The sequence below is a fragment of the Trachurus trachurus genome, assembly GCF_905171665.1.
Source record: "Trachurus trachurus genome assembly, chromosome: 4".
NCBI lineage: Eukaryota > Metazoa > Chordata > Actinopteri > Carangiformes > Carangidae > Trachurus > Trachurus trachurus.
In genome coordinates this window covers 25,224,105-25,512,462 of record NC_139898.1, presented here as the reverse complement: position 1 = coordinate 25,512,462, position 288,358 = coordinate 25,224,105, and the positions used below count along the sequence as shown (strand labels likewise).

Here is a 288,358-nt window from a genome sequence, read left to right as displayed (position 1 = left end):
TTTACAAGTTTGATGTGGGATCAAAAAGGGAGGGAAGGCGATCAATGAGACTTAGATCTATGGAAGTGCCCCTGTCTGACAGTTTCAGAGTAAATATACGTAACCTTTGTGCTCTTACAGGTACTTTAATACCACTGACAACGACTTGAACTACTGGGGCCTTGACTACCCTCCTCTTACTGCCTACCACAGTTGGATCTGTGCTTACGTGTGAGTGATTTCAGTTGGATCACACTAGACAGGTGTTCCTTGAAAATTAGTATGCAGCAGGTTAATTTCCCAAGAGAATATGACTTTAAGATCAATATAAGCATTGCATACTTTGTTGACATAATGTCCCTGCAGAGCCAAGATGATCAACCCTGAATGGGTGGAGCTCCACAAATCCAGAGGTTATGAAAGCCCAGAACACAAGGTTTTCATGCGAACTACAGGTACAGTAATCGTAGTAAAAACAAAGTGAAAAACAACCACAACTATCTGACGATGCCTAGTCTACCTCAACCTTAAAATAACAGCAAGTTATTCGCTTACAGTGCTTCACTTACTGTGCAGTAACGGTACAAAATGAATTACATCTGCTCAGATGACACATGGATACTTCAAATCATATGTGTGAAAATCTGTTATTTCCGTGAAAAAATACATACGATAACGTGTGGTTCTTCTTCTTTTCCAGTTCTGGTAACAGATTTGTTGATATACATCCCTGCTGTGGTTTTATACTGTTTCTACCTGACTGATGGATCCGCTAGGAAAAAGGTAACACACTGGGTCTTTAGTTGAAAAATACTATTAGATGTAATGAAAGTTCAACCACCCTTATTCAAACAAATTACAGCACTGGTCCACTAAAATTGAGGAATTATAAAGTCATTATTGCAACATGATATAATATGATAAAATAATGTTATTATATTTCCCACAAGTTACTGCATTTCACTTGGTCTGTTTACATTTACAGTTCAATTGGTCTAGAGGGAAAATGTCTAATGTGTTGAGATACAATGTCAAACAGTCATTGATTGAAAAAAAGACAGAACTTGAACAGCTTATCCCAGCATGCCCTTTGGTCAACACATTGGAAAACTGGTATTGAACTAGAAATAATAAAGAAGATGAACCCCGATGCATCATTCGCAATCACTACACCTGTTGCTGAGGCTAATAATGAGCAGATGGGCAATTAAATTTAGTTATGTTTGTTTGCCAACTGGTAACAGCTCTTTCTGTTTCTCCAGGTTTGCACTCTGTTGTGCTTCCTGCTCTACCCAGGACTAATTCTCGTTGACTACGGCCATTTCCAGTATCCTTCATGTATAAGTGCATTTCTACTCTTACTATAGTGGTCATTGGTATCGTATCTATTTGCTTTAAAAGGTCCTAATTGACAATATACATAAAATATGAAAATTTTGATTATAAAGCTAATCTGATGATGTCAAATTAGCTACTGTTTTCTGAATCACTTTCAGTCCAGTATTGACCTTAATGGTATCAGGTACAATGGAGTGAGCCTGGGCTTTGCCCTGTGGGGGATTCTGGCTCTGGGTCTGGGCTGGGATGTGTCGGGCTCCATGGCCTTCTCCCTGGCTCTCAACTACAAACAGATGGAGCTGTATCACGCGCTGCCTTTCTTCTGCTACCTGCTGGGAAAATGTTTCAAATTGGGTCTAATGGGGAGAGGGTAAGTCCATTTATTTATGTATGTATCTAGTTGCTTTTTTTTACTGTGTGCAACAAGCAACCAGCAAGACATAGTTCCTGGATGACTAAATCAGTGAGAAATTAAAGTATATTGGGCAAAGGTCAAGCCACAGCGCACTGGTAAAACAGTTGCCAAAGAAATAGAGCAAGAGATGAGAGAATTGAGAGTTTTTCCTTTTTTCTTTTTAAGAAATTATGAACTGAGATACTGGCATTTGATTCTTGTGAATCAGTGATTATCATATTTCATGTCTCAATAAAGCAAAGACTGTTAAATGCATTGTTCTGGTAAATCCTGCTGATCCATATTGATCTAAAAAATGTCTCAGCCTAGAATCCCACTGGACAACGTAAAAAAAAAAAAAAAATCAAGAGCGTAAAAATAAGATTATTCAACTGTGTATTTATTGCTTATATTGTTTTGTCACGCTACATGGAAGTGTCAGCTGAGCGCTCAAATCAGATACAGTATGTAATGTCAGTCTATAAGTGAGCAGTGTCCTCAGGAGAGCCGCAGAATGACTGACGTAATCAGATTGGATGTTGTTACTAGTGTGTCCAGTGTCTTGTTTATCTAGTAACAATGTACCAAGGGCATTTAGTAGCAAATGGAGAGCTGGATTAGAAGAGCCGGGGGGAAGATATGTCCAGATGACACTCTCGCCATGCCCAAACTCCTCAGCTATGCCTGTGTGTGCAACTTAACCAGCAGCTTCACAGTTACAGCTGACAAGATACCCTGACCTACACTGAAGACTTTCAGCTGATGCATGGCTTTCACTACATTCCTCAGCACCAGGGTCAAACCCCAAATTTAGGACTTGCAGACAGTGTGTACTAATTCCTCGAGGAATCGCAGCAGACATAGACACACTCAAACACAACACGCTAATGTCAACATGTATATATCTTTGGATATTGTGGTAACAAAAACTGTCACAATATTGTTTTTCAAGAGTAAAAATAGATAATAACACGTTTTTTCATTATTTCTCTCTATATCTGAGCGCGTGTCTCTGTGTGACCCCTTTCATGTAGGCTGTTCTTGTTGGTGAGAATTGCTGTAACAGTGTTGGTGACCTTTGCCCTCTGCTGGCTGCCCTTCCTGTCTGACCCCAGCCAGGCCGTGCAGGTGGCCAGCAGGATCTTTCCCGTGGCTCGCGGTCTATTTGAGGTATGGTGCAGCTTCTTAAATCAAAGCCTAACCTGTAAACACACAGCTGACGATGACGCCGACGATGAACGATTTTTCAAAAATAAGCACAAAAAATTGTTCTCTGGCCATGCAGGCATGTAAGAACAGCAGCTTTCTGTACTTACAATCTTATGTGTCATTTTAAGAAATACATGGGAGAAGATAAAATCTCTTGACAGATCATTAATATAAAGACTAAACAATGAAGGGCCATGCAGGTCACATGTTTCTGCTGAAGCTCACTTGCCCTCGAGGAGATTGGTTGGGGGAAATTTCTAAAGAATTAATGAATAAATGTGACCTTAATTAAACAATCAGAATATAATGAAAATCCTAATAACTATCATTCACTTATAAATCTTTGGCATTTTGATTTGATTAATCTAAGAATGATTTGTATGGCTTCCAAAATAAATGATAATGTTCTGCATATAAGACAGTTTCTAAATAAAACTACAGTTTGCATTAAAATTAACCAAAAGTAAAAACACTCACATCTCAAGATAATGTTAATAACATTATTGGATTATAATTAATGATGTATTGAGTCTACATTATTTCACTATTGTAGCTGGTAAACACAGGGCTAACTTGAAAGGTTTTATAGACTGCTGGCTCATGAATTCCCCCCAGGGATCAATAAAAGTCTCATCTTTACCTATGATAATACATTATCATTGATCTTTTCATCTACATTTTGTAATAATAATCCGAATATGCAAAGTAAAGTACAGTCAATTAACTATAATCAAGTAAAAAGTATAATATTTTTTCTGAATTAAAGTGGAGTTGTGGAGTACTGTTCCTTAAATTAAAGCAAAAGGTCCTCAAAATTAAACTGAAGCACTGCAGCACAGAAAGGCCGTGTCTTCACTCTCCTCTCACATCTTCCCTATGCATGTTATTTTCAGAGTGTGTGGGGGTGATGAGGGGGATGACATCAGTTTTTGGTTAATTAGTTCCTTTTAATGTCAGTGTGTTTGGTAAATATCAGTGTAAAGGCCAATGAATGGTATCTTTATTTTCCCTAATTTGATGTAATTTCTGTTGAAACAGGATGTTGTTCAGAGACACAACACAGTGAGGACTCATTCATTTTAATCCAATTAAAAAAGAGAGAAAGGCTGTTTGTTATTATAGTTTTCATGGTGATGGATTTATTGGTAATGCTGTAACTCTTGTTTAACCCTTTTTGTGCGGGATCAGTCGAGAGTCAGTGCTTCTTTTTTATTTTTTAGGAAATGACAGATTTCCAAGAAGTTCAATCCCCCCCCATTTCACGGGGATTTGAACAGTTTACAGCACAAGGCTGTGACCACTTCTTCGGTCGGGCCGCAACCTGCGTAGCACGCCTCGTGCCTTACACGTTGTCCCATACTCCCAGCATGATGAGCACCCTTTTTCACCCCTCCAGTGCTTAGCCAGTCGGAAATGGATACCCTGCAGGATCAAAGAAAACAGTGGAATAAAATGGTGAAAGGTCAGGAGATCGGTTTCACTCTATCTCTGGGAGGTGTTGGGGTTCAGGATGTACAGTAGGAGGATATAGATAAATCTGTCTAATTTATGGCTGGGTATTTTCAGCACTTCATAGCCCTGCCATGTTGCAGCCGTATGGACTGATGAGTGGGGCCAACTCTACACTTCCAGGCGTATCAGAGCAGATCTGACAACTGTTGCCTGCCAGGGACCACTGCTTTGGACAGCGTTTAGGAAAATGTGTTGGACCGCTTTATAGCGCACAAACAGATTTCAAATGCTGCCTCTGTGAGAATAGGAGCAACAGGAATATGATATTAATTAAAAAGGAAAAGTGATAGCAAACAGTGAGAGAGAGAGATCTGAAACATTTCCGGAGCGAGAGGCCGGTGTTTAAAGCTGTCACGGAAGAAGCGGAGGTAAAGTAACTGTGTGTGTGTGTGTGTTGGGATGTGTGACTGACAGCTCAGAGGCCAAGGTTTGCAGTTCTCATTTTCTAAAACCCTCTAACCCCCCGTTCTTGTCCCGGTCCCCCGGGGGTGGCACCCACCACAAGGTGTCATGGATGTGAGAAGTAATTGAAAATTCTACCAGGGGAGCGGATGGCGGGCCGTATTTGTTCAACGAAATGATGCAAACATAATACACAGGGTGTGAGAGACACTATACTCCCCTGTGACGACAGCACGAAGAGGCTCCTGGGGCGAGTTGTCCTGAACTAATTGTGAAATTGTGCACGTAAGCAGAAGCTTTGGGACAAGGGTACAAGGGGTGAGAAGAGAAGAGAAGGGGGAAGGGGTGGTGGGGAAGCAGAGGGCTGGTGACTGGTGGTCCCGCCGGCTTCTGGGAGGGAGCAGTTGTAAGTTTACCCACTGAGCTGCATTCTGACGTCTCACGTTGCTTGTCTGCTCACAAAAATGGCACCAAATGCTTCTCCCTGTGAAATTCCATGGTAGCTTATAGGTGTAGGAGCCCCCTCTACTCCCTCCTCCCCTCCCTCCCTTACATTTGCCGATGGGGACCCCCTCCTTGTTCATATGTTGCCTTCAGGCGGTGTCCAGGAAAATTCCCGCAGTGGTTATTTGGAGCCACGAGGAAGAGAGAGAGAGAGAGGGAGAGGGAAGGGGCTGAGACAACACAACACTGGACGACCCAGTGCTGCTGACTAGGCTGCCATTAAGATCCACACAGCTGTGCAGCGAGCAGCTGTAGCAGGAGAGGAGAGAGAGAGAGAGGGGAGGAGGCCAGAAATAGGCTTTCTAGACCGAGAAACCATCATCACACTAGTGGACTGGTGAAGCTGGAAGCTGATCTAGGCGAGCCGCGTCTATGTTGTGTGATATCATGGCGCACGGTGGCGGCTCAGGCCTCAATATCATCTGATCCCTGCACAACTGCTTAAGCACTTAAATCAACTGAATCGCACAGCGCGCCCCTCCTCATCTGATCTCACAGCTTAAAGACCACAAGTACTTTGAGACTGACGTTAAAGTTGTAACATACCATCTATATCATTTACAACCATAAAGATCAGATTTGTCTGATTATTCATAAAAACAATATCGACAAGCAGAGTTCAGCGTGAAAGAAACAGTTGTGATGTTTTCATTATTTAAAAATGATCTGAAGCAGTTTCATCATCAAGCTGAGTGATGATTTTAATCAATCAAAAATGTCATGTATCTCTTATCTCTCAGACTTTATCTCGAAATCTTATCTGAGAAATTGCTGATTTTCCTTTTCCCATATCATTGTATTTGATCGGATCAAATCTGATCAAGTTCTGAAGACGTAAGAAAATTGATTTTCACTACTTCCTGTCATTTCTCAAACAAAGAAAAGTGATTGATAAATGAAATAATCGGCATATCGTTATTGTTATAATTTTGTTGCTATTGTTATTATTGTCCCGGTCCTAGTTTTCACTATTTATAATTTAAATATTTTTTTGTTGCTCTGCATGAATTCATAGACAATTATTCAACATATTGGCCTCATGTATTTTTTTTTTTAGCAGTGCTCTGTGGTTGGTCTGCATCTGCTGCTTATGCAGAAACTACTCTGGTTTGACACTTGACCTTGTGTCCCCAAGTTTACAAATAAGTCCCATGCTTTTTCTGACAAGGGAGGAAAATTTACGATGGAGGGTACCACACAGAGCCCCCCCTCTGGAATTCACTGAGGAATTTTTATTGCACTTTCAGTGGGGAAATAATTACCTAAAGCAATGCCACGTATTTGCTTTCTCTTCAAAATTAATGATTGAGTTGAATATTTGTGCCATGTAAATTCACCCGAACGCATTTCATGGTTGACAAAGTGTTTCTTTTTGTTTTTGTGTGTGTGTGTGTGTGTGTGTGTGTGTGTGTGTGTAGGATAAGGTGGCAAACACATGGTGCAGCTTGAACATCCTGATAAAGATCAGATCCCTTCTGCCCAGTCAGTCTCAGCTCTACCTCAGGTAATCCCTCTATCTGTCCCAGTAAGCCTTCACTTCACTTTCCCCTATCTTTCATTGTTTTTTTGTTTCTTCCTTCTACTTTTGTTTTCTATCGTTCTTCTCTTTGTTTTCACTCCCTTCCATTTCCTGGGAAAAGCAGTGCTAGCCCGAGGGAGTGAAGACTGTGATCCAGTGGAGTGGAAATAAGATCATCCCTTAAGGAAACATCTTGTGAGGAACTTCTGAACATAAAGTCACAGCTGTTTTTGGAAATGTGATGACAAGAGGTTGAGTTGCCCAAGGAACTACTAAAGCATGCGTCATGTTCAGAGATAGAAGCAGAGTAAATCAAAGCTATTACAAAACTATCATGATGGATTACATGATTTATTGTCCTGTCTTATAAATTGGGTGATAGAAAGCGAAGGGGGAGACAAATAAATGGCGAGCGCACGTAGACAACATTAAGCACCGGCACCTCCGTTTAACCTTCGGTGTCTCTGCCTGCAAGCAGCCCGCAACATATCCTAGAGGAAGTCTGTGGATACGATTCGTTATTTCGACCAAAAACTGCTGAAGACCTGTGCAATCACAGCGAGGGAAATAGTCGATGCAGCAGTTGTGTCATGGAGGAGCCTGCTTAAATAACCCGGCCCGCTAAATTTAGGAGTCCTATGTTCGCAGCATGGACACGTTTCTGCCAGACTGCTAAGTCCGGGGATCAAGTTGGACTTCTTTGACTGTTGTGCATTTCAAACAAATGAAAAACACTCTTGTCTTTTTGGCACAGGCGTTGGATTGCTAAATGCTCTGGTGTGGGTGTACTGTGTACATAGAATGAATCAGCTGTGAAAAGTGATCCATGTCCTTCCGGACCACAAAACCCTGCCCTACACATAACACGCACATAACACACACACACACACACACTTTCATACACACTACACTGACTAGTCTTTTATTACTGCAATCTCTCTGTCTCTTTATCTTGCTATTTCTATCCATCACCAACGTTCACATGATGCTTTCTATCACAAATGGTCCTACAGACACATTGTTGCCCTCGCACCTTGAGCTAACTCGCTGCACGACCTCCCTGCACATTTATGCACATTCACACTCGCACATAGTCACTCTCTTCCGGTGCCTCTGCCCCCCAGCAGGTGACAATTGAAGGGTTAAACTAATGCCTGGTAACCTCAAGACAGGGCCAGTATTTGGTCAATTTTGAGTGTGCTGTCATCATCAGACTTCACATGACGTCTTCTGCGTTATATTGTTCTATTGTACTACCACTTCCTCTCTCACTGGGGATTTTCAGAATATGTGTTCACTTAACTGATGTGAGATGATCTGAACGTTCGTATTGTTTTTTCCAGTTTTGCCTGCACCATCCTGGCAGCTCTACCCTCCTCCATCAGACTTCTGACTAAACCCACTTTCTGGCAGTTTAAACTGGCCTTGGTGAGTGTTTTTGGCATGGTTACCCCCCAACCTGTCCACTGTTACTGATTACAGAACAAAACCACTGACCCTCTTTCTTATAGAGGGACGAGATCTATTTTTCAGCTAATAATTTATCAGCTCAAACTTTATATATTTAATTTGATCATTTTCATTTGAGACCTTTATTTTAGCCTCTCTAAAAATATATATCATAATGTGTGCATTATTGATGTTCATGGACTAGTTTTTCTCGAATTACATTTATTTGAAAATATTCTGTTAAATATTAACAGTATTAATTGTTATATTGATTGTCTCATTGCCATTTTTAGGTCAATTCATCTCTGGCATTTTTCCTCTTCTCCTATCAAGTCCACGAGAAGTCCATCCTCTTGGCTGCCTTGTAAGTACAGAGAAGATAGCCGTTATAACTTCTTGAGGTTTTTGTCACATGTAACAGTGGGGACGGTAACAAATGTAAATGGTACTTTGCTCTCTCGCAGTGATCTCTCAAATATTCATGAGTATAGATTTAATTTCTACTCACAAAGGAGCCATTTGCCTCGCAACCCCCCCCACCACCACAAATCTTAAGTTATGTCCTGCACATTGATAATAAGTTGAGTACATGTGCACTTTGTTAAAGTGACGTCATTCTGCCGCCGCACTGCCAGAGTTGCAGGGGAACAATCTATTTAAGTACAGACTTGCTAACTGAGAGGTTATTCACCTCTGTCATCACACTCTGCGCAGCACAGACACAAAAGCAGCCGTCGCAGCTTCCGTTGTCATCGTATGTGCCGTCGTGTGTGTCACAGTTGGGTCATATTTAACAGACTAAATGCATTGCTTGCACATGTGAGTGGAAGATGTGCATGTGTGCCGTTCATCCCCATTTACCTCCATATGAATAAAGCTGTGGCGGCTGTAGGTAGGTAGAGAATGGAGCCTGGGATGGATTCAACAGCGAGGGATTTGGTTCCTAGATCTGGGCTCATCTATTAATCTAGATTAGGGTAGATTGTTGCTTTATTAACTATTGAGTTATATCTCCCACCTGTCCCCCGGAATCAATCAGTAATGCATGTCCAGGGATTAGGAAAGAATGGCAGGCGGCAGCTCGGGGCGTTGTTTGCGCAGGATCAATTATTGGGCTGTAACAGGATCGCCAAAGAGCACTGGCTGTAATTATGGGCTCGGGGACCGGTGGAAAGTGCCCCCCTCGGAGCAGAGTGTACAACTAGCGCCGACACAGGCAACCAGGTTTAGTTAATGGCAGGACTGTCTACCGCACAGACCCACGCCGTTCAAAAACACATTTATAAACATTAAGAGATCTCGATTTTTGAAGTTGAACCTTTAACTAAAATAAAAGTTGCATTTTGAGGTTTTACAGCCTCAAACACGTCAGTGCGGTCACATATTCTGACCTTCTTGTGAATAACTGATTCACGTGGCCTTCCCATTCGGTTAGTAGCTTAAATATACACACATGATATTGGCTCAAATCTGGCTTTGGCCTAACATGGACTTATTTCATTGTATTTACTGCAGCGTGTGTTGAATATTGACTCAATCAACTTTGATCTTTTCTAGGCCTGGCTGCCTACTGCTGAATGACCTGCCCCTGATGGCTATTTGGTTCCTTCAGGCCTCAACATTCAGGTGAGACTCTATTGTAACTTAACACAGATGGTAGATAAATAAATAAAGGGTGTAGACATGTCTTAATTGATGTTTATATTAGAGATACATTTACTTTTTGGTGCGCAATCTAAATGAGAATTAATCTTTTTGTTTGGGATTCATGCTCGTTACAACATTTTCTGCTCTCGTCACCTCAGCCTTTTAGTTTAAGCCTTTATTAGAGGTGTTTTGTCCATATGGGAGTGTACTCCAAGGAAGATGAGCCTTGTAGTGTCATTCAGACAATGTCTCTCGCTCCATTCTGTCCCTCACCGCTGCTCATAACTATCCAATGAAAAAACACAGTAGAAATAATCCTAAAAATCTGAGTGGATCTGCGATGTGGGTTGAACTAAGGACCATGAATGGAAAAGACAAGTAGTGCTGCAAATGCTCCATCTAACTTTCACCAGCTGTTGTTAAATTCTTCCGGCAGCACTAATTGTTGTGTGTGTGGTTTAGTATAAGGATATCTGGGGATTACATGGCATAGTCTGCATGCCTGCCGTCTAAGTGTGCGTTGTGTAGGGACAGGAGGTCATTCTGTAGCTGTTTCCCAGTACAGTCTGACTTGGACACATTATCTGCATCCTCCACAGAGTCTGCCATTTAAAAAAAAAAAAATACATCTTTTGTTTGCATAATTGGCTGAATGGAGGCACCGGCATAGCAATTTTAAGAGGACATAATGCAACCAGTCTTGTTTAAATTGAAGAAGTATGTATTTCGCAAAATGTTTGACATTTATCTTCTGAATGGAGCGTTATTGTTGGAGTAAAAATCAGAATGGGTGGTTTGTTGTGAGTGGATAGGTTTTCATAAGGTTGGTGGAAGTGCGATTTACTATGAGTCAACTGTTGTTCTTGTCCATGCCGCTCTGCTAAACTAAGATAAGCTTGGCATGAATGTCAGAGCCGTCTCTCTCTCCCTCTCTCTCTCTCCCCGAGGGACATAAAGCTTGTCTGGACCTGTTGAGTAAAAGCTTCACGGTTTACTGTTGCTCCTCTCTCACCAAACATGACACTGAACTTAATGATGCACCGTTGAACGTTTATGAAAATCTATTTCATGTGTGCTGCCAGTCAACAGTAGGATATAAATGATTTTTGTCACCGCTATTAAAAAGTGTGGATCAAAGCTGCGGCTACACTTTGCATTTAAAAGTGGAAGAGACAGTCTGCAGTAGCTCTATCTGTACGTATAGTGCCTGGTCAAATGCGCCAACTCTAAACTGTAAATGGACCATTGTCCCCGTCCTTGTCCCTCTGTGCAGCATGCTGCCTCTGTTCCTGAAGGACGGCCTGCTGGTGCCTTACGCCGTGACCTCGCTGGGCTTCCTCTACTTCAGCATCTACCTTCTGTCTGCGCTGGAGCACTGCTCAGAGGAAGAGCTGAGACTGGGCGCCTACCACAAGCTGTTCTTCTGGCTTCCCAAAATGGACCTGGCCTGCATAGTGAGATGGAAGGTCAGTATCTTTAAACCATAGGTTTGGACGACCACCGGCCCACACATATACAAGTGTTTTCTCGCTTCAGATAAAGACACACGCTGAGTGACTAACTGGTGCATTTGTTAGACGAATGGTGGTGACTCCAGGGTCCCAGGTGGCCTGTAGTTTGAAAGTAGCACTAGACCCTAAATTGCAACTGTGTGAGAAGATATACCCAACTGTATAAATAAAGATCATGTGCCACTGTAAGCTGTGTAAGCTGTCCAGGGATGAAAGCCGCTGCCAGCCAAAGAATTATTTATCACTTATTTAAGTTTCCACAGCGTCTGAAGTGGCTGCAACGCCAGCCCCTTAGCGACAGGGGCACCGATAGGGTGTCAGAGATTAAGAGAAGGTGTCTTTTTATAGCGCGTGTCATTAACACAGGTTTGCCTAGATATATTTATTTACACAAGCAGCATAAATAGCGAGCCCCGATGACGGCGATAAGGTTTCATGGGTTCGGTGTGGCGAAGGCGGGTGTGGGCACGAGGTGGTTCCTCCATCTTACTCGCCAGCTTACCCCCGGGTCATAAAGCCCAAACACACGGACGAATGATCTCACTCTCAACATCACTGCTGTTTGCAACTCTGTGACGGGACAAGAACGTGGTTTTACAAAACAAAACAAAATCTAATTGTAGTATCACTAGAAGCTGCTGATACAAATATAATTTACTTTTAATGATGAGAGTTTTCTACATTAACAACAGTGAAAGGTCTCAGTTTATCAGTCACGCTTTGTAAAGGCACTCAGGTTGTTAAAAGTAGAACAAAAACTGATGGCATCCAACAGAAACTATGGATTATGTATCATTACAGATTAAAGTCATAGTTTTGATCAAATGCCAATATGTGACCGACCATTAATAAGATCACTGTTGACCTAAGCAGTAGTAGTTTGCCAAAATAATCATAGCTCAAGGTCCATTTACTAGATTGTCATGCTCACATTATTTAAAATGTACAACGCTGCACTATGGTTTGCAAAAGTTTAGGCACCATTGGACAAATTACGTATTTTGTCGAAATTTGATAAAAACCCTTTCAGCCAGCTGATATTAAAGGGATAGTTCACCCAAAATTCAAATTTCACTCATTATCTACTCACCCTCATGTCAACTAAGAGCTGTGAGAATTTTCAGAGTCCTCCGTTCCTTCTCTGAGTTACGGGGGGGTCCGCGCAGCAGTATTTGTCCATATAATGGTTGTGAATGGACACCACGTTTCTTCGTCCAAAAAGACACACCAAAAAACATCCAAATACCTCCATACTGCTCGTCTGTAATGTCCCTCTTGTATTGAAGCCCCGAAATGAGAAATTGTTCCGAAAAAAATTAAATAAGTCTATATTTTAAGCTTGTTTGTAGTGGAAGCTCCCAGTGTCTCAGTTCACTGCTCTGCCTGTGTAAGTGCAAATCTCACGTGATTTGCACTGACCGGCGGAACAATTTCTCATGTCGGGGCTTCAATACAAGAGGGACATTACATACGAGCAGCATGGAGGTATTTGGATGTTTTTTGGTGTGTCTTTTTGGACAAAGAAACGTGGTGTCCATTCACAACCATTATATGGACAAATACTGCTGCGCAGACCCCCCGTAACTCAGAGAAGGAACGGAAGACTCTGAAAATTCTCACAGCTATTAGTTGACATGAGGGTGAGTAGATAATGAGTGAAATTTGAATTTTGGGTGAACTATCCCTTTAAACATGAGCCTGTTGGTTAAAAAGACAACACATGCTCTGCAACACTCACAAGTGTGTTTCCAGGGACACAAAAACCTACGCACTCAATATTTTACAATTACAGTGCAGTCCATAATTGCAATAATATCCGAATCATGCATTATTGATTTTATAAAAAGACAAAAAAAAAACTCACCTTATTTTCAGATGCAACTAACAGTTAGCTGTTGTTAGAATGGGCCAGATCCGTCACATTTTGTGTCGTCAGAAACACTTCTGTACCACAGGTGTTGCCAGCTGTTTTCTGAATTTGTAGCACATTCGTGTCCTTGCATAGTAGTTGCAGTGAGTTGAGCTCTCAGGGCCACCGTAGTGCAGTGTTTCATGTGCTGCCACACAACCCCAAAGCAGAATATTTACACCCTCATGCATAACTATTGGCAAGGTGCTCTTTTCATCAAAGGCTTCTCCGTCGGCATCGGTTGGCATCAATTTCATATCCGGAGTCAGACGCAGTGGAGAGGAGCCCATGGTTGTTGAGTGTTAGAGGGTTTGAAGAGTCAGAGAATTTATCACCTGTGGAAATGTCATCAGCTGACAGTCCCTAATGACGATTCCTGACCTGCTATATACTGCAAGTCCACGCAAGTCAGTGAAGAACTCAGGACTTAATGAAGTTCTGAGGGTTTCACAGGTAGACAACCTTTGCACAACGCATGTTTTTGAACTTCCTGAAATCAAAAAATTAACAATGCATTGCCATTTAAAGCTTGTTTAATGTCTATTATATGAAGACACGATGTAGTTGATATATCTAGAAAAAGCTAATAAAAAGACCTTGAACTATGGGATGTTTTCTTGTATTGCAGCTCTAAAGTAGAAGCTGAGCAGTTATTCATTTTATTGTGACCTTGATTTACATGATCCTCTCTCTGTCTGTTACAGTTCTACATCAGCGTAGCGGTCATGGCCGGTTTGAGCATCGCGAGCGTAGCTCTGGCCCCACCGCCACATCTACCAGACTTGTTTCCTGTGTTGGTGTCTACCACTGCTTTCGCGCACTTTATGGGCACATTTATATATTTCAACATAGTTCAGTTCAGCGGGCCACCCAGCAGAAAGAGCCAGAAGAAGAGCAACTGATAATAATGCCAAAGCAAACAAGGTTTTGAACTCATTTTGCTTCAGGAAAGCCAGAGTCAAATCTCCTCTTAACATGCATGACGCCTTTCAGCACAAGTGTTCGTTAAGGCATTTTGGTGGGAAGGAAACTTACTGTACCACTAAGTGCTGGTTCAAAGAAGCTGTGACACCAATAACCTTTTGTATTGGTTTTGGTATTTTTCCAGTTTGGACCAAATGATTTTTTGGAAATTATAAAAATGTCACTCAATTTAGCCATGACTCAAAATATTCCTCCACTAACCACATGAACTGTTTCATGTGAAAAGAGGCCATATAAACTGAATTATATTAGGAGCATTAATACTAGGCTGCTTCTGCCATACAGGACATCACAAGTCAACATGCAGTAGACTGGCAATGTACAACTCACACATTTGAGTTCAGATAGCCCAGTGCCTGTAGACTCAAACTATAGGAGGTGGCCATAATAATAGGAACAACTGTTGTAATGTTATTATTAAGACCATGTTGGGAAGGTGCTGATTTTATGTTGTTTGTGATGTTGAAAGCGTTGGTGTTGGTGTTATATTGTGAGGTGTTCATGTTATTTTGTCCACCACCAGTACCTCCTGTGGGGATCCTGATTAAGCTCACTAGTGATGGGACTGTGCTCAGGTCTATTAGTAACGGTTGTTCATGATCTAATCATGTGGGGATTCTTTTTTTTTTTTTTACGGTTTTCTACTGTATATTTTTATCCATCGTTGAAGTTATTTTGTACAAAGTTAGTTTTTCTGAAAATAAATAAAAATTCTCAATGATCTAAAGTGAAAATCTGTTTCATTGCCTCATTGTTAAATGGTTTGATTTGGAGCAGCTTCATATAAACTGTCTACATTAACCAAGTAGTCTTCTAAATCACCCCCTAACAGTCTAGCAGAGACAGAGCCAATAATTGGATAGAAATTATATCTTTCAAAGCTTTTACTCAACATCATTAAATATTAATTACAAGTCCTGGATACTTCAGGGGTCCTGTACAAAAGACCTGCACATTTAAAACAAAACCAGTGACAGGAGAGGCCTTAAAAAGAGACGATGGAAGGTGACATATCTGAACATAATGCTATAAAGTTGAAATACCACAGAAAAAGGTACAAGCAATTTCTTTCTCCAATCTCTGAGCGAGTTAATGACAGGCATAAAAAAATCCATTACAACTATAAATGTTATCAGGTCAGTGAGGGTTGCCTGTGCATCTGAGGCTCTGGGCCAGTAGCCACTAATGGGCCGTGGGGACAAATAGGAGCCTAAGACCTGAGTTAACTGGTGCTACAATGGGACACAAGCACAAGGGGCCAATTAGAGGTGAGAGGCGCTGGTGTTCTCTTTTACGTCACGTGGTGTATATGACGTGAGGCCAGAGGAAAATCTGAATTTACTTTATCTCACTTGCCGGAATGGGAGTAAATGACAAAATGCAGGGAAACAACAAATACAACAGAATTGAAATATGAAATATTAAAGAATTAACAGTCAATAATAGAATTTATGGTCCAATTTATTAAAAATTCACAAAGAAGGTGCTTAAAAGATGAGCTGAATATTATATTAAAAAGAAAATTACAGATTATAATATGATATATTGGCATCTCCATCTGCTGTGATATGATGGGAAAACTGCAGACCAGCAACTGAGTGGACACCGATACATTTCAACAATAATTCTGAGCTGCTGTGAGTTTCTGCTGCTTCTGTGTCTCTCAATTTTACATAATTTCCATAGAATATCTCAGGATTTTTCATCTTTGGTTGGACAGAATAAATAATTTCAACACAACTAAAACACATTATTTTTACCCAAACAAGACTAAAAAAAGTTACTGATTATTTGATTATTTAAAAAGAATATTGCTAATCAATACGTGCATCATTTGCAGATTAGAAATCAAATACACTCTACATCAATTCATAAATTCTATAAATAAACCCTATAAACAAGGGCAGCACGCTCTCGCCACATTCATATTCACTGTGACAAACAGTAATGATAAAGCCACAAAGTATAATACTCATTGAAGCATCAAACTGCTTTGTCTAGCTGTGTTAACACTGATTTGAGACAGATTAGGTTTATAAAAGAAAACTCATGAGCATGCATTTTTAAAGCACTTTAAATAATGTTTAATAATTATACACTGGAGAAAAAAGTCTTTACTAACTTCAAGCCAGAGTGAAAATAAGACCCATGTCACCACAACAATGCCTCTGACTGGTTATCCACGGTGCACATCCCCATGTTGTGTGGCTCTGAACCTACAGACAGACTCAGTGAGTAGATGCTGTAGCCTGAGCTGAGACTCATTGCTAATGGACGACAATGAAAATCTCTTCAAGGAACCACAGATGACTAACACACATTCTTGTGTTTCCGATCCTATTCTGTAGTTTTTGAAACCATTGGTGTTGGTAAGACGTGGATGTGTTATTATAATGGCGGCGGGGAGTAGGTATTAAAACACACTGGATCTTTCCTTCAACCTCCTGAGGGGATTGTATCAAAACATTAGTTTTGTTTATGGGCGTACTGGCTTTGTCCTTCACGTGGCCTCTAAGGGTGATAAAGTGAGAGTTACACGATCCACCTTAGGCAGAAATAGGAAATGTTGCTGTGAACACCAGCTGTTGCTTAGGTCGACTCGGGCAGCGAGAGGCCTCGGCCTTCCCAGGCGCTGCCAAATAAAGAGACTACTGTGTTGTGTAAGACAGTTTGCACCCCCACCTTTACTTTTCAAAAGGTGTTAAACTGCACAGGTGGGGAGGATTGCATAGTTTCAAGCCATACAGGGGATGAGGGTTGCCATCTGAAAGAACATTATTTGCACAGCGTTGCAGCATTGTGGTTAATGTAGAATCAACATTTGTCAGCTGCCAGAGGCGGAGGCTCTGGAGGGGAGACGGGGGTCTAACATGTCAGAGGATTCGCTCCTACCGTTTCACACACTTCTCTCGCAAATGAATGACGGCCTCCAAGACATCTCGGCCTCACAACTGACAGCGCGGATTCCACATTCATCTCCTGCCTTATCTCCATGGGATCATACGCACAAGAAGTGAAGAGCAATTCCATTAGCTGTCAACAGCCGAGATGCCTCGCTAACAAAAACCTGGGGAATATGGGAGAGGAAAACATGATTGTAACCCCACTGGCTCCCGGTGATATTACACACACCACCGTCACTGTCAAGATTGAATATTCACAAAGAAGACAGTTAACAGGAGGCAGATTTTTCTATAAACCGTGGGTATCTGTTTATAAACCAAGATGCAAGGCAATGGATTTCTGTCTGTAATTCATTCAAATTCTGAAATTATAATAGAGTTGAAGATGACCGTACCTCAGCCCATAATGGATTTCAGAAACTCATAAGAGTTGCCCATCTTCCCAGGACCTAAAAAAGATAGATGATAAAACCCAAAGTCAAGTATTTATGTAAAAGTGTTTATTTAAATGAGTGGCCACCATCTAAGTGGAAAGATTTAGAGAAATAGATTTAAGAACTGGAGGAGAAGTCACTATCTGTAAACTACAATCCCTATGATGATCCTCTACTTAATAATGCTAATAAGTGTTTTCTCTCAACCCTACACTACTGCATAGTTCGTCATGAAGAAGTATGTATTTGTTGCTATGTTAATATTTCACAGAAACCTGGAAGTATATGTATTTTTTTGCACGCTGAGATGAAATGCAATGACACTCGGTAAATCAGAAATCACGTCTGAAAAGACTGCATACTCTGCAACCCCCGGTGTCGATCGAAGGCTTCACCTGCTTCAGTTGGACCAATACGGGCTAATATACAACTCCCCCCTTTAATTGCGACTGTGTGGTCAATCAGAAAGCATAAAACTCCCGGTGGGTAGGTGGCATCTGTCTGTGTGGTCTCCCTACGATTGATGTGGCAGACTCTGGGAGCTGCCTGGGCCGGCAGCCCACAACCTGCGACACAGCCCCATCACTTTTATGACATCTTAAGGAATCTTCTTTTTAATACAGCCCATTACTGCTGACATACAAATCTTCCCCAACATGGTCCTATCTATGGCCTGATCAATTTTTACACTGCTGAGCCGTCCCCTTTCCCCTCATTTCGTCATTTCAAAATTCATATTATATAGGATTTTCTTATGGGAAAAACCGCAATAAAAATACGTCACCACCCCGAAGATGTGCACAAGTCAGTACTTGGCTGTTACTAAAAAGCTTCAGAGAAAATAAAATTTGTTTCTGTAGTAAGCAGAACTGTTTAAATGTTATTTATTTTTATGTTCCTAAGAAAATATATTGTGAAGTGCAGCATTGATTTAGAACATAACCATGTCTCGATACGGGTTGGAGGGGCTGAATTTATGAATCCTTTGCACAACTCCTTTAATTGAATTTTCCAAATCTCTCACCACACACAAATAATCAATACCTACAGCTGAGGGAAACTTGCCTCAGAATTATTAGGGCCTTTCTTTTTCAATTTTGTAGTCATCAGCACATACAGGCACCGTGGGTATTTGTAATGCCGCGACTATGCCCAGAGGATTTATGCTCGCCCCAAGCCTGATTGCTCACCAAAAGTGACTTCTTTAGACTGCTTACTGAAACTTTTGTTAACCTTAAAGGACAGTCGTAAGCGCTTCCTAATACTGCACTCATAGTCTGAGAAGGAAGCGCTTCTAACTATCGCAGCATAAATGGGTAAGGAGATGACAAGGCAGGAAAAAAGAGAGAGAGATAAAGAGAAAAAGCAGAAAGGAAGGAAGGAAGACGTAGGGATTGGATTAGATTTCAGCTGCCAGCACAGGAGTTGGAGGTAGCTAAGGTGTCCCATAGTAAAGAACACAAATAGCGACATGTTATCATAGGAAACAGAGGTTTGTATTGTGTTTCTTTAGGTCCACAAACAGGTGCCGTACACCACTGCTTGAGAAATGATCAAAAATCATCACCTGCACCACTCACATAGACAAATTGATTTTAATATGACTGACCGCCACGTCTCTTTAAATACTGTGGCTTACGCTTGTGTCGTATCAGCATGACTCTCTGAATTATGCTGCGGCCTCAAAACCTCGTTTAAAGGTTCAGCCCTGTCCATACTTAAGGTAACTGGATGGATGTTTGCCCCCACACACACAAACACACCATGACCACTCAATTTGAAGTTTGAACTCTACATCACACATTTAGCTGTAAAGACAGCAAGAGCAGAACAATCCAATTCAGAAATCTGACTTTGGATCCATAGAGTATTGAGTCTATGTGTGGAAAACAGTTCATTAAAGTTAATTAGAACATCTATACATCAATTACATCTATGTACCTCTATACTCAGTGTGCATACTGTAGTGCTCTGTACAGCAGTAATAGATTTATAATAAATTATATAGGCTATATATATAAAAATAAACACTGAAACAGTTTGTTTACAAGTATGACAGATGTTTCTTCATTATATGACACTTCTCCTTATTATTTCCATGATGTAAACTTTGATTTATAATATCGTATCTCCTCTCACTGACAATGTCAAGCTGAGAAAATAGCCAGCACATACTATCTTACATCTCAGCCTTTTCAAATGATTTTCTTACACCTCCCTCCCCTTGTGTTCGGCACATGGACTGAAAGCCTAAGGGCCATAGCAGCGAACCTAAACAAACATTTTACACTAGAGCAGAATCATGCTTCAAGATAGCATCAACATCATCTGTCTGGATTTCACGCTCCCAGCAGATATAGGCCAGAACTCTTCAGCAACTTTGAATAACAGTTTGTTTTTTTAAAATGTGTGTCTCAGGGCGCACAGAGGGCCAATTCTCTCCCACAGCTATCTGCCTTGACGTTGTGAAGTCTGTTGTTGTAAGGAGGTTTATGCAAAACTGATACATTTCACGGATCCACCATGTGACAAAAATGTGACATTCCTGGGGTGTGGATCCACAATGCATCATGTATGTTCAGCTCCCTTACTGGAACTAATTAAAATAATTTCTAACAACCTTATCGGAAAACAAGCTTGCTTCCTGACAGTACCCCCTATTCATTTTCCACAAGTCACCATTGTGTGATTGGATCACAAGAATTGCTCTGCTGCAGGCATAACATGTCCCTAAAATAATCAAATTAATTCTTTCCCTAGGAAATCCACTCATTGACTTGTTTGTGTAACCAAAACAAAATGTTGTTTTTCTCCAAAGGTCGCGGAGCACACGATTGTGTGAGCAACACAAACAAGCATCCATTGATGCTGTTAAGGTTAAATAGCAAAGAAGATGCAGGAAGAAGCAAAGCAAATAGTGAAGTAGTAGTGGATGAGGATGTCCTTGGGTATCAAACACCCTCGTGACTACATTTCTTTTCCTTCTCATCTTTAAATAAACCAAACAAATGAGACATAAATATTCTCTTTTGGCCCTTTGCAGACCAGATAGTCACCACAAACTGGTGAACGCTGACACTGAAAAACAGTGCGCGCAAAAACAGTTGTGATATTAGCAAAAAGTGGGGAGATACTGGCCTAAACTTGGTCAGTTGACTCAAAGAGGGAAAATTCCCACAGCACATAATGCATTCAAGTTGTCAAAGCAGCCTATGATAAAGTAGGGGCTCGACTCAACTACACTTGTCTGTAAACATGTGTGGCAGCTCTAATCTTCAATAACGCTTGTGATATTGTTCAGCCCTCAGCTCCTTGAGGCCATAAAGCCTCCTAGTGATCAATGTGATAAAATTCCAGTAATGTGACTAGGTGAGCATCAAAGCACAACATCACATGAATGTTAAACAATACGGATTGTTTACTCTTGCGCTGTGTTTGTGTTGCTATATTTATGTATTACCTTGACTGCGATTGTTGGGGTCTTCATTTCCTTTTAAAGACGCCGTTACCTTGGATGCTGAAAAGATATAAACATCATAATGAGTTTTTTTATAATAGGGGACCAATATAGAGCCTAACCTGAAATGAGTGGCTCCTTTTGATGCCATAAACAACTGAAAACAGAAAATAAATTGTAACTCATTTAATCTATTTTTATATTCAGTTTGGTCAGAGAAAACTGGATTAAATCCCATGCAACCTCAGTTATGACCTGATGTTTTGACACAGTAACAATGGAAGTCACGTTGCATACTTACTCAGCTCTTTGTGTCTCTTTAGCTCAGTCTTCAGGTCAGCAGGAGATCCAGTGAGGACACGTCCTTGTTCACTGCTGCCCTCTGCTGACTAATTAAAATACAGCATGAAGGGGATAATGAGGGGAAACCACAAAAAAAGGCAAAATACAGGAAATAGTTTAAAGAAGAAAGGAAAAAAAAGGCACACAGCCGTACAAGCAGCTATTCTGCACGGAGAAGTCATGTCAGAAATGAATATTCAGAATGTGATGAGAAAAAAAAAAAAAACATCATCTCGCAATTTGGGGATATGATGGAGACAAAGAGATTTCCGCCTATTCTAAAGATTTAAGACCAAAGAAAATGTGTCTCACCAGTATTTCCTCCAGCTCTTTCCTGGCTCTGATGAATCCATCTGCTGATTGTTCCAGTTTGGAGCGCAAGGAGTCCAGTCTGGTTAAACCAAAAGATAGTTACAATGATAAAGTCACATGTTCAGAAGTATGCAGATTATATTCTGACAGTCAGTGACTGAATAAATGGCTATCTTAGAATCTAAAAAGATGCATCTCAAACTCTATTCATATTGACTAATAGTGACTATTTTTTATAGTGTCTTGTTTTTATATTGATCAGCCGCCTCAGGTAGGGTAAATACATGAGTATGAACAGAGTCTAAAGAAACTTAAAACCCCATAAAAAGACAGATAGGGTATTTTTTTTAAAAGGTACATACAAGGTAAATATCAAATTAAAAAAACATTTGATTGTGAGTGAAATATGCGTATATATATCTTTATTTCAAAATATACATTTTCTGTGGACTGAAAAAGTGTATATAAATAAAATAATTATCTGAATTCCTTCTTCCTGTAAACCAGTTATTTATGAGTTTTTTTTTCACTTATGCAATTATGTGTTTATTTGTGTGTGTTTGTTCTGCTTTACTGCACTGCTGGTGCTTTATTGGTTTGAAAGTGTATCTCGTTTTAGTCTAGCCATTTGGGGTTTCACTCTTTCCCCACAAACACAATTAAACTTATGTTGAAATCTACAATCACTCAAAACACTGCAGTGCCCCAAGTGACCCTAATATGACATAACCAAGTGAGTGTTATGAATGTACTGTAAACCGCGCTAATGTAACGTATTAGTGACAGCACTATAAAATTAAAAACTAATGCTTGTCTTGATGGATGGACCAGACACCAAATGTCTGCCTGGGCTAAGGAAATGGTTCTTGTGTTAAGTGACTCTTATACAACTATTTTTAGTGCTATGTAAATCACTGATAATTTGGCCAGTGATGGATCCCCGTCATTCCATGTCTCCTGTCATTAAATTCTGCTATGTCATTATGACCATCAGGAAAGTGTGGCAATTGAAATATAGGAACTCATAAAAGGGAGTTCACTGTAACCCTTTGACTGTGTGCTACACTGTTGGCTCTGTCTGTGTTTTTTGAGAGTAAATAGTGAAAAAAAGCCAAACAACAAATATAAGGCTCATTAAAAAAAATAATTCATGCAAAATCGATACTCACTTTTTCAACTCTGTCTGCAGGACCTCCTCTTCATCTCCAGTGACCTTTGTTTTAGCTGTTGATAAAGCACCATAACTTCAATACCAAAGTACCACAGTCCTTTTCATGAAAGACAACATGCTCGGCTCTATACAATGAAATGCAGTTGCCGAATATACAGAGGTGTGTCACTTCCAAGGATAGAGAGTGAGGTTGGCAGCTGGATATACAGTAGATCATTATTTTCAAGGAGGACATCTATATGAAATAACTGAATATAAAGTCTAGTTTTTCAAAATCATAATTTAATTTACACAGAAAAAGGTCATTGAGCACAAACATACTTTTTAGTTATGCCCTGCCTCACAGTCAGGCATACACAGTGGGTGTTTAAGAGTTCACTCAATCCCTGCCTAGATAATAAACCCATAGTTCAAGGCAATGAACTGATGCTTTCTAATGAAATGCCCATTTCGCTAACCCCTGGGCCTCATAGTTGTTGAGATGAACTGTTTTGGAGAAGGCAAACCACAGAGGATCACATTGACAGCCTGAGATATACAACATGCTTTATGGTGTTAGATTGCCCTATGTCTAACCTATGCTTCTATGGCTTTGGGGCAATTTTGTGACATGGTACATGAAGTTGATCATCTCCTGAGAAACCTGTAGGGACTTTTGTCAACATACCTGCTTGAGAACTTGCAGCTCCAGTCAGAGTTGTATGGTGTTTTGCAGGTAGGGGTATTTTGGAAGCTGGACGCTACAGGGGACAGTTTGGAGACAAAACTGAATTAAACATGGCATGATAAAAAAAAAAAAAATTAAAACATTTTAAACATAGATAGACATAGAGTATTCTTTTATACAGAAATTAGAAACCCCAAAAGCCGCCTATGGGTAATGACTAAATTGATTACACCGTTAGCACACATGACATAAGAAATACTAATCTACTTACACTGTGAGCATTGTCCATGTGAAGAGTTCTTCTCACACTGTTGAAAAAAGTTATGTGTCAATGAACTGCTTTCTTTTATTACAAACTATATAAGACAAATAAGCCATTCTTCTTTACCAGGATACTCGGTGGATTTTAGTTGCAGTCAAGTGCCAACACATAATGTCAGTAAATACTGAAAGATAGGAGATGCATGTCCCAAACTGCAGTAGTATTTAACATCATGCAGCCAAAAGCCAAAAGTTTGTGTTTGTAATTTAGGGACTTGCTTAAAACAATGGGAATTTCCTTAGGAAATTATTTACTAACAACACAGTCAAGAAATACACAATTTGTTCCCGATGAGAGTGTATCAACATTAATCATGTTGGACACAAACTTAATAATAATATTGTAGAGCAGGGCGTAGGCCAATCTGTCAGCTTCTCTTGCAGAAAGCAGTATTAAGGATTTTTCAGGTAAATTAGGCTTCAGGTCTCAGTAGAAGTACCATAAGTTTCGATTAAGAAATCAGTACGAACGAACTGATAAGATACAATAATCAATACTCACGGCATTTTCGAGTTTCAGGTTTGACCATAGGTTTGACAAACAATCTCAAAAGTTTGTTCCAGATTCATGAAACTGGCGCCTTTGCTACATTTAAACAGTTCGTAGGGGAACATGGTCCATCTTATATATGGTTCCGCCATTCGTTTATTTCGAAAGTGTCCCACCACATGTATTAAATGTAAAAATAAAATGCAATTTAAATTTCGTGCATTGTATTATTTTATTTTATTTTCACTATGAAAAATATGGTGACAGGAATGACATTACATTTTTTTCAACAGCAACAGGAACTGCGAGTGTTTGTTCCTTCCGTGCCATGTTTTGTTGAACACCGACGGTTTTTTGTTTACGTAGCAACAGGCAGCGCATAGCAACGGCGTTCGACAAATGGCTCTGCTAACGCGGATTTGATGCATTAAAAACGTATATTTTGTGCTTCCATGTGGTAATAAACAGTGTGGTAAAGGAGTAAACGTAATAGCATTTAGCCTTAAATTAGCTGCCACGGTTGTCGTGTCGCCTGGTTTCTACACTGGAGAGAGCTAACTTAGCTGACTGGGTAACACGGTGAAGATTGTATTTATCCTCCAAAGATGTCTTTTCAAGAGTCACCTCGTCCCTCAGATGAAGAGGAGGCTTTCTACACGCAGTGCAGAGCAGCGTACCTCGCTGTGTTCAGGTCTAGTTTGACAAATATCGCTTCCAAACAGCAGTTATCTCGTGGTAAGCTAACTTAAAACTACTTACAGTAGCCTATAGCTTTCCCATAAGGCTTGTCAGCGTGTTGCATTAAGGAGGAAAACAAGGATGGGTGGATTGAATTGTTGTGCCATTTCTCCATTTCTGCAGCATGTAACATCAGCTCAGTAACATTCAGTACAGACAAAGACCTGGAGGCTAGCTGTCATGATGTTATCTATTGGATACGGGGTTTTCCCTTCTAACTACCAGGAAAATCAACTGGGTCTGATATGGAAAACAAGTCCATGAGCCCCCCACGCTTATCAAGCATTAATTCAGTGTTTTTGAACCGCCCAGCAAAAGTTATCAGCTGATAACATCTAGTAGTGATGCTATTGGCTTCCATGCAGGAGGACAAGAGCATTTTGATTTGGGTTAGATTTCCTCTTTAAACACATCACTGACGTGCTGGTGGATCACCATTACAAATCCATGCAGTTATGTACTACAGAGCATTTTGTGATGATCCCATTTATCAAAATACCACAAATGGATGAAAGAATTTTGGTATATAAGCCATATTTCTGTTTGACAGACTGAAAACCAAAATGTGTGATACTATCTGAGACAGTGTGATAGGATGAGTTTTTCCAAACCAGTTGCTTAGATTTTACATTGTACAGAAAAGCATGTCATTTTGGGGGATTTCGTTTATTTATTACAGAATGCATAACATTTAAAAGGTCTGTCAGTAGAAAACATTAAGAATAAAAAAATCCACTAGAGTTGTTTGTCACCTGCCCCTTATTATCAATGTTGTTCATCATTTATCCCCTTCAGTTCTCCAGCAAGCGGGAAGAAATCCATCCCATGCTACTCTAAATAAATACTGGACGTCAAGAACGACTAAACTAAACTTTGATGACTTCTGTGAGATTCTCAAGTGTGAGAAGAAAACTGAGGAAAATGAACTAATGAGAGCCTTCAAAAAGATGGATATGAACAGTGATGGCTACATTACACACAGTGAACTGGAGAAGGCCCTTACCACTGTGAGTAGTTTAACTTTTTTTTTATTATTATGCGTCAATTATATTTTAAACCTGATGATTTTATTACTGAAGACAATATGTTGAATCTTCTAGAGGGGAGATAAACTGACCACTGAGGAGGTGAACGCTATTTTCTCATTAGCCGACATCAACAAAGATGGCAAGCTGGACTATGCAGAAGTAAGTCTTAAGTATGAAGTGACTCCTATTCCAGTGTTGCTTGCGTGTCAGGTTATCCTGTGTGAAAATCTTGTTAAGTTTATTTAAGGGTCAGTGATAAATAAAAAAAAATGTTTTAAATAAATGAAAAAAAAACTTGCATGCATAAAATTTGTTAAAATGTACATTTTGTACTCATGTTGTTTTTTATGTTATTTTCCTGTGCATATAGTCAGATTTTTATGAAAGATGGCAGTTACACAACTTGCATCACATCATTGACCCTTAAACTGATGCACAAAGACGGTTGTGAATGCACTAATGTAGCCTCAGAGCAAAGGTAACTATAAGCAGTGAGTAGAAACGTATACCAACAATAGCCAATTGGATTGAATTTGTAGTCTCTCAACATTATAGTTTCAGTTCAAATACAGCAGTAAAGAATAATAATAATTAAAAAAACACCAGTTCTCCTTTATATAAAGGTTATTTCCTTAAAGTTGAACTGAATTTAAATAAAATACAAAAGACTAGATGGCACAGAAAATACAATGTGCAAAAAAAAAAAAAAACAGTTTCGCCCTCCCTTGATTTGCTCCAACCTTGTCGTTATTTAGTGTCACATCCTACCTCCACCCAAGCATTTCTGACCCTCTCCATTACCTCAAAACGGCGCTCGTGTATCATCTTCTGACTCGTGGTTTCCTGTTGCTGTCAGTTCTGCAGATTGCTTGTGTCTACTGTAGAACAGTGTCAGATGGCTGCTTTGGAGAGGCTCGAGGCTGATGCCAAGCTGAAGAGGCAGAACTTTGGCAGCCAGTCATACAGCCCTCCAAAGAGCTCCGTGTCATCAGCATCATCCACGTCAGCAGCACAAGTGGCAGCAGCTCACCCCCAGCCTCCTGAAACATCAGACCCGTCGCTCAAGAAAGGTACGACATGTGCCTCACCAGGATTTTGTGTTTGCTGACACTGACGTAATGTTTACGCTGTATAATTCTAAAGCTGCATTTCCAGTAGCAGCCTATCATAGATATACAGTAGGGATACTTCACTCTTTTCAAAGATGCACACCAACTGCCCCAAAACGCCTCACCGATTAGTTTTGATGAATAAATAATAGCTCTGGTATTGATCGATTTTTCACTCCCTGTATGACAAATCACCTCATTAAGACAGTCCATACATCACAATAGCTACACAATTAGAGCAGCTTGTTTGGAGGGAGGAGACTGTAAAGTGTTGTGATTTGGGTAATCATGTCTGCCATTAAGAGATTGACAAAAGCTCTGTCAGCTTTGGAGTAAGATATGTTTTTCTAGTCAAAATAACCCATGTCTGGGTTCAAGTCCAGCTGCAGCCATCTGCTGCTACCACTGATAATGAACCAACTGTTTCTGTAAAAGACACCACCTTCAGTCAGTCGAAGATGGGCGTAAAAAATCTACTTTTTTTTCACTTTTAACCAGCAATTTGTGGAAAGAGAAGAACAGAGATCCTGGATGAGCGAGCCAGGGACAGGCCCACAGTGGGAAGATAGATGGGGTTGATTTAAATGGTCAGTCCATGTTCATGCTATTGATTTGGAGGATTCCACCACTTCTCACTGGGGAGATGATGAGGGATTAGATGGTGGTAGAGAGGAGGGCCCAGTCGACCACCGCTGCAAAAACAAATGAGCTCCCACACAGTAGTCGGGATTATCACATTATTGTGCCTCTCCCAGGTATTGATTTATACCCGTTACATTTTAACAAGGCTCTGACATGAGAAGCTACGTGATCGCACATGTTGAATGGGTTATTCTTGGAGCTCAAAAACTGTTTTGACTGCTCATTTGGTCGTACATTTGTCAGTATAAACCAGTACTTTGCTGAGAAATACTCTTAAACTGTATGTGACATGGATCATTTTGGTTGACATTTCACAAATAATTGATGCGATTAAATTATGTATCAGGTGTTGTGTGTCTAAGGCCAATTGATGGGCCGTCATGGTGTTTCTCTGATAATTGGTTTATTAAGCTCAATTCCAGCTGTTTTCGAACACCAGGGAACCAGCAGTGCTGAAACAACACTGCAACATTCAATATAAACTCACACAGAAGCTTTTGTTGGGAGATGTTTCAGTGCAGCTTTGTCCACTTTCCCAAAGGCTGCAATTTGGCCCTCCAGATTAAAATACTCTCATCAATACAAAATGGATCCATGACAAATACCATGACAGTGGGTCTATTTATTCTCTGCTACGGTAATTTGCTTGTAAGCCTATCACATTACTTGATTTCCTGGGCTTGGAAACAATCAGACCCCTCATTAGTGAATTGATATTTTCTGGCTTCAATTAGAGCTCAAGAAAAAAAGTTGTGTGAGATAATGGATTTGAGAGGGTTCTGTTATGCCATTTTTGATTTAAACTGCCTCCATAATTAATTAAAATGGGGTAGAACTCGACATGGCACTGTTTTTTAGAACCCAAATGCAAAGCACCCATCTTCACTTGAACTTGGGACTGGACCTCTGAGAAGACAGATTACAGTGTCAATTATGTTGTGCACCTCATCTCTCTTTTGTGTTTACTGTTCGGACAGGGGAGGGATGTACTTAATCTGTCAGTCAGTCTGTGAAGCTCTCCATTCTGTTTTAGCAACGTTATTTATTGATGATAATTTTTTTTTTGTACATGTATTTTTAGAATGTACATCTGTCCTTGTGATTTCTCATCTTTGTGTTTGATATGTGTTTGTTTCAGACAGCCGGTCGTCCTCTCGTCCTTCCTCGGCCCGCAGCAGACGGTCATCGCTGTCAAACTCAATCACTATGACATCCGGCAGCACTAAGACCAGCAAGACACCAGAGCCTTCGAGCTTACAGGTAAACTATAGGGGTTATCTTTAGTACAGTCATAATGTTTTAGTATTTACAGATTTGTATGCTTCCATACTGGTGACAGCCAGGGTCAGGGGCGTTATGTCCTCTGGGTTGTCCATCCATGCATCCATCCCATTCTTCTGAATGTGATATATCAGCAACACCTTGGGAGAATTTCTTCAGAAATGCACAAACGTTCATTTGGACTCAAGGATGAACAAATTTGATTTTCGTGAGCAGATAAAAGAAATGTTAGGCAGTAATTCTAGTTTCAGTCACAACACCCATACATCAGATATTAGTAACTAATGGGATTTGAATTATACTTTCATTTTGTCTTCTCTTAGCAAAATATTATAGTATGAATCTTAAACATTAACAGTTTGTACTATCGGTGACAAAACTTGGAAATCTTTGTACACGAGTCCATGTGAGGGAGCCGGTGATAACAAGGAGCTGCAGCTCCCCCAGTATCACTGTCGCCCAGTGTTTTTGATGGGCGAATTTAGCCCTGGGTGGATAGATATACACCGTATTGATCCCTCTCTCTTTGTTTTCACTCTTTTTGGCTTAACCTCGCCTGGTTTGCTTTACAGCAAGGGGGGGAGAGAAAAAAAGGTAAATAAATAAATAAATAAAAATAACAGCCCCCCGCTCCATCTCTCAGGTCCAAGCATGGTGTTGAGATTGGAAAGGGCCAGACATCATCGAGGTGAAAGAATGTGTGTCCAGAGATTACCTCCGAGGGAAGTTCTGCTCGCTATATTGGCTGCTATATTGCCACAGGCTGATAATTGGGAGGCGGTGGGCTGAGGGAGGGCTGTGTTTTTGTAGTGGTGCGACTGTGTACGTGTATCAGTGTGTGTGTCCTGCAGGATGCAAATATGTCTTAATGAATAGAAAGCTGGACATTAGGGATTATTCAGATTTAGTCTTTATGTATAGGTTAAGATGAGGCAAAGATCACATATGTGAGCTTTTCATATGTGTGTGTGTGGCTGTTTTGTTGTATGTGACCCTCTGTGTAGCAGTAAATCAGACCTGTGGCCAGAGCAGGTGACAGCGCCTGTATTAGTCTGCAGGCTGACCCTCTCTCTATGGGGGCATTAATTCTGATGTCTTTAAGCAGTGGAGAGGTGCCCATGGCAATTTCCTTCATTTAATATTGTCTGGACAAACCACTGAAGTGTTATGATTTGATCTTTTATGCCTCTCACAGCCCAAGATAAATACTTTGAGAAAATGGCTTTTCTCTAAAGGAGTGACATGCTCCGTCTTTATGGTACTTTCTTTGTTTAACTTGGTGATTTATTTGTCCACTAAAAGGATATATAGCCTATTCCAGACTTGCGTGGCCCTCAATGTCCTCTTACTGTGTGTCCACACCAACTGTGTTTTCATTTAATGTGTCTCCAATGAGCGGAAGGAAAACTTCCTTGTTTTGATGTTCCTGTTCTATTTCAAATTATTGTCTCATTTCAGTTGTGCTGCCAGACAAAGAAACAACAGGATTTCAAAATGAGAGAAATATTAGGATTCATAAATATTGCCAAAGTAGCCTCTTGATAGTTTTGAATGACCGCTGGCCCAAGATTGAAAAGGCTGTATTTATCAAAGGTAAATGGACTCCAATTTGCCACATCAGGTACTAGACGGAGATTTACTTCAGCCTGCAGCAGGAGCACAGTGTAACACTTCTGCCCTCCTCTGGATCAGCACGGGAATAACAAGTGTTTACACGCTGCTGAGCTGAGATAAACTGTGAAATAATGAATATGCCCCCTGAAGGTTGGAGTGATAATTATCACAATGGCAGTTTCTGTTAATCAAGTGAGCAACCGCCGCTGTTATGATTGACTGCTTAATTCACTTTTTCATGCCAAAGTATACGTCCCCTGTCGCAAGATCAATCCCTCTTTTAATAGGAGCTGCAAATTAGTTTTGGTTTCTGTTGAATGAATAAATGCATTTTGTTGTCAAGCAGCAAAAGCTGTTTGTTGGGATTGTGTCAGGAACTAAACAGAGTCCACACATCATCAAATATATTAGGCTGCTTATGATGTGAATACTGCATGTGATATTTCAAATGGTTTGAAGTAGCAAAGAACTATGTCTATGTCTGATAAAGTTTAGGAATCAAAATTCTTCTGCTTTTTAAAGCCACACACTGTATGTATTAACGTTTGTGGTTTGTATGCGTGTGATTGGTCTGTTGGTTAAGCAGAATCATCTGTTGTCCATTGTTTCAGGAGTGGCATCACAGTCATGTCAAAGGATGTTTCTTCTTGGAGGATGATGGGAGTATCAGCTCACTGCAGTACCAGCTCCATGTCCCCCAGACAACCAGCGTCTATCTAACCATCCAACCACTCAACCTCAGCCACAGACCTGGTACGTACACCTTGGTTGATCAGGAATCGTCTTTTAGAAGGTCTGTATTTTAATAAGCTGCTGGTTTTCTTGCTGCTCTGTTTCCACACCGCTGTTGTCGTAGCATACGTACAGTGTAGCTGCACAGTTTTAAGGAGGCTTTTTTTTTGACATCGTAACATAAATAAAGTATTGGCCCCAGTAATTTTCAGATCATGAATCATAAACAAAAAGACTGCAAAGTAGACTGACGTTGTTTATTGGTCTCTGCACTGTATTTTACACTGTGTGGCAGAGGGTCAGATTTTGTGGGAAATGTGCTCGGTTGTGTTCCAGCTCAGTGGACAATAATTTATGACAAACAATAAGAGGAGGATCTGCTCCGGTTTATAAAATTGGAGCGTGCAGTGGCAGACAGTGGAGTGATGACGAAGGTGGAACGTTTGTCCTCCTGTTTATGTTTTGGTTTAGAAATGCTCTGTATGTTCTCGGTGCCAGATGCTTGTAATTAAATCCAGGCATCAAGATCAGTGCAGCAAGGTTACATTTCTGTTAATGTTTTAAATCATATGCTTGTGTTTATGTATGATGTTTTCATAGTTTTGTTCTTGATTTATCAATAGTTGAAGTAATTGGTACATTTATGAAATAAATGTTTATAATATGAGCATGAGTCGCGTAAAAGAGAAAATACTCAAGACTTCAAATTTATTCAAATATTTCACCCGCTCCATCCATTTGTGTTATATATTCGCAATTAAATCTGTGAAAACCTAGTGAAAACCTTTTCGGATGGGGATTTTTGTCATCTGATTGTTATAAGTTGTACAGTATATCTCCACTCAAGAGGCATGGGAGGGTGACCTTAAATTATCTCTTTCAGTTAAACAGTGGACTCTTATTTGGAATTCTGGCATACATTTGTCTAAATGTGTAAAATACAAGATGATTCAGTATAAAATTTTATGCAGAGCCTATATTACTCCCGTCAGACTTGCAAAGATGTCTGAAAATGTTGATGATTTGTGCCGGCATAATTGTGCCCTCCATGGCTCATTATTTCATCTCTTGTGGGAATGCCCAGCTGTCCAAACTTTATGGTCAGAGATGCAATTATGACAGTCAGAGATCCTTGATGTCACCTTCAGCCTGTCCCACGATATGCATTTTGGGCTATAAGCCTGACAAAATAACCAGCCCCATTATCAATCGCCTTTGGGCGTTAGGCTGCTTTTCAGTTAAAGTAAAAAAAAAGGTAAAGAACGAAAGCCCACCTGTTTATTCTGTGTGTGATTTTGTCTTGTCTGCTTGCTTGTCCTGTGTCTGTTTTTGTTATGTTTTGTCTCCATAAACAAAAAAAAATAGATAAATAAAAAAAGGGAAAACTTTTTCAGACATATTGTAATGTCAGAATCTACTTTACTTGTTTACATTATCCTATGTTACCTTTCAGACAGGAGTTCATCCTGGATGACAGTGGATACAGCTCTTTTTATCATGTCAGCTGGTGAAAACAAAGAAGACTCAACTTTGGTGCATTTTACTGAGACAAAAGACAAAGAGGTATGTTCATGTAAAGTGTTACATTTTTCCCCAGTGATGCTTCGTGTGTTGATAGAAAAAAAAGTAATCAGCTGCCAGATGACAATGCCAGGGTATCCCTCTGTTTCTACAGGCCTACGTGTGGAGAGGAGAGCTGAATGCTGGGACCTACTACCTGCTTCCCTTCACCAGTGGCTGCAGACTAAAGAAAAGGAACAAGAAGAGCCTTCCTAATAAACCTGTGGAGCTTGTCTCCAGGACTGATGCTGGAGAACTCGATCTCACCAGGGACCTCAGGTTTGTTTGTGTGTATGTATGTACATGTATGTGTGTGTCTGTTTGATTCATGACCATTCAATCTTAGCATGAAAAAAGAAACACTGACGAATACTACAGTATGATCTGTGCTTTCATACATCCCTGTGGATGTGTTGCTCCCTTTGTGCCACAGGGAGGCGCTATCTGACATCTTTGAGATTATAGACCTGGATGGAAACGGCTTGCTCAGTCTGGAAGAGTACAATTTATTTGAGCTGAGGACCAGTGGAGAGAAATGTGACAAGGATGCCTGGGCAGTCTGCAAAGGTAACGATTTGCAGTATGGCTCTGATACATAGGAATACTACTGACATGTTTTTATCCGCCAATCATTTGTATTAACCCTATGTTTTTTTTTTGTGGGGGGAGCAGAAAACTTTGACATGAGAAAGAACCAGCTGACACGACAAGGCTTCATGGAGCTGAACCTGATGGAGGCCACAGAGAAGGATGGAGACCCTGCAGACCTGTGGGTCACCCTTGAGGCCATGGGATACAACCGATTGCTGGAGCTAGTCGAGGTAAGTTTATATGTCTGATTTTACTCATAACAACATTATCGTGAGCATAATTATGACAATTGTATTCCTTCTTTATCTTTATATCAGATCTTTATGCGACTAACTCATTAAACAAATACCCCTTCCTCCCGCTCCATCAGGCTTGTCCATTCCAGATAGATCTATACTGTGAGGCCACCCAGCTGTCAATCCAGCCACTCAGTATGGACTCAGGGCCCAAGCTTCTGAACCAGGCGCTTCAGAAGTCCATCACAGCCAGGACCGGGGCCAAAGCACTGAGGGGATATGACAATGTCTTCGTCTACACCTACAGAGGAGAGCACAGGATCTCCTCACTCATAGCCAACAAGGTTAGCAACAAACTGTGTGTAGGAGTGATTACTTGATTCTGCGGCTAGTTGAAATATAAAATAAAATGTCTTAAAGTCAGATATCTAAAGTTTAGCAAAGCAAACAGATACACCTGTGTTCCTCATTCACTTTGAGAATTCAGTTGTTATGTCTCCTCAGTGACTAACAGGGGGACGAGTCAAACTTTGAATAAGAGGATTGATGTTGTTCATTGGATGTCGTACTGCTCAGAGCACAGATCGTTAGTTTGTTTACTGTATAATAAGTATGACTCTATATTTCAAAAAATGTTCAATTAGACATTCTCTCCTTGTACAGTACTGCTACTGTCTGTGGTTGCTGGAGACCATTCACCACATTAGTAATTGATATGCAGCAGAGGTATCCATTCTCATGGCAACAGGAACTACTCTAAAAGAATGACCTGGTGATACAAAAGTACAACTGAACAGGAAAAACACTTTACCTGGTTATCACGAGAGTTGATTTAGATTTATTATTGATTTTATTTTGTATTTATTTACCTATTATCTCACAATTAAGCAGCAACAACTCCAGCAGCTTTGGAGAGAACTTGTGTTGGATGTAGTTCTGCCTTATAAATTAAATGTAACTGCATTACTTTGCTCAAGCAGCTGTTAGCACATAAAAATGGCTTCCCTGATATTAGCATTTGAAAGATTATCACGTTTTCACTACAAAGTCTTATTTATTTACTCCTCTCTTTGTTGAAAATTATTCTGCCTTGTCATGGAGTTCCTCAGTTCACCGTCATTCATTGTGTTGCAGACCAACCAGAGAGTGACCATTCATGTAAACAATGAGCAGAGCAGGAACTGCAGCAGCAGCAGAGGCATGACTGTTTTTGCTGTAGAGGTGCCACCCCGGACCAAGATGGTATGAAGTTTTCCCTTGTGCTCTTTGACCATCTCAGAAATTATTTGGTTATCATTATGCTAATTAAAGATGACCATCTTGGAAATGTAATTCTCACTGCTCCACATTGATATACTATACACTGTTACATTTTTTATCCTAGATTTTTTTTTTTAAATACCTCTGGACTTAAATATAGGATAACACAATGGAATGAAATATAGTATAATATGGTATTTTTGATATTACTACAAACATGTTTGTCTTGGTTTCCAGGTTTGCCAACATGCCCTGCCCATCAGTGAGAAACAGGACTGGACCTATAACTGTGTGGAGACCATACTAACCTGCACATAAAGGTGTACAGAGCAACCACTACTTTGACCAAATTGTTATAGCTGTGTGTTTTTACTGTAATGAGGGCCAAAAGGGAACACAACCTGATTGCTGCAACTTTTACAAACAAGTCCTCAAGACTTGAAGATGATCAGCATCTGAGACCCTCTGCCTGCTTGTGGAGAGCGGCTTGTGTTAAACACTGATGTCCGAGGTGGTCATAGTACTTATAGGATACAGTTGGTAATGGTTGTCACTGCTTTTATCGTGCCTTTGTATGTGACATGTTTAGTGAATTTATGTCTTTAAGATTTTAGATACACAGGACCAGGTTAAACAGCACTTTTATGTATAAGTTATCATTTAAAATCAACACAGTTACCATAATGAACTTAAAGAAGACCTCTCTGAAGTCTTCTCATGCATCTGGTTCTGTAATGTAGTACCTTTGTTATAAACTGTGCTGTATATTTATTATTGATTATATTTGAAATTCAGACTGGCCCTTCAGAGATTTTATAGACAGTTTTAGATTAGTTCATATTTCACAACGCAGGTTCACAAATAACTTCCTAACATCAAAACAAATGAAACACTATGATTTGTCATGTAATCAAAAAAGCTAGAACAAAAGGTGCTTTTTATTTCCTTGTGCCTTTACATATTTCATTTTAAAATATATTTTATTATTCTAATGTTTTTCTCATCTTGATGTGAATAAAAAAATCTGTAAGCAGTATTTCTTTGACTGACATGTCTTTGTTTAACATTTCTGAAGGATTCACTTCATCACCACTCAGTGCTGTCCTGTGGGATGTGGAAGAGTCTGGAGCTGGTCCTAACTTGTAAATAGCACTTGCTTTGAAATTATAGCTATACATAAAGAACATTGATTGCAATGTTGCAATTGATTGCAAACATTGATTACCAACAACAACAAATGTAATCTGTTTTTTTAGACCTGTTAATCACCAAATCAATGCTTACTTGATATTATTTTTCCATTCAAATGGATGATTGTACTTAAGTTAAGTAATACTTTAAGTCAGTCTCTGCCCTGCATGAGGCCTGTGTTTCTCTGTGGTTATTGGTCTATACTCTTGATACAGTACAGTATGGTGCTGTGAGGATTTGGGCTTGGCAATGAACTGCATTCCTTTGCATTGCACTCGAGTCTAAACTTTATTTGCCCTTGGCCTTTTCAGCTGAGAACAGTCTTGACCTCCTATTTATATCCCTCTGGTCATTATTTGCCCTTTGACTTTCTCTACTGAAACAGTAGAGCCAGTTACCTAAATGTCACATGGCATTTGAGAAGTATTTAATGTCCTGAGCCCCTGTCTGCTCTTCCTCTCCCAACACAGAGTTTTAGTAACACTCGACTGCTCAGGGTGGCTGAGTTTCGGGAGTTCTGAGCAAATTTGAACATCTGCTTTGTGAGACTCTTGTTCTGCACTGTCATTTTTAAAATCATTGTGTTTTTCTTAAGTTTTTTTTACTTTTTGATTTTCATTTGTCTTGAACTTTAGTATTTTTTAAATCAACTTTTCCAAAAACAAATAATCTGCTATAGGTGTATGCTCTGGGATTTCATTCTGTTAAGGCTATTCAAAGAAACAATTATATAAATATAGCCTACACTTACATGCATATCCTGCATAAACAACAGACTCCTCACCCATTCACATGCATGCCCCACTGACATGATGGCAGGTCTGATGTTAAACTTTGTTCTGCTTATGATCAAACACACTGTGGTGCAACAGGCAAACAGCAGTGGCCTGAAGTCGACTGTTTCACAACACTCTCCCTGCGAAATTCACCCAATCACTCAAATAGAGTTTACTGCAACATCTTCCTGTCTCAGTGTTTGTAAAGCTATAGCTGATATTTATTTGACTTATTAGGAAATTCATTATTTAATGCATTTACCGTCTGATTTTTCTACAGGCCCCAGTCCATGAGCCTTGCAGTCATTGACCCTCCTGTGCATGTGTCTTGACCTTTAAGGTGCAAAGGTCTGTTGAAGCCTGAATTAAATTGAGGCCTGACATGGGAAATACTTTGTCTTTCCACCTGCATGTCTACATCCTGGTTAACGCTTCAGTGGTGTGTGTACCACAGTAGATTGTAAAGCATTGCGCAAGGCGGGTACTTAAGCTTTCCTGTCCTATTGGCATTTTTCTTTCCTTTCTTTCATCCACGTTTATTGAGAGCTCAATAGTAGGCTGTCTATTGATAATATTACATTATATCTCTTACATTTGAGTTTAATAACAGTCAAGACACACTTTGGCTGTCATGAGTCATCCCTATAGCCTATTCGCTTGTTTTTCAGACACTCCCACACTATGAAACATAGTCTCGGCTGTTAGTCAGAAAAGTTAAGAGTTTCCCTTTTGCAATTATTTCTTGACCACTGACATGAGCACACTTTACAAGTTGGAAATTTGTGATCACACAATAATTCCAACATGGTATTTCCATGTTCTCTATCCCTTATTTCCTATCACTTCTCCACTAAACCTGTCAAATAAGGATAAAAAACTGACATAAAGAAGCCTATTATTTAAAATTATGTAAGGGCTGAGGTGGGTTGCAGGCATAGGTTGCAGGGGGAGGACTCTGCTCACTGTGGTAGCTGCATTTGGTTACTACTACAGTACAATATTGTTATTTGCTTAATTTTTCCACTTTTATTTAAATTATATTAATGTTACTTTCTCAAAATTGAAAAAATGGGTCCATGAGTTGTGGTAAATGATAATGCCATGTTGTCAGTAAGTGTGTAGAAATCCTACTGGGGCTCCACTTGCCCTTTAAACCGAGAAGGCGGGTCCATGGAGGGGGGAGTTGTCCGCTGTGTACGTGTGGGGCTCCTCCGCCACTGCAGTCGCCTTTCTCCTCCTCCTCGTCAGGGTCAGGGACTGCGGATCACACAGGGCTGCTGCTGATAATAAGGTGCAAAAATGGTGAAAGTAACCACAGTGAAGACCAAGCCGTACACGGACCAGAAGCCCGGCACCAGCGGTCTGAGGAAGCGTGTGACGGTGTTTCAGCAGAACCAGCACTATGCGGAAAACTTCATCCAGAGCATTATCTCTGTCATCGAGCCTGCCGAGCGCCAGGCTGCCACTGTGGTGGTGGGAGGAGACGGCAGGTTCTTCATGAAAGACGCGATTCAGCTGATCGTTCAGATTGCTGCTGCCAACGGGGTCAGTATAGAAGAGAAAAAGAAACACACTGTTCACCTTTGCTGTCCCCTCCTCCTCCTCTTTTGCTATAAGTTATGTGGCTAGCTAAGTGAGCTAACTTGACAGCTAGCAAGTTAGCTGTCAAGCTGTACTCAGTTGTCCCCTATGTTTATATTTTATAATTTAATTTAGCTGCTCAGTTGACTTTTAGTAACTTAACTAGTACATAGTTACTTAATTGACCCACTAAACATGTCAAACAAGTAGTTAACATTATTAAAACGTTATAGATACTGTTGGGCTCACGTTAGCAACCGGTTATTAAAGTTTTGTGTTCAGTCCAACATTGCACAATGTAAGTGAAGCATGCAGTGCTAACAAATGAATGAGTTTCACTTAGTTAGCTAACTAACATGAAAGCTGCATGTCCAAACATGAATTAATTACACTCCTCCTGCCTCTACAGATCAGACTTTGCTAATAGATATTGCTAAATAGACAGATATGAATGATCCCCGCTGCAGCTGATGGTGCGTTCACATGCTGGTAAAATAGCAGGTGTTATCAACACCAGTCTGGATTTCCCTGCACTGTCTCCGGTGCCAGCTTGACCGCGATGATCTTTTAGCTGAAGTGCATTGAGGGAGGTCGCTTCCAACTATCACCTCTGACATTTGCACACTGACAGGACAGCGTCTTTTGCGTTAAATAAATCATAGATACCTTCCCATGCAAGGGTGTGCACAGTTTAACAAATATGCAGAAGTGGGGTTTTAGTGTTTGTTAAACGATGCATGATAAACTGACGTTGTGTTGTTTCATAATAACCGTGGTGGTGAGATGATGCCACTGGCTGTTTTCATTCTGATGCTGCAGCCAGCGACGAGTACAGGCGAGAGGAGAGGGGGGCGTGACGGGCAACGTGCAGCCAGTCACGTTGCCCTGCATATGTCTGTAGAACTGGAGCAGAGATGAATGAATGAATGAATAGTACACACAGTACGTTTGCATTTCATTGGACATTTTTAGATTTGTATAATCCAGTGCTCTGATCCACAAATGCATCACTCACAAATGCAAACAAAATAGGAGCTTCATAACATTTGGACTACTTGTTATATGGTTGCTTGACCTAGACTGAGGCTGTGTGATCTTTCTCATGAGATGTAGTTACTGCAAAGCAGCTAATGGTAAATGCAGGGTTCCTCCTCACTGATATCAGTAGGTTCAAATTGCACATAGCAGTAGGATTTGTTTTTTTGCTATTTTCTTTTCTCCACAAGTGGCTGGTGTTAGGAAATGATGCAGTGAGGAAACTGTATCTTTGCCAACGTTGCACAGACAGAGGCATTGCTGTGCCTATGTTTACACAAAGCAAACCGCTGCATGTTTAAATAGACTGAGTTATTGAAATGACTGAGTCATTGCCACAAAGATACATAAATGTTATTTTTATGTAACCTCTCCTCCAGCAAAAGTAAGAGGAGTTAAATTCTTAACTCACATGGCTGTTAAGACAAAGTGCAGTAAGCTGGGAACAAATCAAAATCAAATTTTGGCCATACAACTGCAACAATTTTCTGTGTGCACAGTTTTTTTGAAGGTGGGAGGTCGTTTCAAGCATCTGCCATCTTTTAAGTTTCCCAGACTGACACCATGATGTTGTCAGTCTGTGACAACATCATGGTATCTGTGGTAGGAGTCACTGATCTCCTTGTTTTAGAAAATACTTCTATTAGCAGGCTACAGAATTAATTTGGTCATGCTGATAAATATGTATCTATACATCTCTAACGTTTGCTATATGTGTTGAGATTGAGAATGACATGGTGACAGTGCCTGTATATGGATTGATTATTATTCAACATCAACTTTTATCTAGTATTTCCTATGGATGTGTGCATTAATCTGTGCATGTGTTCCTGTCTGCAGATTAATCACCTGGTGATTGGTCAGAATGGCATCATGTCCACCCCAGCAGTCTCCTGTGTGATCCGCAAGTTGAAGGCAGTTGGTGGCATCATCCTCACAGCCAGCCACAACCCTGGTGGCCCCAATGGAGACTTCGGCATCAAGTACAACATCGCCAGTGGAGGTGAGTGGAGACAACAGGTGTCACAGGAGCTCACAGATCTAAGGGGCCTCTGCCAACCATGAGGCACTACAAGCAACAAAGAGAAATGTGTGGAGAGCCATTTTATGAACTCTGTTTGACTTTGTTGCAGTGTGTTAGTAAGGATATAATCTCTTATCTATTCGCTCTGCCTTTTTCTGTCCCCAGGACCTGCTCCAGAGGGCATCACTAACAAAATCTACGAGGTCAGCAAAAGCCTGCAGGAGTATCACATCTGCCCAGAGCTGAAAGTGGATCTGTCCAAGATTGGCAAGCAGTCCTTCGATGTAGAAACTTTTAAGCCTTTCACAGGTACATTTACAGGAAGAGCGGAGTCTAAACCTCAAATGAAAGATATTCAGTTTATAGCTGTTCATTAATTATTTTGTTATTATTTTGCTTGAAAATTGATATTACCTGAATATGGTGGAAGGAAAATTAACTTTAAAAATGATCCATTCAAGTAACTTGTAAAACTAATGTGACCGGCGTGTGATTAAATTTAGTACACTTCCCAAAAGCTCATGTCATGTGCTGCAGTCTCAATTGGGTTATTTTTCCATTTTCTCTCAGTGGAGATTGTGGACTCTGTGGAGGCCTACGCTGAGATGCTGAGGGGCATCTTTGACTTCCCTGCACTGAAAGCCCTTCTGTCAGGAGACAAACACATCAATGTCCGACTGGATGCCATGCACGGAGGTATGACACAGCACAACAGAGCATCAGAGTGTTAGGGAGTTTATGAATGAATGAATGAATGAATGAATGACTTTTATTATTGTGTCAAGCATACTTCTGTGTACCCAGCCCGCATGGGCTTGTAAGACACCAAGAAAACAAACCGGGACCACAGCACATCATCAACACATCAAAGAAATAAGAAAACAAACAGGGGTTCAAAACCATTATACAAAAAAAGAAAAGGAAAACAATGCCAGGGTTCAAGGGAAATCATCAGAAATAAATTAAACAAAATTTCCTTTCTTCTTTTCCAGGCTTTAGAAATAAAACTAGCAGTCTTAAACACACTGGAATTAAACAACCACTCCAGCTCCTGCTCTTCAGAGCACCAAAATATTTCAGGGTTTTGTCTACAGATTTCATGAAATACCTCTCAGTATAAAAGGAAAGAGACTCACTTTCTACTTCATCTAAGTCACACATTTCACATATTCTATTTTTCTCTGTAATATTTTTAAAATGACCAACCTCAATGGCCAATAAGTGTATATCTTAGACTTATATCCTAGTCTATATCTTAGACTTATTTGCTAGGCAAGATGGTGAAAGGGGGAGCAGTTATTTTCTGGGCCTGGCCAGGTGGATGGCTTCTTGTAATGGCTCACTCTCTCCCTCTAGTGGTTGGACCATATGTGAAGAAGATTGTCTGTGAAGAGCTCGGCTCTCCTGCCAACTCAGCAGTCAACTGTGTTCCCCAGGAGGACTTCGGTGGCCACCACCCTGACCCCAACCTGACCTATGCTGCTGACCTGGTCAAGACCATGAAGGGAGGAGAATATGACTTTGGAGCCGCCTTTGATGGTGATGGTGTAAGTCAACTTTCCCTCCACGGGGGGCGATTTTATAGCTGTTAAATCAGACAATATGCATATGGGAGAGGTGTGAGCATAGTTGTGAAATGTTTAAACTGAATTTCAATTTCAATCTATGATGTCAGCTCATATAAAATGGATTTAATAAACTCACTTCTATTAATTTTTTAATTTTAATTTAGTTTTTTTTCTTTTCTTTTTAATAACCCACTTTGGTCCTGGGGTGAGGTTGATGAGCTCATTTTGACTTTGGCACAATTATAAATGAGGACAGCAAATGTTTTAGTCAGCTGTTTTTCTCTAGTTGTCCCTCCAACACTTTTCTCATATTTTGTGAAGATCACAACTTTTAATATGGAACATTATTACATTACCGGGACATATACACTAAATGTCATCCTTCTACTACCTTCAGAGTTCACAATGTGAGATAAGAAGTGTTTTGTAAATAATGGTTATGTTTTTGATTTACCTCAGTTACCTCATTCTTGTAAATGAAACTAAACTGCATCCTGTTTCCTTTTTGTGATTGTTGACCCCTGCCTTTCTGTTCTGTTTGCCTCGCCACCTGTTTTGCCCCCTCTCCAGGACCGTAACATGGTGCTGGGTAAACACGGCTTCTTCGTGAACCCCTCTGACTCAGTGGCTGTCATTGCTGCTAACATTACCAGCATCCCTTACTTCCAGAAGACTGGTGTCAAAGGACTGGCCCGCAGTATGCCCACCAGTGGAGCCCTGGACAAGTAAATACCATTTGACAAAACTGATTCTCTCAGGTTTTTCTTCGTGGGTAAACTGGAAAAGTCCTGAACTCATTCTTGAGCCCTGATATATTTTTTTCTTATGTGGTTAATTGCGTTTGCCAATCCGTTCCAGTGTGGCTAAAAACCTTAAGATGGAGCTGTATGAGACTCCAACTGGCTGGAAGTTCTTTGGGAACCTGATGGATGCTGGCAAACTCTCACTGTGCGGAGAGGAGAGCTTTGGCACCGGTGAGTTAAATACATCAGATTTGTGAAGCAGTAACTCCAGTGAGAGAAACTGGTGCCCCTCACTTCCTCACCCCCCCCTCTCCTCTCCTCTCCCTCTGCTCACCAACCAGGCTCAGATCACATCCGTGAGAAAGACGGCCTGTGGGCGGTGCTTGCATGGTTGTCAATCTTAGCCACCAGGAAACAGAGTGTGGAGGAGATCATGAAGGATCACTGGCAGAAGTTTGGCAGGAACTTCTTCACCAGGTCAGAACTGAACCATGTAGAATGGGGCATGACATGATGTGGGCTCGAGTCCCAAAAGACAAGTATTTCAGGTTGGCCGTGTTGAGAATGTTTTAAATGCTTCCTGCTTCCCGGACTTGGTTTGTTGAGCACCTACAGGTCTAATGGCAGGGATGTAGGTCATATTGTACTGTGCTGCACTGCTGTCTAGTGGTAAATAAGAGAACTGCAGCACACAAAAGCTAAAGTATGAGCATATCCAGATCTGGTTCTGAAACTACAGGTCTCGGTTTTCTGGTGTTTCTGAGGTGGGCGTGTATATGGGTCTCAAACAAGTTGTATTGGTCAAATATAACCTCTAAATCACACAAGCTGAATTGGGAAGTGAAGGAAAGAACCCCTATACTTTGCTTGATCATGGGAACAATCTTTTGTTGAACAACAATTAAAACTCTATTATATTTTACATAGAAATGCAAAATTCTCACTCCTATCCATTAAAAATTAAACTTGAAACTTCGATTATGTTGTGACCAAAACAACAAATTTCAACTTTCCATTACAGGTACGACTATGAGGAGGTCGACTCGGACGCTGCCAACAAGATGATCAAGGAACTAGAGACGACGATGTTCGACCCATCCTTCAAGGGAAAGAAGCTCTCGTCTGGTGACAAGACCTACGAGGTGGCTGTTTCTGACAACTTCGCCTACACAGACCCTGTCGATGGAAGTGTTTCCAAAAACCAGGTAAGCATCCAACAATACAGAGCTGATTACATTTTGAGCCTATGCTTGCTCAGTTTTCCACTCATCCTCATATATAATTAGTTTCACAGATGAAACAGTTTTTTTTACCAATCAGCTAATAAATACACTCCTGCATATTCCCACTGCAGTCAATCATTAATATTTTTGACCTGATCTCATTTTAAACAGTGTAAATGGCTGACTTAATGTTATAGTTGACTGAATACATAATGCATTTATATCCCTAATACAGATATTGCTCAATGAATAACTATCAGCATGCAGCACTGTCACATATTGCACCTCATACATCCTACCTCCACATGTTTTTCTGTTGCTGTACATTTCCATTAATCATCATCTCTCCTCCGTCCTTCCCTCCCTCTCTCAGGGCCTCAGGATCATCTTCTCTGATGGTTCTAGGATTATTTTCCGTCTCAGCGGTACAGGCAGCGCGGGGGCAACTGTCAGGCTCTACATAGACAGCTACGAGAAGGACCCCCAGAAGATTTACCAGGACCCACAGGTCAGGACAATAAGGAGTAATTCCAGCCAGCTACATCCAGTGAGAGAAAGACGTAGACAATGAAGTCATCAAATAGGAAAATAATACCCATATATCCAGGGGACCAGCAAGAGTTTTTCTCTTTTCTTGAATATTTTTATGTCAGAAATCACATGGAAAAACACAGGATACCCACCTAGGTAACAGTTCCTACAGAACCGGTCAAAGGTCAACTCACTCTATTATTGCCATTGTCAAAAGCTTTGAGGGCTTTAAGGCATGGGCCCCAAAAACCCTTTATGCAGGGTGGAATGATCTGTAACGTGCAAGACAGCCAGCTTGCATGAGCTGGAGCTCTCCAAAAGAACGAGTTCCAGAGGCTGTATTCAACGTGGGAGATGATGGAGATGTTTGGCCAAGTCTTGAGTTATGGCAGCTTATCAGGGCCACTATGAAAAGTGCACAAGGGAAAAATAAAGAGTGCGAGTTCCAACTAGACACTTCATAAAGTCCTTTTGACTGGTGTGGACAGCGGGGTGATGTAGAACAAGAAAGTGAGACAAGCCCCGCAAAAAAAAAAGTGAATAAAAGTTCTACTCAAGCCTTTTATCCTCTTCGGTGAATACACATCATGGATGGACGGATAAGCAGAAACATATTGCTTCAGAATCTTAACCTGACAGATAAATGTTCAATGGGTTAATGGTTCAGCTGGCTGACTTTGGGTTAGTTTGATTTACACACCCAGAGGGGTTGCATTTTTGATAAGACCAGGTTTAGAGGAAGAGGAAGCACTTCACATTTCAGCCAAAAGAAATTATTCTCTGATTTCGCTATGTTTCGCTCATCTCTGGCTCGCGCCGTAGCTGAGGATCACGACCAGAAAATGATTTCATCCTGGCAGGTCTCTGGTTTCTCGACCAGGTTGGGATAGTTCATGTTTCTGCTCATGGTTTTGAAAGTCAAATTAGGTGCCATCTCAGGGGAAGTGCACAAGCAGTTCCTTCAAATGATCATTTACATAAAGTCACTTATCTGTGGTAATATTATTATAGAATTTCAAAGAAAATATTTTTATTCTTCTTTATTTCTCTTAAATTAAATTATTTGATTCTCGAATCACTTACTGGCAATACATGGCCATGTTTCAGATGCATGTTTTGGGAATCGCAAGGATGGCATAAGCTCAACAGGAAGGAAGCCATAATATGTTGTGTCTTTGTCTTATCTCATCGTCCAGGTCATGCTGGCTCCTCTGGTAGACATCGCCCTGAAGGTCTCTCAGCTCCATGAGAAGACTGGACGCAAAGGCCCCACTGTGATCACATGATTCCTCTGCCACACTGCCTCCACTCACCCTCAGCAACAGGATACCTCCACTCTCTCGGGGGTGAAGCTGCCCTTGAATGCTGTCTTGGCTTCGGCTCTGCTCTCTCCAAAACAGAGCTGGATGAAAAAGCGAAACTCAACATCCCTGGTTGAATACCAGAAAATTCATGAGGAGCTCTCGATTTACCTCACAGCTGAAAGTTACCCACTGCCATCCTCTGTTAAAAGACTGGAGAAAATCTGCCTTAGATTATTCAGGCATTGGTAACAAGTGAACTACTGTCAAATCTTAATGAGATTTAAGGAAAACAAAATTTAAAGACTGAAAGACTTAAATTGAGTGAGCCTCATGTAAATTTCTATTCAACGTTGCTTTTTGTTTTTCCCAGATCTGCCCCTGAGCTATATCATTAAATGGAGAAATCGCTAAAACTGACCATGAATCAGCACTTTGGGGCAACCTCACCCCTCTTCTGTCCTGCCACTTTTTCCCTCTCTGACCTTGTGCCTTCCTTTTCCTTTCCCTTTCCCTCTATTCTCCAAAACCACCAAAACGGCCTCTTAACGTGAACCATGAACCACAACTAAAGCCATGAGAACTAACACATCCACCAATAATAAAATAATGTTACATAAAAGAAGACCTGTGGTCATGTTTTCTATCTGGTATGTCTCTGTGAAAACTCCTGGTTTCACAGTGTTTAATGCATTCAACTAACATCCAGACATCTGTCACAGGCTTACAAATGCACAATACTCCTAAGTATTAATGAATACTGTAGCCTACCTTTCCTTCAAGAAACCAGCTGGCGTTTGACTAAGTGTCAGGGCCAGCTGCAATTGCTTTAGCAGACCTGGGTTTAGAAAACTGAGCATTCACAAGAGAGATTGAAACAAGAGTGTGTGTGTGGGGTGGTATTAATAATAGCTTCTTTTCAGCTGGGAAATTATTCTAGGTAAATGCAAAGATCCTGTCCTGCAGTGAATTAGCCAAGTCGTGGGACAAGCCTCCAGGAGAATAAAGAGCTTTGGAAAAAAAAGTCAAAGACATTCTGGACGCAAACATAAAGACAAACGCTGATGAATTCTCTTACTCCCTCACAGGTTGTCTTGTGTAATGAGATAGTCAGTGTAATCTTGATAAACGATTTATGCATAAAGTGTCAACAGGTCAGGGGATCCCACAGGCTATGTCTAAAGACAAACAGACAAGAGCTGAAACAGATTTGGATAATTCTTTGGAAATGCTTTGAGATGTAGTTTTTCACAAGGGGGGAATGACTGAACGATGCTTGAAGCTGCTCAGATTATTTGAGACTCTACAGGTACTGGACCAGTGTCAACTTTTCCCTCACAATCCTCATATCTTTTGCTTAAATTGACCACAATTTAGTTAATAGGAGTCAGGGTGGAAAAATCAGGTGCTTACTCCATGTTTCTCTCTGAACTCGAAAGGGAAAATTGGCCTTAATCACAGATGGCACATTTTCCACCAATTTCTGTCAGGTATGTCAGTGTCATTCACTCTGACCAGTCCAATCGGCTCTACCTGTTTGTAGTAATCCCACCCCCCTAAAAAAACACATGGTAAATAGTTAAAAGTCCCTGAGCTGGAACTAATTGGCCAATCAAGTCGTATTTTCTCACCAATATCTAAAGAGTTTGATGTATGATGACATGTTACAGCTGACTATTAGTGCTGTTCTACATTTCCTGCGATTTACTGACACAAGCTCTTGAGACGCACATTTCAAACGGCATCGTCGCCTTTTAACAGCTCGATGTGAATAAACGTTTCCAATCCTTTTTTATCTGTGTTTACATTACGATTACAGACAGGGCTTTTAGGGCCTGTTGCCAGCCTTCAAAGGTAAAGTCATTGGTATGTGGTATATTAAACTGCCCAAAACAGTTCCTCTCTATTCCCTTAGGGGTCACAATAACAGGGTGGAAACATTTTCATGCTGCATTGTTCAGACCCTGTCAGGCTAACGCAGCGCAATGCATAATGTGTTCCTCTTGTACGGCTCGTAATGGCTTACAGGCTGTATTTGGATTGGCTGTCATTACATCAGGTAATCACAATAAGGCTTACATTAAGCTGGCCTGGTCCACAGCTATTAGATGTCCAAATGGCTTTCTCTGGAGCTGGCATGGAGCCGTGTGTTTTTAAAGCGGCCTGTTCAGTGCTCACTTGCAAGATGAGGGCAACGTGGTGGACAAAGACATCATTCTTCAAGTCCTCAAAAAAGGACTTAAGAAAGCACAGGCTGCGGCCCTGCACCGTCCAAGTGTGTTTCACTCCTCTGGTTCTTATTCTTAGGCACAGTTTTCTGTCTCAAATGATACAGTGTGAGAGTTAGAAGAAGTGAAGCTTCCATAAGACATGACTGCATTAAATAATTTTATCCCACTGTCTCTTCCAAAATTAATAATTCAACTCCCATTTAACGTCATCACTCCAAAACGTTAATGACCACCATATTTTATATTGTGGCAGCTTCAGACTAGTGGACTATGTGCTACAGTAGTTGTCATACAAGGGCTCTAAGTAGGCTGCAGGGTTCATGGACAGACTGAGCATTGGGTGTTGCACCAAAGACACTTTGTAATGTGATGTAGTCTGTGTCTTGTTTAAATGTTACGTTTTATGTTATTTTGTATGTGAAACTTTGGACGTCATGGGACACAAGACAAATTTCAGAGTGATCTGACAATAAAGTGCAACCTTATCTTATCTTATTTTATCTTATCTTACAACACCATACCTGTGTGGACCATTAGGTTTTTAGGTACCACTTTAGGTTCTTGGCTTCTGAAAATAAAGGGACAATGATATATTTAGTGGGGTTGACAGTCAAAACAATAAATCAAAAACAAAACAGAAAAATAAACACATTGAAGATTGAATGCACAAAAACTACACAAAACAATAATAAACACATAATAGCTGCAAATTAGAAACAAAATTAATTGAATAAATAATAATTAAAAACAAACAAACACATCACTTGAACACATAAGACATTATTTAAAGCTGACTGGATGAAAAGCACCACGGTTGGTTAGCTGTTAACACCAACCCAGCAGGTTTTCTACCTTTTTTAAATTGTTCACATGCTTTTAATTGTCCCCTGGGGATAAATAAAGTCTTTTGAATTGAATTGACGCATGACATTTTTCTAAACATAAACATGTAGCCTATATAACTGTGAGTGTTATTATCAAAGGTAGTTCTTCAGACTGTGGTGGCAGGCCAGAGCCCCAGTTGCAAATAACAGGCACTGTCATCAGCCACGACCACCATGTAGCAAGAGGTGGGCTACTGTGTCGATCTTTTAACAAGGAAAAAGGCGGCTTACATCGTTGCTATTGGTGGGTAGCTAATAACTATACCAGAGCGATAGATATAGTTAATACGGCATGCAATGTTTCTTTCTTTCTTTCTTTCTTTTTATTTTATTTTATTTTATGCCATTGTCGATACAGTTACCATGTTAGCCAAATTAGCTCTTGTAGCAGTATGGTGTTGAAGGAGTGCAGCTGGCGGCCAGTTAGCGTTAGGCTATGCTACCTATTAGCATATCTGACAGGGTTAAATAGGCCCTTACCACTGAAACCAAAAGTATTGTAAGGTAAAGGAACATAGCCTGTTTTATGTTAAGAAAACTTGTTGTGAATGTAAATGAGTGAAGAGAAGTTGAAAGAAAATCAGTTTGGAAATTTCTCTTTCCATGTTGGCAGTATTTACATTGCACCTGAGCCAGTTCATAAAGGTAAGTGAAATTAATTTTAGATAAACATTTCTCTCTCTTTTTTTTTTTTTTTTTTTTATTGTGAAGAGCTTCCTAGAATATCCTTGACTGCCCTGCAACAGAAAGTTAGGCTACTTATTTTCTTTATTACAATGCATTTATGATTAGGTCTGTCTATGTTTCATAGGGATACCAGCATCCAATAACTACCACACTGTTACAACCAGCAAGAAATGGTAAGTCATCTCATCTGTGCAACTACATCTGATACCTATACTGTCACACCAAGGCTAGAAAGCAGGGAATTGAACCTATTCTGTCTTGTTAAAACAATGCATCACCTTTAGCTCATCCGATAGATGTAAACAAGCTTTGACACAGTGTTTTAGGTTAACAAAGTCTCAGACAATCTAAAAGAAAAACTGGAACTAATAGATGCAGAGGCTCCATGTGAGTCATCCCCACTGTCATGCTCTCAGCTTTCTGGGTGTACAGGATGATGTGTGACTGAGGCCATAAAAACTGTTCAGCAATGGCTCAAGATGAGTTTGAACAATTGTGACCACACAGTTGAACTGAGCAGAGTGGCTGGACCGTGTCCACACCGGCCACTCTCAGTGAATGAGAAAACAAATATTCCAAGAGACTCCCCACTCTTATTGCCCATCGTCCTCTGAAATATATGATTGCGAGAGAGACATGGATTGCAGATGAAAGAATGTTTCTATTTCATACTGCAAGCAAGCAACGGTGTAATGTGAATTTGTCTTCTTTTAGTCTAATTTAAATAAACCATAAATAGCAACAAAGCCATTCTTTCAATGAACCATTAATCCTCCACATGTGCTGCCCTAAAAATCCAAACAAAAGAGGCCGAACATAGAACACAATCAAGCTCAGTAATGTGCTGTGTGCTGCATGTGTTCAACTGCAAGCAATTACTGTTCTGTTGCCTAAAACTTCACATATTTGGAGGCCATGTAGAAAGAAATGGAGAATATGAAGTTTGAATTTACATAAATAATCTTAAAAGGTTTCTGTTTGTGCTGCAATAATGTATCGCATGGATGTCGCCTGCTCACAGTGAAGATTTACTTTTCTGTTAGTGCGAGGAAACAACAATATTGGCATGGAAAAGTTCCCTTCATCCTGAATTTGTTGTATATTAGCTCTGACTGCCATATGTCCCACTGAGTTAAACTCTGATTTTCACAGAAATGGACAGGAGTTGGTGGTGGCGAGGGGTATTCAGAGGATGCAGTGAAGCCAATAATATCTGTCAGCCATTTAATGATGTCTAAACTGGGACGGAAACTGTCTTGAGTTATCCACTGATTGAAGAATGCGTAAAGTGCTAGCACATTTTCAGAGGGATATGAGCAAAATCCAAAGTTGGAGGCATTTGAGGATGTGACGGACAAGGGGCAGAAAAAAAAGTTTTGGAAGAACACAAAACATAATGAGAAGATGTGGCAGATAGTTTGGAAAGGCCACCATTACCCTCATCCTTTCATTCTCTTTTATTAACTCAGACACCATTGCCAACTTCGTAACAAAGAGCCCTCCTGTCCATGAGCGGTGGCCGCTACAGAAAGCCTGAGGGATCTTCAAAGAGACTTTCAGGACCCACTCCACCATTAAAGGTTACATGACTTTCACCATGCATGGTTGCAATTTTAATAATCATATCCTACTTTACTTAAGGCAAAATGAAGTTGATAGACATCAGCGAGGAAAAATAGACCAAAGTCAGAAATAATCTTGCTACTTGATGGGCCCAGTAGTGAGGCCTTCCCCTCCCGAAGCCTCTTCCACCCCTCTTAGGTTCCTTATTGCAGGGAAAACCATGTAAACACAGCTTAAGTGGGATTAATTTGGCTGCTTAAACAGAAAATCTAAAAAGGGCCACCTCAGAAGGAGCTGACATATGATGTACATCACCTCACACGTTTCTCCAGACTGTAATCAGTCATGCCCAATTTCCTCTGGTTTGACAGTTATTTAGAGTTATTTAGTTTGAGTTTGTGCTCCATGTGATATCACTGGAGCACAAAAGCCCTTTGTTGTGCTAATTGAAATGTTGTGCGAAATCATATACATGGACAGGTTTGCACACGTAAACACACACTTTTCATGTGCCACTTTCTCTGTGCAGTCCAAAAGATCTCCAGATCCTCCAGGAGGCAGCACCTGAGGTCCATCAAGTAGACTGCAGTTTTACAAAAGCTAAGAGCTAAGAAAGACCATATTTCAAAGTTATCTCAAAGAGTTATATTCTTAAAAAATTCCACTTTTTCAAACTCACAACTTCTGGCGTGAAAAAAATTATGTTCAGGCTATTAGAACAAGACTTAAAGCTCAATCATCATTAACAAATAAACTGCAGTTTCTATTTACATCTCAAATGGCTTGAATTGACCGCAACCCATGGTTTTGATCAGCTTTTGGCAGCTCCTGCAGACGGCTGCTTTGTATCCCTCAACCCTCATAATCACCATATTCTTAATTTCCTCAACCACTCAAGTAACGGTGGAGCAGGGACAGGGCAAAGATGTGTTGACGTACAGTATACAGTAGGCCTGGTACAGCATCTCAGACGGAAAACTGAATAACAACTTGGTAAATTTAAGCTTTTATTCCACCAATACACGCTTATTATTTCTCTAGGTTCACAGGAAGCTTACAAAGTGTTGTTCCTAGAGTCTGGTTCACTCCAGGGATGACTCCTTTCCAGGGAAGGGAGGTTTTGATTAGGAAAATACCCATGTACCAGGTCCTGGACCCATGGGACCAGGCCGCCAGGGATATCAGAGGTGTAATCCTGACACTCGTGAGCAACCCACTCCACCCTCTCTCAGATCCTCAATCAAATATAATGTGGTCTAAAAGCATTATTCATACAAGCTACTCCTTTGCTCCGTAACAGTTAAATCAAAACATACTTCCGAGAGATGATATTTCTCTTTAATGAGCTAGGGGTAGGTCACAATATGGGAGGATCGGAGATGCAAAATTGCTACCATTCTTTTCCTGCCCCCAAAATGCCGGTATTAGTCTTTCAAAGTAGTCCGTGTGCGCAGACACACAAGCAGAGACAAAGTATGTGTCAAAAGCCAGAAGTGTGTAGAGTAAAATGAAACAAGGTGTGGAGTTATAGAGGAGGAGGTGAGGTGGGTTAATAATACTGTAAGGCTCTGGAATTAATAATTGTGTAAAGGTGTGTGTGTGTGAGTGTGTAGTTGTGTTTGATATGTCGGCAGATGTGATTGTTCAAGGCACAAGAAACTTTATTCTCCTGACTCTTTCCTCCATTCATCTATCTTTGTCTTTGTTCTTGTGATGCACGGATGGAAATCAAACAAAGTTCCCCATTTGGACATCGTTCATCTTATCAGCTCCAGATGGATCACTGTCAGGTAATCAGGACAGATCACTGCTGATCCATTAATAGCTGTTTATTAACTCACATTACTTAGGGCAGTATTTTAGTCAATGGAGAATGCGTAGTAAAGAACAGGACCTTTTTTATGGTATTGAGTCATACTGCAGGTAGTAAACTTGTGGTACAACCCACTGACATGACACTGTACAACAAAACAGATTGAGCCAAGTAGTAAAATCGTCTATAATCATTAAAAAGTAGAGTTTAAAGCAGAATGTTTGTGTTAATATAAGTCTTAAATAGTTATATCTTCCGACAGCAATCACTTACATAGAGTGTTTGGTCCGAAACACGGGTCTGTCAGTCACTCTGCTCTGCTGTAAGCCAAGGAGAAAACTTCTTGTATACTTCCTTGTATCCTACCAACCTTTATCCAATGAGGAGCGAGAACGGCATGATGGGCTGTGTGTGCAGCCAAGGGATGCACGTGAATGTGGTGACGTACGGACGAGGACCAATAGATCCATGACGAGGGCGGGGGCTGCTAACTCCATCGGCTGACAAGAAGTTAGCCAAAACGACCGGATCGCTTACTTGGTGGATTACACTTTCTTTGGGTTACTTATGTCATATTTTGGGTGAAAACTATTTAAATATACACCCCCCTGGCTTTGGTATAGTGTCAAGAGACAAGTCAGAGACAGAAGTCTGATTGAATAAGAGAATTTGCTTATTTATTTATTTACTTTGTTAACTTTAATGTTTTTTGTACTTTCGAACTAATACAATTCACCTAAATCGTTCAGACATTCTTTATCAGGTTTAGTTATTAAATAAGCTTAAATCAACTTTCAGTTCAAGCCCAACAGTCTCACCAGTCTCACCATAATGATCTTTCAGTAGTTGTTCTGGAGCTTTTGACTGTTTCACTATCTTATAAATAAATGGAGTTTTCCTAACTAGTAGGCTACTGTTGATTGTCAGGTTTTCATTTTTGCCATTTATCAGGACTTGTCCTCCATGTTGGATCCAAAGTTGAGATGGTCCAGCAGTTAAAAGAACAATATCAACTCACCTTTCTCTTTCTTTCTTTTTCTTTTAGCTTTTTGGAGCTCTCTTGTCACTTGTGCGGGTTTTGAACACTCAGGATTCATCTGAATGATGTGAACGCCCTCTGCTAGTTCCTGTCGTGACCACGTGGTGGCGACACTTGGCTAATCAGAGCCATGTGGCTCCTGTGGGCACAGCTCTGCTCGGTAACTGTGGACAGTGAAGGATTGCGCTCAGTTGGAGAGAGAGAGACAGAGGGGAAAGTGAGCTGGGACCCGGAGAGGAGGGAAGAGACAAACCAGGACACACGGAGACAACTTTCTTCCAGAGACTCTCACACTTTTTCCCCCCTCCCACGGCGAAAGCTGTAGGTGCGCCTTCAAAGAGTGGTATTTTGATTGAGTCGTAGGATTTTTTTTTTTATTTTTTTATTTGGAGAGGCTCGAAATTAAAGTGCGAGCGCAGTGGATGTGAGAAAACGGGCGAAGGTTTTTTAACACAGAGCCGGAGGAATGTATCCAACCCGGGCAGCGGCGTGTCAGCGTCTCTGGAGATGTCCAGCCTGCGCTCTCTGGATCACCCTGCTCCTCCACGGTGTCCTGGACCTGAGCGCGTCTGGTGAGTCCCAACACTTTCTATTCCCCCCCTCCTCGCTTTTTTTTTTGCCTAGGGAACCATTGCCCCCGTCTTCTTCCTCTGCTCCTGTGCTGGCTTTTCCCACTTTGCGGTTCATCTCAACACGCGTTGTAATCTGTCAACCCTGGAGAAAATGCACGGTGCTGAGCTGCAGCATACACGTACCTGAGGTCACTGAGTGGTGGCTTTACACAAACTGTATCCCACTTTAGAGATAGTTTGAGTCATCCATCAGCATGTTCATGCCGGGTTGTATATTTTGAAGACCACTCTTATTTGTTATTCGGTCCTGAAAGCATCTCACAAATGCCCCCACGCTGTTGTCCTATCGATATAAAGGAGCGCTGTTTGCCATCATTCAGACTCCTCTCTCATGTTAATGCCCATTGGTTTTTTAGATTATCGTCCTATTGTCACCCGGAGACCTCTGCACGAGGAAGGACTTGACTCCATTGGCAGACAATAGGGGGGCTCTTAACCAGTCAGCTGGATAGCTATTGTGTCCCTATTCACAACCTCCAATCATGTAGGCCAATTTAAGGATAAGGGACACATTATGTCCCATTGGAAAAGCAAACAGATGCAGCATTTAGTGTGTGGATTTGGTTGATGTCACTGAGGCAGCCTCAGCCTTTTTCAAGCAATAGTATGAGGATTGAAATGTATTCCAGCCTTTTATAAAAACAAACACTAAAATTAATCATCATCACTGGATTTGTCTCTGCTGCGGTGGTTAAACGAGTTTGAGCCTTTCTTTCTTTTTGCTTATTCAACAATCTCTCAAACTATATTTCCACTGCCTCTTACATGTCTGAGTGTGTGTGGTATTCTCATCTTCAGAAAAGACGGGCCTGGTGGTGTATGTAACTGGCTTTTGGTTGACTAATATAAGTATGATTGAATTCAGTTTGAATTCAATTGGAATTGTTTATGAAGCCGCTCGTGGAAAGCGTTTGAGCTTTTTGTCCTCTGGCTTTTAAGTGTATAGTAAGTATAAAACAATCCTCCCATCTCAGATGGGTCGTGATGAATTACCTCCGGAAGGTTTCTTTTTTTTTTTTTGGAGGTTTGTTTGGATTATCCCTGTCCGCCTTAAAATGCTTTTGGCCGTTATTTACAATGAAGGTGTACAGTACATGCAGCGTTCAATGTAAAGCACTTTTCCATGGCCCTTCCTTTGCCGTCTCTTTCTTTTCTCTATCTCTCTGCATCTCTCTCTCTTGCTCTGAGGCAGGGAGGAATGTTAATCCACATTACTTAACTGGATGAGTTGGCTATAGCATCTTCAAATGGAGCTTCATGATCGAAGCTCAGGTTCTACTTCTGCGGCTACTTCATATCTGGAAATAGATAAGTAGAGATGACTGTATCTTTTTTGCCACATTCAGTGGATCTCTTCCAGTCACTGGACTGTCACATGTCTGTTGCAAAATCTGTCCTGAAAATTACATTTCATATGCTAATAATGTTAACGAGGAAGTGAGACGGATTTGCTTTGAACTCCCTCCCGCTGCTGAAATTACAGATCTGCTTAAAAGCCTCAATGTGTGTCTCCCAGGGATAATTTGCAGGTGTTCTTTATGGTGATTTTGATCCCGACATCTAACCATTCGTAGATTCACTGAAGTCTTAACAGCTAAGGACAAGCTAATGACCCCCATTAAGATGTTTGCTCTTCAATTGCATCCACAAACTTGGCCTCCTGCTCGCTTGCGAATGACGTAGCTGCGGGATATGTTTGTAGATGATAACACTGGGAGTCTTGTCTCTCTTCTGGCTCGCTTTAATGGGAATGGTCGGAGAGAAACAACAGTGTGGTTCAACTGTAATCGCATGTGAGGCGCAGGGGAGGAACACCCTGTGATCAGTGGATGTAATATGGTTCTGTATTGTTGAAGCAGCAGATTGAACATGACAAAAAGAAGAAAGTGAAAGGCGTGGCTGTCCGTCATTCCTTCCTGCTGTCTCATTTACTGGTCAGACTGCACTGCAAGCGTCCAGTCAGAGGTCAGAGGTCACCGGACTGTCACTGTGGTTCAAATGCCAGCACTGAAAGAAATAGTCTGGGTTTCCCCCCTTGCTGTGGCAAAGGGGAATTTTGTTTACGTGACAGTTGACATACTCTTTACTCTTATAGCAACAGCAAACACTGATTGATTGGCTTGAATACAAGCAATCCAAATCACATACACTGCTACATCTCTACATTCAAACAAACAAAACTCTCATCAAAGTAAGTAAATAGGACATGGCAGGAAATTAAATAATGGGTTTGTATTTGTGTTCCCTTTGCCAAAAGCAGCTCAGGTGTCACTATCAGCCCTCTCAGGTGATAATCTAAACAAGGATGGAATTGTCTAGAACAGATCGTGAGATTTTGTTCTCATAAGCATAAGCCTCACTGGCAAATCACAACTGTCCTCTTCTGGAAGTCTTTTCCATGCATTTACGCACAATTGCAAAAATCCCACAGGCAGGTTGAGATGGCCTAGTATTTTTTTTCTTTCCTGTCCCAGCAGGAATCTAACTATGTCAATTGGGTTTATTCTTAAATCGGTTAACCTGCAGTTGAACCCGTGTTTTTCCACCATGGAAATCAGATTAGCACCACAGTGCAAGCAAAAGTAAGACTTTTACAGGTGCCCCGTATTTTCGAAAATACAGGTAGTCAGTGATAGAGTCCACCTATCAGCCTCAGCTCTTGAGCTCTGAAGTAACAGCCTGTGACAAGTTCATAAAAATGATTTGACAACAATGTTTCCCAACTGTATAAACTGTAAATGTTTCTGAATGTGGGATGTTCACCTCTGCACATAAAAGGTCCTCTCCGGGGCGGCGAGTACGGGGGGAAATCTGTTTAGAGTTGAATTTAGCCTTTTAGGAACACTCAGGACGGCAATAAATCATGTTGGGTGGAACTGCCACAGTACAGTTTTCAGCAGGACACACTGTTGACACTAAAGGCACTTCATCTCTGGAAAAAAAAAAAAAATCCTCCATCGTAAAGGCTGTGTGAGTGTGTAGGAGCTTGTCCTGCTACTGAGATGTGTATCTGTACAGTTATATGTCTCCTCGCGTTTTCTAAGTCTCATATTAAGGAAGCAATTTACAAGGAGGTGAAAGAGATGTCAAAGTTTATGGCAGCACTTTCTCTGTGTATCCCTTTTTAAATGTATGCTAATCAGCCACTCCCCCAGAGATTTCCGGTTTGCTCAGTATAGGCCTCTGTTTTATCATCGCAATCTCGCTGTTATAATTTCTCCTTTTATGTGTGACTATAATCAGTTTATCGATGTGTTATCCAGATGTTCCCGGGTAACGTCGGTTTCCGTCATCGCCTGAGTGGTACATCTCTTTCAGATGAATGGGTCCGCCGTGTTTAAAGCTCGACTCCCACTCACTGCACAGTTCACAGCTACACTAACTCAGGCATCAAGGGCTTGTGCATCCCTAAAAGCTTTTGGCAGACACAGATGAATGTGGCAGGAACTGTATGTGTGAAACAGATGTATGGCCTTTTTTTTCTGGTAGGAGCGGGGGTTGATGATATGTATTTTTTTTTTCTGCGACAGTTTGACTCCATCTTTAGCATGTAAAATAGGAAGAAAAGCTGTAGACATTAATTCAATCAGCACATAGCCATAAATCATATGTCTTGACTCTGTTTTATATCACTGATTTAAAACATTGATGTGTAAACCGTGTTATGCTCTGGCAATTACCTCCTTCCCATTCATTATTAAGCACATGTGTTTGCCAAGGCTGAGTGTGCTTCGGTGTTGCCATGGGGGCAAACTGTTTGCCGATTATTGTGTGCTAATTGTTTAACTGATGTAGAGCCAGCAAGCGATTCAATTTAAAATGATTAAAAAATAGATAAAATAAAGTATCAAATAACTGATTATCTGTGCTTTGTTATCTTGTTGTGGTTGTTTGACGGCCAGAGCGATCTCATCGATGACTAAAGGATTTGCTAAATATGATAATGACGTGAGATGCCAGTAAATGGTACAGTTGTTTTCCATTGAGTTACTGGGAGGAATGTCCTGATAATACGTCGTCAATGCATGGTTGACAGAGGAATCCTGGAGGGAGCTCGATTTAGGTTTTCCTTCTTTTGTGCTCTCGGGCTAAACCAGGGCAAAAAAAAATCCTTTTCTATGAATGGTAAGAAGTGTAAATTTCCTGCATTTGCGTAACATTGGCAGAAAAATGCTCTTATTTCCACAAATCAGACTCAGAGGAACAGGCTTGTTTTCTAGTGGTCAGAGTTCCTTGGAGAGGCAGCGTTTAATCAAAAGCTAAACACAGTTCACTCAGATCCTCGTTGGAGACGTTTGATAAAGTTTCTGCCACTACAAGCTGTAGCCAAGCGTGAAAACCTTTTTCCTGCAATTTACTGTCTGCACAGGAGGCCAGTCTGTTAGAGGGAGAAAAACCTCTACAGGGTTCAGTGAAATGCAGCAGTGGATTAAGAGAGGGGAACAAAAAACATTGGTTCAGGTTTTTTGGTGATGCAGCTGAGAGGACCGTGTAGATCACAGTGTGGCACTTCAATGGTTTTAACAGAGGAAGAGTCGTCTGGACTGAGTGTGGAAATAAACGGCAGCAAGGTAGCACTCATTTTTCTTACAAGTGTGTAGTACATTAATAGACCCAAATTATATTTGCCCCCTTTCCATCCATTTACCGGTGTTCTATACTTTTTATTCAACACTTTCTGTGTCGATGTCTTCTGACTTCTGTCTGGAAGACAAATTACGCCTGCCACATAAAAAATGTGCTCTCCTGTACTTTATAAACACAACACAATGAGTCCTTTGCTGCCGTCGTAAGGCAAGCTGTGAGCGCAAGAGTGCGCTGATGACAAAGTGACACTTTAATGAGTCTAATGGAATAAGCCACACATACTGCATATCAATTTCCCATATGGACTTGGCACAGTTCAATGTTGAGGACTGCGGGGAATAGTACGGGGCTTAAAGAGCTCTAAATTTCATTGAGACCGCTCTTCATTGCAGTTTTATCAAATTACTGCTTTGCTATAGCGTGCTTCATGGCTAGCTTTGCTCCGGCTTAATACGTAGAGATCATGCTACATTTCATTTAATAGGGGGTAGGATGAAACATGGCTTTTTCAATTCCCGTATATGTGTCAAAGTAAATCTTTTTAAACCCTGTTTGCGTAGCATTAAGGACTTCAGAAACCCCCACTGCAAGCGGACGGGCAGATCTCCGTCCAGCCACAATTAGCTCTTTGTGCAACACCACACTCCCTCCAAGGTATTAAATACCTCAGACTTTATGGGCTTCTCTGCCAAAAATATTAGTATTTATTTTCCACAAAATATGTGTAGCCGCTTATCAGTCAACGTAGGATTTTTAGCTTTGTTGCTCAAATATGTTCCACTATCAATATACTATGAGTGCCTGTATGAGTTGGTGATTTTATTTCATTCATGTTTTTTATGTTTGTGGCACGATCTCCCTCGTCACAGCATGTTTTAAAGTGGAAGCTGTCTCTTACACATTGACCAGTTGATCTGTATTGGAGGTGACCGGTAGCATCCAGCTTCAAACCTCAAAGCAGCACAAGTCCAGTTCATGCAGTTTGTGGATATTTTTTGTGCTTTTAACTCATTGGCTGCCAGCCATTTTCAGAGCAGAGAGCCCCATACTGCCAGCCATTTTAGAGCATTTTGAACGATCTTATAAGACCCACAGAATATTGTGTTCTATGACTATATAAACACCGAAACTACCAAGAGAAAAGTAGACTCTCTTTGTTCAATAGGAAAAAAAAGTTTGTTTCTACCTTTTTCCGTTCTTTTGTAAACAGCAGTAGAACATAGGCTGGTTTCGCCAAAAACAGCAGTTTTTGACCAAAACACTGAGAAAACGAGCTTTTTGTGGAAAGAAACATGTCAAGCAGAACAGTGACTTTGACGTTGATATTTTTTGCTTTAGTGACACCTCACACATCTGAACAGTGTTTTCCTTCTATAAAACAACAAAAACAACACTGAGAAAGGACTTTTGATGGCAAAATAATAATTTATTTACAAATATCAGTAAAAATGCATTAACTTTTTTGTACGTTTGTAGCTGTCACATGACCTCTGCCCCATGGTCGACCACTGCTCGATCCACCACCTGTAAATTATAGAAATATATAGAATTACCATAAAAATACATCTCTTAGATGTAGTCAAGTGTGATGTGGAGTTTTTTTTTTTTTTTAACCTTTCCGATCAAAGCGATCCGCCCTTCTCTAAGCAGTAAAAGTTAGCTCGCTAGCAAGTTAGTTTATTTTATTATTTTTACCATTGATGTATTATATTATTACCTTCATGTCTTTCTGGAGCGTGGGGACGAGTCTCTGCTGCTCCTGGTTGATCCGGACGGAATCGCTCGGGTCACGTCCACCGAGCCGTCAGTTGAGCTGGGCTCTGGTCTGTGGTGACGCACCGTCAGCTGCTGACTCTCTCACCGGCCGCTCGGCCCGGCTTGATCGCCGGTGTCCAGCGTCGGTGTCGGTCGTCGGTGTCTTTTTCAATGATCTCCGTCATTTTCTCACGATCGCGACCCTCTTCCTCTCCGAACTACCGCGACACACACGGTACATAATGTGCCGACGTGCGGAACACATAGGCTCCGTGCATAAGTTTCTTTAGCATATCTCTTGTCATCTCGCTTCTTCTTCTCATACCGTAATACATGCTGATCTCTCATCCAAAGAGGGCACTGCTGCCCCCTACAGGCCGCTACACATCTTTACACTAGTTTACAAGCCTGATATTGATGGACAAGCTCCGCCAGACCTTCCTCCAGCCCTTCCCGTTGAAAAACGCAATTGACGTCTATCGACGTCAATGGCAGTGAACGGTTGTAATTAGATTGACGTCTATAGACGTCAATGGCAGCCAATGAGTTAACTTTGTGCATATTGAAGTATGTTTTCAGTCGTACACACACACACACACACACAGACCCACTCTCCTCCTGCGAGACATCAAAAAAAAAAAAAAAAGTCAGCCCCTCCGTCACCCCCTCTACCCCTATCAGCATGACATCAAAACTCCTTGAGACTCCTCTTATCTGGCTGGCACAAGACAAATGCTGGCACTCTCCCTGTTTTCTTTCTTTTTTTGCTCTCCCTCTCTCTCTCTCTTACACACACACACACACACATTGTCCCACTCCCTCTGTGTCTCTGCAGTGCGTTTTGGCCCTTGAGTGGCTCCTCCACTTTGCCCTTCTTGCCTGGCTGACTGACATGCTGCTCTTGGCGGGACTGTGTGTGTTTACTTAACAATAAGTTGAGAGTGGGGTGGCTCCACACACCCTCTTCATTCAGAGACACAATCATAGAGACTCAACAACTGGCAACTTTTGGTAATGATTTGTCAGTATTTAGCATCTTTTGTGATGTAAGCTGACGCGGGACCGTTTACTTCATGCTTTTCGTTCATTCATTCCACTCATGTGATGATTATGAGTGGGAAGAATATGAAGGGGGGAAGTTTAATCAAAGTCTGGCTTCCTCAGTATCAGGTCTGATACGTCTCTGTGGCTCCGTGGCTCCCCTCTTTGCCCACACGATAATGTGGTTATGCTGTGAAACCATTGGACCATCAGCTCCACTGAGATATTTATATAAACTTATCACTCTTGATATTAATAGAACATCATCACATGTTTTTTTTTTTTTTCTTCACAGTTGTGGGCTTCCAAAATTATTCTTGGCAGCGTCATCATTCACATCGTTCTTGCCCTTTGTTCCTGTCTGTCTTTCTGTTTTTAAGGCCTCCAACACACACAAATGATGTAAATAGCACTTTTCCCCTGATGCACTGTGTAATGTGGAAAGTGTGTAGCGAGCCGGCTTCACTGTTACTGTGGAATTATTAAACTACAGAGTGTGGACTGCAGGAAATTAAATTTTACGGGGCATCTAATGATTTGTGTGCAGAGCAAATTTACTCAGTGCTTCCTCTTTTTTTTTTTTTAAATATGATTTTATATACATAGGTTTGCAGGTCATCAGGATGGATAGTGGTTCACCTTTCTGTCTAACATGCAAGAGACAGAAGTGTGGGTTCCTTTGTTTGGTCTTTTATTGCTTTGTAATTACAATCAGTAGCTATAGAAACTATAATCCTGTTATAGCCTGAAGTTGAGGAATTCTGCTCTTTTGAAGATTAGTTCCTCTAAATGGGTTTTATTTTTAAGCTGCCAGTTTAACAAGTCCGCTTTGGCGACCTAATAGATTTGTAGATGAAGTTATAACAACAAGATTGTGAATGACTAAGCCTTTTAAACTTTAGTTGTTTTCAGTGATGCTTTCATTAGCCTATTGTGTTTTATCTGAAGTATTCGGATGGATGTTGTCTTCATCAAAATTGAATCTTAAGTGACCTCTGTGTTTTAACAGATCCCAAATTTATTGTTGCCTTCACATGATTGAATTGGATTGCTGTAGGTCCCGTCTGTGTATGTGTATGTTGTGCAATGTGTTTTTCTACTCCACTGAAGAAAATTGGCAGGCATGTGATATATGTGTTAAGTGTTGTTTTACTATTTAATAGGATTTATGGTAGAGGTCCTTTTGCCCTTTCTCTCTCTGTCTCTCTCCCCTGTCTGTTTTTCTTTCTTTCCATTTAATTTATATACATGCTTTAAAAAAAAAATTGCGTCCCAATACTCTCAGTACTTTCATCTGAAATATACAGTATCCCATACGCATGCTTTGCATTAGGTGGAACTTGAAATAAAAACCATGATCTAATTAAATCAGAGTGTGACTGAATAAACATTTAACATGAAATTGAACTGTGTTTCCTGTGCTGCTTCACAGCAACCACTCACTGTGGTGCATCCAGCGTTGTCTAAACTGTCACAGCATCAACATGAATCAATTTACTGTGTGATTGTTGTCTTAATTTGAAATTGTGTGTGGACAGGAAGTCAGAAATGGATGGAAAATTCAGCCTATTTAGTTGTTTAAGTGAAGACGTGGCCCTCAACAGTGTTTTTGAATTTAGCGGCACGAGAGTGGACACGGCCTTAGCGGTGTTTGTTTAAAGGCTTTGTCACATTGTTCTCTAAGCAAGACGCCTATTACCCAGGAGCCGGTGTTTAACCAGCCACTTGATTCACGCACAAAAGACTTAAGAGGGGGCTGCATTGATCTGGTGGCAAAGTCCTGTTGTTCAGGGGGTCTCAGACTTTCACATTAAGCGGCGCTGTCTTTTCATCCTATAGCCAGGAGCAGCGTTGCTTTTATTCGATGTTGAATGTCCTCAAATTGAACGTCGTCCATACCAGCAAAATTGTGATGATGCTGTTCTGCATGGGAGAAAAGTTGTGACAGGAACCAGGAACCATAAATAAAACAGTGACTTAGCATGAATAGAAAAAGGCACCAAAGGCCATAAAAAAATTTGACTTAAATGGAAATTCCCTTTCTATCCATTCTAATCCTGTGTGACCACACTGACCAAGGAATCTGGAGTTAAAGGTCTCACTGGCTGTAATTCTGAAGTACCGTTAGTTAAATGCTCATCTTGCAAACCACTGCTGGCGAGCCCTCAGTCTCGTTCAGCACCAATGGGGAACTCATTTTGAATGTGACATTGGACTCGGCCGAGTATTGTCTCATGAATCGTGCCTTGGTGATTGGGAATATTGGAGAATCTTTAATGATCAAGTCAGTTTTATTTGGTCGAAGTTGATATTAACTCACTTAACATTTGCATTTTTATTCTAGATGAAGTTTGAAAAGATCATAGTCTTTTTTTTTCTCTCTCCTCATAAACTATAGCAGGAAGTACGCTGTGTGCAGATTATGGTATGCTCAACACTTGGACGTTTTGGCAGGCCCTCAAAGCTTTCTTCACAGTCTTGGCGTAAAGCTGTTACCATACCCACACGGTGGTGGTAGCCTCTTGCGTCCATTCTGGCTTGATTGCGTTGCCATACGGCAGCTTCTTTTCAAGGCAAAGTCATTGACCTTTATGTAGGTCAATTTACCCAGATTGTGAGTCTGTTCTAAACGGAAACAAAAGAGTGAAAAGAACAGCAGTGTGGAAGGACGCAGTCGGTCCACAGATGGTTTAACCAGAGGCTTACAGAGTCACTGAGGGAGTCGTGTGCTGGATTTCTCGGTGGACGTGGGCTTTTTTTGGGGTGAAATCTGCAGGAATGGTAATGGAAATATACGGAATAGTCTGTCTTTGTGTTACTGCGGCAGATGTTGCGCTGTCTTTTTCAATCCCGTCGCAGAGTTTAGCTCATGTGTGGGGAACTCTTGTGTTTAACCAGGGGAGGGCTGAGAGGAATCTGGTCAGCTGGGACGGTCTCGAACAGGAATTCTTACATTTATCCTGTGGGATAGCGAATGCCACTCTTACCCTCTGCAGCAGACTCTCTTTCTCTTTCTCCCTCTCTCTCTGAGGCGCATTTAAAAAAAGATTGCGGAGTGTTGAGGGGAAAATTGAGTTTACCCGTAAAAGCAGCCCTCCGCCCTTATTTTATATTTCCTCCTTTAAACAGTTAGTTAATTTCCAGGTAGATGTTTATCAGAGCTGACAGTGACTTGGAACGACCCGAGTGTTAGTTTACTCACCGGTGTGGCTGTGTCCTGCTCGCTCACAGTCCTCTCACACCTCACTCTTGTTCCCCCTGTCTCTCTGTATATCTGTCCGTGTCTTTCCCCACCGCTCCCCTCCTTCTCTCAGAGAGCATTGATTTCAGCGGGGCAGGAAATGAAACTGCATTGCCCTGCGACTCCCAGCAGGAGATGGGAGGGGAGAGGGTGGGGAGGGTGGGACCTGGGGAGGGAAAAGGGAAGAGGTTCACTGAGTAAAGAAGTCTGGGTGTGTGTGTGTTTTTTTGTTTTTTTTCTCCCCTTTTCTGAGAGGGATGAAAAGATTGATAGTGCGAGGATGTGAGAGAGGATTGGGATGGGCCTGGCTCAGCACGGAGAAAGCTGAGAAGGTCCGAGAAAGATATTGAGATGAGAAAATATTTTCATAATGGCGTTTGACTGACAGCAGGCTTAAATGAACTCTCGGCTGGCCACGGCGAGCGAGACGCTGAAACATTTGACTCATTAAAAACACACACACACAGACACAGGAGAGAGAAAAGAGAGACAGAAATAAACAGCCACCTCGGAGGACGGAGGCTCTGGCTGGCTGAGGACCGGTGGCCCCTCTATCTCTGACAACTCCTGACCTTCATCCCTCTATCAGAAGTCAATGATCTTCTCCTCAGAGGGGCCTGTATAAGAGGCTTAGACCCGCGTGATCCCACTGCCTGTTTGTTTAACCTCTGCGTGGCTGCTTTAGCAGTGCTAAGCTTTGCCCACAAGAGCTCATTACCCCCCCACCCCCTCTCTGCCCCTCCACCCTTAGCCCTCCTCTGTCTCTCTTACTATTTCATCCAGCCGTCATACAAGGGTTTAAGAGCCTCAGAGTAAATACGTTGTTAAAATACAAGTTAAACCCACATCACATCAACACTTCTGCTTGAAAAACGGCAACATTTTCAGGATTAAATTTGGAAATGTTGAGCGGTGCATTGCAGGCAACAGGAAAATGGATTCCCAGGATATCGCCGTGTCCCACAGTAATCTTTAAGTGGAACATAAAACCTGTCATGTCATTACAATCATAATTGGAGCAAAGGAGGGATGGCACGGCTTCAGCATCTTTTCCAGACGCCGGGCCGCAGTCCCGCTGCACTTTAATAGAATATTTATTGAGCTTTTCATTGAGATGAACAACTGTTTATACTGTTGCATGCATTGTGTAATGATGTTTTGCAACAAAGCAGGGGCCCTTTTCCTGTAGATGGATGCAGCCTGAAGGGTGAAATTGAAAAAAAAAAAAAAAAAAATGGAAAAATGAGCATTGTGGCTTATTATTCCTGACATGCTCTGTTGAAGCCCTGATTCGAAGTGGGCCGGTGCTGATAATTCGGAGCGAGACAGATCGTCGTGGCTGTGATTCATGACTGTTTGAGTGGAAGTTCAAACAATAGCGGAGTCGGTCCGAAGTTTTCCCCCTGCTGGTACCATTCAGCAGTTTGGACTACTGTCAGCTCACGGCGGGGTCTTGTGGTGGAGTTTGGCAGGGCCAGAGTTTATCTGAGATTTCCCTCTCTCTTCTTTCCTTTTTTTCTCCTACACTGCTCCTATCCTCTCCCTACGCATCCGTTTGTCCAAAGCAGAGGGTTTGTTATGGAAAGTGTTTATATTCCAGTTATTTCAGTTATATCCCGGGGCAAGTTTTGTTCTGACTCACTGTTATTGTTGCTTTTATTCGTCCTTCTGTGTCCACAACCAGACAGCAGTGACCCATTGCCCCCCCCAAAACTGCCCTCACTTTGCACTCCAGACTTTGTTAGTCCATTTACTCTTTAATTTAAACTTGATTTAACTCCGGCCAGCTGGCTAGCTTAACCTCTACCCATGATGGCCCTAAGCAGACATAGACATTATCTTTGGTCTTGATATTTGCTTCTCTGTTTGTGTGTGTGTGTCTGAGTACACAGACATGGCCCCGGCAAACATTTGTTTCTCACCAACTTTAACAAATTCTGCAAGTAAAGGTCTAGTGGGGACAAACAAGTCACAGAGTTCCTTTGATGGTGAAGTGATTGCCCTGTGATATGAAAGTGGAAAATGTGGCTGTGATTGCAGCCTTTTTCCTTGGTGATAAGTCGATTTTGTGGCTAAATCTCTGTTCAGGCATTGCTGTGAAATTTAGCTCATTCGATGTGGGAAAACCCAAACACACAACACAGTTCAAGTCGATTACCACCTGCAGAAATTGCCATCCTTTTAAAGATTTTTGTTAATGTTTAAAGCCCCGATAAAACGAACATGTCTGTGCGCTATTTTCTGATAATGAGGGGAAAATGCTATCACTAGCGCTCTGTACCTTCATGTTAGCTGTAGACCAGTTAGATTATTTAAGGAAGGCACAATTTTCTAGCTCACTGCCCCTCCATGTTTGATTTACACAAATAACCCATTGCTAATGAGTGTACTGTAAGGTTGTAAATGTAGGAAGCAATCTGTTGGTGGCTGAATGAGTTAGATCACATAGTGCCTCCTGAAAAAAATGTCAACCAATTTACTTTTAATGTGGCAACTTGTGCAACTTTTTTGTTCTTGTGCAGGTCACGTGGGCTTTCCCGGCTCTGCAGCAATAAAAACCTAAAGAAAGTAAGAAAGACAGTAATGAGGATGGGCCCAGACAACAGCAGAGAAGTGTTTTACTGTGGTTGCATAGCAGATAGCAGCCGACATGTTTGCCCTTGGCCTGTGCTTATACAAGAAATGCAGCCAGAGTGTGATTGGTGGTATGCATTTGCAAATGTGCACACCCCATGTCCCAGTGTTGGTGGTCTTGGAAAGCCACCAAGATCACTCGGCTGCTCTGTAATGTGAAAGCAATTAGCAGCCAGCGGTTTTACGCAGTGCCAATATGTGTGGGATAACAAAGGGGAATGTAGGTCAGCCATGAGCCATAGGTACACGGTGTGGCCGTCACATTCTTTCAGGACGATGTGTTTTGATTTCAAACTTTTAGGACACTAATGAAGTTATTCTACATGTTTTATAGTCGCTGTTGGTGCGCTTTTGAAACTAATCTGCTTTTTCCGAAGTCTTTTGTATGTTGCAACATAGGAATTGATGGCCCATATCAATTGGCAATAAAAATCCTTTTAGAGATAAAGTTGCTCATGTAACAAATACTAAATAGGAACAGAAACTTTTCATCGTCCAAGGAAATTGAAGTTTGGATTCTTGGGTTCATAGTCAAATCCTGATTTAAAGGAGTTTTTTAGCAAGTTGAGACCCAGATTTATTCAGTTCCCTGATAGACTTCTTTGATGTTTTCACCCTCCATTTACTTCATCTGACATTCATTTTAATGAGACGGACTTTCTCTCCCCCGATAAAGATCTGACTTATGTACAAATACAGTAAATCAGCACCACACGCATATTCACATTAGGGTTAGAATGAGTTCCCTCTGTGTGTTATTTTTGTTTTGTGTGTGTGTGTGTGTGTGTGTGTGTGTGTGTATGTGTGTTTACAGTGTGTCAGAAGGGTGCGTGCCCTCTGTCACATCTGGCAGCTTGTGGTTTTTTTCATGACCTGCTAAATGAGGGGAAAAATACTCCCAGCTGCCCCCAGGAAAACTCACCTGGTGCAGAGACGTCGGAGTTCCTTGTTCTCTCCCTCACACTCTGTGCTGCCCAGAACTCTCCCTCCTTCCTATTGTACTCCACCAAACACGCAGATGCTCACGCACACACTTGCACAAACACTTTAGGCAGCCTGCTGTGTTTGCATATTTCTCCTTTTACGACCCCTATCAGAATATGCCTGTCTTTTTTTGTAAACCAGCTAGGGGTGCACTGCACAAGCAATGAAAACACGCACATGTGACCCGGTCTTCCTTTCTTAAATAAGATATTCTGTCCTCACGTCCTAGCATAACCTCAGAAATCAGATTAAGACAAGACAAGAAGGACAGTTTGGCCCGTGCTACATGCATAGCAGGAGCAACCACAGCCTCTTCCTCACATGGTAAAGTCATTTTCACCTCGGCTGCTGTGGGAAGAGGAGGCCAGAGGCAACATCCACCCCTCCCGCCCCGCGCCTCAAAACCTCCAGCCGGCATATTTCGGCTATCTGAAGGGAGCCGAGCTGGGAGATATCAGCCCCGAGAGCTGAAAAGCAGCTTTTGTCTCATGCGACCCTCCAGGACCTCTGCCTGACTGCTCTATCAGCAAATCATAAACTATACGGCGCAACTGGAAACACAGAAGTGTGCACGCTGAGAGGAAAAAAAGAAAAGACGATGGCAAGAAAAAGGGAGGGAAAAAAAATCAACAACACGGTGGAAGAGTTGAAGTGCAAAGTAAACAGAGCGGAATTGTTGCCAGCTATAGATCAAACACTAACCGTCTAATAAATCTGTGTACTTTTTGCATTGTTGATAATTGATGACCTTGAGCGAGCAGCTGGGACGTCAGGGGCTTTGGCTGCACATGTACAGAGAGAAAAAGGGGCAGGATGAAGAGGGTTGAAGTTGTTTTACCTCCATCTCATGCTGATTTAAACACCACACTCTTTGTTAATTCCACTCTTTGTATCACACACACTTTTATAATAATAATAATAATGGATTATATTTATATAGCGCTTTTCTATCTACCCACAGTCGCCAACCCTCTGGTTATTGGACGACCCACTCTACCGCCTTATACGCTAAAAGGAGCGCCTGGGCCCGTATCCTAACAAAGCAGAGCCACGATATCACTATCAGTTTTCTGTCTTCGGCCTGGACCCCGTACCATTTAGCGCTGACGTTTAGAGATGGGAGGCTCCATCAGCAGCTATCTGCACCTCTCAGTCCGTCTGCCTCCTTCCACCACTTCTCCCTGGCTGCTGTCGTCTTTCCTCTGCTCGCATTGTTCAGTCTGCATCGTCTGTCATACTTTTCATGACACACACTTGCATTCCTGCTGTCTTTGATGTCTTGACGGTCATTTCCTCCACTCACTGAATTACCTGTTGGGTGTACGTTTTATTTTATTACTATTATCATTATCATTTCCTCCTCCACCTCATCCTCTCCTACTCCTTTTTCTTGCCCAAACAGGAAGACCGTTTGACTGTTTGGGCACCGTGTCTATCAAAGCACGGCTCCCAACTGAGATTTAGCAGGATTACCGCCTTTCACTCTCAACCTGTCATTTTGGGATTTCCAGGTTTCACACCAGTTGATTACTGGATAAACAAGGAAACAGTGCTGCTGCCTACACACTACAGTTGCTGTTACCAGGAGAGTTAGACAAGATTTAGACAACAATGTAATCCCAATCAGTGGATTTATATGTACACCAATAATTTATTTACATTATGTTTGGAAAATTCACGTAGTCAAGGAATTAACACAGTCAGCACAGACGTCAAACAATAACTGTAATCACATTATCTGTAGACTTAAACAAGACATTATGGTTTTTATTAACTATTTACCTTCTGGTTGAACTTTTATATAATAATGCAGTTGAGGTTCTGCAGGTTGTACAGTTTGTTTAGCTTTTTTACCTAATTGTATCTTTGTCCAGATGTTATTGCACCCTTAACACAAACGCCACAAAAGAAACTGCTGTAGTTAACTGCCTCAAATGACATGCTTGGCCTTTGCACGGCCTGTTATAGGAGTTTGAATGGAGTCGTCTACAAGTAGCATAGATCATAAGTCATCTGGGTGGTGCAGTGTGTGTGTAGTAAGTAGGAAAGCCCCTGTTTGACCACATGGCCGCGGTTCAAGAGCTTGTGTTGGTGAACACCCACGCCCTTCAAGTGTCTCTAAACAAGACAGTGAACGCCTACCGTTCCTGGGAGAGCTCTTCATTAACTGACCCTACGCTCTGGACGTCCCTGCGGAGTGGGGGAAAATGAAAAGGAAATGTCTCTACTGGGATCTATAAAGTAGCCCATGCAAATCGGTGGACTTCCTCAAGATCTGACTCGGCCTATAGTCCCGTCATTGCCCACTGGACCACCGGGCTTTCTGTCAGAGCTGCCTCCACAAACAGAGGCAGTGGCTCTGGGGGGGGGGGGAAATCCTGAGACCAGCCATTACTCAAACTGTTGTCTCCTCAGCTAATTGTCCTGTAAATGCACTCGGCAAACTACTTCAAACCATATTTTAGAGCATACAGTTGAAGGCCTTCTCTTAACACATTTGTTTTTAAGCTTTTTCTTTTAAACCTTGCCCTTAGTTTCACCTGATTCGGTTAACACTGTGAATTTAATTAACTTGTTACCTCAATTTGACTTACAATAATAAAGCTTTACAGGAAGGCTACAGCTATTTTTAAGAGAAGTCAAAAGGCCAAGAAACACAAGCAACTATTGTGACACTAACACTAATTGTCTATATGTCTTCATGATCTGCCACTATAGCACATGTACACTACACTGCCTCATTCACTGTTTTTTTGCAACAGAAAACACTAATTCTTTCCTCCATGACTACCATCATGTCTGTGTTATTGTGATTTTGGTGTCTTAAAGGGAAGAAGTGAGAGGTTCATAGAACAGTAAAAGCTTCTGGACGGTCAGTCAGGCATTGATGCATTTAAAGCAGAGACTCTCTTTTTCGACTGACTTCCCCCTTTGGGATGAGCTACTGTATAACACACTGTTGAGGGCCAGTGAACCCTCCAGCTCATGTCGTGTTTATGTCTATGTATGTTTGTCTTGCAGAGGCTCATCTACAGCATATCCACCACCAGAGTTAATACAAACAGAAACAGTGGGATATAGGCCTCGCAGACCCAGCTCTACAGTTACGGGGGCTAATGGTGGTGTGTCCGGCTCTATCTTTAGTTACCATCCTTGAATGGAAAGAAAAGAGGAGAGGCCAGCAAAGGGTGAAAAAAGGGGGCAGGTGGAAAAAGGAGGGGGGCCGGGCAGCAGCCAGACTAGAATGGGGAAAGAGAGGAGAGAGATGGTTATTGGTAATTGTCAGTTAAATGGCGCATTATGTGTCTGATTGTGTTGATGTGCTGCTGGTGACTGTAAGTTGCTCCGAACCCCTGCACACGGAGGAAGGAGGAGCAGTGAGAGTTGAAGAGGTGAAGAGAGAGAGAGTGAGAAAGGAAAAGACTGAATAAATGAATGAATGAAGGAGGGAGAATGAACAAACAAGTGAGTGAAAGAGAGAAGGGAGAGCAAATGGGGAGGTTGAGGGGCGAATCTTTTATGAGGCATGGAAAACGTACTGAAAAGAGGAGAGAGGGGGAGTTGAAGTATGTGGTGGGTCTGAATAGGGGGACCCCATGTCCTCTTTAATGTCAAGTGAATGACTCCTGACCTAACACAGGCCTTTAATTGGTATAACCAGCAGTTGGATGGAGTGCAATGTTGGGCTGTATTGTGTGCAATTGAGAAAATACACACTCTCTGTCATCGCTGTGAAATTAAGAGTTTACAATTCGGTGTCAGTGAGTGTGAAAATCATCCACTGTATGAAAATACACTCTAGAAAATGTGTCAGATGTGAATGGTTTTTATTTTATGGCAGACCGAATGCCTTTGGGTTTTGGACTGTTAAGCAGTTTGTTCGTTTTGTCGTCCAAAAAGAAAATAATCATAAGTTGCAGGGCTACAGTAATGTTGTGTTTATGTTGTTCATATTCTGTGTCATATGAAGTGAAAGAGCATGAAATCAATAAGCACGCCTGGCCCTTTGCACAAGTTGTTAGCTGATCTGACTCGGGATGGAGCTTAAATGCAGAAAAATAAATGACTTGAGCATTGATCTTCAGCTGGATTGGTAATAATAACTGCAATTCTTTCTAATTAAAGAGGTCGTTGGCGTTGATTATAAATATCACTGCTTACTGGAGCTGTAAGAAGAAGAAAAAAGCTTTGCTCATTGGCTCTTGGGTGGCTGTGCACTGCCAGAGAGAGACTCTATAGCTCAGGCTACATACGGGGGCCCTCCCATGTTTGAGAAAAGAAGGAGCCTTATGGGCCTGTGAACCCGTAGGATACCTCCGTGCATGAATGCTGGGGCAGAAGGGGGTCGGGGGTAGTGGTGTAGGGGTAGGGGGTGGTGGGGCAGGAGGAGAGGAGATGGCTGAAAGAGGCAGCTCAAGCAGAAAGAGAGGGAGAAGGGTTAAGTGGAGGCAGGTGTTCCATGACAAACCTACAACCCCCCACCTCTCCTTTGCTCTAGTTCCCTCAACCAGCACTGGTCCACTGAGAGTACGGCAAACCAGCCCAAGAACAGACACTTGTTAGTCATTTCCCTCTTTCTCTGTTACCTTCTTTTGTCAGCCCCTTTATCCAACCACCTTATCCTTCTGATCTAATCTATCCTACCAAATTGCACCCTTTTCCTTTCATCCCCGGTTGCTTTCCACGCCGGTCTCTCCTCTCTCTGTGTGTTGCTCTCCCCCTGTTGCTGCAGGACCACCTGGCTTTGTGGTTTCAATTGTATAAAACTCCTGTTGCTTTAAACAGATAGACAGCTTTTCCCACTGCTCCACTCTCCCTGACCCAGCTGGCAAATTAATTTAGTTTAGATTGACGTAGAAATTGCGTTCTCTCATCGCGTTCCAGAGGTTATTAAGCTCCAGCTAAAGACCAGAGCAGGATAGTACACAAATCCAGTTTTGATTGCTGGAAAAACAGGGAGCGCCTGATTGATGTCATTTTGTAATTGTGTTAAATGAAATTGAATCAGTCTGTGATTAAACATCTTTTGCCTTTTTAAATGTAACATAGGAAGCATCTCTTCCAATGGCATTCATTTTTGGCATCAACATTACATTTTCATAACTTAATATGTGGAGTATATGCAATGATTAAGATACACTTTTCTGGTTTTCTAAGGCAGCCTGGCTCAGCCTGTCACATACACACAGACTGACATAAACGTTGAAAAAAAGTTTTCTGAAAGGAGCTATGTGTAAGTTTGGCTAACATAAGCATTAACCACTGTTCACTTACCAAGAGCTCCAACCATCATTGTGTTGGTCACCATACGCCCTCAGATCAGCACCGAATGAAGGTTACGTTTACTCAATATTTAAGTGATAGTGCATGCTCGCTTCAGAGGAATGAAAAAAAAGAAAAAGAAAAACAAAGGAAACTAATTTCCACTGCTGGATGAAGCTCATAGTCAACAGCTGTTAATGCTGACCACAAACTTTTTAATCTTACCCCTGTGGAAGTTTGTGACATGCAAAATGTTTGGGTATACTCAGTATATTCATGCCTTGACCACTTAAGAACTGTAGTTTTGTTAAATACTGTAAAAACAGATTAGAAGAAGATGAATTCTTAATAGCAGGCATCATAGTTTTCATTTGACCCCTCTGTTCTCAGTATGATTCACAGAGCCTCTATTGTGTGAATGATGTGTGTGCCCATTTAGGATGAGCGGAAAAAGTTTGGAGGACGGTCTGACAGGCAAGTGTGCATCTTCTGGTCTGCCAAAACATGGTGTGTGTGTGTGTGTCTGTCTGTGTGCACAGAGAGGATTATGTTTCAGTCTTTGAAATACTGTTGGTTGTAGTCCTGCAGCGACTGGTTCCTCTTCTTCTTGTGTCCTTGAGCAACTTCAGACAGCAGACATCTTCAGTAAAACATCTGGAAGAAAGACATGGGGCTGTTGTCTGAATCACCACTTATCATCTCACACACACACAAAAGTGCACACACGCCACGCGCACTCACACTTAGATCATCAAGTGCCAACAGCAACGCATACCCACAACCACTCTTGGTATGCTTTCCCTCGCCTGCTCTCTGCAAAGATGAATGAATGAAGTCAAGAGTTGCTCCGTCTGCTTCTCTGTGTCATCTCTTTGTCTGTTTTTCTGTCTCTCTGTCTCATAAGACTGGCAGGAGCCTGTGGGCTGATTTAACCCTGATTCATCCCTCCTGACCGGCAGAGGAGAAATCTGGTCCTGGACTTTGGTCGGTACTGATGTGAGGAGTTCACAGATCAAGTCTTAAAGGGGATAGTTCAACATTTTGGCAAATTGGCCCATTGCCATAATCCCTATAGTCATAGCAGTAGGTTCGTTACCTTTAATTGTCAGTGCAAGCTATTTTTAGAACGGCGGAGCAGAGCTGCGAGCTGCTCAGAGCTACGCAATGGTGGCTCATGGGATTTCTTGGTTTCTCATCAAACTCATCAAATACACAATCCAACAACTCCAAAACGCTCTGGTGGACAAGGTGTGACCTGCACATTCACCACGCTATGAAATAATAATGGAACGTTACGAGACAGAGTTGTTGTCGAGGCAAATGCAGAGACTGCTTGACAGAGAACTGCCCTTGACGGGAACGTGCATCAGCGGTTTTGCATGAATTTACCTCGAAAACAACTCATTTTGTTATTATCTCATAGCGTGGTGAATGTGCAGGTCACAACTTGTCCACAAGAGTGTTTTGGAGTTGTTGGATTGTGTATTTGATGAATTTGATGAGTTTGATGAGGGAAACCAAGAAATCCCATTAGCCTCTGTAGCGTAGCTCTGAGCAGCTCGCGGCTCTGCTTCGCCGTTATAAAAACATCTTACACCGACAAATAAAGGTGACGAACCTACTCCTAAAACTATAGGGATTATGGTAGGGTTGTTCGGTATACCGGTACTAGAGTGGTACCGGGGTACTGACGCATTTAAAAAGGTACCATACTGCGCTTAGATGGGACCGGTACTTTCATTTTGCGCCGCCGGCAGCGGTGAGGTCGCCGCATTGTAATTTGAGCCGCGGCGAGCGAGTGAGCGAGTCACAAATGAAGCAAGGCGCTTTTTTAAATTACCGTTACAGCGCCACCTGTCCATGTGCCTGTGTTTATGTGTGTGTCTGTGTGTGTGTGTGTGTGTGTGTGTGTGTGTGTGTGTGTGTGTGTGTGTGTGTGTGTGTGTGCGCGCCGCACGCGAGAGAGACGGCCGCCACAGACTCATTGATTAATGCAAACGCTGCTGGTTAATAAGTTTCGTTTTTACCGCGGATCACCACTGGCATGCATGGTCTTTCCCTGTCTGTCTGTCTGTCTGTCTCTCTCTCTCTCTGTGTGTGTGTGAGTGAGTGAGCACAGCGAAGGAGCGCGACGTGGAGATGAATTGGGGGGGGGGGGGGGGGGGGACAGAATCAATTTGGTATACGTATGGGAAACAATAGGTGTGTGTGTTTGAGTAAAATGAACGTTTGTGTTTCATTCTATAAACTACTGATAACAATTTCTCCCAAAAATTACAACTGGTCAAAATAACAAATAAAGATGCAGTGTTTTCAGACCTCAAATAATGCAAAGAAAACAAGTTGATATTCATTCATATTCAACAGACCACTAATGTTTTAATTTAGGAAGAGTTCAGATTAATATACTGTAGATGGACATTTAATCCTGCAGCATCAGTAACTGTTTACTGATTTACTGATTATTTACTGATGCATATGTTATAGTTCTAAGATTTTCTATTAAAATAAAGCCAATAATGACATTTTTTGTATTCTCTTTTTATTTGGGAAAGTACCGAAAAGTATCGAAAAGTATCGAAAGACATGTTGGTACCGATACCGGTACCAAAATGTTGGTATCGTGACAACACTAGATTATGGCAATGGGCCAATTTACCAAAATGTTGAACTATCCCTTTAAACCTCACAAACTGCTCACAGGCCCATCTGGGCGCACCTCCATAATGTCAAACATGTTTGATATTTGGAAGTTCAAATCGGGGGGATTATTTTTGTGATTACATCAGTCCTCAAGCAGCTGATGGTGTTGCCAGGCAACAGTAAACATTGCAGCCCCTGAGGACAACGTTAGCTCGCATACTACTGTTGACATATATTAAAACTGACAGTTAAATCTCACCTTCAGCGCTCGCTATAGAAGAGACTTCCTGTGTTGACTGCGTCTCCATAGACATGTTCTCATCCAGCCTCATTTCCATCTGTTGGTGTTTTTTTTCCCGTCACTGCAAACTTTTTTACCAACGTTACAAAGAATTGTTGCACCACGGTCTCCTTTGTGTGTTTACAGTTGCTTCCCTGCAAGATCGCATGAGATGAGATCACACGAGGTGGTGAATCGCTCCCTGATTTGTTCCTCTGGCATGATATTTGTAATAATATCCTGTAGTGTGTGTGTGTGTGTGTGATGCACCATTGTTTTCAAATCTTGTCGTGTGTGTTTGAGGTAATAGGAAGAAGAACATCTGTGAAGTTTCTCCTCGTGTGCGTGATGCAGCCCAATTTCTAAGGTCTTAAAGCTCCTGTAGCCCGAGCCCACCTGCCTTTCCTTCCCCGCATACTTTACTGACAGTCGGAATTTGCATTTTTTCACTGTTACAGCAACAAATACACACAGTTGTAGACACACACACACTGGAGGGGAAACAATTGGCCCAGTCAATGAGCGGCTACTCAACAATCTGGAGTCATCACAGGCCCCTGTCCCTTCCAGAGGGGAGCAGCATTCATAAACACAACTGGATAAGAGACGGACCCAAAATAGAAACAACCACAACAATCCACTATGCTGTTAGTCCTGATTAAAGACTTGAAAAAAAAAAGATTACAATGTTTCCCTCTGGTCAGCAAGCTCCATCTACTGTCGACACATATATTTGTCATTGTATTGAATGATGTTGTTGTGTAGATATTTTCAATTCCAGTGGTTAAATGTCATTAACTAATCTCATATTGATTACTGTTTACATCCAGTCCCAAATCTTAGCCAAAAAGGAGGAATGTCACAGTTTTGTCTTCTCTATAATGAATTCCAATGGGTTTTAACACACACACACGCACAGACACACTCAGACGTTCTTGCACTCAAGGCAAAGTGTCTATCTAAGCTCAAATAAGACGGTGATAACAAGGTCGCCACTTCATGGCTGCCCCACTACCTTAACTGGTGTCCGTTTGTGATAATCAGCCAGACCTTATCTGTGTTATCACCCACAGGAAGAGAGGCAACATGCCAGACAGCAGTAGTTACAAAAGGGGGAGGGAGAGGGAGAGGCAGACTACTTAAAAACCCCTGAATGCGTTGGAAATGGCCGACAATAATTAGACCAATGTCAGGTTGTTTCTCACACACACAACTTCCTCAAGTTTAGATAGAGCTAAAGATCTAAATGCACCTAGTTCCCACAGTTAAAGCAATATATCTAAGTGGTATAAATCAAAATAAGATGGTGTGTGTGTGTGTGTGTGTGTGTGTGTGTGTGTGTGTGTGTGTGTGTGTGTGTGTGTGTGTGTGTGTGTGTGTGTGTGTGTGTGTGTGTGTGTGTGTGTGTGTGTGTGTGTGTGTGTGTGTGTGTGTGTGTGTGTGTGTGTGTGTGTGTGTGTGTGTGGAGTGTAGTTAAAGGAGTGTGTGTGATCATGCATGTAATTCATACATGTAGATACATGTGTAAATGTTCATACAACAGAGTGTGACTTATTTCTATACATATGTCTAGAGCTGAGTCTGTGCTCTTGTGGGTCAGCCAGTAAGCCATTACAATAATAATGTAACATGGAGCAGGGGGAATAGGGAGAGTGAGGCAGAAAGAAAGAGAGAAAGAAAGAGAGAGAGGGGGGGAGAGAAAGAGAAAGTTAAGATGGAGGAAAAGAGCGAGACCTGAGAGCGAGAGCAAGCACCTGAGGTGGTTGTGATACAGATTTGGAGGGAGAGAAGGGGAGCAGGAGGGCAGGAGGTTATTGGATTGCTCCGGTCAGTTCCAGAAATGACTTTTCCATGACTCCAGGTATGTGATCCCGGCTGAGCCCGGGGATATCCTCTGTTTATGCTCAGGCAAAGACCCGCAGATTAGGCGGCCTGGTATTCACCTGATTAAAATGACCTTCTTGTGTAAACTAAGCTTGTGAGCAGTACACACACACACACACACACACACACACACACACACACACACACACACACACACACACACACACACACACACACACACACACACACACACACACACACACACACACACACACACACACACACACACATATATACATACACACTCACACACACACACGGGGGACCTTTTGGGACCTGGACGGCATATGAACAGTTCTGTCTGTGTAATTAACACATGCACACACACACACACACACACATACTGACATACTGAGAGCAGTGTGTGTGTTCATATTGCGGTCAGGCCAAATCACCATGGAGATTAAGAAGTAAAGCCCTATGGAAGAATCAGTGGTCCTAATAAAACTATTAACCTCTCTAGTATTCAACACAGAGGTGGCTGAGGGGGCGGCGTATACCTTCATCTGGAGCGACAGCAGTGCGGCCGTACTTGTCTTCGTCTGCAGTATAGATCCTGTGAGTTTTCTATAGTATGTGTATGCACAGTTGCTGAGGCCAGGTGGAGGGATTAAACAGTGACAGGTCAAGGCCCATGGCCAGAACACTTATTTTTTCTTCGGAAAGAGGGGGGGGTATTCCATCAATCATCTGTCTCTTCCTCATCTCTGCTTCTTCTCAGGTTGCCTTTTGTCTTTACGATACTCTGGCGTTCCCATTTTCCCCTCACTGTGTGTCTGTCTTTTACTTTTTATCATATCGCTCCCGTTGCTGTTTTTTTCCCCTTCTTCTCTCTTTCCCTGTTGTCCTCTTTATGCCTGTTTTATGTTCAGAGGTCAAGTAGCGTGAATACACAGATTTCAACCTCGATTACAATATCAAACCAAAACCCCACCGTCTCTCCCTGCTTTCCAATGCAACATGTGCTTTTCAGGTTTGTGTGCGAGCGTGTGTAATTCGTGTGCAGGACATGACTGTATCCTATTGGTTGGTATATCATTGTTGACAGCTGTAATGTTTTTTTTTTATAATGCAACTTCTTTCTCAAGAGCAGCTGGTTGTTGTACCTGCATATCCCCTTTACTGTTGTAAATCCTGAACCTCACGAAGTGTTACTATCAACTTGTAGCATGATATTTCTTGTATGCAATCACTGCATAGTGCATGAATATATGAATCCAAAAATAGTCCCTGGTTATGTGGGCTGCAATGACCTAATGTGCTTTGATTTCATTAATTGGTAGGAAAAAAAACACTACAAAGGGATTGGAAGTATTAAGGCATTCCTACAGTCTTTGCTCGCCAGATCAAAACAGTTCATAACAGCCTACATTTATAATATAAATCAAGGATAGGTAGCTAATGTACAGTAGCTTGATCATGTAAAAAGTCCTCTGGAAAATATCACATACTATACATGACAAAAAGCAGATGCCCCCGATAAACAGTTTTCAAGGTCTTAAATCTGTCTCTAGCTTAAAAAAAAAAACTTAAAACATTACACAGTTTGGCTAAATCAGACGGGCCTCGTGCCAAGGGAAGAAAGAAAACATCTGATAATTAGACTTGCGGCCAAAATACGGAGAGGTCTAGATGTCAGATGGAAATATGCTGCTGTGAAATCTATTACCTCATATTCATATTTTCTGGCACTTATTGGAAGAAATATTACTTCTTTTTTTTAGGGGTTATCAGTGATTTGTTCTGGGGTCAGAGTAGGAGGTCAGTCAGGGGAAATACCAAACCACTATTTTACTCCCTATTAAAATGCTGCAATAGCCTTTGTGCAAACATTTGTGGAAGATCTTGTTCAAGCTGTAAATTATATATTCTTGTACCAATCTGATTAAGTTGTACTATAAAATGTTAACTTTGGTTCATTGTTTTTTTTAGTGAGCTTAAAAATGACATACTGTGTAGAATATTTACTCAAATCAAACACAAACACCAAAATTAGAGTAATAGGATTAGGGCATGGCTGCGATGATATACAGGGTTTTCCTAGTGGGGGACGTCAGGGTGGGATACAGCTCCCTTCCCTTTTATGCCTGTGTGTATCAGTTATCTCACCCTCATACAAAACCTCACAACAGGTAGTCTGGAGTGCAAAACTGACTCCAGATCAAAGTCAGTGTGAGGACACCCCCGACCTTGAGACTGAATTGAACAGGGCTGCAGCTCTGTAGGCGTGACCCCGCCTAAATGTTGCTACTATAGACCCACCAGCCACTTTGACCCCGTTTCTCCACGAGTGCTTTTCTATGTTTATACTGAATCAAATTAATGCTGCGATTATATCATCATAGATGGAAGTAGTTGGTTACATCTGAGGTGAGAAGAAGAAGTAGAAAAAGAAAGTGCCAGTTTATGGAACGGTTGGGTTTTTCTTGGTTGGACGGTGCGGTGCTGCAGAGGACACTGGGAGGAGTGGGAATGTCAAGACAAAGACTACCAGTAGAGAAGGAATGCCAGTGTCCTGCTGAGCTAATCCTAGCTGGAAGAAAGGAGAAATGTGGAAAGCGAGGGAGAGAGGGAGGAGACGAAAAGATGGCAAAGGAAGGTCTCAGGGTTTGGGGCAGAAATGGAAAGGGTTGCTTGAGGAAAAAAAAAAAAAAATCCTCTTCCCATTCACGAAAGTCTCTGTCTAACTTTCACCTGCTTTCTCTCTATGGCTGTAGGGTGTTCTCCGTCTCGCTGGTGGTCCAACTGGTCTCTGTTCAGTTATCGAGGCATTTGGAGTTAATGAGACAGCTGTACTGTTTGAGAGGTGAAGTCCTTTAGATCAGCTTTTCTCATTCTGCATGGCCCGGCGCTCACTCGTCTTTTCAGTCCTGAGGGGAATGAGTAATGCCATTTTCACCCTCAAGGGCCATTTAGATTGAAACAAACACCCACCTCAGTGTGTTTTGTTTCTGACTGGATGGACCATTTCAGATTAGATCAGACATTTTCAGTAAATTCAATCAATGAGAATTCCCTGTTCAGACTCGGTGGATTGTAAATTTGGAGGGTTTGTCCTTTCTGTAGAAATCTTGACATTTGCATTTTCTCTATGTGGACAAGTTAAGACTTTTTTTTTTGTCAGACGGTTATAACTGCCGGGGTAGTGAGCGTGCATGAGCAGTTATGTTTTCAATCCAAGCATGAGAATAGACAGGGAGAGTCTGAGCCTTTTGATTTAAAGCAGATCTTCAAAGCCTCTGTATGAATGCTGCAAGCATCAGATTGACCCCCCAGATAGCAACCAGACCACTGGGAGCTGAGGGAACACGGACTTGGACTTAACGTGGCCCAGAAAACAAATGGCAAACACCAACTGGACATGTTTTAAAGGGTGATACGGTGAATAGATGGATCTCATAAGACCTAGACAAAGAGAAATATTAGTGTCTGTCCACCGCCCGCCCGTGTTTACTCTGAAATAAATATATCAAAACCCACTGAGCGCCATCTTACAGATACCATGAATGAAAGATGGCGATGTCATCACACATCTACCCACTCCACTCGGCTCCTATAGGAGAAGCCAGCGTGTTGCCTCACCGTCTGAATCCAAACCATTTCCTGTCCAACTTCCTGCACCAGGCCTCCTGGTTTTGTCCTGTCTGGTCCAAGCTTGAAGCAATTACAAGCGGCTCGGGGGAAATCACCTCCCTCCGCTATACGCTCTGGCTCATTTTTCACAACACCGCCAACTCTTTTAAAGTGTTGACAGAGACATTAAACACGAAGGCCTCCATCACTGATGCAAGGTTTTTTTTTTTTTTAGACAAAGGCGAGTTCACATTAGCTCCAAAAAAACTGGAGGGATTCTTTTTTAAAGAGGACAAGATGGAGATGCTCAATTTAGGGGAAAGTGACACTGAACATGAGGCTGTTTGCCATCAACAAGAATTTAGGCATCGTCTATGAAGGAAAACAATAAAATAAGTGTCACTGTTTAGACTTAGTGTAGTGTTTATCATCAGTATACTCCAACAATAATGACAGGAATGATTTAGTAAAAGCTGTCAGCATCTTTTCTCTGTGTCTTTTGTTGTGAAATATAACCAGGATTTTCTGTGGGCGAATTGAAAAAATAAAAATCAGTAACTATGCTGATTTATCCCTTCACTTTGTAAGCTTCAAAAGGATGAAGTGAAGGGAGAAAGTAGAAAAATGTGATCCATAGACAGTCGAATGTTTGTTGTGGTGACTGGTCCAGACGGATTTCCACAGCGGATGGAAACCGAAGACAGGATTTTTATGATCCCGCCACTTTTCACTCCTCGCAGCCCATCTCACACAAAACAGAGGTCAGCATTTCCTTATCCCCGCTGTCTCTGCTTTTCTTCCTTCTCTTTTCCTGCCTGTCCTTTTTGATTTCTGCCTTTCTTAGCGTTTCTCTCTCTGCGTTTTGGCTCAGGAAATTTGTCTTACTCAAATCCAGAAGGCCAGATGATTTAAGGCTCTCTCACCGCTTTAGGCCAAAAGCTTGTTTAACGTCTTGTTCTGGATTTTCTGTAGGGCTGCGAAGAAGCATATTGAGAGTGTATTGTTCTTTATTTCCAGGAATTGATAAGAAAGTGTCATCAGCCAACATCTTGGTCTAGTTTTGACTTTCATTGGCTGTGAAGTTGGTACCGCGCTGGAGGTGTTTTCAGAAATGAATGAATTCCTTGACGAAGCACGAAGCGCTACAGGAGGAAATGTAATATCAGGAGAGGGAGGTGAAGAAAAGGAGGAGGAAGGGGGGCGTTGGCGGTTGGGGAAAAGCTGGTGAGACACGGATTTCATTAGTTCCCTGTGTGAACGGTCCTCCTCCAGGAGAGAGGGCATTGTTCTGCTCTCTGCCCCCGGCTCAGAGCTGCTGCCATAGGCAAGACTTGTTAGGGAGACAGCCTCCTGTAGAGGAGGCTGGACAAGGGTTATCAAAGGACAAAGGGGCCTTTTGCTGTGCTGACAGGCGGACAGGTCAGAAGCTGCAGTGTGTGTGTGTGAGAGAGAGAGAGGTGGGGGAGTGGGGGAGAGGTGCAGGGGGATGTCAGCAACAGTGTGTGTGTGTGCGTGTTTGTTCTCGGGCACAGGAATCCTTCTTTTTGCATATTTTTACGTGCTTGTTCACAGCAGTTAGTGTGAATAGAAGTCTGTTGATGGACATCAGGGCAGGCCGATCTGTTCCCAGGAGACAGGCATCCTCTGTGTGTGTGTGTGTGTGTGTGTGTGTGTGTGTGTGTGTGTGTGTGTGTGTGTGTGTGTGTGGGGGGTGATACAGCACTGATCAGAATCAGAGCTGTGGTTTTATAAGAACAACCCTGTCTTGTAGAACTTAAATTGCAACACCAAACCTGCTACAGCAAATACATTTTGTAGGAAACGTTGCTGTGACTGGATTTAGCATGTCAGGAAAAGAAATAGATTATTCATTACCAAGTTCATGCCAAAATTTTGACAGTGAACGCTGACTGTGTTTTTTCCACTGTAGCTTTCAGCCGTGTCATTGATACTTGAGTGATTAAAATAAAATAACCCTTCAGGTGTTAGTCTGCCATCAAACCTGCAGACAGGAGCAGGTAGGCGTATGAAACAAAAACAACACTGGGATAGCAACAGGTACGTACTGTAGGGCTGCAGCAACAGGTTAAAAAAAAAACATGGCCAAGATTGAAAACATGATTGTCTTCTGCAGAACATTGTCCACACATGTAGTGACTACAGCATTATTGAAGATTTTACAGTCATGTTTAGGTGCTAAACATTATGTGGTCTGGTTTAATAAAGAATAAGAATTAGAGTCACTTTAATACAGCCCACAGCAACTACAAACACAATGTGTTCATTTTTATTTAACCAAAAACCACCATCTTTCCCCCGAGCTTGAACAAAAAGTCAGTTTTATTGTTTAAACCCAACAACAGACAGGACTGTGGGTATGAGCTCCAGTCAGGTGTTTTCTACACAGGCCATCCAGCACCTTCTGAATCTGCTGCCGTTAATTACAAGTGGCTTCATTCATTAAAAGCTTTTGCCTGTGGGTTAATGTCTCGAAACAAAATATATTTGCTGCTGGAGTCTAGTTGTGTACAAACATCATTTCTTGGAGACAGTGTTGGAAAGTGATGACAGAGGGAAATGTTAAAGCAGACCTTTGTTTATTCCACCAGCGGCCCGAATAAACCGACTGATCTACCAAACGGCAACAATAAGTTAAAATCCCACATCTGCTGACATGTTTATTGTAGGATTTTACTTTGTACACAGTTGCCTATTTTTTTTTTTCCTTTTGCAGAGAAAACACTGAAGCAGCTGTACGCTGTCAATGTCAATACAACATGCAGTAACAAAAGATGGTCATAATGAACGAACTTTCTTTCTCTTGGACCAGTGGACTAGTACGAGAATCCTTGGAGCGGTTGGCTCGGCTCTCCGTTCGGCTCATGGGACGATAAAACAGGAAAGAGAAAGACGGAAGATTTTAACTCACCAGACAGATGGATTTGGTGTTAAAAGTGCAGTAAGCGCCAAAATAAGCCTCATTGTTTAAGCCACTTTGACATAATGATATTTGATTTTACGGAGGATTCAAGAATCTTTTGGTTCTTTATGAGTAAATAGCAGAGCTATGAAACATCGGGATTTTATCGCTTCCAACCAAAATACACACGGTACAAAATGTGCTTTTAAGTCTCATTTGATGTCTCACATTTAGTCTAACTAAAGCCTGCAGATGGTTGTGTTTAGATAATATGTAACATCTGGCCACTTTTAGTTAATTGAAGGTCAATAAAAATAATAATAGGTTAGTGAAAAGGTTACTTAATGACAGAAAGCATGTATATTGTTTCACGTAATCCTTCGAAGAGCAGTACTAGCACTTCAGGATCTATCATACTTTGAAGATGTAAAGCTGTCAGGTTCAACATGTCCTTTTTTCTTCTTCTTTTTTAAAGATACAGTATTTCTACCATTAATCATCATGTTGTAAAGGTCAAACAAAGGCCAAGCCCACAGATTTCACACTTTCTCAAAGTGCAGAGTGAAGTTTAGGTCCCAGTAGAAACTGAATCCTTATCGTCACATCTCATCTCTCTGCCACTGGATGTTTTTAGGAGCTCGGCTTCTTCATATAAAGGCTTCAGTCTAATGAGATACGGTTATTAAAACCAACAGGGAGCATTCCTAATTCACACACTTCTCTTTCTCCTCCCATCTCCTCGTCTGCCAGTACACACACGCACACACACCTACCACTAAAACCTTTCTCAGCATTACCTTTCCTGTGTTTTGTCTAAGTTTAATTCCTGCTTCACTTCTGTTCAGTCAGTCATTTTATGTATGCATTTTTGAAAAGCAAACGCTAACGTTTTCATTTCATTGGCCAAAACTGAGACCTACAAATGGCATTGTCAAAGTCCTTGCTTGTGTGTGTGCCTCTCTTTCTCTTCCTATCCCAGCACACTGTGTCCAGCAGCCTGACCCATAGCCCAACTCGTTCCAGGAAGTGCACTGACTTTTTAGTAATCTCATTTGTTTTTGATTACATAAGAGCAATATTCTTTTAATTGATTTGTGGGTTGTGTAAACACTGAGAACATTTTTTCCTGCTTGTGCAGCTTATTTTAGAGTGCAGGCTGCTGCTGCTGTGTGCTGTGCTATGTGCTTTCAAACACAAAATACACAACTGTTTGTGTGAGCACTCCATGGTGTGTTTGGTCAGCAAAGAATTACGCAACTAAGCAATCTTTGACTTGTATTTCACCATTTTTCTATTTATGTTTTCCATATTCATATGTTTTACTTGTTTTGAATGTTACTCAGTGGAGCAGTGAGGGATTTGGGGGCAGTTATAAAACTGTTCTCAAACTGTTTTTACAATAAGATAAGATCTTAAAACTTTCCATGTTTCTACAACATGTTTGCATTAAAGAGTATGTGACAGTAATGGGATTATATATTATAATCACTGGCCAGAGCCACAATATGACTGGCACACAATATGTGCCTTAATCCACAAAGCCTTAATTTGCTCTGGTGCTGTTTATTAAAGCCTCCGTGCCTCCAGCGGTGGCGGCCCTCGGGGCTGGATGGTGGGGCACCTTGATGGATTTGGTATGTTATTGGGGGAGACACAGGGTGTTACACCCCTGTCCCTCCCACAGTTGCGTGTGTGTGTGTGCTTATGTGTATATGCATTAAAGGTTTGAGTGAGTTCTCCCTGCCATATTTCATGCTCACGGTGGTGAAACGGAGCTATTTTTTGGGGACTGTCTAGAAAGATCCAACCGCTTTGGGAAAGTTTGATGCATTTGATCTCATAATAAATTTTGCAAGTTTCCATACTTCTTGTGGCGAACACTTACATTTTACTATCGCCATCAGGTCCTATAGACTTTTCTCTAATCCTTTTATAGCTCGCTTTAATGTGTGACACAACTGAATATTACTAGTTTCCAGCATGAGCGCAGTGTTTTTATTAGTGCTGGTGGATACATTTATTTCCTCTCTCACAGTTACCAACAGGCTCCTCTTGGTCCTGACTTGTGTGGTTTTTTTTTCTTCTTTTTTCTTTTCTTGTACCTCATCCTTCCTTCACCAGGTTTTTCTAGTCATCTCAGTATAAATGGGTAAATTAATCACTATAATATTCTTACTTAAATCTATGAGTTGCTCAGACAGACCCCTGAGGCCACCTGGAGCTGGACTCATTGTTGTCCCAAGGGTCAAACATGATCGACTATGTGGAGTGGGCTGGAAACATGGTTGGCTCCTTTTTAGATGTTTTTTTTTTTTTTAAAGTATATACCCAGTAGTAGATATGAAAAAAAAAAAAAAAAATCAAAGCCAGCCACTGGAGTATTTGGAGGTTGCGGGTTTGGTTAAGTGTGCTGTATGTTTGCAGATGTTTCGTTCAAGGGTGAACGCCTGTTGTGATGTTTGCTGAACTTGAATCAGAGGTTAAAATCTTTCCTGTTGTGCATTTACTGCTCTGGGAACTAAAGCGATGTGCTGATCCACTGGGGCACATGCTCGTATTTGAATATACCCAACTAACATGTCTGTATTTTCAAGACACAGCAGTGGCATCACTAAATATTAATAAGATCTCTAATCCTCAGCCGAAAACATGATCGCTGTAATATCATACTGTTTTCCTTAAGGGACACAAAGTTCAGCAATTTTTTCTGAGAGTGAGTGCAACAGAAAGGACCACCCATAGTCGTCAGATAAACACACACTCTGTACGTATGAGCTTCTCATATGGGACCACGCAAAGGATTTTCTCTTTTGGCACGAATATACACACGCTGGCATTGATTTAGACGAGCTCACACACACCGATAAGGGAGGTGAGGTCCGGCGTGTACACACAGGCACATGCAGTACGTCCGTTCACACATACACCATCGGTGACACCTAAACACAGCACCATATACTCAAACAGTCCCGTGTATAAATATGTTGTTCCCTGTATGCCAATCAGCTGATTCATAGCAACCGGCTCCGCTCACCTACCGCTGGCAGGCGGTAGGTCGGTGCCAAGCGTGCGCTGTTGCGGCAGGACCCTACATGTAGACGCTTGACGTGTGGTCCACAATGCGTATCAGCTGCAAAGCATTCAACCATCACTAAAATTTGACTTGAATCTCAAAAACAAAAAAAACAAAACAAGCTATTTTGCTTCAGGGTGGGCCGTGATTGGCTGGTTGGTCGCATCACTGCAAAGCCACACCAAAAATGTCTGAGCTCCACCAAACCATGCTGCTTATTTTGACTCGTCGTCTAGCAATGGTCAGCAACTAACAATTATTTTAAATACCAGTCAATCTACCGATTATTCTTCTAGATCAAAAATGTTGAAATATGCCGATCGTCATTTATCAGAGCCCCAAAGTGACACTGCCAGAGTTATTTATTATCTAAAAACGAATCTCCAAACATAATTGGTATTTGAAATGACATATATGAATAAAATAAAAATAAAAGAGTTGTCACAGTTATTTAAAACCTTTAAAATGACTTGAGAAAAAGCTGCTCCCAGTACAGACGATTGAGAGTAAGAGTTCATTGTATTTTTATCTTCCTCACATATACAGACATTTACTCGACCCCACAGTCAATATTAAAAAATGTGCCAAACCGCAGCTGCAGTTAAAAACGCAGGCACAGCGAAGGAGGATTTCTTCTCCTGTCTGTCCAGATTTTTTTTCTCCAAACTGAAATGATTCATATTTCCTGCTCCTCATCTGACACTGATATCCCTCTTTTCTCCCCCGTTTTTTCTTTTTTTTCGTTCTCTTGTCTCCTCCTGTTTCTGCAGCCCTGGCCATTAGAGATTTGTGCTTTAGCAGTTCAAGTGGAGCTGTCATATCATGCTGAGGGGCAAGCAAACGCAATACAGCAACATGTGGACTGCACATGAGTGTCAAGTCATAATACCTTATTATGCTTCTTCGTGCTCTCAAATCTCCCTCTCGCTGTCTCTCCCTCTTCGCCCACTTGCCCTCTTCTTCCTCCTTTGTTCCGCGGCCCTCTGAGGGTGTTTTTCAAAACAGGCATTATTGACATTGAAGCCCTAATCAAATGCAGGCATTTTTGCCTAACTGAAAACATGAAGGCAGAGGAGGAGGTGGAGGGAGAGGACAGGGTGGGGTGGTGGGGGGGGCTTGGCTTCAATGGTAAAAGCATAAAGCATAACAAGATTCTTAACACAAGCTGGTCAAGTGTATTTCAAATCTGTCACTGTTTTCAATTGTTGAGGCGTCATGTTGTTGTTGCTTTAGAGGGAAGTTACTGTCTCCATCGCGTCGAAACTACGACCGTTTATATCATGATCGATCTTGAAGATGTCTGTCGCTGAGACAGTTGAGATTGTTATTGATGGATTATATCGTGTGTGTCTTTCTCATAGGGAGATGAGGAGGCAGTAGCTTCAGCGGTGCTCAATCAGATATTTCTAAATGCAAATCTTTGTCTCAGACGTTTGTCGGCCTACATGGCGACACTTGCGGAGCTAATGGGACACATCTATTCAACTATACCTTAAAAGGAAGCATCTGGAGGAACACGCCAAGAGTGTTTCACTCACGTCAGTGCAACCTCACTCATCTATATCTCTCGAGGTCTGAAACATAAACAGTTCATCCGACGCTTAAGAGCAGTTGGAAAAATAACATATAAGTCCAAAGATGACCGGAGACCATTTAAAAAAAGTTTTCAAAAAGTTCTTTAATGCAATATTGTGTTTTCAAATGGTGCAAATAGTTATATAGCTGAGAGAAAGACTTGAAGTTTGAGTCTGGATATTCCCAAAATCAGAAAGCCAAGCTCACAATCAGATAGTGGATTGTGATTGTGTGCTAAACAGACTGTGATATGATTGCCTTCTGTTGTGCTGAACATTTGTTGAGACCTGCGTTGAGAGAAATGACAGTGACTCACAGTGAGAAAGGGCAGCAAGAGATTTTTTTCTTGTAACATTACAGAATCTTTAGTTCATTTGCAGGTGTTTCGTGTGATGTTGTTTCCTTTTAATCAAGAAGAAATCATCATCATTGACCTCGCGTTGTGACTCCCACCCCCCCGGCCCCGGCATTGTTCCGCTCTTGTCTAAATACCTTTAACCCCTTTTGGGAACCTCTTCAAAGCATTAAACTTGATAAATGTAAAGCAGAATTCAAAATGTTTCGCTGGGCTCATTTATCCTCATCTCAACCTCTTTTTTTTTAGGTTAGCTCCGCCCCTCGGCACATACACAAATGTCTTGGCTCTGATCTTTGCATTCAATGGACAATATATTTCAGAATGGCAATAAATCTGAATGTTTTTTCTAGCTTTTCAAATATTTGTAACATAAGGAAAATATAGTTTTACTCTCCGATTCACTCTCTTTCTCAGAAACAGCCAGTTTTCGGTGAAAAAAGTGATTGGGCACAGTGATTTATGTGTCGGGCAACACCGAGAGAGACACGCCTGATGCCAAACATACATCAAGCATGTATTTTCCTAAACAAACTGCATCATTTAATGCACGTCTTCCACTTCCACAGCTCTTCCTACTGTTCTGGCATCAAAGCGTGAATTATGTTACATTACAGCCGGCGCAGTAGCCATGAAACGTAATGGTGGGAATCGGACTAAGGGGCTTGACACATTGAAGAAGCCCAGTCCTGAGACGTTTCTCTGAGGGTGGTAGACTGGCCAAACTGCAGATTCAATCTAAGCTCTCTCTGTTTGGTTTCGCATCATCTCACAGTTTATTGACATTGCTGTGCATGCCTTACACAGTATAGCGTACGGCTGCACAGACACACAGACAAACACACACACACACTCACACTGCTGTTTTTGTTGGACTCTGGAGCCTGAGACCTGCAGTGTGTCACTGCAGCCATGGGGAGAGCGAGAGAGACCAGGTGCATTGTGTCCCTGTGTGTTTGTGTGGGAGAGAGAGAGCGAGAGAGAGAGAAGGGGAGAGAGATGGGTCTGACCTTGTGTATGCGAGTGTGATTTCCCATATTCCCAGTCCTGTCTCGGTCAGAGAGCACGCCGAGGTCTCCTACACAGACCCATCATTCTTTAACTCGCTCATTGGCCAGAGCTGCAGAAAATAAAAGCAGCATTAATTTGCCATCACAATATTCTGCTTCATGTCTCTCTCGGCTTAGTCATAGAGACACACACACATTTTCTTAAGTACAAAAATCTTGGCTCTGTGTGGGGCTGGTGGTCAGTGAAGAGTGAGAGTCAGTCTGTGTGTTTTTATGCGTTTCATCAGATTGAGTTCGATGGAGAATAAGCGGCAGAGCGGGGCGGGGGCTCGGGGTGATGTACTGTAGTTCATCCAGCGGATTTGAAACCGGCATAGCATGAACACATGGGGAGCACCGCACCTTCGTCTGCTCAACTTAAACCAAGCCTCAACCTTTGCAGAGGAAAGCTCCCTCGCTCACATAAACCACACATGACCACATTTACAAGCCACTTCAAAATGGTTCACATTCTCTGTGAATTAGACGTGCTTTTTTTCTCTTTTCTTTTCTTTTTTTACTGGTCTTACAAAGGAGCTGTTTTTGAACAGTCTGTTTTTTTCTCTCTTTGGTTAAAATCTGCCCCCAGCGTTGAGATTATCATAGGAAAAGTATGTAATGGAAGTGAAAGTATGTTTAAGAAAACCACACGTACACAAATTCCACATGAATACATTCATAGGTTGTGATTAAAAAACACAACCCCTGTCCAAAAATGCAACTGTAACTTTTCAGGCTTGGGTAAGAGGAGGTAATGAGAGCGGGGGTGTTGTAGCTCCCGCTAAATGACAGGGTGGCAGTGCAGGGCTGACAGCGACGCGTCTGATAGATGGGATGTTAATGAGAGGAGAACAGGACTGACGCTGGTGCACAAACCTCTTAATACCATATTCACATGAGAGCAGAGCTTCAAGAGACCTCCCCGTCCCTGTGGGAGCTATAACACAACACAGCAGTAACACTATAGCGCAAAAAAAACCCAGCAATATAACCGCAAAACGTCACTAATATTTTATACATTCAGCCTGTATCCACTGATTTAAATCACAGGATGTAACTTAACTCACCTCTGGGCTATTTGGAGAAGCACTTAGATCAGATTGTGTCAGAAGCAGATGCAGAGTTCATGGGCGTAAGAGAAATAAAGTCATAAATCACACACACACAAAAAAAAAAAAAAATAGCATAAAGCTAAAACTTAAATAAAAAAGCCTCAGAAAAGTGATGTGTTTGAGTTTGTAGCTGTGTGTAGTTACATGGCCTTTTATAATAAACAGAGTAAACACTTCCAGAAGCATCCAGATGGTGTTTAAGAGTTTCACCATGTAACTGGGAAATCCCTTTTGTAGTAAGACTGTTATTGCATGTTATCCACACACACACACACACACACACACACACACACACACACACACACACACACACACACACACACACACACACACACACACACACACACACACACACACACACACACACACACTCTATCCAGTAAAGGCCCAAAAAAATACCTCGTATTGGAAGGAAAAAAAAAAAGAAGAAGTAAAATACAGTATTTATCTGTCTCAGTATGTTTGGCCACATTTGGGAACATTAAACAGTAAGTGCCTCAGTAGACCGCTCCTGAATTTATAAGCTCTCTTTTAAAAAGCCTATAGATGAGTGATTGTATTAAATGTTGTTTCTGAAACGATGGGGTTTGGGAGCCACACTTGGCCATGGGCCTACCTGTTTTTTGGGTCCCCCCCCCCCCCCCCCCCTTCTCTCATGACAAGTTAAGAAATATGCTCTCAGGGTTCTGGATCGAAAGGCAAGAGACTAAGTGTCTCCTCTTGGTCTCAGGCTGAAAAAATTTAACAGCCCCTCATATTAAAGGATAAAAACAGTGTTTTAGTATGGTGAGAACCTGGCGGGGACTCAACGGCACTGACCACATTATTCTCTCTCTCTGATACACTGTTAAAGACTCATTCTGTGAGAACTGTTTCAAGAGATAGAAAACGTCCACTTATATCTTTTCGAACAGATTACATTTGCTGTCATTACACTCTCTGCAATAGAAGCACATTTACATCTTTAGTTTGTTCCAAAGAGGAGCTACCATTTAAAGTGGGCTTGTATTATCGGAGTCCCCAATCTCTGTTACCTGTATCATCTAACTAACTATCCTCCCGTGTCTCTTATTTAACCACAAAGTCGACTGTAGGTCGCCCTCACAATCCACCACCTCGCCCCTCCTCTCATTTTTCCAGCTCCCCAATAAATAGCTAAAAAAAAAAGACGTTTGGCCAAAGTTTCTGGAACCAGTTCCTCTCGTTATAATATATGAAATCGTAAAAAGTAGGGCCGTGATCAGTTTTTGTGTATTCATCTGTGCAATGGAAAATAACACAGTCCCAAAATACAGTCTCAATGGCCTTAATAGGTTCCATATCTCTGTTTTTTTTATGGGAGTAGCTCCGCGTGGCACTGAACAACACAGATGTTCGACGGGGGAACAGGGGAAGCCTATATCCTGTAGGAGCGCTGGATGGTCTGCGTGTCGTCACGGCGTTTGCGGCGGCGGCGTTGACAGCGGTGTCATCTGTCCTCTTGCCCTCCGTAGGGCTTCCTGACTGGTTGGTCCCAAACATGTTCAGTGTCCAACAGAAGCCCCATAAAGAGCGCACAACCGCTATCTGTCAGCAAAAACATCTATTAAAAGTCTGTCTAAATTGTTAGTGCGCCACAGAAACCTTGTAAGTCGGAAAAATCCCAACATTAAACGGCAGAGACGGCGGCGTGCTCGATCGATCATTCCCTGGGAGGAACTCACGGAAATATAAAGAGGAGGAGTTCAAAAAGTCAAAACTAAAGCATGGGTGAGCTGATAACAACATTTAATGCCAATATTGAAGAAGTAAAGATCAAAGACCCAGTAAGAACATCAACACATGAAGATTTGACCCTTTAACTCAGATTCAAAGCGGTGTTTCACCTGCCTGACATCTCCTGTGATAGATTTAGGGAACAGGACAAACTTGCACTGACAGACAGCTAAAGTAGGGGCAAGGCAAACGGAGGATATTTGTCTTCTCATTTTGTGGCCTGGACCTTGTATTTGCATGTCATTACTGACCCCTGTGCTCCACAAAGTGTTCATTCATGCTCGCTGTCCCTCTCTGCGCTGCACTGTTACTCGCCTGCACCGCTGCCTTCCTTTTAAAACCCCCGACTCCAAAAAATAAATAAAAAAATAAAAACCCGCCAGGCCCAAAGGCAATTAGCTTTTTAACTTATCCACTTGTTTTCCATGGGAATGGATTATAACTCTTTCCTGGCATAAATCACTGGAGACAAGTTATTATATTGGGATTTTTAAGAAAATGTAGAAGGCTATTGTATCTAGGTCAAGGGCAGGAGAAGCAGCCACTGGACAGGGTTTGATATTCAAAACACTTGTGGATCTGTACAATGTTGGCAGATGACAGATTGAGTTGGATGGGCTCTGGTTTTTCAAGTCTAAATAGTTTTGCCAGCCCCAGAGACAGTCAGTCAGTCCCTGTGACCCAAAAGCCCCTCTAACCGTGGCCTTGCACACATGCATCCATTTATTCACCCTCTTATCAACCCTCTGCCTCTTTCTTCCACCGAGTTTGTGTGTCCTTCATTGACTCCCCGTCTCCCGCGCTCTCCTCCCTCCCTCTCTCTGTTGATGGTGTGTGTGACAGCTGTCATTAATGGGTCTAAATCTGGCAGCGGCCTGGCCCTTCTCAACAACTGCCTGTTGGCGAGGAGAGTATAAGTCAGAGTATCTAGTTAGCATGTCAGATTCTAAGTGCTGAAAACAGGCTGGCTCAGAAATAGTGCCCCATATGAAACTCAGACCACTTCATACAAATACAAATACGCTGAACACGCACATACACACACACACACACGCCCATAAAGTGGTCGACAGCGCTCGGTGGATTAAGTTTGTTTGTGGGTTGGTGTAAAGAGAGTGTTAAGTGTGTGTATATGTGTGTGTGTGTGTGTGTGTGTGTGTGTGTGTGTGTGTGCGTGCACGCTCAGGCTCGCATGCTGACTTGCATCATGTGTGACCCACATTCCTCCACGGTTGACTCATTCACACGCATCGCCGTTTAGCAGAGTTAATGTTAGCGCAGATGCAGTATACTTGAGCATTTTATGATGCACATGAGTCAAACTCACATCTCAAGAATTAAACGAGCGCGTTAAGATACCAGGATCTCGATAGGACCAGGGGATATTGATATGTTTGGCACCGCGTTCGTGATTCCGTGTTCTGTTTCGAGGGCCCGCCCGTTGGAAAGCCGAGCGCACTCAAGGATGTCATAAAGCCTCGGCGCGCGAGCCAAAAGAATCTGCATCGACGGAGACTTAAGTCAGAGATTGTGAGAAACACATTTAATCATTATCTGTTACATTAACTCCTCGTGGTCTTTGATGGTAAACAGAAGATCTGTGTCTGTATTTTATCAGCGGTAATGAGGCAGGTGGGCCCCGCGGAAAGAAATATTGGAAGAAGTAGCCTGGTTGTTCAGCATGACGTCAGTGGGTTAGCGTGGCCTCCGTGGCCTCTGGGTGCTGAATGATGAAGGAGAGAAGAAGTGAGAGGGAAAAAGAGCTTGGAGGTTTTTTTTAATAAGTTAATTTGTATTCATATATTTATTTCCTAATGGAGGAAGTCGAACAGATCACAGGGAAAGTTTTAATCAGTAATATCAATATAAACATGAGGATGTTTTGGGGAGTTGGTCACAGATTTAATGGCATTTTATTGATTATAAGTGCACAGATGAATCTGCTTTTCCAATACAGGACATCTTCAACTTCAACTAATACAACAATAGCTTTATATCTACTGTAAAGGCTAAAAGAAAATAACCAGCCATCAAAGACCTACATGTTACTAAAAACATTCTGAGTTCAAGAGATTTCTGTATTTTACCAACGTTTAAATAAAATTCAGAACCCAACACCAGTGGCAACAGTCAACTTCAAGTCATTTCAAAGGAATATTTTCAATCTAAATGCTTTTTGTTTTGCCAAATTCATTGCACAGACATTCGACACCTGAATCCAAAGTTACACAAAAACACTGTGGTGCTTATATAAGAGCAAACAGACTGAACTGTGGTCATGTTCAACACTTTTAGAGGAATAAATAAAGCGCTCACATCCAGTCTTTATGTTTTCTATCATCAGTAGCTCCCAAAAAAAAAAAAAAAGTCACGCAGGCAGCCGGCCGCTGGTCGACCCTCGCGGGTCACGCACCAGTAGAGCTCAGGGACTAATGAGCTTTCAGTTACCAGCCCCAGGGTCAGTACAGCAATCAATTGGAGTTCTCAACAAGCCAATCCGAGGTGGCGCTGGCCAATTAGAGAGCCTCATACATACACAGCTGCACACAGGGAACATTCCTCAGGCAGGTGGCAGGACGACTCTGAGCCGAGCACGCCGTCTCTCGGTCAAGGCCAGCTGGGGCGGGTGGTGGGAGTTATGCTGCATGGGGCAGGAAGAGTGGGTAAATGGCCTCAGTGTCTCACCCCCTTTTACCCCCCTCAACCCCACCCTCAGACCCATTCCCCCTTGGCTACAGTAAGTGAACTTCAAGCTTTGTGACCGTGTCAGCTCTTTTTAAAACTGCGGCTGTAGGTGTTCTTGGTAAGCTGTTATAGATCCCAGTGTATGAAATATACCAGGCTAAAATAGGCCGGCGGTAGTTGTGTGCTATGTCAGCTCGCCTGCATGGGTGAAGCTACAGAGCCGCCTCGCTGTCTGTCTGTCCTGTCGCTGGCCGTCAGTATTTTTACAGTAACTCTGTACTTGAAGAGGAAGTGAAGAGAATAATATGAAACATTTATTTTTAGAGCCACAGGTGAGAGCGCAGGTCTGGACGAAAGGTGATGTCAGCCAGTTTGTCACTTACTATAGATCAGATTTACCACATAATAATATTTTGAAATCTAAAAAATATGTTTTATTCACAGTGTGAAGATCACAATCATCTCTTGGGGGAGCGAGTCACGATTTACACGTTCACTTAGATTTGGAAATTATTCATTTTACAACGTGTCGCCCATAAGCACTTAGACACTCACTATGACTGTCAAGACTGCAACAGCAGACATTGTAATTAAATGAATCGTGTTATCATGCGGTGACCTACCTCAGCTACCAAGCTGGTATTTATATAAAAGAACTTATTCATTGCTCTGCTGGAAAGTCAATTGTGACTTGTGTTAAAAAACGTCTTTATTGAAGGTGCAGCTGCTGTACGCCTTCTCTAAGTCCGTATCTTTGAAACATGAGTTCCTATAGGCGGGCTGTAAATGTTTATTAAAGATGTGGGGATCATGTAATGTTGGCAGCGTGATGTAATACAAAAAAGTAAAACTGATGACGTCGGTGTAAAGTCGAGCCAACAGAGAGAGAGAGAAAAAAAAAACCCTACAACTGTAAGAAGCCCAGGTTGATTATTTCGCCAAAAAGGGAGATGTCTGGAAAAATAGAGAGTGATCATGGAGCGAATGCACTCAACAGGAGAGGAGACAAATGAAGCGTAATCTACAGAGTCGTACACGTACACACCCAACCCACGCACACGCATGCACATAACAGTCCATGGAGGCCGGCACTGTCATCCCAGAGGAGCGCTCCATGACAGGCAGGCAGCTCGGAGTCAGGCACTCTACACCTCCCTTGGCATCTATTTACCTGCTTATCTGGATGTGATGTCAAATCACCATTCTTCAATATGAACTTAAGACAGCGCCGGGCCGAACGCAGCCCACACATCATCTGGAGGGGCGGAGGGGACATGCTGGATTATGGGTAATCAGAGTGGGCCTCAAGATAGAGACTGAGGATGAGCGGGAAAGGAATGCAAGTGGGAGGGAGAGAGAGAGAGAGAGATGAAAGGGGGGAAAAAAGAGGGAGAAAGGGCTGTCAGGGATAATGGACTAGCAGCATTTATCAGTCTCTGGATCTACATGTGGGAAGAAGGGACAGAGAGAAAGAGAGAGAGAGAGAGAGGGAAGGGAGGGAGGCAGGCAGGCAAGGACGGAGAGATGGATTTAGAGAGTGAGGGAGGCGGCTAATATGATGGGTGAGTGAACAAGGCAACACTGAGGTCAGGGTTCGGATCAGTGAGGTTTTTCTCACCTTTAACAAGCCAAAGAAAACTGTGCACTCACGCTTGAGACATGTTGCATCTCCTCTCGGTGGATCCGTTGAGGCGTCGTCGATGCCAGAGCTCACACTGAAGGTTATTATTGTCGTTGCCATTTTTCTTTTGTATTTGATGAACAGTTTGGACGATTGTGTTTTATTAGGTGTATTTCACAATCATTCCCCAAAGTCCAGTGTAATACTCTGAGCTCAGATCGCTTGTTTTTTTTTCCAATCAGCAAAACCAGAAGATTCTCAGTCTCTTGGAGACAGATCAAGGATAAAGAAAAACTGCAGCGAGTTGGAATAGAAAAGTTTTCTGCCCCAATTTAGAGCTGGAACAGTTTTTTTTTCCATGATCAAAAAGAGAATGAATTTATTGACAAATAATTCCCAATTGGCTATCCCGATGAATACTAAAAGATTTATTATTTTGGCCTTTATTTTCATATGATTTATTATCTATCATTATTATTACAATTATTAATAATTTGGTGGAAAATAATCATCATAGTTGCCTCCATGGAGATGTGATGTCATGACGTTGCTAGTTTTGTTCGAAATTATTGAGACATTTTTGGCATTTTTGCACATTAGACCATCAGTTCACAAGGTTTTTGCAGTTTAAAAACAGTCGCCCTTTAAGTAAACGGAAGATGATGAATATTCATTGACGTTAAGGTCTCGGATCCACCTGGAAGCGTTCAGTCTAAATGACGATAAAGGAAGCAGTAACGCGGCCTCTGGGAGTGAAAAACAAAAGGAGTGAGTGCAGATGAGTACAGTGAACGTTTGGGAGCGGAGACGATGATGATGGGTCCGCCGGTCGGAGCAAAGAGAGCCAGACACACCGAGAGACGGTGCAGGAATGTGGATGAGTGAATGAGTGAGCCGAGAATGGGAGTGAGGGATGCCGAGTGTGTCGGGGTGTGTTTTCCCAGACCTCTCGGTGTCCCCTCTGTTTGACCCCGTTTTATGACTCTTTTACAGCCCTCGCGTACTGTAGCCATCCAGATTCCCTTCTCCTGGGCTCTGCTTCCCTCGTCAACCCCCAGCTCCCAGCCTCGAGCAGGGTCATCTGGCCTTTAACACCGTGGCTCTCAACATTTCTCCCACTCCCGATTCCTCTCTCTAATTCACACCAGATCAGATCTGAGCTCCCTCCCTCTTCTTCCTCCTCCATCGCTTTAAGCAAGCGTCCGAATGACACACACTTTCTCACCGACTCATTTATCAAGGCTCGGGCCAGTAAATGTCGACGAGCGGAGAACAGGTGTTTCTCATATTTTGTCCATTAGTATAAATGAATTGTTCAGTTTAGACTTTTGTAATTAAATACATTTTATAGTTGTGCGGCTCTTTTGTGCGGTTGAATTTTCATCCTCATCATTTATATGAAAGCTTTTTGGCTCTCGGAGTCGCAGCATTGGAAAACATTTATGCACCAATCCATTCAAGTACTGTACAAAAATACAAATGTGACTTGTTCTTAAGTCTTACACTGAAATACATATATTTTAAAGAGGAAGGCTCATTCAAAACACACACAAATCTTTTTCTACGTGGTGAATTGGGACAGATCATAAGTTTTATCTGTACTGTATAATTTGGTAAAAATTAGTTGAGCATAACAGTGCAAAATGTGTCATTTTGAATTGTGAGTATCATTTTGGATTAATCATTTTTAGTAAGGAGTAATTCATGGGACTTCCCGACCCTTGCAGAGTTGTTTGCACATATTTCACTTGCTTCTTTTCTGCATTCAAAATTAAAACCTTCACACAGTGGCTGAGGTGTATTTTGACTCATTATATCTGCACATACGTATATGAAATTCTCTTTTCTACTCATAGAGTCACGTTGCATGCTGACGTTCCCCCGCCTTTTACTCTTTGGTCATTCACTAACTGAGGATAATTTACTGTACAGGCTTTTTCCTATTATGAGAACTCCTCAGTTCACAGTGAGACTGAGTGGTCCTGGATCTGGAACAGTCGATGAACATACCTCTCAGTTTTCTTTTAAACGTCATAAGGCTCATGCACTGATAAATTTAGGTGCTCGAAGTCTAATTTGATCCAGTACAGACCAATGGGCAGTTCAGCCCTCTGTGTGTGTGTGTGTGTATGTGTCAGACCTAGAAAAGGCTCCACTCATATTTATCCCTGCCATTTTTCAGACTGTACAGAGAATTCCCAGCGCTCTAGTCTAAGTTATAGCCTGCTCACTTTAGCCTCACGGAGTCTGCTATAGTCACTGATCCAGGAACAGTCGCAATCCCAGAGGAGGATTACCAAAGCGCAATGACCTGACTGCGGCTGAAACCCACTCAGTTTAGCCAATACAAAGTTTGAAACAAGAAGCAGATATAGTAGAGGGGGAAGGGAGGGGAGTGGTGGGGGGTTGTTCTGTCTCAGAGATCTCACAGTGGATGTGCACTGTACAGTAAAAAGCTAAAAGACCTTCACTGCTGATACTGTAAATAAGTTTCCCCCCTCACAAGTCTGTAACTTCTCCCCAGTGAGCTCCATTGTGCAGAAACACCCTGAAAAGCCATGCCGCTGCAGCTCTCAGGTTTAACAAGGTGAAAAGTGGTTCGGGAGGAAAAAAGTTCTTTCCCCTCTAAAATTAGTTTTCTTGAAAATACAGAGGGCGCATGCAGTAAATTACACTAACAAGGGGACGCCATCCTCTTATCCTGCCTTAAATCACCGCAGGCTTGTGCGCGTACATCCTTACTCCTGCGTGCAAACAGGAACTCTGGGAACGAACCAACAAATAAATACATCTCAGCAGGGAGATAACTCATAGCAAACCAAACCAGACGCACAAGGACCCTCACAGCCACACAGAGTATATATATATTTATATATATATGTGTGTGTGCATGCATAGGAGTACACACAGTGGTTTATAGCTGTTCTGACATATAGGACATACTGTGGTATTGAATGACTAAACCTGCTTTTGAAATGCAGCTCATTTTTACTCACGGACACACACACACACACACATACATTCATGCAGCTTCTGCTACAAGACACGGTGGTTTGCGTAATGTGACCACACATTTTCATCAATGGAGATCACTTTCAGATTTTCCTTGCGCAGGGTTGCCGCACTTTAATGCATAAATTTCAAGCTATTGGATTAATGCAGATATAGGAAGTAAATTAACAAACATACGGCAGATGCAAGACTTCAAAAGGGACTGTGATGCAGGAGAGTTAGATCTTCTTATTTAATTAGTTTTGCGTAATTGGAACTCTTAGAAGTCTAAAATCAGCTCATGCTCCTTGTCCTGACATGTTAACTCTGTTATTTCTGTATTAACTTTCTCGTTGCCGCGCTCTGTGACGCACTCGCCCTCTAATCCACTCCGCCTCACGCTCCCTCTCTATCTCTCTCCTTATCTCGGAAGACCTTCCCTCTTCCCTCGATCTCCTCTGCCCGGTGAACTGCTGCTGACCTCCCTGCTCATGTCATTGTGATGGATGTCCCCCTCCTGTACAGCTCCTCATCCCATTCAGAAAAAAAAGCACAGCCTTAATGGAGACAGGGATCATAGTCTGAAAGTTTGCAACATAACCTGCTGAGAGATGCGAGAGGGATATGAGAGATGAGATTTTACAGAAGTTATTTTAAGCTGAAACATTACAGGTGAATAGGGAACAAACTTCAACTATTAGATATCACCATTCCACTACCCCATGTTGTTTACTAAGATTAAAACGATTATCTGAATTTAAAATGTCCAAATGTATCATCATCTAATATAATAAACATGCATTTGCCAACATTTACAGAACAGAAATCTAAACACTGGTTTAAGCCAGGTTCAAAATTATTGCTCTATTTTGTTGACATTTTGGATATCTCTTTTTATCACTATATAAAATACAACTGTCATAAAAAACAAAAATCCATTTTGCAGTGTCTTCTGGAATAAAACTTCATATAAATCAGGCTGTGACTGATATATGAACGAGCGTCTGTAAAATGAAGATGGGAATAAAGCCGGAGTTCAGTGTATGTGAGTGCTGCTGAAGAGGAGATTTCTGTATGAGTAGGAGAAAGGATAGGCAGAAAGATATGCATTGTAGAGTTTCTTGCATTTGATTAGAAAATATATGTGTCTGTGAAGTGTAAATTGGATTTGGATCAGACTGGATCAGATAACATTGTGCAGGAGAGAAGGAGCTTTACAGCAATATCTGGAATGATGGATTGATCTAAAGCCCCAGAAAATTTGATGCGAAATAGCATAAAAGTATTTCTATATTAAACCAGCATGTCAAAATAAGCAGGAATTAAGACTAATCCAAAAGTTCATGACTTGTGTGGATGTGGTTTGATCAGATTTGACTGACAAAAGAAAAACACAGCCGTTCATAGACTTAAAATTCAAATGTTACTCAGCTGTGACTGGTGCGTAACATTTGAGACATCACCCTTTTTTCAAACTGAGCTTTTCTCACTTCAAATCCAACAGCTCAGCGAAAAACACAAACACAGAAATAGCCGGTGTGGAATAACAAAAACTGTTGTACCTGGCAGACACGAGTGTTTTCATGCGCGACCTCATGGTAAGAAGCTGACCGACACAACGGATTTCTTAAAGAAAAGCACAACAATAACAATGTTAAAGAGGTTGCACTTTCACATCACTTCAATATCAAGTTGCCCTTCTCCTCCCAGAACTGTTCAAAAAACATTGATTTAAGAAATGATTGAAATTCTTTAACTTGGGCTCCTGCTGAGGTGAGCAACGCTGTTTTGACGTGTGCATGAATAGCAGGTTTGTGAGGCTCCTCAGGTCTCACACAAACATACACACACACGTGCACTGCACACACATAGCTGCAAATACTCCCCAGTCCAAGTGCCAGTCCTCTCTTGGCGACAGAGAGGGGCTGTCTGTTCCTCCTGCTGCGGCTGCAGGTAAAGAAACACCAGACCACCTGTTGGCAACACTTCAGACATGAGAGACAGATAAACCGGCCTATAGGTAGACATGTACACACACATGAACGAAGACAAGCAGATGGGATATCCGTGTGTTCGCCGTGATCCTGTTACCGCAAAACCCAAGAATGTTAAATAGAGATTTCACATCAGCGTCGGTGTCACTTCTGTTCAATTACAGCAAGTGAGCTCCCTGCATCTAAAGCTACAGGTTACTACTTATACTATTTACATGATGTTTACATTAATGATACATAAGGTGTCTACAGGGACAGGCTTTTATTTAATTTTGAACAAATCTTATGCTCAGCAAAGTTGGGAAAATACTATAAACTCGTTCTGTTCTTACCCTTTTTAAAAGAGTAAGAATAGAAGGAAAGAGCCGGATCTGGAGCACACATTCATTTGGAAGCACCCGGTTCAGGTCGGGTTTTAATTTCCAGGCCCGTTGAAAACTCTAGCAGGAATTAAGCAGCTTAGAAACTGCTCAAACAGGCGATCGTGGGCTTCTGAGAAGTTTTGTTCACTCACAAAAACTTGCAGTAAATAGAAATTGATCCGGCTTCTGATTGAGACTGGCTTTTATTGGCTCAAACCTGTAGCCAAACCTGGCCAGTAGTATACAGTAGGAGGCCGGCTATTCTATTTGAGAATTTACGGTAAATGATTTTGTAAAGCAGTATCTGGTTAGAGCTGACTTGACATTTGTGTTTTTCATATCTGATAAGTGATTTATATAAGTATACTAAAGGAGCCCTATTAGATATAAAATGTGAGACTGGGTGGACAGTGTCTCCATAGAAGTCATGGTGCTGGTGCCTCTAATAGTAAAGTAATGCTACTGTAACAGTCCTCATGTTTACGTGCTGCGTGACAATATTGGCCTCTGTGCGTTTAACAAGACGTTGGGCTTCTCATTTTGCGAGTTACTTTCTCTAATCAATACAAATAAGTCACCACTTCTTCCTGCAGAGCTGACCCAGATGACTTGAAACCTCGACAGCATCCAGGACTCTTCATGTGTCCTTATTTTTTCCATCTCCTTCGTTTAGCTGCTCACATCCACATACAAAGCACATAGGCTATTACATAGAAAGCGACAGAAAACACGTAAAGTATCCTCGTCTCACAATGACCTATTCTGGCAACTGTCACCTGTGCTAGATTTCTTAGCCAAGCTCTAGGAGAGCGTTGTGCTCTCCTGTAATTCTTTTTTGGCCGTGCATAGATCCCGGGCTGTCACTGGTGGGACACAATGCTTCAGGCCTCTACAGCAGACAATGAGAAGGAGGAAGTCTTTGACAATTTGTCTCCCTGACCCACGCTAACCTGCAGCGGCAGGTTTCACGGGGCTGGAGGGCTCTGATCTTTCCCTTTGACCAGGCTGCTGCATCTCCCCTCCCCCCTTTAGACTCCAGGTCACAGCAAGTAAAGAGCAGGTTGCCAAGTTTGTGACTGGCTGAGTTGGTGAATGAGGCTTCCAGGCCTGAGGGGAATGGACCGGCCGCTGGGACTGACTTCTATTGAGGGAGAAGACGGAGATAAAGACACAATAGATTGGGGGAGATTTAGAGGAGACTTGGGAGGAAGAGAGGTCACCTTAAAGGTGAGAGATAAATGAAGCTCTTTGTTGTTGTGCAAGAACCCTGTCCATATTTTAGAGACTGTCCTCCTAAAACAAACCTTTCAATTATCTGTGCGAGCTGCTTATTATGAGAAATAGTTACAGTTTATTCCTAGATTACCTTGAGTGGCCATAGTAGTTAAAACAGACATAAAAGAGGAAGTCAGATTATGTACTGTATATAGAGGAACATAGTCTGCCATTCTTTCGCCATTTGAAACTAGTCTTTCGACCGTGACTGTCCCATAACTTTAACAGAGCAGTGAAGTCAAAGGCCCTATAACCTTAAAGCACTATGTAATGAACCACAATCTTTTCCTACTGTAAACCTAACCAATTTCTTACTATGTCTAAATGTCCATATGTGATTATTATTCTAACTGTGGCCTGATGCTATAGGGCATTTCATCAGACAAACATGCCCTGTATGTTTGTCTGATGAAATGCCCCCTTTAGCGCTGAGATACGACAGGAAATCAGTTTGTATGAGAGACTGTCAATTGATTTAAGATATTATTAATTGATAATTTCTCTCGTCATATTGTGGTAACTTAAAATGTTTGTAAACTTGGTTTTATGCAGTTTTATGTCATCACTCTGAGCTCTCTCAACATGATGGGAAATTGTCATTGTTTTTGACTTTTTATACATCTTAAATGACTCAATATTACAAAGAAATTAATTTAAAAATACCAACAATATTGATATCAGAGAAACAAACCAGGGAACACTTAGATAGACAAGATAAAGTCATGTCATCTACAGTTAAGTATTGAGTCTCAGCCGCCCTGAGCTGTTCTCCTCATCATCCCCCCTACTGTACTGTACATGCATGTGTGCCAGAACAAAATGATGAAGTTAAACTGTCTTGGAGATGCAACTCAATGTAACAGCCATGTCAGTCCCGCCTCGATATTCCCAGAGGTACTAGACTCCAAAAACCACTTAATCAGCTTATGGTCACAAGCGTTTTTTTCTTTTTTTAAATGGAGTATTTGTGCAGCTGCAGAAGTTGATGCTGAACCAGGAGGTTTTTTTTTTTTTACAGTGCAGAGTGAGTGTGAATGGGTTTTACAGTGTAATGGAGGCAGAGTAGGGCTCTGAGGGTGAATTGGACTAATTTGCTCTCAGAGGAGGGAATGGATGGCTTGTCAGATCGTGCACGCACGCACACACACATGCACACACTGTATCGACATACAGAAGGCACACAGTGACAAATTAGCATTATTGCAAGCATGCGGACGCTCACACATACAACCACACTTCGCCTCCACCACCGTCCCTCACTCCCTCCATCTTTCTGTGTCTGTCACCACCAGAGGATTATACAGCGGGATACCTTACACCGCCGTTGCAAAAAAAAAAAAAAAAGTAGCCTGGAAAAGCTCTACTCTAAGCGAAAATACAACCATTCATCTGCCTCCATCTCTCCGCTCCCTTGTTACTCCGGCACTCTTTCTTTTCCACCTTCTTTTTTGTATCTCCACACTTTTCCCCGTCTCAGGTTTTCTCCGGAGCGGCGCAGATGGAGCGCTGCAGTGGAGAACTCTATCCTTTTGTTTTGTGCTTACCTATTCAGTTACATGGGCATTTGGGAATCCTGGAGTTTAGATTAGTGTCGTTTCACTGTGCTAATTATGCCAATGTCAGGCTGTAGTTTAGTGATAATACAAGAGGGGGTTATTCTAAAATGGAGCATGTTTATGGCTCATTATTTCTAAAAAGACAAAAAAACTACATTGTTTTACATTTCTCACAAAAAATTAGAGCTATTCGGCTTTTGGATGAACTTTCAAAATGCACGTACAATGCACTATAACCTTTACAGGTGAACTTAATTTGACCTATTCTAAACTTTTAAATGTCCAACTGTTCAGTGTTTCAATGCTTAACATAACATGCTGTTCTCTAACAAGGTGATTAACCACAGAAATCTGATACCTAACTTTTTGTGAGTAGTGTGTATTCAGTAAGAAAAAATGAAATGTCATGAAAAATGATGACAGAAAAACCCATATAAAATTAGTTTTCTTCATTTCTTTGTAGTTTGCACACATTCTGTACTCAAATATCTTGTGATCTTTTTTTTACTTTAAAAAAAAAGGCTTTGGCATATATCCAACCTTACCTGTTTCCCTTCACTCTACAACCATAGGACTTTGTTTTTGGTTTTCTTTTCATCTTGTTTACTGTAAACTGTAGTTGCAGGAGAATATAAGGGGAAGCTTCTTTGAAAAACAAGTAGGCCTACAGTACTAACATCATGTTTTGATTGAATAACGATAAACTAAATCCAGTAGAAAAACTCTCCCAGTCTAACCAAACAAAGTAATCATACATAAATCTCCACACATAGACACAACTTAGTTTAAATGCTTTTTTTTTTGTATAAAGACAAAAACGCAGTTGATGTCCTCTTCTTCAAAACAGCTGATGACAACTTTCTAAGTACAATCGGTAAATTCCAGTTTGCAGAGTTTGTTTAGTAAGACTCAACAACAGATTACGACAGCATGATGGGATGGGACTCCCCCACCAGAGGCGAGTGTGCCCTGTGAAGCTCGGAGGATTTTTTTTTTTTTTTTCCCTTTTTCTTTGTGACGACTCGCACAGAAACATCTGCAACATCTAAAATCTCTCAAACACCTTGTATGATAACTGGCATGTGTTCCTCTCCCCGAGGCGTCTGAAGAGGTTCCAGTTTCGTTATGTTTGGTTATGATTGCTGTGACATGGTCTTCACCTCCCACCGACTGAACTCTGCCTATTTAAAACCCAGGAAAGAGAGAGAGAAGGGGGGAGGTGGGGTTTATATTTCCCAGGTAATCTGTGAAATCTGTCTCAGAGCAGTAAATCATAGGTGTGTGTGTATGTGTGCATGTGCATTTGTGTGTGTGTGTGTTTTGGAGAAATCATATCCGACCCTGAGGTGCAGTCTTGAGAAGCGTAACAGACAAGTCCCTGCAAATATCCCTCTCTGGCTCACACACAAACATAAACACACACACACACATACACACACAGTTATTCCTCGTCCTCCTGGACACTGATAAACTGCACAGCTGGGAACTGGACAATAATGTGGCGACTGCTGAGAGGAACCCGGTGACAGAAAGCTTCATTGATTAGGTCCTCGGTGTATTAGCGAGCGAGTGTTTCCTTTCACATTTCGGTCACTTTAGCTACATTCAACTTCTCTCTCTCTTCATCTTTTGCCCCTCCACTCCTCTACTCTAATGAACACACACACAAACACACTATACACACACACTCGACATGTTCTCAGAGGAATCCCAGGTATGCCGTGTCCATGCAGGCCAGAGAAGAGCAGCTCTGTGTGTGTGAGTCGAAGCTGCCCTGCTGCTCTGGGCTGTGATATGATGAGCAGATAACTGCACTGTGAGATGAAAGCTCGGAAATGTCTTTATCTCTTTTGCTTGTTCTTTGCCTACATGCCTTTGTTCTTGCCTCCTACTCCATCAGTGTGATGTGAAAATTGTTGTGTCATGACTTTGATGTGACAGTGGGGTTTTTTTTCTTCAGTTTTTTGATGGAGTGACTTTTCTGTCTTTCCATTGGCTACATATTTATTGCCCTTTCACTGTCTGTTGTTATTAGTCAGATTTGCAGTTATGGCACAGTTTGAGGGTATTTATGTTCCACTCCAAATCCCTCTGGATGAAACTGTTTTTTTTTTTTTTTTTTTAAAGATATTTGATACAAAAAAGTGGTTTTACGATTGCATATTAAGATCCAATAATTTCATTGTATGACGTTTCGGCTACATCTGGTCTTTCTCAGGGCAACATTTCAAATATCAATTTTGAGACTTAATAACATGAATTCAAACTAAAATACAAAACAGTTGCGTCCACACACAGTTTAGGTGCGAATATACATGGATATGTGAACGGAGAGAGACGTAATCACACGGTATTCATACTCTGGCACATCCTGTGGGTCACACAGCAACTTGCCAGATGGATAAAGTAAGACTATCTGCAAAATACGTAGACGCTATGATGTTTCAAATGCATCAATGTGGACTCATCCACCTATAAGGAGCTTAAGCAACAACTCACAGGGTCTGTAAAGGAAACATTTGACCTCTGCTTTAAAGCCGTGACCCAGACTGAAGCGAGCTGACACGAGAGAGCGGCTCTGTCACGGCTCTTGGCCCCCGGACTTATATGGAAACTCGCCCATACGTCGCTAGAAACTTTAGATTGTACAACCCTCTTGCCAACTACGCTCACAACCCAACAGTATATGCTTTTGATGGCAGTTCAGAGGTTTCCAGTGAAGGCCTTAAGAGGAAACCCTTTGTCCTTCCTCTACCTTCTGCTGCCTCCCCTTCTTTACCACTTCACTCTCCTCTTGGAGCGAACCCACATCCTGCTGCTTTTCCTCAACCTCTGCGGATCGACCGGGGAGAGATCCGGTGATGATTAACCTTTAATTAATTGAACGTCATTGCTGCGTTCAAGTGCTCCGAGGGCTTGTTTTTCTGCCTGCTTGCAACCAGATGGTGGTTGACCATAGCCAGCGACGGAGAAAAGACATCTGCTGCCTCCGCATGCTTAAACCTTTGTCCGGCCAAATGATGCAGTAAATGGCCCATCTTTGAACCCATGACATGGTTGAGTAGATCCTCACACTGTGCATGCTGTATTCTTAAAGATAGTTTTAAGTGCTGGATATTCTGGCGATGTGGTATTCTGGCCTTCATCCACAATCACTCATAAAAACGTTAAATGGATCCCATCCATATGTTCTTTATGATCATAGAGAGCGCAGCGCTTTGGATTTTCAAAATGCATTGAAGATGAAGCACTGGGTAACACACAGACACTTACACAGTGTATTGAAGATGAAAGGCCTGGCCTCTGTTGATCTGGTCAAACTTTATCTTATCTGTCTCCTCGGATCCCTCAGGACTCACCTCCCAGGTCATTCATACACGTGAGTCGTTGGACTGGTCGAGCCGAAGAAGCAAACAACGGTGATAATCTTCATAGATTTCGTCTGCTCACAGTGACCCTGCAGATAAGTCATCGTACTGGATGTGGCCTTTTGAAATTTTCATCTCTCGTCAAATCTTTTTCAAATTGTGTAAGGACACAAGATGAAAAGCAACATGTAAAACTTTTACAGGATGTGGCCTGAAGCTACTGTCGTGTGCTGGATAAGCTCAGCATGCTACAGTATGAGACGTGGCCTCAGGGAAGTGTTTTGTTTACATGGTTGTGCTATAGTCGGTGATTTGCACATTTGCAGGGCTACTTAAAGGGATAGTTCAACATTTTGGGTAATTGGCCCAATGCCATAATCCCTATAGTTTTAGGAGTAGGTTTGTTACTTTGAATTGTCAGTGCAAGCTATTTTTAGAATGGCGGAGCAGAGCCGCGAGCTGCTCAGAGCTACGCTACGGAGGCTCATGGGATTTCTTGGTTCCCCTAATCAAACTCATCAAATACACAATCCAACAGCTCCAAAATGCTCTGGTGGACAAGTTGTGACCTGCACATTCACCACACTATGAAAAATTAACGGAACGTTACGAGAAGATGGAGTTGTTTTCGAGCTCTGAGCAGCTCGCAGCTCTGCTCCACCGTTCTAAAAATAGCTTGCACCGACAATTAAAGGTAACGAACCTACTTCTAAAACTATAGGGATTATTGCAATGGGCCAATTTGCCAAAATGTTGAACTATCCCTATAATAATAGTAGAGGACTTTAACAAATCCTGCATCAGTGATGAGAGATACCTTTTTGAATTTTGAGGGTGTTGTTGATTAAATGAAAACAATTTGCTCCATCCCAACCACACCTGCATGCAGCCATGTGCACACACATTCAAGGGGAGGACAAGGAACTGAAGAAGTTGGAGCACACCATAAGATTAAGTTACATTTAAATTAACTTACGTAGCCTCAGTTTTGTTTTTTCCCATGAAGCAAAATTTATCAAATAAGTTTCTCTCAATTCCTTGTGTTCTCAGGCTTTATCTCCCAAAACTAGCTCCTCTGTCAAAATGAGCTGCAGTTCCCTGTGGAAAATCCGTGCAGTCGCTGCCAAACACTCTGTCTTTTCGTTTTATTCATCATCCTCTCACTTGTCTTTCCGTCTTTTATCTCTCCCTCCACCCCACACCTCCCCGCCCACCCCTCCCTCCCCCCCAACATCTGCCCAGTTTCTCTGGATGTGTAATTTGCCGTAGCTCTGTTCGCTCCAGCCCAAACGCTTCACCTGAACCAAGTCTTGTGCTATGAACTCCCCCCACCTCCACCAGAACATAACTCATTCATGCTCCACTAAGATGAAGAGGGGAGACGGGAGGAAACGATGAGGCAGAGGGCACCCCGCGGTGCAGTGGGCCAAAGCAAATAACATGTATCATGTGTGTTTGGATTTGGCCTTTGACCCTTGTCGTACGATAGCCTCACTTTTCCACCTGTTCTAAGCTGTATGTAATCTCTATGTAGCACTGTGAGATTAATCAGTGTGAATGTTTTTTTTTACAGCATCTTTTCCCTGAAGAATACGTGTGATTTGTTTTCGTTAAGAGAACTTCTTCCTTGACTGAATTTGTCCTCTGGCAAAAAAAAGTGATTCATGGGTCCCAGCAACATCTATTTTCATTTTGCAGAGAAAGTCCTGGCGTGGTCCACATGAACATTAATGCAGACTTAATAGATACAGTATACAGTATATCTCCTGTCAGGACTTGGCAAATGGATGTGGATGAGCACAACAAGCTCTCGTCAAGGACGCTACACTGTGTAAATCTGTGTGTGGGTGTGTGTGTTCACTGATGCCAAGTCTGGAAGTAATTTAACTAAGTTGTAGGAGCCGGGGAACTCCTGAAAAAGATGGTAAACCCAGCATGGCACAGAATTGCCCACCTACCGCACACACTCTCACACAAACACACACACACACACACCTTACTCTATTAATTCTTCTCCCCGAGGTAATGTGGCGCAACACAGGCACCGGGCCTTTGCACAACCCTTCACCCCGCTGGTCATCCTATCATCATCATCGTTCCATTACCGTGATTTTCCACAACAATCAGAGGTGACTGTGGTCTCCGTAATGAGGTGTGCACACATTATACTGCTTCCTCATCTCATCTCCTCCTTTTTTATATCAGTGTGGATTCTAGGGATGTCACGATTACTTTGTTTTCACAATTAATCGTGGTATTTAACGCCACAATGAATTAATCGTAAAGATTCCTAAATACCGTTACTTTCCCAGAAAGAAGATGATGTTGGAACCATATCGGCAGATGTGCGCAAAAATAAAGGTAAATGCACAGATACTGGTCCATTTAACTAACGTAACATTGAATTGGTAGGAATTTAAATGTTAGCGTGTCATTTTTAATTAAAAAAAAGCAAAACAAAACAAAAAACTATTACATTTACGACAATTTATGACCTGAATATTCCAAACATTTCCCCTGGGGGTTAATAATTGGTCATATATTAAAAGATACTAGAAATATTTTGTGTAAACAATGAGTAATGTAATTATATTTCGACTAAAATTGATAGTGTTGTGTGAAATTAATTAATGCATAATAATCGTACCAAGAAAATGTATATTTGTGACATCCCTAGTGTGGACTGAAGAGAGGGAGCGGTCTAATGGCGGTCGAGGTGAATAGTTCTCAAGGAATTAACCTCCAAACACACACACACACACACACACACACAGACATGCAGACACACCACCCTCTCTGTCCGTGCCCATCTGTCCGAGGTTGACCCATTAGGTGTGACCTTTCGACGCATGGACGCATGGATGCGGTCGGCTGTTTTATTAGAAGGTATCAATGTCACAATCTCACACAAACAGCCCTGCGAGCAGCGATCAAATGTCCAGTTTCGTGAAGACTTTGGACCTGGCTGTGTGCTCCCTCATTCAGTTCAGCTCCAGCTTGCCTTTATTATGAAGGGCTGTTACCCCACTACATTCAATAGGCCCTTTGTCTTTTGTGTGTGTGTGTGTGTGCACGTGTGTCTCCGTGTATGTCTGCTCACATGCATCAGCGTGTTTGATTGAATGAGACATTGTCATCGACACTGCCGTATATGCTCACGACCCCTTTCTTTGGCCGTCTCGCCGATACGTGATATAAATATGATTTAACAGTGCTGTGGGTGAAAACAGAAGACTTGTGTTAGACTGATAATGTTTTGAAACTGTAAGTGTGTGTGTGAAATTGAAAGTTGGCATATCTCTGTTCTGTGCCGGGCTAATTAAAGGCCAGTTGCCAGTTCTTTCACTTCTGGCCACCGCGCGCTGTCAACTTGTCTGAAGCTGTTAAATCAGCACATAGCACAGTTTGTTGAACTCCAGTGCACACAGAGAGAGGCGTGGTGGAAGAGTCCTTGCACACCGCTGCTGCAGAGGCTCAGGGATTGTCATATGTTAGTGCACTGCAGGTAGAGATTATTTTCCTTATTGATTAGTTTGATTAAATGTCAGAATGTCCAGCACAATTTTCCATAGCCCATTTTCAAAATGGTTTATTTTGTCCAAGCGTTGGTCCAAAACCCAAAGATTATTGTTTTACTATTCAATCTGACAAATGAAAGCAGTCCTCTTTCCTTGGCTGAGCTGGTTGTTATGAATGGCAGGAAAATAACATACTGATACTCTGATTCTGGGACAAAACGTGACCTATAGTTTTGACTGGGACAAAAATCGCTTCATATCTTGGCACTGCTCGTCTTTGTCGCAGCACAAGCGGCCCTTATTAGCCGTAAAAACCAAACAAAAAAAGGAATTTGGCCTCCCAAATTTGGTAAAGAGTGGTATTGCTACTTTTAGTTATGTGAAATATTTGATCGCTTCCTCTATTAGGTTTTAATGCAAACAGGACAGGCCATGTTGCAGAGACTCAAGAACTGATTGTTTGCAGACACTGAGTCTGTCTTTAGACCGGGGTGCTTGGAATCTGATGATTCATTAGCTGGACATCAGCTTAACTTAATTAGATCGAAGTTGACGTCACAAGAAGCGGAGTTGTAATCTTTGGGCTGCGTTCAGCATCTGTCTCAGCCCCGCTGTCACCGAGCTGAGTGGATGTGCTGGTAAAGAGGGCCCACTGTTCTCCTCCATTATGAATGACACTTCACCTCCCAGATGTGAAACACCATCTTGTTTTTGTACATTCTTCCTATGTCTAGAAGAAACAGAAAACCCTGATTGACAATTAATAATAAGAGGCTCTGCCAAGAAAAAGATGGAAGAAGAATAAACAGACAGATAATGCAAGGATGTGTAATCTCTCCTGCATGCAAGACAGGCAGGGTTAAAATGAGAGGGAGGCAGCTGGACACTGACTGAACCATTAGTAGAAAGGAGGTTGTAAAACAAGCAGGAATGTTGCTGCTGGGTCCTGTCAGGTTTTCATCAGGGTGGGATGTATAATGACAGTGACAGGGGTTCCCCCAAAGGAAAACAGCAAGGGAGGGAGTGAGGAATGATATAGGGAGCAGAACAATGGTTTGATGGATGGAAAATGTGCAGGAATAAGACGTATAACAGCAGCTAGCAGGTGAATTCCAGCGCAGAGATCGTCTTGCCGCTATACTCGGTCCCCGGTACGAGCCTTCGTACGAACAGACGGGTCCAGCACCATCAGCTGCTAATGGATGATATAGATACGGGGAGATTTAGGAAAAGAGGAGGGGAAGAGCTTGGAGTTGCAGCTCGCCCTTTGGTTTCCAAAGAGGTCGAGATGAACAGAGATAGCGAAGATAAAAGAGTGAACCTGTGATACGTCCGGCAGTAGCAGCAGGGAGCGGTCAGCGGTCGGGAGAAGAAGCAGAGCAGTAAATAACTGTCTGATTGGCTTTTCGTCTGTCAGGCGCTGTCGTCACCGAAAGGCGGCTGGAGATGTCTAGACGATGTTGGTTAAGAGAGTGTTTTTTTTTTTTTTTTTTAATTATGTATTTAAAAAAAGTTTAACTGGAAGATTGATGGATTTTTAAATTCATCATTATAGGTGTTAATTAGCTTACATCATACAACACGAGTCAAATAAAACAGTTCAGTTTTCATTACCAAGATTTCTGGCATCTTGCGTCATCCCCCAGTGGTTGTGTTTCCCTGTGGCGCTCACAGGGGTTCAGAGCACAAACAACACATGGAGGTAATGGAGATGTCCGAAGAGAACTCATGAAGAAGAGTTAATTATCTTATTAATCACGTCTGACCTCACTGAGCTCACACTCAGGAAAAAAAAACAGTGCGTAGTTGGTTGGATTTCAGACAAAAGTGCGACGGATGCCAACATTATAAAACACGTTCATTTCTTATTGTTTAGAGAAAATGTGCACTGACCAGGCCCAAAAGTTACAAGCACCGAGGAGCCTTTATAATAAAATAAAAATACACACATGAAAAAAAAAAAGCAGACAGACGGCAGAACTTTAGCCAAATTAGCCACATGCCAAGCAGAACAACTGCCCCGAGGGTTGAAGTAGGTGAGGAAGAGAGCGAGCGTGCAGAGGGCGGGGGTAGAGTGAACTTTCCAGCTGTTACCATATCAAGTTTGACATCACTGTCTTATCCTCCGTCCGCCAAAGAGCTCGCAGATTGACACACACCACCAACAGACACACACAAAGATTTATTATCCCTGAGCTGCCTCCGGGCCAGTGTCTCTTCAAGTGGCTCCTCCTCCTATCTCACACTCGCACAACAAAGGTAATAGTCATACACACCTTTATGCAGCCGCGCATGAACGAACGACGTACTGTACCGGCTCAAACCCTCTCTCTTTATCTCCCTCATATTTCATTTCATCTCTTCAGTGCAGAGCTTTCCTTGTTCTCGACTTACGAGCGTGAAATTACAGGTTTGTCAAGAGCAAAGACTTCTGAGTCAGCTGTTTTTTTTTCATACAGAGTGAATATCACCTTAACAAGATGAGCATTTTCAAAGCACACACACACACACACATCTGAATGCAAATAACACAAACACACCCTTCACACACCTGCGAGCACCACACCACCACCAAACCCCAATGAGCTCATGCAGCCAGAACCACACAGCTCACCGTCACCCCCTCGCAAAATATACTTACCTTGACACACCTCCCAAAACACACACACACACACACACACACACACACACACACACACACACACACACACACACACACACACACACACATTCACAGATGCCTGTTTATTGTGAGAACATGTCATGTTTTGTAGATGGGGGCAGATTATATGGAGCATTAAGAGATCAGTAGCGTTCATGTACGCTCCTTCACTTGTTGTTGTTAACACGAGCTTTTGTGTTGACGTGTTGTCATCGAACGACACATGCCTTTACACAGCACTGCTTTTGGATCATTTCTGCCCCCCCTCCTCCACTCCTCTCCTCTCCCCCACCTGTGATGATCCCCCTGCAGCCTGAGCAGGGGTCGTGTGCTGCGGTGTGATGTGGGCGCCCGGGGGGCCTCGCTGCTTCCTCGCTGCTGCCTCCGCTCTGCCACAGCAGCTTGTAAAAGTCACAGCGAGTGTGAAAATTAAAGAGATGCATGCTGCTTTTATGAGCTTTCTTTGACTTTCTCCTCTCTGTCCTGGGTCTGCCCCTCCTCCTCCTCCGGTCCCTGACGTCTTTGCTTTCACCATCTCCAACTGTGTTGAGGTTAAAAGTACTTTGTGCCAGATAGTTTGATCCGATTAGTCATAAAACTCTTTTCTCCGCTCCATCCTTTTGTTTCTTCCTTCTTCCTTCTCCCTGCTCCTTTCTCCTCCTCCTGCCTGCTCAGATATGGGTTACAGTTTCGGGGAAATCTCTGTCTCAATTGTCTGATGTCGTTTTCAACGGGTCATTAAAGCGAGATGATTCACTCAGCAGTATAGAGGCTGGTCTAAAACGGACCTTGTGACGAGCCCTAAATGACGTGCAAAGCTCTCATCAAAGAGCCACAAAGCTGAGACCATATACCGCAGAAAAGGAGAACGGTGCAGACAGTCAACGTGATGATCAGAAAGAAAAACGCAGTCATAAATATGGATGCACAATCACCACCGCCCCCGGATGGCACAAACTGTCAGCCGCCATTCATAAATCACAGAAGGAATGGCCAGCCGTTCTCAGTTATTCCTGCTTATTATTTGCAGTTATTCCAGGGCACGGAATCTCTGAAGGTCTCTGGGGATAATGACAATGTTGCATCGTGCGTAAACCCTGCAATCCGATCTGGCTCCACGCTGACCAGCATCGCCGGGCTCTACGTCTGTGCAGACGGATGCAGAGCGATGCCAAATCTGCAGCAGAAGCAGCAGCAGCAGCAGCATGAGAGACAGTTCTTTTCCACGGGCTTGGCGACTCAGACTGACGATTATGCCTCTGCTTTTTATAGCCGCCCTACTGGAGTGACACATTTTCAATCATTACGACCACTCAGCAGGGGCTCAAGTGTAAAGTAGCTTCTAGTACAGTGGCATCCAAGCTATAATATGTATGGCGTTTCCAGTCAGTGCTGCTGCACAAGCCTGGTTTCACTTAAGTGCTTTGTTGTAGGTAGTTTTTCACAGTTTGTACAGCATTGTGAAAGAAAACTTTACATGTACAGCAAGTATCAGTTCTCACAGTCGTAATTTTTTCACCAAACAAGTGGAAATTGCTTCCATCCAGTAGGATACACAAGTGACAGCTAATGTTACAGTATGAAAGGTTCGGATGCACATTGTTGAAATTAGTTCCAGAAAATGTTGAAATACTATTTGTGAGTTTGATTTTTAATCAGTTTTTATTTATTTTATCCTAAGTATATGTACTTAGCTGATGCTTGTCCTGCCCAGTCTTCAGTGATGTGCACAGGAAGTTTGCAGCTTGATCATTTGACCTTTCAGTTCGATCCTACTGTAAGTAACAGCTCAAACTGTCACTTAGCAACAATATAATCTCAACTTGTGACTGCTGCTGGAAGCCGGGCTGTTGTCAGCCTGTAAAAGTTTAGGAGACCCCTCTTTATGAGAACTGCACTAAGAACTGGGACTGTCTTGTTGGAAGCGGCGGTCACGGCTCGTTGCTGTCACACCTCTCGACTTGGACTTGGAAAATGGAAAATTAAAAATTTCTTCAAGTTGGGCAAAATGGGAAAATAACTTAAAGGTGTTTATATACACACACAGCAATGAATGAAGTGTGTTATAAGATAGAAACGCATGACACACAAGTAACACATGCACATACAGAATTGTAATATGTCTGCCAGCAGCACCAGAAAATATCCAGGGCACATTAGGGAGGGAGCGAAAGGGTAGAAAGGTCCTCTGAGTAACATTAACAGCCCACAATATGCTCTACAGGCGCAGGCTCTGGAAGCGTGTGGACTATTTTTATGGCCTAACTACCTGTGTTTGCCCGCCACAAATCCATATTACCCAACATCATACACAGAGCCGGGGCATTTTTTTAGGACCTCGTAACATCTGGCACTGGCAAAGATACATAAATAGTGAGATCAGGGCTTAGCTTTTAAATGGTCCAGGTCTTCTAATGTTACTAGATGAAGAGTTATGGGTGGGTGAGCTATTGGGTGTAGATTACAGCAGCACCCTCATTATGTGTAACTATAGTTCCTGCTGCCCACAACACTGTCTATAGAGAACGAGGCAGTCTGGGTCTTTTCTCTGTAGTCTAGTCTGGATCTCAGCCACTACTATTGATTTCAATGGTGCTTCAACCTTTGAATAGTTAATTATATTATTTTTCACCAGGTTGAATACTGTTGCTAAAAAGGACAAAATCATTTGGCTGCCCCTGATTTTTAATTTTATTGTAAAAGATACTCCCTCTGTTACTGTCTCTCTGGCTTTTGAAGTTGATATTAATTAGCTTTGATCTCAGTCTTGATTGATAAAGTGTGATGAATGTGGATTTTGTCAGAACATAGGGTCAGCAGGTCAGAGGCCACAGCTGACTACTTTCTAAAAACACGAGTTTGCTTTATTTTGCTCCACCATTATTTAGCAGTTGATGATGGTTAATGGTGCGAGTCCAACATTGTTTGTATTATGGCTGGCCTCCTCCTCCTCAGCGCTGCATGGTCACTGGCCTCGCTCGGCCTCTGGGTGGGTGTGATGGGATATTTCAGGGAAATCCGACTAGGGAGCTGATATTGCAAGAATAGAGAGTTTTTCCGTGGGGATTTGGAGACTGGCAGACTCAAACAAACAAGAGGCTTAGGAGGAACATCGGGGCAAACATGAGGAATGCAATGCCCGTTCACAAGCCTTCATGCAAATCCCTTATCGCATGAAATGGGCAAGTCGGATTTTCTTACTGGGGTCAGAGAGGAGCACTCAGGTTTGGCCGCCTTGTTGCTTACATTGGCAAGACAACTTCTGTTCCTGTTTTTTAAGTGGGAGTTGTAGGAGTAGACGCAGTTATCCATCCATTCAGGACAACAGTTTGTCACGTGATGTGGTGTTACTTATTAATCCCAGTTGTTGATAAATTTGTCTCGGCTCGCCGATAGTTTGCAGTGAGCTCACACTGTAAACACATTAGACGAGACGGTTTTAACGGTTTTAGTTTAAAAGGTGGTGCTAAATGAAGAGTACCTCTTTGTAAGCATGATCTTGGCCTGTGTTGCTCAGTGTAAACATTTAGTTTAAAATGAAATAAAAGCTGAAATATAAACGGAATCGCAGGAGGATTGCCTTTCAAGACACTGGATTAGCGTTGTGCTGCACAGCCAGAAGAACAACACAGAGCTGGATTTGGCAGCACAGATAGCCATCAAAGATAATGAAAAGTAATAAAGTGTGTGTGTATGTGTGTGTGTGTGTGCAGTGGAAAAGCTCCGGCTGAATGTTTGAGATATTTTATGTGTCTGCGTGCGTGTGTGTGTGTGGAGAAAGAAGATGAAATTTGTCTCTGTGCCTCAGCTGTTGTGTTTAGTCTTTCACATTCCCCAGAATTCAGAACCATGGCTCCCGTCTTTACGTCGGAGAGCCGCTATAAATTACGGTTTTGCTTCTCGAGGGTTTCTTTAGTAAGGCGACGATATGCGCCAGCGCGAAGTGAAATGTCCGATATAATGATTGGATAACAATAAAAAACGAGGGGGATATTTCACCTAAGTGGATCGCTGCCCTAAGCGGGGAGGAAGCACAGCAGACACACAAATAAAATAAGAAATAAGACATGAAAGGTGTTCGGGGAATCCTGAAGAAAGTATAGTGATAATTCATTGTAACAGCAGAGCTTTTGGCCTTCAACTGCAGTATTTCAAGTAAATTTCACAGAGAGGGAGAGTGCATGTTCTTTCTCACTTGTTTCTTTTTCCAGAAACACACATTACATTACATTACATACGTGCTGCTTTCACCACCACTTCTAAGCAGCAGAAAGTTGTTTCCTGTTTGCAAAGTCACATAAAATCTGTGTTTTTAGTTAACCTTTGGGAAATCCACTAAACTCTCAGCTTTAAAAAACAGATCTAAGGCGCTTTAGTGTGGACTCTTCTTCCTTTGGGCAGCTGTGGCTGAGGCAGATTGAAAAGGAAAAGCAAAATAAACATCATGTTTCTTTTTAGATATGCCAAGTCCAATTAATCCACCTCAGAAACAACATTTCTTACCTCTACCCTGCCATGACAAATGAAAACATCTACAAAAGATCAAACTTGGCTTGGAGACTCATTATAAGTAAACGTATTGAAAGGTTTTGTGTTACCATAACACGATACGAAACAGTCCACAAACACAACAAGATCATCTGAGTTTTAATATGGGATGAAAATCATACAAAGTTTTGAAAAAAGAAGAAGAAGACAAATCTGATAAGTTCGACATTGTTTTTTGCAGTGTTGTCCTTGGATTGATATTAGTGGAATGAGCCAAGCAAGAATATAAAACCAGAGATTTCTTTTTGACATGGAGGGATGAGAGCCCCTGGAGTGAACTGGATTTATGATCCTGCGTGTTTAACCCCAGCACAGGGATTTTCATCAAGATTAATTCACATAAGTTAATTATGTAGAGAAATGCATGATGGAGAGTTGAGTTTCAAGATCATGTAACATTTTCATTTGGCGATTGCATTAAAATAAAGAGGCTATACGGCTGCATAAGAACAATATTCAGCAAGTGCGTAAGATGCAGCACGTCATGAGAGTTTCATAGTGGAGGTGATGGTTGTGTGAGCTCACCAGTGGCCCGAGGGGATTCAGCGGTCCAGGGAACACAGATGCATCAGTAAGTAAAGCTGATCTCAGCTCCTACTTTCCCTAATTTATCATCTTGTTTCTCCATATTGTCTCTGCAGACAGTGCTTCCCTTGTTTTGGGCCCTTTTTTTTATTGTCTTGTCTTGCTGTGCGGCTGCGTTGGTCGTCTTCTCCGTCTTTCCAAACTGTTGGAAAGCTTCAAAGACGGAGCGGGCATCAAAGGCTCTGGGCCCGACTGGCCTCCTCCTCCTCTCATCCCTGTGCTTCCCTTCTTCTTTGTCTTTTGGTCTCCGCTGCTCCAAACTTTGTTGTTCTTCTCCTCATGTGCAAGTGATTAGACGTCAGGGCCGAAGGAAAACACGAGCTTTGTTTTCGAGGCAGCGGGCACACGCAGAATTCCAGTGGATTTATGGCAGTGAGGATCCGTCAGATCCTAACTGGTTAAATGGTGCTCCGGAGAACCCTCCTGCTATCTGCTAACAGCATCCAGCTTGCTGCTTTCCCTCTTCTTACTACATGCTTGAAGTTTTCTTCTCCTCCTTCTCACTTTTCATCTCTTGCTGTCTAGCTTTTGTTAATTTTTTCATCCTCTTCTCTCCTCTCCTCTCCTCTCCTCAGAGATGATACAAAGATCTATTCATAGCCTGTGAGTGACTCCTCATTTTCTCCTCTCTGCCCAGATGTCTTGCCTCACTGTCGCTCTTGCCTCTTATGAAAGGTCAGATAGTCATGAGTGGTACAGTTGCTACTATTGTGCCTTTATAGGCAAAGCTTATGTCTGTTTTGTCGTCTGCTCTGAAAGCAGAACCAGAGCACAAAGAGTCTCAATATGTAACAGTCTGGCCTTGCGATGACCTTGACAAATATTGGATTCTTAATCCAGCTGAGCATCTCAAAGGTTGTTTCAGGGGCCTCATGGGGCCCATCAGCTAAATTAGGAAGAGTTGAATAATACTTTGACGTACTCACACACACGTACACGATTTGAGTGTGCTGTGCCAAATTATATATGTAATGCATATCTGGAGACTGTAGCACTGACATTAAACAAGACTACAATTTGGCTAACGGCTCTGTGAGACTGTACTAAATGCTTATCGCAACATGCTAACAAAACTAAAGCCACTCCAGTCTGGTTAGCATGAAGCTGTACTCAATGCTAACATACAAAGACTATGTACACTACAGCCTCTCTAGGGGCTGTACTGAGCGCTAACATCAATGTGCCAACATGCACACAGTGGCAATGCAAACATGCTAATATTTACTCTGTTCTTCTTATTGGTTTTATCATGCAGATTAGCTAACATTGGCTAATGTCATGAGGTTGCATGTATTTTGGATACAAAGTATTGGACACATTTTGATTTCACAATGGCAGCAGAGGGGGAGATGTAACCAAAGCTGCTTAAAACCATCCAAAAATCAATGTGTAACGCTAACGCAACATCTGTTGCTGAGATATTGCAGTTTGTGAAACCGACCAACTGACCTGTAGCGACCGACCGACATGGCTGTCTGCGAAGCCATGCCACTACAGTGTGGCCGAAAAAATACAGAAAATGTCACATCTCCCAAAAAATCAACCTACCACAAACAGCCTTGACAGGAAAACAGGCTTTTATGTTAATAAACCCAAGGGTTGGGGAATTTATGACCTCTAGAAGAAGCATGAAATCCTTCAATTTAGTTTAAAATACCAAAAATCACAAAAAATCGGAGGAGCTTTTCATCAGACAGACATCAGTGATACGTTTTGGAGCAGACCACCGACTGTACAGACTATCCCATTTAGTAGACCCCAGGCATGCTACACCAATAGAGGGGAGTGCCAGCCAGAATAGCAATTTCTACCAAAAACAATCAAAGTAAGTGAAGTGTGGATCATAGAGTCCCTCTGGCAGGCCTGTGTGTTGACTGGAGAGTGAAGAAAGAATGTAAAAGGGCCCGAGCTCAAATCACGCTCCAGTCAAACAAAGGAGGAGTAATAAGGCATTTGGAAAGCAGGAAAACTCTGAGTCTGCAAGTGATTTAAATCAGGGGGCTGACAATACAGTGTGGTGTGTGTTAGCATTCATGTGTTTGTGCTCATAGACTGTGTATGCGGTTGCATTCAGTACAAGAGGAGAACTAAAGGATCTGTTATCCAGAAGAGGCTTGTGTGACCGAGCTCGTGTGTGTGTTTGTCTCTTTGCAATGTGCTCGTTTCACAGTCATTTCACTGCATTATATGGTTTCTTGGACCTGCATGGTTAGTTGTGTGCAAGTACACACTTAACGCAAAGGAAAATAAACACACACGTACACTACACATGCTGCCCTCCAACTATGTGTGCAGAGTTGCAGCTGGTTGGCTGGTGAAATGTCACTGGTAAACTGTTTTCAGGTTTCACTTTAATTCTGTTCAGCTTCATCCCCTCACATTTGGAAATAATACTGTGATCTGAAGGCTTATTCCAAACATCTTGTTTTGTAAATAGGGCTTTGTGCTCTGCGAAATAAATGACAGCTAACTGTTGGAAGTAAAAAATGAGAATTATTGTGTTCTTCTTCTCCCTCTCCCTCTCTCTGGTGTGTAAATATGAGATGAGGATTATTTATCAAACTCCAAAAAGCTAAATTTTAGGCATTTGAAGCAACAATCTTCAGTATATTGCTCTAAGTAGGAGGAAGTCACTTGATAGATGTGGGCTTGAGTCAGAAGAACCGTCTCTGAGGCTCTGTAAACTGTGTCCGATAGCAAAAATAAAAGCTGCACATGCACAATCTGAACCAGAAGCTGAATTTCTAGCACCATCTTTATAAATGTCAAGAATTTAAACACTAAATTCCCTTTTTTTTTCATAAATTTTTGTCACTATTCAGAGATACCATAGTTTAATTTGGCACATTTTTGCACTGATACAACAAAAAATGCACGATTAGCGACTGTGAAGTAGGACTGCAAGATATGGCCAAAAATCACAATCATTTTCTTATCAAACCATGCTGATAACTATGTCAAATCATGCACAAACATATCATAAATCTGAAGTAGAACATTCAAAACAATTATTACAATGATAAAATCTAACCTAACTAATCTGAAAACTTAACTTGTGCATATCTCTGTTGCTGCAACGTGACTGGCAGTTCATGATTCATTTCTGTGCATGCTATCTAAGCATGGAAATCATTTATATCAAATAGTTATGAACTATGTGTTATGTTTCTATGAAGAATAATAATATTTCAGTAATTCTCCTGTAAGCTGGGCTGGCAGGGTAGCGAGAACGAATGTTGGCTGCCACTGAGGATTTCTGTCTCATGCTACTTCACTCCATCCATAACTAAACTCAATATGCTGCCATACCCACTGCAATCAGTCGATAACAGTAATTATCTTTAAACATCTTCATTAAGTTGCCATACAAGTTGCCATAGCCCTGAATTATAATGGATGAACATGTTTTAAACATAGCAATTATCTCTATTCTTTATATTGTTGACTGTTTTTGACCATGTATTTGTTGAATTTCAAACTCCCGGTAGTAAGTATAAAGCAGTGAAGATTTTGAGGTTTTAAGTGTTTTTCTGCTGTGTGTGTGTGTGTGTTTGTGTGTGTGTGTGTGTACTCAGACAGTTCAGTGGTGTCGTTCCAACTCTCCTCTCATATGTGGCAGCAGGATTTTATCGTGCTCCCTCTATTTCTCTACATTGCCGCTCCTGGTAAACCCAAATATAAACGCTCTCAGTGGTGCACACATGCTGTGCTGTACACTCATACACATAAACAGGAAAGACATGAGTATATTTTATTGGTGTTATGTAATTGTTAGTGTGCCACAACAAACTTGTGTTAGTTTTTTTGCGTTTAACTCGTCAGGAGGAAGTCGCCACTTCAGCTGACAAACTTTGGCTCAGGCAAACTTCAGCACTGTCTGTGAAGCTTCACAGAGAGAGAGATGTGTTGTTTAGTAAACTGTTCAGCCAGACAGAAACCAGCCATGAATATTTTATATGAAGTCCTTTGCTCTACTTGAATCCAAATAAGGTTAGCATTAATTGAATTTAATCAGCGGTTACATCCAGTGTAGAGATTCCTTTCAAATATATGCAGAGCTTCTCTATAGAGCCCGTGGGCAGGGCGCTAAAATATTTTCATTTACTGCGGATCTCTGTGTGGGATTTGGAACAACAGATCTTGAACTTAACCTCTCAAATCCCCTGTGAGCGCTGGAAACAAGTCTCTTTTAATGCTACTGATGTGCTTCATACTTCTAGTAAGTCTTTGTCTAAACTGTCTCTGGGGACAGCTGAAAAAACTGGTCCGACGGGCTAATAGTAGAAGCAGCAGGAAGAGCAGAAATACTTACCATACTTCTCAACATGCTGCCAGCCAGAGAACCACCCAGTAACACCACATTTAGTTTCCCCCATTGTGAAAGGCTTATGAAGGTCTTGTGTGTGTATATCAAAACGTGTCGAAGCACTTCATCAATATATCAAGGCCATTCCATACTAAGTAATGACAGGTGCACATTAAGAAATGGTCGGTGGGTCCAGCTGCTCTGCAGGTTTTTTGTGAGGAAACACACTCACTTTCTCCTTTGCCTGTAAAAGACACTCCACTGTTTAGTAACTCCCTGATCTTTCCTCCCTCCACCAGCCTCAGGAAACTCTGGATTGTCTTAAACAATACAGTATACAAAACTGAAATACTTTCCCCCTGCAACTTTTCAGCCTTTCCTAGTCCCTCCACCTGGCTGTCACGTTTTCTGAGCTTGAGGGAAAGTGAACATAGTGTACCGACCATTTACAGCCCCAAAACACTTAGTGAGGCAGAACTGCGCCAGTCGTCGTCGTTGTCGTTTTTTTTTAAAAACTCCAGGGCTGACCCCGGTGCGTCGGAGTCTGGTGATTGTCAGCAGTGGCTGCTCAGTTCAAAGGCTTCATACTATATAATAATATGCAGACAGATGGAGCTAACAGAGTCCATCCACCAGATGTGGAGTCAACACACTGTCTGCCGCCTGCAGCTATACAATGCACACACTGACAAGCAAGCAGCACACGTACACATGCATAGACCTCAGACTGCATCTTTTGTCTTCAAAAGCTCATTCGCTCTAACTATCTATCAACCTGATGCACAAGATCTGTGTTCAGTTTAGCCCTTAAATGGATCCTCCATCCCTCACGTCAGTTTCACACCTTTCATAAAAATGACTTAATAACCCTGTGGATTCACTCTGACAGCCTGCGTCATTAGATTCCAACTGTATCATCAAAGACTTGGATACGACTGGGAAATTTTCCCTCATCTTTATCCTACTTATGATGGATAGTTTTGTGCTCTCACATACACTACACTGCTGCTTTGATCCAAACTATTTTGGTGTCCACATTTGTCACTTTGGATCTCCAGTGAGTGGACGTTCGGTAGCCTAGCAGCCCATTTCTCAACCTCTGCGTCTGGCCGCCCCTTTTGAAGCGGACGGAGGATTGTTTATGTTAGCGTGAACCAGACCTGCGCACATCATGGCTTTTATTGCTTTTAAGAGGACACTGTGTGCCGTGGACAGAGGAAAGAGACGCTGTGTCAGAGTAAAAAAAAAAAAGCTGGCAGGACAGAGACGTGAAGGACCTTTTCCTTTACGTCGGGGGAGGGGAGGGGAGGGGAGGGGAGGGATGGAGGAAGTTCCTGCAAAGGTGCTGAAGTAAAACTATGCACGGGCACATTTCTGGTGCACAGACGAGAGGGGAAGTGACAAGGTGGAGAATGGGAGAGGACGGACCACAGTGCAGTTTGATGAGAAGCCCTGATCCACCAAATCAAGCGCCACGATAGCATCAGGGCCCGGCGATATTACTGTAAACATGTTCCATATGCTCTCACTGTCTCCACCATCTCTTTTGATTTCCTTTCTTTCTCCTTTTTCGCACTCCGTCTCGCTCTTCCCCCTTCTCTCCTGCCCGCTTATTTTATTGAGGAATGCTCCGCTGAGGAGAGCATTTGATCTCACTGCTGCTTTGACCTAGAGATGGAGAGAGAGAGAGGTGGGAGGTAGTGATGGAGGAGGGAGGGAGGGAGGGAGGGAGGGAGGGGTTAGGGCTGCATGTGTCCCCAATTACGCCGCCGAGATGGCAGCGTAGCTCACCGCTTCACTCAGCGACTGGTGGACGGGATAGAGATGCCTAATCAAGGCCAGAGGACCCCAGGCTGCTGCCAATTCTAACACATACATGAACGCTGCACATGCATGGTCTCTCACACACACACACACACACACACACACACATGTAGGATTGCTCATGACACGAGGCCTTCACACAGCTCACCACATTTGAAGGCTTATATTGCACACATTTTCTCACTCCTCCCCCTCTCTTTAACTTCCTCCCCCACAGCAGTCTCATAAAAATCAATATTGAATAATCGACCAGCAAACTTTTTCTTTTTATTCCTCTGACAGTGATGCTGGTGATGGTTAAGAGCTGAAGCAGCTCACGTATCCTTGAGCACCAGCAGGAAACCATTTTTCCCCTGTTATCTGCATCAGTCTCTGTTCACTGAAGTGTTTTCTAACTACAGTTAGCATGTGATAATACAGAGCAGATACACTCCGCTCACTCCGGCTATAGATACTTGTAACCAATACTTTTCTGTCATGAATCAGTTAAGCTGTTTCTTCCATCACTCGGGATACGAAAGGGTCATAAATCTGTTTGGTTAATGTCCTCGCCTTCATCCAATTGGGACTATTTCCTTTTATCAAAACTAAACTAGTATATAAATCCATGGTTACAGCACAAACGTAATGCAGCTTTAGTTCAATGTAAATGGCTTCAGGGTAACACACCATAGTTCCTATTTGTGTCACCTTAGCATCTTAGCACGCAATAGTAGGGTCGAATTGTTTAAAGGGATAGTTCAACATTTTGGCAAACTGGCCCATTGCCATAATCCCTATAGTCATAGCAGTAGGTTTGTTACCTACAACTCCTACTCGTAACGTTCTGTTATTATCTCATAGCATGGTGAAATTGCAGGTCATAACTTGTCCACAAGAGCATTTTGGAGTTGCTGGATTGTGTATTTGATGAGTTTGATGAGGGAAACCAAGAAATCCCATGAGCCTCTGAGCAGCTTACGGCTCTGCTCCACCGTTCTAAAAATAGCTTGCACCAAAACCTACTGCTTATGGCAATGGGCCAGTTTGCCAAAATGTTGAACTATCCCTTTAACATATTTATCCTAGTTGGAAATAAGGAAAACGATCCATGGTTCACTAAGATCCTGCTGTTAAGAAAACATTAGACAGGAAAACAAAAATGCATATTAAAATTATGCATGCTATGAACGTTAATTCACCAATAAAAAAATACGAACAGTGAGCTTCTAAATATATGAATAAAGCGAGCAAACCCAGCCAAAGGTTCAAAGGTTCTGGTAAACTGATGAGAGGGCAAGAGCAGGAATAACATGGCAGGCGGTGGGATCCTGGACTCAGAGGGATCTAACAGACTTCATCCCTGCAACCTGGGAGATTCTGAACAGGAAATGAGGTAATACAATAGAGGTCTTTGTGCCTGTAGCGCTCCTTTAACACCTCTTTTCTTTCTACCGCGCTTCGCCATCTGCCCTATCCTCCTTTCCATCGTCTGGGAGTGGAGGTGGATCAGTTATGAAGTGTGTGTGTTTGAGAGCACCAGGTTTACGGGCGGCGAAGTGAGACAGTGTTTGGAGAAGCAAGCTGGGATGCTTTACAAGGTGTGTGTGCAGAGTCGGCCCCCGCTCCGCTCGTCTGGTGAAATGAGATGGAAATGACAACAAGCTCTGGAAACGTGAGCGGGACTGTGATCGTCTTTGTCTCCTGTGACAGAGTCCGTGTGTGTGTGTGTGTGTGTGTGTGTGTGTGTGTCTCTCTCTGGCACTCCTCGTTCTGCTCTCTTGTCTGTATTTTGCCCACTCTAATAAAATCCAGGTTTTCTAAATCCCTCAGTCATCCGCAACCCCTCTGCTTTTTAAAAACTCCTCTGTGCTCAGTCCAGAAAGATGTCTCTGGGTGGAAGTGTTTTCATAATCAGCACGCAGTTGCAGCCAATGGAAAACTACGTCAAATAAAGCGAGATCAGGCACCATGTCCGCCCCAGTTTGCTCTCAGATGTGTCTTTGAGGCTTTCTGCGGCATAAATTATCATCATAAGAAAATTACAACGCATGAGATTTTAAACTAAAGAAAAGCAAATCAAATCAAATCAACTTTATTTCTAATGTGGTTTATTATAAGTTTATTATAATGAAAGTTGACAGAGCAATGTATCCACTTTTATGTCTTTTTCGGGGGTCAGGGCGTCTAAACCAAGCGCTCCCCCATATATCGTAGGAATGCTAACCCAGATTCCTGTCCTTTTTAACCAAATATTTTTCTCTCAGTGATTTTCTCCTTCAGATCCTTCCCTCTGCTCGCCCACCGTCTTTGTTCCACGCTGGGTTTTCCATCGCTCATCCCTCCGTCTTTTCATCACTCCGTAACTTATCTGCCCCTTTTCCTCCTTTGCTATTTTTCAGGATTTCTTTTCTTCACATGTTGTTATTCTTTTCCTACTCTACGCCCTGCTGATTCCTAACCTACGGTTTAAAAAACTGCACTCTTTCCGTCCAGCGGGTTTCCCACATTGTCAAGTTTGCCTTATATCATCTCCACAGTTTTCATCACGTACAGTACAGTACATCTGCCTGACATTTCTTCCTCTCTTTCTGCCCTTTCCTACTTTGTTCACATATTGTTGTCGTCTTTTCTTTTCTTTTCTTTCTCCCTCAATCTGAGGCAGATCCGGAGCAGGTGTCCCTACCTCCCCCTTCCTCACCTCCTCACTCCCCACTCCCCTCTTTTTGGCATCAGGGATGTGTCGAAGAAGAAGAAGGATTCTATCTCTCCAAAATGCACGTAGTGTCCGCACATACAAACACACCACATCTGGTTCTTCACTTATTAGGGCAGCTGGGTACATTTCATTATAAGAGAATCCCTTCTGACAAATCCCTCCCATTAAAGGAGGCTTATTGGCCCTGATCACCTGAATCCTCCCTCGCACGTACAGTATAAGGAGCAGAACTCTTTCAGTTTCTCTTCCTTATGTTTCATTTCCTATTTGAGTGTCGCCACAAATTAAATATCCGTGCACTGTTGTGAACAGTAAGTGGATTTTCTGGAAGTTTCATGTCTGTGCAGCACATGGCAGAAGATTTTTTTTTTTTTAAGTGGTTAGTTTTAGATTGTCTGAAGAGTCTGATTGACAGAACTGGACTCTGGTTCTTGACAGTCAGAATTACACTGTTGCCAAACATATTTGTTGCAAATTTGCAGAAAGTGGAAACACATTGGTGAGGATTTTTTTTTCCCTTGTGGAAAAAGTAATATTAGAAATAGCTGTGTTATTATATATATATACTTACTGTATAGCACCAGCTCAGTGTTATATGTCACTGTGTTGGTATTGTGCCAACACTGTAACCCTTCATGTAGCAGGCAGGTCATTAAAGGAGTGAAAATGTACAATTAGTCTTGCATGAGACTTTTGCATGGGGGGAAACCGGAAAATACCATCTGAACTACAGGCAGTCATATGCCTGTAGTTTTTTTTATGGGCTTGTATTATTTTTACTTGATTGCCTCAGTCTCTGTACAGTACATGCCAGTGCAATATGTGGTTACTGCACCTGATACTGTTCAACTCAGGATACCACAGTTTACTTTTTATTACAGCCGTTGATTAAGATCCTAATATACACGCACACAGTGAGATATTTCCCGCTCCTATCTGTGTTTCATCCTTTTCATCAACATGAATAACGAGCTCAGCTTTAATGTGTATCTCTAATTTCTTCACAAATTGCATTAAATGATCTCAGGACACCAGTCTGTCTGTTTTCTAAGGCATCGCTGCAAAGCATTTGTCAACGTTCGAGTCAGTTACACATAATTTATTGTGATCTTGCCTCATCATAATGAATGCCATCAACATGTCAGCCCCTTTTATTCATTAGTGTTTGTGTATTTTTGAGTCTGTCTCCCTCAGCACTTTCTGAAATGTATGTGAAATCTGTTTTTGTGGTATAGTTTGTGGAAATACTCCAGTCCAATTCCCCAGATCAAAATAATTTTTTCTGCAGTAGCGGAAAGTGTTTTGGAGGCCGACAGTCAGTGTGGGTTTGTCTCCCTGGCTTGTTTTCAGCTCTGTCTTTGGGGACACAAAGCTCTCACTTTTCTTTCCCACCACTCATCTCTCTCCTTCTGTTCTTCTCTCTCTTTCTCTTCCATCCTCCTGTCTCCCTCATCAGTCGGGTACCTTTTCCCCCCCCAAAACAAGTGGAGGAATGCCGCTGCCTATTTTCTTAACCTGGGATGAGGAGAGGGTTCCTGTAGAGCATCAGTGTGATTGACAGGGACGCATGCTGGAAACGCTCAGAGGTTTTCTGTTTGTCTCGGAAAAGCAAAGAACAAGAGCACAGGACATTTTTTTAACAACTGGAATGAGTATTTCTTATACTCTTTGTCTGTACGTCAACTCTCCTTCTCTCTTCTCTCCCACTGTTTGATCTCTTCATATTTCTAGTTCAATATCTTCCCTGTCATACTTTCACTTTGGCCTGGAGTCAGATTTCGTGTGGTTGAGTCAATCCTACGGTGTTGGCTCCGAGTTAAGAGTCATGAGCTGATGGAGACACGATGTCTCACACCCAGGTTCCCAGCAGCATCCCAGAATTATTCGGCATAGTTTATCTGTGCAGTCAGAGGCCCGGGCTGACTGCACAATACTGATAAAACCATCAGGTCAATCAGGACGTAAACATTTGCAAACCACGCTGGTTAAATGAATAGAGCTCTTGATGGAAAATGTCTCATACTGAATTTATAAGAGCACGCCACCGATTTTAGGCCGCAATCCTTTAACAATGTAAAGAAGAATGAATTAACTTAACAAAAGAGGGGAGGTGCATGTGGTTTTCTTCTTCAAACATTTAATCTCCAGCTCTACTTTTTCACTTATTTCACATTTGTATATCAGAGCTGAACGCTGCATCAGAATATTATAATTAGATATGTTTTGTTTTTTTGTTTTTGAAAAAACATATCGTTCCAATTGCAGTTGATACAGTTTCTGCCAAAATAATTGCAATGCTGAATGCACATGAAGTAAAACTCCCTGAGAACTGTAAACAAACTTCGATGTATAAAAAAACAATGGAGATCCCCATTAAAACGCATGGTCATGCATGGGAATGTATTTCATTGTGAGATTAATTCCTTCATTATATGTGGAAATGCATAATAAAAAATACACAGATGTGTAGGGAATTGTATTATTTGATTTTCTGTATTTTATTTTTATTTTGTGTGTGTGTGTGTGTCATACTTTAGAGTCAAAGCAACCATGACCATGATCTGATGGAAGACAGACCAGCAGCATTCAGGCTAATAATGCTTATGCTTTCCAAATTACACCATCACAGTGTTTGATGTGCCATTTAAATCAAACATCATTAGCTTGAAATGGTCACGCTCTGTTTTTTTTATAAATAGTCTCAGTGCCTAAACACTCTTCATTGATTTAAGTCAGTCTGCCAACACTTTTCAGTCATTATATGAGGGGAGATTCAGGCGGACGAGTGAGGAAATGCCGACGGATGTAAAGAATGGTTTTGGAATGGCGCCCAGCTCAACTGTAGTCACATGATGTCTAAATCCGAGTCACGTTTGAAATCCGGCAGCATTATCCTGTCGTTCCCAGATTCCATCTGCTAGGGCCTCTCCTTTTGAATTTGTCATCCTGGAGGAATCTGGGAACGTCGGTGCAGAGTTTACGGAGTGTGTGCATGTCGCCGGCTGCACCTGAGCAGATATTCACACAGGTTGTTTTTTTTACTCGCCACTCATGCGACGTGGCATGTGTCCTATTCGCACCATGCACGCTGCAGGAAGGCACGCTGCTCTATTTACAGAAAAGTCACGTAGAAAAAGCCGAGCGAGATGACTGTATTCATGTCCCACACACAGACAGACAGACAGACAGCCTGACTGACTTTAGCTGTAGGCTTTAAATCTTATATTCAACACCCGACCCATGACACATACACGTATACATACTGTACAGTGCAGCATAGATGTAAGACATGCTGTAAATATCCATAATATTCACATCAAATGCCACGGTCGCTCCGTGCAGCGCAGCGAGTTGCACGTATCCTCAGCGATAGAGTGACACACTAACACACAGGTGTGATGACTGGTCACATTCCTCAGGCTGATGAACAGACAGACGGCTGTATCTGCAGATTACGTCAAGGTCTCAGGGCTCAGTCTTTCTGCTTGGAAGCGATCGGGTTTTCCAGAAAGCTGAGCACACGCACACACACACACACACACTTGTACCAGACCTGTCAGGTGAAAACAGATGAGCTACACAGTAGGTGGTAACATGCTCGTGCAGATTCCTCACCAGTCTGCTTACACCCCTTGTAATGTGAGCTGGGGTGAGCCTCACCCAAAATGGACTAACCAGGTCCTATACATCAGCGCGGTCTCCGGTGCAGAAGCTCACATGCAGTGACAGCAGGGGCTTTTTTTCCCATTGGCCTCTTTAACCTATGAGGTTTAGCAGAGTCCCAACAGTTCAGAGGCCCGAGCTCCTTCTGTCTGCTGAGCCATTGTCACAGCATGAGCTCACTCCATTAGCAAAGATGACATCATCACGAAACTGAGGAAATTTCTTAAGACAGACTTTGGCTAAATGAGATTCATAGTAGTTGAATCTTTCCATGAGGAGAAGATGTGTGAAATTGCCTCGGTTGTACATAAATCCAGATGAACTCAACTATAAGAAGTTTATTCCGAAGCTGCAGCGGCCCGTGCTGTGTGTTTGTGTGGTTTCCTTGGTGCTCTCGGGTTTCCTCCCAATGTTTCAATGACACACACGTCGTCTGGTGGACAGGAAATTATTCATTTGCCACTGGTATGAATGAGGACATGTGGACCTGACTAGTGGAGAAGACCAGTATTTACGGAGGTGTAAAGTTTGCATAAAGAGATGAGGCTAATCATACAAATATCACTTTTTTTTTTTTTAATTACTGCAGCTTTGAATCATTATTTCAAAAAAACACAATTTTGCAAAGCAATATGATAACATCATGATAGGACTGCACTGAAAGCCAACATCCTGAGCAGGTATAAAAGTCAAAGATCATACATGTTGCTTAACGTTGGTGCTAAACTGCTCCAACCACCACGTCTCCTCTTCCTGTTTTCCCTGTTTCCTGTTTCTGTTTTTCTTCTGTCAGTGAAAAATGCTCCTCTGCAGCATTTAGCCACCGTGTTATTATGGACGTCATAATATCCTCATTTTCAGTATATGCCTTGGCAGTTGGCACCGGTCCCTGCACAGTTTGGCCTTGTTGTGGGCGAGTTGGTGCTATAGGGTTTCAGTGGAACAGCGAGAGCCCCCTTCCCCCTCTTGTTTGTGTTGTGTGTGGTTGGGCAGAGCGGTGCTGGAGACCGGGGTAGTAGATGACATTAACAGTTGAGACCAGAAGATCCCCTCACAGTGATGGCTCTATGGAAATTCTTCTGTTTTGTTTGTCGGCTCCAGGAAAGGCCAGAGGTCAAGATCCGCTATGGACCTGCTGCACCCCAACAGGTTGCATCGTGGATTCAAATGTCTTCACTCAGCCGTGCTCAGCTGCCTGGACTGGAGGAATGGTGGGGTAGTGACAGTTGTCAATGTGAGCCTGAGAGATGCTGAGAGATAATTTGTGGAGTGACAAGCTGCCGTTTAAATCCGTCTTCTCTGCGCTGGTTGGTTGTGTGTGTGTGTGTCACAGCTACAGCTTACAGTCCGCCTGCTCAGGTTTCCTTTTGCAGGAGTTGGGGGAGTCAGGATTTGATGTTTGATGCAACAGGACAGTTAGAATAGATACAGATACAATTCAAATCAGTGCTGACCGTTGTTGAGTGCACTCACAGCTGTTTTACACATATATCTTAGAAATAAAAAAAAAGCAGCAGCTGAATATATCTCAATACTTGCGCCTGTGTGTCACCTTCTGAATATTAAAATATGAAAACATAAAAAAACAGACACATGTAGGGTGTTTGGCTCCAACAAGGAGCCGGAGTTTTCTCTAAAATTTTAACAAGAATATGAGGTCAAGCCAAACTATAATTTCAAATCCAATCCTTCCAAACCAAGTAGTAAAAGTTGCATAAAACATCCTCCCCGCTCGGCCCTGTGTGATTTTTGGAGGGGAAGCAACAGTTTCTAGTTTTTTTTTTACTTTTTTTTTTTTTTTCATGTCAGAGCAAATGTCTGCGGCAACTTGAGCCCTTTCTTTCTCTTGTTGTGTATTGTTCTCCATTCTTCCTCCTGTCATCTACCCTGCTAACCTCCACCCCCCCTCCCTCCCTTCAGCCCTCCTTCCTCTTTCCTCCTCCTCGCCCCCTTCTGTGGTCTTATAAGGTTACAGAGCACAACTTTGTGTGTGTGTCTGTGTGTGTGGTTTGATGAGTCCTGTGTTCTTTGGTGCATGATGTCCTCAGGTAAACACTCTTGAGTCTGCTTTTATTCCTTTATACGCTCCAACTGAGACTGGGAACTAACACCTGCACACACACAAACACACAGGTGCAGCTTTACAATCACACGCACACAGGTCCATTATCATCCTTTTTTACCCTCTATTATCTCCTTGTGTTATCTGTCTTAAGGGTCATTTCATTTCATTTCTTTTTTCAGATGCAGAAGAATTCAGACAAACAGATTAAACCCATCCCCCAGATCAGGTTATTTAAAGCTATTGTTATTGGTTCGAAACTGAACATTATAAAGAGATAAAATGCAGACAGATTAATAGCAGTGGTCAGTCCATAGCAGTCCACCACAGGCACCATGTTAAAAAAAACAGTCCAGTAAAAAAAAAAAAGAAGAAAAGTCTAACTTTTTATCGACTTCTTCAAAAATATGTTTCCTGTCAAATCATCCAGAAGTGATGTGGTGTACGGATGTTGCAGTGTTTCCATGTCTCAGCAGGTACATTTCTGAGTACAGTATCACCATAACCAAGAGAACCAGTGGGAACAACGGCCAAAAGGACAGAAATAAGAGCCAAGTTGTTATAAAACCTGACCCCTCAATTTGAGCGACTAAAATCACCATCTGCCGTCTCGTTTTCCGTCCTTGGGCTAATTTCTGTCTCCTCCTCACCACTGGCCACCGCTGCTCTGACTCTGTGAGGCCCGTGTATGACCGGTCTTAACAGTTATTCACATCTGACACAATGACAGTGAATAAATTCTCCAGCCAACACAAATCTGCACTCTGCTCGGTGGGACACAAGCCCACTTCCTAAAAAGCAGATTTTTTTTTACGAGAGCCTTTACTCCGGCTTTATTGTGAAGTTTCTCTTTATTCATTCTCTCCCTTGCTGCCTTCTTCTTCTTCGTCTTCTGCAGTCTCACATTTTCCAAATCTTCGCTCCTCCTTTTATCTCCGATTCCTCGGCTCTCCTCCGTAGTCCCCTCTCTGACTGACTATTCTTCTCTCCGCCACTCTTCTTTCTTTCTTTTTTTCTCCCTCTTGGCCTGACAAATCTTTATTCTCTCAGATCCTCGTCCTTTCGCCAAGACTATAACTTTCCGCTCGTTTTCCAGTCTTGAATCTAATTGTTCTAATAAGTCATTAAGGCAGCTCGAGCCCTATATGGTGCTTAGTCTGGTTCTGGGTGCACGCAACAGTCGTACACTGGCTGCCTGATTCGCTCTTCTCGCTGTCAGGGACGGAGGAGCGTTTGGGTATATGAAGGGAGAGCTTGTTCACATAAAAGTTGTAATTACTTTAAGTGAGCTCACAGTGGGAAAGTGGGGTGAGACAGTGGTTTGTTGGGGGAATTAAGAGCATTTTTTGCCAAAGTTTAAAGAAAAAGAAAAACGAGGCCAGGGAGCACAGAGTGGAAAAGAGAGCGGAACTTGGACAGAAAGACGTATCCGTTTAAGACAAATTTGAGAAGGAAATGATTATCATTCCTGAATTTTCTTCATCTGTGTATATCTATCTCTCACCTCTTTAAGGCAGAAAATATGACACAGTTGCATTGTGAAAGCGGTTGGGTTTGCTGGGTTTGCTTCCAGATAACCCCTGAGTTAGATCAGTTTTCCAGCTAATAGGAGTGGAAGCGGACCTTGGGAGAGGCCCTAATAACAGAGCGGGAGAGCTCATACATCAGTCTCACTCACCACACCAAACACCCTGGCTCCAAACACTGCGCCCCAGACCATATAACAGCATATTAGTTGCTATGCATAACCGCTCAGATTGAACATTTCTGCTTTGCCCTCCGAGGCTCCCCCCTTTCTCACTTTCCTCCTTCACTTTTTCTTTTTGCTTCATTCCTTTCCCTCATTCCCATGCCTTTGAGTTTGAGGTTCTGCACTAATTCCCATATGCTGCTGTCACAGTAAAGTCACACCAAATTCTCAGAGCTTTATAGGGGTTAAGCTCATGTCCCTGCGTGATTTTTATCATCATAAGCCAAATACAGCTGGATGGGGATCAGAGGCTGCTCTCATGGAACGTTCTGTGTGGAGATTTGCTGTGCGGAGTGCGGACCCCTCAAAGGATCCTTCATGTCAACCCAGTACACTGTATATTTTCTTGCCATGAGGGTGGCAATTGAGTGGCACACAGTTGCAAATGAAAGAAGGGCTTCCAAAACTTTCAGTTGCGTGAAATATGCCGTATCGGCCAAGAGGAGAAAGTGATACTGTAATGAAGGTCGTCACACATCCTGATTTCTGACGCGAGTTCGCTGCGATACCAGAGTGGCCTGAAGTTAACGTATCACTCCTGACATGCTATATGGAAATATGTGCACGGCTTCATGATCCAGGTTATATTGGTTTTCTTTGAAGGTGCCTAAAGGGAAATTACTGTGACATTACGGGTTTTTAACAGTAATCGTTATTCTAATAAAAACCAACGGGGAGGAGATGATATCAGTCCACAAATAGTTTCTAGGACGCTGACTCGTGCCTGTAAAAATGGGAGCGATGTGAAATGATAGACAATCAGTTAGAGGTTATAGCTCGGCTCACGGCTGGAGACACAGCACGGAATCACACTCTGATAAACTCTCTGAGAAAAGGTGCTGCAGGTTGAATCACATACTGTACCTGTAAAGTGGCGTCAGTGTAATTTTCACAAACCAGTTAATAATAAGTGGAATAAACTGCTCTCTAATTTAATGGTTGTTTTTGCCAACGACAGCAAAAAGTAAAACAGTGCTTTGTGATTGGTTGGTTCTGTGCACTTGTTTTTGTCTCTAACAACTGAAATGATTCAAAATACTTCCCAGATACAATCAGTGACCCAAGCTGCCATTAATTAAACACAATAACATTATTTTACATCATTAAAAAAAGTTATGATAAAACAGTCTTGAATACAGATGTTGTGCATCTGTATTTGTGCAGGTATCCATGTATTTATATTCCATGTGCTGTGAGCTTTTTCTCATCTGGTGTCCTAATCTGCATAAGAAGCACTCATGCAGCCCACAGCACACAACAATATGACTGTTCATGAGATGCTTTTTTGAGGTTCAAGCTTTAGTAAAGTGTGGGCAAATAAAACAGCAAGGTTGTGGTCACAGTTAAGAGGAACACTTGCTCACTGTTGACTCACCCAAACCTTAATCCAAACACTTTATACAAGTATTAATGAAGGAAATTCACTATAAAAGTTTCTTCCTTTTTCCTCCACCCAGCAAAACCAGAGCCTTCGATCCATTTTACTGACTCACTGTCAGACGAGGATCTTTCTAATACACAGATCCAGTTAATAAATGAGGAACAATCAGAGCAAGATGATGATCCAATCAGGGCCTGCAACCACAACAGCAAGGAGGGCTGATCTGAACTGACACAAGCAATGTGAAGGTGCCTATTTTTAGCCCCTCACTAACAAATGGGCGTCATACAATTACTTCCCTCCAATGCTGAGAAACATTAGAGAGATAATCTCAAAATTACACTGCAATTCATCCTCATATTCCAGATGATTGTCTCAATGAAAGACAACTAACAGATGTGACCCAAATAGAGGAGAAATGGAAAATTGAGCGTCTATTTGGACAAATGTCTTATCTGGAAAAGTACTGTCAATAAACTCACATGCTATTGTTTAGTTTTTTTCCCTTAAAAAAATACATTTTCCAAGAATGGACAGACCCAAAACGGCAGCTGTGTGCCTCCCCCCTCTCTGCTCTTTCCCCTTTTCCTCTGCTCACACTTCGCTCCCCCCGTTCTTGAACTCTCACCTGGCTGCGCTTGGCTAACTTTTGTGCGAGTGAAGCTAGTGAGTTGCGTTGCCCCCTCTCCTCTGTCTTTTCTTTGCACAGAGCCCTGGGCTTCTTCAAGTCTGTCAGTGCAGCACACTGGGAAAATTTAGACTCAGGCTGGGGCCAAGACTGGCTATAACTCACTGTCATGTTAGAAGCCCTCACGAACAAGCTTGCGAGTCATTTTGGGACCCGTGCTGAAATAAGCAGAGATAGAGATATTCAAGAGGATCATCGGAGCATAGCCAGCGGAGATTATGTGGCTGTGTGAGTGTGAAACCAGTTTAGTAAAGAGATAACATAATGAACACGCAGCTATCTTTATGTTTTATCGTGCCCCAGTTGCTGGCCGCTACATATCTTGACTGTAAGTCATAAAGCTGCCAGCCTGGTGTTGCTAAGCCTCCAGTCTCCCTCACTAACAGGTGCAGAGGCCCAAAGCGCTGCTCATTAACACAGCTCATTTCCCAAGCACCACCACCACCACATAGTCTTTACCGTCCTGACACACAGCACGTGTGAAACAACACATTATCACCCAATTAGCATGACCCTGTGTCAGGCGGCTGGTCCCGTTTGACTGCAGACTTTCTCTCCCCCTGCACGCCACGCATAGAACCAGGATGTTTCCAACTTATTTTTATGGGTGTAAATGGTTAAAAAAAAAAGTGTTTTGTACATGTTTGAGAACATGTTTGGTTCGCAGTTGTATCTCTGTCTGTGTGTACACAGTTGCTTCGTTGCACATGCTTGTGTTTTTTGCATGTGCTTGTGACTGCAGGGTGCAAGTCCGTATAGTTGGCAAGCAGCCATTTACTCATTCATCATGTTAAACTATCCCAGCCTGCCCAAAAACACACACACACACACACACACACACACACACACACACACACACACACACACACACACACACACACACACACACACACTTGCTTAAAAGGCAGAACTCACTACATTCTAGCTGATTGTAACCGTGGGATAATATGTGTGTGTGTGTGTTGTTGCCCTGAGAACCAGCAAAGATGAAACTACTTTAGGCTCCGTCCTCGTCAGTCCTGCATGTCTTTGAGCCGTGCTCGGGCCTTTTCATTTGTCAGGTATCACCTTCTGACCTGTGGCGGTGCACACTGAAGCTCATTTTCTGTCTGCTCTGTGGCGTAATGAAAAGCAGAGGGCCGTCCTGTCGTCAGCTCGTAATAACGCAGCATTAGGTCCACATGGCTCGCTGATAGGCCCATCGTTGTACATTCAAACCTTTGATCTACACAAGCAAATGTACAGTGCTATCATCAGTGTTGTTTCACTTTTGTTTCTTGTTGTCGTCTTTTAGAACAAAGTCTACACCAATCTAACTGATGATTAATATAATTAATAGCAGCGTTAACTGTTATTCAGATTTTTAATGTCATTTGATTAGAGGCATCACATTTATTCAGAGGGTCTCGATGAGGGCAATGTAAGTGTTTCTGTGGCAGTTACTGTACTTGGTCTGTTGGGACACATTGTTTCTCATTTAAGTCTTGTTTAAGTTATATTATAGAGAATTGGGAAGCCATGAATCTGTGACACTTCCCTTCATGCAGTCAAACTCTTCTTTAAAGAGTGGAGTGCAATACATGTGTTCTCTGCGGCAATCAAAAGACATGTGATTGGTTGTTGCATTGGCACATCACATGACTTTCGTGTAAAGTTTAAACCTTTCTAAAGTCACATCACTTGACTATTGTTTCTTTGAGCAACAGTAGACAGCACTATCATGTCCACTTTTACAAGAAGTGATACAAAAACACACCAAAACAGTTGATTACTGACATTACTGGGTTCACGATCCATCAAGTGAAATAACTTGTTGAACCAGTGAAAGTCCACGCTGCCTAACAGTCACACACATACTAATAGTTGTCTCCATTTCCTCCTTTTACAGGGTCTGAGTTTCCCCAAGACCCCAGTGTGCTAGCTACCACTTCATGGAACACGTCTAGTGATGGTAAATGCACACACATAAACACACACACACACACACACACACAAAAAAAAGCAGGGCTCATGATTTCATCACACACACACAGACACACACACACACCTTGACAGCTGTCTGCTCGACCCAGCTGCTGAACACATCTGTTACAACAAAGCACTGATGATATGTTCACAAAACAATTAACACATGCTGCTGCGTTGAACCGTAGCACCGATGCTTTGCCATCTGGAGTCACATGCAGTGATGTGTTAAAAAGCTACCACACCCTCAGCTACTCGGACAACACCCACTGTCCCAGCCCAGGTCGCTGTAGACTACAGGATAATTGATGGAACGAATTACACATTGATCCACGCAGCATGTGGGAGTCCAGCCACAGGTGCACTGCACTTCACTCATTTCCACTGACCTACTTTTAGTTCTCTCTCATTGTGAAGCTTCAAAATGTGCTGCTGCTTTTAACCTGTTTTCTTACACCGCACATACTCGATGAAAGACCTCTAACTCCATCATTTTACAAACTTGCTCCTATTCAGATCAGAAATCCCAATCGCACTTGTTTTAAGAATACTGGACTGTACTGTATAGTGGCAGATAAGGTACATAACTTCAGGTCATTGCTGTATCAATTTCATATTAAAGGTTGGGTTGGAGATCTTATTCGGGATCATTTTTTACTAATCTGCTAGAAATCCTCTTAACACCACCACAATTGCAACTGAGTAAATAAAGGTTTTTTCACAAAAATGAAAAAAAATTAGTTGCCTGGGGAATGAACAAGCCTCAAAAATCACCATCCAATCACGTACAATGTCACGTTGTAGTCAATTGGATCGTGATGTGTCAATCAAGCTACCGTCTCTCTCCCTCTCTCGCGTGCACGATCAGAGTCTTCACCGACGTCTGCGGAAAAGCCACATTCCAGTCTGGTGTGTATCAATATAGCTCTGGCAATGTGTGTTGAGTGTCTTCACCCATGTCCGCGGAAAGGGGAAGACGTGGCTTCAGACAGAAGCTGGGACTTTTGACTTGTGTATTTTCAATACATATTTTCAATGGCCTGATAGAAGCGATTCTCCAGGATCTCCAACCCTACCTTTAAATGTGACAACACTTGATGATGTATGGGATCCCGCTGGGTTCTCCAGCTTCCTCCCACAGTGCAAAGACCTTCACACTTGGTTAATTATGTACTCTAGAGTCCCCATATTGTAGGTGTTGATAAAGTTAGAGGGTTGGATTAAACTTTATTGGGAATTTGTCCACAGCACAGTGCTACAGTGAAATAGAATAAAAAACATCTCAGGAACACACACAGCAGACAGTTGCTTGGCATGAAACTTCCCAAAAACACAATTAAACATCTAACTATGCATTTCACACTGACAATGACATTGAAATGAAGAAAAAAATGACAGAAAACATGCTAAGATGCTTCGTATATATTGCACTTTTGGCCTATTTAGAGTGCAGCAGCTCGATGGAGGCCGGAACAAACTATAACTTCAAGTGATTATTATGTGATGTGTGAGTGAGTGTGACTGGTTGTTTGTGTCTGTATGTGTGAGATAGATCCTATGATAGACTTGTGGATACCTGTCCTGACTGAGTGTACCCCGCCTTCGCCCATTGTCTAGGATTGGCTCCAACCCGTTGATCCAAAACCCTGTTATAAAATCGAAATACAATATGGAGATGAAAATGTCTTCAAGGCTGCTTGGTTGTCCTGAATACAGTTGGCCAGTGTTTTCCTTCCCTTTACTTGATCAATACGGATTCTTTCCAGGGTATTAAATTATTTATTTTGTGGTGAGGATGGTCACGTCTCCTGGAGCTGCCCAGGTTTAGATCAGCCGATCCTGACAACGGAGGCATTTAAAACAGCTGGTCCTCTGTCAGCACGGCAGGAACAACTGACTCAGATCCTCATAATTTTCTGGATATTTTCTCAACACTGTTGCCCGGAGTTATCAGTCAAATCTTGCCCCCCCCCCCCCCCTCTTCTCCTCAGTTTCCCCCTGAGCTTGGAGAGCCAACATCCGCCTAATCCCCCCACGAAGACACCCCAACTTGGAAAATCTTCAGTGTAAAACTTTATTGATCTTGACCTTCATTTGTGCTCCTTCATTTTTCCTGGTTTTCTTAATTCATCTCTCACGAATCCAGCTCTCCCGCAAGAGATCCACCCTGCAAGAGAGTCTGAGTACACAAAAACAGACATTGTTAAACACATGGGCAAGAAGGAGGAGGAGGAGGAGGAGGAGGACAGTAGTTTTCTGGCATGATTAAGCAGTTTAGTCAAGATAATGAGTATGGTGACCAATCAAGAATGTTTAAAAAGTCATCAATACAACGAGGAGCACTTCCAAACAAATCATAGAGACAGCTTTGTTTTTCCACAACATCATGAAATATGAAAATCTACAAAGGCTGCATGTGTGCACGCACGCACGCAAACCATGTGTTCAAAGTATTGTATCTGTGTGTGTGTGTGTATAAGTGTGTGTGTGTCATTTTGCTCAGCTCAGCCCCGTGACGAACATCTGTTTCTTATCTGATGGATGGATGGTGATTGCACCACTTGTTTTGTCTGCAGGCAGGGAATGGTTTTGATTGACCAAGCAGACAGCATTCAGGTAGCGTGGCTCTATCAGTATGCATCAGTAGCAGGAAGTTATCATGCTGAAAGAGGCTCATTATTGGGCTAAAATCAGGGGTGATGATAGTTTACTGAACTGATTTCCCCCCCTGGCTTTCTTTCTTTTTCTCCCTTTCTTTTTCTGTTTCATTCGGTACACTTTTTTCCTCCCTTACTTCCTCTCCTCTCTCTGTTGGAGAGTGACCCAACTTTAATGAAATTCACCTTTAACCATAGCTGGCAGTGCTACAGTCCCAGCTCCTCGGTGTATCTGCTGAGTATGTTTAGTTAGCTGTGCAGCCACTCAGGTTTCTGAGCCCGTGTCTCGCTGAGCGCGGCCTGCCTCGCACAGCTCCACTGCCATGTACTGTATGTTATTGAATATATAGACATACATACACACATATAGGACGCAAGCATTGCTGGTGAAATGAGACGGTGTAGTGTAACGTGGCCAGTTCTGAACGTGGGTAATTTGTGTGCGTTGCGGTCGTGTGGGTGTGCGTGTGTTTACGTTTTGTGTGCTTGCGTGTGAGTGTTTGATTGTACGAAACCTCTGCGAGAAACGGTGCCCCCGATGACAGGGCACCGTTTAGTCGCCTGCCACATTAAAGGGGCAGTCCGCAGCGTGGGCTTGAGTTTCACAGCGCTCCTGGTGCCAAATACCACAACACTCACCGCGAGACAATTACGTATAGAGTGGCTTTGTTACACACAGACATTGGCAGGACATCTTTGCAGTTAAATCACTCGTTGCTCTCTTTCCCCTCTTCCCTTCTCATCATCTCCCCTAGTCTCCTCTTTCCCTCTCTGCCGCTTTGTTCTCAGTTATTATAACAGCTAATGAAGTGTGCAGCCACACAACTCCAAAAACCATTTTCTTTTCCATCAACTCAACTAATGAGATGGTGATAAAGTGACTCACTTTGTGTGACCTTCTTGCCGTTGGCAAAACAACACGTGTCTTTTCAGGGCAGGTCTGTTTAATATTTAATTTACCCAGTAATACATGAAGCACTCTTCTGATTACAGGAATATAATCAGACTCAAAAGGCAGATTAAGGCAGTGAAGTGTTTAGTCATTATATAAGAAGAAGGATTCAGTTCACTACACTCATAACAGTGTGTAGGATAGATTCCCAGCAGATCCCCCGTGACTTTGTGTTGATAGTCGGGAATCAAATCATAATTAAAACTCACACCTACACACAGAAGTTCGCTTGGACATGCACGCTTTCATCCGTGCAGGGTCGCAGGAGGGCTGCAGCCAATCCCAGCTGATGTTAGAGAGAGGGCGGGGCCACACACTGGATATACAGTACTGTAGATATAAAGACAAACAACCTCACACATTCACGGGTAATTTACTGTAGAGTCGCCAGTCATGTGGGTTTGGGTTTGGGTTTGGGCATGTGTTTTAGACTGTGGGAGGAAGCTGGAGAACCTGCAAACTCCATCCAGACACACTGTCCTGTAAAAAAGATAAATGTACTGTATCATCCAGCAGGAATGACCTTCGTGTGTGGTGTAACAGCTCTGTGACTGGTACCGGCATGTTCCTGGTGATGAGTGTACTGTGGATGTTTCAGTGTGAGCGGAGGTAATGACCTGTGACTGTGGGGAGTTGTTGCAACATCGAGTTTTCCTGATCTGAGTCACACTGTGCTACACACCAACCTAAAACCATGTTATGTCCTCGGGGGATTCAACAACAATAGCACAACTAGGCACAAGATCAAAACAAGCTGACATGAGCACAGACAAACCAAAGTGTCAGAGCTGTCACATCGACACTGATTTACTGCCGAGGTAAATAATAATTCTAGCCGCGAAATAAATAATTAGATTTTCCCTTTTCATTCACTCACACACACACGATGATGATACCACTGATATGATCATCTAGTCATAGAAGTAGAAGATGTTTTCTCTTCGATAACTGAAGCTGGGAAATTTATTTTTGTTTGATTTGACAAATTCAGAAACGCAAGAGTAATGAGACAAAAAACAATGTAACCGTTTGTGACATCCTTCATCTGATCCCAGCGCACTCTCAGTCGCCTCATGACATTTAAAGTGATTACTAATGGTAACATGATCAGGAGCGATTAAATTGAAAAGCAAAGCAAAACAAAAAGTGGCAAAACAGCAGAGTAAACAAGTTATGAAAAGAAGCAAGTGACACAAATTAACCGAAGACACCGCTTGCACATTTTTCCGCCATCCCAGTCATACACGTGTCTTCATTTATGATCATATCAGAGGTTGACCTGGTTATCTATTGTCTGTGCAACCCTCCTGATACACCAGCGATTACATTTTGTTATTAAGTTTTGCCTTGATAATCCATTTACAAGGCTTGTTAAAGCAAACAGAAGAGACTGGGATCTGTGTCTGGGATCAAAGTGTGTTTGTGTGTGTCCTTGCTGCTGACTGTATCCACAAGTTTCCCAACGTCATCTATGGTAAAAAAAAATAAAAAAAAATAAAAAAGGAAGCCGGTTTTGCATTTCTGGTGGAATTGTACATTTGCGTTTCCATGGTTTTCAGTCATTGTCGTTGTTGCGGTAAACACATGGATCTATTAACGCTGTCTTTTAACACGGATGTCAATTTGTGTCCCATTGTTAAAAGCTGGTGTGATGATCCATGCGTTTTACAGATTTTCATTGAAGAAAAAAAAAATCCATGTATTTACCGCGACTACCGAAACCATGGAAACGTAAACATAAAATTCCACCAGAAGAGCAAAACCGGCTTACAAGGTTTTTGACGTTCGGAAAAAGGTGGATAGAAACACCTGCAAGATGATGATGTCTATATGATGCAATGCAGGAGCGTCTCTCCCCCACACACACCCAAGATTTGTTTTTTTTAATACAGATATCTAGAAGTGTAGCACATGCTTGGACAAGTGAGCGGAGGAGTGAGTAGATGGGAAGATACAGGAAGGAGTAGGGAGAATCTAAGTGGAGGTGATGGGTGGATGTCCTCTACCAATCATTTAAGTGTCTCATTAATTGTAGCCTATTAGAAATTGTTCTTTCTTTCTTTCTTTTCTTTTTTTTTTTCCTGAAAATCATCCCGATGTTTTGGGATACTGACCAGATGTTTTGTCCGGACAGCAGTCAGATGAACTGTGGAGAGACAGAAACTGTACAAATAAGGAAGGCCGTGGTTTATGTAGAGAGAGGAGGACAGATAAAAAGTGGGTGAGAAGGGGGCGGTGGTGTGGTTGATGGTGGGAGTCTCCTCATATTGTCACACACTTGTTAGTACCACATTGCTGTGTTAAGCCTGAGGCTTTAGGGAGTACAGTCACACACACACACACACACACACACACAGGCTGTATGCCAAGACAAATGTGCCCACTTCTCTTTTTAGCAGACACCTCGTAGGCACTTATGACAATGTGTTCGCTGTTGGCGTCAGCTAGGCTATACAGTACATACAACCACAAGGGTTGCTACAGTGACAGAGTAGCCTACCAAGTAAGGGCACCGGCATGCTCCAACCTGAAGTGTGAAATTGTAATTGTAACTTGGATTAGTTTTGTGACATTTGTCCATTTCCTTCAATACTTGATGGAAAACATGCTCAAACTACATCGACCGATAGTCTATTGGCCTGAGAGACACAGGTGCTGCCTTACAGTCTGAATTCAGGGCACACACACACACACACACACATATTATAGCTTCATACCAGCTATTACAGGAATTTATTTATGATTATCCAGGAATTCTATCAATGTTTTTCCTGCTCACCTCCAAGGTATTTATGTAACTATGCTGTCGTGAACATCAGAGGATGAACTGATATATCGGGAGAGAGATAAAGACTCGGAGAGCAGCTCGGAGGAGACAGCAAAGCCCTTGTAGGGAAAACCCAGGTTGCGGGGGAAATGAGACCTGGTTACTGGGAAGTGTTTTGGTAGTTACGTGTTCATCGTCCAACATCTTTCCACCTCCAAAGCCACATTCCTGACACATCTCCCCTTGGCCTGTCCTGTGATCTCATCAGACAGACGTCTCATATAGCAACCAGTCACAGTTTAAGTGTGTCCAAACCTGACGGATGCTGTGTCAAGCACTGGAAACTAAGCTGTGATATTTTACAAGGAGCACAGTGGACGGGGCCAGTGAGTGGTGTAAAAAGTTATGTTGTTCAGCCCCGAGATGGTCGAACTAATTAATTTACACGGCATAGTAAAGATTTAAATGTGTGGGTTTCCCTGCATACGTAAGTGCCTGCCTCTATTTTTACTTCTCAACCTCTCTATTCACACTCGCTGAGGTTCATCTGAGTAGCGTTTGAGATTCCCCTCTATGTGCTTTTCCTTCTTTGTTTGTTTTGGCCGGTTTGTGTAACCAGGAGCATTTCTGCATACCTAAGATGGGTTTTTGGGGTTGAGGGAACTTTCCAGAGGTATTTCATGACATTAACACTAATGTTTTTCCTGCACATTAAACTCTTAGGTGGCCCTCCAGATTGTTTTTTTCCTGACCACCTCGGGGAAAAATGTGGTCCTGGAGATAATCATGCAAAAATGTTTTGCTCTGTATTTTCCAACACCTTCCCAACACATTAGCATCACACTTTGCTATTACAATAAGTTTAGATAACATAATTTTTTTCCTCCCCCTCCTTATGGTTGTTTGGTCTTTTCCTGTCTTCTCTGTACACCCACTACACAGGTGGTGTTTCCTCATGAGATCATACTGTACTAACTGGGGAAAACCCTCTGGCATCATACAGCCATGATGAAAAGTGAAATTAGGTGTCACCACAGTGGCAACCACAAAATAACTTGCAAAACCAGGCTTTGAATATGTGTGTCTGAAAATAGTGAGTTGTTTTACCACTATTATTTCATACAGCAGCATGTGTTTTTTTTCGAAAATATCTGGCTCTGTTGTAGTTCAGTAAGTGTTGTTTGATTTATGTCTCGGCTCTTGGCCGTGTGTAATACAATGTCTTCCCTCTCCTATTGTCTGTTTCCCCCTCAATCATCTCTCTCCTGATATTTCTTCTCCCTTGGCCCCCTTCTATATTTTTTCTTCTAATTCTTCGTGCTCAATCCCCTTATCTTCTTCATTTATGTCACTCATATTCTTCTATTTTGTCTTCCAGAGCCCTTGTTTATCCGTCTTGAAGCTCCCATGAACAACATCACCACCTCTTTGGGCCAAATGGCCGAGCTCCTCTGCCGTGTGTCGGGGAACCCGCTGCCCACCGTGCGCTGGCTGAAGAACGACGCCCCCGTCGTGCAGGAGCCGCGCCGCGTCTCCTACCGGGCCACGCCGTACGGCTCGCGCCTGCGCATCCGCAACCTGGACACCACCGACACGGGCTACTTCCAGTGCGTGGCCACTAACAGCCAAGGCACCGTGTCCACAACGGGCGTGCTGTTTGTCAAATTCGGTAAGAGAGAGATTTGGAAAAGTGAGAGTTGTGTTTGATCCAAAGCTGCAAGAGCCAAAGCTTTTGCTTTTTTAAAGACGTCTGGTGTGCAGATGTCACAGTAAATTGGATCTATGAAGAGTATTTTCTTCACTTTCTGTGACAATGACATTTTTTTTCTTTAGTGATCTTTTCCTACTAGAGATCTGGCTCCTCTTAGCAACACTCGTCTCTACTGATTCTTGCTTGTAGCTGGCAGCGTGCACAGAGCAAAATCTGGGAGCAATATTGTTTATCCTGTTGTAAAAAAAAAATCCCCCTGTCTTCTTTTCCAGATCCACTCCCTACACCTCTGCCAGGAAGACCAACGTAAGTTTCTCCTTCTCCATCCATTTTTCTCTCTCTATCAAGTCTGTTCATGCTATACAATACTTACCACACTGCAACAAGGGGGGTCTGGTTCGCACGAGTGATTTGTTAGCACTTCTCTGACACTGATATGAAAATGGTTTCTGGGTTTTATCTCAGAAATGATTGTCCATTGAGAATTGCAGATAGATTTGTCAAGTACTGTTGCATGCTGATGAGGGAGTGGCAAGTATGTTGTCTGTTTTGAATAGTGAAACCTCAAAATCACAGCTTGTGATTTTCACATTTGGTGGAATGTGACCCAGGATCACGCAAAGAGAGAGAAGGATGATACAATAATGACTCGTCGTGGGTCTGTTTTTATATTGTTTAAAAACATTTTTTTGTTTTAGACAATGCAAATGACTTAAAGGCATAGATTTAAGAGACTTTGACATATCCAACAACGTCCCCTCAGTTTGATGACTTATTGTTTTGCGGTCTGAAAACTGGAAATTGTTGCATTGTTTTGCATCTTAAACTTCTCATAGTAATTTATTGCCTACTTGCAAAGAGCCACCCTGAAAAAGTCCTAAACAGCATATTCATTGGATAATAACTCACATTATAAAAAGGCCTGACCTGTACTTTTCCATATCATTGATACAGCCTCAATGTAGCTTAATGAATTTTTAATATTAGCCTTTAAATCCCTGTCACTCTGATGCTTTATGCTGCTGTTTCTGACCAGTCATTACAGCTCACCATGGCTCACGTCTGAATACAGGCTGTGTGCAGCAGGAATGTGGACCATGTGGCTCTGTGTGCCAATCACAAACCAGCATGTGAAGCACATGGTGTTTTCAACATACTGAGCCACACTCAGTATTTGTGGGGTTAGGTTCATTTACTTTCAGACAGCTTTAATCAGACTCAAAATGATAACAATCTAAAGACCGGTACTATTCATTAGATTTCAGGGCAATAATTAGGCTTTCGTCTGATTTCAGGGCTATAATAAAGTTATTGTAATTAAGAGTGAATGTACCGCGTCTGCTTTAGAGTTCAGTTGATGAACTGTCTGTGTGGTTGCTGTTATATGACGTTTTATAGGCACCCAATTAGCCACCAGCTGTCTGAACGTATAGTCAAAGCCAACCTCAGTCCTGATCTCTTAACATGGAACACACATTTCAAATTAAAGGTCTCGAGAGCAGCAAATGATATAAACGATATAAAATGTTGTACGAAAGTATCTAAATTATCTTCCACTAAAACGTTTCCATCCCGTCCTGTCTGTAGCGATTCTGTTGCCTGACGCAAAATTTAGTTTGAGTCTGGTGAGTCTCCTTTGCTTTGTTTTGACGTCTTCTCAGTGTTATGGGATAAAACTCTCTGAACTTTCTCAGCTCGTTTGATTCCCGCAGGATCAAAGGAGTTAAGCTGGATGATTTTCCCCAATGACATTATGGCAAGGCCCGCTGCCATGTTCCATGCGGCGTTCTGTGAATCAAAACTGCTGGCACAAGGTGGATATCAGACACTTACTAAATCCAGCGCATGCACAGTCGTACACATGTGTGCACATCTGAGCACGTACCCGATTGCTCGCTCTCTCAAACATCTGTTTCTGCCATTCCTTTGTTTACATGTTTTTGGTTTTTTTCCTGTGCAGCTTAAATTAAAGCTTGTTGCAGAGATGAAAGAAATCACAATCGCAATTTCTGGAGGGAAATATCAATAAAAGAAATGTAATCGATTTTGGCTTCACAATAGAGTCATGAAAATATTAGATATTAAATAAACTAATGGAGACCTTAAGCCTGAAGATGTGATTTTGGCTTCAAACCGTATATTTACATAAGAGATTATCAGGATGACATTTCAAGGCTGTCATTTATTATAATGTTAGTGTGAGAGTTTGCTTTTAATCCAAGTTCACATATCTAGAGGAGAATATTGTAGCAAATGAGATAACAGATGATTGAGTCATCCTCCCCACTTCTCTGGAAATGTGAAGTGAATCACAGCACATGCACACATTTTCTGTGGATTTGTTCGCCCAGTTAAAACTCTCGGTTTGCAGCTCTTTATTTAATACTGTTAACTATCTACAGTATCAGAAGAAAAAGTTTTCTCTGGAATGGATGTATGGCAACTTCCATAACCTTCCTTTCTCAACATCCTTTTTAATTTCCATCTACTATTTTCCAAAAAATGTGACTGTGACCATCGTACATATCACAACTTAGTAGATTTATATTTATAGACGAAGAGAAATTGTAAGAATATGTTTTTTCCATTGCCTAAACTTCATTAATTATCTCTGTACATGTTGGGAGAGTCTGTAAACAAACAGGATACATGGTATATTAAACATTATACTGTAGTTCTGTGCTGGAGCTGCAAGACCATGATGCATTTGAATTTTTTTAAGATTTTCAAAGTCTCAACTTGTGATACATAACCTCACCTAAAAAAGAGAGAAGAGTTAGATACTGTATGTTAAAATCACTATAATAATGATTTTCAATCATTTTTATTTGGCTAATTTGACATTAGCTGACTGTAGATGCCTCGTCCTTCGGGCTCCCTTAGTGTGACAATCTCAAAGATTCAAACTCAGTTATTAAAAACCACACACTACATTACACTTTACAAGTTCAAATATATTAACTTCTCCTTGTGTCATTCATTTTTTCCCCCACTGCCAGCTTGTAAAGGAAAGTGTTGCAGTCGAGCGAGGAGCAGCGTGCAATCTTGAGTCTCATTACAGTCATTACAGACCTCATTTAAATAGACAGTGGCCTCCTTTGACGGCGGTGGAGCTGCGGTGGTGGTGGGCACATCGTCACTGCTGCTCATCATTAGTGTCACGGCCAACTTATTAGCTGTAAAGTCAGGGTGGCAGCCGTCAAGGAGACAAGGTCGCCTAATGATGACACACGATGACCTGTGCCTGCTTACCTCATAACGCAGCTGTTCCCATGTCAAAACTTCTGCTCCTTCCGCTTCTCAACGTTTTTGGAAAGACATCTGGCTCTGAAGCTTGTCAGTTTAAATGAAACATATTCATTTGCATTCCAGTAGCCTACTAGCCCCTTTTTTTTCTCTTTTTTTTTTTACCTCCAAGCTAAAGCGCCGTGACTTCCGTTTTCTTGGGATAATTTAACCACAAATATTACTCACAAATTTAGGGAAAGGTTTCTCGCCACCCACCTCGTCGAACCTGAACATAACATGAACTTCATGTCCTCTGTGTTGTCTTTGCTTCGGTCTGTGCTCTGATTTCCATCCCCTCCACGTCGGCCTTAAGTATACACTCTGTGGTGTGTGGGGCATTGCAGTGTGTGTGTGTTCGTATATATATCCTCAGGGTTGGGTTTTTGAGAGTAGCCACAGGCAAACTCAAAGCTGACAACCATCGAGGTTTCGACCGTAACCCAGGAAGCTTGTGTCTAATATAACCAGGTCAGAGATACAGTCAGAAGTGGAGACGTGAGGATGAGCTGAGCTGCTCAGAGAAAAAGAGGGAAGAGATGGTGGAAAGTTTGAAGCATGAACTTTTCCTTAAGCACAACTTGGACAGCTTCCTTCCTTCCGGAGCCTTCTTTGAAAACACGTCCAGGTTCAAGTCATTCAAGACAAGTTTATAAGTCGAGTCTCACGTCTTTCGGAGCAAGTCTCAGGTCCTTGAAGGCAACTCTGAGTCACATCACAAGATAAATGTCAGGTCAGGTCTCTGGATACTTTGAAATGACGCAGCAGGATTTTCATTTCAAAGCTGTGATGATAGTGTTTCATTTAGTTGAGACCATGTCCTTTCAATACAGAGGCCAAACAATTGAATGTATGAGGTGTTTGTGTTGACCAAGCGTTTTTGCCAGGTCACAAGTTGAAGACGTGAGATTCTAAAGCCAAAACATTTTGGTTTAAGGTCAGTTGAATGTCTTGCATGCTTCCAATGAGTTTGATGAGCAGATCGACGCCACTCGATGGTAGATGTGGACATGGCTGGAGCAAGCGGGCGCTTACGCTGAAACCACCTCCGCCGCCTGGCTCTGTCTAATGGCAACAACATCCATCTACCAGCACCTCTCTAGCTCACTAATTAGCACATTGTAGCTTGTTTGTTTAGTCCATGTAAAATATGGAAAAGTGGCATTTTATGAGGTGCATGTGTCGTAGTGTCAAAGGCGAAAAACTGCTCCTTAAAGTCAAATCTCACGTCTCACTTCAAAATTTGACTTGAGTTCAAGTCGAGAGGTTTTTTTGCATCCACATCTGGGATGCAAATACATTTCCAAACCAAAGTTTTTTTTATCAGTTTGCCAGCAGTTGTGTTACTAAATAAGAAACATTAGCGCACCTCCTCTAAATAGCACCCACCACGCTCCTCCTCTACATTCTCCTCCCTCCTTCTTTCTCCTCCCTCCCTCACCTCCCGTCTTTGGAGATGTTTTCATAGAGCCAGAACAAACACAGGGTGAGGGGAAAAAGTCTCGCCTGCCAAAATCAGACCCCCAACTTTCTCCATCTCTCTTTCTCTCTCTCTCCCTCTCTCTCTCTCTGCGTGCTGCCACACTTCTTTCATTTGCAGCAAAAAAAAAAAAAGAGCTGGATGGAGACGGCGGGAGGGTGAAAAGAGTGAAAGAAAAACAGTGTTAGCGGAGTGGGAGGAGGATGGTACCATTAACACTCCAGGTTGCATGTTGTTCTTTGATTCCCGGGTTCTGCGGGGTCGGCAGTGTTCAGGTGTGATTAGCGGTGTGAGCCGACGGGAGGTTTAGCTGTAAGCTCAGATCAGAGACAGTTAATAACTCCTAACCCGTCGCCCTCCTCACTGAGGCCTGTATGCAAGCTGCCCAAGCTACAACAGAGGAGGCCAAAAGTATCTTTGATGCTTTATCAGTCTGAATCATCAGCTGGATGAATTAGATTTGCTGAAATCTGAAATATAAATTACATTTTCTTCTTACTTTCTGTCTTTCTTGGAGACATCAGAATGAGAAATTTGATCATGAGATATTATTGGAAAACTTGCAAGCCAAAGACATATAATCAAAATATAATGAGTGATATGAAAAATGTGTTTAGTGAGAATATATTTTCCTCTTCAGTCACTGTCACATTATTTTTATTCCAACTCTTTGATGGAGGGTAACACATGACGCATGGCCCATGCACACAAGCTTTCTTCAATTGGTATTTTACATCGTATCCTGTATGTATTCACAATAATGTGAAACATTTTCAGCTAATAGTTTTTGGAGAAAAAACTGTTTATGCTCCATATGCAGCACGACAAATATACCTGGTGAAAGCAAAAAAGAAAAATGTTTCCCTCAGGAGGTAATTGAGGGAAAAAACAGCTAAAACAGAGCAGATATTACTGTAGGTTTACATTTATCAGGTGGCAAGAAACATGACTCCAAATGAATGATTATCTTGAAACTTTCTACTGCATGAGGGACATGAACCTATATGTCAGTGTTTATCTTTACAGCTTGTTTCTGTTGCTCTCATGTGACCAAAAGATCCGTTTTCGCTGCTTTCACTTTTTTTATTCTCGTAATTTCCTGTGCTATTTCTGAAAAGCAGCTGCTTTTACATTTCTAAAAGTGTTGCCTTTTCCTGTTCTAGAGGTGTTTAATCTGACAGCAGCGATAAACACACTATGGGACATGGCCGCTGATCCCAGAGTCTCTGTCTGTGTTTATAATAGAGGGGTTTTCTCTCTGTTTGAAAAGATTAATACCACTACACCCTGGCTGTCAAGGCTGTTTAAATTTCTCAAAACTTTCCCCACCACTTTTCTTTCAGCACAGGCAAAAAAAAAAAAGCAATTACAAAAATAGCTGGGTTTTTTTCTCCTCCCTCTGCTGTGCTGCCTTCCCTGCTCTCTCCTCTGTCCACTCTGTGCTGCAGCATGAAGGAGAGACAGGTTTAACAAAGAACAGATTCTCTCTGGCCTGGTTTTTGCTGCCGTCTCTTCAGTCTAACCTCTCTGCTCGTTGCTTTTCTTCCATGTAGCTTGTCATTTGTGTTTTTGAAATATAGATGTTTGGTTAGATTTGACAGAAGATGCCCTCTGCTGATCTTTTTATTTTCCTACAAACACCAGCGGAGCTTATTTGAACAGAGCTTTACTCTCATGTGTCAACTGAAACCACTTTTGACAGTAGAGCCAACAATCACACACGCCTGAACGCGCTGGTTGGTTAATGATTAGATTTTCTGTGTGCACATGTACACGTTCATTTGGACATGTATACTTAGATCTACGTAATCCTATAAGCTCTGTATTTACTCTTTGTAGGTTTGTGATTGATTCGACGGTTAAGATCTTGTTTGTGTGTAACTTGATGACTCTGAATGATTACTATAATTAAGTGTGTTTAACTGCAATACACCATAAACACATACACACTGCAACTTTTTCTTTAAACCTGTGTGTATGCCTCTGTTGTTCCAGAGTGATCTGACTGTTGCGTGTGTGTGTAGCACCCACAGCAGCACAGGGGTTGATTGACAAATTAGTTTAAGGAAGTCGTTTCCAAAATGTGTAATGACTTGAAGATGTCACACTAAGTTGATCTTGAAGCCTGCTCAAACTCGCTCAGTGGTATTAGGCACTGTGTGTGTTGTGATCTCCCTTCTGCTGTTGTTAAGAGGCTTGTACTCGTCACATCATGTGTATTTAATGCTTGATTTATTAAGACGGCAGGTAACTACACAATCATTGCCATTGTGGTTCTGTAAGTGAGGGAGAATCTGATCTAAAGATGCTGTTTTATCTGGTTAACATCTGCAAAACATCCAGAAATCCTCATTAATGAAAAAACAACATGTCACAGCGTGTACTTAAGCTGCAGTAAATTAGATAATTATTCATGGAATCTGCTGCAAACATTTTGCTCGCAGCTGTATTTTGCGTTTTCCCTCTTGAGAGGTGACTGATTTGATCTGATCTGACTTGGGTGGCAGAAATTCAAGTCACTGCAAAGAACCATAACATATCTGTTTAGCTCATTTGTGGTGTGTGTGAACATTACTTTCAGATTTGATGAGCAATTCACTGATGTGACAATTATTGCCTTTTTTTCGTTGAAGTTTCATTACACTCATTGCAAACTCCCTGGTGTCCTTTTCGTCTTCACCTTTTATCCTCTGTCCTTCTGTAAAATGTCGGGTAATTGAATTTTAGCCTCCCAACCACAGACTTCTTAATATACCTGCACCTCTTAATCACCAGGTTTTTTTATAGACCTGAGAGATTTTCACACAAACCCGGCTCTTGTAAGATGCTGGTACCTAAGTAAATCCACAGGATTATGCAATTAAACACAGATGTTTCCCCTCCATATTTCCTTTATCCTTTTATATTAGAGTAGACTATTTGATTTTTTTAATCTTTCTTGCCAAAAGCAAGAAGAAAATACTACTAATATTACTACAACTACTACTACTGCTAATAATAATAATGATAATTTTATTTATATAGCGCCTTTCATTACAAAAAATGCATCTCATGGTGCTTGAACAAAACAACATCCTTTTCAAAGAGACCCAGAGGAGTTTGCTTGTGGTTATAAAAGAGTCTCATATTAATGTGGATGAATCTACGTTACCCACACTTGTTAATGGGTCCATTTTCGATAAATATATCGTTTTGTCTTTATAGTTATTTTGATATTATTATTTAGTGGTCGACTCACCCAGCATTTCCTAGTTTCAGTTTCATGGGAATAACGCCGCCGGATGGCTAGTTGGCATCGTTTATGGTCGGAACTACGACGGTATCTGATCGTCTTCAAACCTCCGACTTTCGTTCTTGATGAATGAAAACATTCTTGGCAAATGCTTTCGCTTTCGTCCGATTTCACCCTACCTGCGGAGGCTCATGGGAAATGTAGTGTGAATGCGAAAACACCTCGCTTTCCGAAACTCCTCGTAGTCCCTTTAAAGGAGCAATAGAGTCTAAGGTTGTACGATCTACCTGTATACCACTCTCACTCATGACTGTAATCCAGCAGGCAGTTAGCTTATTTAGGAAGTTGTTTAAAAGCTACTTATTATAATTATAGTCTATAGTCTTCAGAGGTGGTGGTAGACTGTGCTACCTTAGAGCGAGACGGGCTGTTTTTGTTATTATACTAAACTTTGCTAACCTGCTGCTGGTTGTAGCTTTCGATTTAAAATACACAGAGAATATCATTCTTCTTATCTAGTTCTCAGTCAAGAAGGTAAATAGACATATTATTTACCCAAAATGTTAAGCTACTGCTTTAAATGCATATATACTGATCCACTCACTGATAACATGTGGGTTGACAAACTGCAGAGCAGGGCTGGTGTGTCTGTTTGATAAACAACATGCCCCTCCCTCGGCGCAGAATCTGAAATGAGGCACAGAAGCTTAATGTGGTCCTGAGTGTCCTGCTCAAGGACGGCTGAGCCATATATGCAGGTTTGGACCCAGGTCCACTGTGCAAAGAAAAAAAAAAAACACCCCTCCTCTTCCACCGCGCCACCCCGCTGCCCGCAGCACAGAGCGAGTGCTGTTTTTGGTCACAATAGCCTCTTAGCTCGGACCATGAACGTGTGTTTGCTGTATTGAGAAACCCTGGATTTTGGTTTCACTTCTCCTCACCTCAGTGCCAGTGTCAACACTGCTGTGGTTCTCAGATGCTGGCCAGGATTGATGATGATTTGCTCCACACCACAAGCATCGCACCCATTCAGACTGAGGGGGATGACAGGCCCACTCATTTTTTGGATGCACTGCTCCTCTGCCACATACTGATCCACTTCAGCGCTCCACATCAGACCCACGCAGGGGGCTCTGCTGAACTTATTTCAATTTTGGCGTCCAGTCGACAAAAAAAAAAAACACCCATCTCTCTCTCTCTCGGTCTGAAATTCACTATAACTCTATTCGGACCTGCCAACAACAGGCTCCGTAGCTGTGGAGTTTTCTCAACCCCATACTTTAACCAGGAGTCAGAGCAATAGCTGCTGTAGTATCCCCAAATTGCATAGTAGTCCTCTTAACTGCCAAACATGGAAAATGGATTAAACCTTCTTGGCAAAAGGTAAAATACGGTATTCTGGCCATGTTTGCATTCCCTTTTGGAGTCGTTAAATGTGTGTGTGTGTGTGTGTGTGTACGTTAACCACTGTGTGTATGTAGTTACACTGATACACAAGGAAAAACAAAGACCTCCCGAGACTTTCTTCACCTCTGTCCTCTACGCTGCACGTCCTATCCGGAGTGAGCTTGGGTTTTGTCTCCAAATGCTTTTACACACTCATGGTCACACAAAATGCACACACTCACACTTCTGTGTAAAACCTTAGAGTCAAAAGACCGACACACACCGTTAGCCGCACAAACCCTATCTCTCACACGTGTTTGGTTAAGTCCTCGCTGGGGCTTAATTGCCGTCTTGTTGTGGATTCTTTTTAGCGTGGTGCTGATTGATTGGGGATCAGGGCCCTAATATGGCTCATGGGGGACAGGCCCTTTGACACGGCTCCGGTCCCAGGGCACCGGCTCTATTTGAAACCAGAGATCCCACTGCAGCCCCCTCCCACAGGCCTGGATGCCTCTCTGGTAAAGGCTGCTCAGCTCGGGGGGCTTCACACACATGCAGGCCGAAAAAATGTGAACACACACACTCAAACTCACACATGTGGAGACTGTCATAACGTGTAGCCGACTTTAACCATTACAACAATTTACATTGTTAGGCGTTAGCGGGGGCACAAGTCCGTCTTTACCACACACAGAGAGTTTCTTACACAACCTACTTTGTGAGCAGGGCTTTCACGCTCAGCCGGGACAGGGCCCACTTCCTGTTTCCTGTTTCCCAGAATCCCCTGTGTCTGTCTGTCTGTTGGTGATCCTGTTGGCAGGTCTGGTCAAGGTCAGGTCTGGTAAAGTCTGTGGTTTAAGTGTGTGTGTGTGTGTATGTGTGTGTGTGTGTGTGAGAGAGAGAGAGAGAGTCGTGGCTAGTTCCCCCTGAGGGTTACAAGGGCTAGAAAGAAGGGGTATGTGGGGTTTCCCTGAACTCTGACCTAAACCTTGCATGAACACACACCCACACCCGCTCCTGCACAGAAGAAAACACACACGCTTGCAAGACAAGTATGCAGAGAAAGTGCTCTTTCTTTGCCCTTGCTGGTGGCGGTGGAGTGAGAGAGAGAGACAGAGGGAGGCACAGTGTACCTGGGTATAAATAGAGGCTTTTATTTGCAGCGTGAACTTGTATCCTGCACGTCCGAGCCAGGGGATGTTTAGTTATTTGCAGAGCTTAATAGGATCAATGCAGTTTGATGTAGCGCGTGTTGATCAAGGCTGCCCTTTCCCTGTATCAGTTCATGTCAGTTTATCAATCAGTTTTGTCGTCATTGGTCCTGGCGCCTTGCAAATTGCACGCATATGACCGGAGAACCTTTTTGGGGGGTTTTGATAGAGCAGAAAGTCAGGACTCTAAATTTATCTTTCACCTCTGAATGCTCAGTTCAGACAACAGTGGGCTGATTCAAATGACTTAGGTAGTAGTCCGTGGTCTTTCTTTACACAGAGATCAGATAGTCAAATTGGACTAATGTGAATATTACATGGAGAGGCAGAGAGCAGCATTAAATTCATTAAAATAGAATTGATTAGTTGTTAAGAATTAAACTAAACAGAATTTATTAAGTTTCATCATTGAGATAACAGAATAAATGTCATTATGTTTTCAGCTGGATTTGTAATCTTTTACGGCCTGGGTGGAAAGAACTGGAGGCTGCTTTGTCAGTGTAGCCTGAATTAGCCCCAAAAGGCCGACATGTCAGTGAGCTCTGGAGACAGAAAGGCAGGATCAGAGAGAGACTTTAGCTCGACGCTGTTCAGTTTCAATTGAAAGCTTGGCTGCCTGTTGTGACCCAGATGTGCTATCAATTGAGTTTTCATGTTTACGTGTGATGCAGAATTTTTTGAAATCACGAAAGCTGAGCATGTTTTTCCCCACAAGTCTAAGTCATAAAGCAGTGGTGTTTGCCCAGATTGAATTCATCTGTACAAGTCCACCATAACTTCATAGAAAGTGACGACCTGAACCTGACATGCAAATGGATGCATTGGTTATGTTTATTGTTATCAGACTCAATACTGACTTCATGAAGGATGAAGTAACCACCACCACAATGAAAACAGTTTCAGTTGACAGTCAATGTAATTAATAAAATCTAAGTTTACATTATTTGCTTCATTTCAGTCAATTGTGGGCCAACAAACTCAGTTATTGGTTCCTCATCATCGAGGCCCATTGGATTAGCACTTTCAGGTCACTATTGAGGTTGATACTTACAGATGCTGCATTTGTATGTTATTAGAATTAAATATTATCATCCCTTCCCCTTCTGTCTTCAGTCAGCAGTTTATTTATTTTCTCTCTGCTTAGAGACGACCCTAAGCTGTAAGTTCAGTCTTTATGTGCACAAAGAAGAGCATACATGACATAAACACATCCATGTTGTAAAACATGGGTGACAGCTCTGAGAGCGTGTGTCTGGCCGTTGGTGCTATAGCTGAATAATGTGCTAGTTAGTCTTGTTTGGTTTTAAGAGTGCAGGAGCCTGTAAATTATCTTTTATTGGAAGATTCAGGAGCCGTATCCTGTCCAGACTGTTTTGAGAAGTCAGCACTTTGCAAAACTATTCAGTGCGTCTTTGTGTACATGTCAGGTTTTTTTTTTTGCAATGTTATTTTATCAATCCGATAACTGGCAGCGTGTGTGTTTAGTCCGCCCTGAGTCCAAGACACAGGCTGTCTTTCAGCAGAGATGAACTTCATTAATGGTCTGTGATATTCAGTGCGTAACAGGAGCATTTTCCTCAGGAAGTGTCGGTGTATCTTTCCGTTGTGTCCACATTCCTTCAACACGTCTTATCTCCTTCAGCTTCATCAAACCATAGCCTTTTTACTTTTTTCCCACAATCGTCTGAAAGTTCAGCTGAAATGCCTCAGTTCGCTCAGTGTCAGATGTGGATTTTATGCGTAGGCAGAGACGGCACTTGTCATAATTAGTCATCATTAGGTCACCAGTAAGTCCTGCAGCTGCACTGTATTCTCATGTGATGAAGCAACAGTGAATTCACGAAAGCAGAGAAAATAACCCGATTTTCAGTGATTGGCATCAAAATGTAACATCTTCCTCTGATGATTTGACTTCACCACAGAATTGATCCATTGGTACCGAGAGATACAAATCACATTGTCAACGGCTCATCGGCAGCTTCATCTGACTGTGTGAAAGTGTTACACTGTATATCCTTTAACCAGACTGGAAGCCACTTTCTGTTTGCTCTGTGGGTCCTGCAGACACCTCTGACAGCAGCAGTGTGTGTGTATAGGGATTATTTATGGGCTGCACGGTGTGACAGTGTTTTCCTTCCCTACAATACATGCCTTTAGTGACTCTTAATCGCTCTCATCAAGGATTACTCCACTTTCTTCAGGAAGCCACGCTTCTCTCTGGACGTGTGTATTCTTGCTCCTGCAGCTCCGTCAGTAGTCAGTCAGCCAGAACATGTGTCCTCCTGTCTGTTTTAAGTGTCGGCCTTTGTGTGTTCAGAGTCTGATCTGTGATCTAGGCAAATAAGCCGTCGTAAATCATGCAGGAAAGTGTGTGTGTGTGTGTGTGTGTGTGTGTGTGTGTGAGGGGGGCTTCGCTCTCGGCTATCTCTTTCCCCTTTTCTTTCATACTATTTGGTTTTCCTGTTATTATTATTTCCACACGGATGTTTGGAAGCAGCCTGGAGTCAAATCAAGGAATGCTATTAAAAAAAAAGGAGCAAAGACAAGAATTTTTACAGCAGCACAAATGGAAAACAAGAGGGAAGTTTGTAATATTGCTCCGGGGGAAGAAAGACATTAAAAAAGAAGTCGATTATGATCTGCTATTTTAGTAATGCTGTTGTCGGTACTAAAATACACTGTCCCTAAAGAAAAAAGAAAAGAAAGAAATGTTGGAAATTGATTTTCATGTGTTGGCTCTTACTGATTGTCTGTAAAAAAAATATGATGGAAATCAGTATGAGTTATGTTTGGCTTATTAAGGCCATAAAGTAGGGAGTTCCACACAGTTATGATTGATTAAGCAATTAATGCATCTAATACAAAACATGAAGTGTGTGTGGTGGATAGGTGCTTCTTCTATGCTGCATGTGGCATCAACAAAGGATAAATTAAACGCAGACATTGGTGTGAGTTCATGAAACCAGAGCGTGAGCTGTGTTGGTACCAAACCGGCTAATTTACATGTAGACACGCAAACAGGTGAGGTCAGCCCCGTCAATGACACGGGAGGGGCAGAGAGTCAGAATAAAAACCCACACGCTACTACAGTAACATAACACAGGCTGTGCCAGTGGCAGCAGCAAGCAACGGAGGAAAACACAGAAACGGCAGCTCAACTTTTCTACATCACTGTCGTGGCTTGGTGTGTGACCATGGCAACCACAAAAACCGCAGTTAGGGAAATTGTTTTTGGTTAAATGACTCAACCTCCTCAGATAAATGAGGTGAACTATTTAGAGCCTTAACAGCTTAATTTATCCCGTCCAAGACAATAAATGTTTATAACACTAAGAAGCAAGACTTGCCACATTAATTGTGTCACGCTAATAACCATGTCAACTTTTTTTTTTTAACTCATGAAATCATGACTAAACTGTGAAAACAACCTGTGGTCTAAAGGCTGGTGGGACTGGAGGAGGTAGATGGGAGCTGCCACTGAAACATGGAAGTTCCTCTTTGATGTTAAAGCACCATCGCTGCTGAGATAGTGAGTAGTGACATTATTGTAATGAAAGCACAACAACAACAGATTCTTTTAGCCTGATGTTGTTTTGAGGTCAAACACACACACGAACACAAGTGCACACACATGAACACACACTAAATAGTTCAGCAGCAGTTGGACTCATTGACTGGAGCTAACTGTTTCCAGTCCTTCCACTTTCTCTCTCTCTCTGACTTCACTTCTCTTACTTTGCCTTCCTCGCTCAGACTCTCTTTCTTTCACTTTCTTCATCTCTGTTTTCTTATTCTCGCGGATCCGTTCATCCAATGGGTCGGCTATTAGTCAAACACCCCCACCTCTAATTCACCCCTGTAGTAATGGATTCTACTGTGTGACCCCTGTGCTCCGTCTGTTTGTGTGTGCATGTGTCTGTCTAAACACCACTGGGTTTATGTTAAGTTTTAGGAGACATATTGCCCTCCTGTCCTGCTAATTGACAGGCTGATTGACACCCTCACTCCCCCCAAAAACCCTCCACTCCCCCGACTCAACTCAACTGCACCTCGTGATACCGCGCAGCCCTCCAGGGAAGTGATGTCATCAGATCGGGAGCTTTTGCGAGGAGTGACGGGATTGATGTAGGGTCCCTTCCCTGCATGTCAAATCACTGAGCATGTGTTAACCCTGTTATTAAAACTCTTTAGCTTCATCCACAGTCGTGACTTCCAGCCTGTGTGGGCAAAGACTGGGCCCTGAAACAAATTCCTCGGCGGGAGCGCAGTCCAACACTTCAAACGGCAAACATCTATATGTGGGAGTCATTCTGCGCACTATTTTAGATCAGATTGGTATCCAAGCTCCAGTCAGTGAAATGTTAACATAAATAAATGTTTACTTTCTATCTCAAATCGAGAGTAATTCAACCGTGAGCAGTTTCATAAACGCTTTAACATTTACTCCTCAAGCCCTGCAGTGCCAACCATGTGTTTTATGGGAAAATTCCTCTTACTCAGTGGAAGTGATGCATTTCACATTGCTGGCAACAGAAACAGTTGCTTGTTTTAAATAAACACAAGCAGTGTCCACACCGCTTAGCATGAGCAGGGATACTCACTGTGACTTTATATTCACCATATTCAGGCACTTTCCTGTCAAAAAAAAAAAATCCAGTGATGCAGTGTGGGTGTCGGATACTAAAACGTTGAGGTCGGTCAAATCCATTGAAGTATTTTCTAAAACACTTCCTCATAGTGTTTCAACATCTACTAAAAAAGATCAAATGAACTTTTTGTCTCACCTTTACCTGAGAAACTGTTCCCTTGCTAAGGCAGACCCTGGTCCAGAAACAGTCAGCTGCCTTTTTGAACTAGGCAGCATGATTTCAACTTGCTGGACATCATTTTAGTTTGAAGTTTGGAGCTTACAATAGAATAGAATAGTAGAATAGCTTTTATTGACCATATTCACAGCATCGCCATCTTTCCTTACGTCATCACTCGGGGTGGGTAAACAAACCGTATAACTGCTGCATCCCTGTCTGCAAGCTGTACAAACGTCAGGAGTCTGATAAACTGCTTTCCTTTCTTCGCTTCCCGGTTGATACAGATTTAAGGAAGGCATGGGTTGTTAACGTCCGAAGGGGCATCGGGCCATATTTCAAAGTAAAACGACATTTGGGTTAAACTGATTTGAGTTAAGTTAGCCGGCATTAGCTGCAACTGCTAATGTTAACGGTAACGTTATGTGACGGCTTGAATCTTCCCACCCCGAGTGACGACGTGAGCAAAGATGGCGACGCTGTGAATATGGCTAATTGTCACTGAACAAAGATGTTCAACAAAAGTGTGGGTGCACCTCTGCATGGTAAAAAAAAAAAAAAAAGTACCTGCTTGGTTCTCCAGCTTCCTCTCACACTCCATAGACATGCAGTTTTAATTAAGTGGCAACTGCCCATAGGTGAGAATGTAAACCTGCCCTGTGTGTGTAGCCTCCACCCTAAACAGTATATATATAATGTATGTATAAATATACTGGGTCTGAATGCCAACTGAAAGCATCTTTATTCATTTGCTACAACAGGATATGACTTCAGTAATAAGATAAGTTACAGGTGGGTAACTAGTAGGTAGATTCTCCAGAGAACAAAACGTCAGCTGCAGTTACTTTTACTTTTCGGCTTATCCATGTCGTCTCTTCTCCTCCTTCTTCCTGCTTCCTCTTTGTCTCGGTGCGCTCTGAATCTCTCCAGCCTCTCCGCTGACAGAAGCCTCTATTGTTGCAGTCAGTGAGCAGAGGTTACACAAGGACCCAGGTGGGCCTTCTCTTTCTCCATTGTATCTTAATGCAGCGCCTCGGTTGCCCTCGCTCACTGTTCATTCCCAGTACGGTCACGGGCCACTGGCAGCCACAGACCCCAGTCAACCTCAGCCTCTGGTGGCCATTTTGGCTCGCTGTCAGTGAACGATCCTTACATACTGCAACCACACTTGCATTCTCCAATTCTCCTGTGATAATTGAATTACACTGTCTATGAGCTGACGCCAGTATAGGAGGACCCAACACATGAATCACCTCCCTACAGTCATTGTTGGCCGTTGCAAAATATCAACATATTTCACCTTCAGTGTACAGATAAAAGTGAAAAAGAGAGACCTTGGCAACATCCTAAATCCATGTTTTACTTTAGCATTAATTCTGTTGTACCTTTCATAATTGTAAACAGACATGATAATGTTGAGCAGATTGTGTTTTTCTCATTTTTTCTTTTGTGTGAGACCGGCATCCAGGGAGGAAACACAGTCTCTAGAGGACAGCAGCGACGCTATCGTCTCTTGTTTTCTTCTTCTCATCCTTTTTGCTGATACATTCCTTTCCAAACCCACAAGTGTCTTTGATTTGTACTTGGACACCTTCCCTTTAAAATCTTAACAAACAAGGGGGTGCAATATAATGTGTGTTAGCTATCATTTCTCCTGTATGTCACCTTATCTTGCTGCAAAATGAATTCCTTCATTTATCTTAATCAGGTGGTTTTGAAATGCTTTTTTCATACATTTTACTTTCCATTTCAGCCATCCATCTTTTTTTATTAAAGATTCTATATTTATATATATCACAATGAGGATGCACTCAAACTGCAGTAATAGTCATAATAATATGAATGCAAATAATTCATTTTACAAAATATATACAGACTTTATATCTACAATGAACCACACTTCCAGACACAGCTATAGAGAAGTGCATGAAAAACTTACAGTACAGTAGCTGGACCAAATATGAAACAGAAATTCTTATTGAGCAACAGAAGAAGTTTTTATCAAGACAGCTCATTTTCATCTGTTTTCCCTGAGGCAGCATGTGAATGGTCCTTTAAAGACACACTTCTTGATTTCATTTAAGTTGTTGAATTGTTCCATCAAATCCTAAGTATGCAAATAAGTCACCACCACAGGCTATACATGTAGATATGTCTACACGTCAGCAGGGAGCTGGGGAGAAATGTGGCCCAGTAGGTCTTTAGAATAAAAAAATCCCACACACAGACACATGTTGCGCAGACTAAAGGGGCATCCCCAATCAGGATCCAGCGGCTGTGACCTCACGCAGCTCATCTCCTCCTCACTCAGCAGCCACAGCAGCTCCTACAAACAAAACCTCCGAAATGTAAAATGTCCTTCGGCTCCGCCCCCCTCCCTCCCTCATCTATACTCGCCCTCAAATTGCATCCTCGCCGTGTCCCCCCTCCAACAAAGAGTGTTGAGTTTCACATCCTCTAAACCCCAAAAGTCAACACAACCGCTTCGTCCCAGCCCGCAGCTTGTTGCCGAAAGATTTCCTCCTTCATCAAAACATAAAAACCAAAGCAGACCCAACAAGGGGGTTTATATTACTCTTGAATAAACAGAGAATGTGCTACAGTAGTAATGTCACATGTGTTTTAAGACGGTATTTTAAGAAGGTCTGTGAAGTCATTCTCACATAAAGGCCAATATTTTTTGAAATTGCACATTGTTGCTGAAGAAATTGTGGTCCTGTAGTGATTTTTGTTAAACTCACACTTCAACAACTTTGTCAAAAAAAAAGCTGCTCTGGCTTTGATGGGCACTGAAAGAGACAGCTGATGAAATAATGAGTGTCTTTCTTCCACTTCTTTTCTTTTGTCTTCCTTTGTTGGTGTACTTTTACTTTTCATCTGTTAGTTTTCAGCACTGTGCAACTGTGTGACAGTCTGGGTGGAAAAAAAAAAAAACTGAAGAGTCATCTTTGCAGGAGAGAGTCGGGGCGGGGGTGTTCTGACATTTTGATTGATGGCGACTTTTAAAAGAATCCAGTTGTTCTGTCTTTTGATGCCAAATTGAACTTCTTTCCGAGGATGATTAAGTGTGGAGTTGGCTCTAAATGAATCATCCGTGTTTTGTGGGTTGAATATTCAAACCTCCTCAATTGTTAATAGTTTATTAGTCATCAGTTATCACGCGCATAGCAGGGGAGAGTGTCTGTTATTGTGATGTTGTGTCTGTGAAGTGCATTGTATCCTGTCGCTGCCTTGCAGATATGTTGCCTTTTTATTTTCTGGGGGTTATATTGTTTCTGGCTGTTCTTCATTTTTACATAAAATCACTTCATAATCGTTGAGCTAACTGCTACATAACTCAGAGGAAAGTTGTCTACATCATCTTTTTATGTGCATCTCTGCTAGGATGGATGGTGCCAGCCAGCTGCGTGTAGTCATATTGCTATTGCTACATAGCCAGTTTTATAACAATAACAGCTTTTGAATTACCAGTACAAAGCAATACCAGTGTTAACTCTTGTCTTTATTCCATATTTCTGGCTGTTTGAATGAAATTAGGAAAACCTGAGGTCAAAATGTCATATACTGTATATACTGAATATATTTTACTTTATCCACTTGATTTGCTCACACCTTTTTCTTGATTGAAAAATGCCATTACACTTCTGTGCATGTGCAGTTGTAAAGTGCTTGTTAAACGTCCCTGTCTGGAGCCCCAGAGCTGCAGTCTGGGTCTTGTTGGCACAACTCAGGTGTAAATGTATGTAACCATATGGATGTGAATCCGGGTAGTGCTGGAAAAAGAGCGTGGCAGCTTTACCGAGCGCTTCCCTGAATAAATAATGAGGTTGGAAAAAATGTAATTGGACAATGAATCAGTGTCCTGAATACATTGTTTAGGTTCTGTGGTGGAGCTCGCCTTTCTGTTTAGCTCTGGATTATAGATTGGGCCTGAGACGGAAAAGCCTCTCCTTGTAATTAAATATTATAAAACATTACACTGAGGGCCCGTGGCGTTGGTGTGTAAAATAAAAGGCCTAAACAGCCATCCACTGTTTACACAAATAGCAACCGCACTTGGCTCTCCTGGCCCGGGATAGCTTACACAAACACACAGAAATAAATGGATACTAGGGAAAGATTTTCAGAAAACCTCAGATGTCTCACAGTGATTAGGTTTTTGTAGATGTGTCTTTCCTACCCATTTCTCTCTTTAAACATGCTGTAAGTCATTTATGCCACACTGGACAGGATACAGGCACTTTAATGCTGCCTCTCAGACACGGCTTTCAATCTTAACTGTGCAAGGAGAAAAGCAAAAACAAAACTCAGACACAGAAAGATGGGAGAGGGCCGAGTTGTGATTTGGACCGAGCTTGTTTCGGCTCGGTCGAGGCCGTTTGGACCCGGGGCTTAGAGCTGTAATTTGCCCGCGGGGATCTGGCTGCATTGTGGTGGATCGTCTTGCTCTCCCTTGTCATTTACTTGTCTGTGTGTGGCTTGACGTTTGTGTGGATGTGTGTGTCCACCGTCCTCGGTGACGCACAACCGAGCTAACCTCTGGACACGCTCCAGCCCTCGCTCTCTATCCTCTGTGTGCTTTTTCTCATGCTCCAGCTGCATTCTCATATTCTGCTTCATTACATTCAGAATGGTAGCAGCCCAATCAATCAGCAGCCCCTCACATCACTCAAGAACAGTATGGAAGTTTTTTTTTGTTTTACTGCAGAGACTCTCCTCTTACAGATTTAATGCCAGACATGATTTTCACCTAAACAGAAGAAGCCTTCAGCAGAGGAAAAATATCTGAAGATGTAGCAGTTTGTGGTTTGATGAAGGGGTGCTAAGCCATGTGCAGGCGCACCACAACATGAGCTCATTATTACTGATATCCACATTTTAGTAGGAAATTACATATTCCCAGGATAAAATCTGCTTAAACCTGTATTAAGCTATAAATGTTGTGTTAACATATCTCTGTGGAATCGTCAGTTTTCAGACCCATGCTCTATAGTTCTGTGTGTATGTTCATGTGTGTCTGGAAAGCTCATTTAAATGTGTACAGACAGGGGTAGGAGTCAGAGATCTAACCTTGGCCCTTCAGTCACTTAACACTCCTCAGAGAGCAGGAACCTCCTGACCTCAACTCACACCGTGCTTTCACACAACCTTGACATTACGAAAAGTTGAACGTGTGTGTTTTCCTGTGTGTTGTGCCCACATCGGTGCTGCTCGTGCATTTAGCGTGCACCTTGTTTTCATGTGCATCTTTAAAAAAACAAAAAAGCACTTTATTGCAGGTTCTCAATTTGCAGAGTAATTAGTGCAATTCACACATTGTGACGTCGCCTGTAAAACAAGCTGACTCATGTTAACAGAGGCAAGCAGACATGGACGGGGGGTGATAATGAAGCGTTAAGCCACAAGACGCAGTATTTTACAGTCATTTTCAGTGTGAAACGAAGCATTGTGTTGTTGTTTTCATGAAGAAGGAGCCACAGTTTATTATAGAAGCAAAGGAGAAAATGTTCTGTTTGTTAAATCGACATGAAAACCCTAAACAAAGCTGGAAGTCTGTGTTATTATTTAAAATAGAGCTCTTTTGGGGTAAAACAGCTTTTCAAGTATTTTCACAGCCTTGTTAGTTTCAAACGGAGCTCTTGTGTTTGCTATTACATGAGCAGCAGTGTCTGACGCACGAGGATGTTCTTTCATATCAGCCAGTAGCTACTATATGCTTCTTTTGTGCTTCCCTGTGTGTGTGCGTGTGTGTGTGTGCACCATGCTTTCCCCTATATATTGTGGTTGTGCCTGGTCTTACAGTCCTCATATGGCACAACTTAAAGCACATGACACAGTGATCTCACACTGAGCAAATAGCCTGCTAGTCAGCATGTGGTTTGTGTGTGTGTGTGTGTGTGTGTGTGCGCGTGCATGAGTGCAGAGAGGTGAGAGATCGAGGCAGAACAAGAAAGTGGGTGTGAGATAAGTAGATTAAAAAGAGAACAGAGCGGAATAACACGGTACTTAACCTGGGAAGTAAAATCAGAAGAGGGGTGTAAAAAAAACCAAGAGTCACTGAAGGAGGTAAAAGTTGTGTGTTATTTTGAAAACATGGTCATCAGCCACTTCTCCCTCTGTGCCCATATGTTTCAAATTAAGGCTCATGATGACATCTCTGTGCCATAAACAGGAATAAAGTCAAACAGCTAAACATTAATTCTTAACGCGGGTTACAACTGTACTGTGGTTGAGTCTGTGTGTACATGTATGTGTGTGTGTGTGTGTGTGTGTTTGTGTGTGTGTGTGTGTGTGTGTGTGTGTGTGTGTGTGTGTGTGTGTGTGTGTTTGTGAGCGTGGGTGTGTTGTGTGTGTGTGTGGACCTCAGATCTTTTACTTGACTGTGACTTATCTTCAGCCAAGCAAAGGGAGACCTCTTGTTATAGTACCCACAACGAGAAATGTCCATTCTCTCTGCAGAAGTGCAACCAGATGGTTACAAGTGTGATATACAAAGAGAGTCTGACATCTAGTGGTGCAGCTGTGTATTGCACCCTATTTGGCATCTGTATTTAGCAGGGAGCTGTACTACTTACATTGCAAAGACAAATTTGAACTAACCTCTCTTTTCTCCTCCTCCTGTGTTTCTGTGTGTCGCAGGGAGGACTTTGATGAGGAGGGCTTCTGCCAGCCGTACCGAGGCATCGCCTGCGCCCGCTTCATCGGCAACCGCAGCATCTTTGTTGATTCATTGCAGATGCAGGGGGAGATCGAGACCCAGATTACAGGTGAGTAAGAGGAAGTGTTGTTCACTTGGGTTGACCCACCTCACTGTAATTTGTCCATAGGATCAGATTCTGTATCTTTTTGTTTTTTCTGATGTGTGACTAAGAAGCTTGGGAGATATTCATTATTTTAGATTAACATATTTGTACCCACATTGAATGTTGCCAGATCAACACAGCCCAACTTTTTTTTTTAAAGATCAAACTAGTTGTTCCCTCTGTTCAGCATCAGTCTGTCCTGACTTGAAGACTCACATATGTTTCCAGCAACCATGCAGGGTCTGTCTGATAGAGCACCTTTGTGAGTCTACATCCCCTTAAATCAACGACAACCTTGAACAAATAAGCCCCGTTTAGAAGGCAAACCTCAATTAAAAAGCAGCAGTAGGAGGAAAGCAGAACGTCACTCATGCAGTTCAGAGGAAGTTCAGCGGGGTCACCGCTGTATGCGGCGCACATGGCCCACATACCAATCCATACAGTCCTACTTGTCTGTGACTCTGCATCTGTGTTTTTGTTTTGTGTGTTTGCATGTGTATGTCCTCAGTGGTCAGATTAATGTGTGCGTTATTGATTACATCCGTGCAGCCGTCAGCTTTTTCCCCTCCGAACGGTTCGGGGACAAAGAGGCCATGAACTCAGACTGTAATGTGAAACATCAAGGAGAAGTGATAATTAAGATTTATGTTGCCACAGAGCTGTAATAAGCCTACTGTGGAACCGTAAATCAGTCATTTCATATCCAGAAATCATTTGGTAGCCATTCACTATCTAAAACTTAATGTCACTTTTACTGACCCTCATTATCATAACGATGTGCTGGAGAAGCGTTTGGACCAAAGCCAATGTTACTTTTTAATTGTTTGTCTTATCGTTTTACTAACAGTGACCCCCACAGAAAAGCATATGTTTGCAATAATCGTGCAGTGAGACTATGAATCAAACATTTAAAGTTGCAACTTTTAGTATCAGTTTCCCTCTTTTATTTCACATGTTTGTAAATTCCCAGAGGTTCATATGAACATGAGTAGAGAGCTTGTTAACTTATCACGTCTTTATGTCTTTCAATAACTGTAAGAAACGATAAATCAAAGAAATTGTTCATTTCTATGCGGTCTCCTATCTCTCTGTTAACCTCCACCTTTTCCCGTCTCGTTCCCAGCGGCCTTCACCATGATCGGGACGTCCAACCATCTGTCCGACCGCTGCTCCCAGTTCGCCATCCCGTCCCTCTGCCACTTCGCCTTCCCGACGTGCGACCGCAGCTCGGGCACGGACAAACCTCGGGACCTGTGTAAGGACGAGTGTGAGATCCTGGAGAACGACCTGTGTAAGACGGAGTACATCATCGCCCGCTCCAACCCTTTAATCCTGAAGAGGCTGAAGCTGCCCAACTGCGACGACCTGGCTGCCCCCGACAGCCCCGAGGCTGCAAACTGTCTGAGGATAGGAATCCCCATGGCCGAGCCAATTAACAAGAGTAAGACTGGTTCACATGCTTATTTAATGAAGTCCTTTATTCGCACTTCTACTGTAAGACTGCTCATTATTATTGTCTGAGGAGAGTTATCCCTGCTGTAGTCATTAAAAGGAGCTGTTTGAGATTTTTTAACTTTGTGGATCTGCTCATTTGATGAACTCCAGTGAGCCTTTCAAACTTATGCTTGAATAATTACTACTAAAATAGTTGGTAATATTTTATTCAAATCAGACAATCCTTTTACCACTAGTCGAACTTAGAAGAAATTTGTCCTCAATTGCTCTCAAAGTTCTCGGTATACTACATGATACTACTGTATGATATTTATAAGTGCAGAGAATATCAATCAGTGACAATCACATTGTCTCTCATGATATTCATTAGGGATCATTTCCATCTCAATTTGTTATTCAAACAAAGCGGTTTGTAAAGAATTGTCAGAAGCGACGCAGCTTAAAGGGATAGTTCACCCTAGAATGATATTTCGCTCATTATGTACTCACCCTCATGTTGACTAAGGGCTGGAAGAATTATCAGAGTCCACCGTCCCTTCTCTGAGTTACAGGGGGTCTCGGCGTAGCAGTGCATTTCAATGCAACGGTTGCAAAGGGACACCAGAGCTCTTCGTAAAAAAACACACACAAAAAAACATCCAAATACCTCCATGATGCTCGTATGTAATGTCCGTCTTGTGCTGAAGCCCCAAATTGCGTAATTGTCCCGAAAAAAATTAAATAAGTCTATATTTTAAGCTTGTTTGTAGCGGAAGCTTCTCGAAGCTCCTCTTCCTGGTCCGTCCAAATCTCGTGTGATTTGCGCCGGCGTCAGTGCGGTTACTGCGAATCACGCGAGATTTACGCCAAGACCCCCTGTAACTCAGAGAAGGGACGGTGGACTCTGAAAATTCTTCCAGCCCTTAGTCAACATGAGGGTGAGTAGATAATGAGCGAAATATCATTCTAGGGTGAACTATCCCTTTAACAAAGACCCAAAGACACATGAGCGCTAAACACACCTAGGTGAACCCAACACACACACCGTTAACGCACAACCTCGCCTTGCCTTCCCAGATCACAAGTGTTACAACAACAGCGGGTCAGACTACCGCGGGACGGTCAGTAAGACGAAGTCTGGGCGTCAGTGTCAGCCGTGGAACTCCCAGTATCCTCACACCCACCCCTACCTGGCCATCCGCTATCCGGAGCTGAACGGGGGACACTCGTACTGCCGTAACCCAGGGAACAAGCTGGAGGCCCCGTGGTGCTTCACGTTGGACGAGGGGGTCCCGTTGGAGCTCTGTGACATCCCCGTCTGTGGTGAGAGACCAGAATATGTTCTCTGAATGAACACTCAGTTATCTGTAGATCTGATATTAACCACCTGTCCGTCCGTCCGTCCGTCCGTCCCCGTAGACCATAAAGACATCTCTGGCGGCGGCGGCGGCAACATGGAGATCTTGTACATCCTGGTTCCCAGCGTGGCCATCCCATTAGCCATCGCCTTGCTGTTCTTCTTCATCTGTGTGTGCCGCAACAACCAGAAGTCCGCCAGGCCTCCTGCCCCCCGCCAGCCCAAACCTGTCCGAGGGCAAAACGTGGAGATGTCCATGCTCGCCACTGCTTACAAACCCAAGGTAGAGAACGGCACAGTCACAGAATATGAATATTGCCTTAACCTTCATCTTGTTTTAGCTTTCTGCTACCATCTATGGTGTTAGGGTCAGTTTTGACCCATGGTTTAAATCAGCTGTACACTAGAAACATTTTGTTTTCCTCCAATATGTTTTTTTCTCTTGGTTACACTGTTAGGCTTCCTTATCCATGAAAACTTTGTTTTTAATATTTTTTGTTGTGGGTCCCTGCGCCTTTTTTTGTCAGTATACCCCTTGTCTTCAATTTAACCTTCCTCTTGTCAGCATTCTGCTATGGTGTTAGGGTCAGTTTTGACCTGAGTCTTATATCAGCTGTAAAACACACTAAAATTATTTATCATCCCATTTGTTTCTCATCTCTTGGCTACATCGTTAGACTTCCTTATCCATGAAATGGTTGGTTTTGCAGTTATGATTTCAGTTTTTACTCTAATTATTGTTCTTATATATATAACCGGGTCAAAATTAACCCTAACACCATAAATGTCATCGTTTTAACCAGAGCATTTTAGAATTTTGTGAATTTTTGTTTTTGTTTTATGTTGTTTAAATAGAGGTTTCTGACAAAGTCAAAAAGCCTTGATGCTATAAACAAATGTATGTGGTACCTTTAGGCATTTAAAACCTGAAAACAGGTCACTGACCCAAACACAAGAGGAAGGATAAAGAACAAAATGTAACACAACTCACCAGCAACTCTAACTTGAGTCCACACATCAAGGTTATTATCTTCACGAAGGTAGAATTTACCTAGAATTAGACTGGCTGAGTTTTAGCCAGGTGTACCTAATAAACTGGCAGCTGGGTGAAATCTCACACAGCATTTTGGACTTTCCTGTGGTGACTCAAAATGAGCACTGTTTTGCTGTCTTGGTCTTTTTTAGTCATAAGAGCAGACTGAGGAAGGAGTCAAAACACTGGCACAGGCCTGTGTGTGTCAATGGAGATACGTTACAGCATGCAGAGGTTACTGAGTTGAGTGTGTGTGTGTGTGTGAGAGAGAGAGAAAGAGAGACAGCTCGTGTGACTGTCTATGTGTGTTTGTGTGTGTGTGGAAATGACCTGTCTCAGCCAGAGCTTCAGATCTATCATCAGAGCTCAGCAGGTCCAGGAGGGTTCAACTGCAGCTCCTCTTCTCTCTGTTTACGTCTCTCCCTCCGTCTCTCTTCCTCACGCTCCTCTCACTTAATCCGTCTTTCTTTGTTCCTCTTCTTCTGCCTCTCTCCCTCCATCTCTTTACCTCTGAAACTCTTTGCCATCCCTCTCTCCACTCTCTCCTCCCTCCCCTCCCCTTCGTCTCTCACAGAACCTCTTTGTAATGTAGATTAGCCACCACATCGCTCACATTAGGATCCGTATCATATTTCTTTCAAGGTTGCACACTCGGTCGTATCATGTCTGTTTATCTTTTTCCACATCATTTTGGTGGGTGGGTGGGTGCACTGCGGTTATGTAGACAGTGTGTCTCTGCTTGTGCAAAACCAGAGCCAATGCTCAAGGTAATGTGTATGACATTACCATCAACAGTTGTAGGGAGAGCTGCAAAATGTCACAGAAGCGTCAGAAGCCATTAATATCTCCGGTTCATTTTGTTTTTTCGGAATGGAACAAATGTTTCACTGACCTAAAAAGGCAATCTTTGCTTGCTGTGTTTAGACGGCGACCGACCTCGCATCTGCACAGAGTCAAGTTCTTACAGGACATGAAAGAAAGTTTTCAAGAGTGACAGGCAGCCATGCGCTTATGGAATTATACAGCTGATTTCCGATGCTCTTTGTGCACAGCAAAGGTCTCGTGATATGGTTCACACATATCAGACCACAGAGCCATCAATTGTAGGACGTCAGAGGCAAAACAACAAAGTGCAGCCATTTCCTGTTTTGCCACTTAGTGCCTAACTACTGTAACCTACCAGATCGCTTCAAGCAGATAAGGATTTAAATGAGATCTAAACTTTTTTTCCCAAAGTGACTCTCATTCTTCTCTACCCCTCAAATCTACACCTTTGTGTTGAGTCGGGGTGAGGCTGCTACCCAGCAGGCTTTGCGAAAGGGGGGGGGGGGGGGGGTCACTCAGGGGTCACTTGCCTGTGACAATCCATTTAGACACACATAAACATAGACGCACTCACACACACGCACACACACATTGAAAACTGTGGTGGTGTGAGGAGGATCTGAGGGTTTGGGTGTGGGGAGGAAAGAAGGGGTGAAACAAACCCATAACTAAAAACATCTGTGTCTCTCATAACATCAGCAGGCCCCACACTCCTCTGATGCTCACAATCTGACACACAATCAGAAACACACACACACACACACACACACATTCTCTCACGCACACACACTGCCCCCCCACCCCACCCACCCCCACTCAGAGCTCTTACAGGCCTGTGTGTATGTGTGTGTGTGATTGTGTGTGTGTCCTGCTCACCGAGGAATTTCATTATTCATCTTTGAGTTCCTGGAATCTGAAAATCTCTGCCAACCTCTCCTCACCTTTTATCTTCTCCCAAGTACAGCTACACACACACACACACACACACACACACACACACACACACACACACACACACACACATACTCCCACTGTTTCTGAGATCACCTGGACAGCTCTTTAGTTATGAGACTTTAGCTGGAGTCACCAAGCATAAACAATAAAACCAAAAGGGACAAAGGACTCCCGCACACTCATAAACAGATGTGCCGCTCTGATTACGTCCCTGTGCAGTTCTTTAAACAATTTGTGTGTGTTTTTTTTAAATATCTTAAGCTCTAGTTTTGGATCTGTGGCCCTGTGGTTGTTAGAAGTGGCTCTGCAAAAATTATAATAACGCAGCCCGAAAATTGCCACTGGTCTAAGTTGTCAACAAATCTCATGAAAACACCAAAACCGACAGTGTGACCGCCCATCGATACTTTCCAACCTCCTGACTTGTTCCTATGTGCAAACAGAGGAAGTAGTGTTTACAGCTGCTGATTGACTCAAAATAAATTGCGGAACTAATTTTAATGAATGAACTCAGTTTTGTGTTTTTGGACAAAAATGACGTAAAGAAAAACACATCAGATTTACCCATTAAGATCAGACACATAGGTCATCTGTGATTACAAGGTTTCTATGTATGTACCCTGTATGTATGTTTCTATGAATCCATCTCTTACTTTGTTCCTCTCTCTCACCATTTGTGTTAAGATTTGATTAAGCCCAGCTCAGTTATGAAGCTTTCTTGTAGTGTTAAACTCTACAGTTCAGCTCAGCCTTGTAGGATTTAACTGTACAAATAAACCTCCAGTCTGAGTCCTTCTCAGTGTGGGCACCAAAGACTATGAAGACAATGCCACCCCCTTGGAAAGAAAGCTAAAAGCTATTTTCTGTTATTTCTGCAGCCAATTCTACAGTTTTACTGGAAAGAGAATTAAATGCTTAGCCTTCCTGAACGCAGCTAACCTGTCAGATAAATAACATTTTTAAGCTGCCAGATTGCATGGTTTTCCCACATTGCTTTCCAAAGGCTTAAAGGGAGTCATTATGAGCTGATGTAATGGATTGAGTCTGATTATGACAATTATCAACTCTCCAGGCTATACTTTTTTTTACGTGCACTGAAATGAGCACGCAAGCTCAGACACATATTTGGTGTTTTATCAGGCAGTTTGCCTGCATCGAATTAGAGGCAGCAGTGTAAACGTCGTGTCAACATTTCACTTTTCCATACGAGGATAATGGTGAGGAGGGAGAGCTGCCCTAACAAAGTAAATAATGATCTAATTTTTCTGTCACACCTCCTCTACCCACTGATCTCATTCCTCCTGCCTCTCTTTTCGTTTTCTGTCTGCAGAGCAAGGCCAAAGAGCTTCCCCTATCAGCTGTACGTTTCATGGAGGAGCTCGGAGAGTGCACTTTGGGGAAGATCTACAAGGGTCACCTGTATCTACCTGGCATGGATCAGGCACAACTTGTGGCCATCAAGACCCTGAAGGATCTGTCCAGTGCGCAGCACTGGGGCGACTTCCAGCAGGTACAGAATGGATCGCTGCCACCAAAGCCTTAGGTTTACTGTACTTAATATACCAAAATTCTTACATATCCATCTTAAAAAACAGTCTATATAACCTATGCAGCAGCACTAAGTCATTTTAAAGGGCTGGCGGTTGTGTGTGGACTTGTAAAATGAAACATGATACTAAAACACTGCTGTTTGAAACCATAAGGGACGGCTTTCCCAGTGGAAAGATCGTTCTTCCCACAAGACTTGAAGCATGACTTGTTATATTTCCACAGAAGGTGAATGTGGTGGGCGATGAGAGACTGCGTATGGCGAAAACTCACTGAACAGCAGATGAATTTGCTTGAAATAGTTCCAAATATATACTGTTACTACGGGCAGGTTGTCCAGATAAATTTAGATGTTAAGGAGAACTGAAACAGATGACTTGTGTAAAACATAATCCTCACTTTCCACTGGCGAGACAGACCCAAACTGTCGGCATTTAAAGCGACACTGCACCCAAAAATCCCAACTTTCTCAGTATGAAACAAACCACGGTAGTTTTTAAAAATCTGGCAGCAAGTGGAGCCAGTATCACTTTAAAGTCTTGACCCTTTCTAATCTGTGTTTGGGCCTCTTTCGTTTCTTCTCCAAAAGTCACCATTAACTTATCTGGTTTCCCATCGCAGGAGGCTGCAGTGCTGACAGAGCTACAACACCCAAACGTGGTGTGCCTGCTGGGTGTGGTGACCCAGGAGCAGCCCGTCTGTATGCTGTTTGAGTTTCTCCCTCAAGGCGACCTCCACGAGTTCCTCATCATGCGCTCGCCACACTCTGACGTGGGCTGCAGCAGCGATGAGGACGGCACGGTCAAATCCAGCCTGGATCACGGAGACTTCCTGCACATGGCCATACAGGTGAACAGATTTATTTATTTATTTGTTTGTTTATTTCGGGCATGTCAATTAAATCATCATCATCACACTTCATCTTAGTTCAAATAATACAATACACATGGCCGAAAGGGAAAGCAGGATAAATCTTTATCATAATCTTTTCTTTTCTCGTCCTATTTGATCATTCAATGAGAACTTTTAATTGTGAGTTTTCATTAACTATTGTTTTTTCTAACTGATCTAATCTAGGTGGCCGCAGGGATGGAGTATCTGGCCAGTCACTTCTACGTCCACAAAGACCTCGCCGCCCGCAACATCTTAGTGGGCGAGCAGCTTCATGTTAAGATTTCAGACCTGGGTCTCTCCAGAGAGATCTACTCCTCAGACTACTACTGCTTCCAGCCCAAAACCCTGCTGCCCATCCGCTGGATGTCCCCCGAGGCCATCGCATATGGCAAGTTCACCATAGACTCGGACATCTGGTCGTACGGAGTCGTGCTGTGGGAGATCTTCAGTTACGGCCTGCAGCCCTATTACGGCTTCTCCAACCAGGAAGTGATGGAGATGGTGAGAAAGAGGCAGCTGCTGCCCTGCCCGGAGGACTGCCCACCAAGGTGTGTTTGTGGAAAATATTACAGGTCAAATCAAACTGTAAACGGTAAATTATGAGAAGGTAAAAGAGTGCGTACAATACATGGTTTACTCACACTTATGTATCAGTACTTTGTGTTTCAAAGCCAGTGAACTTCATCTGTGTCTTTGTCTTATTTCACAAGTCTATAGGACCATAATTTATCATGTATTCTTCATACTATAGTTCTTTCATTGAGTGCACCTGAACGCCTCCTGGATTCATCACCAGTGTCATAGCTAGCTAGATCTCTCTATATATGGCTGTGCTTGGGTTTTCAGTGACAACAACCCGAGTTAACAAAATGAGCAGAACCTCTTTACGCCATTGCCTATAGACGTGTCTTAGTATTTATTTCAAGGTTTTTTGAGGAGGTTTTCTTGGCCTTGAGTTAAGTTGAGAGAAAAGCAGGAAACATGAAGTGAGACAGAGGGTTGGCATATAATCACACAGTTATGACATACATCTTAACCACTAGATGTCACTAGAGCCTCAGTATAAACAGTATGTACAGTTTTTATAATTCATAATTTATTGATATGTGATCCAACTGAAAATGTAGAACGAGAATAATCCAAAAATGAGATTTCAAGTTTTTTTTATTAAAAATGTGTTTATTAAATGAAACTAAATCTAAACATTTAGTCCAACATGATAACAACAAAATCTTTAACCCCTCAGGTTCTATGGGTTGATGACTGAGTGCTGGCAGGAGGGACCGGGACGCCGAGCAAGGTTCAAGGACGTCCACGCCCGCCTGAGAGCCTGGGAGGGGCTGTCATCACACGCCAGTTCAAGCACGCCGTCTGGGGGCGGGGGCAACGCCACCACCCAGACCACCTCGCTCAGCGCCAGCCCCGTCAGCAACCTGAGCAACCCCCGTTACGCTGCAGCCGCCGCCGCCGCGGGGTACCTCTACCCGGCCCAGGCCATCCCCGCGCCGGGCCAGATGGCCGCGATCCCAGCCTGGACGCCCATGGCCGTGCCCCAAACCCACCAGCGCTTCATCCCCGTCAACGGATACCCCATCCCGCCAGGATACGCAGCTTTCCCTGCCCACTACCCCGCCCCAGCTCCGCCCACCAGGGTGATCCAGCACCACCTGCCCCCTCCCAAAAGCCGCTCGCCCAGCAGCGCCAGCGGCTCCACCAGCACGGGGCACGTCAGCGGCGTGCCGTCCACCACGGGCTCCAACCACGACGCCAACGCGCCGCTGCTGTCCCACTGCATCATGCCGGGGAGCGGCGGGGGGTCGGTTCAGATGTACGGACACATTTCCCAGAAGGGGCAGCTGGACCACGCGTCGCAAACAGCAGCGCTGCTCGCTGGTGATTCTGACGTACTGATGTACAACGACTCGGTCATCACCGCAGACCTGTAGATAGACGAGACGGATACTCACACTCTTTTCCTCTTGGGACCCAAATATGAGACGATTCGCTTCTCACCCCGGGACCTGCTCTAATAATTCTCCTCCGGCCGTACAGAGAGCGAACGGAAACAGGCAGCACATCTGGGTGTGCAAGAAACACTGTCGCAGCTACAAGTATATACACAGCTGTTTGACTTTTTAATGCCTTATTGTCTAAAAAGCAAGTGTACTTACTACCATGGTTTGAAAATGTTTTTATTTTAACCTCTGTGTAAATACGGTACATACGTCCTGAATGAATGAAATACAAAGATATATATTCGAAAAAGAACATTTTATTATGGAAAAACACTTTAAAGTGGAAAAAGTAGTAAGTCCATCCTGTGTCCTTACTGTGTACGACAGTCTGACAAAAAGTTACTGCATCAACAGCTAAAATGACTGTTTCATGCAGACACTGACCTTCATATCATGACCTTTAGGTGCCTTTGCAGCGGTGGTGTGACCTGTTTGACTCTGGACATTAAGACACATTTGCTTGTACAGTAAAAGACAGAAGCTGCATTTATCAAGCGACAGCAGCCTGAACGAAGCAGACGACCGGCACCAGTACAGCAGGCGTACAGGCGACGTTCGCTGCCCCTGACGCTGGACCCTGAAGTTAACTTTAGATCCTTACCATAGAGCTCTCCGTAGAATGCAGCTGGAACTAAAATACTCGTCTTCACACAAAAACCTTTCAGAAATGACACCTGAATGTTTCTGTGCAACCTCAACAATGACTGTCTGAGACTTTTGCGACATGGATGCGGGCCTCTTAGCCTCTTTGCCTTTTTCAAACCTCAGTATACTGCAGGCTGTCCAGGCTGAGAAACAAGGAAGGAGTTTTGTTTTGGTTTTTCTGTTTGTTTTTCTATTGTTGTGATTGAATTTTAAACTCCACATCAGCCTTTCATTTTCTGAATTTCCCATCTACCCTATTTGAGCATATAGATCATTAGTGCCTCTCAGTTTTCTCGGTGCTCCTTTCATCATTTTATCTTCTTCTTGCCTGTGAATCGAACTCTTCAAAGCTGTCTGCAGAGAACAAATGACAGATCTATCAATAATATCACACAGCTCTCATATCCTCCTCACACCTAACAGCAGAACTGGACGGCTCTCAGGGCATCATCCACCATGTGAGTCCTGGGGTCATTTTTACTGCCCTTTACAAAAGAACAATTTTATAATAGATTGGATGTGATATTGAAGTCTTTTTCTTTCTCTCATCAGTGTTTAAATTTTGAAGGAAATGACAGGTTTTATTGACCAGGCTCGTCTTCATATCTCTGTCCTTTTAATCCCTGTTTTACAGCATCTTCATTGTGCAAAAACTAATTATATATATTAACTGTGGACAGATTTTAGTGCAGTGTGCAGAGAGATTTATGTATCTTGCTTTTATCTGCATCAGTATCAGTTTTTTTTTTATAACATTCAGAACCAGCTGAATGTCTTTCAGGTGATACCAACAAGAGCAAGGTTTAAAAAAAAAAAAAAGGATAATCAAATTAATTAGCTCTTTCTGTTTGAGAACTAACAGCTGCATTTATCTGTTAACATGTCCGGTGTCCAGCAGCATTTGGTTTGGATGCATTTAGTCTGCTAATCCTCTTGTGATGTAAAGAAGCATGTTAATTTTTTTAAATAATTAACTCTAAGTCCTGGAATAACATTAGCGATGCTGCATCTGTCTTATTAATGTTTCATGATGATGCTAAATATGAAGCTTTTATTATAAAGAAACGTGATAGAAGCAGCAGAAGAGAAAACAGGAGAGTTCTGATTATCCCCGCGGTTCCTGTGTAGTAGACAATCATTGGTTTTTGGTCATTTAAAACATCCTAACTGTGTGTGTTGCACTACAGATTATCATGTTACCGAAACAGCTGTGAGTGTGTCAAGCTTAAAGTGCAGTAAAAAAGAAGACAAAAAAAAAAACCAGTGCATTGTTGCCAAGTTTTCAGTTTGTTGAATGTAGAGGTTTAGTTCATCTAGTCTTAAAGTCACAGATAAAATTGCAGAAAATCTAAATAAATCAGATTTTCATTAATGAGATGAGGTCTATTTTACCCCGAGATCCTTTCATCCAAACCAAATGTGAGCAGCTGCCATTAGCAATATGACGGGAGAGGCTTTTGTTTCCATCTACTCCTCATGTCAAATCCCGGCCGAATTTGAATTCAATCATTTTAGTTAATTTTTACCATCAAGTTTCATTTCTATCTTTTGTCTCCGTACTGTATCTCTCTCTTTTTTTCCGCTGAAGCAATTTGAGCTACCTAGGCATCTGAGTGTGTACACATGACCTCCGGCATGTAAAGGATGTGTGTGTACTGCTATAACGGTGCAAAAACCACTTGTACACAAGACTGTGAATCTTAATCAAGTCTAGGTATTTTTGTATTTGGCAAAAAACTAATCATTATTGTACCTTTTTATTTTGTTTTATTCTAGATCAAGTTTTTTCAAAAAAAAAAGAAAAAAAAACAACATACAAATAAATTTATATTTCAATAACAGTGTACCCATCACAAAAGGTTTACATTCATATCCTTTTGACCAAGAGAGGCCTTGTCTTTGTATTTTGTCTGAACATTTTTGCACAGATGTTTTGTATTGCAAAATCATTTATTAAATGATTGGTTGGTTAACGTTGCAGTCGATGAATAATCATTGTTTTTGCTTGTTTGTTTTTATGGAGTTGTGATGACAGTGTGAATCCACTGGGCGCCGCCAAATCACCTCTACTGTGATATTGCGAGAGTTTGTTGCCTCTTAATGTCATTGACTGTCGTCGGCCAGGCGGTGGTGCCGTTCAGCCATCCCATTAGTGTGTGTGTGTGTGTGTGTGTGTGTGTGTGTTGGCTTCCAAGCAGCTGGAAATAATATCAGTCCAGTTAGAATTTGGCCAAAGATGGAAAAATGACTCCAGTATAGAGTTCCTCTGTGCTCACGCCTGTGTCTTTACTCTCATTTCCTGCATAAAGTCTCATTCTGAATGAGCTGTTAGAGTGTGTGTGTGTGTGTGTGTGTGTGTGTGTGTGTGTGTGTGTGTGTGTGTGTGTGTGTGTGTGTGTGTCTGTGTGCATGCATGTACGTGTGTGTGTGTATTTATGAGGGAGAGAGAGACATTTATTCATAATAAAGTGCAGTCCAAACTACTGTACACATCACACTAAACATACTTTTCAATTTTATGTAATTTAAAGTATTTAAAGTAATTTGCTTTTAGATTATCCTGTTATTATTTCATTTGAATAGTTTCTAAAGGCCTACCCAAAAGAAGTGTCTGGTGTTTTTTTGTTTTTGTTTTTTCAGTCCAAAACCCTGTTATTCTACCTGAATTGTGGTTGTGGGGGAAGCAGATATCTCGAAGACAGATCTCTCAAAACCTGGATAAATATAGTCAAAACCACCTGCAAGCGTATACCCACTTGAAACATTTGACTAAATATGTTTTTCGGCTTTTTTTGTGGGTGAGGAAAAATATGAGTGTCACTCTCACCTTCCTCTTAACCCTAAATCTGTGTTTGTAGACAAAGATGAATCGAAGAAAAGAGCAGAAAAAGCTTTTAGTAGCACACAGAGCTGACTCCTGAAATCATTTTCTGCTGCTGCTCTGGAACAGTTTGTATAATGAACAAGCATCAGCAGCAGAGGAGTAAAGTCCCATGACATCTTCATCAGAGACACAGCTCTCTGAAACGATTGGATATAATTTCTTCCAAGGCAAGAACGAAAGCTATTTGTTATGCTTGCAAGTGCAGCCAGAGAGTGGAGGAGGAAAAAAAGGAAACACGACAGCTGTTCCAGCCTATCTACACAGGGATGCAACTAATTATCATCTTCGTCACAGATCGTTCCTTTTACTAGTCTATAAATTTAAGAAGCTCCCTTTGTCTGATTCAACCTCATTGGTATGTATTTCAACTTTTCTGTGTGGTTCATGGTGCTGACAGTGGCTCCATGATCCATCATGTTCAAGAATGTGGACTTACACATCACCAGTGAATGCTGGGAAAGAATATGAATGTCAGATAATGTACAGAATAAAAGATGGAGGCAAAAAAAATTAAACTTGTTGCTAGGCAGAGATGGCAGGAATCGCTTAGTGCTTGTGATTAAGTGAAGGAGCAGAAGTGCAGCCGAGCTGCACATGATAAATTACACACTGAAAAAAGAAATCTGAAAAAGATGTACAAGTAGAACTTCCTAAAATGTTGCAAAGTGACTCATTAGTGTTAAGCACCTCTGTTTCATCATTGTTTTCTGTTTCCTGGAATCAGAAAAAGACAATAATACATTACATACAATAAAACCAGTGCAACAATTTAAACTTCATCTTGTTTAGAGATCAGCAGATGCTGCACGTTATTTTTTCTCTGCTGCTTTCTGAGGCCTGAAACAAAAGCAGCTGCTGCAAGTGATAATTATCTGCAGGTTCATTACTGTGAGACATCTTTCTTTCACATGTCATTTCATACATTGGCATATAAAAGTTTTTGATTAAGAAACCATAAAGTCAAAATATAGGAGTGTTATCAGCGAAATTGAGTCTGGAACATTTAACATCTGTAGTGGACAAAGAGGAGTTTGATTTTTCATTTATTTTTCTCCAAACCCGACCTCGCTGTTTCATGAAATATTCCAAGAGTTCACATCTTCAGGCCTCTATTAGTTATGATTTAAGAGAATCTCTTTGAAGTGTGTGTATATTAATGCAGTGTAGACTTTGTGTTTTATGTAAAATCCAAAAGTAACAAGTAACAGTAATATTTCAACACTATGGAGCATCAACTGGGATAAAACTGAGATACTAAAGAAGGTCAGAGTTCTACTGGAGCTGAGTTAAAGGAGTAAGTCTTGACCATTGTTACACACCGACATAAACATCACCCTCTCAGTCTGATTGATAGGTGTAGTGGGAATGGGTGTGTCCCTTTCCCAGTGCTAAAATCCCTCTGGTTCAAAGCCAGAACTTCCTGCGACCAGACCGTGTAACTGAGGACGACCACTCCCTCTCCACGAGTAACAGACAAGGCCTGAGGGCGCTCTCTGCTGAAGGAGCCTCATTTAGCCTTTTGAGATCACAGTGTAATGTCCTGTAATGGCCTTTGAAAGTAAAGGAGAGGCTGAAGAAGAGAATGGACGTGTGTTTGGCTTCAAGCGAGAGAAATGGTTGGATGAATAAATGGTGGAAGGAGAGGAAGGCAGGTTGAGTGCAGTGAGTGACTGACAGAGGAGAGGGATTATCAGTGGTTTATAGAAGTCGGCCTACAGTGTTCAGTGAAGGGATCATCAAGGTGAAATGTGCTTTATCGTGAGGTGTTCGTGGACACAGCAGTGAGTCAGGGAGGATGTTATTGTTTGAGCAGGTGAGCTGAAGAAAGAAAGAAAGAAAGAAAGAAAGAAAGAAAGAAAGAAAGAAAGAAAGAAAGAAAGAAAGAAGACTCCTGGATTTGAACTTCATTGCAGTTCTTGTAATGGCCACTTGACTTCAGGTTTATCCAAACTTCTCAGCAGAGGTAAACATGTTGCTACAAAACACCTTTGGTTTCTTAAAATAATCCCCCCCCCCCTCACAGATTTTTATTTAACCCAGTTGTTTAAAGGGACAACGAGGAGTTTCTATTCGGTTATAAAAAAGTCTCACGTTAATGTGGATGAATCTCCGCTACCAACACTTGTTAATGGGCCCATTTTCGATAAATATATCGTTCTGTCTCTATCGTTATTTTGTTATTATTAGTGGTGGCGGAGATGCTGGTCGAGCCGACCAGCGTTTTTTACTTTCGGTTTCGCAACGAGTCATGAGAATAACGCCGCCGAATCGCCGTTTATGGTCGGAACTATGACGGTATGTGAACCTCTTTGAACCTCTGACTTTAATTCTTGATGAATGAAAACATGAGTCCGTCTTGCGCCGGTCAAAAGAATTTTACGGTGCGCGCGGAGGCTCATAAATGTAGTGTGAAAACGCTTCGCTTTTCCAAAACTCCTCGTTGTCCCTTTAAATTTTATCAAAGCTTATGCCTCTGTCAAAATGAGGGCGTGGCCGCTTTGAGTGACGTATGCTCGCCAACGTCACGGCTAAACACAACAAGCCCCTCCTCTTTCCCCATACCGGAAGTTTCGTGGCGTCGGGTAGGCTACGTTCAAGATGGCGACGTCAGATTCAGGATTCAGGTGACAGGACACAGGTTAGCGCGGGATTGATGTGTAGGCCTATGTGTGTGTGTATCCTGTTTGTTTGTTTTTTCGTTCTTTTATTTGTTTGTTTTTATCTCAATCTCTTATTATTTGGCCTTTGTTCTGATTTGTGATTACCTGCTTCAGGTGTGATGATCAGTCTCACCTGTTTGAATCCCGGATGTCACCAGGGAGACGACAGAGGCATGATACTACAGGATTTGGTCTAGACCTCCTGTCAGGTGATAATTGTCTTTTACTTAATGTCCAGATGTAGTTTTATACTGATACAGACTTCAGAGAGGTAGTAGGCTAGGTAGGTTTTACTGGTCCATGCTGCACCAGTCTGTCTGGTGTCTTTTAATTTTAAACCCATCTTGTTTATGAGTAGCTCATCAGAGAGTTGTTTTTTAAAATCAGACTATAGCAAATCTTTTACAGGCTTTGTTTAGAGATTTAAAGTAAATCATAGTTAAAATAAATAAGGGTTTTGTACTAAAGGTCCCAGAGATTTCATGTAAACAAGTTTGTGTTTACATTCAGCTTTTCTGATTGTATGTGCCAAACAAATGTGTTGGATTTGTTTACAAAACGTAAAACAATTGCAAAGCCGATTTAAAAAAAAACCCATTTTGAACCTTAATTGTTCACATCCAAGTTTCCTGCCCTCTACTCTTCATCTTCTCTGTCTGATGTTGACTCATTTGGACTTTTCTTGGCACATTGTTCCCACTAGCTGTGGATCTCTGGGATACCTTGAAACTGTTAAAGTGTATTGCATCACTTGCTGCCTTTGTGGATTATAGCCGACATTCAAACAAGTCAGGGACTCTGTCTCGCTTGGTGTGGCCTTTCCAATTGTGGCTGGTGAGTCAGTAAAGGAGAAGAAGAGGGAAGGGATACAGTTTCACTGCCATCTCTGCTCTGTCATGATGGCGCTGGAAGCCTCCAACAAGCCCCTGATTGTTGGGGAACATGAGCTGTTTTTGTTGAGGGGCTGACAGGCGCTTGACCTCTGCTGTCCATGTTGCTGCATACTGACCTTGGAGAGGGGAAGTGAAGTGAGGCCTTTGAATGCTGTCAAGTGAACTATCAGAGCCGGGTTTAATTTCCCCCGGGGGCTTTGACAGAGATAAGATGGGTCATGTGACCTGTATAGCCATCTCCCTGACTCATACAATGTAGGCTATTTTATATACATTTAAGTGTGTTTTTTATATGAATGTGACTGTTGAATTCTTTGAAGTTTGTTTTCATAGTACAGACCTGGTGTATTTATACACTGGCTATGAAGTAGATGTTATCACCAAGATGTTGGTAATCCCAGTAGCTGTCATACATACACTGTATAAACATTAAAGGTGGATGTAGTGGCCTGTTGCTCAGGCACTGAAATCAAAGACCACTAACTGAGTAAACTCCAATTCAAGTGTGAAAGCAGTCACAAAGTGTCATACTGTATACACATACAATATCAAATCCCTAAACTTCCTGTCAGTAACATTATCTGTCGAAGTGCTGAAGCGGGGCCTGTGTCTTTGACAGCTGAAACTCATTGTTCTGGTCGAAAGCATTCAGCTGTTTTAAACATTAACAGCCCCCTTCATTGTCAGACAGATACTCATACGGCTGCAGAGTCAGACAGACGAGTGGAGAGAGAACAATAGAGGGAAAGATGGATCTGCATTCTTTCTCTCGATCCATGCCTCACAGGTCTGAGATCACATGACCCCTCTTAGTGTGTTGTAACAGTCTCCACATCAGCCTCAGAGGAGTGTGGTGACGGTGTGAAGCTCAGGATTACATATTGAACATGATCACCTCATGGAGTGAATAACTCAGGTACCAGCTTTATTATTTCTCTTAACATCTCCTGAACACAGAAAACCTCGCTCTCAGTCAAATCGACTAAACAAACTCACTTCATGCAGGTGTTTATGCATTAAATTATTCCAGTACCATTATAATAATCATCCCCACTTGGCCTGTAACGGCACTAATTTGACCTTAAACTTTAAATGTTTTGACTAAGTGCAACTTGTTTAGTCAACTGTATGAAGAGTAGACTGGTCTTTGCATCCCAAAGCCTAAAAAACACTGTAGCACCGTTTAATGAGATTTAAATGAGTAGAGAGAGACCACTTTGATTGTTAAATTGGGTGTGTGTGTGTTAAGTGCTGCCCTTCAGATTCAGTGCACAAACCTCTGGTAGAGGATAAGAGATGGATATCTTGTGACTTGGTGCATTTGATGGTAAAAGTGAGAGTGAGTATTTATGTAGAAGGAAGTTGTGTATAAATAGTTCAGGGATTGAGGACATAAATAGCCTACAGCAGCACCCACTGCACCTATAAATGGTGCATGTACACAAAGAGAGATGTGTGCATGTGTGTCCCCTCAAGATTATTAAAACAAACACACTATCACCTGATACCAAGAGGAGCTTTCTGCACATTTAAAACAATTAGTAGTGTAATGAGGTGAATCGGGAAATTGATCTCCAACTGTTTGGATAATTAGATTATTATTTCCTAAAACACAAATTGATTGGACATTGCACTTTTTTTTTAGCTTTTAGGTGCAGCTTTTTAGCTTTTTGGATCATTGGTGAGACAGAAGAAGACATTTGGAGACACCACGCAGGCCTGTCGGAAATTATAAAGTGTCATTTTCACTATTTTATAGCTTTTTATAGACTAGGGTCAGGAAATAAGACAGTTTTTTGGACCTTTATCTTGCTCCTATTAGTTTTCCCGGCTATTACTTTTGTTTGGCTTCTGAAGGCATAAAACGGAAATGTTGGTCTTTGATTCAGTCTAATACTCAGTCCTCCTCTTTCGCAGTGTCTCTCTTAAATATTCTTGAGTGCATGCAGTTTATTCTCTGTGTAGTTTTAGTTTCACGACGTATACTCCTTCCCCTCCTCCTCACTCCCCTTCTTCTTTTCTCCACCTCTCTCTGTCTTTTTACCCCACAGTCCTTCCCCTCTCTCCTTCTTTTCCCCTCTCTCCTCCCTCTCCACTCAGACTCTCTATCTAATAATCCATCCATCTTTGTGCTGGAATGGAGGTCTAATGCTTTCCATCTGTGTGTGTTACTGGTGGGGCTCCAAGGGCAAGGCCTGCCACTCTTTATTCACTCCCCTCTCTCCACTTCAACTCCTTTCCAACAAAACCCAGAGTCTGGTTCCACTCAGCTCTTAAATTCTAAGATCTCTCTCTCCGCGCTGGGGCCCCAACAGGCCCGAGGCGGCGGGAGGAGGTCAGTCGGGGCCCCTGGATCCGTGCACTTTGGATCATGGAGATGCTGGGTCACGATCAAATGGATGAATGAGCCAATTAATCACATACCTTAAGTTTCACGAACCAGAGTATTTTATGCAATGTCAAATATTCAAAATAGAAACAGTATAAAAGGGAAATATCTGCAAATTAGACGTCACATAACTCTCTCCTTTCACCTTCTCTCATGTGGCTACAGGCAGCATGTGGACTATACAACGGTGATACTTAAAGAAGGACTAATTGTACGGAGGACAGCCCAAGCTCTGCAGGAGACTTTATAGTATAAAGACATCTGTTGTGGCGGAGGAATGAAGTTGTGCCAAAAAGGGAAAGTCCACCCTAAACCTGAACACCGCCTAATGATCTCGGGCCATTTTAATCCGGTCGGGAACATGATATGAATTTATTTTAGAAATATTTGAGTCCAGATAAACAAAAAACTTGTGTTTGGTCATGATGAAACTACACCAGGACTTCAACATTAGCCCCAAATATCGCATGGGAATTCTGGTTTAGGGTGGAATTCTGCGGCTACAAAAGTCAAACCATTTTAGCAAATTAATGGAAGAAATGGTTTGAGGGAGATTGTGCTTTGTATGGCTGGCACTGAGACATTCATACAACTCTGAGAAATGCTCCTGCTTTCATCCCACCCCCCCTCCCCTCCTTACATTGTGACCAGCACAGAACTGCAGCCTCAACAAAACTGGCTTTGTGGAAAAGTCCTCGTTTGGATTAAAAGCAGTGAATGTGTTGTTATTTCCTCGGCTCTGTGCAGAATCGCTGGGATCAGATGTGTGGTTTTGATCACTGTCCTGGTTCCTGGTGATAATGGATGTCTCTGCAGCGTTAAAGGAGGCAAAGAGAAACACATTTTTAATTTATTTGCTCTCAGATTTAATAGGAAGATTGATACTTTTCATGTCTCTACACTACACGTGAGCCAGTAGCAGAGGTGGGTTGTCTTTTAGCTTAGATTATTTTAGTGTGAAGACTGGAAATGGGGGCAAACAGCCTGGCTCTACCTTGTACTGTACCACCGCTAAAGCTTATGAATTAATAAAATTATGTCATGACTTCTAAGTTCAATTTAGTGTGATTTCAGTATAGGACTAACAAGATAAAAGCCTGGATTCAGTTGGACTTATACAATTAATTGGACACACAACATCATGTAAATGAACTTATTGTTAAACGTTCCCTCGTCTCCATTTGTGTGAAGCAAACTGGTTTGTCTCCATATTGATTTCTTCAGCTCATAAAGTATTAGTCAACAAAATAAGTGAATTTGTTTGTTGTTTTAAAGGTATAAATCAATACACTTGCACCCCTCTAGCTCCACCCTGCCAAGTGCTAACCAAATGTTTTTCTTGGGGTTCATATGTTACCCAGATTTGTTTCACCCTTGGACAGAATTGGACTCATCGTTTCCCCATTTCCTGTCTTTATGCTCAGCAAAGCTAAGTGACTGGAGGCCAGTTTCTTCTTTGCGTCATAGATATTATATGAGCATAGTAACACTTTCTGTAGATATCTAGTCCGTGTTGTTGTGCGTGTACATTAAAAAGAGGCTAATTTCCATGTACCTGAGGTCTTTAGTTCATTCTCTTGTGTGGCTTGTGGAAAAGCTCATATACAGTAATTAATTTAACGGTTTCAACTTCAGGATACCTGAGTATTTTTGGAAAATGCATGTATTCCCTTTAATACAGCCTGCTTTCTGACTAAATCTGGACTGAATTTAAATTCCTGGGAGCTACATGAAGCTTTAAAAAAAAAAAAAAATCACAGATCTGTGGGTAGAGTTAGGTGTGAGCCGTGTGTTGATGTTCTAATTAATATTTCATATTTCTTTTACCTGTGTGAGACACAAAATTGGAAACAGGATGACAGCAGGCCATGTTGCAGTGCTCCTCTCCTCTTTTCTTTACCTCCTTCTGTCTTCCTCTGACTGTCTCTCTCCTCTTTCTCTCCTCCCCCTCTTCTCCTTTCATCTCCTCGCCTCTTCCTCTGCTCCTGCCGTCCTTCTCTTTTCATCTCTTCCTCTCTCCCCTCCTTCTGGTTTTGATTTTTTTTTCTTTCAGGTCTGTGTCTGTACTTGCACGTGGTGCACACTCATACATACACACACATACACACACACATGCACACTTGCTCACACTTTAACACATGAAACAACATTTCTCATTATCGGTCCCGACCAGCAGGCAGCTTTGTAATCACACTGTTTGTTTATGTTTGTTACGCTGCAAACACACGTGTACATATACCTATCTCTTCTGCTTTTCCACACACATCCTTCATACACAAGCTAACTGAGTCATTTTCTCTCTCACACACACACACACACACGCACACACACACAGATGTCAAACACAGCACTGCAACAAAGCCACAGCCCCAGTGTTGAATAGAGCCAGAAATAGCATTGGGTTTGACTTGGAATCGGCTTAAGTCTTCAAAGAGAAATTTTTTGATGTAGCAAAGGGAGTGAGAGAGGGTGGAGGGGAGCGATGGAGGGAGATGGGGGAGTATACTGGGGGAGAACAGAGCAGATCTGGTTGTTATATCCAGCTGTAAAAAAAAAAAAGGGGGGGGGGGGCAAAAAAAAAAACTTCAAAGTCTCACGTTGCCATGGTAACTGTATGGTGCCTGCTTGAGAGCCCCACCCACCCTGCTCAGACACATGTAGAAAATGTATTCATAAAAATTGATGGCAGCAGTTGTGGGTGCACACTTACTCCCTATCTTTTTTTCTTCTTTATCTCCGTCCGTCTGTGTTTCATGGACACTGCTGCATGCTCTCCCTGTCCGACAGAGATCATATTGATGTGTGTAGTGATGGGCACCACTGCCGCTAATTAAAACCCAATAGGGATATCAGCTAATGCTTTAGCTTGTCTCTGTGAAATGATTGCTTTGGTTTAATCTGGCAGTGCTGAGGTCGCCTCTTCATGTTTTTCCTGTATTGATGTTCGGGACTTGTTCTCTGTAATTATGAGACATGCTATCGCTCCATAGCCGGTGGATCTAAATACCATTTGTAATCAGATCCATCTCCTACTCTGTCTCTTCCTTCTCAGTGATGGCACAGACCACCTTTTTGTGTCTGTTGCTGTTCTTTTATTGACTTTTGAATTGATTTTCAAGCACCAGCTTCTTCCTTTCACAGATAAACAACGGGGAAACGACTTTCTTATAGGTAAAAGCTGCCACAACGTGGAAACACTATGATGATGTGATACATTTCTTGAAATGTGGCTTGATCTTTAGTAATAGATAATATCATCTGATTATATTTCATATGTAGAATATGGGCCTACTTACATTGTCAGGTTAATTTATCTTATACACAGTACATGTCCCCTAAAATGCCTCTTTTTACACCAGCTGCCTTGCTCTCTATTTTGTTTTTGGTGTGACATTTGGAATCTAGATGGTCTGTATAATAATGTTCTTTTTAATTATGTTTTTAAAGGCGAGAGGGAGAGTTAGAGTCTGAGAAATGTTAGGACTAACTGACCACAGCTCAAACATGTGGGTGGCATGTTACAGGCCATCACAACCCTTGAATTTTACCTGAAAATTGAATTTTTATTTAGTAGTTGGCTCATGAGTGATCGTGTGACTTCATAGTTGAATGAACACATATTTCACTAATCCTATTGCAGTGCATAGGACATTAAAGAATGAGGTAAATAGTCCAGTGAATCTTACAAACTACACATTATGTTGAAACTAAATATTGTATAGTCATACTATCAATAGGTTGTTGATTCTGTGTGGGGAGAATAAAAAGTGTATAGTGTGTGTGAATGAGGCCCAGCTTTTTGTCCTCCACCCCTGTTTGAAGGTTCAGTGCGACATTTTTTTTGTATCATTCCTGGAAACCGAGTGGTAATAATGTCATCAGGGATTCAAGGTCACACAGGTCAATAGATATTATGTCCAGCTGTGTCTCCATGTTTGTCCATGACCCTTGAACAATGTGAGCCTCGGCTGCCTTTTTGATCCATTTCTCAGCTTTCTTTCTTTTTTTTCTCTCTTTTTTTTTGCAGCCTCACTCTGTCCTTCTTTCATGGCCATGTGAAGCACAGGGGTCTGTCATGCATTAAGAAGAACTGGGCCCTGCTAGTTTGTCCCCGGAGCGTTTCCTGTCTGCAGATGGATGGCTGCCCAGAGACTCTGAAGCTCTGAGCTGAAGCTGCCAGTGAGTTCACGTCAGCTTGGGGATCTGGGAGGTTGTTTACGTCTAAAGCGATTTCTGTTTTTACCCCTGGGTGACCACGCAGGCGCCATGGTCATCAAGAGACAAAATCAGGTTAGTCAGTCAGTATCACTCCTCTGTGCTCATATGCTATCTGAGGTAATTGGTGTTTAGAGTGCCTGACAAGCATATCATGTATGATGGTTTAACAATGGTGCCGTTGTGTTAACAGCATCATGAACGATCACGGGCGGATAAGAGCAACAAAACTGCAACTTGTTGCATGTTGTTGATCTGTTTTCCACTCTCCCTTCATCTCTCTGATTAGACTTGAACAGGGGGTGAATGATGATTTTCCTTCACAGGATGATGCTGGTGACTAAACCGGAGCAGCTGTACCCAGAGCATTTCCTCTGAATGGTTTGAGGCTGACCCAGGACCAGCTGGGAGAAGAAAGAGACAGCAAGAGCTGTGGTGAGGACACACAGACAACATGACCATTGTCATCCAATCTTGTACCTCTAGTCAGTGAACATACCCACAATTCACAAAACCAGGCTGGTTTCCATCTTAATGAATATTTTATTTCGCAATTTGTCATTTTTTTAATGTCTGACACATGAAGTAGGAGCTGTATTATTCGTCTTATTTTAACATGAGAGGTGACCAGACTCCTCATCAAAGGGATGTTTGAGGAGCTTTAATCCACCATTGCATGCAGCACATGCAACAAGAAACAGAAATACATCTGCAAAATCCACAGAGCAACAAACAACAGCCAGTACAGAGTAAAACTAAAATGCAATGCCAGCTGGAGCAGACAGAAAAGTTCATCCCTGCGTCACCACAGCAATGTCCTTCTGTACATCTAAGGAGATGACGATTCAGTTTCCCTCATTCAACTGTAACCTTCACTAAAGTACCATTTAATTTTTAGTCCCTTTTTAAATGATGTCTATTTATTTAATCTGCAGAAAAACTAAAATTAGAATGAAAATGGCAAAATGACCCCTAAAAACCTTCTTAGTTTAGTTGCTAACCTTTTGTAATTAGCTATAAACAGCAACAAGTGTGAGTCAAGAACCAGATTGTTGGACAAATTAAGTTTTTTGCTCTGATGCTGCTGGATTAAAGGTTAAAGAATTACCTAAGTTTTCCTGAACATTAAGTATAGACCAAATGTCATGGGACTCCATCCAGTCCGGTCCAGGGACATTAGACTCAGACATTATGAGACATCTTACTTTTGAGTTCACACTTCTTAGTCTCTGCAGTCTCAACAGAGTTTGTTGTAACCAGTTTGTTAAGTCAAACAACTCAAGATGTGATCAAACAAGCTGTTTTATTTGCTGAGGGTTGATTTTAAAAGGAGTATATTTTGTTTTCAGTCTCTCGCTTTTGCATCTGTCTTTCATAGAGTTCATTTTAGTGACTTTCTCTCTGTGTCGCTTGTGTTTCCGTGGTCATTTCCACCTATTATTTCTCACTGGCGTTCCATACCTCCTATGTTATGTAAGGCCCTTGTTTGTCGGTCGGAGTGTTGCTATTACAAGTCTAACAAGCTTCCACACGTCAGTATCAACCCCTGTGTTTACTGATTGTTGCAGTGGGAAACTGTCAGTCGCATTTGCTTTTGGCTTCATTTACACAGCATGAGGAAATCCAGTTGTCGCACACAAAGATGCCAAACCCAGCTCAACTCTGTTTTTATACTAAGAGGTGTGTAACCTCACATAATCTAGTCTTGGTTCACCGCTTCCGAAAGGTATCAAGTATTACTAGATCCTGAGCCAAATATTTCCTGTTTACATCCCTGTCACAGTCTTTGAAGCCAGATGTGAACTGCCAGCGTCTTCCTGTCACGTTTGAAGAGGACTTCCATGCATCTCAACCCAGATCTCAGTTAATATATTCATAAATCCTGAATCCTGGACTAATCAGCGGTGTTTTCTCCTCCTCTACCCTTTATCTTCTCAAACCAGGTGGCTCTGTGGGTCTATGTTGTAATTAAAAAAAAATGCTAAAAAGGCTAATCCTGTAAAACAAAATCCTCCTGTCTCCGTTAATGAAGACCCCCAGACCGCTGTCTCGTGTAATGACATATTTGTCTCTGAATAAACCAGCGGTGCTCTCTCCTCGGAGATATGTCACTCAGGATTAGTCATTTTACAGACAGACTTTTGGCTGAGCAGCAGTCTGACAGTGATCCAAGAGATGGAGAGAAGAAAACAATGAGCACAACCAAAACTGGTTCTGCGGTTACTATTTATGGCAGAGACTCACCTGTGTTGGCTCATACATAGTGGCATGTCTTATTGCATTATAAACCAGGCTAAACCCTCTGTAATTGAGGACTGATTTGAAGACATTCACAGACCCTGATGTTTTTTGCATAAGCTCATGCTTTAGTGTCATATATGAGGCGACAACATTTTAATTATAAACCACAGCAATGGAGATGTCAAGGAAATGTGTTTTTCTTCAAGTCATTTCTTGTCACTGAGCTGTCAAAGCAAATCTCAAACAGACTTGAAAATCCAAATTCATAAGCAGTGACTCTGTCTCATACCCTATTGCTTGAGAGCAAGTCGGGTCAATATTTTTTTAAATAATCCTGAAAAACAAAGCAACAGACAGACACAGGTGAATCATCAACTCCTTCACTGTGGTGTCAAAGTCTTGTGTCTTAAGATAGGATAATCCTTTATTCATCCCACAATGGGGAAATGTACAGCGTAGCAGACAACATTGAAGGAATATATAATGTTATGATAAATTTAAAGCAATAAATAAAGCAATATTTGTAAGAGAATATGTACATTAAATAAAAATCTACAATGCAAAAGGAAAACATGAGGAGTCTCCGCCTGACTCTGACCCTTGCCTCTTTTTGCCTGAGCTGTGAACATGGTGCACCTGCTGCAGCACTGCACACAGTTATTTACAAGAACACAAACACATTCATGCACACATAACAGGTGTGCAGCAGAGTGAGTTGAGTCTATTTCAAAAAGAAAAAAAAAAAAATCCCCCAGACTCATAAACACTTCTCCGACCAAGCTTTGATGAGGTCAGCTCAGTCACTGTGGCACAGAGCATGAGAGAAATTGACCATATGATTTTAAATAGTTGTGGCCTTTTCAAATTTTACCTTGAGTTATTTCCATCTGCTTCAGATTATGTTAATTTATGCATTTTTTTTCTAGTGTTTGCACAAAGATCTTTAGAAATTTTCTCCTGCAGAAATATCTCAACTAATTCAGGAAATGGGTTGAGAGAAAAAAAAGGTGTAGTTTCTGTCCTCATGAATAAACAACAGTTCGGTTCTACCACAATGTGTAAATAAACTACAGAGCTGAGAGCTGAAGGTGAAACGACACAAAACTTATCTACAACTTCTGAAGAAATGATAATGTATGTGGTGCGCACACTCGATCTAACCACTCAACAAACATCCTTGTGTTTGTAAGTGTCTAAAAGCATCTGACGGCCGTGCAAACATCTGATGGAGTTGGCAGCCAAAGACACAGACAAGCGGCCCATTCAGAAACATGGCAGAGTCTGAAGTCAGGAACTCTTTTCCTGCTGCGCAGCCGTGTGTTTCGCCGGCTGCATCAATCACACTTCCTTCTTACAAACAGAGCAATCCATTTGTATTAAGTCATGAGAAGACAATTGGAAGTTGAAAAGTTGGTAAAAGAGAAAATATTCTTCTTGTGAGAAGTTTACAGCTGAAATGGCTCCACTGATAACCTCAGTGTTTTTCTTTAAGTTAAGACTATTCAGTTTACAGACCTCACAATGAGTTTCACTGCATCCCAATGTAACAATTGAAGAGTTTTTTTCTTCTTCTCTAAACACCACACACCAAAACTATTGCTCCATTTGACAGCTGATATTCCACTAAAGAGGCACTGGAGTTATTTTGGCTCCAGTGTGAAGCGACCGTGGTGGGCTGGCTGCTCTATCCTCTCTGTGATCAAAACCGTGACTAACCGTGGTTGACTGGCTGACTAAAACATAGAAATTATACATTGACTATATATTTATGTATACCAACTCTCGAGAAAGCGATGTTTCATGAAGGATGTGAAAATAAAAATGAATCATCAAACAGTTAAAATGACACAGCTCACGAATGCTGTAGCTCCAGGCACAGTTTCCACATCTGCTTTGCAACAACTTGTTATGGGAAACATTTGTTTCTTCCATAGGCTGCTGTGATGATGATGATGATGATGATGTTGTTGACGATTGATATGAGCTGATGGATTAGTTACTAGGTAGACTCTAGTTTCAGATTTGGTGTGATTGACACATAAAGCTAAAATGCCACCAGGGGCCTCATTACATGACTAACAGTGTTGGGCAGAAGGTGTGTTTTTTGATCTCAATCCATCCGTCTATCACGTGTTTCTGCAGGTGAGCCCTAAAACTAAAGGACAGGTCTGGCGCTAGATAATATTTGTAATTATTACCTCTGGCAAAAAATATGAAATGTGAACAGGCATGACTGAGCTGCACTGTGCAGGATCAGGATTTATGATGGGTTATCATATTCTGTAAATCATTTATGACCCAGTGCCACTGCTTATCTCACCGCTGTTGTGAAGATTTACATGTTAGTACAGCAACTCACATTCATTCAGAAGAGTGTTGTGTACCCACAGGCATGTTCAGTAAGAGCTTACTAAATTAAAACTGTTGTATAAGATGTTTGACTGTTCGTAAGGGAAAAATGGGGGAAAATCTAATCTTAAATCTAAATTTATAGAGGAAAATGTCGAACCTGGAGGTTGAAAGAAGTTAATTGTGTGTGAATTTGGATATTGCATTTTGACAATTTGTAAAATTATTGTTTTTTTGTTGCAAGATTGTAAAATCTAAAGAAACCAAGTGATTTGACGTTTCCCTGTTCCAGCAGCCATGGAACAAACCTTTTGTGTGTGTAATGCAGCGTTGGTTAACCACAGATTCTCCAAAAAGTCCTGAGAAGCAGTGAGATGGCCGAGAAGAGCCCAGCTGTGCAGCTGCAAATCAAATACACTCAACACAGCAGAGTGAAGGAGAGAGAGAGAGAGAGAGAGAGAGGGAGAGCAGTGATTAGAGGTCAGCTGTTGGATGGGCTAGAGTGCTGTTATGCTCCAGAGCTTCACATCATCGGCCTTGACTACAACACTCTTCACCAAATGAATTGTATGTCACTGATTCTTATTGTGCAGCCAGTAATTGTGCAGTGTGGCTAGTCCAACCACACACACACACACACACACACACACAAGCCTTTGCTCTTTCTCAAAGCTGCTCCGCCAAAGTCAAAATGAAGCTGCAGTAAAACCATGAAGTGGATTCACAGAGAAGCGGAGCCTCTGAAAGTTACTACGCCCACAGCCCTGGCTGCTTTCATTCATGTCCATGCAAACACTGTAGTTTCCCACATGTCAGTTTCCGTTCCAGAAATGTGCTACCACAGTTGTGCGTGTATCACCAGCACTTGTGTGGACCCAGGTCACATTAACACACATTAACTATTCAACTGTGCAATCAGAAAAAAATATACAGATCAGTCATGATATCAAAACTAGTTGTTTGTCATAATGTCACTGCTGATCAGCATTTATCACACAGAGATGCTTTTAGCGGAAACATCCAGTGACCCTGTGACCTCAACAAAAGGCCTTAAACATATGTATGCAATGTCACATAGGGCTCATGAAAGGCGCTGCGACCATGAAAAGAATATTTTGAGGACTCGTTCGTTACAACACAGACCATGTGACAAAAGAATGAGTATATATGCAGCTGATATATATGTTAATTAATTCACCCCATGACAAGTTAGAGTGGAGTTAACAGTTAAAAGGGTTTTATGTTATATAATAGACTGAACACAATGTTGCTAGAAGAAACACATGGGATTACAAGGCACAATCACAGTACAAACCATGTGTCATCCTCTGCTTTTATCGGCAAAAATAGGTAATAAATAAATGAATAAATAAATATGTAGTAGGCCTAATAAAGAAAATGACAAATAAATTGTACAATGTACAGGTTATATTGACAAGATAGCTTGTTTTCTCATCTTCCATGTTTTGTCCAGGAAACACGCAAGTCTAAATATAAAACTGAATCATATAGTCTATGTTTATTCTAGGGAGAAAAACCACAACTCATGTGTAGAGGATTGACCTTTAAACTCATTTTGTGAAGCTAAAGGTCTAAAGATGCTCCAAAGTGTTTATAATTTGAGATTATATAAAGAAAATCGAATTGATTTGTGCTTTAATCCAGAAATTAACAAAAAGGAAATAAGAAAGAACCAGTCTATTTTACCATGACCATTTTACTTGTATATTATTTGTTAGGATTTTCTGAGGGCCAGTATTAAGAGGGAGGGGGGACTTTGACTAAAAACCTCGCTCCGGCCCTGCTGGCTGCTTAAGAATCACATGTAAGTTTATCATAATAATATATTTCAAAAAAAAATTTTCAGCTTGTTGTTTATGGAGGCTACTCTGTGGGTTCCGCCTCACAGGCCGCTTTTTATTACCATGGCTCTTTTCCCAGCAGTAGCGCCGGCTGAAGGCGGAATGAAACCCTGATCCATTGATCCGGAGATCCAGGCGCCGGTAGGACTCTGGTGTTTCCACGCCTCCTACTTTCACCCCCACTGTGGTGATTCTCCGGCTCACACACACACACACAAACACACTTTGCCAGACTTCCAGGAGTTGGAGCGACTGATCGAGGACGGAACACCGACAGCGTTAAAGAAGAAAAAGCATATCCTCTTTCACGCATGGATCTGTTTTCTTCTCTTGCGGGATTTCAAGGAGGTGCGATGTTTTACGCGGCTCGAGATTTTGGAGACTCGCTCCGGAGAGACAGAGCTCACGTCCTCAGCGCTGCAAAGTTGTAAAAGTAGTTTCCCTTGAAGTTTTTTTTTTCTCTCTCTCTCGCTCTCCACTGCCACCAGTTCAGACTCCGTGTTTCTCCAGTCTGCAGAGCCACAGCCATCATGGCGAGGCGGACAGTGGGGAGATCCGTGGTTTTAACGCCGAATAGTACGCGCGCAGCTTTCCGGGATAAACACCTCCGGTTTCACAGGGGCTTGTTGGCTTTTTCGTGGAGCTTCGTTTTAATCTGCTCGGCTCTTTCTTGTGGATATTGTGGAGCCGAGTCTGAGTTTTCCATCCTGGAAGAAGCGCAAGTTCTGGCCGATCAAATGAAGAAGCTGTCCTCCCAGGAGCTGGGAGTCTTCACCATGCAGGTAAGAAAGGAAAAGAAAAAACAGCCGGTGATTTTCTAACGTGTCTTTGAATGTATGTTAGTGTGAAACTGTGAGATGTTCATGTGGCACTGCCGAGCTGCCGCCGCTTTAAAACACCGAGAAGCGTCTCCAGCAGGACTGTCCGAAGCAGACCTACACGGTGAAACAATGTGAAAATCACAGGGGGAAACTTTATTGACAGAGATGTTACAGCGTTATGAAACAATCGGCTCTTTTTATCAGTGCTGCAGTGCAACAACAGGCGCTTTGAAGTTAGGACGCGTTTATCTGGGACATCAACACGCTGGAGGTTTGGTGTTGTGTTGTACTGTGCTGTGTGGCCCGTTCTTCACCTTTTACTATTGCATTTCTCTTTATTCGTTTTAACAGAGGAGGAGTTCATGTATTTAGACTCACTGAGTGTGTGTGTAGGCTATGTGTGTGTGTTGGCTTGAGTCTAATGAAACACGCGGATAAACTGTCACCCACCATGATCATCAGGAGCAGTCAGCCATGAAGCAGCGTTTCATTGTACTTTTCTGTGGAAGGGTTGTTCCCTCATCCCTCACAAATAGCAGCAGCTTGATACAATTGACTGTGATGTGACTTGAGCCTGGTTTAAAAGGTGGACTCATCATGCCACGCTCAGAAAGACAAATGTAGCTGGGGTTTCAGGGTCCGGGAGAGAAAATGTAGGTTTCCTCATCAGTTCAAAGGGAGAAATGCATTTTATTCTGAGCTCAGTTGATTTTTAGAAAATCAAAAACCAGCCTTTGGCCACAAGAAGTGGTAATTAATAGGAGTATGTCAGTTTGTAGTATGTGAAAAGGTATACATCCTCTCCATCAGCTGTGGCTGGATCAGATTTGACTGTCATTAGCTGCAGTTCATGCTTCTCTATGTGTAATTGTTTAGTTGATAAAATGACAGAAATGTCTCTTTTGAAAATCCGAGGTGTCATAGATCTTGAGGTGATGCCTTCAATTTGCCTCTTGTGACCATCCAGCAGTTCAAAACCCAAATATATATACAATATAATGCATCAGTTTAATGAAGAGAAGGAGCAGAATTAGAAATGTGAGAAGATGGAACCGGTGATTTTCCGGTCTTTTGCTTTTTTTGGCTTTGACATTAAACATTTATTAAAGCTGCTCTTGATTTAATTATCTTTCAAATGATGGATTAAACAGAAGCGACCTGGCTCATTGTTGTGAGTCATTTTTCTGCCCTGTTGGAGACACATGGTGGATTTTTTGACCAGTAATTGAAGGACATATTCCTGATTGATGATTGCATTTTTTTTAGCCGAAATATTCAGTTATTTAATATTTTAAGCATGATTTATAATTATGCCTTTTTTATTTCCTATATATGTGCACAGCAGAAACACTTCCCTGTGTGTGCCGAGCTGCACCGACTCACCAAATGGCAGGAGGGGCAGGGTGCAGCATTGCTGGGTGCTGCTGGGTGTGAGGAGGGGGTGGGGGTGTTTTAGCACTTCAGAGGCAGAGGAGCTCACAGGCCCTGAACACAGAGGCGAGGCAGCAGGGGGGCCTCAGCCCCAAATGGTGTTTCATCTTCTCTGCCTCCACACAGAGCAGCCTTCATCCCAGCTCTGGGAGGCGGCTTTGAGGGCTTCCTCTGATCCCCGCGGATCGGCCTTTGTCACCACTCGTGACCCGAGCTTCGGTTTGTGCTCAGTTTCTGTCTCCTTCTCCTCTTTTTTGCTGCTGTATTTACAAAATATTAATCACCTCCCTTTTAATTCTGTCTTCTTCTTTTGCTCACATCTCTGCCACTGTTCCTCTTTTTGTTCTCTCCTCAGAGATTTTTTTTCTATTAGCTTCAAAGATGCAATTAATGCAAAACAATTAAGGCTTTTGTCGCTCTCACTTAATATTTCATGACTCATTTCAATTTCATATTGCCCCGTCAAACCGTCGTGAAAAAACATGAATTCTGCATCATCCCTCTGTATCGTGGGAAAACAGGTCTGAGACGAACGTGTTGTCGTACAAACTGTGAAAATCCGACTTGGCGCGAAGCTAATGTGAGTTTAATTGAAACGGTGAATTTTATGGATTTGTGAGGGCGTTTTTTTTCTACCAATGTTAAGAGACGTGCATCCAGCAAAAACAGCCTGCATCTGCCCGTGAAAACAACTGCAGGAATCTGTCGGCCATGCTGGCTGCTGTGCGGACACCTGCTCTGCTGCTCAGATGTGGCCTGACTCTCAGTCTGCAGGTGTGTCAGTTGAACTGGATTTCACTTTATCTCTCTGTCTCTTTGGCCTTTACATTTTCTCCCCGGTGCAGTGCAGGAAGCCGTTTTTCTTTCTTTATCATCATTATTATTATTTTCTATTCCCTGTATAACAGACTCACTGACTTTCAGTAGACATTCATATTCTCTCAGACGTTTTATTTGATGTTTTCCTTTCAAGCTCTGGGAGTTGTTTCTGTGCTATTTCTGATAAGATCTGACGGTTTTCCTATCAGACGAAACATCCCAGCATCTCCATTTAAAGCGTAATTCTAACCCTCTCCACTCCACCCCTCATTCTCTGGCAGATGTGTAATTTGAGGCTTGCCTTGTCGGTGCTTTACTGAGTCACTGGGTCAGCCTTGTTCAATCTGTCATTGAGTTACTCAATTATCAGGGGACAAGCGGGTGTACAGTTGACACTTTGTTTAAGTCGATAGGTCAACTTTACAAAGCTGTTTTTCAGCGTAGCATGACTTTTCTCAGCTTTATACGGTAATAGCTTTTTTTAAAGATACATTTCAACGATTCGATTATTGATTACATGTACAGATTTGTGGTACAGATGCTGCCATGTTCAAATATGTTTCATTTTTAAGCAACAATGCCAAACATTGTTTCTGGTTTCAGCCTCTAAACAGGACGATGATGTGATGCCTTTCTTTGAGTGATATGATAGTAAACCTTATTATCTGTGAGCTGTGTAGAACAGTGACTAGTTTCAGCCTTTTTATTTTACATTCGGTGTCTGTAACAGTCGATCCTGCGGCATCTAGTCCATCCATCCAGCTGTTTACCACAGAAGTGATGTTATGTGGAATTATTCTGCTATTTACAAGTCACGTTTTCCCTTGTGTCTGATGTGTTATTTACTTCTGATTTGTTGACGTCTATCTCTTTTGCTCACAGACCTCGCAGTAAAAATCCCCCACTCCCAGAAACTCTGCCATATCATTCACAAAGATTTATGAGTGTGATTTCTTGTGAGAGACTCTGCTGCATGGTTGTTGTGAAAACAGACAGTCGTCACTGATATGTAACTAATGAGCGTTTCATGACAGATTTTCTGTGGCTTACAGTGGGAGGTTTCGCATTGCAATCTGGATTTAGGCTTGGATCTAAATATGAAATATAAACTCCTTTTTCCATGTTATTAAAAAAAACACGGGTGCCTGGTGCTGCTCGTGTCATGTGGGAGCCAGGACCACAGTTACATGTTCCCACCACCAACAGCTACAGCAACATGGGCACTGTATAGGAAACTTTAATGTAAAGGCATGCATAGATTGAGAAGCCGAATAGGAGAGATCACTCACCACCATGTCAAAAGTCCCAGAGCCTATTGCTTTTTACTGAGAGGCTATTTACGCCTTATTGGCTGATTATTTATGCAGGAAATTTCACCGTGTTAGTTTAAAGGGTCATAATCCACAGAGAAGTGTGGTTTGTTATTGAGGCCGGCTTGTCCTGTATCCCCGGCCCCCCTAATTGAATATTGATAGTAATTTGAGGGCAGTGGAGGTTTGTGCAGGAAAAGAGAAAATTGGGGGGGGGGCTGGCACTGTCATTAGCCTGTGATTTTCTGGTTTGGGTTTGGTCCAAGGGCAACGGAGCCCAGATTCCTGCTTTGTTGTTTTCTTCCACTTAGACCAGACAATTTGATTAGGTTTGTTTTAACATGTGTGAATATCTCTCTCTTTTTTTTTTTCATTCCACCTGCCTTTAAAAAAAAAATCTTCTCACCCTCAGCTCGTTCTCTCTCTGCTTTCTCCTTTGTCTGTCTCTGGGCTTGCGATTGCTGTGTTTCCTTGCTTTTCCTCACTTTATATTGAAGGGGTTGCTGAGCCGGGCAGATAGAGAGGAGGAGAAGGAGGATGAGGAGGAGGAGGGTTTGAGGATGTACAGCAGGACATCAGAATTCCTGCTTGGTTCTCTGCAGTACAGCTTCAAAGCCTTCTTGCCTCTTACTGCATTGCCTGCATGGCTGTGTGCTCAAACAGTCAAGGTTACTCTGAGCCTCGCAGGCCCTCTGCTACATGTGGGACTATTACTAGCTCTCTCTCATCCTCTCTGTCGACTTTGACTCTGTGCTTTTCTTTGTTTTACACCATTTGAATGTCCAACTATTTTTAATTTATAGGCTATTAATATTGAGAAAAAAATCGCTGCTGTACATTGTCTTAGCTCTTCATGCAGGGCTCGTATATGTTGACACAGCAAGTTGAATTGAATATACAAGTAATACACAGGCTTTATGAAAGAAGAGGACATGTATAACATTTTCTCTTCACAAAAACACTCACCCAAAGGGCAAACGAACACTTGTGTGTCCAATAGCAATATGTATCTGTAAGCACATTCTTGAACTTGTCTGGTTGAGGATATAATGGGGCTCTTTTTGTTCCCTTCCCCTCGGGATAACAGAGGTTACATAATATAACCAACTATTCCCAGTTGGTGCCTTGTTGCAAATGACAGAATATGAGAGGATGGATGCTGCTCTTTATCTGTTACTCAGTAGATAACTCGGTGTATAATGTGGGATACTACTAAACTCTAAGTTTGGTGGTGTGGCGTGTCTTTTTATTGCCTTTCATCTTCACATAAAACCCCGTTACGTAGGTACAGCATCATCTTATTGCAGAACCTAGGTGTTTTGTGTCTTTGACATGAATCAGAGAACTTGGGTGTGGTCACATTTATGAATCACACAAGCATTATTCTGTCTTTTGAAAAGAGGGTCAGATGAGGATTTGTACATGAAAATAGTTATAGAAGCAACTGTGTAGAGAAAATGAGCTTGAGAGAGGAGTTTAAACATTATTGGTCAATCGCTGTGTGAAGTGGGTATAGCATCATTGTTGGAAAAGGAAAAAAAAAAAAAATGTCGGATGCAATTTTGATGTTGGGATGTTTCCAGAGGCTCATAGCCTAAAAAGTCTTTTGGCCAGTTGAAAACCTTGTTTGGGATCATACTATTCTTTACCCATTCACGCCAATGGCAATGTTTTTTTTCTCTCGCCACATTTCTGTAGGTTTAGGCTTAAAAAATGCCTTAGACCATGGTTTGAGTTCAAAGGTATACTTCCTGTGAAAGTCCTTTGTTTCTCACTACGTCGCCTGACTTCCTCTGTAATAATTAAAACAGCCACTAGAGTTCCAATAACAAGAAAGTCTAACATGTTTTGTGAACAGGCGACCAGTGGGCTCATTTTTCACAGGACAGTGTCAGTGTTCAGGTCGATCGAGCTACAGGTGCTTTGCATTTGTCAGGTTTTAGTTCAGCCGTAAATCAAGACTTGCCTCGGTGGTTTTACGAGCCCTCTGAGGCTCTGATGAGCCATCTGCACCTTCTTCCATTTAAACTGGTTTTGCCAGGAGATTTTATTTTTTTACACTGTACTTGCTTTCACACTCTGTTATTGAATTCTTCGTCCCAAGTTGCTGCTGATACATGAAGAATTTATAACTCCATGTTTTTCTGTTCTGTTTGCATGTGTCCTTTAGAGTCTATTTCTATTTCTTTTTCTTTTTCATCTACGCTTCATTGAATATGAATGTGGTAACTGGGGTGATAAGTTTGTTTGTATGTGACCTTCTTTCCAAACTAAACTTTTCTGTATTTAAGAAGTTGCATTGTTAGATTGAAATTAAGCGTCTTATTTATTTATGATAACAGGCTCTCTGCCAACAGCTGCACAGTCCCACTGCAACGTCTGCAGAGTTTTAAAACTTGGCACGACTTCCATATCAGTCTTTAAAATTCTTGGCTTGTCCAAAATCCGGGGAAACGGCCCAGTTCTGTCGACTGTTACCTTTATCTTCACATCACAATGCTGGAGAGAGCAAAGTAAAGGGCCACGTTTTCATTAAACGTAGAACTGCTTGTATGTTTTGGCCTCAGTCCAACCGCCTCGCACCGCAGCGTCTCCAACCTCCAAACCATACCAGACCGCTGGACGAGACAGGGAATCGAGCGCTGCTGTCAGACAGACACCTTGTTGCTTCTGGACTGAGGAAAAACAACTGTATTTCCAAGTTTTCTGTCTTAAATACTTTGCATTCTTGCATGAGATCACTGGTTGGTTTCATGGGCTTTGCTATTTTCGTGTCATCATGACTTTTTCACTTATCCTGCATCTCCACATCCTTGTGATCCTTATCTTATTGCTGCCTAAGTAACTTAAGCTCTGAGGTGATTGAATGTAGTAGAAATCTATTTAAAAGATATTGGAAGAGTTGCATTACCTATATTTGAAAATGTGTAAAATTACAACTACTCCGCGTCGTTCATTGAAAAATTGGAGTGGATTGGTGTGCTGTTAATTTCAAAACTCGGCCATGATCATTTTTGACATTTTGCCAAATTGCCTCCACAGAGACCAGAGCAGAAATCGTTTATCATTTTGTGTCAGACTCCATCTTTCTTTGAATCTACCGTCAGCCTACCGTTTCAGTTAACTTTGTGCCACAAGTCTGATGGAAGAAAGATATGAGGGGGAAAAACATTTTGAGGGATTTTTTTTTCTCTCTCTCTCACCAGAGCTTTTGGACGACATGACTCCCATTCATTTCAATCAGATCCTTTTTAATTTTTTTGCCAGTGTAAGTACAGCCTAGCGCACCGTCTCTTGGCTCCTGCTGGACTGTGGTTGGGATGGAGCATGAAACTGATGTTCTTCCCCTTCTGCACCAGCTGTTGTGGTTTAAATCTGTCTGTACTGTCGTGGCCAGATCATTTATCTGACCGCTTTTTGATCTCTTTCCCACATTTCTCAGTTGAAGGAGGCCTCTCCTCTGTTTGGCCTTGACTGAAATTGGTTTTGCAGTGTTTTTGCAGCTTCTTCAGCCTTCGCCTTTTTGTCTACTTTTTCTCCTCAATCTCTATCTTTGCCTGCTCGTATCTTCGCGCTGACCTGCCCTGAAATGCCAGGCTCCTTAGATGTTAAGAAACTAGACGGTACATTGCTATCTCAGTGCAATACAGTTAAACATGGTCTGATTTCCCATCCAGATGCAAACATCCTGTCGTTATCAGTTTCACCTGAGATTCACATCAGGATGACACTTGCTTGACGTTTGCATGCATGCATGCGTTGATTGTGTCATAACCATTTATTGGGCTTCAACGATATGTTGAATAAGTGATTAGGCGATTGTTGCAAAATTAATCCAACATTTTTTGATTAAGTTAAGTTCATCTCTGCATTATTTATCACACTGCATGGCTATTTATTTGTGTCATGTGATTTTAAACTGGGTATGTTTCCATTGGAGACTGTTGGTCATACAAAATAAACAATTTGTAGGCGTCCCTTTGGGTTTGACCAGTGTAATGAACGGATGATTAATTTTATAAGCAATTAATCCCAAGTTTTAATTGTCTGCTTTATTGTAAATGTCAAATATTGAAACATACCATCACATATTGAGATAGATACTCATTAAGATAAATTCTTTATGATGACATAAGAACTGTTTCATCTCTCCAGCACTAATAATCAGTGTATTGAACTGAGCCCAGTTTATCTTCATACAGCCGAGCCCTCCAGGTTTTTAGTGAAAGTAGCTAACTCCGTCCTCTGCGTATTAAAGAGGAGAACTAATTAACTGGCTGTGTTTAATCAGCTCATTCTCCATTTTTAAAATGATTCACTCTCTTTCTCTCTTACCTCTCTCACTCTTTATCTCCCTTTCACAATCACCCACTCTGCCTTGTCTTTCTTCACACAGCCTCTCTCTCACACACACACATGCACACACAACGCGATAACAAATGCACTCAATGAGAGAGAGAGAGAGAAAAGGATCTTTATTAGTGATCCAGGCTTTGTGTTCTTCTTCTTTTTTTGTCTCTCTCCAGATTCCTGCCAGTGTTACTTAGTTAGCTCCAACAGGGCTGACCTGGCAGTGTGAGCCAAGGGACCTCAGGCCACCCCTTAGCAAGTCAGTCCCTTCACTCGCCACAATGGGCCAGACTCAAAATGAACTTTCCCTCAAAAGAAAAAAGAGAGAGTGAGAGAGTGGGGGGAAAGGAAAAAGGTGGGGGCTTGTGGTGAAGGCAAGGGGGCAGTGAGCAAAATACCCATTTGGGAGGGCAAGGAGAGTAGAGGGACCAGCTCCCTCCCCCAGACACTATGCATTTGTAAGGCCCCCATCCCCCTCAGTATGCACACACACTCGTGCAGAAGAGGCTTTGCATTCTCGATGAGGACAGAGTTGGAGCTCCTACTGTGGAGAAGCAGATCAGACAGTTTTTCATGCCTCTTTTCTCTCTCTGTTTATGCCTCTCTCTCTCCCAGAGCTCTGTGTTGCATACATAAACTCACAGTAAACCCAACCCTCAATTATTGGGAAGTGATGTCTCAAATTTCTGTTCACGTTTAATATGCCTGTTTTTTTGCAGTTTTTCTGTATTTGGATAGGTGCAGCTTTTTTAGGTGACGACCTGACTGTGCGTAAGCTAACAGTGGGATTTGGGGTTCCTCCTCGAGGCAGAGGGCGGTTAAGGGTGCAGGGAGAAATGCTAAATTAGGTGCAGGGGGTGGGAATGAAAGAAGAGTGGAAGGAGACGATATGCAGCGGTGGAAGCTAAGAAATGGCAGGTTGTCAGACTGTGGTGTCTCATACACACAAAGCTCAGATACTGTCACAGCAGTTTGCATCTTTGTCTCTAATGCTGGAGGGATTATATGACGCTTCTCTCACACTGGGGTCCACGGGGTTGTAAAGGTCGGCACAGTTAGTCCAACAGTTTGGCTTAAACATGAACCACTGCAAACCCTGAAAGTTTAATATGAATCAGTCACTCCTCTGTCCTCTATGGCTGCTGAGATTTCATGCTTTCTCAACAGGCAGTTGGCTCTGAGTATTTGCTGGGAAAAATCCCCAGGTGCTTCTCTTGGTCTTTTTTGCTTTCTGCTCTTTGAATTTGTGGATTGGTTTCTCAAAAACCCATGTGAGCATCTGTGCACCAATTTAAAGGCATCTAATGAAAGCTTAGATAACACATGAATGAGTTAGTGAGGTTTTTTTGGGGGCCAAGTAAGTCACATATGATGTAAAGAAAATGTTAACCACACAAGCTAGGAAGTGTAGCACTAAAATTGTCTGCTCACAACCTGGACTCTTAGGGGAGGCCTACAACACAAAACCACTTGGCCAACTAGAACTGACTCTAGTTTCACTGAGCTACCTACAAATATAGCCTACACCATTTAATTTCAAGGAGGAGGATGAACCAAATGTTGGATGAAAAGCTGAAATTAATTTGCCCATTTAAATCTCTGCAGGAAATAAAGATAACTGACAGACATTTTGCTTAGTTTAGCCGCATACAGTGGCAGCGGGTGAACAACTAGCATAGCTTTGTTCAGCTTGAAAAAACACCTCCTAGCTAATTAACATGTTTTGTTTTGTTTAACTTGTACACAAACGGAAATGTGAAAGATCTTTAATTGGCCTATTTCTTGCTGTTTCCCTCGGCTCACTGCTCCTAAGCTAAGTTCAGCTAAGCTAATTGCTTTCTGACAGACTTGAACTTGACTCTGATGTCAGTGGTTTCATCCAAAAAGGCAAACTGCTGCTTCCTAAAAATGTCAAAGAAAAACCTTATGCATTGTGGTTGCTCTTTTATTTTGATTGCAGCTGTAGCTGTTTTACTGTCTTGGTCTGATATTCGAACTTTCATGTGTGGTTTATGTTGGATTCACCCACCACTGGAAAAGGTGAATTCAGTAATAAGTGGGGGGTTTATAACATTGCTCCAGTGGGGTTTATAGGTTCTGTGGTTTATGTGCTTTCATATTCAGGTGATCTTGTGATATTGAAAGAAGCGAGATAAATGCCACAAAAATTAGGAAAAAAGTGTCATAATGTGCCTTTTGTTTTCCTTCATGCCTTGGGCTCTTGTCAGCAGGCTGATGCGATGAGATGCTGTCTGCACTTTCCTTCTTAGTTTCTCCTTTGTCTGTTGTTTCCTTCACCATTCTCATCTTCTCATCTTCTCTGCTACCCATTCCTATTTCTCCGGTGTAATTGTGTCTGTGGGTGGTGGTGGTGGTGGTGGTGGTAGGATATGAAACTGTGTCCTGTGCCTTTTGTCTTCTGCTGGCTCGCCACCTTTGAAGATGAGTGAGGAAGTGACCGAGGCTAATGAGATGAACTTTGGACTTTTCTGCCTCTATCTCTGTAAGACAAGGCTGAGTCAGAAGATGAAAAGAGATGCAGTGTTTTTATTCTGGTAGAGAAAATGGCAAGGGGGGGAAATGTGATACAGCTTGCTAATTGGGAGCCAAGGAGGAGTGTCAGAGCTTTGAGTGTGAGATGAAAAATGGGAAGACGGTGAAACGACAATTTTTTAGTGTACTCAACACATGTAAACACAGAAAGTCACACTATTAATGCCATCTCTGTATCTCTACCTATACACACACATACTTCACATAAATATAAAGCTATGTGCATGGAGTGAGTGCAGCTGTGTTTGGCTATCAGTGTCTCTCTGAGCTCAGTTATGTGTCTGCCAAATGAGTGGCTTATTTGATCTGCACTGACTCACTAGTAATGGAGAAGACGAGCACCAGGACAAACCAAACAGGCTTTGTGTGTAGCATGGAGACGGACGGTTGCTCCTGCTGGCATGTCGACATCAACCCAGTTCACCAAAGAAAACAGAGACAATCTCTCAGTCTTTATTCACAATCCCGGTGTGTTTTTCTCACATAATTATTTCAGTGCAGAGATTCACCTGCACATCCGGTCTGTGGACTGTTTTTCTTGGTTTGTTTTGCAACAGCTTTGTATTCGGCACTGTAGTGGAGATTTTTACCCCACTGTGATGTCAGCCCAGCAGAGAACAGACCTCAATTATGTAAGGCACAATAAACGAACCCTCAGGTTTTCAACTTATTCAGCTCAGTGCCCAAATGATAACCATAATGTCTCACACTGGATCCCGCTCTCATAAAAACATATTGCTCTTGTTGCGGAGGGACCATCTTGAAATCATCTTGCAGCACATTTTTACCTCTTGGCCACTCGTTCAAGATACCTGCCAGCTTTCCTCTGATTTTTCTATCTGGCTGCCTCTGTCTGGTTCAGGTTCTCTTTGTGGCGTCTCCAGTTTAGTTTCTCTGCCAAGATACAAAAAAAACAATCGGCCGTTTGGTGGCTGAGACGGATGGGTTACCTTGCTGGTTCACTAGCTGCGTACTATTCTTTCTCTGATAGCATTGATAAATGCTAACAAAAACTTTTAATCATTGCTTGCATTATGTAAAATAAGATTTTGGCAGAAAAAATATTTGGCATCAATGACTTGATGTGTTTTTTTATGTTTCTGGCAGCAGCATCAGTTTGATTTGAACAATAAGACACCTTGGGAGTTTGCCTTTACTGCTCTAGACAAACATCTGGCCGAAACAACCAAAGGAAGAAAGACAAACAGTTTTACTCCTCTGGTTCAGGGGATCATCGTAAGACATACTCTGGCAAACATTCACTCCACATCTGCTTAACCAACAACATCTGCTCTGAACTCTTTTAGACTTACTCCTGACACCAGTTCAGATTTCATCAGTTTCTGTCAGAAAAAAAAAGTGTTTGATTTCCCTGCAATGCAGAAACACCACAGCCTTGACCGCTTCAGGCTGAGCAGAGAGACATTTTAAACAACTTAATGGTTTTTTGGGTGAGGATGACTTCCATGTCAACCTGGTTTTGAATATCACCAGATTGTTCCTGCATGTTTTTCCACTGAAGACTCAGTAGGCTGTGGAAACCAGAGCTTTATGGAAGAAGAAATCCCATTGACAGTCTTTGTCTTTGTGCATCCAAATTGATATCAGGCAAATCATACCACTTGTACTGTAGTTTTCTGTATTCTTCTCGCTGGGATGGTGGTGGTGACTGTGGCTTCATGAGAGCTTTGGTCATTGTTGCATTTAAAAGACAAGTGGTTAAGATACACTCTGTAAGCAGTGCCATATACTCAAGGCAGATTCACTGAGACTGGATGGGGCTAGCTGGTTAGTGTGCTTATTCAGTAGTGTAAGTTTCCACCTCTGTAAAGGAGTTAAGGAATACAATTTGATGCTGAATTTGCAATGTTTCTACTAGACTGTTAAGTTAAAGCAGATATCAGTGGAATGTTTTTGTTAATATAAGTCCTAAATAGTCCTATTTTCCGTCAGCAATCACTTACATGAAGTATTTCAGCCTAAACACGAGTCTCTCCGTCACTCTGCTCTGCTGTAACCCGAGGAGAAAATTTTCCTTGTGGGATACAAGTGTTATCCAATGAGGAGAGAGAACGGCATGAAGGGCTGTGTGTGCAGCCAAGGGATGCGCGTGAATGTGGTGACGTAGCACGAGGACCAATTGATGCCTGACAAGGGCGGGGGCTGCTAACTCATGGTGCGTTCAAAGAAACTCGTACTTTGTGTTTTTCCTTCCTGTGAAGTCATACCAGTTCGATCTGGTACGAGTTCACGGGTCGGAAGTTACGAGTGGCCGTTATAGGGAACTTTCACAGACAACAGGATGGTAAAAACACGAGCTACGGGTTACCTGGAACGCTACCAAGTCGTAGTTGTGACTTGAAGCTGTAACTTACGGTTTCAAAAGCCTGCCTTGAACGCAGCATTAGCCGAAACGGCCGTGAAGCTGATATCTGCTTTAACAGCTGGCTAGCTATGTCGAAACGGCAGAACTTCCAAAAAGTTTATTGAAGCAGTCATTTGTGTTTTTCTCCAGCAGATCAATTAACCCTTTTTACAAGAAACCCACATTATCGCTCTCTTCAGTCTTATCCAATCCTCTTCCTGTCATTCCAAACTTCTATGTCTCTCTGACTTCTTTTTTTCCCTTTCCAGACAGCCTGCATGTTGCCAGGTTTGGCTGGCTGGTGCCATGCCAGCTCTTCTCAGTCTGTCTAGCCCAGGCGCTGGCACCGTCAGCCAGTCAGGGCTTCTGCTGGCATCTCTTGGCAGCTGGTCAGGAGACAAAATATATCTACCGATGCAGCCTTTTCGTTGCATTTTACCGAACTTTTTTGATATTTAAGTAAAATGTTACAGTCAGATTTGCAGAAAATAAGCTTTGGCGATGCACCATATTGATAGTTGAGCTAAATTTTCAAAAGTCCTGAGTGAAAAAAAAAGGCAATGCCTATAAAATGCAGATAAAATAACACATACAAGTTATTTACAGGCATTTTTCTACACTCTGTAGCTCCAAACAAATATCCTCTGTGGAAATTTTACAAATTTGATTTCACCGAAGCATTAGAAAGTATGATTTGTGCGGGTTTAGTGTGGCCCTGAGGGACGAGGTTCTTGGATCAGTATTCTGCGCTATTATCACTGGCTGTTGCTCAAATAACTTCAGGAAAAAAAACATTGGATCATGCTTGTATTACGGTCATTATAAATTGATAATAATCACAAAACCACACCAAACATTAATCACTTGGTCCACAGCAACTAAAACTGAAACAATGGGGAAATAGGACCTTAACTGCATTTGGATGCAGACTATTAAATCTGGTGGTATTTCAGGCGATGTCACACTGTGAACAGTCCTTAAAGGGAGGCAGGCAGGCTGCAGCCTTAAATCTGCTCCATTTCCACAAGACTGCCAGTCAGAGGGGTGCAGCTGGTGACTGTGTGAACAGGGCAGATCTCTTACCTTTTCTGGACACGTTAATCCTTCAGTGTTACTCGGTCTATGTGTGAAAGGGCTCTCAGACTGATACTGAGCTCTGTGGGAACAGGAACCTGTGTGAATGTGATCATTTTTTGGTGTTGTCCCCATGTGTGTACAGGCAGCAGTGAGGCTATTTTCATTTATTTGCCTGTGTGTGTGACAGGGGTTAAGCAAAATCACAATATACTCCAGATTGTAACAGAAATTCATTTCGAATCAGGACAGTAGATATCTGTGCCTTGATTTATCTGTTCTTTAATTGAATGAAATGCCATCAGTAAAGTTATGATGATTATATTATTATTAATAGACAACTACTTGTGTGACAATGGAGAAATGAAGGAGGTATTTATTATCATGTCATAATTTCACATTTCACTTTTACAACCATCACAATTGAATCTGCAAACCTTCATTGTGGTTGAGGACATGTCTTATAAATCACTGATGATAGATAAATCTTATTTTCTTCTCCTACAATGTTGGCAACCTCAAAATAAAGGAGGACACTGTACATCAGAACTTTAGTGGAAACTGAATTCTCTTAACTCATCATAGTTGGTATAGTACAAAAGAAAATGTTTGTCTTGTCTTGCCAATTATATTAATGCACTGTATATCAATAACTAAATGACAAGCTGTTATATCACTTTCTGTTAAAATGTGAATATGTGAATATTTATTTTGGTGTTTAATGAGGTCCTAAACCAGGTGTTTTGATTGTCCGCTCTGGCAGGAGAACCAGCTGGAACGCTTCTCTTTGAGACGCGCTGTCATATGTCTCCTGCATACATCATAACACAGGAGCTGCTCTCCCTCACCACCACCACCACCACCACCACCACCACCCATTCACAACAGCAAAGCCACTTGTCATTTACATACCAGAAACTTGTGACTGTCCTTGGGGAACACTCGCTCTTCTTCCTCTCTCTGTTGCTCTCTCTCCCTTTTGAAAGCATTCACACTTGAGCTTCTGCACACAGCAATGATCGACTCATGAATCTGAATAGGCGAGGTTTCCGAGGTTTAGACAGCATAAGGAAAAAAAAAAACTGATGCATATTCAGCTGACATCCCCCATAGGCCTGCCTGCTGTCTAAGAGCTCGACTTGACACGTCTGTGAAACGCAAACACTGTGTGTGTGTTTGCCTGTGGTTTATTTTACAGTTGATGAATGTAAACTATATATTTTATCCACATATTGTGCATCTACGAGATATGTGCATATGAAATAATGCCTCAGATCTGAATCCTAATCCCTTGTTGGTAAATATTTTTTTTAGCTTTTCCAGTAATGAAAGTTCTTATATGACTCGATGCCTCTGCACACTTGATGCTGGGATGCCTAATGAGGGAGGGAGGTGACACTTGCCATCCCAGTGAATTCAAATTCAGCTTCTGTGCTGTTGGACTTTACTGCAGCCCTGTCGTACCAGTGTTTTTGACACTTTTTCAAATGTCATTTTGATGCATGCGAGCTGCATAACCACCCACCACGAATAATCTGACCTTGGTATTCCTGTCCTGTAAATTATTGTACGGACAACATTTTTGAAAATTTGAAAAACTTGGGGCCTTGGCAGGAAACATGAATCTGCCAGTGGCTTCAGTTTCTCTTCATGAACACGATGTTGACGTATTTTATTTTTTCCCAGCGGGAGCTTGTGTTTTCATGCAGTAGAGTAGCCCTTGCAGGCTTTTGTGCTTACTCTGGTATGTCTCCGCCTGTCCTTCAGGGATTTACTTTAACATGTGTTTCACCTCTGAGCATGATTTTGAATTAAAGAGACCTGAGATATGCCCATATATTAAACCATTTCTTCTGGCAGGGTTGAGCTTCGTATGGCTGTCTATAAGAGTTGCACAAACAAGACAACATAAAAATCCATGGACATTGCATGGATGCAGCATGAATTAGGTGTCCTGCTAACAGTACCTGATTGAATTAGCAGCCAATTTCAAATAGGCTATAGCAAAATGAGTGTAGTTTGTCACACGAAACTCCGAAAATCGTGTGATAACTTTATATCAGTGTTTTATTTGAGATGAGACATTTTTAAAGACATGCTTTTGGTTCTACTTCCTCTGTTGATAAGTGCATAAGCCTCTTTTAAACCATTCTCTGCTTTGGATAGTTGTTGAAATGCCGATTGTCCCTCATCTCAGACAAAACCAACAGATTTGGATACAGATAGGGATCTCTCTTTGTTTGCATTTCTATTTTCACCTCCCTGCCTTTCATCTCTCTGGAGACCCTCAACCTCCCAAGTGCTTCTCTCAAACACGTCTCCAAATGTTAGGCCTGTCTGTTCCAGAGGTTTCTAATGAGGAAGTTCATGAAAAGTTTCTGTCAATATCCTCTTCTTTTCCTTCATTTTTTTATTTAGCTTCCCACTATTTTTGTTACATTTCGCCTCTTCATTCTCTAAATGTGTCTCCTGACTTCTGTTACAGATTGTGCTGTCCTGCAGAGGCAGTTGAGTAATACAGAGAAAAGGGAGATTTGTGTTTGTGCATGTATTTTATGTGTGTACTTTGGCATTGTGGTTTCCTGCCGCAAGTTGGGGTCGCAACTCGTAAACTGTCCTCCTTTAAATCACTGGTGTGTGTGTTTTGGGAGGGAACGAGTGCAGTTGCATTGCACTGGCGATGTCGACACGTCAGGTGTTAGATTGTTGTATGAAAAAACTCTGGATGCATGGTGAGTTTCACGTGAATGCAGCATCTTTAGACTTTATTATAGTCTATAGTATAAGGAGATGTGCATGTGTGCAAAGCGCAGGCTGATATTTTCCACCCTAACCACATCCCCCAGGTTGTTGCTTTCCTCCCTCAGCACACTGACCAGTCAACACAAATCCTGTGCCCAGTAAATCATCTCATGTCACAATGCCGTACTGTACTGCACTGTTATGCTATGACATTCATAAGTGAATTTTGAAAATCTTCCTCTGTCCTTTCCATTTCTGTCGTCAGGCAGAAAATCTTTGGGAAACTACTATTCCCTGTACTAGATCTAGTTCACTTCCAGTATATGGTGGTGGCTACAGAAGTGTCACATCTTAAATCTCTTAACTGAACCTGCAAGTATTACTAGAAAGCATGTTTTTGTTATTGGTAAACTCTACCCAACAGACCAAATCATACAGGATGCACTTGGACTGGAAAGCCAAGACTGTAACAAAGTTTTCGTCGCTTACCAAGCATGCATGACAGTAATTTGTATAACAGAAAACCATTCAAATGTGAAACTCAAAGCTTGATGTTGTTTATTAAAATGGTGTTATAACAGGAAGGGAGCAACAGACATTGTTTGTATGGGTTTCATGTCAGATGTGACTGAAGGAACTTCTGCTCTTCATTTATCTGGAAAGCAAAGGAAAAGCCACAGCGACAAAATCAATTTTCCTTGTTTTTGTTTTTTTGTTTCAACTTTGGCCACTTGTGTATTTGGTGTGTTTTCAAAAAAAAAAGGAAAAACCTCTGATGCAGTAGATGATACAATATGATGTAACAGCCTGCAGTGCTTAAGGCTCTTTTTGGATCTGTCCGACTGTTGTTCCAGGTGGATTTTGGTTACTAGTGTAAACACAAGACCAGCAGGCTTTGTAGGTGTCGTTTATTAGCGGCACGTAACTTCTTAACAAAGGTGTCCAGTGCTATATTTGCTCTGAGATTTGACATGGGTGTGTGTTAATGTACAATGTTGCATTGTGTATTTGTTCCTCATTCAGGCACCCTCTTAAAGGGGCAGTCCAATCTGACTCACATATTTCTTTTCTTGTGTGTATGCCATGCCAACCAGGGTCAGCAGCAGGACCACTCGGGGCTAGGTTTTACTTGGCAGAGGGAAAACCAGTATCATATGTAGCGTAAGCCTGTGTGCAGACTGACCCATGCCTTTATTAATCAGTGCGTGTAACTGGCCTAAGAGGACATGAGGTAGAACAAAGCACCCTGTCTATAGAGGGACCTCATAACAGTGGCCAGACATGATCTCACATCATGCTCAGAAACCTGAGAGGGAGACCACCCCGGGAACATTTTCCCCCCTCTTGTCCTGTGTCCTTTCTCTTCTTTATCTCTTCTCCATCTCACCGTCGTTCTGGTCGCTGGTCTGTTTTTTTCCCCTTCCCTTTCCCCCTCTGCTTCTCCCTCACGTTTACCTGTGTAGAATATGCACACATGATATTGTTGTTGTGGCTGTTTCTGTCTTTTCCATCTTGATCTTTTTTTCCTCTGTGCCTCTGTTTCCCTTATTTTTCCTATTCCTTCCACATCCCACGTTTAAAAATTCTTTGCAACTGCTTGAAACACAACTTTTAATTTTCTACATCGCAGTTCAGTCAGAGCTGGTATGAGTTGTATGAAAAGCGAAACATGGTGACAGTACTTTTGTAACAAGTGATCTGTAGGCTCACTCTTGTATACATATGGTGTATGGTGATGCTTGTAAACTGCAAGTAAAAGCCTCACAGATGAGTGCACAACATAGGAATGTGAAGATAATCCAGGATAGTTTGTGCAGACAGAGCAGGCGCCCCATCTGAACATCTTTTCACTTGGCTGAGAGGGGGGCTGTCTTGGCAGGAAGCGTATATCAAAGTTATAAATTTATTGGCACCGGGTGACAAGCTCTTTGCGCTGCGTCTCTCTTCCTCTGCCTTTTCTTTGACCCTGACTTACAGTTTATGTGCCTCACTTCTTTCTGATTCCTTTGACATCTTTCAATCCAGCTAATGTAGAAGTATGAGGGTTTTGCTCTGGCGGGGCGTACCACCAGGGTGTGACTGGGACTCGTGGTGCCAGAGGTTATTGCCAGACTGGCGCTGCGCCCTGGGGTGGCTGAAGGTTAAGTGTTTTGGAGAATTTTGCTTGGTTTCCACCGCTGTGCTGCTGCCCGTTTGTTACAGTCATGCTATTTATCATTCTGGTAGGCTATTTGCTTCTAAAAGGGGTAATCCTGATGAGTTTATTTTATTTTAGTATAAACTCCAACTGTAAGACAAAACATAGGGTGGATGTTAACCCAGTATGTTTTTGTAATTTAGTAATTTTCCATTTCTCATTTTTGTCAGGGAACTTTTTTTAAAGATACAGTCTGTGCTTTCTTTGACTTAAAGAAGCAAACAAACAAAAGTAGTGTCAGTATCCGTTCCTATAGGGCTTCCACTGTAAATAGACCTATGACCCAACTATAGGTCTCAACCAACAGTTAAAGGAACAGATGGCATGCATTGGCAAACCACAAGAGGCTCTTTTTTAGTTTTTTATGAACTCCTTCACCCCGATCACCACCGCGTTTTACTAGCCTTCATGTCATGAAGTTGGTCAAATGAAAAGCGCTTTGACTCATTGCCTTAGTCCTCACTTATTTACGAGATTTACACATCATCAGTGACGCTCTGTGCATGCCTGCATGGTGCTCAGTGGTTTAACTACGATTATTGTTTGGCCAGTCTCGCTCACGTTATACGCGAACACAAACAACATCATTTATGGGCCTTTTTGATATGGAGAAACATTTCAAAGCCCCTATAAAAACACAGAGTTTTCTCATTATCCTGCATTCTTTTGTTGAACTAATTTGACCGCAGTGTGTGAGGTTTTGTTTTCGTCCTCTTTCTCTCCTAGATTTTATCAGCTTAATGGAGGTGCTCAGGTATGCAGCTTTGATCTGTCTTTTGGAACGTTTTCGCATTGGCTCCACTTTACCAGCAAGTTGCTAGTCCCATAATGCACTGCTGGCCTGGTGGTACTGCTGCTGCAAAGTGTGTGTATGTGTTAGACTACTGCATTCAGACTAAAACCTTATCCAAAATCAATATAATTTCCTATTAGAATCTCGTGTTGTATATTTAAATATGATCAGAGGGTTTTCCAATTCCTAAAACCACAAGTTTTGCAGGGTTTTAGACAGTTATATAAACTATCACTAAAAAACTTGGAACAAGAATTTGTTTTAGTATGTCTAATTAGTCAAGTATGATTAGTGTATGTTACTGTGGCCTGAGGCCTTGTTTTAATGGCTGAACTGTTTTGATTTTAAAAGGCTGCGTGGAGAGGTAATAAGTTGGACCCAATGGCTCTGACTGACCACATTTACTTGACATATGTTCCTGTGGACACACCTAGCAGGAGGAACGAGGATTATCAGATGTGTGGCCGGCCGCTGTGTGCGAGGAGGATATCACATTTATTTTCAAATTAAAACATTTAAGACAATTTAGGGCACTTTGTCTTGGCTGTCTCCCTTTTCGCCCGCTCCCCTCCTTTTCCATCGTTTGATGCTGAGCGCTCATAACACTTATGTCATTGTTTCTTGACACTCAGGGGGAGAGACAGAGAGAAACCTCATTTACATTCACTAAGCTGCTAGATTATGTGTCTCGTTTTAGTCACAATGCTTCATTTTTGGACTGAGGCGGAGGCACGATTTGCATGGTTCATTATCATCCTTTGTCTCAATAGGAGGGCTAAATGTGGTCATGCTAAACATGCTATAATGTATGTTTGATACCACAGCAAATATGGTTTTCCTTATTTTCAGTCAGATATTTGATGCTATATTGTCAAACAACCATATTGAATGCAGCCAAAGTTTCAAATACCGAGGTAAACACTTGTAAATGCTCTAGGCGTCTGTCTGCTCTGACTACCAGGTTAAACAAAGATTTCACAGATGTTTCAATCTCAGTTTGGATTTTAGTGCATTTCTGACACGTACAACTACAACAGTGGCCAGTTTAGACTGATTTATATACCCAAACACATAACGAGGGTGTAATATTTACTGAACAGAGATTTCCTGCTCTGTTCTTTGTTGTTGATATTCACACTGTCCACTCTCATTTGAAGAGTTGCCATTTCCATTTAGTAACATTGATTGTGTTATTTTGCTAAGTAGATTTACATGTTGCTTCAAAAGCAGTAGCTGGAGGATGCATTTATGTTTGTAGATGTTGGCCACTCTGAAAAATGTAGGCTGGAGTTTAAAGAGCCTGGAGCTAATATCGCCTGAGGGGTTGCATTACAGGAAGTGTGAGGTAAATAAGGATTTTTCTTACACAATCATGCAAAGCTCCTCTAGTGGAGTCACAGAATAACAATTGCTCTGTGGAAATGCATATCATTGGTACAGTGTTTTTGTTAAAAACCAGTCTGAGGCTAGAGGTTGCTGCAGAACAGCAGTTATGAAGCAACAATGGGAAATTTATGGTGAAACAAAAGAACAAAACAATGATTTTTTCCCCTGAAGAAAAGTTGTTAAGTTGCAACAATAAAAAGTTTAGGTCCATGCCGCTATAGTACCTGTGTGTCTTTGACTCAGATTTTACAGTTTCTCTGTGTTATTATCAAATAAAGGCTGGAACTCTATTAGATTGTCCAACTTAACATCTTAATTCAGTCACAGCTTCAAGTAATCACTAAGCCTGGCTCTGCTGTGGAGACATCAGTATCAAACCATGGTTCTCTATCTGTCTCTTGTCCTTACTCTGGTCTGACCCCCCCCCCCCCCCCAGCCCCACCCCCGTCCCACCCCCCACCCTTTTGCTCCTATATTCTCTCTTCCACCCTCCATTCCTTCCCTTCTTTCTCTCACATGTGGAAAGCATTATATGCTGTCTGGTGGAGAGGGAGAGCAAACATCCCAGGCCAAGACGGAGAGCCTCTCGTGTAGGTGTAGGGGGCGGCGGGGAGGTTGCTGGGATCTGCGTGGTGGTGGTGACTCTCTCTCTCTCTCCTTCCCTCTCTTGGCCCTGACACTGTTTGGACAAAAGGGGGTCTTGTTATTTCAGAACCGCAGCACCCGATAGTTGACAGGCTTCTCTCTCCCACTGCACTGGACTGGAAGAGAGCTTGACTGAAATCAGGGAGAGGGAGATAAAGAGACTCCAGTCAAGAGCTCCTTGCTGACTGGGACATTTTGTGGAAATTATATTTATAAAACACTTGCTGATACTTGGTCATGTGTAATGGTCATATGACGTGTTTCCTTGGGTTTAGATTTTTTTTTTTTCCTGAACAGGTTGCTGGATCTGTATTGTTGAACCCTTTTTGCACAGTCTTGTTATCTCAATAGATTTAACAAAAATGTCTGAAAATAAATTGATGTTAATACTAAAATATGTGGAACCAAGGAAAACATGCAGTCTCCAAATGTACAGGAGAGTTGCTACAATCAGTCAAACGGTGGTTAAGGATAAAAACTAAAAATAAAGTAGTATGATTATCAATTAATTGTTAAAGGACATTTTTTTTAACCATTTCTGACGTGTGTTTTATGGAGCTTTTTAGACCACTGTTTTTCTGAAAGCTGCACCGTCCACATTTGTCCACTTAAATGCAGAAGCACTTCATCAATAAGATGTCAAACCATTTCTGGAGCTGAATTGAATTAGACTGAAGGACTCTGGTGGGAAATGTTTAAACACCATTGTTCTGTGCTGCTTTTTTTTCTTTTTAAAGACGTTGCTCCACACTGAAAAGCAATCATATGTGGTCAGTGTCCAGTGTCTTGGACACATGTTGAACAGGTTCCCAGTCTTCAATTTATGTCTTGGAGCCGGACGACCTGACAGCTGGCTGAAACCGCCACCACACCCTTACTGCTTGGACTCACTTGGATGTGTAGTTGTGTCCACTTTTCAAAACTTGCATGCAGTTGTGAGGTCCGGCATTGGTTTTTCTCTTATTGGTTATACTAGTACAATTATATAGTTCATTTAAAAAGCAATGGCAAATGGTTAGCTTCAGAGAATCCAACCATTTTACTTCCTTTCCCAGTGTTATGAGTGAAATTTAGTTCAGCAGTCACAGTGTTTAACAGTGGGTAAAATGTGATAATTCAGTATGTTTCTGTGAAGCACCAACAGCAGCCTGGGATTTTAGACTTTGCCCTAAAATAGGATCTTAAACTATGTCATCCATTATAGTGTTAAGTCAAATCACTATGACAACCAAGTTATATTTTTATGAAGACATAAAAGCTGAGAATCATTAATGCACGTGGCAGCAGTCGTCCAATTTTTTTTTTGCTTTTTTTTAAGTGCACATAAACATCCATGAGCTCACAAGATTGAAAATGGAGCTCAGTAAATCAGAGCTCACTATGTTTTTTTGTTTTTTCTTCTCAATCCTTTGACTAGGAGGCCGTGCACAAACACACACTCTCCACACACACACACACACACACACACACACTCTCCACTCTGACACAGTGTGTGGGCTGAGGCTTTGGAGCCATTGCCTCAGGTTGTCCGTTAGTTAGATTCAAGCAAATTAAATTGACCCCCAGCACCCTCTAAATGCAGCAGCAAGCAGTTGGCAGACACCGACGGCCAGTCATTTAATTAGCCAACCTGCTCCACTGGGTTGAAACAGAGACGCACTTAATTAGCAAGGGTTTGGCTTCTCTATGGCCATTATAATGACATTTAGAGATTCAGATTTGACGTGTCTCTTCCTGCTCAACCCCTCCTCCTTTCATTCCTTCTTCTTAATAGAGCCAAGGTCACAACCTTGTTGAGTTTGGATTCATTTCATAGAAATGAAATACGCTTTGGAAATCTGTGTAGACTCTTCAATGTCTTGTGCAGTAATGATCAATCCATGATTAATCCCTAAGATTAATGGGAAGATTATCTATTGATTTGTTGATGCTGTCAGGGACATCAGTTGTCAAATAAAGATACATCCTTTTATGACCTAAGTTCCTTCCTGTGCTGTCTGGTTTATGAATGATGCTGGTCCGAGTTGGCGTTGGTAAAACAAACCTGTTTAAATTGGATGGATGAGAAATGGCAACAGACAATGAAATAAAACCCAGAACAAGACCTGCAGGTGAAAAACAAGATAAAGATCAACACTTCTTTATTGGCTGCCGTTTAGTGCCGATGTTCATCACATTCAAGACTATTTAAAATATGTGTATCTAAAGCTTTCACTGAGGGGTTTAGTTTTGATGAACTCAAAGTAGCAATAACACTCATTTCTCCCACTTGGGTTTTGCACAACAAGCTGTAAACACAACATTAACACATTACTATTTAATAGAGGTATTTCCATCTTTTACAACAACTCAGGTCTTTTCTAAACTGAAATTGTGAAGAATTGTGTTAAATATTTGCAGATTTCAGACTTTATTGTCATCCCAGTAAACTGAATATTTTAGGGGTTTTTAGACTTTTGGTGGAAAACGACAAGGCATCTGACTGAGGCTGAAAAGTTAATAGAGCTGCCAAGTGAAAAGACTGAGGAGAATTACATCTGCTTCATAACTGAGCTGAGATTGTTTTGTCATAATTGATGGAAAACACAGTGAATCCTTTTAAAATGGACGTGAGTTTTTACGTCAGTGCACCAGGGTTATCCTCTTAGAAAAATGAATGAATCCAGATGCTTTTCTCTTCCCGTTGTTCTGGCCGATGTGTTATAGAGCTCTAAACTGCAGGTGCAATTATTTCAGACCTTTTTTTTTTGTTGCATTGTGAAAATACAGAAATACAGAAATCTTCGTTTTTGCACTCCTAGGTGCCTGTTTTCTGACACTGCTTTGTAGCGTTGAGGGGAAAAAACAACATAGAGATGGGAGGGTAAGGCTCAGGATGGAGACATGGCAAAGGGTCTAGGAAAAGAATGCGTGCAAACACACACACATACACACATGCACATCAGGGCTTTGCCTCTGATGTGTGTATCCCCAAGTCCACCCTTTGTAGTGCAATGAGCGAAGAGTTGGCTGGGAGCAGGGAGGGAGGGAGGGAGGGAGGGAGGGAGAGGGAGAGAGGAAAAGCCAAGGGGGAGGAGGAGGGGAGGTAAAGCACTGGTGGAAGGAGAGAGGCTGAGCTGTATACCAGCAGCATGGAGGAAGCAGCAGTTACTGTCCCTTGGGCTACAGGCTTTTATCTGTCAGTTGTATTGAAACCAATCTCTCAGGCCCTACAGCTCCCAAACACCTACGCTCCAGCCGTGTGTGTGTGTGTGCGTGCGTGTGTGTGTGTGTGGGAGACATGCACATTCATTGAAATTTCCTACAACGAGATAAGCAGTGTATGAGCTACACACACTCATAATAACCCTGTGCATGTTTCCTTATGCATAGCCCACATAGTTATTTGATTCACAGTTGGCACACAGTAGCTTTGAGTTGTTTACACACACACACACACACACACACACACACACACACACACACACACACACACACACACACACACACACACACACACACACACACACACACACACACACACACGCGCACACGCACGCACGCGCACACACACACATACATTTTAATCCTGTCTTTAGGGCTTGTTGATCAGTGGACCAAGGTTTTATCTGTGAACACACTGGAGGGCACATCATTTCGAATGTGTGTGTGTGTACAAATTGTATGTGTGTGGCTCCAGTCCAATTACTAGTTCGTGTGGCTCATGTCTCCACTCTTGGCCTTTGAAGACGGGTGAATTGCTAATAGGTGTATTCCCAATTCTGTCCTACCCCTGCAGTTGGCCTCCACTTCCTTACTTCCTCTTTCCAAACTCCCCCCCTGTCTTTCCTGTCTCACCTCCTCCCCCTTTTTCCCCTCACTGCACATCTTTGTGTTGTGTTCAATGTCTCTCTTATTTCTCCATGTGCCTCCCCTCAAAACATGCTCAGGTGACTCTCAGTATCTCTGTCCTTGGACTGGTCTGGGTCTGGGTTTTATTCAATGCTCCACTGAGAACAAAAGAGTCACTTAAAAGGAGAAGAGCCTCTTGGGGCAGTTTGTGGTATCCCCGAGAGAGGCTGACAGAAGGGCTGAAGAGGTAGGCCCAATTAAATGGATGCCATGTACATGGCAAGTTCCCATGGTTTAACCATGGCTAGGCTATAAGCTGCTATAACATGGTGCTGTTGTTTGAGGGAAACAATGGTTTTGTGTGGGATTCACCAGTGCAATGTGCAGGGACTAAAACCCATGGTATTTTTTGTTGTAGGGAAATTTGTTTCATGTTAATCCTCTTAACTGACAAGAGAACAGGTTAAGATATAAAACTGAATACAGCTTGGTAAGAGTGTAAAGGAAAGGGTAGTATTAATTAATTGAACTAAACCTTGTATAATTATAATACATGTAGGCTACTGCAGAATTAAAGGAACAAAAACCCGCAGGTTCTGGTAGTTATCTTTGTAACTTGTGGTTAGAGCCTCCGCTGAGGTTTAGTCATTCCTGTGAACCACTCATCTGTGGTTAGGATTAACCCCAAGGTGGGTGGATTTAAAAACTGGCCTAATGAGACCGGGGCTAGTGCTCTGTGATCACTGGGCAGGAGTCTGAATATAATTCTTCTGAGCTTATAGCTGCCTGTTTGGAAGAGGTGGCTGTTAAATGTCTATTTTATGGGGCTCCCTCAGACATGGCATTAGCCACCAAACAAATTGAAGATATTATGAAAGAGCTCTCATTACTCATAGTAAATGATTGCTACTAGTACACGCCACATGCTAATACTGCAAAATGATGTTGTCCTTCAAGTGAATAATGAGTGTGATATATATATATATATATATATATATATATATATATATATATATATATATATATATATATATATATATATATATATATATATATATATAACGATATCCACTGCTCCATGGATTGCGTTTTTGCTGGCTTTGTTGAACAAATGCATGGCTGGGGGGGAGGGAGGAGGGTTAGCAAAATGGCGGAAAAGCGACCGGACTTGCATAGTTCCCCTTCAACATTATAGTTCTGAATGACACTTTACTTTTTGCAGAGGTTAAGAGAGCTATTTCTAAGTTTTGGTATGTTACACATAGCATCACATCCTGAGGAAGACCTCTGCATCGAAACGTCGGTTTTGTTTGAACCTTTATATTAAAAAACCCAGTTTGACATCGTAGCTATAAGAGTGCGAATTTACCTTCTTTTAGTCAGTTTTGCTTCCGTTGTCAGCACTTCACCAACACTGGTGTGCGCTCCCTCCCTGTGTCTACATTGCTATATTAGCAGTAACAGCTGCTAACTTTACAAGAACATGGAGGAAACTTCATCCATTGCATGTACTAGAAATGTTATAATATGCCCTCTGAGCAGCGCTAGCCTACCTCTTTAGGACAGCCTGGATGCTACAGTGACTCTGTATCAGAAAACGACAAGATAGTCCATTGGAGCTAGGTGAACTCCAGGACAGGAAAAAACGAGATTGAGATAGAAAGTAAAACAAGAGGGTGACTTTACTACCAATAAAGACAGGCCTCGGCGAGTGAAAGAATTAAGTGTGCGATGCTCTACCTGTTTCTTCCCGACTACTACATAAACAGTGGTTAATCCTAACATTCTTAACAGCAATAAACAATAGCTCCTTTGCACCTAAAACTGATTTCACTGGTAAAAAAAAAAAAAAAAAAGGTCTGGTCTGTGTGCTGTCCATCTGCTGAACAATTCAAATGTTTGTTTTTGTCATCTTTTGGTTTGGTTTGCGATTTTTTTTTCTTTCTACAATGCTGCCCAGCCCTGCCCAGAGGAGGAAGCTTGCAAGGTGTCCTGGGAAGTTTGAGTACTTTTCTGACACTTGTGTGTAACAGCCAGTGTGCGTCTGTATACGTTTCAGTGTTTGATTATGGGTCAGGGGAGGCCACAAGCCCACGGTGGCCCAGCCAGCCTAAGGCCTCTCAGGTTTCTGAGTCGAGCATTCCTCCCTGGCTGCTCCATAGCTGTGAAAACCGCAAAGCAGCTCCAACAACAAACACTCGAGGCACTGGGGGAAAGACAGCTAACCTGTGGCTAATCAACAACAGGGGTTTTCTCCCTCGTCAGAATCGTGTCCCAGCTTTTCAGAATCGCTGGCTTAAAAGAGTCAAAGTATTTCTCCATCCGAGTGCCTATTGCTCCTCCCATTTTCCCCTCTTTTGTTAGTGTAGTGTTTTGAGAACACATGATTCCTGCTAAGTAGTGGCAGCTCTGTTTGTGTGTGCTTGTTCGTGTTTATTTGACAGTTCCACATCTTGGACCTGTTGTTTTTCCACTAAGAAGGGTGTGGAACAGTAGGCTGTCTAGGCTTGGTTTTGCACTTTGCAAATAACTAAGCAGTGAAATATGTAGCTGTGTGTGTGTGTGTGTGTGTGTGTGTGTGTGTGTGTGTGTACTTTTGTGTAATAATAACATTATAAAACTGTTTGTATAGCACTCTACTGGCACATAGTCTATAAAAGGAAAGCAGTATGCACAAAAACAGCCATAACAAGGACTTCTGACTCCACTCAGTCAATCAGGAATAAAAGATGTAGGAATGCTAACTTATTTCCAGCTTCTTCTTTTTTTTGACTAATTCCTGCAGCAGAGCAGACTGTAGCCTACGTCATGTTAGACATAATTTAATTTCTAGAATATTTCATACATACAAATGTGGATGAAAGGTCTAATTACCCAGAAGAGGGTGTTGTGAAGAGATATGAACAACCAGTTGTGTCTTTCCCTGCCTGACTTTGTGTCAGTGTTTGTGTATGTTTCCCTTATTTAGAGCTCCAGTTTTCATTTGTCAATTACTTGATCAAAAGAAAAGTGATCATATATTTAAAAAAACAACCATTTAAGTCAGCTTTCAAGCACAATTTGCGAAGATGAAATGTAATTTCATCTTCGCAGATTCACTTCTGACTTTATAATAATGGAAATATATTGTGACTGCTCACATCTAAGGATGAACATTTTCTATTGAGAGATGATGAAGCAGGTAGGATCCAGCAGGTTAATTGGTTGAAGTATTCCCTTGTCGCAGCCCTGCTTTTAATACAAAGCCAAGAAACTATTTAGAAAATGAGGTAACCGGACTAACTCACGTTCCTCTGATCAGTGTTGTGCCTGAACGCGTTCAATGAATGATCGTTAATGAACTCGTTCATATTTTGGGCGAACGTGAACTGAGCGTACTGTATTTCCGCTTGATTAACGTTATTGTGAACACGTTTTTGAATGGAGGTCTCTCACGGTATGACTCTGTTCAAGAGTGTGCCAGATTTCCATAGAGCCTTCCAGGTGAAAACCCAGCAAAAACACACCGTAAACATGCCTCAATATGTAGCAGAAACAACACCCAATCTGGCAACAGCAGCCACCACAGTGTCGCACGCGTTGAAGCAACAATGGGGAAATGCCAGTATTCTGAGGGCTGTCCCCTCAATGCTAATGTAAACCATGGTTGGATAAGGATTCAAAATTGGATACGAAGATGAAATCTGACACATAGCCTAGTTTCAGTGTTACAGCTGATAAAATAATTGCTGTCTGTGGTTTTATGTGGGCTGTGGCAATAATTTTGAAAAAGAATAGCTCGCAGCAACGTATTGAAAAGAAAAGAACTATGAACTAGTTAATTTTTGGAACCGAGAACTTTTTAATTATGAACTATGAACTAGTTCATTTTAAAATTTGTAAACTGAACTTTGAACTAGTTCATGTAGAAAGTGAACTTTCCCGAACACTGCCTCTGATGTTCAAGAAACCAGAGTATCTTGAGAGATCTGCTCGTGTGGCTGTTGGACGGCGTGAAACTGAAGCTTTACTTTGTTTTGTAAGCTTTTGTAGAAATCCATTTAAAGGGTATAGGAATGTGTACTTATGGGGCAGGCAATAGTGGTCTGAAGTGAATCAGCTCCCGGGTGAGTTGGACGTGGTGCATTCTGGGTAATTGGTGTCCTCTGGAATGTGTCTCACAAAAGGTGCGGACAGGCAGCAGGAAACGGTTGTAGCGTGGAACCAGGCAATTTAAGGCTTTGTGAGCGGTGGGGCAGCTTACAGTGAACCACCTGCCTACCTGCTGCCTCAACACAAACATTAGTTTTACTGTGTTTGTAGCTGCCACATAGTGCTGCTGCCTGTGTTTTGGGAAGTGTGTGTGTGTGTTTTCTCTTATGTGTGTTAGAGAAAGAATATTTAGCTGATGGACCCCCAGAGACCATCTGAACAAATGCCTGTGTGTGTGTCTGAGCAGGTCCATATTCAAGCTGCTCTTAAAATCTTTTTTTTTTTTTTTTTTTTTTGCTGCTCTCCGAGCGCTGAGGTCACACCAGGACTCATTTTCTCCATGCCTTAATGTACTGCTTCTCTGCCTCTTATTCACTTAACAATATAAATCAAGGACTATTAAAATGCTTCAGTCTGGAAGCTGAATGGGGGAAATTTACCATCACCTCGTGGTTCAGGCTCATGAAAACCATCATTTTGGGTTATGGCTGATCTCCAGATGTTAGACAGGTGACGCATTTTCCTCCCCAGCCTAGAAACTGATGGAAATGACAGGGCCATACTGTCTGGGTCTATGGGCGGGTTGTTTGGGAGATAAACAGGTTTATCATTCTCTCAGGAACAGTAATAAAATGTCTCTGCACCTGTCTGCATAGAGAAATTCATCAGAACTGTGAATGTCAACACTACTTAATGCAGCTAGAGCCAAAACGGTAACTAAGTAACAGTAACAGATTCAATGGGAGTTTATTTGATGTTAATTACCTGTATTGACACACCTGTATGTAAGACACCGTCAACACTCACACGACACTGTTAACCTCCAAATACATCACATCACAAAGCAGTAATTTGCTTTGCACCCCATGTTTGTTTGGTTGTGATGTTGTAGATTTTATATGATTGATTGATGACTTGGTGGTTGAACTGTTTCTGCGTTTGACTTGTCGCAGCAGGAGAAGCTCAGGTTTAACTAATGACCTCTGGCGTGTGATTAATGTTTTTGTCACATTTTGACGTGCCAACAAGTCAGCGGGCCAAAGTACACAATGCCAGAGTCCTGACGGAAGAACACCTGCACAGAGCGTAGCTACCATTACTACTTTTATTATTAGAAACACTTATGCATGGCAATATGGCAAATATCTCTCGCTTTGACGACTCATTAACATGTTTTTTAGTCGTCATGTTAATGTCTGGAAATTATTTACACTAAGCGGTGATCCGAGACTCCACTCCAATCCAATAGGTACACAGGGGCCCTCCCTAATGCCCTGGCAACAGCAGTGCACTGTAATGTGAGGGGCAATTAGGTGACACCTTTGCTGTTTGGCCCCAAATATTTGCCCCTCCAGGTGTATGTGTATAATTGGAAGTGGTGGTTGATGCGGTTCTGTGTTCTGGTATTGTGAAATGTGACTTGTGGGTGTTTTTATTGCAAATTTCAGTCTCTAGGTTATGAATAGTTACAGCTCCACAATGAATGATCAAACTGTTGAGTACTGGTTGAGTAATAATAATGCAATAGTATGTAAATGTCCCATTTATTGGCCAATTTTGTGGCTGATATTTCAGCGTGTTAATAACAAAGCTCTCCGCTCAACAACGTCTGAAACAAAAATTGACCTGTTTAAACCAGCAGCACTCATTCTCAGGTGGTGATTTTTCAGTTATTGCATCTACAGATCTCCGTGTTCACTGTCTCTGCTTCGTTCTCTCTCTGTCTCCCCACAGAGGATTTTCAGCTCGTTTGTGTACACCGAGAAGACATCAAACGGAGAGACAGAAGTGCAGCAGGTGAGTAACAAAGGCTTCTACTTCCCCCTGTGTGTGTGTGTGTGTGTGTGTCTGTGTGTGTGTCAGGGTGTACTCTGTCTGGTTGTGCATGTATGCGGTGGCATGGATGGTGTCTGTTTGTGGTTTTGTAGGTTTCAATTCAGCCACAGACAGTGAACACACACGCACACACACTCACACACACTCTTGCCATCAGAGGAAAAATTGGGTTTATTAAAATTCTACGGCTGCTGCCTCATTGGCTTTGAAGTTCTGTTTTTCTACTCATCTGTGGTCTGTCTGTCTCCCTCTATCCCTTCGCTCATAATGTGAGTGCAGAGCCGCAGTTGGACAGAATAAGACAGTTTGAAGGAGAGAAATTGTATCTTTTTTGGAAACAAACATGGCAGCACAGCACCATGAGTCCAGAGATTAGTTGTAAACGACTCTGAATCACAAGTCAGAATTTATGTGTGGCATTCGAGTCCTAGATCGGAAAAACATGCAGGGAATTTCTGGCATCTGGTGTCTAAGTCAATCATGATTGTATGCAGGCATGGCATGGTGTGAGTGTGTCTGTGTATGTGTGTGTGGTTTCACTTTTGTGTCTGGGATATTGGAAGAATGACAGTAAACAACAGACTGGTAAACAGCCACCAGCAAGAACAGGCAGGTTGATGTTTTGTTTGCGTGTCTCCCGTGACCGTGTGCACCAGTTTATCCATCTGTGTCAGTGTATGTATGTGTGTGTGAGAGAGAAACGTATATACTAATACCCTTTCTCACCTTTTGACTGTTTACTATTCCTGAAGCAGCTTAAATTGCCCTTGAAGTGTTGCTGATTCTTGTTCTCTACTGAAAGATAGCTTTCACAGAGCTGGTAGTGTTTACAGGCCACAGAGTGACACTCATCCTGATCATCATAACCTGTTGTGCAAGTCTAAGATAGTCGGCCAACTCTTACAAATAATTCCTTTCTCAGGAACCTCAGCTACAATATTCAGTCGGAGGTTTTCAATAGCGGTCACATGGACTTGGTGTATTTTAATAAGCCCCAGTCCCAGTGCAGCGCTGACTTCATTCATTCTGGATCCGTGCTGGAGGAGTTTAACTATTTTATATCCACAGGCAGCTCATAGACTGCCTATACATTCTGCCCGTAACCCTACTGAGGCGGCTGCCAACTAATTCAGATGACAGCTCTGGCAGAGATGACTTGCTTGTTCTCTCTGGGCAGACGGGGGCTGTGTGTGTCCCTGAGCCAAGGCGAGGCTCAATTAGGAGGAGTATCTGCAGAGGAAGAGAGGGCCGCGACCGAGCGAGGGAGATGAGCCAAGGAGCTACGGAGAGGAGCCACCGGCTTCTCGGATGAGTTTCTCCTCTGGAAATTCATTATTCAGTCAGACACGCAGACATCTCAGCTCTCAGTAATGACTGGAGCCTTCCCTCTCTCTCTCTGTCTGTCTTTGACTCTGTTCCTGACTGTTTTATGAATGCATTCTGCCTGTTGCACTCACTGACGTGTGCTGTCAGAGTGGATCTTGTGAATTAAAACTGCTGCCTGCATGTCAGTTGTTACATTGGTTCATGGTTCACACGCGCACTACAACATTTTTTTGTTTTAACAGGACATTTAAGTGTTTTTATTGTTTCCCCCTGTGTGAAGAACCAAAATCATAAATACATTTTATTATACCAAGCTTTATTTCTCTATGTAATCCATCAAAATGTCATGATTGGACCCTAAGACTTAGTGATTCAGGACATTCCCAACATGATGGGGATTATTAGGATTTAAAATTGACAGATCACATAAGATGATGCAAAAAACAAAACAAAAACTATTGACGGACTTGAAACTAAATGGTAGATAATTCAAAAACCATATCTTGTAGGTGCAGCATTTTGGAGAAACAATGCTTAAAACAGTCTACAGGACAAAGAAAAGCAGTGAGATTAGAAGTGAATCTCTGTATTGCAGCTGTGACTTGGGTAGATTCTTCCTTCATGAAGTGACATTTAAGAAATAGAAGGGAAAGGGCAGAAAGAAATTGTTCTATTCAAGTCAAAAATGAGATTTTGAAATTTTCACCATGTTCCCCCTCCTGATAAGTGTTCGTCAGCTGCAGTTAGTTCTACAGCATACTGAGAAAATCAAGTCGAGATGCTATCCTTCATTGATATTTATGGTGGCACATGGTGGCAACAGGTCTTCATACATGTCAGTTCCCCTTGTTAGAATGTAAACAATGTAAGTTTCATATAAGAGTGGTGTGCATGATGTGCATTGCGTTCATGCTTTGACTGTGGTGCCTCCTCTATTGTAAACTGACAGTGTTTTCCAAACAGACCCGTAGGCAGGAGGCATGTCTATTTGTGGGTTGAACCATTTTTTGTTCTTTTATCAAATCATGTTAAATATTTACATCAGCATCTGTACAGTGAACAAAGCCTACAGTGTAAAAGCTCGACGGACCATTTGAAGCATCATTGGAAGCACCGGTTGAGATGTGCTAATTCAATAACAAAATCAGTTCATCCAAGGGGAAGAAGCAAAACGTGTACAGACCGGTTTCTACCATGTCAGAGCTTCTGAAGTCTGCAGAACAGACCCATGTGTCCATTCTGCACTTGTTTCCTGCATTGACTTCAACCCTAACTGTCCAAAGTAATACTCACAAAAAAAAACTCTGCCAGTGGCTGTGGTTGCAAACCTTTAAACCCCAACCAGCACCAGTTCCACCCGCTCCAGCTCTGTGGCTCAACCAACCCCACTGGGTGCTGAAAACCCTCCAAACTGGTTGGATGGGTCAAGGAGCAGAGCGAGGTGCTCCGTGTGTCGAAGAGTGTGGTTAATCTGAGGACAGGTTGGCGTTGGCTGCGTGGCGGCAGACCGTAACCCAAGCTTTAACTCGCATAGTTTAAAGTTTCTGGTTTCTTTTAAGTCACTGTTAAAAGTTTTGAGTCCTACTTTCTCCCTCTCTGTGACTCTCCCTCCCCCCAGCTATGGAAACACTGCTCGGCTGAACACTGGCCCTTTTTCCTCTTTTTTTAATACAAAGTCCACTGCGGCTAATTGCCATGCTGCCGTGCGTGGACAGTACTGTGTGTGGGGGTGTACAAAGTTTGTGTGTTTTAAGTCCGTGTGTAAAAGTGCATATGTTAGTGTCTCGGTGTGTGTGTGTGTGTGTGTGTGTGTGTGTTCCTTGTGGTGGAGTAGCAGTAATTGTGGGGTGTGCCTCAGGCCTCTGTTAAACCCCTAATAGGAATAGCGGGCGACTGATTAGGTGTACAAGCGGTCAGTGGGTCGCGGTACATTTCCCTGTTCCTGGCTTGAATCACAGCTCTTTTTACAGACACCAGTAATTATGGGATGTGAACAAAGGGGGTCCAGTTACTGTGGAAATAAGCCTTTTTTGGCATTCAACGAGGCTGAGTAGGTAACTTAAAATGGTTTTTGCAAAGTATTCAGGCCACAGCCATGAGAAATCTCCTCCAGTTTTTGTTAATTTTTAATCTGAGAAAGAATTTACATATGTATGAAAACACTTTGAATTCAAATCATGTGCTTCCATTTTATTTAATCATTCATTTGAGTAGCCACCATACCTTTGGAGTTACCCACAAAGAGAATTGTATTTTCAAAGAAAAAGGTGTTGATGCAAAACTGTCACTAAACTGTCACTGCAGAAAAAGGAAATATGACTAGTTTTGTTAATTTTTGAGGTCTTTCTATACAGAATTGTTTTGTTTTTTTGCCTGTAATCTACCAGGTGTTAGGTCAGACGCTATAGTGGTTGACAGGTTAAATAACTAGAATCAAATACTCAGTTCTACTGAGTATGCATCCAGCTGCAGACACTAGGATACATAGCCATTTCTTTCATTTATACTCTGCTTTGAGGATGTGTGTCATACTTGCACAGTAGATCATTGTCTGCCTTGTCTGTGCTGCTAAAGATGAACTGTAGAGGTTAGGGAAGAGGCAGACTTCCTCACACATCCTGCTCTTTAAACTGCCCGTCCATGTTTGTTTTCCAGCCCACGCACTATTCCCTTCCCTGGAGTAGTGACATAACAATTTGAAGGATATGTTCACACCAGAGCCTCACGTAGACCGGCTGATGACAAAATTTAGGAGGGACACACACACACGCACACACTGAAAACTTATTGAAAACTACATAATATACACATGCCAAGAAACTGTCTTGAGACCTAAGAGACCTGTTGTCTTGATAAACAGGGGCAGCATGTTGGATGTGTAATCTGGAACTAGTCCAGTCAGTGTTTTTTTTTCCAGACCCGGGACAAACGCTTGACGTCAGTCCTGGTTAGTGAGAATTAGAAAGTGGCGTCTTACTGGGCTACATGACCAAGAGGAATGATGGTGATTAGTTCTTTAACAGACCTTGAGTAAAACAATGGAAGAACAGCTTAAATACATGTGATGTCTCAGATTGAGTGGAAGTTCCTCACGCTCCTTCCCAACATCCCTTTTAAGGCATTATGGCAAACAAAAAAAAAGCGAGAACAGGGCTCTGTTGTGAAGAGCTGCTGGTGCGCTGGTTATTAATGTCCCCCAGGGGGCTGCTACGGCGCTGGTTATTAGTTTCCCCAAGAGAAGCTGGAGCTGCGTTTTGAAAGAGCTCTGTGAGATGTGTGCTCAACCAGAACCTAGCCCTTCAGAAGAAGAAAGACAAAGCATAATGTATGCATGTTGAGGGGCTTGCATTAAGGGTCCCAGTAAACACAGCTGAATTAGCCATCCAGTCTTTGTTTAGCAGCTCCTTGCTTTCTGGTTTCCAAGCCTCTTGAAGGCGAATCCCACTCTAAAACAACCACTCTACCTCACTAGAGACCTCTAAGAACCTTTTATGTGACATCTCTCCCTTTTTAAAAAAAATAAAATTAAATATGCAAGATGACCACCAAAATAAATGTGCCACACAAGAGAGAAAAAGAATCCAGTGCATTTTTATAAGAGCCGTGCGATGCAACTGGTTTCCACAAATGCTCCAGCTCCCCAACTTTCACATCTGGCTGGCACTGTTTTGTGTTTTTCGGGAGGATTTTCTTATTAAATGATGAAGGGTTTGCTGTGTGGAAGTGGAGAGCAGCTAATGTCCTCCAGCCTCACACATCCATCATACTGCTCTGTTTTTAGCAGTGATGGATTTCACACTTAGTGAAGCCTGAGGTCTTGGCATCTTTGATGTTGTTTAGCATCACTTCTGAATATTAACTTAAGAACTGACTGCGTTCCTTCACATGGACACGTGTCTATGTAACAGTGTCCAGCAGCACCTTTAAACCAGAGTTACTAGATTCATGTTTCTCTCACCATATTCTGCCACAGTGGAAAAACAGCCGCCTTGGTGAAAAATAATGATGTGGGCTGAGGTTTGTAGAGTTAAATCCTGGCAATTCTGCCAATACCAGATGAGAAGTGTTTGAACAGTCTTATTTAAGTATCAGTAGTATCTGTCTCTGCATTTGTGTGTGTGTGTGTGTGTGTGTGTGTGTGTGTGTGTGTGTATGTGCATACTTGTGAGAGTGACGATGTTCCATACAGCCTGGAAAGTAAAAGTTTTCTTAGTCGGTTTTGCAGATGTAAAAGTGTAATCATGGTCTAATTAACATGTCTGTGTTTGTATTCTGCAGTTGGCCAAGAAGATTCGGGAGAAGTTTAATCGCTACCTGGATGTGGTGAACAGGAACAAACAGGTGGTGGAAGCCTCGTACACGGCCCACCTCACCTCTCCGCTCACTGCAATACAGGACTGCTGCTCCATACCGGCATCTATGATGGAGTGAGTAACTTCCTTTAACACACTCACACACTAACACACACACACACACACACACACACACACACACACACACACACACACACACACACTTATTCTTTCTGTGCACAAAAAATCTCTGCAGGAATTTCATTCTCTGTGTGCAAACCCGCCTCCCACTGTTAGCACCTGCACTCAGCTCTCTATACATTGCTTTATTCTCCAGCTACACACGCAAACCCCCGCCTCTCCCTTGTTTAAACATGTTTTGATAATCCTTGGATTAGTTATAACTGTGTTTCAATCCCATCATTCATGGCCTTGAGCAGTGTGGCGTGTCCTCCTGCTTGGCACTGCTTTTAAAATAATTTCAGAACCTATTTGATGATTAGTGGTTTGTGCCAGTTGTTGCTTTGCTGCAGTGTAGATCAACAATAATACGTTTTATGGGACTTGGAGGCCCTGGAACGGCATGAGGCCTGGGTTTTCATAGGTAATGAAGTTTTTGAAAGCCTGGAGATTACAGGGCCGTGTTGGCATCAACGCACACTCACTATATTTTCACAGTTCACATTCCATTCCATAAAATTGCAAAACTTTCAAACCCTTTTGCATCACAAATGCCAATGCTATTAATGATGCAAAATTCAATTTCCAGATGATTACCATTGTACTTGGTGAAGGGGATGCCGTCTGTCTATTCTTTTTTATGAAACTGGGTGTGAGACTTAATGTGTCAGATTTAAATCCTGTGCTGAGAAAATTGCCCCAGTCTGCAGTGTAAACTATAGCTTTTCAGCCAATCACCAACTCCAGCAGGCAAAAACACAGTTCAAAGCTGAGCTCAGAGAAAGAGAGAGAGAGAGGGAGGGAAAGGGGGAGAGAGAGAGAGAGAGAGAGAGAGAGAGAGAGAGAGAGAGAGAGAGAGAGAGAGAGAGAGAGAGAGAGAGAGAGAGAGAGAGAGAGAGAGAGAGAGAGAGAGAGAGAGAGAGAGAGAGAGAGAGAGAGAGAGAGCGAGCTGCTTTCAGTTCTAATCTACAGAGCGGCAGCTGTCTCTACCCCTCATCCCCTCTCTCCATTTCTGTCTATCTCCTTCCCCTTTATCAGCCGATGTAACCAGTCATTGCTCTCTGAAGTTTTTGCACTGCAGACTTCACAGGCTGCAAGGTCACCTGTGCAGAGGGGTGGGAGGGTGGGGGCTGTCTGGCTGAGGGCCACTGGCCACCTGTAGCCAAACCGTGCACACAAGATGCCGCGCATGCTGTGGATTCAACACTTGTTCCCATGCAAACATGCTGTATATTAACGTCTCTATTTATTGCACACAGTCTAAAACCATCAATGCACAGTTTTCAAAGACAGTCAGAGGCAGAAATTGCAGAGAAATGATTATATAAGGGGGTGGGTAGGGAGGATGGAATGATGCAGAGGGAGTCACATGGCTGGTGGTGGTGGGGTTGGACATACCAAACTGAAGCTGCATTTGATAGATCCCCAAACTTCAAAGGCTCTTCCTCAAGGGGGGGAAAAAGCAGAGCTCTCTTGCTTTCATATTTTGGGTTTATGTAGGATCGTGAGATACTTTCAGGAGCTGTATGTAGAATAATTTAGCTCTCCCCTCATGTGCACTCTGCACTGGGGAAGCAGCCTAAGATATCTCTGTTTTCTAAGTTTGTCCAAATGTTGCAATAGTGCCTTACCATTGAAAATAAGTTCTGAAAACTTCCCTAGTGTGTATCTGAGAAAATCTTGTTGTTTATCTTTAAAAGAATACATTTCCAAACTGAAAGAAATAGTTAATCTCTCAAGAAAATAAGACGATTTATTCTCTTGCAGTGAACTGGATGAGGAGAATTGTTAATATCTTGATGGTTGATAATGTTGCTGGAGTCAACAGGTGCTTAGCTTAAATAAGACCCAAAACAGGGGGAATAAGCTAATGCTACCCAAAGATACGATATTCACAAATAAACGTCTTGTTCAGAGCTGGAGCCAGGAGGCACTTTAGGTCTGGATGCTTATAGTCTGGCACTTTACAGCTGATTAATAATCGAGAGAGTCCAGATGGTTACTTACGAACTTTTAAGGTGCTGGCGAATGTAATAACTTTGAAATAATATTGGAAATTTTTGAAGAATAAATATTTCAAATCTTTATGCTAAGCTAGTTGCCTCCTTGCTTTAGCCTTCATCGTGGCTAATGAGAGTGGTGTCAATCCTGTCATCTAACTTTTAGCAAGACAAATGAACAAATTCTCCCAAGTGTTGAACTATTAGTTCTACAACAACAAAAAATATATCATGTGTCAAAAAACCCAGTGCGTTGCAGGCAGCTTGAATCAGGGCGGTAGGCTACTTTATCCCTCTGTAGTCCACTTCAGAGTGCCCTTCATTAGTCTCAGGCATCAGCTGCTTCTGGGGGTCTCAGTTAGGTCAGCCAGTTTAAAGGCGGATCAGGTGATTCACAGGGTGTCCATGTCTGTTAGCCATCAGGCTAGCGGGCTATCATTTCGCCGAGAGGCCACAGAGGGCAGTGCTTAGCGTGCAGTGGTATGCTTTAATCATTGCTCGGTCTCAACAACAGGCCGCCCCTGAAAATAGCAAAAGTATGTAACTCGTGGAGTTGGCGTCCGTGCACGAGTGTCTGTATGTTTGTATTTTTAACATGCAATTTCAAGGTGCTCATTTCAACAGTTCCACTGATATGCAGTTGTAAAAGTGAGAAGTGTGCTTGGGAGCAGGCCAGATGGCATTTGATGGTCTCGTTTCACCGGCGGCTCATGAAGAGATAAGCTGTGAGAGGACTGTGCTAGAAAAATGCTGCTCACATGATCCTGAGCAGTTCTTTTAGGCGGAAAGCTAAACATCTATCTCACAAAAGAACAAGAAGAGAAAGGTAGAGGGAGACAAGATATGACACAAAAAGTATTGGTGAATAGAAATAAAAATTCTGTGGTGATGATGCTGCTGGATAAAAAGTGAAGACACCAAAGTCACCACAATTCACATCAATGTTTGCTCCAAATTTCATGACAATCCAACCAGTTGTTGTGGAGATTTTTCTCAAAACTACCCTCACGTCTGTTTCAGCACCACTTCCATAACAACTTCTGACAGATGCTGATGCATCCTCATGATTTTATTTTCCAATATCATGAGTATGAAATATGTAACTTCTATGTTTTGGAAGAACTTTTTTTCAATTGCTAACTGTTTTGTTTTTAAGTTTCTGACCATGCAGAAACCTATGCACTTCACACCAAACAGTGTAGAAGTTGTTATTACTGATTTTTGTAGCCTATCCAGCTGGTTTTGTTTCAGCAGCCTTTGGAAAACATTACACAATTTCCCATCCATCAAATGCAGGTCTCTCAACTAAAGATACTAAAGTCTGCACATGTTGAGCTGCAAACTTGTCTGTGTTGTGTTCTCACAGTTCAAATCAATATTCCCTTCACATGAACATTGCTCCAACGATCACAGCATTCCTATACTACAGCATGTAGTAATATCATATACGAAGGATGATATTGCACCAAGAACTGCAGTACCTTCGCTCATAAATTAAACATAGAGATTAAACACACCATAGTGCTCATTCCCAGCTCCTGTTTCTGACGAAGAATTCTCACTATCTGAGCTGCAGGCAGATTTACAGTCTAGATCAAGAGTATATGTAGCAGCAGTGAACAGCTACTCCGACTCCGTGCTACAGATCAAGCTGATCTCCTGGTAAAGATATCGTCATCGTCAGCATGATGAAGATTCCTCTGTTTAAATATTGGAGGAGGAGATGGCAACAGGTGTACATGCTGAGCCAGTATCAGAACCTTTCTCTCTCTCTCTTTCCCCTCACATGCTTCTGTTAATGTCACCCTGTTCCTCTTTCACTCCCCTCTTTTTTTTTGTTCCACTCTCCTTGCCTCCCTGAAACTTTTCCCTTCCTTCCATGCTTATACAATCGTTTATTCTTACTCCTATACTCTGATATACTCCCTTATTCTCCCCAGGCTTTCCAGTCCCTTTTTTAAACCATGACTTCCACCTTGGTTGATGTTCAAGGACAGATCAGTGAGAGATCTGGGTCTCCTCTCTCTGGCCCGACTCACCAGTCAAACTTGAATCTGCAGAATCTCAGTAATCATTTAACATCCAGACCAAAAGAAAAACTCTTGAGCATCATGAATAGTCAGAAATGCATTAATCTTTTAAAAACACACACACACAAAAAACATTACTCCATAATAATATTCTGTCTATTGTCCAGAATGTGAGAAATCATATTTACAATTTAAATCACAGTCTATGATCTAAATGCATTATTAGTCAATCAATAGGATTTCTACTACTAATAAAGATGTCTTATGGTGCTTATAAACAGCAGAGCATACATTTGAATATGATTGGGGTATAAAAAATATACAATTTCAAAGTTCCCTAAAGACTGTTCAGGGTAAAAGTACTGTATATTAGAAGTGCACAGCTCTAGTAATGGCAAGAGAGTTGAACCATATCATGTTTGTATACAGTGCAATTCAGTTCAGTGATTTTACAGTGAAAAATAGTCCTTCTGTCTTGACTTGGATTGTATGAATTTAAAATACATTGTTAATATTTTCTCCATTTGAGAGGCTGCAGCATAGATGAAGAAGTTGAAAACACTCATTTTAATATATAAGTCCATGAAAGGCTAGAATCGAGCGTTTGATCCTGCGTTTCCCTTCGTTTGAGCGGACTTCTCGCTTTAAGCCCCAGAAGCCCTCTGAAGAGCAGCTGGACACCAGACAGGCTTCCAAGATCCACTCTGCATATTGATATAACAATGAAATCTGTTTGGATAGAGCCAGGTATATGAGAGGCCTCCTTTAAGCACTCTTCATCCTCCAGCTAGCATGTTGCCGGCGTCACTGCTGCTATTCACCGAGGGATTGCAAACACATTAGAAATGGTATTACTCTTGACGTTGGAGCTCGCACAACAGCAAGCCTCTTCAAGGTAATTGTACTCACTGGGCTTTTTGAATGGCGTGTGATTGCCTCCTTTGTGGATATACATGGTTCCTGCAGCAGGGGTGCAGCTTAATATAATAGATTTTATATAAACAGTGAATGCCTGGTGCTGAACATGACAGGTGCTGCCTTATTTAGAGGTGTCTGCCTATTTTCACTCACTGCAATAAGACACGGGACTCCATGTCTTTTCTCTAGTTTCTGAACCTAAAGATTTGTATTTTCCAAAATTGGAAAAAAAACAGCATTTTTTTTCCTCTAGCAAAAGACCACCTGTGGTTTCTCAGATTGGATACACTGCACGTATTTGTTTTTCTTTTGTGAGCAGAGAAAAATGTCAATTTAAGTCAATATTCAAAGAAAGATGAATACATTTGAGTTTGAATGTTCCTTAAAAGACAGTCACAGGTCTTGCGCTTGCTGTTGAATTGTCTTCAGGACCATTTTTAATTACTCCCCTTCTGGGAAATATGGTAATACAGCAAGCATTCCTACAATACATTATTAATATGCACATTCAACGGAGGAATTATTTAAAGCGTCACACATTGCGTTTCTAACATTCATGGATAAGTAAATAAGACAGTTTTTGTCAATAGAATTATTTTAAATTTTTAAATCGAATCCAGTTTGTATTGGTGCTAGTTGTGTGTGTGGCGAGTCCAGTCTTTTTTTCCAAAGCAAATTTTTCTGCCCTCATTAAGATGCCTGATCAGAATAGAAGCCCTCCCCCCCCCCTCTCTCTCTCTCTCTTTCTCGCTTTCTCTCCCTCCCTCTCTCTTTCTTTCTCATATGTTTTTTGATGTGGAATTCAAAGTGCCTGCAAATGTATTTTTTATCTGGCACACATTTTGCTGAGCGTCCTGCCCAGCCCTTCTATGCAAAGTGGGTTGAAGGAGAATAGTAATGACTTTGGCCTTATGGGGCTCTAAACGAGTGAAGTTCAAACGCAGCCTGTACATCACAGCAACTGTCAATCAAAACGGGCGAGTGCCAGGTCTGCAAGCAGAGGGAGCCAAAAGAGGGTGTTGAGAGAGAGAGAGAGAGAGAGAGAGAGAGAGTGTGTTTGTGTGTGTGGTTTTGTCTTAATATATTTGTGGGGTCCGAAAACCAGGAACCTGCTGTATTTTTGAGGTCTGATGGCTCTGTGGCGACCAAAATACCAGACGCGGAAATGGCCATTTGGTTGAGGTTAAGGGGATAGGGTAGGGACAGCATTATGTCAGTGACGCCTCACCACAGAGATAGGTGTGCAATGTGTGTGTGTGTGTGTGTGTGTGTGTGTGTGGTTATGTGCACACGTGTCTGAGTGTTGCTAAGCCAGAGAGGTGGTGGAGGTGGAGGTGGAGGTGGGAGGGGCGGTCTAGTTGGAGGGATGGAAGGATCAAAGCACCCAGGGTTGGTGCAGTGCAGAACAGGCTGCTCCTCTGCTCTGCATACCTACCTCCCCCTGTTGTCAGCGCTTAACTCCAGAGATGAAGGCTCTGGAAAACGTGCTTTGCCATCATCATCATCATCATCATCACCGCCGCATGCGCACACACACAGGAAAGACGTTTTAAAATAACACCGCTTATTCTGTTGCTTAACACTCAAACGAATTACTGAAAACGGATATGTCATGTGTGGATGTGTTTGCAGAAACTTGGTGTGTTAAAGACGTGCTGCTGATTGCGGCACAGATCTCATTGCTTGGCACCTCTTTAACACTTTTGGCCGTGTGTATGCTCAAGGACAAAGCTGTAGCCTATTCTTTCACACCACAACACAACACAACACACGACCAATTACAGATGAGGCGAGCAGCTCTGGTGGGACTAGCACGACATTTCAGCCGTGACTTACATTTGTTCATCATTAGCTCATCCTGATTGCAGATGGAGGCAATATTTTTTGATACTCTTTACGTCAAAGCTTTTGCAAGTGTGTAAGCACCACCAGAGACGTGTCCTCAGGAATCATCATTATCTAAAATACAAGAGAAAGAACGTGGGAGAAGATATTGTCTGAGGATTCAATGTAATCTTTATCTAACATAGGACATAATACAGAATGTTAGGCCGGGTAGTCAAACAGGTTGCATCAAACAGATTGTTCTCTACACATTAAGAAAAAAGCAACTGTGTGAATTTGTTTTCTCCATAGCTGTGTACAGTGATGCAAACATTAATAACTGAGCAGGATGACTCATTTCCTGTCCTGAATTAGCCTTTTTATGGCAGTTGTTCCAAAGGATTTTCACAAAGCAGCGCATTATAACTACACCCAGTTCCTGCCAATATCAAAAGTGGGTCGTCCTTATTTTTCCGACATGTGTGTTGCTGCCTCCCCTGTTAATTTTTTTTTTTTTAATGGGCTTTTGCATCACAGATCCATATCAATCGAAAGCCACACTCCTCTCTGCGTTTTCCCCTCTTCTTTGTGTCCATCTATCGCTCTGATAGTGATTAGAGAGTGTCTGTTTCTCAAAATGCACTGACCCACATATGAGTGTCTTCTTCTTTCTGAAGTTATTTAATTGCATCTATGTAAATCAGCTGCTTTCAGCCTGGTTGATGAGGAGTAACCATTTGGTGGAAGGCCCAAAATCTGTGGCTCATAAAAACACAATAATAAATGAAAATTCCACACAAGCAGAAGCAGAAAAAAACAGCCATGTATTGTATTGGCTGCTGCTGATTGGATGACGTAAATGTCTGAAGGAGTTACTCTCACTGATCGCAGCTGTGAACATATTGTGAAGAAAATATGTCTTCAGAACATGAGTTATTTACTATATGTCTTCTCATCTGTGTCTATTTCATCATTGTCTCCATCTTATCGCTGTCTGGTCTTTAGCATCGTGCTGAGGCAGGGAACAACCAGAGCTGATGTTGATATAATAATCAAGATTGCCATAATCATCACCATAACCACTGGGAAAACAGTGACTCACTAGCAAACAATAATTTGACTACAAAATCGTCCGCCGTCGGTGTAACGTTCAGTTGGAAGTAGCACTTGGGGAATGAGTGGGAAAAATTGACAGAGATGTGACAATACAAGTCGAGGCTCCGTGACAGATGATTTCAATCAGTGAATTAAGCAGGCAGCCACTGCTACAATCACATTCAGATGTATTCAGGGAACTGGGTATTAGCTTTGTTGGGAGAAAAGCGGAATTCAGGCAGTTTTCCATGGAAAATATTATTCAGCGGCCATAACTTTGACTTTAATTTGACGACTGGGCAGCAGATGATATAGGCAGCGAGTTTACAGTTTAGCTAGAATGAAACGAGCAGTGGTTTGTGCGTTTCAACAGATGTTTGCTCTCACTGGATAAACACCATCATATAGGTTTCCTAACTATTTGTGTAAATCATGTGGATGTCAGATTCATATGTTTTATTTATTTATCTATTTATTTGGTTTAAACATGAACATTAACCATGAAGTCAGAGGTATGTGTAAACCTGCGTGTTTAGTTTTATTGGACATAAAGCAGAAGGAGCAGTAAATCTGTTAGTGCTGAAAGAAAGGTAAAAAAAAGAGAGAGAGAGAAGAAAAAAAAGCTGCTGCACCAACAAATGAGTTGGACGCGCTCTATAAATTTCTCAAATCTCGCCTCTCGTTTGTGTGTGTGTGCGTTTTTAGGTTTGATGGAAACTTCAATACCAACGTCTCCAAGACCATCTGCTGCGATAGACTTTCCCCCACCGTCAACAGCCGAGCTTTCAACCCTGGAAGAGACCTCAACTCAGGTTTGTCATTCACACACACACACACACACACACACACACACACACACACACACACACACACACACACACACACACACACACACACACACACACACACACACACACACACACACACACACACACACACACACACACACACAATTAATTATGCACACACCTTACAAGCACAAAGAATTTTCTATTATCTGAATTGACCTACTTTAACAAATGAAACAGGGATGCGCACTGTTACACTCTTCAAACTTTACCATCCAATTTTTTGACAATGATCTGTGCACAATTCGTAATAATTTAACATGGAATTGCTATGGCAACCCAGTTAGATGAAGAATGAGTATTATCTTCCCTATCTCTCTGATCTTCTTAAATGTTAAAAAAGAAAAGGACATAGATCTAAGACAGAAATAATGAGCTGTGCTCTCTCTCTCTCTCTCTCTCCCTCTCTCTCTCTCTCTCTCTCTCTCACTGTCTTCCCCTTCACTCTCTGTTCCTCCTCTATTTTTTCACCCTTTGATTTACAATGTTTTTTTATAGCCTGAGATCAAATGCACTCTGGTTTGACTTTGAACTCATGTCTGCCGTTGCAATCAGGTAGTGTAGGTTTTTAACATCCTGTTGTGAAGCGCTTTGTTAGTTCTTTTTATTTCAGTCTTCACTTCACTTCAAATAGAAACTGCATCAGTCTTTACGGTACATGTACATAATATGTAACCTCAGTTTGCCCCTAACAAATCATATGAGTAAGAGCTGTGGAAAACATTTTGATGGTGTTCTCACTGCTCCCACAATCCATTTTATCGAGACCCCAGGTTGTACAAGCACATAGCAGCGTATAACCATGTAAAACCCACATGTGTCTGCACCACATATGTCAGTCTGCATTTGATTAGGAGGAAAATGGGCCGAACTGAGTCAAAACCAGGCAAAGGCCAACTTTCCCCTGCTGCTTTTTGTGTTCTCTTGCCATGACTTTGGTTTGCTGCGTGCTCCTCCTGCTTCCCAGAGAAGAACTGTCAGCCCGTACTAAATGCTCATACCCACGATGCCGTTTGAGATTTATTCCAGCATGCATTGTAAAATAACCTCCAAAGTTTTCTCATGGAATTTGCAATTGTATCACTGAAATAATTCTGCTAAATGCTTGGGTATTTTTTTTGGAAAATGTACATTTCTAATACCAACTTTAAAGACAGTCACAGTTGAAGAATGCCGTATAACCACTTCTACCAGCCAGAGCCAGATAAAAATCTTCACACCCCACTAACACATTTCTTCTTAACTGCATAATGCGGGACTGTTTCCCTTTAGCACGTCTTGTCAGGTAACTCTCAGCCCCTCAAGGTTATTATTATTGCTTTTAATAGGGATGCAGTCATCATATGTTTTTGCCAATGATGATGTTGCTACTGATGATTTATGAATCCTCCATTGAGGACTGACACACAGACACATAATATGCTTTACTGTTGGTAGTCAGTTGGAAAATTTTCATATCACTCAAATCAATAATAGACCCTTTTGCCTTTAGATGAGGTCATACTGAATACTTCATGTTGGACCCTCTGCTTGCCTGTTGCACACTGGATATTTTGATCAGCCCCACCCATCACCTTCCGCCTTTTCCAGGAAACCTCCATTGGCATTTGTTCTTCCTCTGTCATCCCATCGCTGCCCCCCATCTCCCCTCCCCTCCTCCCTCCACCACCACCACCACCACCACCTCCTATTTCATCCAGATATCCCAGCCTGCTCGTCTCTTTGCAAACCATTCATAATGACCGCCATTCATAACATGTCACCATCGGCGGGGTTTTATTTTCCTAACAGGCCAGTCACGGCGAGTTCAAGTTACCCCTCCGCCTCCCCTCTCCTCTCCCTGCACCTCACACTCAGCCCTCCTTGACCCCCATGCTCCCAGCGTATTCATTCTCTCCCATTTGTCTCGGCCCAGTCTAAACAAGCAGCCGCAGAGGGGAGGGAGGGAGCGGGTGAGAGAGTGAGGGATAATTGAGAGGGAGAGAATGATGAATGAAGGGGAAGAAAGGAGGGGTGAGAGCTGATTGAAATGGAGTAATTGTATCAAGGCAGCAGTGTATTCCTTCCATCCTCTCTCCTCTCATCTTCCATTTTGCCTGTTTTGGAGAGGGGGAGGAGGAAGGGGAAGATGGGAGAGAGATGGTGAATGTGGGAGGCATCAGTGGTGATACCAGCAGGTGGGAGTGAAAAGACAGGTAGATGAAAGATGAGAGGGGTTGAGTGCTGCGAGATTGGAGGAGCAGTTTGATCCATCTTCTCTCTTCCATCCATTTTTTCATCTTATTTCCCGAGCAATTTCTCTGACTTGTTGATGTTTTTTGAGCCTCTGTTTGCTGTTCTTCATCCAATCTTCTCTCCATCTTCAACCCTCACATCTTGAATGATTCTTGAAGGATGCCTTGCTTCTCTTCAGTGAACTGAAAGGGATAGTTCAACATTTTGGCAAATTCGCCATAATCCCTATAGTCATAGCAGTAGGTTCGTTACCTTTAATTGTCAGTGCAAGTTATTTTTAGAATGGCGGAGCAGAGCGGCGAGCTGCTCAGTGCTACGCTACGGAGGCTCATGGGATTTCTTGGTTTCCTTCATCAAACTCATCAAATACACAATCCAACTCCAAAACGCTGTCGAGGACAAGTTGTGACCTGCACATTCACTACGCTATGAGATAATAACGGAACTTTACGAGACCAAGTTTTTTAAATGCAGAGACTGCTTGCTGAAAAACTGCCCCCGACGGGAACACGCATCAGCAGTTTTGCATGAATTTACCTTGAAAACAACTCTGTCTCGTAACGTTACATTATTATCTCATAGCGTGGTGAATGTGCAGGTCACAACTTGTCCACCAGAGCGTTGTGGAGTTGTTGGATTGTATATTCGATGAGTTTGATGAGGGAAACCAAGAAATCCCATTAGCCTCCGTAGCGTAGCTCTGAGCAGCTCGCGGCTCTGCTCCGCCGTTCTAAAAATAGCTTGCACCGACAATTAAAGGTAACGAACCTACTGCTATGACTATAGGGATTATGGCAATGGGCCAATTTGCCAAAATGTTGAACTATCCCTTTAACATCCCTGTATGTAGGAACGTGCTTATATTTTCCAACTTCAAAATGAAAATACACTTTGTGGCTCTTTGAGTACGCAGCTCTTATGTTTCTACATGATCTTAATGATTCTCCACAGCATGCAACAGTTAAAGTGGCACATTGGTGCGTTTATGTTTGGATGTAAATACAGATTCATCAAGTAAGTCATTTGCGGACAGTCGCGAGCAGTGAGGCTGGAGGAAATTTGGGTCTTATTTCTTGGCTTGTCTGTCTTGTTTCTGGGAGGATCTAAACATTGGTGGCAGAGTGGAGCACCGTGGCCTGACAGATGTATACAGAGCCCTTCTTCCACTGTCAACACAACTGAGTGGTTCCTGTTTATGTGAGCCCCCCGAGATGGATGGAGTCACCGGGCAAGGAAAATATATGATGAGCGAGCATGGTGTGCAAGAACCTGCTGTGTCTCAAAAAAACAAGTTGTTCTTTGCCAAGTATGTGTAGCCAGAGGTGCTTTTTTTTTTTTTTTTTGGTACAGTTTATAATTTTTGGCAGTTGGATGATTTCACAGTTGTTCTGTAATTTATCTATATCGCAAGTGTACAGTAAATGCTTCATTTCTCTTAGATGTTTAACGTCACTTGACTGTTTGACTTTTCGATTTTCTTTGGCTCGTCGTGTCGTTCGAGGGTTGCAAAAGGTGATTAATTCAGCGTGATCACAAGCCAAGAAACACATTTTGGGATTATTTCTAACTGGCTGGCGTGCAAGAATGGCAAATAAAGCGTGTCAGGTAAAGAGTGTAGACTTAATTAACAAGGTATTTGATATCCTGTTCCAGGTCATGAAAATCCCCATCTGAGTCATATCAAATAGTCATCTAATTAGCAAAAGCGTTTGAATGCATTCAACTGCTAATGAACTGCAGGAACCACAAAGAATGGTTTATTAGAAGAAAGGAGATGTTAGACGTTGGAATAATGTGGTGAAATCAAACCAAACTTTCTCTCTGAAAAGAGTTTACTGGCCTGAAAACGAGACCAGATTCACCCCCGAACTGAAGAAAGTGGTCGTTTAACACGATTTCAGTAATGACACAAAACAGAGGCATGTATCAGATTTTTTTTCTCACTTCTGTTACAGCCACGTTGCTTGATGTTTCCACCTCCTGTATCCTAACAGAATTTCTGCCACATTGTCCAAGATTGTTAATTTGTTATTTCATGATTTCTGGGGGGAAAAAAGTGAATGGATTTTCCATTCCTGGTCTGCATCCCTGTATATTAATAACATTATTGTAACAGCTGCATCACTGTTTATTTTAATGAGGCCTGCAGTCTGTTTCTTTCCTCTCTGTGTCTCTTTCAGCCTGGTTAAAGGCCCAAAGTTTCTATTTGTGTCTCCCGAACTCCCCCCAACCTCCCCCGCTCCCTCTCCCTCTCGCTCTCCCTCCCCCCTCCATCTCTTTGTGAAAGGCCGTTTTGTGTTGCAGTGAGCGGAAAGGAAGTTGCTGGCTTTGTGATGGGATCTCTGTGAAGATACTGTTTACTCTGTGACCCAGTAAAAAAAAAAAAAAAAAAAAAAATCTGCCTGTTAGTATTGAGCAAATACTCAGGCTCGGTGTCTCAGCAGTGAGTTTGTATTATAAGGCTGTTATTTCAGCTTGCCCCGCAGTCACAGTCATGCCACACGGATCAAAATCCGGTATCCAAATGAATGAGATGTACTGTACACTTCCCAGGGGCTGAACAGGTCAAACTTCTTTTTTCCTCTTGAAGTTAATTTATTCTGTGAGAGGTGTTAGAGGGGAAATGCATTTACATGTGTGTGCTTTCTGTCCAGCCAGAAAGGGATGTTTTTGATTCCTTGTCATGTCTGAATGGGCAGGCTTGTTTACACCTGCAGTGGGTTTGCAGCGCAGCCAGAAATGGAAAACAATGCGCAAATGTTTGAGTGGGAAAGTTTGTGTGTGTGTGCGGCCGGCGGCTTTCCACTAAAACATGTTTTACTGTTTGTTCGGACAAAAATACAAAGTAAATGTTAGTGGCTGCACAGTTGCATACACAATCAGCCCAGAGACCTGGTTGGGTACGAATGCAGCGCACTTTTGTGAAGTGTTTGCTGAGGACCAAGCAATTGACTAGCCTGCAAATGTTCACATCTACCCATACAAAATGGTCTGATGAGCTGACACCAAATGCATGTTCACAAATTCAACATAAAGCATTAAACTGCCATTTTAACTGGACATACCCAACATTATGTCCACCAAGTGCCGCCGCCGCATTTTCTATTTCTGTCACATCACAACATTTAATATAATATTTCAAAATGTCAAGTTCAGTCAAGCCAAACTGTCTAAAAGACATTTAGACAGTAAAAAAAAATACATACCAGTGTTGAGCATGGACAACATGTTACATGAAGACAGAGTATGTTTATTTTTATCACCTTGCCATGTGAGAACTTTCTGTCTCACACTCGTATTCACACAGGACTCACAGTTGACCTGTGAACCTGTGAGGGAGAGGTCTCCCTCCTGGAGGAGGTTAAACCTGAGATAAAGAAACACTTTGAGTCCTAAACTCCTCAGTAGAAAACAGACGAGTGGTCTGTTTTCTGCCCTTCTCTTCTTCTATTATCCATCTCCCATGTGTCCTTCCTGTATCCTTTTCCAACACGTTGTGATCAGTTGTTTAATTTTTCCTTCTCTCTGTGTCTTTTCCTTCTACAGTGTTGGCAGACAACTTGAAGTCCAACCCGGGGATAAAGTGGCAGTACTTCAGCTCAGAGGAGGGCATCTTCACTGTCTTCCCCGCCCATAAGTTCCAGTGTAAAGGCAGCTACGAGCACCGCAGCAGGTCTCCAACAAACTCTCCTCTCTGCTTTCTCCTCTGTTTTATTTATTTATTTATTTATTTATTTATTTATTTATTTATTTATTTATTTATTTATTTATTTATTTATTTATTATCTCTTTGACTTTAAACATTATACATAACTTTTGCATGGTGGCTTGGGTTTATCTTTCAAGTCTTCCTTGAAACATTTTCCCCCTCCTTCCCTCCCTCCCAGCGCCTCTGCCATGATCTGACAGCCAACAGCTATTATGACAACAAAAACATTTTATAAAATGATACATTTGCTTATAAACATTGTTATTCATTATTATATGTGCCCCTACATATCTATCAGTGAATTAGAGCAGGAATATTCACTATATCATATTTGATATCACATTTAAGACACTAAGTCATCAGCTGGTGAGTCCAAGAAATACATCTAATATTTTATGAATTTTGACCATTAACATGAGCATTTGAATCGCTACTAACAAGGAAAGTGAATTGAAAAGACCCCAATATTGTCCAGAAACACATTTTCCAATTCATAGAACTAAGATGTTTTGCTTCTAATTCGCTGAGATTCACCAACTTACTTTCTCAGGGCAAGAACAAGAATACAAATCTACAACCAGTACAGACTGGCTGAGGTTAAACCCATTCCTGCCTCCTTCTCCCCCTCCTTGCTCCCCCTCCTCTGTCAGTTGCTGTGGGGTGGCCCAGAGGGCATGTTGATGGCATGCTGCCCCCACACACCCTGACACACATGCCCTTGGCAGGAATGTGGCTATATACCACTAAAGCCCCCTGGAATTTGACACCTTCAGTGTTGTGGGTTTTTTTTCTTTTTTTTTTTTTTTTTCCAACGGCCACGTCTGAAAGACATCTCTTTCTTTCTTGTCCCCTTTTTTCCGATATCTTTGTCTCTCTGCTGCCTTTTAAGAAAAAAAATCATGTCCATTGGATTTTTTTTTTATGCCGTTCGAGTCAGTGAGCTGGCGTGAGGCCATGAGAGAAATTACGTTGCCTGGCTTGCTTCAAGTGTGAATGAGGCTTTGTTAATACAGTGCTCTCCTTTCTCCAGCCTGTGTTACTGTCTCCTTGTCCAGCAGACCACACACACAGAGGTGCTGACCCCCCCTACCCTCTGTACATGTATTATCAGCATGGTGGGGTATAAAGAGTGATGGGCACCAAGTATAGAAACTATTCTTGTATAACCTCAAAATAATAGATTTAGACCTGTAGTTATTCAAACCAAAAGCTGGACATTCTGCTTTTATATTCAGCCATCATTCACCTTTTCTCATAAAAAGATAACAGATTTTTTCTTTTTAACATTTCCTCCATTTTCAGCCTATAAGGCCTGAAAAGCTGATGTCATAATTCAAAAATACATGGGGATAAAGTGAAAAGTTGAGCTTGCCTGTGTAACTTTTGAGCCTTGAAGACGTCCTATATTGTTGTTGGTGCTGGATTAAAAAAAAAATAGGAAAGAGAAAAGAAAAAGAAATCTCTGCAATGACAAAGTGAAGCACAGAGAGCATCAAATCTCCACCAAAAATAACAATGAAGGGAGGAGAATCTCATGGGGAAGGTGCAGCAGAGTTCAGGCTAGATGAGGAGAGACACCTCAGACTAAAGTTATCAGGGGAAGAAGATGAGGAGCGAGGAGGAGAAAGAGAAAGAGAAAGGCGAAGAAGTTCTGTTTTGTCAGCAGATTCATGACTCGGTGGTAGAGTCAGGTTGCTGCCTTCAATAAACACCCTCAGCTTATAGAAGTAGCTTATAGAAATCTACATTGTTTGTTTCCGATGTAAATGCACTTGAGTCTGTTTGTTTTTCATGTTAATTTTAGCATTTTATCATCTCTGCACAAAACCCTTTTACAGTTCATGTTGACATTATCTCAAGCTGAGGGCTGCATTTCTTTCTAGACCAGCGTCTGATCTGGCTGTGCATGTTTGTGTGTATTTGTGTGTGTGTGTGTGCTCCTGCAGGCCCGTGTACGTGGCTGCAGTGCGTCCCCAGTCGAAACACATCGTGGTGATGGTCGACCATGGAGCGTCTGTAACCGACACCCAGCTTCAGATCGCCAGAGACTCTGCACTCGTCATCCTTAACGCCGTAGATGAACATGACAAGGTTAGAGAAATGGGAAATCAATCATTGTGACTTTACACTATTAGCGACACTAGTCTTCACCTCACTGACTTGTCTTCTCAACATCACTTCCTCTGCAGATTTCCATTCTGTCGGTGGCGGAGACGGTTCGCTCCTGCTCTCTGGACCAGTGCTATAAGAGTCTGTTGTCTCCAGCCACCAGCGAGACCAAGCGGAAGATGAGCACCTTCATCTCCAACATCAAGGCATCCGATTCAGCCACGCAGCACGCGGCGGGCTTCCAGAAGGCTTTCCAGCTGCTCCGCAACACCACCAGCCTGAGCAAGCAGGGCACCAGTAAGAAAAACCCGGATGAACTTATATAATTGAATTTATGTGCTTGTTACCTCGGTGATCAGTTCCAGCTCCTGTTTCACCGCTTTTCACAGCATCATCGACTCTCCTGTGCTTTTTAATTGATGTGAACTAATATGTGTGTGTGTGCTCCTTCAGCGACAGACATGGTGATCATCTACCTGTCGTCTGGCATCACCTCTCGAGAGTCGTCGGAGCAGGAGAAGAGAGCGACGCTCAGCGTGGTCAGAGAGGAGAACCGACATCTCAACAACTCGGTCATGATCCTCACCTACGCGCTCATGAACGGTAGGTCGCTCATGTTTAAGAAAGAGTGGGAGCTGGGTTGTAATTGATTTACATCTGGATTTTATGTTCACATATTTAAAAAAACAAAAAAACAACAGTGAACATTTTCTCCTGTGACTTGTTGATTTTATTTTTTGCTCCACACATATCTAGAGCTTCATTCTTCTTTCCTTCTGCTTGGAGCTGTTTCTGTTTTATCCACATCCATTCTCTTGGGTACAATGTGCTCCAGAGAAGACAGAAGGTTTTAGAGAGGTGCTCAGAAACCTCAAAGGCTTTGTGTATGTGTGTGTGTGTGTATGCTTCCTTTTCCTCTTTCATTGTGCTTGTCCATGCATCTGCCTCCTCTAATTCCCACCTCCCTCTGCAACACACACACACACACATGCACACACACGGACCTCTGCTGTGCATGCATTAGTCCACCATTAATACAAATAATTTTTGCATCGGAGAATGGAAATGAGGGACATCTAAGAGAGGAGAGAGTGAGACTTCAAAGGGCGTGCTGCTCACTGTGTGTGACTGACAGAGGACCTTGGCTGTTTTTAAAGAGCTCCATGATGAAAAGGATGCAGAAATCTGCCGTCCTCCCGAGTTTATTAGCATTGCATATCCCGAAAAACATTTGTTTTGTTGCTAACACTGTTGCACGCAGCTGAAAGCCACACTTCACCGTGTGTGTGTGTGTGTGTGTGTGTGTGTGTCTTATTCCCCCTGCATCCCTCTGCCAAATGTGAAGTGCTGATTGTTGAAGGAGATCAGCGCTCTCCTGGCAGCAGAATACACTGTTGTTTGTGTGTACGTTGATGAGGGGCCCACCTCTCCCTCATTGGAACTGTGTATGTTAGCCAAACTAAAATGCTGCCTTGTCAACTACTGTATGTTTTTTATTAGTTTCCAGTCCACATGTTAATCATTACACACTACTCGTTTTAGGTCATTGATGGTTTGGTGTATAAAATTTCAGGAAAACATCCTTTCATTTCCCCCAGATCCCCAAATTACGTCTTCACCTTTGTTTTTATCTGACCAAAGAATGACTCTAAAACCACAGAAATATTCAGGATCATATAAACGGAAAAAAAAGTGGCACAGTTTCACATTTGAAAAAGCTAGAGCCAAATGTTGGCGTATTCATCTGGATAAATAGCGTTTGTGAGCTAATAGATTTGGCTCTATTTGGGCTTGTGTGGAGTTGTTCTGATTTGAGGACCCTTCATCCCAAGGCAGCAGGTTTCACTGCAATCAATGTCTCTCTTCAGTTGTGTTCACTTCAGAGGTAGCCTAGAGAGGCTTTGACCAGCAGTGGAGCTTTAAGAGCAGCGTTTCAGGTCCATGTTTTGTTCGTATCATCAGTAACAGCATTCTCAGTATGTGAAGAGGACAAAAATATTGGAAGAACAGTGTGAAAAGTCATCATAAAATATGAAAGTGATGAGAAACCTGTGCTGTCAGCAACTTTCCCCTTTGTGTTCGTTTGACATTGCCACCCATGACGACACCAGCACCCGTCAGTCGCCCACAGCGTGATGATCAGCAGAGCAGAGCCTTGGCATTAGAGAGGGATTCTGCTGTAATCCAGTCAATGATTGGATACTGGCAGACATTCTGCGCTCTATCCGCCCTAATAGGTTGTGGTGATGCCAAATGTTTCAGGTGACAGCTGTAGGGGCCAGCCGTAGCCATCCGTTCTCCGCTAAATGACCTTATGAAGGCTGGAAAGATAAAGTCTCCGCTGCATTTCTTTAAAGTGAGGAGGGATTTATTCCTGGTGTGATTTCTGAGCGTGACAGATGAGAGTTGGTTCTGGCAGATGCATGGGATCGTAGGATATAAAGCCTATGGAGATCATGACATAGGATCGCAAGTCAGGGCCTGCGTATGTGAAAAATCTCTGCTGCTGACGTCAAATCAATCTGAGAAATCCTTGTGACAACATGTAATATGCGCTTTGATTAATGATCCTGTTTAATACAGGCCTCTTGCAGGTTCACCATGTGAACTGCGTGAGGTTAATTGTTCTAAAATACACCTCTCGTCTTAGAGATACTTGATGAATTCTGGCTGTTTGACCACAGGAGTGTGATTTCCCGTTCTGCAGCCCCTTTGAGGAATTGTTTTTTGCAGCTAGAGGGGAAAGAGAACTGTGGGTTGCCTTTTTATAACAGGAATTTGAGTCATGTGCTCTTTAGTGAAGAGCTGTTTACTCTTTTTACCTCCCTGTCAACCACTCCCTCCTCTTTTCATTTGCACAATTACTCCATTCAATAGGCCTTTAGCCATGCCATCAGTTACGGATTTGCTCTCAATATCCCTCCTTGATTAAATCAAACAAATTCCGTCATCGACTCTCCCGCCCGGTCCTAAACTCATCCCCTATCCCTTCCCCTCCTTCCTCAGAGGGAGTAACAGGCCTGAAGGAGCTGGCCTTCCTCAGGGATCTCGCCGAGCAGAATTCGGTGAAGTACGGCGTGGACAGGACGGCGGACCGCTCCTCTTTGGCGTCGTCGTCCGGTTCGTCCGGAGTTTCGGTGATGCCGGTGGTGAAGGGCAGCATGATGGTGCTGAACCAGCTGAGCAACCTGGAGACGACGGTGGGCCGCTTCTACATCAACCTGCCCAACCGCATGATCGACCTGGCTCGCTTCAGCCTGCCCTACACAGACCCCATGGGAGACGGTGAGTAGTCTGGAACCAGCTCGACCTCTGTGAAGTTTGGTCTGGGTTGATATTAAATGACACCTTAGATAATGACCAAGTAACTGAGGGTAAGTTGTGCAGAGTTGAAATCAAAAGGAAGGAAACATGAATGGATCATTTGTTGTCAATGAATGAGCAGACGATTAAACTGGATTTCCTAATGACATCATGTGGGTGGCAGTTTGTAACTCAACATTTATTGTGTCAATCAATCTACCTGTGTAACTGTGTCCAACTTATCATCAGATGTTGCCATTTTTGTGCAGTTTTTATAGTACTGTGCAAAAGAAAAAAACAAAACAGGTATTTAAAGCAAATGAAATAGCATCAGTTCTCTTTAATACATTTTCAGATTTGGTACAACTCAGAATTTGGGACTGGCCCACTGATTCATGTCCACGAAGTTTTGCTCATTTAAATAAGAATCTAAGCATCAAATGTCCTTTGAACATGATATTGATAAAGATTATGTTCATATTCTTGAAGCAGACATCACATATACAGGAGGTGATTCTAATGCCTAGAAACAAGCTAACATCACAATTCAATTTGAGTAGAAATTGTTAACACAACATGAGTTTCAATAATTAACCTGAATCTCATTTCGTCCTCTTTCTCCAGGGTTTATTATGACTGTGAGTCGGCCGTGTTACTTTGGTAACCTGCTGCTGGGCGTGGTCGGGGTGGACGTGAACCTGGCCTACATCTTAGAGGATGTCACCTACTACCAAGACTCGCTGGCTTCATACACCTTCCTCATTGACAACAAAGGTCAGTCACATAAAAACAGGCGGCGGTTGTAACCAGCTCTATTGTTGTTGATGAGCAGGATCTACTGTACTGCCTGCCACCCTTTTCTTTTTCTTTTTTCAACTTGCGGTCAGCCACTTGTGGATGTATTAGCAAATAAAGCTTTTAATCGTTATGGGCTGTTGTCTAAATAAAGTTTCCTCCAGGTTATACACATTACAGCAGAACAAATCAAAGTCACTCACTGCCTGTGGCTGAGATTGCTTAGCCAGTACCTAAACAAACATCAGGAAATATCTTGCAGTCTTATAAACTCCAGCGGTATCAATCTTCATTAGTCACGGTCTTAGAGAAACACTCCAAATAGTTGGAAAAGAGATTATTTTGGTCTTCTTGTTTCACATACAAGTAGAATTACACTTTATTTTGTCCGCCTCAACTTCCTCCACGACCATTATCCCTTATTAGACTTAATTGACGTCTTCTTGGTAGCACTGGCACTTCTTTGGCATTTGGTTCTGGGCTGAGCCATGCCTCAGTGCATTGCCACAGTGCAGGGCGGTAGTGCTCACGTCCGGTCTCGGTTTGTCTTGGCCCCAGCTGAGGGGGTCTTGACTGAACCACTGGTGCTGTACACTGGTGCTCTGTGGGCCTGTGGACAAGTGTCATTAATGGACAGATAGTTGTACAGAAAGTGGAAACACTGCTGTGGGTAATGTTGTCTTCCTGTCAGGCTGAGATGAGAAGTAGTGGAAATCAACTTCTAACTTTTTTGGAAACCCGTAAACTGGCTTTTTTTCAATGCATTTTCAGCTAAAACACACCTACTGTAGATAGTTACATAGTTTAACAACAGCTTCCTTTAATTCAAACATGTAGACACAGAGCCATGCAGAGCTATTTTCCAGCAAAAATTATCTAAATTTCAGTTGCAGTATTTCTCTGTCTTCCCTGAAAGCACACTGTGTCTGCTGCTGCCAACACACAGGTGAAAATGCACGCTGTCGTAAGAAGGAATGTCAGGAATGTGAAGGGCAGAGCTTGTGCAGCGCTTGCAGTTTGTCTGATTTTCACACCTTAGTGGATAAATGTGCTTCTCAACTTGTATTTCATACCTTGTTGGAAATGCCGCCCCTTTAAAAAACTGTAAAAAAAAAAAAAAAAAAGAAAAAGAAAAAGAAAAGACTAGAAATATTACGCTGGGGACGGATCTTTACCCAGGCTTGATTTGTAAATGGTTCGGGGCCTGGGAGGCTGAAGTATGGTGATTAAATTCAAGGAGGAGGAAAGAGAAAAAAGCAAAAAGCTGAAGTGAACAGCAGCAGAAGTTTGTGAAAAAGTTAAAGGATGGCTGAGATGGAGATGACGGACAGGTGGGAGACTTTACGAGGTGAGGTAAAGTGTGGTGGAGGACAGTTATAAGACATTCAGAATAAATGACAGGCACTCTCCTGGCTGGTTGGTGTGTTCAGCATCAGAATTTTTCAAAATTAAAGTTAATTATTGCGAGTTAATTTTTGCAGCTGCGGGAGTTTTGTTCCTCTACTCCACTCATTCAAACCTTTTTTTTTCTCCTCTAAAATGTTTATTATTGTAATAAATATGCCATCAAATTATAGCTTATTACTGCACAGCTCTTATTAGTGCAGCAACTTGGTGAACACTGACAAATGACTCCCATTAAAGTTATTAGCTGGTATTCAAATCGCTGCCAATTAGAGTTTAGGTAAATATAATTAGGTAAATATGCAGCTGACAAGACTCAGACGAATATTAGACATATTTCTGCATTTAGATGATATTATTTATTGACTTCATGCATTAGACTGTATGTGCATTGAACAAGCTGCTACCTGAGCGCAATTACATATAGACTTATGTATGAAGAGCACTGTAGTTTGCTGTATTAATAAGAACAGAGATGCCTTATACCGCAGATGGATTTTCCTTCATGAGAGTGATTCACCACACCTGCTGCTACTTTGTTAAATACACACGCGCTCTCTTTTTCACTAGATAAACACAGTGTATTAGAACTGTGAAAGAAAAAAAAATTGTTTGTTGACTCCCTTCAAAACAGATGGGCTTTTTATCCAGTTTCTTCGGGGCTTTTTGGCTCCCAAAACGATTCCTGCTGCTGTTCGGAGCTGTGTCTATTACAGCACCTCCCTCCTCTGCGCTGTGCTGGAGCTAAATGTTGTTGTTGTTGTTGTTGTTGTTGTTATTTTTTCCGGTTAAATTTTGGATGTCGGGGATTAAAAAATGAGCAGCCCTTTACTTGGAATCCTCGCTCTTATTCAATAGATGTAGTAGTAGTGCCAAGGTTTCCTCCTGCGCTCACTTGTCCTTCACTTGTGAGTCACTTTTGATAAAAGCATCTGCCAAATGAGTGGATGTAATGTAATGATGTGATGTGTATATATATATATTGCCTAAAGAAATGGTCTTTATGAGTGTGATCTGTCTACCACCCACAGCTTGACTTTGGGAGAATCTACAAATGTTTAAATTTATGTGGTGTGACAAGCTGCTTAGTAAGACTTAGTAATTCCACATTGCCAAATAGAAACATGCAGTTTTTTACCGCCTTTGGAATCTATTACGGTGGGTTCAGATTATGATGTTATGTTGTGACTTAATACTAAAATCAAAGAGACTCTTTCTACATTCAGTATCCTGTAATGACAAAGTGAAAGGAAAATCTTAAATACCAGACTGACGCAAGTATTTAGACACTTTGCTGTGAAGCTAAGGTGCGTTCAGTTTCTCTCGATCAACAGCGACCGGAAACGTCCTTCTCCAACAGTTTATTTATCCAATTAATCATTAAAATTGAGTTTTTATTTCATATCTTTCTGTTTCAGTATGTATTAGCAGTCTATTTAATGTTGCTGTTGTTTGATTCCCAGGTTACACCCTGATGCACCCATCGCTGACACGGCCTTACCTGATGACAGAGGCTCCCCTGCACACTGACATCATCCATTACGAGAATATCCCAGGATTCCCTGTTGTCCGACATAACATCCTAAGGTAGGAAGTTATCACTTAATTTAAAAGAAACAAACGCTTTTGACTGTAGCTTTCATTTAAAACCAGGATCGATTGAGGATTGATACTATTGATACGTAATGTTGTTTTAACACTGATTGTGTGTATTTCTCACAGCCTCCCCCTGGGCAGCCAGGTCATCGCCGTTCCAGTCAACTCCTCTCTGTCCTGGCACACCAACCGGCTCAGGGACAACAGCAAAGACGCATACAACGTCAGCTACGCCTGGAAGCTGGTATGTGATGGTGTTGTTGACTGAGACGGAAAAAAGGAAGACATATTTACTAGGTTTAGTTTCTGCCTTCAGCCCAGATTAAACCAACTCTCTGCTCGCAAACACATACAAATAAGAAAACCTACATGTATTTTAAAGCCATTTACAGTAAGATAGGCTTATATACAGTAGTGCATATGACATTTGTTTTCAGTTGCATGAAAAAACCTGCAAAGGAGTCGATGTGGAAAAGTGGGGAAAGGGATCTTTGAAGCAGAACGAGAATTTGCTCATTCACACAGACCAGAGACAAATGATCATCTTTGGCTCAGGGCCAGTCAGGCATTATCACTCTGGGACAATAACTCACTCATATACTTTCTCTCTCCAACTCTTCTATTCTGTCCGTGGCTCTTTATCATTACTCCACCGCTGTCTAAAAGCAGTATATAGATTTATGTCCCCAGCCTTTGTGTCTCCACCAAAAGCCCCGCCACCTTTAATTAGCTGGTGTAATAAAGACCAAGCGCTCCTACACCCAGAAACTTGTCTGTCCCTCCTCGGATCTGCTGTTCCTCTCAGACCTTTAAGTGTCGTGTTTTAGGAACAAGTGGCATCAGGACAGCAATAACATCACGCCATATTGACTCCTTTTGCTTTCTGACATTTAGACTTTTGGCAGGAGCAAAAATATCACACTTAATTCAGGCATTTCACTTTTAGCCTTTTTTGAAAAGCTTCTGACATTTTGGGGTTTTTTTCCACACGGGCGAGTTCAAACACGTCACCTTTGCCATGGGTTTGGCCGCTGTCTCTGTTTTTTAAAATGAACTTTCCAGAGCCAGAAAAATATTAAATTGACTGAGGGTGCATCAATCCAAAAGAGTTGTTGTTTCCTACTCCATTCTGCACTCTTGTCAGCCAGATATTATCAGGTCATTCATTTGTTATTTCATATTTTCTGTATTTCATGAACATTTTTCTGACCGGAATTTAAACTAATGTGGTGAATTCTCAACTGTTTCCTCTTCATTTACCAGAAGCTCCCAGATCTCTCTGAAGCTGTTTACCCAGGATTTGACAGTTTGCATGATTTAATAACAACATTTCAGACCAGACTAGTCCTGCATGGTTCATTTAGACTCAGTCGGGTGAAAGCAGTTGTTAAACTGGACACATTTATCTTCTCTGGAAGACGCCTGCAGCCTATAAAACATCAGCTATGATGTCTGACGCTAAACACAGAAAAAAATAAAAGAAAAAAGAGGACACATAGGGATGGAGTGTGTGTGTAATGTCACAGTCTCCCTGGCGTCTTGTTTGGACAAAATATGATGGAGCGTAGCCTATAAGATACATTAACGGCCTGTGTTTTATTCAAAGGCGCACCTTGGTTACAGAGCATGTTCTTGGGGGTGAAAGCTGTTTTCTCAGTGATGTTAATAGGATGAATATTTACAAAGGTAACTCCTCCTCCTTCTCTCCCGTCTTGTCCTTGTAGGTTCAGGACACGTCGTTCATCCTGTGCATCGTGTACGTGCAGCCTGAGATCCCAGTAAAGCAGCTGAAGAACCTGAACACGGCTCCCAGCTCAAAGCTGCTCTACCACCGTTTAGACCTGCTGGGTCAACCGAGTTCCTGTCTGCACTTCAAACAGCTCGCCACCGTCGGTAAGAAAAGGCACCAAATCCCCACACCCCATGGAGCCGATGTACGATAACTCGAAGTAATAACTTTGCCTACAAACTTGATTTAAAACAAACACCTCTGACCGTCTCTTTCCCAGAGTCCCCCACGGTGATGCTGGCAGCCGGGAGCTTCTCCTCTCCCTATGAGCACCTCAGTCAGCCAGAAACAAAGCGCATGGTGGAGCACTACACCGCCTACCTGAGTGATAACACCAGGCTCATAGCCAACCCAGGCCTCAAGGTACACAACAAGCAGCACACAAGCCTGGAAACTTGCATGCAACTCATGGCAAAAGCCAGCCTGGTGGGACGTGCACTCAAACGCAGGGGTTCATGCTATTTACCTGACAAACATGTGGCACGCAGCCAGCCCAGCGGTCAGGTTACACACATGTACACAAATATCCCCACATGCAAATATGTACAAACACTATTAAGCACAATTTATTTGCCCCAAGGTAGTTGAGTGGATTTCTTTTATGCATGTTTAAGTTGTTTTAATTCATCTTTAATTCTGACAAGTGAGTCAACATTTTTAGACTTCTTAAAATTCACACATTTCAAATGAAGCTCTGCATCTTTAAGTCAGGGATAAAAACCCCCACGTGGTTTTGGCAGTCTGTGTGCATTCCTGTCCTGGGGGGAGCAGGGGGTTAGAGTTTGAACTCTAAGCTCCAGTCTCAGCTCTGATTCCCAGGCTGGTCTTAAAGGCCCCCTCCAGTGACCTGATCACCTCTTTCAAACCTTGAAGCTTCTGTGAAAATGGTGCTGAGATCAGACTTTTCAGGGTGTTGTTTGGGGGTTTTAGGGCTTATCAAGTCCGATTTATTTCCTGAATGATGGTTGATATGTGATTTCTTGACCAGAATTATTCTAATTTCTTTACAACAGAGAGATACAGGAGAACCATTTAAGTTTAGTTTAGTTTAGTTGCACCATACAGTAGTTGTGCCTATGTGAAAACAGTATAAACTTTTTTCTTTTGTCGTTTTTGGTTTTGGAAGCCGAAAAGTTTCCCAGACTTTAGTCGACTTACATCTAAAACCAACCTGAGATTAAATCCCTCACTTCTCACCCCCTCCCTCTGTATTCCTCTTCCTGCCTCCTCTGTCTCCTCTCCCCTTCCTTTCTACCCTTGTGCCTCCATCCCTCCATCCCCGCTCCTCTGCAGTCCTCTGTCAGGAACGAGGTTATGGCAACCAGTCACGTCACGGATGAGTGGATGACACTAATGGAAATGAGTAGCCTCAACTGCTACATTGTGCGCCGTTACATAGCAACCCCCAGTGGGGTGCTCCGGATTTACCCAGGATCTCTGATGGACAAAGCCTTCGACCCGACCCGCAGACAATGGTGAGGCTTACTTTGGAGGGTGTGAAGAGGGGGAGAGAAGGAGTGAAGGTGTGTGTGTATGTGTGTGTGTGTGTGTGTGTGTGTGTGTGTGTGTCCGCGTTTTAGGAAAGCAACAGGCCGTATGAAAGCTTGTTGGGTAGGTAGGAGTTAAAGGGAATGAGTATGTGTCCAAAATGCAGGTGCTTAATGATCTACACCCTGCTCTTACACAGTTCAATCCAGTTATCCTTCCTCATCAAACTGTGAATAGAAATGAGCCTACACTACAATACAAGTCAATAAAAAATAATTATGATCATCAATAAAAGAGGAAAATTTGTGTCTTCCCATGAAAAGTTCACACACGGGTCACATTCTTTAGTTTCTGGAAGCATCTTAAAGCGATCAGGGGAAAGTTATGAGATAACCCTCCGCCTGTGTGATGTGTCATGCAGGTACCAGCATGCTGTGGCTAACCCCGGCCTCATCACCTTCACGGGGCCGTACCTGGATGTGGGCGGGGCTGGATACGTTGTCACAATCAGCCACACCATCCACGCCTCTAGGTAAGAAAAACAACAAACTCCTCTGAATTGTGATTTTTTTTTTTTTTTTTTACACTTGGGCAATAACATGATCAGTGTGCCTTCCTGGATAGTTGCTCATCAGCAGTTTCAACTGTTGTTATTATGAGCACAGACATGATTGTGGACAGTTAGGCTCGGAGCCCGGAAGTCACTCCTGCCAGATCTCACCATCTCTCAAGACAGGAAATAGTTTGAGGGAAACTAAAAGGAGACCATTGACCAGCTTTGCTGCGGGGCTGTGTAGTGACTGACATAATATTCCTCAACCAAATGGTCTGGGTTCAGCCACAGTTATCTTCAAGTATGTGCTCCTCCAAAGTCGCCTGGAGCAAGTCATTGTATTCCCAGCAACTGAAGGAGGAAGAGCCAGATAACAAATTGAGTTACGTCCCTTTGGCCAAGTTGTAGAAGTTGGAGCAGCAGCCAGAGTGAGTTTGAAGCTCCCTTTGGCTGCTGAGATTAACGTGTTTGTGTTTCTAGCTCAGTGCCACTCATCACAATGACCGGCGACACTGTTTGCATCAGTACAATAACTGTTTACCACGGTCCATGCAAAATGTTCAGTATACACACACAAACAGCCAGTATCAACGTCTGATGAAGCAGGATTAGTGTGCTGTTGTGTGCTGGCTCAGTGAGCATATAATCACACAGCCTGTAATCTGTAAATACAGAGCGTGCAGGTGTGCTGCTGTGTGTGTGTTTTGAGTTTAGGTGGGACTTTCATTCATGTAACCCCAAAGGTCTGCAGGTTAATGAGACATAGATCAGCAGACAATTACTCTGAGTGTGCAGCTCAGTGCAATCACAGCAAAGTTTGATTTCTTTTCTTTTTTTTTAACCTTTTCCTGCTTTCTTCCTCTGTTTGTTGTTCCTCTGCTCTCTTTCTCTGTCTCTCTCTTCAGCTCTCAGATGGCCCCCGGTTACGCAATTGCAGTGATGGGCATCGACTTCACCCTTCGCTACTTTTATAAAGTCTTGCTGGACCTGCTGCCCATCTGCAACCAGGACAAAGGCAACAAGATCAGGTAAAAAAAAAAACAGGGAATGGACGTGATGATGAGTCGACTCGTGTTCTGTTCTTCTTGCCTCTTTCTGCAAATCATTGTCCCTTTCCCTCTGATTTTTTTTTTTTTTTGGATTGGCAAAATTTCTGTTTTACTGAGCAAGAATTCAGCTTTCAGAGATCAAGAAGAGAAAAAAAAGAGGGGAAAAAGAGATAAGCTGATTATCACGGCATTCCTGCTGGAGATGTGGCGTAGCTGCTGCCTCAGTCCTACATACTTTCTCCAGCTTTAATATCTCCCTTTTTGGTGTTTTTTCTCTTCATCTTTTCTTTTCCACCCCCTCCACTTGTGGTCCCCTCTTCTTCCCCCGTCTTCTCTCTCTTTCCCTCCATTTCCTTCATGCTCTCTCAGCTGGCGTTCAGGGGCCATATAAAACAGGATTAGCTCAAAGGGGGTGTGTAGTAGAGAGGAGCAATATTTGGCAGAATGTTTAAGGAACAGAGGGAAGCAGAATGGAGCTCTATTATGCAAATGAATTAAGCTGAATTTAGCACCAGGGAAAAATACATATTGTTATATATTGTTTTAATCAATCCAAACAATTTCCCTGCTGTCAACCCATGAAGAACTGACATTTACATATCTGTGTACATTGTAGGTGTTTCATTATGGAGGACAGAGGCTACCTGGTGGCACATCCCACTCTCATTGACCCCAAAGGCCATGCCCCGGCAGAGCAACAGCACATCACACACAAGGTAAAGCACCAAGAGACAAATGCACAACGATGTAGATCACATCGGATTTAAATGAACCATTTAAAGTTTCTTTCACTCAGACATGCAACAGTACTATTAAAAGTCACTCCAACATGTCCTTAACCAATAGCAAAATAGTATTATTATTAAAAGATTACTCCCATTATTTATTTATTTATTTATTTATTTATTTATTTATTTATTTATTAAGCCTTTATTTCGAACATGTAAGGTAGTGTAAAAGACAAAGCAAACAACAGCAAAAAAAAAACAAATAGTAATAGAAAACAAATAAAATGAATAAATTATATTCCCTCCTCAACTTGTCCCTCTTCTCTTTTTGATGGCAGGAGCCGCTGGTGGCCAACGACATCCTCAACCATCCCAATTTTGTCAAGAAGAACCTGTGCAACAGCTTCAGCGACCGCACTGTGCAGCGCTTCTACAAGTTCAACACCAGCATAGTGGTGAGTCAGAGACCGGATCTCCTGTATGGATGGTTACACAGGAGAACACATGTCAGACTGATGATGCTTCAGTGTCTGACACAGGCTCCTCACTCACTAAAGGCCTAACATGTTAATATTTAATAGTGTAACACTGCTTCCTAGTGGTGATCACTGGTGTTACAACCATGACATTTTCCTACACAGTTTTTGTGTAGTTACAGTAATCTTGAGTCCCAGAGTGATTTATCCCAGTTTAAGTTTAATTTATACTCTATTTAATTTATGTCCACTTTAGATTGATAATGTTCATTGTCACACATTTTTCTAAATAAGTTGCTTTCAAATGACTTAATTGATTTTTTTTTATGTGTATGGGTCCTGTGTTGTATTTATGAGTAATTATGAAGAAGACCATCTGTTTTTGAAGGGGGGTAAAATATAGTTATAAGAGGTACATGAATCTTCCAGGTAACCAGTGACATAATATTGATTGATTGATTGATTTCACTCTCTAATCTTCTTTCAGGGGGACCTCACCAACCTGGTCCATGGGAGCCATTGTTCTAAATACCGTCTGACCAGGATCCCTGGCACCAACGCCTTCGCCGGTATCGTCAACGAGACGTGTGACTCTCTGGCGTTCTGCGCCTGCAGCACCGTCGACCGGCTCTGTCTCAACTGCCACAGGTCTCTGCTCCACCCACACACTGATTAGAAGGCGACACCTTGACAATAAGGATGATATTTGTTGTATAAGTTCATAAAAATAACCTTTTAACTAGAAAGGCTAGATTCAGATGTGATGGATAAAACTCATCAAATTAAATGCTACATATCTAGATGATGACCACAGCCAATGTGGTTAACAACAGCGATGAGCGTTTCTCCCTCCCACTGAACATGACTATCTGTGTTTTTCAGGATGGAGCAGAATGAGTGTGAGTGTCCATGTGAGTGCCCTCTAGAGGTCAATGAGTGCACAGGCAACCTCACCAACGCTGAAAACAGGTCAGTGCTGAACCGTTCAGACACAACATTTATATACACAACTTCTACTCCTGGATTGATCTACATGATGTCACATGGAGAAAAAACAACTAGTGAAAAATGCTTTAATACCAGTTGTTTATAAAGCACTGTAATGTAGCCCCTGAGGTGTAGTCGTATCTTAAATTTCCCCTGAGTGCTTCAAGTGTGTCTATTTGGTTGTCTTAAAAACAACACACATAATAACAGAAGCCAATGCAAAACAATAGTCCTTAATACTAGAATTTATACTCAATTAAAATTTTTAGTGTTATTTGTGATAATATCACAGTTTTATTTGTTTGTTTTCTCCCTTTCCCTGGAGATATGGTTATGGATATAAAGAGTTGGCATACTTGGTGTGAATGTCGGATATTGCAACACTATGTGACTTAACTAATTTATTTGCAGGCTCAACGCAATTTTTCTCATTACATTATATCAGTAGTGTTATAAAAGTATTATTGCACTTCTTAGTCTGTGTACTTGCCTTTAGTTTCCTGAAGCGCGTCCCTTTCATGGTCCTGTCATTATAAATTTAATTATAGACACTTTACGTGCGTCAAACATCCTGGGAGCTTTTGAGATGTTTGTGGGTGTTTCCTCAGCTTTACATCTCTCTCTCTCTCTTGTTTCATGTGTCCTAGTCTTCCCCTCTACTGTTTTTACCACTCTGTCTATCATGCTCTTTGCCTCTCACATCCTCCTCTCTCTCACTCCGTCGCTCTTGTTTCACCCACCTCCTTTCATCAGCCATCAGCAGCCTTTGACAGCACGTCAGTGTTTCAAATGCCAATCCCTCTTTAATTTCAGGAAGATGTGCAATTATCATTTTTCACTGCCTGTTTTGTGTCAAGCAGCATTGATGTTTTCCTTTTTAAAGCTGATTTACATATTGACAGGCCAAAGACAGTACTTTGTGTGTTTATGCTTGGATTTTCTTTCTTTTTTTTTTAATGTCAGTTTTACTGTGTAATCGTGTTTCATGCGAGGATTTGGATGGATTTTGTTGGCTGAATGTGTTGACCAAGGACATGTTGCTGTATCGCCACCATTCAGCATTTTCACCTCGTGTGTTTGTGCTGCACAGGAACCCCAGCTGCGAGGTGCACCAGGAGCCAGTCAGTCTGAATGTGATTGATCCCAGTCTACATGATACCCTGCCCCAGTGCATCAACACCCGCTGTAGCCAGAGATACACCAGCAGGTACATGCACTAAACAACACACACATGCACAGTACATACCAATACATTGTTATTCCAGCAGACACATACCATGGAGACACATAAATCGACTATTAATATTACTGGTAATGTATGGTGCCCCCCAGTGGTAGTAAATGGTAAGTATAGATTTAAGTTGATGTTGACATTGAATTTGGTTGAGACAAAGGAGAATCCAAAGCAGTTAAATGAAACAAGAAGCAGTTTTTTAAATATATATTTATCAGTGATGTGGTAAATTTAAGAAAAATCAAAAACCACTTGGTCAATCACTAAAACAAACTCCATTCTGTGTCATGTTTCAGTGATTGTTTTGGTGTATTGGACTGTGAGTGGTGCATGGTGGACAGTGATGGTAAGACTCATTTGGACAAGCCATACTGCGCCCTGCAGAAGGAGTGTTTCGGGGGCATCGTCGGTGCCAAGAGTCCCTATGCAGACGGCCTGGGGCTACTAGGTGAGACTCTTATACCAGAGAAAGACTGGAGAAATCTTTTACTCTTTGCATCATCAGTGTGTCTCATAGGGAACCTGTGGCCAAGTAGAACGCTTTAGCTTGATTCAGCAGTAATGACACATGTTTCCTTAATGTACTGTACTGTGGGCCATTATGTCAGCCTGTAAGGAAACAAACAAGCAACAATAGAAGAAGACAAAATTCTAGTTATTTCTACCGTCCTTGAGAAAACAGAAATGTAACCTACGTAGCTGTATAGGCTGAATATTTTCTGTTGCTTGCTTGGTTCTTTTCCTTTAGTTCTGTCATCAGTTTTTTTTTCCAAAGGGGAAGTGTCTGTTTGATTGCTGTTGAATAATTTTTCTATGGCATTTCCCTCTGATGAGAGAATAGAAAAAATAGTAGAAAATGCAGCAACATCGCAGCATGAGCTGGGATCTGAGCCCGAGCTGTTTGATACCAGCTTGTTGTTTTTCACTTCTCAATCCTTTTGAAATCCTTTGTAACTTCTTTAAACAACCCTCTGCCCATTCCTCTTCTCTCCTGTTCTGCAGATGAGGAGGTGGCATCTCTGAACATGATCAAGAGTGCCCCTGTAGGTCCGGTTGCCGGGGGCATTATGGGATGCATCATGGTGTTGGTGCTGGCTGTGTATGCATACAGACACCAGATTCACAGGCGCTCGCACCAGCACATGTCACCATTGGCAGCACAAGGTGCGTATGACCGATAGTTGGTTCTCTCTCACATACACACACCTTTATAAAGTGAAGTTTATAGTTCAGTTCAGTTTCAGTTTAAGTGAGTAGTTTTACAGTTTCCTCTTCACATGACATTTCTCTAAACATCAAAGACAAAGTTTTAAAGCAGCATGATTAACAATCAGTGTGGCAAGTGGTGCTGGTGCTAAAAAGCTGACCTTAGCATCATGCAGCAGCAGCTGCTGCTATATCTTTTCTGTAATTACCCAGTAATATTGACAAAAAAATCTAACAAAATTACATCCTTGTTAAGTTATGTTTGATAGTTAGGGAAACAACTTACAGCCGATGGCAGCTTTGTTATCACAGGGCATCTGAGTGTGTGTGCGTGTGTGTGGGGCAGGCTGCACGAACAATACACAACTTTTCCCAACTTCAGGCTCAGTATGATGTTTTATCAACTAAACCGATTAGATGCTTTCAGATAAGGCACACGCCCGCACGCCCACATACACACATGTGTCTTATTTGTACAAACTATCAATCAACTGTCCAAAATTGCAAGTTTTTAGGAGGAGGAAAATGAGGAGATGAAGAGAAATTCAAAACTTAGACAGCTAATATGAACCACATCAGTTGATGCATCTCTGACAGAAATGAGGAAAAACTGAAGTGCATGTGCACAGAGCTCAACTGCAGGGCCTTAACCACACTATACATATAAATAAACCCCAGTGAACTCAAAGAATCAAGACTGTGAACTATACATAACTGCAAGTCTGCAACTCCTATTTTACTTGCTTATTTAGAAAGGTGGTTGTCTGTTATAGTGTGCATGAGAACATTAATATAGTTTAAAACGTAATAATAAGGAGTGAATGTGAAACCACATCCATCCATGTAACCATTACTGTATTAATAGTTGTGTGAGAATAATTTTAAAGGAATCTGCTGCAAGAAATGTTATAATTCAGTGTAATGAATCAACATAACGTTATTCTTTTGCTGTTAGGTTTTGGCTTGATAGAGAAAAAGAGTTTTGCATATCTTTCCTACTTGTCATACCTCATCACATTTTAAGAATAGTAGCATCCACCTCATGTCGGCCCTGTGCTTCTTTCCTCCCACTCTCTTCACCTCCAACATCACTTCAGAAATGTCAGTGAGGATGTCTAACCTGGATAATGAGAGAGACGAGAGGGATGAAGACAGCCACGAGGACAGAGGAATCAGTAAGTTCTGTTTGACATCTGATGGAGAAACATTTAAATATAATGGTTTAAACGCTACAGCTCTGTAATCAGTCCTTCCCATTTCACAGTAGACATATTTGAGTACCACTTAACTGGGCCTTTGTGGGTTGACCTCTGTTCTCTCCTCATTTTCAGTCAGTAACACTCGATTTATAGCTGCGGTGATCGAGAGACACACACACACTCCTGAGCGGAGACGACGGTACTGGGGGCGATCCGGGACAGAGAGCGACCATGGTAAGACATTTTATCTCTGGATCCCCAGATAGATTAAGAGGAGGTGGGGAGATTTGCAAGAAAAAAAGGTGCAGGTAATGACACTACATACTGGCCTGAAGTGCACCGGTATTATTAGAAAGAGGAATTGAGAGGAAGGTTTTTGTATTAAATGTCAGTAATGCTGTCAACCACAAATGACTATCGTCAAAATTTCCATCCCTTACTAATAGTGTTTTTTCTGTGGGTTAAAAATGACTGAAACCTTTTGAAACTGGACTAACAATACTAAAAATCATCCTGATCAAGCTTAAGACGCCAAGGAGGCGACACACAGTCATGATCAGCTTAGCATGAGGATGGTTTTAGCAATATCCCCCCCGTGGTGCAGTGTATATAAATGAAGTATATCTATCTACCTTTGGTGTTATACAATAGAAAGTTCAGTCTAAAAGAATCTGCTCTGCGGAAAATGAGTCAGTCATCCATCCGCTGGTTATGAAACAGGCCCGATCATGCACAGAGGGGCTGTTTGCCACTTGAGTTGTGCTGAAGTTTTGCCGCTACTGCTACACATTAGGATATAATCACAACCATGCCCCTCAACAGCACATCTACAGACAACAACAGGTGTTATACCAAACTACTGGATTAGGAGGCTGAGTTGTTTAGACAGGGAAGTGTGTGTTGTCCGGGTACGGGGTGAGGAGCTCAGATATTCAGGCGGATCTTGGAGCAGAGTGTGAAAAGAAGCCAGTTAAGGTTTTTGGTGTTTAATCAGGAAGCAGGGAGAAGATTCAAGCGGGGACTCCCCCCCGGTCAGCGAAAGCCCCCGGATTGCCAAGAAAGAGCTGGAGGACATGAGATAAAAAATGTCTGGATTACCTTGATTAACCTTCTCCCACAGTGACTCAGACCCACTGACAGGAACAGGACTAATACTTTTTTTTTTCTTCCTTTCTTTCTTTTTTACACTAAAAGCTTTATTGAGTGTGTTTGCATGCACACAAGTATCCTGGTTATGGTTATGATTTTTGTAGTATTCTGAATTTGCACAGAAACATCTTATCTAAGGGTCTTAAAGTCTTCAACAGGTTTTGCAAAAACCTGGATCTGCCACCCACAAAAACAAGGAGAATAAACTCTAACATGATGGCACCTTATCCAGGTTTTGTGAATATTCTTTGTTGGTGTAGATTGTTGTGACTGAGCTAGAGTAATGAAGGTATAAATGATCAGAAACCTTGATACCGTAATGATCATGTAAATGGGGATCAAAACTAGGATAGAAGTTAAACCCGAGGTACTAATGTGTATGTGAGCATACTCGGAGCGTGAAATCTTAAAACCATAATTTTAAGCTTCACTGTCAGATCAGATTTGGGGCTTAGGTTTCATCTTTTTAAATGAATATTATTCTCCTTTGAATGTTACAGCCACAAATCCGCAGTTAGCTCTCAATTCACTGGCAGCGGTTCAGCTCCTGGTTTGTTCTTTTCATTATATCACAGCTCAGAAGCTTGTTTTCACTCGTCTCTAGCTTTGGGAGAGTTGCTCATGTTCACCGTAACCATTTGTGGAGCTTGTAAGTCTGACACTCGACGAGCGTGGATGGATAGTTTCACCCACATGGGCTCTTACCACCTACATATGGCATCACTCCACTTCCTGGCAATGAGTGTCTATGTTACTTGTTGCATAACTGATGATGACAGAGAGGATGGATATGAAGAGGGGGAGAGTGGGCTAAAGTGAAACAAAGACAAGTTGGCTTAAATCAGGGAGAATAAAGATGTGTGGCATACTGTAGAGACGTAGAGGAACAGAGAAATGAATTTATTAATAAGATGAGCTCATCTATAGTAACTGTAATGTTATTTTTCTGTATCTGATGAAAGATTATATTATATATTATATATATACAATATAGTGAAGTTTGAGTTGAGATAATTGTAAACACCATAGGATTTTTTTTTTACACAGTTGCAATTTTTGAAGAAATCTTTTGAGGAAGACATCTGGATTGTCTCTCTTGTATTAAAAGATAAAGAAAGGGTGAAACTTAATGATTAAAAAGGTCTAATAAAAAGGGCAGTCAGGGCAAGAAAGAATGTCTCATGTTGGGTAACTGGGGATGAGAAAGAAAAAGCTGGAAAATTGAGAACAAGTGCAGAGATGCAGATATGCAAAAGTGATGAAAGAGGGGAAATTAGAGTGAAATGGAAGGGCAGGAGGACAGGGACAGAGAGGAAGATGAGTTTGAAATAATAGAGAAGAGGGGGTGTTAGACCGTCAGGGAGTAAAACAAACTCAGAAGTTGACGCAACAAAGTTGCTGCTCTTCTGTTCGGTCAAAGGTGCCCTCCCACCACAGTCCACACACTCATACTGCATAAGGATGTGACGCCCAGACACAGACCATCACCAAAGGGCCAGATAATTGTCAAGTGAGTGACGCACACATGCAGAGTGCTGTTTGGCCGTTGCAGTTGTCAGCTGCAGTCATTAGGCTCCACGGGACGACTAGAACTTCCCAGAGCAAAATGAACATTATGCATAACTCTGCACATTCAATCCAAACACACTAACATTAAAGAACTAATGTTTTACTTTCAATATAACTGAGTAATATCATTGATATGTAGAGAGGAGAGGAGGCACACATTGTTATATTTAAATATGTGCATTTCTAGCTCAGTTCACTTAAGAAGTCATTTACTTCCAGACCTGTTTGCAAAGTTAATCTTGCAGTTTACATTGAGGATTTTCAATTGAGAATGATTTGTGCATGATTTCTAGCTTTTAACATTGGATAAGAAACCCCAAGGACACAATCTTCATTGTGGGCATTTGATAAGAAGACACTACAATGTCTTTATGATCAATGTGAAACTATCTAGTTGGTTAGCTTAGCGTAGTTCTGATCATTTATGAGAAACACATTTCCATGTTCATTGTAGGTTATATAGAATAAATAAACTTAAACATGTTAACTGAGCACTGCTTGTGCTGGTAAGGTTGATTTTGTGCCTTTTGGATTAAGCCAAGCTAGCTGTTTCAGGTATTTATGCATTATTTTTGTATTGATCATTGACTATTTCCTATGATATCAGACTATTCTGAGATGTCATTCACTTTATCACATGTCTTTCACTCACATTCAACTGTCTCTAGTATTTGTGTCCAGCTGTTAAAGGAAAAATCTGGAAGTCTTCAGAAATCTCAAAGGTCCAGAGGTGAAATAGTTTTCCCATGTTTCCTCACATTAAGAGGGATTTGATCACCTTTCCTGATACAGCTGAAAATCGTCAACAGGGCACAGTTAGCTGTAGACCTGCCTGAAACTCTCGGCTCTTGCTCTGGGGAAAAGGGGGATAAAGTGTGCTGAAGCTGGCATCTTCCAAGTCTGGAACTCCTTTGAAGTCTCCATCCCTCCCTTTTCTTTAATCCTCCCCTTCCCTCCATCCCTACTGCAACCCCCCCTCCCCTCTTTCTCTCTCCTTGTCACTCCCTCTGCTCATTTTTCTGTCTCTCCTTTTTCTTTGTCTCCTGTCCTTCTTTTGGTATCAAAGCCAGACAAATCTTTGGAGAATCAGCGGAGGAAATTTGGAAAAAAAACTTCTCAGTCTGACTTTAGCACAAGATTTTAGGACACCTCACTGAGACATGAGGGATATGTCCTTATTTTTCATGACAACACACTGTGGGACTTTTTCTGTGTTGTTGCTTATTAAATTTAAATATTAAACTTAGATGGTTAATATAGTAAACAAAACCTATTAAGCATCAGCACTGTCACTTTGAGCAATCTAGCATGCTGATATTAGCATTATTCAAGCACCACAAATTACAGTCTAATAAAGTTGCTAGCATGGCTGTGAACTTGAATTGTGTTGCAGTTGCAGTTGGTTTTGGACTGACTAAGAATTAGCCTGTGGATATCTAGCCAAAGTCCTTATAAACCCACAAAATCTTGAGAAGCATCTTGAGGGATCAGATGCAAATGTGACGGTTTAGACTGTCTGCAGGATAGAAAAGGTTGTTCAGAGATCAGTTTGACACAAGGCCACACAAATGCATATACATCTAGCTACCGCCTTCAGCCTGCATGACACACACTCACAGAAACGCATACACGTTCTCAGAAATGACTTGGTTCAGTATCTGTGGAGGTTTAGTGTTTCATCATCCAAAATGGCAACGATTCTTCTATAAATATAATCGTCAAGGCACTCAGGCTTACAGGGTTATTTGCTCGAATAGTAATAGCAGATGTTCCCAGCGTGCTGAATGTTGCTGGTGTCATTTCAGAAGCTAAAAAAGCACGGTGCTAAAGGAATTAAGGAAAATGGGTTTATTTCCAGATCAACTACCAAATTTTTTTTTTATAGTCAGACTAGGTGTTTCAGATGGATTTCATGGCTCTGACGGTGACGAAGCCCACTCATTGGATGAAGGGTTGTGTTGAATTTGAGTTCAAATGAAAAATGTAAGCAATTAAGAAAAGTGCATCAACACAGGACTACACAGGTTTTCATGAAAATTGACTTCTAGGAGCTTTGAACTGTCGGGAGTTGATAATTAGTATCTCAATCATCAAAATTGTAGAGGTACTTAGAGGTAGTATAAATGATAAATTGTAGCTAGTGTCATAAAATATTACTGTCCTTATGTACAATCTGTTATTTACTTAGTCTTTGACCCAGTAATCCCCTTTCCCTGTCATAGCAGTACTGCCCTCTCACTGCTCCAGTTACCCATGTATCCTAACTGCCACATTGGCTTATGATGCCATCGCCTCAGGCTAAACGTATGTGCAAGATATGTTGGAAAGTGGTCATAAATATGTATGCTCCTTTGTTGTCAAGTTGTAATGAGAAAACTGAAAACATATGGAAAGAAGAAAATGCCCAACAGGGATATTTAGTTGTCAGCGCACCATAAATGTATGGCTTTAAGAAACATTCTGTTACTGTAGCTTCTATTCAAAAGCTTGTTTCTGTGTTGAATGACTCGAGGGCGTCATTTGCCGAGTAGTTTCTTTCATGGCGTCTTCCCATTTCTTTGTGCACAAACCTTTGGTAAAATCCTTTGCTTTTTTACTAAGTGCTTGAAGGGGGTTTGCGATATAATACTCAGTGTGGTTGCTTCATGTTGGATTCTGTTTATCTTTTTCTTTTGAGAAATTGTGTGGGTTTTCAGGTAAATTCTATAATCAAATGGGTTTTTGTGTTTTTTTTTTTGTCAGTTAAAGTTGTAGGGTTAATGTCGATTACATGCAGTTTGTGTGAAGTGTTAAAGATGACAGTGTTTACAGGCAGGAGTTTTTTTCTTTTGAGGGATTTCCGCAACAATTTCTGGCTGATGACTAAACTTTCAGGCTCCGACAACGCTAACTTCTCCATGTTTTCTGTGTCTAGGTTACAGCACCATGAGTCCGCAGGAGGACAGCGAGAATCCGCCCGGAAACAACGATCCGCTCTCGGCCGGTGTCGACGTCGGTAACCACGATGACGACCTCGACCTGGACACGCCTCCTCAGACGGCTGCTCTGCTCAGCCACAAGTTCCACCCCTACCGGCACACGCACACACACCACCATCCGCTGCACACGCATCACCTGCAAGCCGCGGTCACCGTGCACAGTGTGGACGCAGAGTGCTGATCCTCAATAAGGCATGGCCCCCCCGCCTGCCAGGGATGGGACCCTTTTTTTAATTAAAGACTATTATAAAAAAAAAGAACACATTTGTGCTTGATTACACATTGGTACTGTCAGGACGGAGGGAGAAAAACTCCACAGCTGGACACAGACCCGTAGTGCCACCGAGCAGCTGGGACCTCCGCCATGAACGGATCTTTAGCATAATACGGGCCTAATGGTCTGATTGTGCCAATATCTCCATCTCAGCCCTTTCTTCACTGATACTAATCCAAAAGCTGGGAAGTGTACACAGTTTTACAAAAACACCGAATAAAATGACAAGACCTGAGCCAGTGGGAATAATCACATGGGAAATTTTGTTTGTTTTCTGAAGACATTTGGCATTCGGGACTCTGTATGAGCATACAATTATTTTTTGGGAGCAGACACAGCACTGTTTGAGCTCATTCATTGGCCATTCAATGTGGAGAGGACCCGACTGGAACCTAAAAGCCTTCAGAGAGGACAAACTAGTTCATTTTTCAAATGGAAGACCAGTGCAAATAATTTGTTGGATCAGTGGATGATCAGATTAAATGTAGTCTGGCATGGACCCCTGTCGCCTCAGGGCTTCGTCCCAGCCTCCATTCAGGAGCACTCCTTTCATTTGTGCAAACTGCTGGATGTCTCTGAAGAATAAAAAAAAAAAACATCAACTTTCCAACACTTACCTGGATCTGATATGGGATTATGTTCTGGATTCTATTATTGCTTTACTCTCCTTGATTCTGCAGATAATCACTCCCAACTTTTTTTTTTTTTTTTTGCCTTTTTATCCAAAGGAGTAGCTGCTGATCTTACACAAAATGGCTTGGGAAGACATTTGGACATTTTCATGAATGTCTGTGAACTTCAAAGTAGGAATACATCTTCAGTGAATCACATAAAAAAAAACAGGAAGAAACACTTAAAAAGAGGAAAATATTTTTCTACTATTTATTAAAGAGGTAGATTTTCAGGACAGATGAGCAAGCAGCTGCCGCCAACACAAGCAAGACAGCAGTCAGAATAAGTAACATGTATCAGCCCTCTTCCTATAACCAGCAGATCATATTTAGGGCTCATTATTTTTGTTTTAATTCCCCCCACTGTTTAATTCTTTTTCAAATGTGAATACTATTTCTTTTAGATTTTTTTTTAGTATCAGTAAAACAGCAGGCCATGTGAAAACCTTAAATTCTTGATAATTATTTTAGTCTATTTTAGATTATTTTATTTTGGCAATGTTAAGTCACTTTGGTTTAAAATTTAGTAGCTCATTTGCATTTTCCTTCCATTTTTCTTCCCTCCTTCTATTAGCAGAAGCAACCTCTCTCTCCACTAGAGGATCCTGTTTACCATGTAGTATACTGACAAGTGTCCCCCTTTAAGTGAATAGAAGCATTTGTGGATGAGCATGGACCTAAAATCTCAGCCAAAATCAGTTTAAAAAAAAAAGAAAAGTAAATATTAAAAAACGAAAACAATGAGCCTTAACCACGTCCTGTGTCAGAGCATTTAGAAGGAAGTGGTGTTTGAGATGACGTACATTCTGCTCTGTCTTCACAGTTTTGAATCACTGAGTTGTTTTTGTGGTCTTGCGAAGTAAAGTGATGTTTTGTGCCGAACAAGCTGAAAATGTCCTCTGTATCAGGAGGCAGAACGTGTATGCTTGCTGGCCTTTAAAAGCCTCCTGGGGTTGCAGGAGGGAAAGACAGGAGACACTAACACCAGCAAAACATTCCTGGCTTTAGTCACTGCTGGGGATTTGGTGTGTGAGGATAATTGGGGACCATCACAGAGGTCCTGAGAGATTCTCAGATCGAGTGCTGCCCTCTCTTACTGCCCGAGTAGAAAAACCAGAACAGAATGTCGTTTTTTATTTTATTTTATTCATCTTATTTTACCACAATTTTTTTGCCTCTGAGGCCAAGCTGATATTGTATGTGTGTGAAGGCTGTGTGCTGGATTTTGTGCAAAACAATTTCAATTTCCATTCATGTCCGAGATGGAGTCTCCTTCTTGTCAAAGTGAGTGAAAGAGGGAGAGATGCTGCTGTTGATGTACAGAGGTTACACCCATCTGTCGGCTCCTCTGTGGTTAACCACTCAAAAAGTCTTTTCTACACATCTCTAGTTTAACTGTTGTTGTGTGTGTGTGTACTGTATGTGTGAGCAAGTGAGTGAGAGAAAGAGATGAATGAATGAGTATCCTCCTGGCATATTTTCATGCATTATTGTATTTTTTTCAAGATAGTATTAGAGAATTATAGGTGAAATTATTATGATTGAAAAATCCACTTATTTTTATTCTGATGAAGAGTCACTTGACCCTATCTGTGCTTCATGGGTTTGATTGTTCAGCAGGTCAGATCCTGTCAGTGTGGCACCCATTTATCTCTGGGCGCCAAAATGTCTATTGTTCTTCAGAGATTCAATATGAAGTGTAAATACAGAATCACAAATAGCTATTAATGTCCTGTACACTCCTTTTTTTTATGTTGGTAAGACATAATGTATGCTTCAAATGATGCTCAGATATTCGGGTTGATATTTTGAATTGTCTGTTCATGGCGTCTTGCTATATTTTTGATGCCTTGGATGTTTTTTTTTTAGATTTATTTTTCTTTAGGTCCATATTGGATGGAAGTCAGTACTTGGAAAAAATTAATACACACTTTTTTGTTTGAGAGACTTCTAGTTTTTAAAGTTTTACTGTGTGTCTTCAAAACGTTAAAGAAAACCTTATCTCTCCATGAACTAATTTAGAATTGCAAAATAACGGTACATCATCTTTTCACTGAGGTAATGGCCAAAGCACCAATCTTAAGCTGTGCAATGGCTCTGTTGCTACTAAAGACTGTCAGACATTTTCATTTACAGTTATTTTAGTTTCACTTGGGTAGAATATTTACATTTGCACACTCCATGTGAGCTCATTAGGCTTCCATGTGGAAATTAGTAAATTATTTAAAAAGTATTAGTCCTGTGTTGAGGATTCAGTATTTCATTAGAATTAAAGAAAAGTCCATCACCAAAGCTTAAATTTTTTCCTGTTTTCACTTTTACATGGTACATAATTCCGGTTCAGCTGACGCAGTCTTGTAGCATTTTCCTGGCAACCTGTAGATCAAATGCAGTCTTGCGTGTATCTTTCCACATGTGTGTATGTTGGGGCAAATTGTTTTCTGCAAAGTGGTTTGTTGTTAAAAGCATATTTTCTGGAGAGCTTTTAAACAGTATTTACCAGCCGTTGTAAACAAGTATATTTGTGTGTGTCTATACAGAACACTCTGAATCGCATTAAATAATGTACTGAAGGAAAATGTGTACATCACCCCCCTCATGTATCATATAAAGTTATCAAATTGAGATTTATTGCAATGTGAATGTGATAAAGTCCATTTTACACTTAACTTGTCTGTCTTGTGTTTTTAGCCACTTTTTAAAACATTTTTATAGGGTCAATCCTCACTAAAGGATAAAACTAAAAGTACAATGCCTGCTTCAACAGACCGGTCCCTACGCTACCCAGATGCAACTCACCACAGACACTCGACACGCCACGTATTTGTTTTTACAGGTACTCTCTAATCTTAAGAGTAGAAGAACATTGAGATATTAAACTGCTCTCGCTTCCATACCATGTGCAATAATCATTTACCAGATGTTAGAAATTCAAGTTTAAGTACTCCTGGAAAAAGGGGCCAAAGCACACAGACATAGGACATTTCTTTATTATCTTATAGCCATAATAACAAAATATGTCCAAATGGCCATTTTTAGCCTCAGTCAGTAGGTAAAGGGTTAAGAGTAATGTCATTGCATGATAGCAAGGCTATACTTTTTATTAGGCTTAGTAGTGTCCTAATGTAGGTTAATGAACTGCTGCAAATACACAGCAAAGCTAATCAGGTGACACAAAGTTAGCACTAGGGTTAACTGCATTGCACTTCTGCGCACTACATGAGCATCATCTTTAACATTATGCACTGCATCCATAGACTGTATAAAAAAGACTGCATCATGTTAGTGACAAATATGAAGCAGCAATGAGGAGGCAGAGCAGATATCTGTTCTGGTGATCTTGCTTCTATCTCCACCACCATTCACACTTCACACACTATTTACAGACATGTAGGTTTCAGCCCCAACCAGCATTGACTCCAAGTAGCCTAACATCAATCTATAACAGCCTTCACCTGTACCACTTTCCTCCGTTCATATCATACAGTCTATGGTTCTTCATATTATTGTTCCTCAGTGATCATCACTAAAGTTGAGGTGTTAACAACAGGTGACCTCGTGTTACCCCAGTTCAAGCCACGCCCTGATCCGTGACGTCACCACTAACGTTATTCGTTAGCAAAAAAGAAAAAAAAAACTTAGCACCTGTTGCTCCATCTTAATTGGGCTGTAACATGGAGGAGGCTGGGACTGAAATGTTGTAACTTATCCACCGGTATTCATCCAGTCTTGACTCAACTTTTACACCTACTAACGTGTATTTATGCTTGGTTACTTTTGAAAAACACAAGACCTATTGTTAAACACATCAACTTTTGTTGGGGCTAACATGTTAGCAAACAAAACAACTACTTGCTCCGTCAGGAGAAGAAAGGAGTAAAGACTTTAGCAGCTGCAGGAGTCGTATTGACGAACACCAGATTAATGTAAGTCAAATATTTGCTCTATTAACTTGTGAGATAAACATACATCTATCACGTTTTCTCGACGACCAAGTTAGAGGTTCATGTTTTCTGCTCCAGCTAGCTAACGTCAAAGTTTGGCAGTGCTAATATAATACTTGTGCTATGTCGTTTGTTTGATGCTGGGCTTTATCATGTATCATAGCCTGTTTGTGTTTGTTAAAATATGTTTGGTTAGATCACAGGAATTATTCATATTATATTAATAAACATGTGGAAAAAGCTCACATTTTGACTGTCACTCTAGTTTTGAGAAAGTGTGAGTAGACTTTCCCAACTTCATTCAAAAACACAAACTCTACAGTGAGTGAAACCTAAATCCCCTCATTGATATTTTGTCTCACATATTTGCTAGTTGTGATTTTGTTTTCAGAGCTGGGCCATTTTTGTCCTGACTGTAGGAGGTTATGGGACAGGTCACCCACAAACTGCCCTGCACTGATAAACCAGGGAGATTATGTTTGGGATTGTGTGTGTGTGTTGTTTCAGTACCTGGCTCTGTATTCCTACTCGCCGACATCTGAGTAATCTTGTCTGGTGCCTCTCCAGCCTTAATTATTCTCTCTAGTTCATGCAGGGACATTCAGGACACCTTCGCTCAAAATTGCTGTTCTTTAGAGGGGCCTTGGCCTTGTTTGGTAGGGAGTATTTTTAATGATACGCAGAGCTGTCTGCTGCTGCTGCTGCTGCCGCCCGCCACTGTCCAACTGGGATAGCTGTCTGACCCAGAAGATGGAGAGACAATCTTTTTTGACATGAAGATCCATCTGTGTCAGTGTCCACCATGTTGGAAGATCAGTAAAAATGATTTAATACGCTCTGCAAATAACTCTGCAGATGGTGAGGATTTTCAGAGGAATCAATAACAGTCACAATATGCGTTATTAAATAAAATTCCTCTACAGTTCATCAAAATGTCGTAGTGTTTTAAGAATCAACCTTTTGCTTTTTCTGCGATACAGACTTGTATTTTATTGTATTGTATTGTTAGATGATGATAAAAGAATCAGAGGTATGTGTTGTAGTAAAGAAAATGTCTGTGTTGGTTAACTTTGAGAAATCCCAAATCCATTTTAACTCTTCACCCCTACTTCAGGAAACACACAGCATTTCAGAGTTAATAGTTTTTTCAGCCACAATCTGCACTTAACTCCACAAGGATGGTCTTTTTTCTTATTTATTTATTAATGTTTCAAGCTGTTGGACATAGGTCATGCAATTTGTGGGTGAAGGAAGAATAGCGGTACATACTGCCTGGAAGACCTATGATTTATTTATGAGGCTTTTCTGTACATACAGTGTTTCCTGCCAGGGGATCTGGGAAACAACCACAGATGGAGAGGCAACATGGTGCTGATACAATGTAACAAGAGGCTGCTTTGGTTTTCAGGAGGGGAAAGGCCAGTGTGCTGTTTAAGTGTTTGTTTTCCTTTTTGGAGAGGAGAAATCAGGACTGCCCCTGAGATCTGGAGGTTAGAGCGCCAAACATGAACCGCTCAAACTCCAGTTGTCGGACTGGGAACCTTTGTTACTTAACATTTCTTCCCTGAAATAACACGTATACATTAATAGTCTACTTGCCAACAATGAGTACCCGGAAATGTTGAGTACCCCAAAGTTTTATGTTAGAAATAGATAGTATGGGTCCCCAGTATTCAGAAACTGCCGGATGCTAACTTATATATATTGGGCAATTAGCATAATTGACATAATTGGCATAAAGTAGCATCATTTCCTATATGGGCAATATTTCAACAAAATTGACTCGGCTGATCTGGGCAATATTGGAGTGGTTTTGGGGGTTATTGATGATGCTGAATCCATTTCTGACATTTTCAAAATCCAAAATGGCCGTCTAAACCGGTGACCAGATTTTGAAATCCATCAAAATCGGCCCACTGGCGGTTAAAATCTGGTCACTTCCGGTTTAGACAGCCATTTTGAATTTTGAAAATGTCAGAAATGGATTCAGCATCATCAATAACCCCTAAAACCACTCCAATATTGCCCAGATCAGCCAAGTCAATTTTGTTGAAATATTGCCCATATAGGAAATTATGCTAATTTATGCTAATTATGTCGATTATGCTAATTGCCCAATATATATAAGTTAGCATCCGGCAGTTTCTGAATACTGGGGACCCATACTATCTATTTCTAACATAAAACTTTGGGGTACTCAACATTTCCGGGTTCACAATGGGGCCCTATGGGCTGGCAAGTAGACTATAAAGCAGAAGTAAGCGGAATATTTGTGTT

The 288,358-nt window shown here is 42.0% G+C and overlaps 5 protein-coding genes across 5 annotated transcripts in view; all 5 read left to right on the top strand.

The window, feature by feature from the left end:
• Nucleotides 1–14,547, top strand: part of alg6 (ALG6 alpha-1,3-glucosyltransferase) — a 15,619-nt gene extending 1,072 nt beyond the window's left edge. Inside the window, exons 3-14 of the mRNA XM_083969731.1 lie at nt 121–210; nt 346–434; nt 680–762; nt 1,242–1,306; nt 1,502–1,687; nt 2,746–2,881; nt 6,757–6,842; nt 8,201–8,285; nt 8,600–8,670; nt 9,864–9,932; nt 11,227–11,419; nt 14,078–14,547. Coding sequence (XP_083825857.1) covers nt 121–210; nt 346–434; nt 680–762; nt 1,242–1,306; nt 1,502–1,687; nt 2,746–2,881; nt 6,757–6,842; nt 8,201–8,285; nt 8,600–8,670; nt 9,864–9,932; nt 11,227–11,419; nt 14,078–14,275 — 1,351 coding nt within the window. The 3' untranslated portion in view covers nt 14,276–14,547. The remainder of the gene's footprint in view (nt 1–120; nt 211–345; nt 435–679; nt 763–1,241; nt 1,307–1,501; nt 1,688–2,745; nt 2,882–6,756; nt 6,843–8,200; nt 8,286–8,599; nt 8,671–9,863; nt 9,933–11,226; nt 11,420–14,077) is intronic.
• Nucleotides 14,548–25,059: 10,512 nt separating this feature from the next.
• efcab7 (EF-hand calcium binding domain 7) lies at nt 25,060–35,601 on the top strand (the record flags this gene model as incomplete). Its single annotated transcript, XM_083969565.1, has 13 exons — nt 25,060–25,189; nt 25,988–26,199; nt 26,293–26,379; nt 27,077–27,290; nt 29,110–29,231; nt 31,478–31,619; nt 33,052–33,161; nt 33,274–33,437; nt 33,592–33,725; nt 33,831–33,979; nt 34,120–34,329; nt 35,120–35,227; nt 35,483–35,601. 13 exons carry the CDS (start codon nt 25,060–25,062, stop codon nt 35,561–35,563), a joined length of 1,863 nt encoding a protein of 620 aa, XP_083825691.1. The 3' UTR covers nt 35,564–35,601.
• Nucleotides 35,602–38,396: 2,795 nt separating this feature from the next.
• Nucleotides 38,397–46,843, top strand: pgm1 (phosphoglucomutase 1). Its single transcript, XM_083970882.1, has 11 exons — nt 38,397–38,757; nt 40,669–40,831; nt 41,018–41,161; nt 41,423–41,548; nt 42,209–42,399; nt 42,991–43,145; nt 43,279–43,394; nt 43,505–43,640; nt 44,185–44,368; nt 44,760–44,894; nt 46,114–46,843. Exons 1-11 carry the CDS (start codon nt 38,512–38,514, stop codon nt 46,201–46,203), a joined length of 1,686 nt encoding a protein of 561 aa, XP_083827008.1. The 5' UTR covers nt 38,397–38,511; the 3' UTR covers nt 46,204–46,843.
• An 8,058-nt stretch (nt 46,844–54,901) lies between these two features.
• On the top strand, nt 54,902–182,572 carry ror1 (receptor tyrosine kinase-like orphan receptor 1; the record flags this gene model as incomplete). Its single annotated transcript, XM_083970879.1, has 12 exons — nt 54,902–55,007; nt 142,216–142,278; nt 150,047–150,337; nt 150,652–150,685; nt 172,418–172,545; nt 173,705–174,022; nt 175,093–175,338; nt 175,435–175,655; nt 179,515–179,694; nt 180,354–180,581; nt 180,810–181,174; nt 181,873–182,572. The coding sequence occupies 12 exons, from the start codon at nt 54,902–54,904 to the stop codon at nt 182,570–182,572; spliced, it is 2,880 nt and encodes a 959-aa protein (XP_083827005.1).
• A 20,737-nt stretch (nt 182,573–203,309) lies between these two features.
• Nucleotides 203,310–281,373, top strand: cachd1 (cache domain containing 1; the record flags this gene model as incomplete). Its single annotated transcript, XM_083970500.1, has 27 exons — nt 203,310–203,561; nt 235,022–235,084; nt 240,728–240,876; nt 249,494–249,600; nt 255,418–255,544; nt 257,527–257,671; nt 257,770–257,986; nt 258,143–258,292; nt 260,696–260,974; nt 261,617–261,766; nt 264,655–264,778; nt 264,914–265,031; nt 266,512–266,680; nt 266,797–266,939; nt 267,870–268,051; nt 268,486–268,596; nt 269,523–269,645; nt 270,283–270,382; nt 270,733–270,849; nt 271,358–271,518; nt 271,753–271,839; nt 272,948–273,064; nt 273,388–273,539; nt 274,094–274,255; nt 275,395–275,472; nt 275,629–275,730; nt 281,129–281,373. The coding sequence occupies 27 exons, from the start codon at nt 203,310–203,312 to the stop codon at nt 281,371–281,373; spliced, it is 3,930 nt and encodes a 1,309-aa protein (XP_083826626.1).
• Between the last annotated feature and the right edge of the window lie 6,985 nt (nt 281,374–288,358).

What these genes read in the sequence shown, in the direction of transcription:
- pgm1 (XM_083970882.1), top strand. Translation starts at nt 38,512, where the DNA reads ATGGTGAAAGTAACCACAGTGAAGACCAAGCCGTACACGGACCAGAAG. An exon ending in ACTGGATGCCATGCACGGAG is followed by an intron (nt 41,549 to 42,208) that starts GTATGACACAGC and finishes CTCTCCCTCTAG; the next exon opens with TGGTTGGACCATATGTGAAG. An exon ending in GGCAGGAACTTCTTCACCAG is followed by an intron (nt 43,641 to 44,184) that starts GTCAGAACTGAA and finishes TTTCCATTACAG; the next exon opens with GTACGACTATGAGGAGGTCG.